This window comes from Chamaea fasciata, unplaced genomic scaffold (genome assembly GCF_029207755.1).
Source record: "Chamaea fasciata isolate MVZ Bird 193981 ecotype frontalis unplaced genomic scaffold, bChaFas1.0.hap1 SCAF_4, whole genome shotgun sequence".
NCBI lineage: Eukaryota > Metazoa > Chordata > Aves > Passeriformes > Sylviidae > Chamaea > Chamaea fasciata.
This window is the reverse complement of record NW_027094089.1, coordinates 6,076,137-6,304,229: the sequence shown is the minus strand read 5'-3', so window position 1 is coordinate 6,304,229 and position 228,093 is coordinate 6,076,137. Positions and strand designations below refer to the sequence as shown.

The window sequence follows — 228,093 nt, the reverse complement described above, 5'->3', positions numbered from 1 at the left end:
TTTTAACAGGATTGCAGAGGAGGGAATATGACCTAGTTTTTGTAGAAACTCATACAGCACTGCAACGTGATTCTCCACATGAACACATTTTGGAGTGACGCACTCCTTATAAGTCTGTCTCCAGAACTGTGGTCTGCTTCTCTGCTGGCGGTGCACCAAGCAAGCATTGCAGTGTTCTAGGCAGACAGATAATTCAATGTTTCAGTATTGTGCTGTCACAGCTGCACATAATATCACCGCAGAGAACTGAGATGGTCTGCCTAACTGACCAGAGTATCTGGACCACCTTTGTAAATTGCTACACTTCTCCTTTTTAGCAAAAAAGGAGAGAAGTTGATCAATATAGCAAAAAGCATTTATAAAGTCTGTTGTCATGAAATGATGACAGAATAGGACTAGAAATCTTCTCAGAGAGTAATGTAAATCAACAACAGCTCAAAAGCAGGCTCAGTCCTTCAAAAATGCCTCAGGAAGATTTTTGCCTAGCCTGTTGTTCAAAAATTCCAGTGTTGCAGTAGCCTCATTTTCCCTTTGTTCCAGTCACACAAGCAGAAGGGACCAGTGGACAAACAGACTGCAAAACTTACTGCCAGCACATTTGTGCAGTATGAGGAAAAAGGATATCGTAGGGGAAGGCTTCCTGCTGGTCTGAAACTCACATGTCTGGCTGAGTCAGGGCTTTGATGGTGCAGAAGTCCCCTGGGTAACGTGCTAGCTAGTTTGACATCTTTGTGATGGAACCACAGTGAAAAGTATGCATCAGACAAAGGGTGAGAAGATACTAACTTAGGCTTGCCTTCTGAATTTAGCTGTGAAAGAAACCCCCAAACCAACCGACCAAAAAATGCAAACCACAAAGCAAAACAACAACCCCATGGCAGAAGTCACTCAATATATGAGTGATGCCTGTTTTATCTTCCTGTTGAAATAGAGAGGTGTAATCACAACATGACTTTTACTAATCCACTTCTGTAATCTGAATAAGTCCTGATCCTGAAAAATGGAGTACGTAATTTGGACTATCTTTGTAGTAGTATTATGGTATTTGAAATAAATAAAGTGGTGATGTGAAGAAAAGTGTAATTTGAAAATTGGACTGAAGCAATGTGGGTCTACAGCCTGCATGAGTTTTATAAATAGGATGGTTTATCTTGATTACTATAAATTCTTGGCAGTTATTAGGGCCACTGGAAGAATGGAAAGTTAAACCTGTGAACAGGATCATAACCTGTCCTGCACTGCTCTTTGCTCCTCATTATATGGACTGGATTTAGCACTTTTGACTTTTCCCAGAAACCTTTAGCTTTGTTCCTTGTGATGATATTATACCATGTCTCAAATTCTCTATCTCTAGATGCCTTAACTTTTGGTTTTACTGGTAGTCATGAAGCTGCAGTGTTATAAAGATCTGCTGAATTGATTTTTGTGCCTGTGATAAGGTGCTGTCCTACCTTTCAAAGTCAATGTAAATCCTTCCTCTGGCAGTGCGTAATCAGTTTCCAGTGCTTTTAAAAACATATCACAATAGGACTGCTCTGGCATATTCATCTATGTACTTGTGTGTATCCCATTAAATGCTACTGCAACCATATCCCATACCTTCAAAGACTGGTATGCTGCCATCCAGCTCTGCTCACAGGTGATGAGGGAAATTCCTGTTAAAGTCAGTGACACACTCCTGTATCTTAGACATCTGAGGACCAGGTATGAAGTCAATCAGGCTCTATATAGATTATTGTGAGTCTTTCCCCAAGATCATGAAGTTTGTATCAAAAACTACACTATTTTATGTCACAGATGGTGCTCTGGGAGTTTCCTCCCATCTTGCCTCGGCCAGCCCTGGCACCAGCAACAAGCAAGGTACAGCTCGGTGTGCAGACACACTTCGCTGACCCCGTGAGTCCTTGGCTCTGCACTAGCGTGATTATGGCAAGAAAGAAAGGAGGACTCTATTGAGGGGTCTGCCACAGAAGTTTATTGGCACCCCAAGAGGAGCAACTTCAACCTCACGCAGTCTGCCTCAGCAGAGCACAGACTGCCCTGTGACGCTGACTTTTAACAGGGGGAGGAGTAAGGAGAAGGGTCAGGGAAGGAACCAGTCAGGGACACATCTGGGAGTGGCTCTGGGTTGAGGGACTTCCCAAGGGACCAGTCCTTGGGAAGAAGGAGGAAACTTCTTGGATCCTGACCAATCACACAACACTCTCCCTGGAACTTTCCAGACTCTGGGAGAGGCCCAATGTGACTGACAGGACCTGGGGGTAGGGTAACCAAAGATTGACAAATGACTGTAACAAGGGGTAAGCTATATAGAGATAAACTTAGGGGGTACATAGAACAAACCATTAACAACATACATTTAACAAATGAAACAAAAAACACACCACTACAATTTTAAACTTAGACAAGAAAGACTTTTTTTCTGATATTAGCTTACATACTCATGCAATGTTTCCATTCCTTGTTTTAAATAAGAGCTACACCTTTGAGCCTAAAGTCAACAGCTCATGTTGCTTCTTTGGAACAAGATGTCACAATCCATATGCAGAACTGAGGCCTCCCATCAAGAAGTCAGGGTGACTTGTCTTTCACCCATTCAGGAGAATGAATGAAGAAGCCAGAGCTTCTCTTGCTTGGGTCTCCTGGTCTCTGAACTGTAGCATGATGTCAATTCATGGATACTGCATATTTCTTTTCATATGGCAGTGGTGTACCCTTGTCAAACTAAGGTGTCTTTATAAAGGGTCTTCTCTTGAAGAGGAGACCCTTTATAAGGACAAAAATCCTTGCACTGGGTGCCTGTCACAGGAAGTCTGTTCGGTTGAGATAATGATGAGCAAACTGGGTAAATGGTCACGTCTTCTCCACAGGCACAAGGGAGGGGATGAGGGTTAATGGCATTGCAACACCTCATAGAGCATGACATGAGGCGTCCACCAAAGGCAAGGCTGCATCTTCTATCTAACAAACACTTACTTCATGCTCTGTGTTAATTTTGTGTGACTCCCTGAACTGTGATGGACGGCACTACATATTACCACTGAGGGAAAGCTTGACTGCAGAAAGGGAGAAACACTACAAGGTATAAAATGCATAGGAAGGAAAAATGACTCACAGTATCTATATATAAGTAATGTTGGTGAGCACTTTCATGGTGCTTTCCAATCTCAGACCATGTGGCACAGAGCCTTGTCCTTTCACCTTACTGCTTGGTACTTTTTCTTCAAATCTTCCCTTGCTAGTTTCCTATTTTGCTAGTTAACCTGATGTGTGCTCTCACAATTCAGTGTCTTTGTAGTTCTTCTCTTTTTCTCTCTGTCCTATTCACTGCAGAAAATAAAACTGCTGTTTCCTGGCTTTCAAACTCATACCTCTGCTAGACTGAGTTACCAAATCTTTAGTTCTCTGTCTGTGCAGCCACTGCCAGTGATTGCAGCACTGAAAACTAATAAATTCAGGAGAGCTGTTAGATTCCTTCTAACATGCTGATACTGGTGGCAGTTTGTGGCTACAGTGTTCAAGCAGCATAGAAATGTCTAAATACATAATATACATTGGATCCCAGTATACAAAATAAATTTTAGTGTAAGCCATAATACAAAGTCCTTTCCACAAGTGGTCCTCTGCCTAAAGTGAAAGGTGCTACATCACTTGCACAGGGGGAGATCAGCTGCTCTCAAAAGACTATGTTATATATATATATATAATACTGCACATTGCTGTAAATTATATGAAAGACCAGTCCTCCACTGAACTGTGATGAATGCCTGACTTCAAATATACCTTTTAACTATGCATATCAGAATTTAATTGTAAAGTGTGAGAGTTTGTTCCTTTCTACAAGTGCTAAATGGTTTTTTTTTTATTCAATATTTTGATACTTGGAAAACTGAGGAATAAAGATCTGTCAGTCCCCAGACTGTAGTATGCTGTTTTATAGCTGATAATTATCTGCAATATGAATAATAATAAAGATAAGTTAAAAATACATGTTTTATCCTGGTCAGCAATTGAATGCAAGCATTAGTTTTTGCTATAAGGATCTATGACTGTTTCTAATAAAGCTGAGCATTTAGATAAGCAAATAATTCTTACTATTTTAATTAAACCACATCTTATTTATATATTTACAGTATAGAAGAGTATAATCTGTTGTTATTCCTATTTTCTTTTGGGAAGATTATATGTGGCATTAGTAATACAAGTCACTTTGTGATCTCCCTGATACTGCAGCAATCAAAGCTATAGCATAGGCACAACATTGGCAAATGTAACATAGAGTGAAAGATAGACCAGGGAAAATCACAGAAGTCTTTTCCCCTGGTGGCATTTGTGGCAGATAAAAGTATTACATCATAGAAAAGGCCCTGTATGTAGTATTAGTGATGTTATTTTTTGTAACCTAAACAGCATTTAGGAAGTAATTGCAACAGTCCATTTAGTATCTCAGCTGGTATCAGAAATAGAAAGGGCAGAACTCCAGTATGAGCTTTTATTTTTTGATATCATTTAACTGGAATATGTGGGTGATAGCATCTCAATAGAGTGAAGAAAATGCATAGAAAAAAAATGCCTTGACTTTGGTTACAGTTTTGAAATCACTGACAGGTTTGCAGCTGAATGACAGCTTAGGTGCTCCAGAAGACCTCATGTCAGGCTCTCTGTGAGAAACCAGCTCTTTACTCCTCCATTCATATTGAAATGTATGGTTAATCCTTAAACTGTTCCTAGCAATAACAAGGAAAAAGTGAACATTTTAACAGAAAAAAACCCTGCAGTAATCTCATTTAATTTTCTCTGTTCCCATTGCCCCTCACTTCTCTGACCCCAGATTTTCATTTTAGGAAAAGGATGACTTATACAATGGAAAACTGTAAATGTAAAGCGTATACTGTACATGTAAAGCATAGTAAATATAAGCATATATGGCATTATTTGTGTCTGTATAAATGTGCAACTAAAAAATTATACAGTCCTGGACCTTGCTTTTATAAGCTTTAAGAAAAAAGCTTTAAGAAAAAGGGGCGAGACAGTCTGGACACACCATAGTAACTAAGTACTAAATTCATGCCAGCTGATAGAGAAATCTTCCTGATAGCATGCAGGATAGGTTCTCTGTGATGCAGAGAACTTTTCAAGTGATAGAACTTGAGAACAAATGAGCCTGCAGACAACAATTTTCCCCTGAGTCAGAGAAAAAATGGAAACACATGAGGAGAACAACATGGCAACACTAAGGTCAGTGAAGGGAAGGAGGGAAAGGAAGAGCTTCCAACATTGGAAGTGAGATTCTTCTGCAAACTGTGGTGAGGACTATAATACAGCAAACTTTTCCCCTGTAATTCATGAGAATCATGAGGGGATGAAGAAATCCACTTGCAGCCTGTGAGAAAGGGTGCTCATGCAGGAGCGATAGATGCTGAAAAGCTGTAATTTAGTGGGAAACTCGAACAGAGAGAGAAGATGAAGAAAGAGGACCCTTGCTTCCAAACTAGAACAGCTCATCCTTAAAAGACTACACTCCATGAACTAATGACCCACCCAAAACAGTTGTGGGAAGACTATTTGCCCGTGGAGGGGACTCATGTTGCAATAGGTCAGGTAGGGCCACTACTCAGTGAAAATTAAAACCGTGCTGGTGGAGCTCCAAGAGGACTGTCTCCATGGAACCCCACAGGACAGCAGAGAAAAAACATCTATTCCCTAAGCAAACTGAAGAAAGATTTGTAGAAATAACAAACTGACTAAAAACCCCATTTTTTTTTCTCTACACTGTTGGTAAAAAAAGAGGGAGGGACTGGGAAAAAAGGGTGTTCTAAAGGTTTATTTTAGTTGTTTTACATTGTCCTCTTTTAATTCTATTGATAAATTTTCTCTGTACCGTTTAAATTTGAGCCTATTTTGCCCTTAGAGTGTTTCTTCCCAATTCTTATCTTCATGGGACGTTTGGTTTTTCTTTCGCCCTCCTCTGATCAAATATAGCAGAGGAGAATGAGTGAATAATTTTTTCGTAGGTGCCCAGCTTTTAGCCAGTATCAAACCACCACACCTTGTTCAAGAAGGAAGGCTTTAAAAGCAATTAAAACCTCAATGGGTGAGGATTATGATGCAAATTCATGAGGCCATTGCTAATTGGATACTAGGAGGAAGACAGGTTGCAAGGATTCTCCACTTTTAGTCAGCACTGGGGAAAGGCCTCTGGAAATGTAATTCTCTTGAGAATTACACTGAAAAGATATTTCCAGAGGTCCATGACAAAACCAGGTGAAGTGGCAGATTACCACACATTTCTGTTGAAGTTTATCACTAGAGAAGGAAAATTTGTATCTTTTGTCCCTCAAAGGATGCTTAGTTGAACTTTAATCAGAAGGCTAGGAATTAATCCAATAGGCAACCATTGGAGACAGAAGACTTTACAAAAATGTCACCCTCCATCAGTATTAGGTCTGCAATTCAAATATAAAGATCAGCTGTCTTTCTGTATGTTTTTTTCCAGATATCCTCAACAGGAGAAAACATATGTAAATTTTCCTTCTTGATATAATCCTTATAGCCTTTTTAATAAAGACTGTGGAAAAACTTTCTAAAATGTAAGACATTTCTCAGTCTTTTGAATGTCTGAAGTTGCGTAGTACCTGGATGAAAAATCTTACCATGTTAAGGAAATTAACTTGTAAGCATGACAAATGTAAGCCTTCGATGGTGTTTAAAATCCCCCTCAACATATTCAGCCAAGATACACCTCAGAGATATATGTGGTGTAATACACATAGAAATGGATCGAATGTTAGAATCATCATAGAGTCATAGAATGGTTTGTATTGGAAACGACCTTAAAGATCCTCTAGTTAGAACCCTGCAGCTTCCACAAGATCAGGTTGCTCAGAGTCCCATCCAGCTTGGTCTTGAACAATTTTAGGGGTCAGCCATCCACAACTTTTCTGGATAACCCCATTCCAGTGCCTCACAACCGTCGCAGTAAAGAATTTCTGCCTAATATTGAATCTGAACCTACACTTCTTCAGTTGAAGCTCTTTCCCCTTGTCCTATCACATATCACTACATGTCCTTGTGAAAAGTCTCTCTTCAGCCTTCTTGTATGCCCCTTTAGGTACTAGGAGGCCACAATTAGGTCACCCTGCAGCCTTCTCTTTTCCAGGCTGACCAGCCCCAGCTCTCACAGCCTGTTCTTGTAGGAGAGGTGCTCCAGCTTCATGATTATCTTCATGCCTCCTCTGGGCTTGCTACTGTAGGCCCATGCCCTTTCTATGTAAGTGTCCAGCACTCCAGGTCAGGTGTCACAGAGCAGCGCAGAGTGGCAGAATCCCCTCCTTCCTCCTGCTGGCCATGCTGCTTTGGATGCAGCCCAGGGTGCAGATGTGTCTGGGCTGCAAGTACATATCGCCAGGTCATACTGAGCTTCCCATCCACCACCAACTGCAAGTCCTTCCCCACCCCACCCGTGTTTGTACTTGGTATTGCACTGACCCGGGTGCGGAACCTTGCACTTGCACTTTGCTTTGTTGAACTTCATGAAGTTCACACAGGCCCACTTCTCAGGCCTGTCAAGGTCCCTCTGGATGGCATCCCTTCCCTCCAGCATGCTGACTGCACCACACAGCTTGAGTCTTGCAGGAAGTGCACTCAATCCCACTGTCCATGACGCTGATAAAGATGCTAAACTGAGCTGCTACAAATACTGACACCAGTGAGGAACACCACTCATCCCTGGTCTCCACTTGCATGTCAAAACATTGACTGCAACTCCAGAAAATTTCTTATCTACTGAGTGGTCCATGTGTCAAATCCATGTCTTCCAGTTGAGAGATAAGGATGTCATGTATGACTATTTACCCTTTTAAAAAGAAGGTGTTGTTTCCCCTTTTCCATTCAGTTGGAACTTTACCAGACTGCCATGACTTCTCAAATATGATGGATAGTGGTTTAACCACTTCCTCAGCCAGTTCCATCAGGACCTGTAAATGTATCTCATAAAGTCCCATGGACTTGTGAACCTTCATTTTCCTTAAATGGTGTCAAACCCAGTCTTCTAGAGCAGGCAGTTCTTCATTCTCCAAGTTTCTGATTTCACTTTAGGTAACTGAAACATTTGCTGGTGAAGATTGAGGCAAAAAAGCTGTTGATTTGGCTCTCTCCATGTCCTGGGTAACCAAGTCTCCCACATCCTTTGTGACAGAACTCATGTTTTCCTTAGTCCTTCTTTTATTTCTGGTTTTGTTCCTCTTGGTGTCCTTGGCTGTATTTACATCCATCAGTTTTTCTAACAAGATCCCTGTCTGTTTGGACAATTACCTATATTCCTCCCAGGCCACCCTTCCTTGCTTCCACCCTCTGTAAGCTGTTTGTATTTAGATTCATCCAGGTGGTCCGTGTTTGTTCATGCAGGCTTATTGGCATTGTTCCCTGATTTCCTGTTAGCAGGGATGCATTTCTCTTTAGCCTGGAGGAGATAATCTTTGAATATCATCCAGATCTATTTGGCCCCTCTTCCTTGCAGAGCTTTTTTCCATGTCTCTCTACCAAGGAGATCCCTGAAGAGACCAAAGCTTGCTCTCCAGATGTCCAGGGTAGTGAGCTTGCTGTGTGCCCTCCTCCCTGCCCCAAGGATCTCAAACTCCATCTCTTCACGGTCACTGTAGCCCAGGCTGCCCTAGAGCTTCACCTTCCCCTCCAGCCCCTTCTCACTGGTGAGAATGAGGTTCAGCATGCATTTCTCCTTGTCTCCTCTATCACTTGGAGGAGGAAATTGTCACCAAGGCATTCCAGAAATCTTCTAACTTACCTGTGCTCCTCTGTCCTGTCCCTCCAATGGATGTCAGGGTGCTGCAGTTCCCCATGAGGACCAATTTGTGAATGTGAGGCTGCTCCCCTCCTTCTTGGAGGGCCTCATTGACTCAGTTTTCCTGGTCAGGTAGCCTGTAGCAGGCTTCCACTATAAAGTCACCTGTCCCTGCCCTAATTTTATTCCTGACCTATGAATTCTAAGCTCCTTATCCGGCTCCTGGTGGGGAGCTCCATGCACTCCACACAGTGACTATGGTCACTGACATGGAGGGCAAGACTGCCTCCTTGCCTCCCCTGCTCATCCTTCCTAAAGAGCCTGTTCCTTCTCTAGCCTGTTCCAACACTCCAGTTATAGGAGTCATCTCACCATATTTGTGTGATGCCAGTAAAGCCATAGCCTTGCAGGTGGGTACACATCTCTGGTTCCTATTTATTCCCCATGTTGTCTGCATTAGCACAGAGACATTTAAATTGGGCCCCCGATGAAGCTTTCTGTCTGGAGTGGATGGAATTTCATAAAGCTGCCCTTCGGCTGCTCTCCTATTGAACTCTGCATCCTCTCAAGGCTCTGGGCATGTCTTGCTGGCTCTGACATCTACTTATACTGTTGTAATGGATCATGATAAGCAGGTTGGGTTTTTCTTGTTGTTCAATAATTCATATAGTTCTTCCACTCAGGAGACTGACTGTATACGCAGCACTGCTAAACTGTTAGCCCTGCTGGGAAACAATCACGGAATAACAATCAGTCCTTGCTGCCTGCCTATAACTGGCACTACCACTGGGCTGCCTACCTCAGCTCCAGCCTGGGCACTCTGGGTAGGGGCTTGTAGTAGGCAGTCTGTGTCTTCAGAACCATACCCTCCAACACTTCGTGGTGTTGCTAACCACTTTTTTTTTGCAACATTTGCATGACTGCTGCTACAGAAAAGGCTTTAATTACTGTAAAAATCAGCCAGCCAGCCAGCCAGGAAAAGTGAACATGGGGAGCTCCAAAGCTGAAGGAGCTGAACTTAGAACAGTTCTCTGCCTTACAAATTGAATGCTTTTCATAATGTCTCTGGCTCTCCCTCCCACGAGTTCTCTATGCTTGAAAGTGCAGAATGTCATTCACCTCTTTTCAAACAGAGGCACTTGATAGCAACTATTTGATCTCTACTAAGGTAGCTGCTTCCATGTAGCTCATGGAAACTCGATTGCCTTTGGAATCTTCACTTTTCTGTCAAATCTGAGTGAAACTAGCCACTGAGTAAAATACAAGAATATGTTGTCACTGTAAGAGGCAGGCATCCTGTCATATTTTCTGTGGAAATCATATCAGACTTTTAAAGGAAAGAGGGACAACTGAGATACTGGGAAATCTGTTTCTGTTGATCCCCTGTTTTGACAGCAACAGATTTCACACTTTCTGGATATTTCTTCATTACACTTTGGAAGACTGAAGTAATTGTCTAAAATCAGCAATTATCATTCCCCAGGATGCATTTTGTCTTTTTTTTCCCTACAGCAATACAATGAATTTGAACTTCTGTACTGTCTCCCTAGCCCTTTTGTTCATGAAGAAATACTGCACAAATTATGCCCATCTGAGTGTAGTTTTAATCTTTTGTTGGCACTAATGGATTTATCTTGCTTTTAGTTCTCTTTATGCAATCTCTGAAAGCAACAGTCCAGCAAGCAAGACACAAAGTCACTCTTTTAGGCTGACCATTCATGCATCTACTTCACTGTGAAGCCCATGGAAATTTTGCTGTCACTGAGGGCAAGGGCAGTCTTGTAGACACTGTTCAGTCTGTGGAATAAGCTAGCTTGGTTAACTCAGGCTGCACAACAAGATTAAGGGAATGCAGACTCCAGTAGGAGTAGTGTAGACCAGTTATAAGGAACAGAGTACACCTGACAGAAACAAGACAAGGGACCATGTCATGAAGAAAACTCCCGTTTTTGAATTTTGAAGAATTCTCTCCCTGACCTATTTGCAACTACAAGACGATCATCACTCAGGCAGCACAGCTGTACGGCCTGTGGCTTTGATTTGAGGGCTTTAGAGTGCTCTGTCATTGAAATCTCTTGCCTGAACTTTCCCCACTTGTCCTCCTAACAAAGGCATTGAACGTAAAGTGAATAGATTGTTCTTTGCGGCCGCTCAAGGAGCATTTCCTCTTCCTTTCTATGAATCCTATGATTCCCAGTATTGCCCTTGACCCAAATAACATCCCACAGTTAGAAGAACTCACAGTAGTTCTTCAGCTTCAATGACTGAACACTATTTATACACTGCAGAAATACCTTCCTTCAGACAGTCATTGTCATTGTCAATTACAAAAATGTAATTGCTTCAGGTAGGTATCTTAGGAAGGAGAGATCATCATTCCTCATGGGTTCTCAGTCATGCTGATGTGGACAGAAAGCTGAAATACATCTTAGAGCTTGTGGTATTAGATTAAAGAAAAGTCAGTAGCAGAAATGTTATCAATCAAGATGTCACCAAAACCGTGGGAAAAACAGTAAGTCTCCAACAACATCTTTTCAGTATTAGAGAATCAAGGCATTCACAGGGAGAGGCCTGATGAGCTTAAGATCTACAGACTGGGAGTAGCCAGAAGATACACAACACAGAAATGAACATTACCCCAAACATCACCTATGGAGAGTTCAGAGACACCTGGTCTGGGAAAAGATTGATAAGAAAACCAAGGAATGAGGTCCAAAGTAGCACTGGGAGTGAAGGGAACAATAACCAATAGGCGATTGAATACTAAGGATTGTGTCATTTAAGACCAATGTATGAGAATTTCTTTGGGTTTTGTCTGCACAGGTATGTGAAAAGTCTGGTAAAGAGCTATGGAATGATTTCAATTGCACATCCTGTCCAGAATAAAGTAATGCCTTGATTCTCTAACACAGAAAAGATGTTGTTGGAGAGTTTCTGCTTTTCCCACAGTTTCAGTGAAAATATCTCCACATTAGCATGTAAAGCCAAATTTCCAAGCAACAAATTCATGCCCAGATATTGTCTCCCAATTCCACAGAAAGGCCAGTTTAAATACACTCACTTGATTTCACCTAGTTTTGGTTAGACTGCTTTTTCTGGTGCCAAAGAAATGTATTATCTTCTCAGACTAACTCTGCCCCCAATGAATGAGAAATTGAGGAAGAAGTACAGATTAGAGTAGAAAAATTACTTTTCCTATATGAATTTGACTTTCCTGGGTTTTATTTCTTTCAAATTAGGTGCATATTAACTGAGATTTAAACCAGAAGCCTCAAAGGAGAAAGAGAGAGGTATATTGAGCTTCCTTCCTTTGCAGTTTCTAGCTCTGTGTAGCTTGACAAACTTCTCAAAGACATCAAATTTTCACACTGCTGACTCATTGGTGGTTCACAGATCAAAATTGGCAAGGTCTTCAGATGCAACCAGTCTGGACAAGTTGTTCCCTGCAGCCTGCTGGCAGGCTGCGTGTTGCACAGTGGGTTTGTGTAGCTTGGAACATTGAGCAGATGTGCTTTCTCCCAGAGCCCTCCTGGAGGTGCAGAGACCTTCACTGTCCCTTCCCCAGGAACTGATGGGGTTTACCCCATTACTTGGCATGGCAACCAGAACACATAATGAAACAGAGGGAAATCTGCTGAATCTCAGTTTAGAAGGAAAATACAATCCACAGCTCTTCAGAGATGTGTGGTGGGGCTGAGGACATTCACCCCATGTGAGTGTTAAGTAGGAAGACATTTCCTACATGGGCCACAACGAAAGGCAAAGTTCCATCCAAGCCCAGCTGTTCTTTATTGTACCTTGGGCTGGTGCAGGAGCCTAGAGAAACCTAGAGATTTTTTTAGGCACTTTCCCTGTATTGGCAAATGTAATAACTATTTACTGCACTCTTTATGATCTCTATCACTGCCCTTATTTTGTAACATTCAGAATTGAAATCAGCCCAGAGGAGGATGCTTTTTTTGCAATGAAGGCCAGCAGGGGTTTTGACTGGAGAACAGCTGCTGTAATGCTAAGTATATATTTGGAACAAGGACACGACGAGATATACTGCCCTGCTTAATGTCCTTGCCTGGGTGTGCCTTGCTCTCTTCCTGCATTAAGGCTTTTATTATATCTCCTTTTCAACAGAGATAATTGCTTACAAATGTCTGCAAGCACACCTGCTACCAGACACTTTGCTATTAAGGTAATTCCAAGAAAATGAAAGCTTCAGCAACCATGCCAGCACCAGTTATTAAACCAGATGAGCCACCTTCCGTGCACTGAGGACATGACCTGTTTGTGTTTCAGTCCACCTACCTCCCCTGACATTCTGCAAGATTAGTGTTAGTGTTTCTCTGGGAGATCACAGTGCCCACCACTTCCTGATTTTGTGGCAGACCTGGTGACAAAGAGATTTTAATTTTTTTGCCTTTTCCCGTAAGTGTCCACTCAAAAGGTATGCATGATGGGGCCTGTTACTTTAGCAGTTCTAGACAAGTTGGTACGAGTGCCAAAGTACCTTCATGCCAGTAAACTTCTTTCTGTAGAGCAGCAATGGTAGAGCTCACCAGGGCAGGTGAGGCAGTGGGTGCATGTACAGAGCGTTGTCACCTTTCTGTTGGTACCCAGACTTTGCAGAGACCCACTTTGAAACAACTGAGGATGCTCTGATTCTGCCAGTTGCTCTCTGCTACTTCCCCAGTGCCTGGTGGTGCCTGCAGAGCTGACCTTGCACTCTGTTTAGCTGCCAAGTGATAGCACAGACAGCTAGAAGTGGTGTCAGCTGTGGTGCCAGCTGGGACAAACTGGCCTTGCCTGGAGGACAGACAGTGCTGGCAGTGTACCTGAAGGAGCATTGTGTGGGCTTTAGCCCCTTATATTGGTTTCTTCTGTAAGCAAAACCCACATTTCTCTCATGGCTGCAATGGATTATAAAAACACGATGACTTACTGAGATACTAATTAAGATGAGAAAAGGTGAAAATCCCAGGAATACATAAAACAAAGCCTCAAAGAAAGAACCTGAGTTACATCATGGCTGTTCCATTCCAGGACTGTGGATTTACTTGTAGGTGAGGATCCTTTCCTCTGCGTGAGCTTTATGAGGTGTCAAAAGGCCTGAGATCTTCTCACTGTGAGCATCACCTGCCTCCACTTGCTGGGGCACCATTTGTGACAGGAATTCTTTTGGGTTCTGGGCAGTGTGAGGAACAGACAGGATAGGAGTGTAGATGGAACCAGGGCTGTAAAAATAGGCCTGAGGACAGGGAAGGTTTGGCTCCATCCTGCTTGCCCAGCTCTTCTCAGGACAACACCCTGGCATGTTTTAAATAGGTTTTTATCAGGACAGGTGATAGTGGTGGGGAAAAGCTGTCCAGGAAATTTCTTTTTGGAAAAATTGCATATTAACAATCATGGACATTTAGCAATTAATGTTTTCAATCAGTTTCTGCTAAAAGCTTTGCTGAAAGTTGTCTACCTTCCACTCCACTCTGAGTGGAAAGTAAAATGAATTTTAGGGAATAATTTTTCAAAAATTCATTATATAACAGAAAATGGGTTTACTGATACTTTTGACTGAGGCACAAATGCTGAATCTTACAGCACATTAGCCAGGAAAAAGCTAATGTTTCCAACACTCAAACTGGATTTTCTTCAATAGTCTTGCATCTTGTGAACTTTAATGAAACCTTTTAGAGCTATTTTTGGCTACCAGTATGTCCTAGTTCCAGAGGATCAGACTACAATCTCTTAGTCTTGAAAATCCAGCTACCAAATTAGCAAGAGTTGGTCGCTGCTGTGAGAAGCAACTTCTGACCAGCAATGTGGCATTGTACCAAGGCAGGCAAGCAGGCAGGCAGGCAGTACACAAGAGCAGGTCCAGATCTTCACAGGGAATTTGACAGTTCTAGGAGTAGTTTCCCTTTTCTGTCATACTAGTTAGTAACAAAGAGCAGGAAGTAAGTGGGGGTGAGGAGTGGGCAGTGGGAGCATTTTTTTCACTGTCATCATACAGTGCACTACACCATTCACAGAATCAATGAATTTGTAAGGTTGGAAGCCATCACTGGTGGGCTCATCGACTCCCACCTCCTTGCTTACACAGTGTCCCCTAGAAGGTATTATTCAGGGTTGTATTCTATTCCTTCATCTTACAGCAAAATGAAACTGGGCTGCAGAAAGGCAGGAGGGAAAACCATCCGTTACATGTCCTTTTAGACATAAATTGTATGTGGAAAAATGATTTTTATGTCAGTTTTTCTCACAGTCTTCCCTCCTGCCCTGCTCTTTGGATCACAGCATCAAATGCAAAGTCCAACAAAATGGCATGTTTACCCATGCCAGACAGTGCCCACAAACACACCCTCCCACCCACCTCCTCCTCTGCCTCCTCTGCCTCAGACAGCAAGCCAGATCTGCTCTTTGGCTCTGACACAACCACACTTGGAGACAATCCTCCAAACACAGCAGAACCAGCACATGCAGTTTGACATTTTTAGCAGCAGTTAGTGGAAAGTGGTAGCTGAGGGCTGGTATTTGCTCATTATTGCTGGTGGACAGGCAAAAAGTGTTTGCAAGCAACTTAAAGGTTTGTGGGACACTTCTTGTTCACAACTTGTTTAAAGTTTCATTCATTGTAAAATTCTTGTTCAAACATCCTATTTGGAGTGCTTTAAACTTACAGGATGCTGGTAACTTCTCTGACTATTCTCATATTTAGCTAACAAGAAATGGTTTCATTTGGGTTTGATGCCTCAGAAGCAATACTGTAGATTTACAATTATTTGCTCATATGTCATCATCCTGCCACAAAATGCCCCGTTGTCCACAAAATATGTATTTTGTTCAAACTGTGATGTGAAAATCTGCATAAATAAGAGATGAAGGGACAGAAAAACAACTCTTCGGGGTTAAAATCTGTAGTCTAGCTCTCTGTACTCTTTGCAAGTTTCTGGCACAAATATTTATTTCTCTGAGATATGTGTTGACAGGAAAGGAACTCCTTGTTTTAAAGGGAAATTCTGAAGTCTTTCCAGGGAAGCAAAATTTGAACTCAGTTTTAACATGCATATTGCTTTTCTCCTTGTCAATAAAGACTCCAAATGCAACTACTTGTAAAGGAAAAAAAGTAATAGTGAATGTTTTTTCAGCACTGCTGGTAAGGCAGTGAACTAGTTGCTTGTAGACATAGAGTAAGGCAACTTGTCTTCATTCCCCCAGGCAGGATTGTGGTGGATATACATGTTTTTCTTTTCTCCCTGCTCAACCCAGTCATATACAATCAAGGCCTGCTGTGATACTGAAGGATTTAAAACCCTTCACTTTACAGAAGTGTAGTGGTTTTTCACGTTCACCAATTTCCTGTTTGCCAAATTTTTGTGTAGTGGCCTAAGTGTCTACCATAATCATTTACTCTTTTTCTACTGTGAGATATGATTAGAAGAAAACAAAGCAGGCTCAAACTTAAAGGGTATAGATTTATTAACACACACTAAAAGAAGAATGAGAATCCAAATGAAACCTTCAAAACACTTCTCCCCTCCCACAGTTGTTCACTTTCTCACTAACAACATAAAGAGACAAAACCTGTGACTTTCAGTCAGTTTACTACCCATAAAATAGTCTTTCATCAGTTCATTTGGAGAGAGGTCTCTTTAGTCTGCCATGAAATTTTCCCACTGACAACACAGAACAGTTCTCTTGTGCGTTTCAATTCTCACAAAAGACAGCCGCCTGGGAACCTGCCTTCGGGAAGTCCCTCCCTTGGGCAGCTTCCCACCAGATGCATATGGGTCAGGGACACTTTAGGGTGTCATTTTAAAGATAAAACAACTCCAAAGGCAAAGGATTTTATTCATCTAATGGAACAGAGATCTCTTTTCTCTTTCTCTAGGGGCAGAATCTTCATCTTCATCCAATCTCTCTTTCTTCAAGCTTCTCATGGGATCACAGCACTTAGTCCATGATGAAATACCTTTGCTCAAATCTACAATCTGAACAATCATCTCCCCAATCCATATTGTCCACGGTTTAAAGGGATATTCTAATATCTTGCAGTTCATTACCATGGCTCATAAAAGACTTTCAGCCTAAACTAGGCAACTCCTCTATCTTCCTCCAACTCAGGACTTTTTACTCTCTCTTCACTGACTTCAATTTCATGCTGTGTCTCCTTATGGTTCAATCACTCTCTCTGTTTTCACTCAGAGAAGGGTCACTGCTTTTGCAAGTCTCATGTGTGAAGGAAAGAGCATCTCCCAGGTCTGCAGAGGGCATGATGTTTCTCTGGCGGGTGGCGGCCACTAAGATTTCAAAGCCATGGGGATGGAATGGCAGCTAGGATCTCTGGTGTGGCTGGGCTCTCCCCCACCCCACCCCTTGGTCTCATGGGGTGGGGCCAGCCCAGCCAGAGCTCCGAGCTCCTCCCAGGGGCCCGGGGAACATCTCCCTCGGCCCAGCCAGTGGTGGGATAGGTTCTAGGGTTGGCTGGATGTTAATAGCTGTGGCTTCCCCTTCCCCGCCTGCAGCCGCTGGGCCCGGGGGCCTGGGTCAGCCCCACCAGGGCTGCAGCAGCAGCAGAGCCCGGCCAGGCCATGCCAGGCTTGAGGGGGGCCCCATGGCGGAGCGGGACTGGCCCTGTTACCTGTTCCAAGGCAGGGAAGAAAAGGAAGTTTCCTGCGATTCCTCTGATTTTTAACCCTATGTATCCCAGTGACATATCCCTATATTTAATTGGTTCATCAGGTTGTCAATTTCAAAGCCAGTCACTAATTGTTTTTTGCTATCTGTGCTAAACCAGCACAAAAAGTCACTGCAGTTGAGGAAGGGATCAAATGTTAGCAAGCAGTAGGGTAAGAAAACACACATCCACAGAGCAAACATACGAACACCTCTGTGTGTTTATGTATGCATGCTTACTTCTCAGATAAAGCCTAAATGTCTTTTTACAAACTCTCTACCTCCAACCTAAATTTCGAAACATCCCACATGTGCCTCCGTGACTTGGAGCCTACACCAACTTTGGTTTTTGTAGGATGTGTTTGACCTTGTTGTTTTTTGTTGTTTGGCAGGCATGAATGTCTCAGGACAATCACCATTCTCAACTCCTAGGTTATCTGCAGATTTCTTTTGTTTGCAATCTAAAATTTTAAGGCTCTAGTAAGGTTAAAGATGAATGAAAAACCTTTCTCCTGAGCTCACACCTTCAATGTTGGCATGATGCCTCATAAAAAGCACCTTAATTCATTGGGGAGGATGACTTCCTGGGGCTACTATGGGAGAAATACTACGTAATAATGTCCATGTGCAATGTTTTTTAACTTGTGAAGATTGAAAGTTTGGTTAATTATGGGAAAATTCTAGTAGTATTGGCTTTCTTTTGCTGTAATTTATTGAAGATCATTCTTTTATTTAATGCATCATTCACCCAAGGACAGATTAAAAAAAAGAAAAAGGAAAAAGCCTAGTTGGCAAGGACAACAGACTCTGCAGCCTGGAGATTTAACAAGTAAAGAAAAGTCAAAGTAAAGAATGGTATTCAAAACATCTTTTGATCAAATGTATCAGTAAAGAAAAGTAAGGGAACTTGATCCTGAATGGAACACAGGGCTCCAGACATACACAGCTCTAGGTGGTTTGGATTCACATTAGGCTGCAGATGAAAAATCCTTGTCTAACAAAATTCTAAGCTCACTGAAAGACAGGCAATTTCCTAACTCTGTGTATACACAGAAGATAGCACTAGGACATGGCAAGAAGCAAGCAGTGCAGCTTGAACACCAGCGATGACAAGCAGCACTGCAGATCATCACTCAACCTGGAGAAGGTAGTTAAAATACTATTTTCCGAGTAACAGCAAACCCAAGACCATTAAGACAAAAGATACTGAGCAAGTTGACAGACTCTTCAGTCTTTTTATTAGTATTTATTGTTGTTATTGTTATTCACACTTAGACAACTCAGTTACATTAAGTGATTTATATGAAGAACTCTGTATTAATATGATAAAGTGAGAAAGTGTACACGCCACATTCTGTATAGTGAAGTAGGACCTTGATAGAAGGGATTATTTCCAAGAGCCTATGTACAAATAAAGGTAACTTTCATACTATATACAAACTTATATTCACAGAGAATATACTGATTCAGAGATACAAGAGTTTCATCTAGTGAATAATGATCCATACACTTAACACATGAGAAAAACTGGAATTTTCAGGGGGTTGCCTGGACTTGCAAAATAAAAAATATGTGGCAATGTATTTTTACTTTTGAAGTTTGAAATGAGTAAAGATGGGGGACTCCAGATTTTTCTTAAAATAGGCTGAAAATGGGGGATGATAAGAGTATGAAAACTACGAAGTGAAACAAACATGCTAAAAATGCTTTATTATAAAAATAGCATCTGATTGTCAGTTATAACACACTACTATTTTCATATCACAATACCATGTTCTGATCTTGCCATCTTAAGTGACAGAAATAATTTTAATTCATGTAAGTCAACTCCCCAGAGTCGGGATTGCAAAATTAAAACTGCAACAGAGATCTTGATAATGAAAATGAACACAAAACCAAGTGAAATCTTTTGGCATTACTTAATTTTGATAAGGGATTAAAATAAATTTTTGATTTCTATTGGATAACCTGAAAACTTTTTGAAAAACTGACAGAAGCAACTCATCTCTTACAAACTTACTAAAACATAAGAAGCTTCCTTTACTGTGATGTCAGTGGGAGAAAATATCAGAGCAGCTGATGATTTAATTCCTTCATTGGGCCTGACTCTGCAAGGATTTTATTCCTTCTCCTGGGGTGAACAAGGGTAGCCGGCTTGAGTCCCTACTGCAAAGGTAGTGTGCAGCATTTTGTACAGCCCCACAGGAAAACTCAAGAGTATGAGGAGGAAACTCCCCTGACATACAGCATCACTAAGGCAAAACCGGATCCTGCTTTACTGTACATTTATTTGTCAGTATTTGACATTTACCTTGAACAGAGACATGGAATTGATTCTTTACTTTAAAAATTAATTATCTCCTTACTTAGAAACCCTATACTACTCTTCTGAGTTTTTTATGGCTTCTTTTTGGATTAAGACAACTATGTGACATAAAATAAAAATGAAATAGTAAAGTGCACCATCTTTAAAAATGTGTACAAATTTCATTGTAGGGATTGGTTTTGTGTTTGATGAGTGGTAATTTACAATAAATCTACATGAATGTACAGTTCATTTACCAATCTTGAATTACACCATCTTGTCCTGGGCTGTTTCACTTATGGCTCATGTAGGAATGACATGGCCAATTATGTGTCTGGTCTACCCACACTCCATGGGATTACATGGCTTGTAGTCTGGGGCTGACCTGTGCCTGGCTGGCTGGAGCATGGGCTCACTGCCATGCTAATGTGACAACATGATGTCTGTAAAGACACGGCTTGCAGCCAGTCAGGCAGGAGCATGGGCAGGGGAAGGCTCAAACTATCTGCACCCATCCAGGGAGACAAGTCCTGGGATGCTGCACACTGATACCTAGCAACACACTGCAAACCTACTGGATGGCCTGTCTGAACTACAGGGGTGTGAGCCATATGTGACTGTTGTATTTGATGGGTGCACTGAACTGCAGAACTTCAATTTGGAAGTGACTCTCCCCAGTTCATGGAAATGATGGATATCTCAATACTGATATTCCTGTAACTGATAGCAACAGACCCAAGAAGGATAATTTTAACATCAACCAGGAATGAAACCCCTGGCTGTTGGAGGGCTGGCGCAGGATTCTTCTCCACACTGTTAAGTGCAACGTATTCCATTTGATAATCTCAGAATCACTCTCTGCAACTATTTTCCCAGGTGCAAATTCTTCAATTTAACTTACCAGGAATAGCAGAAGAAAAAAAAGAATCACATGCTCAAATCATGCCTCTTTCTCAGTTAGTTGTGTCATTGTTATTTACAAGAGGTAAATTTTTTTCCAAGAATACAAGTGAATGTAATTCATCTCTTTGTACACAGCACCCAGGACAATTAGGTTTGTTATGTAACTGCATTTATGAAATATGAGAACCTAAGATAAAAGTCTCTATCTTTGTCCAGGTTAATGGCAGAATTCTTCTGTATTTCCTTGGGCCAGTTCTTAGAGAAAGGATTATTTCCTTGTTATAAGTAAAGAAAACCATCTAATCCAGACTCATACTTGACTCAGAACATAAGTTATATGGACCACAAGATGCTATTTTAAGCAACTACTGCTGAAACAATAATAATTAAAAAACACTGAATATCCCCTTTTTTTGCAAAGTATGTAATGAAGTAAAAGACAAGCAGAGAAATAATCCCTTAAAAACCACCCAAACATTAATAATAGTTCTAAGTTTCTATTTTTTCACAGTACTTGGATTAACTACGTTTAACTTACCACTTTGTGGACCTTCATATCCACACAAAACAGTACCATGAGTGACAGTGACCTATAACTACTTCAGAGTAGTTATGTGGAAATTATATGGTAGGTTCATTGCCATTACAAACAAATGACACCTAGATAAGGTTGATTGTCACCCACTGTGCTATATGCTTCATGAAATTTATGCAGTCAGCCACATCAACTGGATACATAAGCAGAAGCATACAGACACAAGAGCCTGTCTGCACTATAAGAAAGCACTATCTTTCAATAAAATAGTTAATTTAAAATACATAGAGCTTTGCTGAAAGATTTTTCCATGTCTACATGTAGTTCTTAAGGAGAAAATCTTCACACCACATTCTTAATCACACTTCTATAGCTTTTACCAAGTTGTGACCAGGGTGGCTTCTGCAGAGGGAAAACGGAATGGTTGTAGAACTCCAATGGTATTTTGTACCAGTGGGGCCCATTCTCATATTTAATAGCAATGAAGTTAGTGCAGAAAACCTTTTAAACCGGCTACAATCTGAACCACGATCCTATTCCAATGCTACCAGAAATCCCTTCCAAAAATTTTGTTCAAGATTTATTCCATTCAGAGGTGATGGTGGCACAGAGGGTTGGTTATTTAATCTGAAGTTGCATTCTTATCTTACTTGCTATGTTGCCAAGCTGGTGTCCTGAAAGTGCTAAGATAGAACAGGATCTCTGTCATAATGCAAATTTTTATATTAATTATTCATTCATACTTCATAAGGATTATGCAGACAGCAGTATGAATTGAGTAAATGAGCACAGGCATACAGGCAGGTGGAACAGGCTTCAACACCAACTAGCTTGCTGTAGAATCTGGGCAGTGCGGAGGACGAGATCCCTAGTGAAGTCATTCAGAACTTTGGCTGAAGAAAACAGAAGCTGAACTTTGGCTTCTAGATGTGCAATGTTGAGAAGAGGTCATGATCCCACACTGAAGTAATTATGAACAATGAGAAACTCTTTATGCTGGGAAATTTGCTGAGATTGTAAAATAGGAATATTGCAACAAGTGTGGGCATTTCTGGCAGCATTGAGCTGGGACAACTCACAGACATCCAGTCACTGGGTTAAAGCAGCTTTGGACTGTTCTCTCAGCATTCCTGTTTAAGATTGTGAATTCCTTCTGTACAGGATAAGGGACTAAGCTTGTCCCTCCATCCCATTTCTCTTATTCTCTACCAGCCAGCAGAGTTGTCTTGTAATCAAAGAGCACATCAGCATCCAAGTATCCATGAACAGTTTACCCCAGCAGCAGAAAGGTGCCTTGACAAGTATAAACATCATTCACAGAGCCTTCACAGAAAGCATGACACAACTGAAATCTGTCCTATCACCTTTGGATCTGAGGCACCACTGGCACAGTTATTCAGCCATTTGAAAAACAAACTGCCCAACAAATACAAGGCAGGGGGAGTTATAAGGTGTCTTATTCTGGAGAAGAAGAAGTTATTTTTAATACCTTCCAAGACAAATATGTGATAGGGAAAAAGAGACATGGGAAAGAAATGAGACACATTTTAAGACAGTATAGAAACGCTGGCTTAAATGTGATTACAGGATAGCAGTCCTTAATGGTAGATTAAGGACTTCCTTAATCTATTAAAGATTTTCCTATAAGCTGTTGATGCCAGTTACTGTCTACTCCCTGTCCTCAGTGGGGCAGCAGTCTCTGATGCTGATGCCCTGAGTGCACCAGAGTGCTCTTAGAGCTCTGGAGGTCATGTAGGAGTTTTCTTTTTCCATTGTGGGAGTTGTTACACCATGATAGCATGAAATTTAAAAAAAAAAAAAAAAAAAAAAGAGTAGTGTACTAAACAGAGATCAGACTCGGGTCTGGATTCTCGATTTGAAATTCAGATCAGTGAATCTGGGCGCCGCAGTATTTTGTAAGTGCCCGCATACACAGCCCTTCCGTTAGATCACTCCTATGTCTGATTCTGCATACTTGGGAAATGATTGCCTATTTTGAGCACTGTCGTCAGAAACAAAAGAATTTGGTGAGTCTTCTGGGATAGACAGTACTGTGGAGTCAGCTCTGTATTTGGGACACAGGTTTCTGTTGAGGTCGGAATTTGGGTTATAAATTTGCTTTAGGTTGATGTTCTGTCAGTAGAGGGCACCACAGTTATGTAAATACACCCACCTTTCCATCGCGTACACCCATGGGAACAAATGTTAAAGAGACGGGCAGCACTATCGTTAAGACAGGTAAGGATTCTGCACCAGTGAAGGATCTTGAATACAGAGACAAGTTTTTGCTCTCCATGTGAGAAGCTCACTCTAAAAGCACTAAGAAGTAAGAGATGTTGCTTGTTGTATGGTTAAGATCAAATACTGATTCTGCTTGTAGCTAGGACTTAAGACAATATATGAGCAGCAGACATTGCAACTCATAGTATCCTTCCTTTATTTCATTAACATCTCTTTTTTTTCTTCATGATATCACATAATATTAATATTCCTAATATGAATTTTGTGCTGTTTTCTCTACCATTGTTTTCTGTCAAGTCCTTACTTTCTAATCATATACCATTACATACAAACACATATAACAGGAAAAAAGTAAAGGACAAAGGGGATGAATGAGAAACAAACAGTGTGGAGCAGAGAAAAACAGACAAGACAAAATGTGCTGAGCCTTCTGTTACACAGATGTGAGCATGGCATTGCCATTGTGAGCTCAATACACATATAAAACAAGCTGAAACAGGTCACAGAAATGCACCGAAACTTCATGAACTCTTAATTGCACAAAAGACTTGAACAAACAAATTACGATTATCTGAAATAATTTCTTAACATTCATTCCAGTCCTCTCATTTTTAAAAAAATCAGCCAAACTACAGGAAGATTAACGTTAGTTGCTTTCTCCCTTCTTGGTTTTTTTTTTCTTTTTCTCTAGGTTTGGACCTTCTCATTCTCTCAGTATCTCAGAAAAAGGATGCTGCATTTTCACTCCTTCCTGAGTTTCTTTAGACATGCACAATTCCAGCAATACTGAAAAATTTTCATGTAAGTTTCCTGCAGCTCCACTGTATTTAAATTGTGTTTCTCCTACCTAGTTTCAAGATTTATAACAGCAAATGTGAACTGTCCCAGCTTTATACAACAGCTGAAGATCTTTTCCAGCAATAAGTATATGTAGCTGTGAAGGTCCTTACACTCCTAGTAACAGTGAAAGCCTATAAAGTATATATTCACTTAGCAATTAGGCTGCCACTTTATAAGTACTTCTATTTTCTGTAGGAAATACCATGCATAAGCAAATTAGCCTTTTTATTCTGGCATGAAAAGGCAAACTCATAACAGCATCTGAAAGCTATTGGTACTGGTAATATTGCTGCATTAGAAAAAATGGTGTGTTCACATAGCTGTATAATGTCACTGCATGCTGCATTGCTATTAGAGAAGAAAGATTATCCCCATTCTGGTCTTTGCATGAGAATGCAATGAAAATCTGCACCAGTTACAAAATGGCTCCTTCAGTGCCAGAGACAAGAGTTTCTGGAACCTCAAGAGTTTTGCAAGATGTAAAAAAACCACCATTAACATCCTGCTGATTGCCTTTACAGACCTGTGATGCAGATGATCAAAACACTGATGAATGTCCTGGCTTTGCTGAAATCACATCATATAAATTCACTTACATGAAGAGACATACAAGCCCTTCCTTGTTTGTGACTCATCGCTTGGTGTATGGCTTCCACTCAGGAGTTTCAGCAGGTTACTGGAAAAATCCTGTACCAGGGTGTGTGGGGGGTGGTGCCTCCACAAAGTTAATATTAGCATTCCCCTTAGAAAAGGAGAGCTTTAAGAACTGAACACACTGTGTGTCTGTGTATACTCGTACAGAGAACAAGAAGTCTGGGGGTATGTACCGTAGGCAGAGGGAAGTAGTAACTTTCACTGTTGCCATGTGTGCGAAGCGTGTCCAGTACTGAGCAGCGGGGATGTTCTGCAGCAGAAAACCCTCAGTGCACCTGGACTCAGCCCTTCAGGTGTAACTGCACTGTCCAGCAGCAGCCATTCTTCAGCTCTAAGATCGACCCTTTGTATCCTTTTCTTTCTTTCTTTCACTCTTTTAAATTGAGGAAGAGGAAATGTACAGATCCATGGGTTATTCCCACTGAAGTTTTCCACTGTGGGGTTTTTTTTTTTGCTGTTTTGTTTTGACATATGTATCAAATTTTCTTTAATAAATATCTAGGCTTTGTTTTTCTTTTCTTTTTTTTTTTTTCTTTGTCAAGAAACACCACTTTCCACTAGATGGAGACAGGACACTGGATCACTTTGTCCTCCAGAAGGACACTTACAATCAGGAACACAAAATAAAGCCCAAACATGAGGAAACCCAGGATTTTATTCATCCTCCACTTGCAGGAAGCAATGGAGAGGATGACAAAGAGCAGCATGATGAAGAGAAGGACAATCGCACAGAACAAACCATTGCTGCTGACTGTCACCGGGGCAAAGCTATTAATCACAGCATACAGGAGCCATGGAAGAGGAAGGCTGTTAAGAAACAGAAAAGTTAATTTAAAACATTGCAGAAGTCCAGAAAGGAGCACTAGGAAGTTTCTGGTGACAATTCAAAACACAACCAAAGGCTTCCTGCACAAAGTGAGGCAGGAAGAGTTTCAACTCATTTTCAACTCAACAATATAAATTGTAAGCTTTTTGGTTCTTGGGGAGAACACATGGGATTTTTTCCCCCCACACCTCCACCAATTATACTGCAGAATTATATTTTCCTTGGCTGGCAAATCACCTGGCATTCTGCCTGTGAAGTGGAAAACCCCTTTCATTTGTTTCTAGATTTCACACCATATGCAGAAGAAGCTATTTGCACACTTTCCAAGAGCCTGCTTGACAGGAGGGTGGGTTGCACAGAAACATCCTTGCCATGAAGAACTAGCACTCTGCAAGGCACTGCTCACAAAATTTTGCTCTTAAATATCTTTGTCCACATCGACTGTATAAACCTCTGTTAAACTGTGAACTTCAATTGAACTTCAGCTTAACTTCTATTTCTGTGTTTGCTGTCATTGCGTTTCTCATCTCTCATGCCACAGAAGGAGACAATATCCCTCTGCATGATGTCAAGCAGGAGACAATATCCCTCTGCATGATGTCAAGCTGAAATAAATATTTAAGACACTGATTGGAGCTTAGCAGGCTTAGAAAGCATGAATTGAGTTGTCAGAAGCTCACAACATTAAAACTTTGAATAAGCAGCTCAGGAGAGAATAATTTATTACAGCTGCAGTACTACCTACACCAGCCTACAGCTCAACTGTGCCATTTCTGTTGTAAATGTAGCAGACTGGTACAGGACAAAACCATTTCCATCGGCAGAAAGATAAACCAATTTTTTAAAAGTAAGAAAGCGCTGCAAAAGAGAAATAATTTTGTAATGCATCCTCTGTACTTCAAGTTGGAGGACATGGTTTTCATGTATTTTACAGGTTTGCTGCATCAAGGTATTTCAAAGACTTAATGCTTCTGGATTAATAGAAAAGTGGCCAAGTTTTTCTACTATGTCTAAAATACTGCCATCAGCTAACAGATAAAGTAAAGAAGATATTTACTATGCATTCTAACTTCAGGATCCTTTTTCGTACCTTTGTGCAGTTTTTGGTATATTTTCAGCTGTGAAAACCAGGATCTCTTCTACAACCAGGCTGTCTGGCACTTTAACTATGAGTAGACCTGTTCTTCTGTTTGTGTGTGATAGCAAGAAATAACCAAAGATGCAGGAATTGAAAGTAAGGACATGATTCTCAGTACCTCCATCCTAGGTTGAAGATGGGAATGTGGGAACAAAGACAGCATTTATTTATGTATTTCCTGCACATTTTTTAAACACTGAGGCATAGATTACACTATTTCTGAACGTGATCTACCTTGGTCTCAGAAGATCAAAAAAGAATTTGAATTATAACATTATGCCACAAATCATTACCCTAGAGCTGCCATGAAGCAGTGAAGTGTAAATAGAAAACTTCTGCACAATCTCATGTAGCTTCACATTGTCAGAGCTATAAAAAGGGTCCTTTTTGTTAACAGAGAATTGGTTTGTAATTTGGGACTTGTGAGGTATAGAAAAAAAAATTAATCACATGTCAACAGCAGCCTAAATGAGTTACACAAGACAATGACTTTCTGTTGTTATTACAGCAAACATGTTGAATACTGCAGAGGCAATGAATTGTTCCTGATCATCATTTATAAAGAAAGCTCTAATGTAAGCACAATGAGTGGTAGCAGCAGCAACCTCACAAAAGTATAAAAAGGTTTGAAATTCCTTTTTGGAACAATGCCCTTGCACAACTTTAATGTGCAATTCACTTGCCTAAACTTTTCTGTAATATATCAAAGAAAGGATTAGGCAACAAATTTAAAACATTTCTTCTAAATATCAGAGCACTTGCCACAGTAACACTGCATATTTGCATCACTCTCCTTTTTAAAGATTGCTGCTTGTGGCCAATACCACAGCAAGGTGCTAAGAACAAAAGACTTGTTTAAAATAGACACAATTTTCTTGGTGTAGAACTTACCCCACTGTGATGTCAAATATGTTGCTTCCAACAGAACTGGATACAGCCATGTCCCCCAGACCTTTGCGTGCTACAATAACACTGGTAATAAGGTCAGGAATGGATGTGCCAGCAGCAAGAATAGTCAATCCCATGATTTCTTCAGTAATACCAATGGTCTCTCCAACCTATAAGGATTTAAATGAAACCAGAAAAAAGTGTCCTGTAGTGAAGAAATGTTTACAGCTGTCCTGGAGTTTCTCACTAGCTTGGAGAATACCAGGCAAGATATAGTTTTCAGGGATTTCCTCATGTATCAGGAGAAAGATAAGACTTCCAAATAGAAGGATAAGGTGTTGACAGGCAGTTGCTGATGGTTCTTATGTTACAAGAATGATCAGGTCCTGTGGTCAGGCCAACCACAGCTCTCTGAACTACTTTCCATTTAGGGAGTACTGATTTACTTCATCCATGGTTACAGCTCCCAAAATAAAGCAGCACCCAGCATGAGATAGATGGACTCTAATTAGAAATGATCTTTTACAGTGCAACACATAATGCAGGGCTTTTATTTTGTACCAGCATCACCTCCTTACCTGGTGTGCCCACCAGACCATCAAGTAAGAAAAGAAAGCAATCCAGCTGATAGAGCCAAAAAATGTGATAGGAAAAAATTTTCGTGATGTCTGAAACAGAAACAAGGAGAAACAGTGAAAACCTATATTGAAGGGTGACATGCCATACTCATAATCACTTCTCAATATGAGAGTAGCTCCTCATTTTTTCTGATGGCCTGATCTAAGCAGCTGTTCTGATTATCATCAGATGATCAGAATACTTGTCAAGAAAGGTAAGAAACAGATGCCCTGACACTGGTATATACTCACCTATGCCTCATTCTTCCAGTTGCCCCAGTCATAAAATAAAATCTCCTAAGAGCTTGTATGATGAATCTCAAGTTCAGGGTTGTCATTTTTATCATATTTTGTTACAACACAGTTTGAATATGTGCTTAGCTCAATAGTGGTTTGACTTCTAAGTTTATTAATAATTTCATGTTTATCAGAATTAATGTTTTCAAATTGCTTCAACAGGTGCCCATATCTTTCCTTCCCACATTAGTAACTTTTTGCAACAAATTTCACAGTTAGTATAACAAAGGCTGCCATATGGCAGAGCTAAAAACATGCCCATCTAAAATTTATTATTGCATTTACTCTGCTTTTGAAAACTACTCACTTTCTCATAGAAGATATGTTAAGTACATATTTTCCATGCTTCACTTTGTAGAGAAATTTAATGTTATAATGTTTTAAAATATGCAAAATATACTGTCAGGCCCTTCAATGAATTAAAAACTCCGTGTAACACTGAAGTAACTTAATTTTCATTTTCACTGTCTCCCTTACTAGTGCCAGATTTTGAACAGACAGTGTTTTTGCAGCCAATGAATGGGTTATATTCAGATTAATGACTTATTTTGGTTTCTGTTCTTTCCAATCTTTTGCATTTTCTGTATTTCCTATTGACTAACTGAATCCATGTAACAAAAAGAAGTCAAGTTAACTACTAAAGGAAGGAAACAAAACTGCAGTACTGCATCAAGCAAACACTATCTAAATCAAATCAATACTTAAAATTAAATTTGTCCTGTGAATGAATTCTACCAGTATTTCTTTATGGTCATTGAGCTTCTGAATGCAGATCTTACCCCAGATGATTTCTGACATGTGACTAGCAGAGTGCTACAAATTTGCATGAATAACTAGTTGGACTGTCTGTTGAAGTAAGTTATACCACTCTGAATGCCTCTTTCAGCTGCTGCTCAGTCCTGCAGTACTTCTTCCCATTAGGTTCTCACTTTATCCACTTCCACTCCCAAATTTTTGTGCCCCCTTTCATTGGTCATGCCCCAGCTGCACCTCATAAGAGTGTGGATCATTCCTAGATGTTGCAGTAGTAGATGAGATTGCAGGGCTTTCCCTCAATGTGACTTCTGGAGAGAAAATACCATGTGTTCTGATTCAGATTCTTCAAGCCATAATAAACATTTCTTTTTTAGGGAGTTTACAGAGCTGCACAGCCAGCTTTTCTTATATAACAAACTCAACAAGCACTGAAACAGCTTCACATTTAGGAACTTATCAGCACAGAACCACAGGGTGGCTGTAGACCAAGAGATGATCAGTGTATTGGCCTGGCCATTAGAGCTGGTCATACAGAAATGTCACGGTGTTTTGCCAGCTGAACCTGAAAACAATCAGTGACTGCAAACTTTCTGCTGATGTAACTAGAATGAGCTCAGGACATTAATTGATGTAAAAAGGGTGAAATAAGCAATGGCAATTGTGCACACTCATCTACAGCATGGGACAAATGGAAGGTCCGTATCTGCTCCAGCAGCAGGTGCAGCTGCCGGCTGTGCTACAGAGCACTTACTCCCTGTGTGTACTTTCCATAATGCTAAATGTCCTCCTGAAAACTGAGCATGTTGACTAACATGACCTATACAATTTCACAACTGGATATACACAGGAACACATATTAAAAATGGTACAGATTTAACAACACTACTAGAGGGATGGAACACCTTTTCTGTGAGGAAAGGCCAAGAGAATTTGGATTGTACAGCCTGGAGAAGAGAAGGCTTTGGGGTGACCCCATTGCAGCCTTCCAGTACCTGAAGGGAGCCTCTAAGAAAGATGGAGAGAGACTTTTCACAAAGCAGGTAGTGACAGGACAGGAGGACTGAAAGGAAATAGGTTTAGATTGGACATTAGGAGGAAGTCTTTAGTATGAGGATGGTGAGACACTGGAACAGGCTGCCCAGAGAAGTTGCAAATGCCCCATCCCTGGCAGCGACCAAGGCCAAGTTGGACCAGGATCTGGGCAACCTGACCTAGTGAAAGGTGTCCCTGCCTATGTCATGGGGGGTGGAATTGGATGATCTCTAAGGTTCCCATCCAACCCAAACCATTTCATGAATCTGTGATCCTAAACTCCCTTGTAATATAAATAACTGAACTCCTGTTGGGTGAAAGAAGTGGTCCAATAGGTGTTTTAAACAGATTACCCTTAAATAACCACCATGGAACCTGGAAACATCATTTTCATATAAATTCCACTACTGTCACAAACATTGTTTTTAGAACTACTCAGGGTACATTGGTTGATCTATTTCTTAATTGCTTCTCAACTCATCACAGAGTTACTTTTTCAAAAGAGAGTTCTAAATGTCTATCAAACCAGAAAATATGATAATGACGTTATGATATTTAAAACCTATTCAGATGGACTTTTATGTTTAAAATCAAAATTTTATATGCATTGGGAGATAGAAGACCTTAATTTGAAAGAAATACATTGATGGTGATATAATGATCTGAAAGCAGTGGGAGCAAAATAAAGACTGGCAGAAATAAATTAATCTAAATAGCAATTTCCTCTTTTAAAACTAAGCATCTAGGACTTTTTTTCCACCATTCTTAGTTGTCAGCTTTTCCAACTTTCAACATTTTTCATCTTCCTTGTAGAAGCTGTGATCTTTTGGCAAGACACATGGTTAAAGAGACAATAAAGCAATTAACTTGTTGGAACAAGTTTAAAATCTGCACAGAGCACCCTGCAGAAATGCAATTTGAATGATCACTGCACAATACTCAAGATTTAAGCATACACTGGCTTAAGCAAAACCAATACATCCAGAGCCATACTGGTCAGTAATAGCTCTCTGATGGTGTGATTATATACACCAAATGCTTCTTGCAAAACAAGGAGACACTGCCTATCTGAGTCAGACACCGACGGAATTTGGATGTATAAGAATTACGAGTCAGTAACTTTGCAGCATGTGTACTCCTTGCCTGTCTTGGCTAATCCTGTCCCACTGAAATTAACTGATAAGCACCAGTCCAAGGTACTTTAATAGGCTTAACAGTTAAATTACTTATTTTAAAATGGGGAACATTTAAATTCAGAAAGGGCAAAATTTAAAGCTTGCACATTTTACAGGTGATGAAATCAAAAAATGGACTCCATAGATGCTTCCATATAATTTGCATATAGATGAAAATTTTAAAAAGCCATAACAACAATGCTGATTCTTTTCTGTATGCTGGATTTTATTCCAGAGTGTAACAATAATAATCATGCTTGTTTTGTAACTAGTTTCAGCATTCTTTTAAGATTTATGTAATTTCTACTCCCTAGCTCTTTGAAATACAGAGAGCTACCAATTCTAAGCATTTTCCTAGAAGAATTAGTCAGAGACAGCAGACAGCAGTACTCCTTTCCAGCTTTTTCAGTAGTTATTGTGGTAGTTGCCTTGTAAAGACAGAGTGCAGAGTTTATTAGCAATTGGCTCTTTTGTGGTCCTAGTAACAGATCTGTGAAAGAAGCAATGGCTTATTCAGTTCAAATACCATTTTCCTTTAACAAAAGCAAAAGGGTTTTGTAGTTCCACTGTAGATTAGATTGGTACTGTTCCTGTCAGAAACTTTTTCTGATACATTTTTCTTGATACATTTCTATATATTTATTTAATGCCAATGTCTGAAAAACAGGGTTATAAAAATCAAAAATAATCCAGGTATGAAGGCTTTTCTTCTAAGCGCTTGATCCTGGAAGGTAGTGTGTGCTGCATAACTTGGAAGGTAACTCTTTTAATTTTAGCCAGCATTATTACCAGCATCTTTACCCTGAATAATTCATGTTTGTCTCATTCATAAATATATCTGCTTAACAAAGTTTGATATTTTTTCACACTTAACAGTGCTTAACTCTGATTACTCAGAACCTTCTCCTCTAACTGGATCTGTACAGGAACATGTTGTAACAGTGCATCTCTGTATGGCAACAAGAGTTCATGGAAGCTGTAGCTCTTCGCTTGTACTGGGAATTTGCAGAGATAAAAGGAACTCCCCCATATGGGTCCAGTGATGGCAGGACTAAAGCCCCAAGAGCCATTTTTCTGGCATATAATGCAAAGGGATAGGCAGTGGTGTAAGGTTATGATAAAAGAGGAGGCGTCCAATATCTGCTTCTGACCTACAGGGGCACCTTGGTCACATAATTTTTTTTTCAATCTTTCAATATCTGTTACTCCAGAAGGTGGGCAATTAGATATGTGACCTTTACAGAGCCACTGGGGAAACAAGCCAGTACAGGAAAAAATACCCATTATTGTTCAAAACACCTGAGCAAAAACTCAGGAAAAAAATTCCCCAAGGGCACACCTACCTCTGGGATATGCCAACAACATTATTGATGTTATAGTAAGGATTTTAATATATACTGGCTTAATGTGAGCAGGTGTTATTAAGGCACTAAACACATTAAAACATCTCAGCTATTCATTCAGCTGAGATGTAGCTGAACTAATACATAATCTACTCTAAGTATATAAAAATCTGCATATGTGTGCACCAGAGCATAATAAGGCAGCAGGATTTTGCTAACTTTATAACTGGAGACCTTGTCTACTAAATAATTTTTCTAGAGCTTCTGGGTTTCATGGAGCTAAATGTATCTCAGAATAGTACAAATAAATGCAGCAAAACCATCTTTGTGTGGACATATACATTAGAAAAAAGCTCTAGATGGAAAGAAGAACTTCCTGAAAAGCGGATGCCCACAGAGGATGCCAAAGGCTCCATATAGTCTTTAAAATCAGTATATAGCACACAAGCATTCACTTTATATATGCATATGCTAATCTGAGCATCCTAATGCAGAATTTGGGTTTCTGACTAAAATTACCACACTTGCAAATCGAGCCCCTGACGGCAGACCCATCTAAAAGTCTAGCTGAGTATTATTTTAGGTTTGCTTTAACTTTTATCTCACAGATTTAACTGAAAATTGTTTTCTGAGGCAGATGCTGAGCTGTGATAGCAGGCATCGTTTTTATTAGGAATGGATTAGTGGGGATGGCATACAGAAATAAGTGAGAATATTTTGAAAATACATTAATGAAACACACTTAAAATGTTAGATAGTTTATGCAACTATCTGGTTAATTCTTTGACAGCAATGTTCAAAGTAAGCAGCTTGTCATACTGATACAGCCCATTAACTCTTCTGTTAATCTACATGTAATTACAAATGACTTTTTTTTTTTTTTTCTGTGTAAAAACCTACTTCTTTCAGTGAATGGAGCTTTAAAACTCTGCTGTCCACTTGCCAATCTGGCACATACAACCATGTTTATCTTTCATGGTATGGCAGAGTATTTTAGCTGCTGGATGTCAGCATGGAGTTCTGTTGAGAATGGTACTCATGTTAATAATCACACGCATCACATGCTTGCAAGCAACTTGTCAAGATATTCACTTTCCAAAATTATTATTTACAAAACTGTTCTCATTTGTACAGTATGGAACATTGGATAAAGCTAAAGGTCTACTTGTATTATGTTCAGATTTTCAAAATTCAAAATAATGCCCATAAATATTTCTTGCTCATTTTAGATCAAATTATGAAAAAAATTACAAGGATTGTTTGGAATGACAAAAGGAGGGCATAAATTCAGAAATAAACAGTCTTGAAATTCATGTAGTATGTTCCCTGTGTTATGAAACAAAAGTGATTTCCAGAGTTTTCTGGAATCTTTAAGAAAAAGAAAGCATAAAGATTGGGAAGGAAAAAGTGTCAGAAGGGAAAGAAGGAAAAATGTCACTTTATAGCCTTTGGAACCTTTTATCTAAAAACAAGTCAGGGATCTTATTTTAGCTTCCTTCTTGGACTGAATTGCAGTTTTTCAGTGTGTGGGATGGGAAGGTTTTTTCACTGTGTGTGAGGAGGAAAGAAGAATTCAGGGTGTTGATTTATAAACTTACATGCTGTGCATGCCTCCCTTGCAGCAGTTTTAAACCCATTTTGATCCAGAAAGGAAAAGAGATTAAAACACCACTACATTTTTTCTTTCAGCTCTCTTTTACTTTTGATGAGCCTTCCCAGTCTGGCCTATTTGTACAAAAGTGGTAAGCCTTGGCAACTAGTCAGTCTTTTATTACTTCAAGCTGTGTTTAGGACAAAACTAGCAGGTATTTTATACATGAAAGGACTTGGGTATCTCATCCTAGTATGAAAAAGACAAGATTATGGGTAGGAGAGAAAGTTCTAATAAAACATAAATTTAAGAGATGCATATCATTATGTTTGAACTACAGAAAAAAATTTGAAATCCTTCACATGAAATCCTTCCAGTCATACCCTTTAGGGCAGTGCAAATAGATACGCAGCACTCATGTGTTCAGCAGAGATTCAGAGATACAAATGTGAAGGCCCCAAAGAATTTTCCAGACCATTCACTTTATGTCATAAAGTATAAGTGAATACAAATTATAATCTTTATAGAGCTATTACCAACCAGTTGGTCATAAACACCCATTTGCCATTTGAAGATGTGAATGCTAATGTTGTGGTCTCTTCCAAGAAGAAACCTAATAGCTCTAGTTCTTTCTTTGCAGTTAACTAGAGAGCCACACTTCTGTGCAGAACACACTGACTTACAACAGTTACTTACAGGTTTTCTGACATCTGGCAGAGTAGCCCACAGTGGAAAAACAATGGGTAACACAAGAAGATAGGTGACCTGCTTGCGTGGGGTTTCAGGCCAAGCCAGGCTGAGAGGCTGTTCCTCCTCATCCTCTTCATTCTGTAAGAAAATCTCCAGTGAGCAGATTATCAGTGTGGATGAATGAAGTCAGAGATTCTTTCAAAGAGAGTTCAAGGAGAGCATTGTGTTTCAGGGAGAACTACGGCATCTGAAAATATTGCATTAATACCACACCCACCTAACAACATTAGCTAGGACACACCAAAAAAGACTTAGTCTGGACTGTGAGGTATCCCTGCAGCACAGACTGCCTCAGAATGTCTGTTTGTTGACAATGTGTCTGGTCCCTTGGGATGCACAGGGTGTGGTGTCTCTGACAAGTGTTCTCTTGGCTCTCCCTTGGGATGTGGGCTAGTCTAGTCAGGGGTTTAAGACTTGTCTGGGCTGCAACAAGCCTGGCCACACAGACAAGAGAGAGAAAGTATGTGCACATGTGCCAGTGTGTGCACACACACAGAGACGTGCATCTTTATGCATGCATATAAATGTATACATATATGCAACTTCTTAAGCTTTTGCAAGTAAGTGAAACCTTACTATTAAATATATATGCATCTATATTTTAATGTATTGTCTTCTCCATAGGGAGACAGGGTAATTCAGGCACCTGTGGAGCTCTAATGCTAAGCTTCTGGGGTCAGACTGGGCTGCTGAGGGCTCTGCCCATTCAAACTGTGAAACCAGCAAGGATGGAGATAGCCCAGCTTCTCTGGGCCTCAACACTGTCACCAGGTTGTCCACATGAGGAAAGGGCTTCTCCTTGTCTCCACCCAAAGACTCTTGTGTTCAGACCAGTCACAACACAGAAGTGCTCCTAACAACTTGGTGCTAAAACTGAAGACACTCTCCTCTTTGTGTCACTGATTTTCACATCGATACCTAGTCTCCATTTATGTGTAAGCTGCCCACCTGTCATCCCTGCTATAGAGTAGGTGTATAGGAACCCTCTTCTATGACAGAAAACATTTGGCTGCCACACACTTCTCTTTCCTTAGACTGCTTCTGCTAACAAAATGGAGCAAGTATAGTAGACATGATTCAGCCTTTTGTGCGCATGTATTAAAATAACTTTTAAATTGTTAACATAGGTAGGTGATGTCTGCAGAACTGCACATAAATTGCAGAATCAGGAAACTGAAAAAATCGCCTGAACAATACTTTCAGACAGATGTATGTAGTGGCAATGCTGTTAGAACTGTGGAAAGATTTCTAGAGAGCTCAGTGAAAGCTAAAAAAGTCTGAAACAGAGCACCCAGTGAAAACTGTTTGACGTGAGTGATATATGATGACTTTTTCAGGTAGTGTTCTTGGGTTTTATTTTTGAAAAAAAGATAACTGAGACATGTCCCCAATATGCACGTTACTCCTCCTATAGATTTATAGTGATTTCTTTTCAGTTATTGCCCTGTATTAAGATTGCTTACAAAAACTTTATGACAATGCTATATGAAGCAATCATTTAAATGATCACACCAGTTCTTTTCTAAGCAAAAGCGCTATTGATGAAATGTCACCATATTTTGATACTGTTAATAACATTTTCTACTTACTTCTAATTTTGAAGAACTGGTCTTGATTATTCCACTATTGTGAACTTCTGAATTGTTCAGCTACCTGAATTGATCAGTACCTACAGAGGCAAGCTCAGCTGTCAGATTGGAATCTTTCACTCTGAAGGTATCACCTGACATCAGTGGACAGGAAGCAAATTCCTATTTACGTCTTGACACACTGACAAGTTGTAGCTACTTTTGAGTTGCGTGTTGATGTCAACAGAGGACAATATTTTGCTAACCTCTATACTTTGTGAAACTTCCAAGGTGCACAACTGTTCAACAACAGTGAAGTGAACAGGTCATAATGGTTATAACAATTTTAAAAAAATTAAAAATGTATAAGCACGATTTCTAGCACTCAACACAGTACTTCAGAGGCTCCTGAGCAATTTAAGACACTAGCTTTTGCCTTTAGCTTTCACCTCTTCACTGAAGTGGACATACTTCATTGCTGGAAATCTACTGAAGTCTGACTGTAGAGGAGCTGTGCTGGAGGAGAAGTTTGTGAGGCTACTTCCCAAAACCAAAGCCATTCATTTTCCATTCTGGTAGAAGCTTTTGGGGTGGGAAAATCAACCTGAGACACAGGCTCAGCTTTGAAGTATGATGACTGACATAAAATTGGAGCACAAAAGGACCAGTGAAAGGTTGCCTAGGTAACTCTTTCTGAATGGCCTCTGTGTAATTCAATCAGCCAGCTCAGCTGGAATAGAGCTTTCTAAATGACTGCTGCATAAACAGCACTGAGTGGCAATGTACTTCCTGAATTGCCATCTTTAGAGATTAGCCATGATTAACAATTATATTTAATCACAACAAAACTTTACATAGTCTGAGTTTGCCCATGAGTCTTAAAATATCTAGACAGTAATGCCCATGTTGGTTCATGCAATACTGTACCAAACACCTCTGGGCATGCATGAGCACAGAGGCAACATGAGTGGCTGTAGCAAAGAACCACAAAGTATTGCTTTTGGAGATTGCCAGATGTCTCCTGAGAAACTTTGATCTGTCCAAGATCTTTTCACCTTCCAGTTGTCCTACATTATCCCTTTCTCCAAGACAACTATCCCCAAACTATAAGGCCAAACAGAAGCTCGCACTGCAGGCAAAACTTTTTCTTGCTAGCTTAACTCCAGGATATATTACAGATCTTGCAGAATGGATATTCATTTCCTATTTTGTAAACTGGATTTGGCATCTGATTTTCAATGCTGACCTTCCAAAAATCAGTGGAAGTAATGAAGCTCAAAGTACTTGTAGATTTAGCTTCCATGAATTTCAAAGCAATTATCCACTGATGCTGAAGAAAAGAATGGGAAATAATTTTGGCAGCTCTAAAACCACACAAATGTGAGTGTCATGCTGTGGACCCAGCAGCAGTGACAGAAAATGACTCAGCACGGATTTATGGCAGAGATCACATGCACTGTCTATGGCTCCAGCTATGTATATACTGAATATGCACTATCACAGTTAATAAAAACTAAGCCTGAAAATATAGTTTAATTTCAGTCTGTATGATGAAAACTCTGTACTTGCCATATTCTGTATGATTATATTCTGCAATCGTAAAAAGAAAATGTGAACGTGATATATACCCAGGAATTCAATCGCCTAAACACATATGATGGTACCATTTTAGATACCTTCTGGTATCTGCCTTGACTCCTGCATGCTCTAACAGAAGTAAAGAATACTCTGCTCACTTTATTACACACCTGCCACCACTGTGCAAATATCTCCATTTCTTTAGGGCAGCTGAAGTGCTACTACCTACCCATCTCCACTCAAAAACTCATTTCCTGCTATGTCTCTGTAACTAATTAACTTCAATGATACTGGACTGGACATATGAGAAATCTGCATCACCTGACATGATGAAATCTGATGACAATCCATTAGAAAGAAACTGCTGTATTAAATCAGAACAAAAGCCAATTTACACCAGTACCTTGCACTGGTCAGACGTGGGCATTCAGAGACTTAGTATTGGAATATGGCATGTTTTTTCATCTTCCACAAATTCATAGAATCATAGCAATATTTAGGCTAGAAAAGACACTTGAGATCATCAAGTCCAACCATAAACCTAACACTGCCAGCTCCATCACTAAACCATGCCCCCAAGCACCACACCTACACATATTCTCACCTACACATATTCTAAATACTTTCCTGGATGGTGACACAACACTTTTATGCTTGATAACTGATCTGACGCTTGATAACACTTTCCATGAAGCAATTTTTCTAATATCTGATCTAACCTTCTCTCACACATGTTGAGACCATTTCTTCTTGTCCTGTCACTTGCTACTTGGGTCAAGAGGCTGACCCCTACCTGGCTACGCCCTCCTTTCAGGCAGTTGTAGAGAGCAATAAGGTCTCCTGTAGCTTCCTTTTCTCCAGGCTGAAAACCCCACCTCCCTCAGCTGCTTCCCACAGGACTTGTGCTCCTGACCTCTCACCAGTTCTATTGTCCTTCTTGGACACACTCCAGCAATTCAATTTCCTCTTGTAGTGAGGGGCCCAAAAGTGAACACAGGATTTGAGGAGTGGCCTCACCAGTGCCAGGGGTACAGGGAGAAAATCACTACCCTGCTCCTGCTGGCCACACAATTGCTAATACAAGCCAGGATGCCACTGGACCTCTTGGCCACCTGGGCACACAGCTGGCTCGTGTTTATTTGCTGTCAGCCAGCACAGAATCACAGCTTCATAGAATAGTCAGGGTTGGAAGGGACCTCTGGAGGTCTAGACTAAATGACCTCCAGGTCCTTTCCCACCATGAGGTTTTTCATACACTCTTCCCCAGCCTGTAGCATTGTTTCTTGGGGTTGCTGTGACCCAAGGGCAGGCCCCAGCATTTGGCCTTACTGAACCTCATACCACTGGCCTCAGCCTATCGATACAGCCTGTCCAAGCCTTCCTGCCTTCCAGAAGATCAACACTCCAACCCAACTTGCACCATCTGCAAAATGACAGGGTGTACTTGAATCCTCTACTGGGAAAATGCCCTTTTTGCATCTCAAGAAATTAGAGTAGATGTGTTATTCTGCTTGGTCTTCTCTTTCATTCATATGTAAACAAATAGTCTTTTAAACCAATCTACATAGATTCAAAATCATCCTTGCTACTTCAACTCTTCTTTTATTAAAATCATTACAAACAATTGAAAAGGTACAAAAACTATGGATGTTCCATATTTCACAGTTCTGTATGTAAGAACAGCTATCAAATACTCACCTGTAATCCCAGGGAAGAAAGCACTTACTGGTTTGCTCAGGACTGTTTTAGAAACATGGGATGGTTTGGATTAGTAGGGACCTTAAAGATCACCTAGTTCCAAGCCCTATGCAATGGACAGAGACGTCTTCCACTAGACCAGCTTGCTCAAAGCCCCACCCAGCCTGGCCTTGAGCACTTCCACAGTTCCAGTTGGGGCAGTCACAACTTCTCTGGGGCACCTGTTCCAGTACCTCACCACCCTCACAGTAAACAATTTCTTCTTAGTATCTAATGTAAACCTATACAATTTTCCCAGTAAAATTTTTCCAAACAGGAAATCATGGTGTGTTTCACATTAGGTACACAATACAAACATACATTGATATTTCATCCACAATTATTTTGTCTGTAATCAACAGCTAATAGCAAACTCCATCTGCCAAAGTCAAAAGGTAGTCACTCCTAGTAAACATAATAAAATCACTGTCTCCATAGAGGCTCACACTCACATTAGGAAAAACAGTGACTTTTCTGGCACGTTAAAGAGAATTTTACACTTTTTTTTCCCACACATTAGGAGGAAATGGAAAACAAGTACAAAGAACCACCTCAAACTTACCAGAAATACTGAATCTCCCACTGTTCACCAACTACTCACATTGTATAACAGCTAGAACACATGAACTATAAATACCATAGTCTGAGGATTAGTCTTAGTTCACCCAAGCTGAAGAGCTAAGCTATAAATTCTCATGCTTGTACAGTTCTTATGCATTCTCACTGCCGATACAATTAATAAATAAAGAATTACCATGAGGGCTCCAGAAGAAAGGAAAGTTAAGACAGGAATTATGTGCAGTTCCATTTGCTTATGATACAGTATGGATATTACACCACCTATAAAGAGGTAATTTCTTTGCTGCAAAAGACTACTTAGATCTTTTTTGCTTGTGTTGAGGTGGATCTTTGTTTGTTTGTTCGCTTGTTTGTGAAGGGATTTTTTGGAAATGAGCTCTGTACAACCCAACTTTTCACAATGAGTAAGTAAAAAAACCTGATGTGATTGTGATCTCAAATGTTTTTTGTCCCAGAGATATGTAGTGATTTTAAAACTTGAGGTTTATTATTTTTTTTAGAAGGGCACATCTCACATTAATCTATTTCACTAGAAAGGCAGAAAGTATAGGCAATTAGAGCCAAACTATGAAAAACCTCAATCTCTGCCTTCTGTTTCTGGTCTGTAAGCCACATCAATCATTAATCTTCTCCTACATGTCATTTAAAAAAAAAATCTGTGATACAAGGTGAGATAGTAAGCTAGTACAAGAGTATGCAATTTCTATGGGGTGACTAAGATAGAAAGCAACATCTTTCCTCTCAAATTCTTGAGTAAAATTCAAGCAAGCAGTAATATTAAATCTATTAGCTTTCAGAATGCATTCTGGATATGCGCATACTCTCTTTAGGACAGCTAATTTGTGCTAATCCTTGCTGCATCATAAACTCACTGAAAAGAGCTACCTTTTGAGCAGACCCTATGGGAAGGAGTAAGGTCAGGTAGGAGTTTGGTCCAGATTCTCCTCTTGCTGCTTGTGTCCTCTTGGGCGGTTGCAGAAATAAGTAAAATCACAGCTCCCAAAACCTATATGCTAGTTTTTATGCTATGTTGTTGCCAGCACTCCTTGGAGAATTTGAGAAGAAATTCTCAAAACGTAACATACAAAACTGCAGTCATGCAGTATCATGGAGATACTTCTAAAGAATAAGCATTTGTCGTCATGCCATTTTTCAAAGTCCTAATTTTCAAGTAAGTCAAACTGGTATACAGCAGCAAAAAAAATGTGGAGTAGGCAACTGAACAGCATTGTGAAAACAAAGATCAACCCCTTTTGATAGCAGCACCTTCTCTTTAAGTTACAATGAGCAAACAAGATGCAGACATTTACTTTAGACCAAGTGTGGCAACTGGAAAAGTATTTGGGCTTTGGAAAATGAATTTTTTATGGTGAATCAAAAAAATACCAGGGATGCTGAAATACATCACAGCCTTACAACAAAGGCTGCTCTAATCTTCTCTCTCCTCTCTCTGTATGAAATAGTAATGTTTAACATAACTCAGATTAATATCCTGACACAAAGCATGCAATGCTACTTACATTCACACCAAACTAATTTGATGTGAATGGAATGAGTACTCCAGAGCAGGGGAGATATGTCCCCATCAGTGCTCTGTCCTGAAATGGTGCTGCTGCTCTTCAGTGGGGAAGGCAAAACGTGCTTTGCCAGACTGTTGCTCAGCTAAGTAGATTAAATCCAATGCAGGCAATGAAGCCTTTGCACCGTTCTGCTATGACATAAAAATTGCCTTATATTTTCATGGAAAAGTTATCTCAGTCGTTGGCATGTAAATACTTTCCAGTGGGGTTTCCACGGAAACAGGAAAAACTCTGTGCATGTGTACGTGTGCATGTGTGTAAGTGCGTGCATGTGTGCACGTGTGTGTAGGTGGGGGAAAAAGGTGTTATCTTCAGATTGGAAACTATTATTAGGTAAGCCACAGGTTAAAACGACTACTAAATGCTAGTTAAGAAGGTGGCAGGGGGTGGAACTGGACTTCTCAGAAGGATCACATTCTGAAGGGCACTTTATAAAACATTTAATGAGCTAGTAAGTGTCCTTTTAGTCTTCTTTCATTTTCTCATGAATGCCTGATACCCCTCTATGATATGTTATATAACAAAATCTTCTCCTCTGTGGCAACCTGCTAAAGGTTAAAGATGGAATGCTGTAAGTAGAACAAAATTCCCAAGGAGGATGCAATATCCAGGAGAAAGGAAGGCAATTTCTGACTTCAAATAAAACAGTAATGTCTTACAGATGGTATGGTGGGAGGAGGTATTGTTCCCTCCTGTGCTGGCTAAAGAATGGGAAGGAGACCACAGCCGTCTGTCCTTCTTAGCTGACGATCCCAGTTTTATCAAAGAGTAGGATATCGGCTGCTGCTTACAGTTAGGTGGGGTGGTAAGAGTCTCACTATCTGGCACAAATGATCGGGTTGCTGGGTACATTTTCTGGACACCCTTTTTAAATTTCTGCAAGCAGCATTAGGAAAGAGTTTCACTTGCTGCTCAAGGGCTTGAGCTAGAAAGACAACAGCCCAATTTCCCTGGAGGACAGTGGAGTAAGAAAAATGGAGTTAAGGTCCTAGGAAAAAGGGAAAAGCAAGACAGAGAATATTGAAAATTTTTATTTTCAATAAAAATCTTATAGAAATTAAAAACAAAACAAAACAAAAAAAACAACCCCAAACAAGTTAGGTGAAATCCACCTAGTCATGACACCTTGCAAAAGTCATTAACTTGACAGTGTACTCGCATCTGTCCTGTGTGGTGTTTCAGCTCTGTGTAAGCCTTTCTGTCTTGAAAAAGAAGGAAAGAAAAAGAATTTGTAAAAAATATAAAGAGGTTCTGAAAAACCCATAAAGAAACCAGGAGAGGTATATGGAAAACTAAATCATGGCAATAAGGAGTATTATGTTTTTTAAAAAAATATTTTACAAATATATGAAAATTTAAATACAATAGGAAAGCTATTTTTTTTCTCCTTTGCTTCCACTCTTAGCCTGAGACCATCTTTTCACAAGGATCTTTTCCTCAACATTGTGATTTTAAAATAATAGGGGATTTATAAGTAAAATTATTTTATATGTGGATCTTTATGGTTTGTGATTTATGTTATATATGTTATTCTGTTTTTACTAGAGAACATAGAATATTTAATGTACTTATTTTCAGACAATTCTAACTCCAATATAGAGATTGATATTCTAAAATACTTGTGTCCAGGGACACTGTAATCTGCATCAGTGAAAAGTAAGAAAAACCCCCCAAATATGCTAGTTTTGCAAGAGGGAAAAGCATGAAGACCACAGTGGACTTGACAATGGAGGAGAAAGAATTAGATGCCTATGCAGGTCTTCTGTATGATCAAGTACATATGCTACAGGATGACCTACTATGTGACTATATCAATTTCTGGATAAATCCTGCCGATTTCAGGACTTTTTTTTCTCCCGAAGGCATATTTGAAGCTTTGTCAGTCCAGATTTACAGTGTCTCTTGTTTTCTCAGTTCTAAATTATCATTACCACAACATGGAGGCACTAACAGGTTTTTTTTAGGGATTTTTCTAAACAGCACTTACGGATCACAAAACCACATCTTTAGACTATACAAGTCAAAAACCAGAGAAAAGCAATTTTATACTATCTTTTCAAATTCTGATACTACAGCACTTCCTTTTGCATTAGAGTAAGGAAAAATCATCAAAATTTCAAGCTACTTGATTAAATTCTACTTAGAAACAGAAGTAAATGGTATCATACAATGGAGAGCACATGGTTACAGAAAGAACAAAATTTAAGACCATTTGAAGGTCAAGTTTGGAAAAGCTAAAAAGAACACTTAGGGGGCACTGACCAATTTCCCTTCTTCAAATTTTAATATTCATCAGTGGAAAAGGTCACAGAAATGCTGTGAGTGGACTTCTGTTGTTGCCTGAAAATTTTGTCATCTTCCATAAATTGAGAGTAATTTCATTAGCGTCCATGAAGTCAAGATACAGAGCAGAAGGAAACTGAACCACCCAGTGTTAGCTTCAGAGTGACGCTAGAGTTTGGAAAGGTGTTTAAGGAAGCTATGCACAAAAAGCCAGGCAATACATTGAGGAGAGGCTCTGGTACACTACAGAGTTGGCAAAGACCCTGATGGTGAAGTAGGGTCCTAAGTATTATGGAAGCCTATTTACTTGTTCCATGGATGAGCAGACTATTTTTACTACAACTTTTCAAAAATCCCAGTATGTACATTTAAATTAAAAAATACGTTTCAGCATAAAATGCTGTTAGGAGACCGCCAATTTTTATTTTGACAGCAGATACCTGAAATCCTTTCATTCAGATTGATGGAGCTAAATCTGCAAACTCATTCCTGTACCAGCTAGAAACCTCCCTGCTTTGCTCTGTTGTGCCACTTAGATAAGGATAGATAATGTATCCCACATCTAATACATAAGAATCATTGTTCACAATTCCTAATACTTGCTGTAATTAACATAAAAGTACCAAAGCTTGCATCACTGCAAATTTAAACTGTCCAAAGGGAGATGAAAGGAATTGCACATTGTTGAGTAATGTACTCTTGAAATAATTTTCCCTTCTTCCCCTGCAGTAGCTTGAAATTGAAACCATTATCTCAAACGATAAAGCTTCTTGACCTTGTAGATTTCTGACCAAGCCTAGGAAATGTTTTATTAAAATGTAAATTGATAGAATGTGGACATTGCTGTGATATGTGATTGCTTAAGATTGCTTTTTCTTAATTGTTTTCATTGAACAATCTTAGTGGGAAAAATCTCTCATGAAGCAAGATAACAGAAGGTAGGATGCAGAAGTTTGTGTACAGGTCCTCTGTCACAATGAATTTTGACTATTCCATGATGTACATCACGACAGGTTCTCTGAAGAGAACAGGTTTTGTGCAATGTGACAAGCAATTTCTATTAGCTATATTTAGGGCTGCAAACATCTTATCTGTACAGCAAAAATACATTTCCCAAAAGAATAGATTCCAGACTCTCACCTTACCTTACACCGAAGGGCAGAAACAAAAAGCAAGATCTTTTATAAATGGCAAACTGTGCACTGGATTCAGTTGTAAATGAAAACTAAATACTATGTAGACAGATCGTACTGTCAGCTTCTTTCCATTAAGATCTTTACTTCCAGTGAAAAGCACAATCAAGCATGCAATATATTTACTAACACAAGAGCAAAAAGAAGAATAAAAAAGTCATTAACCTCTTCAACATTATGAGCGATTCCATTCTGCACTGGTCCCGAATCACTTGGTGGTGTCACTGCAACTTCCACTTTTGCACCTTTCTCTGTGGCATCATCCATAGATAAGAGCGGGAAAACAACAGGTCAGAATATTAAATTAAAAATACACTAGTGAAATAGCTGTCATATATTCAGTCTGAGCAAATGATCAAATACTAAAGTTGAACCAACATCTGTGTTAACAGAGAGAGGAAAAAATTTGCCTAGTACACATTTTCAATAAAAATCTTATAAGGAGTGAGCTTGCATTTTGAGAAATATTTAAGTTCATTGCAATATTCAGTGCTTTTTGTTTATGCTAAACACACTGAGCCTACTACTTCAGGTAAAAAGTGACACACAGCAATCACCCCTGACACTATGGAATGCACCATGCTGCATTTACAGGTGAGGGGATACATTCAGCAATACAAGTTTTATAACACACAAATCCCTGCAATTAATAAAGTTTTTTCCAAGCTGTAAACCTGCTGTTTCCCATGCAAAGATGTGGGAAGGAGTAACCAGATGGTGTAATAACATCTAATAATAGAGGATGATCTTTAAACCAGACTCCTGCAGTCCTTGTGCTAAACTTCCACAGGAGTTAAAGGGATAAAGTTAGGCCTCTGGTTTCTGATGCCAAATTAATTAAAATTTATTCTTACTTCAACTATCTTGGGATTCTCTAAACAGTAATTACCTCTATAAGTATGCAGTACATAAATGTGTCAATGGCCCAAAATCCCTTGGACAATACAAAGTAATGGGAAATAGCAATATCAAATGCCTTACTCAGGTTCAACATGCCTTATGGTATGCTCTTGTGCATAGAAATAAATACAGCTGTCTAGTTACATTACTGCTATCCTGAGATTCTTCTAAATTAAAAATCTGAGATCACAGCCACAGTGGAGTGCCAGACTATCTGTAACTATTTCAGTATATGTGTGTTGTCTCTTAACCCCACAGTCAGCATTACGGTTTATTAACAGACCATCCCAACCAACTGCCTGATTTTGGAAGCAAATAATATGTAAACATAACACAAGGTCAGAAAAAATGTCAAGTAATAAAATGATTCAGATTTTATTGGGCAGATTTGTATCTGGTTTTCCAATGCAGATAATATGATGAGGTAAAGTAGAGAAAACAGGCCACGGTACAGATTTTCCTTTAGCATAGGAACTTTGGAACTAAAATTAAAATTCTTGCCTTAATGGAAACCCTAGTAAGTTAATTTTGCACAATTAGCATAGATGGGCCTCAATGACTTCTAGCAAGTAGTATTCAGACAAATAAAATCTTAAATATGAAGGTGATGCTTTTTGTGAAGAGGGTGGTATCATTTAAAACACATATTCTACCAGAGCATTTCAATAAATTAATTTAATTTTCCATATATACTGCAAGGAGGTTTTTCCTCTCTGTCACTTAACCAACACACAACCAAAATCAGCTTTGCTTTTTCCTTTCAATATGCTAGAAGGCTTTCTATAGGTCTTGACTGGCTTTCTATTCTTGCACTTAACTTCTGTCCCATCCATAAATTTCCTTCTCTTTGGTACAGAGAATCAGAGTATTTTTACTAAAATAGCTTACACAATGTAGGAGAAAGTAATGATTAACAATTTTCAAGCAAAATAAAACAGTGAAAGAGACTCTGAGGTACAGGTGATAAATCTGTAATGCTGCACTCACCATGATTAGCAGCTCCATTCTGCCTTTCACTGTCTTCCACCTGGCACTTCTTTTTGGCAATCTTATGCAGAATTGAGGCCCTTTCCTTGAACTTTCCTAAAATAAAACATTGTCATTATTACAATGCAGCCATTTTGAGATGCACAGGTTATTTACCACAGCTTATGTTCCATAGATCACTGCTGATAATCCATTTCAATTCCTCCTCAAACAGCAAATACCCTATTTAACACTATCTCATATTCCCATATACAGGGTTGGAGTTGTTTTTATTGTTGTAGAAATAAAACTATAAATTTTTTTGAGAACTCAGCAATGAATAGAACAAGAAATTGAAACCAAGAGCCATGATTTTTCTTTGGAAGAAGTCAGTAAATTTCCACCTATAAATGCGCTGGTATAAGATTTCAGCCAAAGCAGAAGATGAATACAGATGAATCAAGATATCATAAACAAACACAAACAGTTTCAGTTCTCAATAGTAGTACTGTAGAACAGAATTTCATATTAACACACATATTGTATTATAGTAAGTGTGGTCAGCTTTGTCACTTTGGACTCATCTATGTGTCTATGTCTTCTGCTCCAGTGCTTGGTAAAATTATGAAGAAGATCATTCTGGGAGTTACTGAAAAACACCTGAAAGACAACACAGTCACTTATCACAGCCAGCATGGTGTCATGAGGGGAAAGTCCTGCTTATCAAACCCGGTTTCTGTTTATGACAAGGTAACACACCCAACTGATCAACGGAAACTAACTGATGTGATCTTTTTGGATTTCAGTAAATCTGTCTCTCACAGGATCCTTCTGGACAAAATGTGCAGCCCACAGCTGGATAAACACATCATGGATGGCTGGGCAACTGGCCCATGGGTCAGGCACGGAGGGTTACAGTGAATGCGGTGACATCAGACTGGGGACTGGTGGAGTTCCACAGGGCTCCTGTGTTCTTCAGCATCTTCATAAATTACTTGGATGCAGAACTGGAAGGGATACTGAGAAAGTTCACAGATGATACAAAACTGGGAGGAGTTGTGACTCCCCTGAGAACAGGGAGACCCTGCAGAGAGGCAGGGGTCTGGGCAATCACCAGCCACATGAATTTCCACAAGGGCAAGTGCCAGATTCTCAGATTCTGCATCAGGGATGGGGCAACCCTGGATGTTTGGTCAGACTGGGAAATGTGATGCTGGAGAGCAGTGCCATGGAAAGGGACCTGGGGGTCCTGGTCAGTGGCAAGTTGAACATGATGCAGCAGTGCCCTGGCAGCCAGAAGGGCCAAACGTGTCCTGGGGTGCATCAGGCACAGCTTCACCAGCTGGGCAAGGGAGGGGATTGTCCTGCTCTGCTCTGAGCTGGGACAGCCTCACCTTGAGTTCTGGGGGCTGTTTTGGGTGTCACAATATGAGAAAGACATGAAACTTTAGAGAGTGTCCAAAGGAGGGCCATGAGGATGGTGAGTGTTCTTGAGGAGATGCTGTCTGAGGAGCAGCTGAGGTCACTTGGCCTGTTCTGCCTGGAGAGGAGGAGACTTGAGGGGAGACCTCATTGCAACTCTTCCTTGTGAGGGGGAGAGGAGAGGCAGACACTGATCTCTGTGCTGACCAGTGACAGGACCTGAGGGAATGGCCTGAAGCTGTGTCACGGAAGGTTCATGTTGGATGTTAGAGAAAGGTTCTTCACTCTGAGGGTGACTGGGCACTGGAACAGCTCCCCGGGGCACTGGTCACAGCACCAGCCTGACACAGTTCAAGAAACATTCAGACAATGCTCTCACACACAAGGTGTGACTCTTGGGGATGGTGCTGTGCAGGGCCAGGAGTTGGACCCATCGATCCCTGTGGGTACCTTCCAATTCAGTATATTGTGTGATTCTGTGATTCAGAACAGGAAGAAGAAATCTCCAGAATACATGATTTTCATATCAGATTCTTAAAGGTAAATTTTCTCCGAAACCTGCCATATTGGGGTTTTTTTGTGTCCCATGAAGTTAACCATGCAGCTCAACCTCTACACTCTCTCTTGGGGCAACACACTCTCCAGAGGTCCCAGGTTTTGTCACTCTTTATTGACCACTGTGTCCAAATGATACATTAAAACAAGGCAATGTCAAAGATGTAAAATAATAAGTGAAACAAAATCTTTTTCTGCCTTGATAGATCTTCTTATGTAAGGACTCTTTGGACATCTTATCTGTGCCTGTGATGTGTAGAAAGTTGATGTATCTGCCTTTACTGATTTATCCTGATCGCTATTGCACTTTCAGTCTTTTAAAATATTTTTTAGACGTTTAACTGGTGGCTATTTTACAGCACATTTTTCTAATTGAATACAATTACAATACAGGGACTGTAGCTCTTTTAATTCTTCATCTCCAGTTAAAAAATTCGATTGAAAACTGTTGGTGTCCCTGCAGCAAAACCAGCACAAACTTAAAACCAGAAGATATTTCAATGGAATTATATAAAAGACTAACAGTGGAAAGTAAAAGTAAGAAGTTGTGAAATAATTCAGTTATTTGTGTAATAGTCACTTGTTGCCAAGCTAAAAACTTTGAGAAATTCCAAGCACACAAGGATAAATCATTAGTCAGGTAAGAAATCTTTTCTTCCCTTCTTAAAATGGAAGCTTCAAACCCCCGTATCCACACTTTTGTATGTGAAGAACCATATGAGCAGTTCATAGGGACTAGCAGCTATCATTTCCTGGGAAGTGGAACTAATTTTTCAACAGTAAACCACTTGGATACTAATAAAAATACCACAAATATTCATTACGCAGTACTGTCTTTTTTTGCGGTTTCTATCTTTTCAAAAACACATCATGCTCCAAAAAAAAAAATCAAAATTAGCAATTCACAATATTTTGCAAATATTATCTTTTTTTTGGCACCCAGAGTAAAACACCTGCAGTATAATATTTAAGCATAGAACACAATCAAAAATAACAAGGCATCTCATTATTTCACTGCACAGGGTAAGAGACAGAGATTCTAGCTAGAAGGGAAGTAGTAACAAAGAGTTAATGAAAGACAGAGTGAGAGAAAGAACAGGAATTTTTTGGGATATCAGAAAAAAGAGAAAAAACCCAGAAAAAATACAAATCATATCCCCAAGTATTTTAAGCCAAAATTCTGAGTCATGGCAGCTCCTAATTTCCTTTGAAAGAGTAGGGGCATTTTAAAATGCTTATCCAGAAGGAGTATATATTAAAAGGTGCCTGATATAATTTCAGTTTGCTAAAGGATTGTGCTAGCTATAAGACTCCAATTCAGCTTTATATATTTGAGAATTCAGCATGTGATGCCATGTATATACAAATTCATTTTTATGCAAGCAATGAAAATGATGCAGCTGAGACATTTTCTGAAAAATATCTGTGGACTCATCCATGTCTCCACCTATTCCAATATGGTGTAGAACCTTTCAATTAAAGACTCAGTTTTAGAGGTTAATTAAAATGATGAAGAACCTAAGGATATTCTAGCATTTTATTTGAGACTGTGTGAAACTCTGTAGGTTTTCTTACCAGAGAAACATGGCCATTATTGAACTGAAAAGAAAATCAGCTCAATAAGTTCAAAAGAATCTTCACAGAGATTCACAATGGTTTAGATTAGTTTAATTGAATGTGTCCTCCATTTTTTTTTCACATTTACAAAAATCTTCCAGCATATTTCAAAAGAATTTCTCACACTGACTTTTAACAATTTTAAGTTACACCATTTCATTCAGGAGACTGTTACCCAGTTGTTAAATCACTGTCATGGAAGTTAAAGTCAACATTTAAAACGAAAAATGTGTTTTGTTTTATTTTTATTTCTCAGTAGATGCATGGTTCAGCTTACATTGTTTTACATCATTGCCTTCCCTTAGATTCACTCAATGTAGGTAACCAAAGTGCAAGGAAATGATTAAAAGACATTATTAACTATCAAAACATGAAACTGACAAAAGTAGTAGTACCCACCTGCATGAAGACAGTGAAATACAAAAAGACAGTAGAGCAATACCTCCTCCATCCGTCCATCCGTCTGTCTGTCCATCCGTCTGTCCCTCCCTCCCTCCCTTCTTCCCTCCCTCCCTCCTTTTCTCTACCATTTTCCTCCTTTAAACCAAATCAAAACTTGTTCACTGAAGGGGAAGTACAGAACGACGAAGAAAAAGGTCCAGCTGAGGATGTATCTAAGTAATTCCAATTTTCAGAAAGCCACTAAGGTCAATCTTAGGTACTGATCTTCTCTCATGTCTTTTTTCTTATCTTTACGTGGTGTCATTAAATAAAGCATTGGAATCTTATGTTACTGTTCTTATTTCTAGAAGGTAGGTGCCTATGTTTCCTCTGGAACAGTCCTATGTATTACGGTTTAACTATGTAAGAGATTTTCACAACAGCTGGTATAAGGAGAGTTTAGGTGAATGACAATGCTTGCTTCCATAGACCTAAAATAACACAGATCGCCATAGAAAATTCTTAGTTAATCTGGGTTTACTAAACTCCAGCAGATTTGGTAGCTCATTTTAGTTTGCAAAGAATGAAGTAGAAGGAAGAGGTGATCAAGGCCAGATGATTACCAAAGAAGGTAACTTAAAACTACATTGGTTTTATTTGAATAGATACAAACAAATCAGTATTGTATAATGTAGATATGTGTTGATCTACATGAGTAACTCCAGCTGGCATCAGTTGGCAGGGATTCTTGTCCTGATAAAGGATACATTAAAAAGCCAGTCCTTTATCTACAAACTAAATAGCAGTCTACAGGCTCCTTGGGTCAGAAAAATATCTGATTTGATGTGAAAACAGTACTTCAGAAATTCACTCATTTAAAAACTCAAGACTCTACCAGTTGCCTTGTTCTCAGTCTGTGATCAAAGGAAAATTACTACATCTATGTAGCTATAGCCAAGCTTTCATGAAACTGAACATGTCAAATCTGCACTCTGAACTGTACTTACTAATTTTGTTCATGACCTACTATGGAACACAACTAGTGAGTCACTACTGATCAATTCCAGAAATCCATCTTACATGCTTTCTCCTTTAAGATCAAGCAGAAGTATCGAATGAAAACACATGCAGTTTTGTCATGTTGTAGGCTATTGGTGGAGCACGAGATTACAGTGAGAGTCTCTTCTCATCTTGTAGGTCACATTTACTCTCTCAATTTGACCTGATTAATCTAAAACTAATTTAAAGTCACTTTCAGACAAAAGCGAAACAATCAAAACAATAGAAATTAGTTTCTAATATATGGAACACAACAGCTCTCTGGCCATTAGGCTGAATCTGATTGTGTATTATAGCTTTACCATTAATTCTTGTCCCTGATTGTTCTCATGCAGCAGGAAGAATAAATGCACCTGAGTTTCTTCACTGGAAGACTGAAAGAATATCCCCTATCTCACTCCAGGCTTGAGGACATAAGGTACTTTATCAGAAAAAAAATCAATTGATTTGTAACTAGATTTATATGTTCCTGTCAAGAAGTTGCTGTACAAAAGGCACAAAAACCTCAGTGAAAAAAAGGAAGAGAAAGAAGAAAATGGGTAATGCAAGTAAGTGTGATGCAGAGTGATATCAAACTTGAAATTCTGAAAATCCAAACAGAAAGCTGAAAATATAGTACACTTTGATCAAAATATAACTTCTGAGATACACTAATCATTACTTGTTTTGTGAAAGACAAGTGAAAATGATGATGATTGCATTTGAGAAGGTAAACTGCATCATAGACTCTTGTCAGTGTCAGTGTTTCTAAAGACGAAGAGCTTCCTTTTTAACTCTGCTACTGGATTTTCCCTTTTGCTACAGTATGGTCCTGAATTATTTATTAATGAGAAATGGATTCTGAGATGATATTGAATATTAAAAGCATTACTTCTGCATAGGCACACTAATAATATACATATATTTATGTATTATACTGCAACAGGTGTTTCTCTACAAATAAATACATTTAGATGACAATAGAGTATTGATGAATTTCAGAAGGCTACTTTTGAAATAGTAGATTTAATACTTCAACATAAAAAAATAAAAACCTTAACATACCCAGGTTTAAGGCTACAATGAGAAATCATCTTTTATATTGATTGTAATGAAGACTGAGATAAGACATACTGCAAAAGCTTTACCTCTGGTAGCCACATCTGAGTGGCCCAGGTTAATGGCTCCTTACAGGTGCTTGAGAGGTGTGTTTAAACAACACAGACACAACTGTTTGCCTGTTAAAATCTATTTTCAGACATCTTTTCTTATATTGGTGCCACCCCTGTGAAGCAGATGCTTAATTTGGGCAATGGAGCACAGTGAGACAAGACCATTCTATGAGCTCAGGCCTGCCACAGATAAAAACAGTATCTTCCAACACCTGGTGCAAAAGTGCATGGAACCATCTCTCGCAGCCAGCCCCAGAACAGGATGGATATACTGGTGTATCAACAGCAGATACAGAATGAGGGAAATAGACATTATCACTTTCCATACTCCCTGAGGAATGATCATGAGTAAGTCATGTAATGAAGTTTCTCTTAAAATCTTCAAGATTATTCAACACTAGAAAGCAACTGTGTTCTTAGAAAGGGCAAATTACGGTATTTGTCTTAAATTCCCAAGATTAAAAACAAGGAGGAATAGGTGGCTAACTAATCTACAGGTCTCAGCCACATGTTTGGGGATGGGGAAAATTCTAATTTCTAAACTTAACATAATGAAAACATCTGTCTGGCATTATGATCATAGAGCTGGACAATTGGCCTTGATCCTACAGACAATCAGGTCTCAGTTCAGGAATAATTCCAAAGTGTAGGAATGCTGACTGCACTAGGACAAAAAGCATGTGTTGGAAATTTAGTACAGAGTTAACTGCTTTCCTGAATTAGTATGATAGAACCATAATGCTTTTGGATCAGCAGAAAAATTTCCTGAGATTTCACTGAGCCCTGATTCAGGCCCTAACTACTTCCTTCTTGTATTGCTAGACTGAGGATTTCAAACTGCAAATTTTTTGCACTGCAATCAAGCATGCAATTAATACTCCAGGAATAAACATGCCTAGTTTTTAAAGGTTATTCGTTACTTTTCAATAATACAGTAAGCTGAAGTCACTTAGCAATTGTTCTGACTGATTTGAAAATCCATAAATTAATCCCTCTTCTTGTATGCACTGTAAAATATGGCATCAAATAAGCAGCTACAATCTTTGTTACACTGCGCCACATAATTTGCAAGTACGGTTTTGCTTGCATATGTTCTTTGCTAAAAGCATCCCATTGTATTTCCTTCCCTGAAATAGCAGAACTGAAAAAGTTGAAAACAAAACCTTGAAAAACTGATTGAGCCATCAATAAAGACATGCAAAAAGGAGTTATTCAAAAATGGAGAAAATGAAAATAAGACCGAGAAAAACAAAAGAAAAATGCAAACACACAAAAGGCGCTCAGAGGGCTTCAAAAAAACTCATACAAACAATTCTAAAAAATTTCTTACCTTCTTCAGTCATTGTGTCATAATATTTTAGGTTTCCATATGATCCAAGCTCTATAACATCACAGTAAAAGACACAGAGATAAGGAACCAGCAGACATTCAAGAAATGTACATGTTTTTGCATGTGTTTCATAAACTGGAACAGTGATTATGCAAAACATTTTCCAGGACAACAAAACACAGATTAAAGAACTGGCACTGCTTTCTCTCTCCAAAATTTCACAAGTCATTGACTTTAGCTAAAGTGTTAAACTTGCTAAAGTGAGAGGTAGGAGAAGCACTGAAATCTAAAATTTAGCCTTTTCAAGTTTCTTGCCAATTTGGTGCCTTTACATTTGGAAAAGATAATAAACCTTGAGAGTACCTAAAGAGTTGGAATTTTGCAAACTAAGCTTTTTTATCATACCCCAGGTCAGACATTCAAGTATTTCTGTATCCAAATTAAACAAAAAAGTCTCAAAACACATAATTTTAGGAACTGTTCATAATGCTGTTTTCCCAAACACTGTTTTGATACCAGTGCTGATGTTGATTGGCTTTATAGGGGCTACTTAATTTAACCACTCTCTTGTCACTTGTGAAATCAGAAAAAAGTTACTTGCTTCATCAGGTGATATGAGACCTAAATTAATTAAATCATTAAATCTATCTGAATATCTGGCATTACTATATCAGGGCAGAAAAAGAATGGAATGCAGAGGTCTCTAGGTCTGTAGGGCTACTACTATTTGTTTCTGTGTGATACAGTCTTGCACGAAATCACCTTTTTACTCCAGATGTAGCTTTACACTCCTTTTCTTGAAGTTTTTTTTTTCTTAATATTTGGCATATATGCTATTATATGAATAAACACAATAATTAATATAAACCTACAAAACAGAACAATAAAAAAATTAGCTCAATGAGGAATTTGTAAATGATCTGGCTGAGGAATTAGTGGATGACCACTCATCATTTTTATGGAAAGTTTTGCAACTAAGTTTCTGAGCATCAAACCTTTCACAGAATGTAACCATTTAAAAATAGATATTTAACAGTTTGATGATGCTTTTTTCTTTGCAAATATTTTCTTTTTATATTTATGAAATCGCTTAAGCAATTAAATACAAAAGTGATATTCAATTGTTTCATTTTTCAATGAGGTGTAATGATTTTTCAACAATTTTTCACAAAGGCAAATTTCAGTAGAGGCCTGGCTATTCATTTTTAACTGTAAAATACTGTGATGATACCAAATCTCACACTTTGAGAGATACAGTTAAAAAAATAAAAAAAGGAATCTTACATCATTTGCAGAGACAGAGAATGCTTATGCCATGTAACTAAAACATATAGGGTATTATCATAGTTATTTTTTTTACTAAGTATGATTGGATTGTAATGATTTTTCATAGGGATATTATAAAGAAACTTACAAGTACACATATAGTCTTGCTAGTACAATGCAGTGTCTTACTTGCTCATAAGTAAGCCAAATAGAACAGGACTAAGTCTCTCTTAAAGCAAAGAAAAATGTTATCTAAAGACAGAATATATTGTTTTACACCAATAAAGAATGCATATACTGTTTTGTAAAAATGTTCTTAGTCTTGCAACAAAATTTTTGTAGCTGTCAGTAGATATAAGAAGCTATTGTCCTACCATCTTAATTTTAGTCCCAAAGATTTAATTTCCTTACCTGGAAAGAGCTCACAATAACTTCAATATAGACTTCCCTATATACAGCATTTGGAACTACTTGTCCTATTTAATTAGGGTTCGGTATTTACTGGTTCTACAAGCAGCACCTTTGCTTATACTTATTTTCACTGATCGTTGCCTTCTGTGTCTGGGGTGTGCTTTGCTAGAACCTGGGCTGAGGCATTCACTAGAGATTGAGGACAGGACTGGAACACATATGCCAGGAAGAGTCTGCCAAAAGGAGTGTAAGAGTAAATAAAGAAATGGAGGCACATGGAGAACAAAACATTGGCAGAGAGAGACTGCATGAATTAAGAAGAACATTGAACCACAGCAACAAACTTCAGAATTAACAGAATAGCATGAGGCTTCTGACTCAGCAGATGAAACAGAAGAAATTTCAGAGGAAATGAACTGTGAATTCTAAATCTCAAAAAAAAAACAAAAAAAAGGGATGGCAGGAAGGCAAGACATTTCACACACTGGCAATCCCATTTAAATCTATTTGCTTCCCATCTGAAGTGAGAGATAAAAGACAAACAGGAAAAAAAAAAAAAAGGTTGATCTGACCTTACAGAGACCAAAAAAGAAGAGAAACAAGGTGGTGCAAGACAGTGCATGATACTGATGATAATCATGTTCTGGGCACTTCAGCAATTCAACACACCGAGGATTAAACTAGGTTGATTCTTGCAGTTAGCAAAATTATTTCCAGGAAAACTCTAATCTTGCTGGTGAGATTATGTTCTCCAAAGCTTATAGTCTTATACCCAGAGTGGAACACTCCATACAATCATCAGCCCACTGACTGCAATGCACCACAATAATCCCAGAAAACATCAGCTGCATGTATTCACATGAATTATATTTGAGAGTTTTAAGATTACTTAGGTCAGTGCTGCTTGGCAGTTCTGCCTCTATACAGTCTGCCTCCAATATATGGTAGTTCTGCTGTAAAATTTGGACTAAATCTGCTGTTTGGTTTTGAGTTCTCATGTTATACCAAGACATACTTTGTTTAATACAATTTTAAGTAAACAGAAAATGAAGTACTTTTCAGAAAACAAAAAGTTGTATTGGAAAAATTTCACAGCTTTAGAAGTAAACTTGTTTGAAATGAAATTGAAAAGGGTACTTGCAAAATTATCCCCAAATCTAATACAATTAAAATTTGACAATTCCATTTTTGTGAACATGCTATGCAATTCCTATGGTGAGGTCATAATAAACAGACTGGATGACAGCCAGTACCTGCATCCCTGCTGGTCACATGAAACAAAGAGGATGCTGAGAGGCAGCTTAACAGCTGATCCCTAACAGTTACAGAGTCACTGAATTAATTTGTTCCCTTCTGCATATTTTCACACCAGAAAGGAATAGAAGGTTCCTGGTAATCCTTTCTGACATTCCTGAAGGATTACAGCAACTTTGTCTTTCTACCTATTGTTCTCTACAGCGTTAGTAGGTGTCACACCACATCAAACCAAACAAAAAATACTGTTGGTTATTGGGGCTATGTTATTCATGATTTCTATTAAATAAGATAGCTAATAACTCAGTTTATTTTACACCCACTAAGTATAGTACATAGTCTGTGATGAAATACTCATTTCTGTCTTTTAAATATATAGCCCCAGGCAGCCATAAAAGAAAAGCAGAACCAATATTTCTCTTCACTCTCCTGTGACTAAAATCTCAGATACAGACTGCAGCTGACCCTAGTAAGGTCAGAAATAAGCCTGTCTCAGAGTTTCTCCAAGCACTCATAAGCCACACAGCTATTTTAGAGACAGCAACCTGAATTCCTAAAGGTATGTATCCCTTCATGGAAAATGTCAAGTCAGACTCTCAAATGAAAGAAACTCATTCTGGATTTCTTCAACAAGCATGAGACTTTAACTTTGCATTAAAAATGTATTTGTATGAGAATCCATGTCACACTCCTCCAAGTTAATTAAAAGCTTCAAAGTGTATATATCTATTATTTAAAACAAAACTGGTAAAGAGAAATTACTGATGGCAATCCCATCATTTTTAGTACAATTCCACTGTTGGATTTACTTGATGCTCCTTTTGTTTGACTTCTACAGTCAGGAAGGCGTCAAGGCTTAATTCTCCAATGCATCAGTGGGAGCTTAGCTTAAAAGAAATGTTGAGGCATCCTGTAACAGGTAGATGGAGAACACATATTTTTCCTGAGTTTTCATACCCATAAATGCAAACTACCAAAGAAGGTTGGATGCCTAAGACATAGAAGAGAAGTGAAATTGGAAAATAAGGGCTCAAAACTGGTTAAATTAAACTAAGAACATGCATGCAGCAAAGAACTTCAACTTAGAAAAAAGTAAATAATTACGAAAAATTCTAAACTTATAAATTTATAAATAAACTGAGTACTAGAAACAGAAGAGAATTTCTGTGTGAGAGGTTGTACACAGAATTCTGAAAGTCAGCAAAGTCCTGGTTACCAAGACATTATTTTAGAAACCCACTCTTCCCCTTTACATCTTTTTGATATGACCTCTGATTTGCACCTACTACTGCCATCATGCTTAACAAGATGTCCTTTTTTTATTTGCATTTTTTTAGAAGAAGGCCAGAAAATTGGCCCAAGGAATTAGAGGAATTCATATGATAACAACAAGGAGCACAAGGATGTCTTTACTGTTTTTTTCATCTAGACATAGTGATTTTGAGAAAATTTAATTAGATTGATCAGTATCATCCATAAACAGAAAAAGGAGGCCACTTTAAAAACTTTTCTAGGTAAGTTGTAATGACTATCCAAACTATATTGGAATCAAATTTTGATTTGGTTTCAGCACCGATGTTTGATTAGGAACAAAGATCTCTTGATGCTAAGAACCTGTGAAAGATCTAGTGAAGATTAACATTACAGGTTTAAAATTAGAGTCCTAACCTCTCAGAGATCTTTAACAAAAGAAAATGCCTTTGTACTTACTATTAGAGGGAAAACACACAAAAAACCCCACCAACTGAAGACTAACAGGAATTGTGAATTTCAAATAGAAAGAATTATTTGAAATATTTTTTTTCAGTGAATCTCATGTGATTGTACCCCATCCTACCATTTACAAACTTCATAAATCTCTTAGCTTTCTGTCCTGTAAGGGCAAATGTGGGAGGAAATCTCTGCATGGGAGTCCCACTAGCAAGCAAAATCAAGCAGCCCCCCCCCCCCCCCCCCCCCCCCCCCAGCTGGTTCAGGAAGAGATTTCCTTGGAGAAAAGTAGGAAAAACTATTTAACAAGCCAAGTATTCACAACCATAAAGACTGAATAATATTAAACAATAAAACCTCTTGCTGTTCTGAAGAGATGGTAAATTCAGAAAGTCCTTTTCATGGGGTGTAGCTCAGCTCGCTCAGTCCCTCCTGCACCAGAATGCAGAGTCCCGTGCCCCAGTGGGTCACAGGTGAGCTCTGGTGTTTTTCTGGGTTTTCAGTCCAGAGCAGGCTGATCAGTTCCAAGAAAAGTCACAGTCTGGGGAACTTCTCTGCCTCAGCTAGCTAAAACGTAACAAAAAGCTAAGGAGAGCTCTCTTCTGCATGTCCATGCTGCAGACAACACAGTCTGGGAGCAGAATGTGGGGGAGCAAGTGCAGTTTCTGAAAACAAACTGCATGCTTCTTCTCCCCACCTTCGCTCTCAGAACCAGTCATAAAGGGGCAGAACTTAATATCCAGCATAAACAGAACAGACAACTGGAGACATCATGAAGTCACCCCAGGACATTTTCTTGCTGAGTAATTATATCCCATCTGGGATAGACTTGGACTGCTGTGGCAGTTTATATATAGTATCATTCTAGAATGCGAAGGAGAGAAAACAAATATTCTTTTAAAAAACAAAATACTTATTTTCCGACTACATCTGGATAATCAGATGCTGTAACCCTACATTTTGACTTGTGGACCTTCCAGCTGCCAGTCCTTCAAAAGAGGAGGCTTTGCCACTGAGCTGTTTCTGTAGAAAATACAAAAAGATCCCTTTTGGATATACGTAATGCAGTTAAAAATTACATTGAATTTCAGAATTACATCTTACTTGCTTTTACTACTACCAGTACTGCTTTATTAACACTCTTAAACAAATACAGAAAATAATATTAACAAAGTCTTTCGGATGCTTGGCTATTGGGCAGTACATTGGGAGTAACTAAATCATTTATTATTTTGTCCATCTGAACTCTAATAACACATTATTATGTGTTGTCACCTTTCATCTTGTCTTTAAATTGCAAGCCTTCTACTTCTCTCTGTTCTCTCTCCTCATGTGTCCTTCTCCCCCTTTTTTTTTTTTACTTTATGTGGTTTTGCTCTGAAAATAATTTTATTAGAGTTGTCTGCTTTTATATAATTCGTTTACTGCAATTTTATCAAGTTGGAGTGTGAGTAGAAATATAATTAAAATTTTTACAATCCTATCAGTAGAGTTCTGGGCAGCTTAAGATAGTGACAGCATCAAAAAGCTAGATCTACCTATTACTTTGCTCTTAGTGCAACATTTAAAATGAAGAGTGAAAATCCACTGTTTTCAGTCTATACCATCTAAAAAATCTTCTTGTGGTAACAAAAGGAAATTTGTCAGGGTTTTAACTGATATGGGCTGAAGAGCAAATATTTTCAAAGGGATGGTCAATGACATATGCAAGTCATGGCAGAAAATAAATTAAATTACTATTACATGTCAGGCCCAGATTTTGATATTTTTAGGTGATTTTATTTTTCTGAAATTAAAGAAAAGCATGAAATTTCTTATTCCTGAGAGCTTTGTTTCTTCTTTTCTCATAACATACCCTTTTTCCATCTGCCATCAATGCTTGAAGACAAGGGCCAAACATTCTCTATAATGTAGTAACACCAAAAGACAAACCAAGACAACAGAATTTACTTGGCCTGGATCAAACAAAATTCCTGCTGACTTTAAAGATGTTATTTATCTTCAAACAATTTTCAAATATTCATTAAAATAGGAATTCCAAGGTGTAGAAGTGAAAGCCTCACTATGCTGATGATACTGGGATTTCAACAATTGATTTTAGGGGGATCAGGATTTCCTTGGGTGTCTGTTGGGCAAGGCACTGTAGGGTCTGGAAATCTACAACTCCTACTGAATAAATTTCAGCTGTTTTGCTTTTCAGCATATCTAAGGAGAATAACAGAAGGGCAGCATGCCTTCCTTTCACTAGCCAGTCATAAAATCCAAACAACCTGTGGACGATGAAGTCATCTGTCATGTGCAAACTTCACTAAAGGAAATCTCCCACTTTCAGCTTCAATGGAAAGCCCCTCACAGACATTACTACTCCCTGACCTGTAGAGGTTTATACATTATTTATGTTCTTTGTTGTTCATATTTTTTAACAAAGAAATACTGAGTTAGGAAAAAACTTATAATGAAGCTAAATCCATTAAGCATGTAAATACATAGTTAGAACAGCTGGGATCATGGTTGTATATAAATATTTATGTCTTCCACGCATTCTCTGTAGGGAATCATAAGAAGAATATGCTGACTGAAGAACAGAGCATCACTGCAAAATATCATGGAGAAGAGAAACAAGAATCCTGCCTCCAGTGTACAACTTGAGTAGATTTTAGTTAGAACAACAAAAGAGGGCATGCAGAAATAAACTGTTGTGAAAACTGACAAAAACAAAAACAAACACAAGGAATATATTTCAAATTTGAAACTAAATTTAAAAGGCATTAGAAAACTTTCATTATTTAAGGTTTTTCCACCTACAAAGATCAATACTGATTTTAAAGGGAGACCTGTGCTTCAATATTATGTAACTAGAAATTCTCTGAATGAAACTAGTACAACGAGTTGTGCCTTCTCTCTGAATTTTGTCAAACTCTGAAGATAACCATCTCTGACACTTATTGCTACAGTGTTGGAGTGCAACATAACAAAGAATTTTCCCACTGAACTATCCTTTCTGAGAGAAATCTGCAATCTTCATTGCCCACAAAGGTATGTATAACAAAAACACAGTCAATTTTTAACATCTGTGGATAGGATAAAAGTTGAAAGCCCACTCACCCTACAGCCATGGAAGTGCAACCTGTGTTATCTAGAAAAAATAAGACCTATATCCCCAAAGTATGATAAGAATGAAATGGTCCCTGTATGTAAACTAAATAGATCCACTCAGTAAAATAATTCAGATTTTGAAGGTCTACTTCTTTGATTGTCAGTGTATATTTATGATTGACATATTAAAAAATCAGCTGAACTGTGGCAGTGTGCTGTTCGATACTGGAGATACTTTTAAAATACTCATCTCATCTACATTATCATGGAGCCTCAGGTATCTAAATTAGGAACAATTTTAGTGGTCTCTACTGTAATTGAAACATAGAGAAAGGTGAAAGAAGACCTTGCTGAAGAATGATGTGCCTCATTGCTTCACCTATCTCATATAGCTGTCTGAAAACTTTCCCAGAATAAGTTTTCTTCTTCCAACTGACTGTGTGGAGAGCCATGCAATGGAAAGCTGGAAAAGTGCTACTGCAGCAAAGGTGATGAACAGCACCCATAGGGTGCTCCCCTAGGGAGAGCACCGCCACCAGGTAAAGGAGGTGATACTTTCCTTCCACCAGTGCTCATGAGACATATGTGGGTGCTGGGACTAGCCCTGGGCCCACCAGTACATGGCAGTAATACACATACCAGAACAAGTCCAGCACTGGACCACAAAGATAATGAGGGGACTGGAGCACCTCTCATAAGAGGAGAGGCTGAGAGAGCTAGGACTGTTCAACCTGAAGGAAAGAAGGTTCAGGGAGATCTTAACCCCATGCATAAGCACGTGATGGGACAGAAAGAACAAAAGGGAACAATGCTGAGAAGTGCCCACTGACAGGAAGAGTCAATGGACACAAACTAAAAACCAGACATGTATTGGGATGAGGGGCAAACACTGAAATGGGTCTCCCAAAAGGACTGTGGAGTCTCCCTTCGTGAACATTTTCAAATCATGACTGGAAGCTGTCATAGTCAACCTGTAGGAGTTGATCCTGCTTGAGCAGGGGATTGGACTAGCTGGATTCTGTAATGCAAGAAGTCCCTTTCAAGCTACATGAGAAAAACCATGTCAATTTTGTGAAAGCTAGATGCATAGAAAGAGTATGAGTATCTGCCTGACATGACACTACACCTTGAAGGTTAGCCTAATTGTCTTTTTCACTGGCTTCCCACCATCATATCAGACTGAAATACCACGGGAAAGAGCTAAAGAGAAGACACTGTATTATAATTAAGAGCTACTAAAACGTATGCGAGCCTGGCAGGGAGCCCCCATCTTCTCTGGAAGAAATCCCTTGCAAACATTTCACTCTGCAGCTGAGAGGAGAACAAAAATGGTCTGAGTACTGTGCTCAGAGGACTGTTTTTCCTTGATGGGACAGAAGAGGAACTAAGGACAAGCTGAGTTAAGAACAAGGGTGCAAGAAGAAGGATGCTCAGCTTCTTTGCAGGCCTATGGGTATGCCTAAAGGATGCTCAAGAATGATGAAGAATTTAAAGCAGAAATAGTTAATAACATACAAAATTATTGTTATTGATTTTGTCTAGATTTGCATATTTCTTCATGTTAAATAAAATACTTTTGTGCTTATACAGTTCTGAAAATGTATTTCTTTCTTCTCTGGCATGGTGCTAGGAAGTGGTGAGGCCACACCTCGAGTGCTGTGTCCAGTTCTGGGCCCCTTAGTTTAGGAAGGACGTTGAGACACTTGAGTGCATCCAGAGGAGGCAACAAGGCAGTGAGGGGCTTGGAGCACAAACCCTGTAAAGAACAGTTGAGGGAGCTGGGGTTGTTTAGTCTGAACAAAAGGAGGTGACCTCACCACTCTCTATAATCTCCTGAAAGGTGGTTGTAGACAGGTGGGGGGTGGTCTCTTCTCCCAGGCACCACTGACAGAGTGAGAGGGCACAGTCTTAAGCTGCACCAGGAGAAGTTTAGGTTAGATGTCACGAAAAACTTCTTCACTGAAAGAATGACTGGGCACTGGAATTATCTGCCCAGTGAGGTGGTGGAGTTACTGTGTGTGGAGGTATTTAAAAAAAGACTGGATGTGGCACTCAGTGCCACGGTTTAGTTGATGAAGAGGTGTTAGGTCATAGGTTGGACTCTATGATCTCAAAGGTCTTTTCCAACCTAGTTCATTCTGTGATTCTCTGATTATGGGATTCTGTGAAGTGCACGCAAGTCCTGCAGCATCACAGAATCAAAGAATGGTTAAAGTTGAAAAATACTCTTGAGATCCACGTTCTGGAGATGAGGACAGTGGAAGCACTCAGGTTATTTCAGGAGCTGAGCTGAGTAGGACCTGAGCATTGCCCATGAGTTGGTGTAAGCTGAGCTGCCTGGCCTTACTTCTCTGAGGATATTGCAAATAAACAGCTTCAGGTAAACAAAGTTTCCAATGGCACCACACACAGACATGATGGTACAGCTCACCTAGGCCATGGCAAGAATGTAAGTTTTTTGAAAAATGAGACAAAAGCTGGGAGGCTGCCGAGTAACCATGCAGGCAAAGGTTACCAACCTCTGCCAGATGTCTTTGGGGTGAACTGACAGTTTCCATGATATTTAAGAAAAGTACTCAAGTAGCAGCAGCAAATGAAGCAGAACAGTTTGCAGTGAATGAAAACGGCAAATTCTTAAGACCAGTACGTAGGAATACAACAGCATCTACCAAGCCATTATAAATAATTCACTACGATGTCAAAAACTTTGAGGATTCTTCTTTATTTTCCTGAGAAGTATGAATGCAGGTTTCGGGGCTTTTTGTTTGTTTGTTTGTTTTGGTGTTTTGTTGTTGTTTGGGGGGGTTGTTTGTTTGCTTGCTTGTTTGTTTGTTTGTTTTTTGTCAGAACAGTGACAGTACTGTATTTTTCCACATTCAGTGAAGGAAGTGACAGAATTGTAATCTCACCTTTATGTAACAGAAGGTTGCTTCTCTCATCAATAACATGCACCATATTTATATCTTCAAAAAAAAAAAGTACAGCATATAAGATAAACAATTCATTTTTTGCAGAAGTACATCCTGTAGCTTTCCATTTTGGAAATAGGACTCAAGATGGGAATAGGAGAAAATTGCCAAAGATACCTACTTCTCACTGGGGACTAAGTCATGACAAAGATTTATATCACACTCATTTTCATGCAGAGATGGCATTTGCATATGAGTTTCAGCCTTGTCACTCTAGAGCAAGAAAGTCAGCAATCCTCACTTGTGGGAGATGTTTTGCTGGCCTGTGGCACCTTATCATCAGGCAAAAATGGGGTGCTATGATAATGAAAAGATCTCATTCCTCCTGTATCTTGATAAAGCTGTGCAAGAAAAACAATGTAGCCTCAGATTGCACTGGTACTCTAAATCCTCACTTCAGTTCTGGTATCAACTTCAACAGAGTACCTCCAGAGACAAAATGCTCCCCCACACTCCCGAAGGAATCATCTTTAAAGCAACCTACAGCTTATAGGGAGAAGGTAGGATTACTATTCACGGCACACTTTCATAAAAAAATACTTACCATCTTATTCTCGCCCTGCTCCCACAGCACAATAACATCCGTCGTCTATTAAAAAATGTAGATATCTTTGTAAAACCTACATTTTCATAAGCCAGGAACATCCCTTTCAAAACTAGGACAAAGGTATCTGAGGTATAGGACTCAGAAGAAAACAGCTACAAAAGATCATGATTTATGTTCAGGTTGCTTGGATTTTGGATTGGGGCCTGACCAACACAGCAGGTCAAATGATGCCATCCTTATTCATACAGGTAATGTTATGAATAGACCAGCTGGATTGCCAGATTTAAGCAGAAGCAAATATGGCATAGGATTTCCTGGGGATTAATGACTGGCTGAGAGTTGATGATAGCCTGAAACACAGGCAGTCTTTAATCTTAATCCTCAGGAAATGATCTATATCAAGGTCATTATTTCTGTAATAAGATAAAAGCAAACAAAAACCTAATGTCATATAGATATATTTTTAATGAATGATGATGTCTCAGCTGAAATGTAAAGTTCATGTCCCATTAACAAACATCCTACACATTCACCTGTTAGAGTGGCTGAACTCTTATCTTCTTAGAAGCTTTATGCTGAGACCACGTCTTTAAAGGGGGAGGAAGCCCTCCTTGTCTAGACTGTTAATTCCACAGCATGACTGCACATCTGCCTGAATACAAAGAGCCAAATATCAAGCAGCTCCCACTGATGTCAGATATTACTCATCTGTCAGAGGTTGGCTGAACACCTTGCAAGCCTTCTGATTCTGGAGAGTTTGCAAGTTGGCTTTCACAAGACAACCACAAGCCATCCAAAACCATATTTATGTGAAAAGGGAAAAGGAAGGACAGCTTCACAAGTGTGTAGTAGTAAATTGGGACTGCTCCATTTATCCACATTTTGTGGAAAGTAAATCTTACTCAGTCATTTCATGTTACCCTACTTGCAATCAAGTGCTTTTTAAAGATGCCTTCAATGCAGTGGAGGTTGATTCTGACTTCACAAATGAATTATTCAGAAGTAAATTTGATGAGCTGGTATTCTATAAATACACCGAATGTTAATGCAGTAATAACGGCGTGTAGTTCAAGCTGATCTTTAATAGTCACATGGCCTTTTTATACATTCTATACTGCTTTTGCTACCAGGAGGATGCAGACAAGACTTCTTCTCTGTCACCTTTGCAAAACCCCCACAACTCCAAGTGACAGTGGAGTGTGCCTTCTGATGCCCCCATTTCCCCTGCAATTATTCAAGGGAATGCAACAGTGAACTTCATTACTGACTTAAAGAGAAATAAAAGCTGTGTCTCTCAGCAGCAGTGCAAAAATTAGAAATACAATGTCAAAAGGCAATGTTCGACCTAGAAGCCCTCAAGAATCAAGAACAGAGCTCCCAGACTTCACCCATGCTTTTCCAAAACACAGCTCACTTGGCTGTGACAGCTGCAGTGTTGCTGTTGCCTGATCAGGAAGAGATGTGACTAATGGACCCAGCAGTCCAGAAAGACAGCAGGTGCTGAAGAAGCCATCGCACAGGAGAAGACTGAAAGAAGGTCGGTGCAGGTGAGTGAGATCCAGTATGAGAAAGACAAAGAAGCAAATGCGAGAGAAATGCGGAAAAAGGAAATGCGAGGAGGAGGAGGAGGATGTCAGGAGTATGCCCAAGTGCAGGGGGTGCCAGAGTCCCCATGTGCGCGTTAGCATTGATAGACACCTTTCAAACATTTTTCTTTGAGAGCAGCACTTTTTAATGCTTTCAAAAACTGTTCTTTTTCTGCAAATCCAATGAATTCAGCAAACTATGCAATGTTTTAGACCTATTGATCTAAGTCATCATTTGGCAGAAATACTGAGGAAATTTAAGCTGACTAAAAGTAAGACTTACTTGAGCTTACTAAAGTAAGATTGAAAAATTTTTATAACATCTTTCTGCTATTCCTTTGAGCATGATCCATACTTGGCATCAAATGATTTGGAAGAAGCCCTTCAGCCTCACAGGTCATGCAGCAGGTCCATCATCATTCATTACATGAGTGCAGCAAAGCTAATTTTCTTTGCTTACACAATACTCAAAACTGTTGAGTTTTTTGGTAGAAGAAAGGACATGTAAATTGGAGAGAGCCATGTGGGCCAGAGAAGGCACCAGGTGATCCTTTACATTTCTACATCTCCCCAAATAATGGGTTTATAGAGCAAAGGAGTGCGTTTCTCAGACACTTTTAATAAATACTATTTCTTTCAATTTGTAATTAAATGCTATCAGCTTAAAAAAATTAGCTGGTAAAAGACTCTTAAAATAAAGATGATGCACCAATTTGGTTCTTCAAGGTCATTACACACAGATTAAAACAAAAAAAAAATGGGGAGAATTTGGTAGATAAGATTAATACAGATTCAAGTAGATAATTAATATTGTATACAGTAGGTACCCACATCCATTTTCACACATACTTTTAAAGAGAATGTAAGATTAAAATAAAACAACATCCAAATTTATTAACTAGAATTACGTGCCTCGACCAGACACAGTGCTTTCACAGTTTGCAGAATAAGCTGAATACAGAGTAATTAATATGGAGACTTAAAAGAAAACAGACATGAGTGTGCTCAGTGAAGACATCTAATATTCCTCATGTTTGCCCTCCAAACTGCCTGCGGTGCAAAAGACCTTGAAAGCCAAGTCTTTGTGCAAATGAGGTGGTGCTCCAGAAAAGGTTAATAATGTGTGATGGAAACATAGATGCATTTTTCCCAGATTTTTCCTAGAGTCGTAAGTCTGTTTATAAAAAGCTAAAACCAGAGTTCCATGTGCAAAAACAAATTATTGAATGAACTGCACTTCCAAGCTCTCATGAACAAAAATTTGAATTCTGTAAAGTCAGCAAAAGCTTGAAATATTGGCTTCTTTATATATACCAACTTAAAATCTGCACATACTTAGGCTATTTTCCAGCAGTTTTTTTGCCATTTCTTCATGAAATTTTGCATTAAAATACTTTGTACACTGTAAATGGAGGTAGATTATTTTTCCCCTTTGTAAATTTAACTCAGTGGGTTAATTTTAATGAAACATCCAGATAATGAAATGGCTTCTGCCTTGCACTTACTTGAAAGCCACAACATATTTCTATTCCCATTTTTTAAAAGAGTATTACTTCCAGGACAAATTTAAGACTTTGGAAGGGAAAAAACCTGTAAACAGTGAAGTACTATGTGTGAAGAAACCCTGAAGAAAATGGTGCAGTATTAATTTAAGTAAGATTATGCACTGCAAACATCTCTATCAATCCATAATTATCTCAATCATTTTACTGACATAATGAAAACCAGGATTGAGTTACCTGACAAATTTAATTTTAAGTATACCTAATTTTCAGAAGTGTAAGGCTTTTGTCCCTCCCAAGATGAATTTCAGATGTCAACTCCCTTTTGTTCTTCACTGTCGTGAAGGGGAAAGCCTCTGTACATGGTGCAAGCTTACTACAGCAGGAAAGTAGACAGGTCTGAATACTGAACAAGCTATGCATGGGAAAGAAGTGAAATAAGCTTGAGCAATGGAAAAATACCTGAGAGATACTTATTCTCAATTTACATTAGGTTCAAATTGTGCTCCAGTCAACAATTCTTGCTTTCTTGTAGTCTAGTCTTCAATCTGTCATATATGCTCATTTGAAGTGCGATAAATAGTTTTTGTTCACTGAAGTTTGAAACGTTTGTCCATAATATTTTGGGTATCTTTAGTACTTCCCTATTCCTTCCCAAGTGCTATTTCTCAAGACATCCATTACTGCAGCAAAGAAAAGTCCTACAGACACACAGACATCAAGTTACACATGGCCTTGAATTTTTTTGGTTCTTCTACTGGAATCTAGAAGTCAGAATCCCCCCACAGTTACAAAACCAATATGGTTTTCCTGCCAGTTTCTCAGATCAAACCAGTGGTCTTCTTGCTAACTTGTCAAAGAAATAATATATCACACTACACCTGGATAAAGCAACTAAACCCTTCACATACATGTAACACAGGGGAATGTTGGCTACATTTTTATTAATGTCAACCTTAAACAACCTGAAGTCAAACCAACAGAATCTCATTCTTTTCTATAGTGCACATGACAAATTATCCACCATTTTGAATTTTTTTTTAGAAATAAAATCAAAACCAGGGAGGAAAACAAAAAAAATCTTTATGAAACTACAGGACGATACCATTTGTGCAACTTCTACATTGCTGCTGAAGCCAGAAGAGAAAAGAATCAGTAGTTATGCATCAACCAAATGACCAGTTTTAGTTTCACTGCAATGAACACATTTCCTAAGTTGAACATCTTGGTGGGAGTATGCATATCACATCATAAAAGTACAGAACTCAGAAAAAACAGACACGTCCAGAAAAGACTGATGAAAGCAAGAGAAATGCAAAAAATAGTCTGATGGAGAGAAAGGAAAAATAAAGCATTTGTTTGTTTTTGCATCAGGAAAGAAAAAAAAAAAAATTAATAGGCATACCTTCAGCAAGTGGGTCAAGTGTGTGAATCATGAGCTGGAAGATGCTGTTCCTCATTAGACTGTTGTGGAGAGATGCGGAGCTTCCTCCCCGCTGGAGACGTGGCTTGGTCTAGGGTAAACAAAATGGTGAAGAATTTAGGGTGTTTTCGTTGCTTGTGAGGAAGGATGTCTGAAACAATATGAATTAATCTCACACCTCACTGGACAATGAAACATTTTGAACTATCACCTAGAGCAGATTATGTTAAGGTACAGACTTTATCATGAATTGCCATAAGCACAGACAACTTCTCTGGAGAGAATGGATTGTCAGAACAGCCATTAGCCTCCCAGGACTCAGGAAAAAAAACAGGACAAAAAGAATCCTTCTTTGTGAAAACTCATGAAGTGTTAAGAAAATGGAAACCTCACACTTGCATCAGGAAGAACTAATAATTTGTTTCTTTGTAGAACCTTTTGTTTTAATCCCTGAAGTACGTTATAATTTTTATTACTTTGGTGCATTGCAAATATGCATATGATCAAAACTATGGAAAAAAAGGGAAGATAGTACTTCTTTTTAATAGCATTCAATCAGAAACATGCTCCTTGCTTTGGCTCAATCCACTGAAGTCTCATGGCAAAAAGGGATTGAGAGTGTGGCAAAGCAATACAGAAATCTACAGCAATCAATCTAATGTACAGGCATCTTTTGCATGCTTGTAACAAAATATAAAACATACTCTGAGATTCCGTTCCCCATGCAATTGTCTAGTACAACAATCAATGCACTGTATATATCTCATAGAGTAAGACTGTTTTGTGGCTGTTTGTTTGTTTCAATAAAAAGGACAGTGAGAGCCATCAGACTGCTGACTAGAAAGACTCTGAAATTTAATTAGAGGGAAAAAACCAACATAGAAGAAAATAACATCCAGTAATAATACATGGATTAATCTTTGGTGTCATACACACCCACAATAATAAATAATAGAAACCAATAAAGAAGATTAATTCACTGCTTTATGTTTGGAAATAAATTATTTAAACTTTATAGCAGTATAGGAGGAGAAAGGAATCCCAGCAATTTAGAAAAATGTTGATGGATGCCAAACTAATATAAGGCTTGCCTCACCACCCTCCTGAGAAACAAATGCTCAGATGCATAATTGCTGCCTACCGTTAACGTTTGGTCATCCTTGTCTCCAGCATTAGGTGACTGCATGAACAGGAAAAAGAACAAAAAGAAGTGTTAGATGGAGCACACAGGGAATGGAAAGGCAATAGAACATCACACATGTCTGATCCTATGAATCCTATTGTGACAGATTTTTGAACCACTCAGGGCATCCTACTAATGAAGTAAATCAGAGTAAATTCACGCTGCTGTGTGCAAGCGTCTTTTACTCTTGTCAGTTTCTTGGACAGGGACTGCTGTCATTTCAGGGCCTGGCACAGCAGCTGGGCTGCAGATCACAATGTTCAATTCATACAAATTACCTAGGAAAGCAAACTCCCTGTACATCAACCAGTTTGAGAGAGTGAAGATGGAAGACTAAGGGCAACAAGAAACTTAGGATTGACCAGCTGTTCCACAAAAAGCCTAAAAAGGAGTAACCTTGGTATTTTGCAGGAAGAGACTAGGCAAGGAAATGAAAAAATATGTTTCAGTTTAACTGCTCCTTACAAATTACCATCTAGCTCAAACTGGCCACTCTGATTAAGGGCAAGCAATATGGCACACACTGCCCTGCCATGAAGGAAAATGAGACACTGAATGGGTCTTAAATTATTTTCTCCATCTCAAGGACTCTTCTCTAGTGCTATATAATCCACAGAAAACAAATTACATCACAGCTGTTCTATGGAACAAGCTCTTCCATTCAGTGAAACCCAGTTTTTGGACACACATCAACAGTAATTTTTTGGACATGCCTTTTGGGTTAATTAATCTTGAAGGTTAAGTGGAAGGCAAGCAGCTATGAACAAACACTGATGACAGAGCAAATATCTTTTATGTTCCATAATAAATACAAGCAGAGTGAGAACCAAACTCCTTGTCAAAAATGTATTGTTACAGCTCTGAACTATTAACTCAAAGAAAAGATAATTAGACAACAAAAACATCTTTGTTCTAATAAAGGAACTACCTGTCACTAAAATAAATCTATCCTTGTGTGAGAAAATAATAGGAAAAAAAGTTTTATGCTCTGTTAAAGAAAACTATCACAAAAAGAACTTTGAAAGGAATAAAAAGAAAAGGAAACAGAAAGAAAATACAAAATCTGTGTTCTAAAATGTAATTTTAAAAGCAGATGTATCTTAGAAAATGTTGGCCTAACGTGTAGGTATGTATGGTTATATGTTATACATATGCATGTGTCTTTAAGATACAAACCCATACAAATGAGTGAATCCACAATTAATATGTGAGTACTTTGAGGGACCTTCATGGAAAAAAACCCCCATCTCGCAGCAAAATTTGCAAGAAAGCAAAAAGGACAAGCTGAGAAAAGCTTTTATTGTCTCCAAAACAGAGCAGTTTAGCTACAGTTATAGAAATGAAGGCTGTAATAAATGAATGAATGTGCAGAACTGAAATTTGATTAGAAGTTTAAAAAAATTATTATTTGGAACTTTAATTTTCTCAAGATAAGAAATCTATTTTTTATTTTTAATATTGAAATATATGAGAATATATAATTGATGAAACCGAGTAAATTGTACTTTCCACCTGACAAAGGTCTGAAGACTATCACTTTTCAAAATTTCATGTTGAAGGAGACACTTCTCATTTATTTGAGAAAGAATGGGATGAAGCTAAATGGATGCATAAAAACATCTAGTCAATCATCTGCACCACATAATTTAATTAGTAAAAGATAATGATATCAAAAAGAGAAGGAATAATGAAACATATTTTCCATATGCATTAAGGAAACATAAGTGTTAAATAATTTAATTACTTGCCAATACACCATGGGACATACAGCATGAAATGGATTTTTAAAATTATTTTTTCCACACATGATTAGCCGTGCAATCGCTTCTGCGTTGAACTTTCCAGTCAAGTGATATTCTAGCAGAAATATTCAGGACAATTTCAAAACTGGGAATGTAAACAACTGTTTGACATTCTGGTGATACTAAATACTTCTATTTCCTGGATTATATCCTGGAGTAACAATTAAAAAAAACCCCCACCTTTAAACAGTGTCTTAAACTATGGCAGTGAAAAATTCAGTTGTGTTGCTGTTTACAGTATTGGATGGCATTTTGACCACGCCAGGATGGAAAATTAAACTATTTTACTATTGTTCACAGCAAGTGTTGAACATGGTCTTTGCTACTTAGTTTTGGTATCACACACTTCAGGGAAAGTATCTCTAAAGCATCATTTTTTCTTAGTAGACACATTGAGTATTCAGGCATTTTATGCCATCTTCACTTGAGACAACACTTAAAAACTGGTCCATTTGGTGGTGTTCTTTTGCACAGGGAGCAAATACTGCATTTGTGGACACACTCAACAATGCTATTTAAAAGAAAATACACATTTTGTGTAAAGATAGGATTGTTCTTAAATCATGGCAACCGTTGCATGTTAGTTCTCTTTGGATCAGAAAGAGATGAAAGTTTCATGTCTTATACAGTACAGATATTTCTGAAGGTTTTACTAGTAAAAATGATCTTTTGCAATTACATGCTTTAATTTCTTTAAAACCACGAATTCATTGTGATTCTGCAAAGTGAAAAAAATACATTCTAGCACACTTTTTATTAAAAAGTATTTGGGGCACAATCCATTATCAGAATTTTATCAGAATTATAAAATCATTAGACAGATCACCATTTTTTTTTCAGAGAACTCAATGGAGTATTTGTTAGTTCTCCATGTTAGTTCCCCATGGCAGGACATAAGAATTTGTCCATCCTCCTGCTGCCATCAATGATCATGTACTCAAGCTTGCTTCAGATGAGCAAAAAGTCTTAAAACATTTTGTTACAGGAAGAATACATTTAAAAAGTCTACTTGCTATGGAGAAATGGTTTCTGGTATTCTTTTCACACATCTCTCTTCCTCAGTGACCTAAGTCCATCAATGATTGAGCCTGACAACCTCCTTGCCTTGTTTGGGAACATATGTTGTTGAAGACCAGGCTTCTGAGTAATTCATGCAAGTGGTGATGGTTCAGTAAGTGCCTGATGAGTCTCTCAGTGCTTTCCTTTGACATAAAGGGCATCATGACAGTCAAAGGAGCAGAATCTATAAAAAGCTCTAGGTATTTGACACAAAGCATCCCTGTTAACAAAAGATGGCTAGTGACTTGAATCATCCGTTAGTGTGTAGTCCACACCAAAATTAGAGAGCTGAGTGTCTGCAGCTTGAGCAGTTGTTGCTCGAATTGAAGTTTCCATATTAAAGGTTCACTAAAATGTAAATGTTCAGAAACAATCAGTGAACTGGACTGCCCATTCTCTTCTCCTAACATGAGAAAAACAAATTGTCAAACAAAAGCAAGTAAAGATGTAATGGGATTTCAACACCGTTTCTGCAGTGTGGGTTCATATTTTCTGCTTAATAAATATTTTCCAAATGTAATAACAAAAAGCTGTTAAAAATCAATCAATCAATCAATCAATCAATCAATCAACTTTTCTGGGAATAATGGCATTTAGTGAAGTTTGTTACTTGGCAGTATAGTGTCTCCAATTAGTGTATTATATGAGCCCAGACAGGAATTTACATAATTGCCTCAAGACGCTTCCTAGTGCAGGAGTTCTGCTGCTCTCTCGTACACCTGCTTTAAAAAGTGGCATCTGGACACAGCAAGTTTACAGCTGGCAGTGAGTCACCACTTGTCAGTCTTCAAGTAAATTACAGAAGATAAGTTTTCTTGGAGCATTTTTCTAGGATTCTCCTATCTTATGCTTAAGGGCTGTAGGGGTTTTTGTTAGACTGAACTGCAGAAGAATGAGAAAGATTTCAAAGGCAGCCAGTGAAGTCAGTCTAGTTAACCTAAGACAGTTCAGTTAAATTGTAAAAACCAGTAGCCTAAGGAGCGCTAGTAATGTACTCGAAATAGAACTGTTCTGCATTTCTTCGAAATTATATGGTAAGTCAGGTTAAAACATAACTAAAATCCTAGCAACAAATTCAGCTAAGAAGATTTCAGAAATAAGCCTAATAAGCTTAGGGAGGGAACCAAAAATTGAAGGTAATACTTTATCTAGTCTTCTTAATACATGCATGCATTTTTGAATTTTTTACCAAATCAGAATCTTAGAGCTCCTTTATGTGAGTACTCCAAAACAATCCAAAATTATAACCTTTACCTACTTGATGGTTGGCTGGAAAGAACAAATCCTAGTGGTCTCAATACACTTAAACTAAAATTCTAGGTACCCATGGAAATAAAAGTTGACCATTACCTCCTTCAGAACTGTCTGTCAGGTGCTGCAGTGGGGCCAGTATAACTTTATAACTGAAGGTGATGCACCTCATTGTCCTACTCTCTACATAATTTTTGTAGAAATACTGTAAGTAGCTGCAAAGGAATACCTTTGTGTTTAAGCTATAGCAAACTGATGGTAAGGATTTTAACTTAAATATTACTGCTTAGACATTAGTACCTGAATCCAGACTGTGAATTAACATTGCATACAGGACCTTGGATCTTATTTAAAACAGAAGAAGAAAAAGCTTTAGTAACCACACTGTAGAAAAATATGCTAAAGCTCTCTTTCACTTTGCCTTCTTTCTTTTTTTCACCTTTCCCTTTCCTAAAAGTAAAATAAAATAGGGGGTTTTACCTGAAGAAGCAGATCACTTTATTGTTGAAGAAAGTATGTTTCACAAAACCACTCCACAAACTAGTCCAAAATTAAACTGAGGCTATAAAGTTGCTTTACGCATCAAAATGAAGAATGTCTTAAATTAGAGGTTGAACTTCCAAAGACATTAACCTGGACCACCAAAATAGAATATCTGGTTCCATTTACAGCTACTTGTTTAGAGGAATCAAGTGTGAAAGTTGTAGCTCTGGAAAACGAAAAATGGCTTTGTTAATTCAGATCTGTTGTCTCTTTTATGCCAGTCTGTTCATGCAATTACCCAATGTACATAAACATAGTGAATCCTCATAAATGTTCAGAAGAGATGCATCTTAGTTGATTTGAGCAGTGACAAATAGATGGTGTAAGCCATTAGTTGCTAAATCACATGCTAAAGTTAGGTCAACTGATTTAATTCCAGATATCTGTGCATCCCACTGTGTGAAATAAGGCTCTTCTAGTCAGACTGTATAACCAATTATATGGTATTTAGTTACTCATCATGTGTAAGGAAAAGTCTGCCCCATGTCTCTTACCTTCTCTGAACTTGCTTAAAGTCAGGTATCTTTGGCTTAGGGTGGCAATGTAAAAGCTCAAGCTTAAAGACTTCATGAGTTTTAACCACCTTAGTGTCAAAAGCAATTACGCAGTTTTAAGTTATCCCTCTTATCCTCGTTTCAAGACTTACTAATGAAGTCACCTTTTGCTATTTTTTGAGTCAAATAATTTAGCAACACATCTCTATGTCTATGTAACTTTCAGGAGGGCGAAAGAATCCATAAATAAACAAACAAACAAACAAACAAATATCTAGATCTAGGTACTTAACAGTAATTAAATACACATGCACAAAACATGTGTTCACAAGTGACAGTTTAAGTACTTCAGTATGGATTTATGTGGCTAACTTTAAAATACATGGATTTAAAGTCTTTAATATGCAGCTATTTCATCAACACCATTACATGAGAAAGCACTAGTGAGTGCTCCAAGTATCAGTTCTCGAAACTTAAGAAATTTTGGAAGTAAAAACACCTATGAAAGAAGAAGCAAATAGTAAGGAGGGGACTGGGAAGGTTTTAATCTGAACTGCAACTACACCACAGAGACTCCTGACAGGAAATGCCTGCTCTTAATTTCTTACAACTCAATCAAACATGACTGGCTTAGTAAGAAGCCAGCAAAATAGTATTTCCTGGTACTTCACCTTGCCTAAACACACTAAGGATCTGCTACCAATAATGGCAGTTTCAGAATTTGCCTTAGAAATGGTCACAATAATTCCCAGAGGGGAAAATGTTTGACAAATCTCAACTGTGGCTGTTGCTATGCTGATTTGCAGCTCCTGAATAAATTTCACTGCAGTCAGTTGGCTGTATACTGCAGAGGATTCATCGCACAGGCAAAAAGGCTGCAGTTTCACTGCCATTCCACCTCCAGAACCCTGGAGATCCTGAAGGACAGCTCCAGTTGCACAGAAGAAACCAGCCTGTGCAGCCCATAGGGAGGAAATGCTGAATCAGCACATCCTCAGCTGCCCTTGTCACGTCCCGTTCCACCAAGATCTGCTCACTTCTCTCATCGTATTTCAAGGCTGCCTTTCCCCTCCAGGTGACTGTTTTGTTACCAGGATCTCTGCCGACTTTACTGTAAGGTGTCAGAAATGCCTGATCAAGCTCTCTGGAGAGTGGCTGCAGGAAGAACATAAGCAAATGTGCGAGGGGCATATACAATAATGAATGATATTGGGAAAGTGGCTGAGCATTGCTCCACAGTGGATGTTTCCCACAGTGTTAGAAAGGAGCAGAGAATAGAACACAGAATACTGGCCAAAGTGAAAGCCTTGGCTATCCTGTGGGACCACCCTTCCCATGAAAAAGTAATAACATTTAAAGTAGTCTAACTCACACATTAAAAAAAAAAAGAGAGCGCGGGTCTAAAGGAAAGCATCACCAATACAGTTGCTATTGAGGTACAAACTTTTCAAATAACTGTGCTTCAAAACATAAAATCATCATCCCCGGGAGCATACTGGCAGCTATGGGCTGCAGTAACATGGGAATCAGTTTTACACCAGTGTAATAGGCAGAATCTAGCAGTCAGCTTCTGTTCCTCCATTTTCCCATTTGTTAACCAGGAACAGAGACACTGCTTGTAAAGAACTTTGTTCTTATGGAGAGGGCTGATTGCTTTATGGGCAGGTTACTGGGTATGACTGCCCTCTCTACAACAATTAACTGAGCTCTTTTGGGTTTTGCATCGCCAGTTGAGCTCAACATAGAGGTTCATCTCAATAAGCTACAAAGCAAATCTTCTTTGAGAGCAGCACCTCCAATAGCTATAGGGAAAGAATCAAAATGCACCTCCTACAATTGTTTTGTTAGCTAACAAACATGTAAGATTTTTAGGTTTTTTTCACTATTTATGTCTCTAACAAGTCTGAACCTATGGATTTACAAGATCAATCATGTAATTCATGTATTCATGTATGGGTTTACAAGAGAATTCATGTAATCAGGGCACACAGAACACTTGTGCTTTTTACATCCCATAGGATGTTGTACTAATTCCTCAACATTGTAAGAGGGAAACAAATGAAAATGTGATTGTTTATCTTTTTTATTCACCCACTAACTGGATTATGTTACATGTTCTCAGTTTTACAATGTAAAACTAGACATCATGTCCAAGACAAAGTATTCCTAAAAGAAAGTATATTATTTTTACCTATTTGACTCAACAGTATTTCAGGCTCCCTGTCCTCCTAACTGACATTGAATACCATCTGCCTCTATATTAATCCTTCAGATAACAATTTTCAGCTTTTCCATCACTGCCTCTTAGGTCCTTCATATCAAATGAAATATGGAAATGCCGTTTAAGAGTTTGTTTTATACCTGGTGCAGGGTTAAGAAATGGTAGGGAGAAAATCTTTTTTGAAGAAATAGAGAACAAATTTTACAGAGGAACCTGCAGATAAGAAGCCAGCACTGTACTGCAAGTGTGCCTGATGGAGCTGTAGACAGAAAAGCAAGTCTGATTTCCAAATTTCATCTACAACCATAAAATAAAACAAAAGAGCTTTCTGCAAATTAGGAGAAGAAAAAAGATGACTACATTAGCTTCTGTCTTACTCTGATTACACCAGCTTTTAACTATTTTTCTACAATGTTCTGCTTGGCATTAAGATGAAAGAGATCTTCTCGGGTTTGGTTTTCTTTTCCCAAGATTCAGGTGGCAGTTCAAGTGAGCCTTTTTTGCCCTCTGAAGGCCCCGAGCCAGGCGCGAGAAAAAAGCGGAGTCTTCAAGGTCTTTTTCTCTTTGGTTTCTCGCGTTGTTTATTATTTTCTTATCTTACAATTTTCTCTGTGCCCAGCTGAGATGTTCACAGCTGCTTGGACACAAGATGACTCCCCCAGCGATGGGAGGTTGCTGCCTTTTATACAGATAACTACGTGTATACTATTTACAATTATGTGCCAATGCCTAATACCTGTACTAAAGGGGTCAACTCTACTCTGACCCAATCTCCTTTAACTACTTTTTGCCACCGTCACCAGAAGATGGAGGCCAGGGTAGAAGAAGGAAGAACTCAGGGCAACACCCTAAATCCTCCATCTTGTTCCCCATGCACCTACGTACTAAGAATCCTAAAACTACAAAATTTTCCACCCTGTGACACACTACACTACTGTCTGTCACATCTTTGTGACTTGTAATTCTTCTCTCAGTGTTAGAAGCTTTTTTCGATGGACTGAAGTCAAAGACGGTGTCTCTCTGGGCCCTGTGCCAGGGTCTACAACCCCCCTGTACAGATTCCAGAGCCCCCTGTACAGATCTCAAACCCTCTTGCTCGGGTCCCAGACCTCTCTGCCGAGGTCTGTAGCCTCCCACGATGCCCAAAGGAATGCCCTGGACTCCAACAAGATCTAAGATCTGTGGCTCTGAAATCAAGAGCATCCCTGTGTGCTGAGATTCTAGAGACCACCATATGTGCTCTGGACAGTCTGCAGTATGCACGTGCCAGGTTACTTTTAACTCCTTTAGAGCTAAGAGATGAAACTGATGCAGAAAGATGTAAATGACACTGTTCTTCCTAAATGAAGGGTTACAACTTTCAGACCTTAAATCAGACCTCCCCCATTTTGGCTCTCAAGTGTCTGGATCATTACAGAAATTGTGTTCTTCGTCGCATAGCTGAGGATAGACAGAAAATCTTTGTTCTCACCTTCCTTCATCAGTCTGCTGTTTCACACTGCCTTTCACATTACTGATTTTTCCCTACAACTATGACCCAGATGTCTGCAGGGAAACCATTGCCAGTGGCTCTGCTGCTCTTCACTACAAAGTCTGGTCCTCCCAAAACAGCTTCCTAATTAATATTTAAGCTAAACATACAGCTCCAAGGATAATTGTGATCAAAGAGAGTAAGACATTGGAGAAAGGAGATGTGCTGGAATTAGGAAGGGCTTACATGGATGTAATAGGAGAGGAAAGCTCCAGAAAAGCAAGAGAGAGTTCGTTGTGAAGTCGTGAGTGTGGCAGCCTAAGCAGCTACTGGGGCTACTGAGGTAGAGCTCTTAGCTGTATTTCACCTCTACAAAACCCATGACACCTCTTTATCCCATTAACATCCTATGGCAAAAGTATTTCTTCACCTGTAAACTGCCAGATGAGCTTCACAGCAAAACAAGAAATTTCTCTGAGTTTTTTGCTGAGAAATGTTATTTTGGACACCAGCCAAAATCACAATCTGCAAGGTCTTTCAATTAGCAAGAGAAAATAAACTCACAGTAACCCCATCCATCTTTTATGTAATTCCATTCCACTACAATAAAAATTAAATTCTGGTATCTCTAAGTCTGCAGTCTATAACTGCAGAAGTCACAAGCACAAAACCATGCCATTACCCCTACCTGTAAGCATCCTTTTAGCCATCAGTTACTCCTTAAATGCACAGTCTGCCTCTGTCATAAAATCACAGAATCACAGAATATGCTGAGTTGGAAGGTACCCACAAGGATCATCAAGTCCAACTCCTGGCCCTGCATAGGACCACCCCAAGAGTCACACCATGTGCCTGAGAGCACTGTCCAAATACTTCTTGAACTGTGTCAGGCTGGTGTTGTGACTACTTCCCTGGGGAGCTGTTCCAGTGCACAACCACCCTCCAGTTGAAGAACCTTTTCCTAATATGCAAACTAAACCTCCCCTGACACAGCTTCAGGCCATTCCCTCAGGTCCTGTCACTAGTCACCAGAGAGATGAGATCAGTGCCTGGCTTCCTCTTGAGAGAAGCTGAAGACAGTGAGTGATAAGGTCTTTTCCTCTCATGATTTTCCCCCTAGAACCTGTGCTTCTTTCATTGTATCTTAGACATTCCTGCTGCCTTCTTTTTTTTGCTCCTATCTCATTGGCAGCCCCATCACACAATGCCCATGGAAACCCAGCCCATCAGGAACACTTCTGTTTCAGGGACTCATACATCTCTGTATCTGAGAGGGATGTTTCCACTGTTTCAGCTATCTGTTTATAATAAGAAGCATAGTCATAACTATCTGCACTTAGTAACAAGAGGGCTATTACATCCCACTGCTTGCAGTACTGCCCAGCCCAAACAGTCCTTCTTCAATGTAAAAGTACACCAAATGGAAGGATGGGGGAGAGTTTTTAACAAAAACTACACCCTTGCATTGAGTGAAGTCACCCAAGACAGGGGATTTGAAACTAAGAGCTGAACTTGCACAGTGAAGCTGGGCCCTCATAATGAAATACACTGGGTATGAATTCTATAAAGACAAATAAAAATACTTTCTGAGCCTTAGTATATGCATTTGGGATTATTTAATAGCTAAACTCCAGTTCCTGTGGCTACATTCTAGGTTAGCATTTTGGGCTTTAACACCCCCAAAATGGATCTGTTTCGTCTGTTTCCAGGTAGTGCACATACTGCTGGATTTACACAAATCTGGTTGCTCTAGGAGGAAACAACCTAGCTCCCTAGGATAGCTCCCTAGGATACAATTTTATTACAATTAAATTAGTCATAAAAAGAAAACTTTTAGTTAAGGTAAAACAGAAATCACTATATGCTTATCTGTCTGTGTTAATCTGTCTGAAAATAATCCATAAACTGGAAAACTCACATTGCTATGAATCCACATGTTTCTAGTTCAACATGATTTTGCAATCACGCTGCAAGCATGTAAAAACTTCAGTGAACAATGCACACATAATTCTTTTCAAAATATTCACCTGAAATTTGGGTAATTGCAGTTGGTTTCAAGCTAAATTGTCAGTAAACATTCTTCTTTCACATGGGAGTTTGTGAGTATCCAATCAGGATCTTATGAATTTAAGTTACTTTTTCATTACATAGGGTTCCATACATAGTCTTTTACATTAACCTTTTGTGCTTGTAATGCTGACCAAGAGAGTCAAGGAGTAAATGTATTTGAATCTTGTAGAGTTATCTTTCCATTTGTAAAACAATGTGGGGACAGAATGAGGAGAAACACAGATTAGAATTCCTGAAGCCTGTCTGCCTCCTGTTTGCTTTACTGGCAGTTTTACAGTAGACATCTATGTACATACAGTAGACGATATGTACATTTTTAATATGCTTCATAAATAGTATTCCTGCAGTTGTGCTGTGGATGTCAATGGCAATACCTGAAGTATGCTTGTTTTATTAAAATATTTTTTTTCCTTTTGGTTCAAAACCATGCTTGTTGAAAGGGACAGAATTATAAGATCTGTCCCTGTTCAATTCCTGCTAATAGTGTTTTGTTTGCAAACTGAACTTTCCTATTTACAATCACAGATATCTCCTCTCAAACCAATCATGTTTTTCAATATTCTAGTTAAATCTGAATTATCAAAACCTCTGCATTCTGGTCCACAAAGATTTAGAAATTACATGACACAAATTAAGAAGTTTAGGTAAAACATAATCTTAATAAAAAAATAACAAGTACAGGGGACACTGCCATATGCCCAACAGATCAAACCAACAAAAATACTGGCTCAAAGTCTGATTTCACACCACTTGGAATTAATTTCATGGCATTAGCATAAAACTAAATTAATTGAGAGCAGGATCGAATTGTGTATGCAGGAGAAGAGATGATATTTATTCCACAGCATGCTGAAAGGTGTCCATACTATAGTTTGTTAGATATAAAGAAAAACACAGTGAAAAAGACACATTTTGCTATGCAAATTATGATTTTATTATGATTATAATAAAGTTTATTTGTAGGATGTGCTCCTATTTCACGCCTTTTCCCAGACCTTTCCTGACAAGGGCTTTTGAAGTCATACAGTCAGGCTCTACTTTCACCCTGCAGATTGTCGGGATTTTGTCAGCTCAGCCTGGAGCCTCTCCCAGAAAACAGCTGGATGCAAAAATTTGAAGACTTTGGTGTAGTTTAAAGTCACAGGTGTCTGACACAGAACACTGAGAGCTAGGAAAACTGAGAGCTCAAGATTGGGTTACTTACCCTGACAAACCAGATCAAACTGCACTGATGATCTGGAGAGTTCAACTGCTCCAACAAGACCAATTGCCTGAATATTTCTGCAAAAAGCATTTAAATTACTTCATATCCTACCTATGCTATTATAGCCTACCTATGCTAGTCAGGTCTCACAGCAAAGGCTGTTTAAAAAAACAACACACAATTAAAATTGCTTTCCTAAGGCTATAGCAAATTATGGTGAGTTTTGCTAGTGTTTCCCCCAGACAAAGGGATGCCTGCCTACTCCCAAATGCAGGATCCAGAGCAGCTTCACACACCACCAAGCAGTCACACTGTGGCTCAGCCACGTGCCACAACACTCACTGCTTTCACTCCTGGCCTCCACCACAGTCAGAGTCACAGGCAAGGAAGGACAATATTATAAACTGCGCTCTGAGCTCACGAAAGGATGGTAACTCAGCAACTGTAACAGGATTCCAACACTTTTGTGTCTCATTTCTAGCCAAAGGCTTGTTCAGGTTGGGGATAAACAAGAGCTGCTCCTGTCTGCTGGATTAGTAATGCCATCTGTGAAAAAAGGACTGGAGAATGGATCCAGGTGATTGCAGATTTTGTTGCAATCTTTTGGGCACAGCTAGAGAATAGCAGAATACAGATTTGCATTGGTATGGACTGGTCATTACACCAAAGACTTCGGACCTGAAAGCCAACGTGGAATTGACGTTTTGGAACACCCTTTGGAAAAACTGCTCTCCAGATTCTTATTAGTTCTGTGGAGAAGCTACATATATTAATTCTGCCGATGGAAATAAATTGGCTAACACAACTATACCAGCTTAATTTGCAATTGTGTATAATACAGAAGAACTCATTCTTTGGTTTAGGCCACATAAAATGACATGGTATCTTGGATGAACACAAAGCAAGAGATGGAAAACTAAAACAGAAGTGCTGCGAAGACACAGAAAGTACAAATTTTTGTGTGCCTGAAGAAAATGTGTGACCCACAGAATCAGTGATGCTTTTATATTACCTGTCTTATTCAATAAAAGATCAAATGACTGCCTATATTTTCTGTCTATAAATTATTTCTTTTCTGCCTGAGAAGAAATCACAGACCCAGGGGCAGGCTGAATTCTAACTGCTGATTTTTGGGGGAAAGGCACTGATTTATGTTATTTATCTCTCAGAAACGGAGGACAGAAATCTTCCAGAGAAATGTAGACCTCTTGGCTAAACCTTTCCAACCATGACTTCCAAAGGAAGAACTAATCCTGAGATCTATGATTGCATCTTTTTCTACGAAAACCATAATGATCATAAAACATTTGTGGCATAAGTGAATTATAATTATGCCTTCCTGGACCATGAAAGAATATCCAACAAAGGGGCCTTCGTATGTCTCTGATGAAGGCACTGTGAAAACCTAGCAAGAAAGACACTGCATAACTCGTAGCTAAAGACAATTAAGTGTATCAGAACACCAGGAGAACCAGAAGTAGAATTGCTCCAAACAAACAAAACCTAATCACTTTCATCACAAGTTCTGTAAAAAAGAAGTCATATTACACATAGAGTTGTAAAAATTTGATGCGGCAGTGTGGATTCTACTGGTATTTAGAAAGAGGTTTTTCCACTGGCATCACCGCATTGTGAATTTCCTGTAATCATACCCTGCTTGATATTTAATTGAAATAGAGTGATTTAAAGCCTTTGCAGCAAGTCTTTTATTATCAATTTTCATGTAATTCTTCCAAAGGATAAGTGGAGCACTTATTTCTTTAATTACTTAAGGCATTTTTTCTCTCAGAATGTGTAGCCCTCTACAGAAAGGGTAATTAAAATAATTTCTGCACTTTGTTTTTGTCATCTAGGACCTCACAGCTTATTGTGATGTCTGCATGCTTGACTTTTGTAGAAAAAAATACATTACGTTTTCTTAATTCATTTGTTCCCTTCTTTCATTAGCTGAAGAGAAATCTTGCTCTGTGATCTAAACCTTACGAACTGCTTTCACCTTGTGAAAAAAAAAAATTCATCTTCTAGGTAATTTCTTTCCTCTAAATTTGCCTTATTTATCACTTTTTACTTAAAGTCATGCCTAATGTCTAATACCTACAAATTCTTCTGATTTCAGGAACTATGATGGTGAATCTCAGTTTCATTTATAAAATGCTGTTTTTGCTGCTTTACCCTTGTGAGGATAACCTTGTAAACGTAGATGGGCATAAACCACTTATTAGGATTAAACAAGTTAAAGCAAGCAAGCTTCATTTCTGCATTAAAAGCCTGAGCATGGTGGTGAGGCAATATGCGAGAGCTAGTCTAGTATAGTCTGGGAAGCAAACCTTCTTCTTATATATTATATCCCATAATTTTGTATTTATCTCCCCCAAGGTATCAGCAAAACTTTTCAGCAATGACTGCACCAAGACCAATGGTACCCTAAAAGGCTAGGGGTAAAAGGTATTGGCTTCTCCACAGCTGCTTTTTCTTAGTATCTTAGATTCTTCCAAGAGAAACTTCAGCTTTCAGTAGTATGTGACTCACTCTCACACATGAACATAAAATTAACCTTTCCTGTGCCTTTTTAAGTTTTTTAAGGAGAATTACAATTTTAGGGTCTTAAACAGAAATAATCCCATTCCACAAGCTTAATGAAAAAGGTTTCAGAATCTCCTACAGAAAAGGCTTGATTCAGGATTCTTAGTCTGGTTCTGTTTTGGTCTTCAGTCTGACATTCTCAGAAGAAGGACGAAATAATTGCATCAATTTTTTTCCTCAACACTTTCTGAATCAATCTTACTTCTTCCTTATTTTTCATTTTTAAGCTTTATAGCACTAACAGGTAATTGTCGTCTTGCATTTTGCTGTAAAACTGCCAGAATTTCTGCAAGGTCTGTCACTGATCTTAGGACTAAAAGTTACATATGACCTTTGCTGTGGTCAGAAATATGTAATAGAACTTTAAATACCTGGGTGGAAAATGCCATGCAGTGCAAATCTCACTTCTTCACAAGCGATTGACAGAACTACTCTGCTGGCTGTGAATTTGTCTGCTGAATTTGTTTTAAGTGTCATAGAGACCCCAATTATGACCTCTGTTGGTTCACCCTAAAATGTACACGTTTATGCTACTTGAGCCAGAACAACCTGCAGCAATGGTTGGTCATTCTCTCCTCCCTGAACTACACCACTGAATGAAAGAAACATATAGGGGAAAAAAGTCTATAAAAATATCCAAGGAAAAAACAGTTGTCAGTGTTAAACAAAAAAAAAAAAGGAGCCTGTCAACTAGTGAGCCCTGAACAATGAAGAATCATCAAGTTTCATAGCTAGTTTTCATAACTATCTCTTCATTACACCTTTGTAAGTAACTCCAAGATGTTTTAAGGCTATTGCTGTAGTAGCTCCAGCCAGAAGTGTAGTCATATGGCAAAACTCCCATGAGCATCAATTTTGAACTAAGGATAACAGTCTAGAGGGATTTGATATCAACTTCAAGGTCAAGGGGACTTGGTTTAGTATAAAAAGATCAACATCATAAAGCAAAACAAAAAGCAAGGCTAGAATACACAAATGGAAGGTCATCCAGCAGTTTAGAGGTTAACAGCAATGTAACTTTATCCCTGGGAAAACCAAGGCAAACTAGGGCAGACCTATGGTAGACTCATGTCTGCATGTGAAGAGCTGAATATAAGAATTCGAATGCAGTTGAAGAGACTTTGTAGCCTGATATTCCTACTCTAGGTGATGACTCCTCTTCCTTATCAGTGTCACCGAAACCCATAGTTTTAAAATAAATACAGTTTTAATTAACAACTATCACATAAACCTATTTGTTTTTTGGTTAGCATGAAAGCAAATGGAGCAAAAATCCTTACAAAGGATGGAGTGGAGCAGAATAAGATCATTTGATAGGCTCCCTTCAGGTATTTCTTGCACTTCTTGTCTTCTGCAATATTTTTGTAAACACAGAATGCCCATCTTGCAGACCCTTCAAGATCAGGCAACTCACCAAGGGGCTCATACAAGTAAGAGTTTTTGGGACTGAGCTTGTAATTTCTGATAGCAAATACATTAGGATTTTATAAGCTCAAAAAGGCTTGTGAGACTAATAATCCATAAAGCCTATTAAGCTATTAAGGTAACCAAATAAAGCATCTGCATTTTGATCTGCCTCCAATCTAAATGCTCAGCATGAAGGCTCCTTAGTGATAAAAAGAAGGCTGAAGAAATCATTCTCTGCAAGACAATTTTCTGTATTTCAGCTTCTGTTAGAAAAGAATATAAATCCCAGAAACTTCTTCCATTCTTGCAACATTATGTCAGTGTCATGCTTTAAATATTTGAAAATGCCTTCTCTGTTAAAATGATTTTTCCTTCAGTAAGACAAAGGATAATATACACTGCTTCCTTTAGCTTATTTATATTTTTACTTGTTTGTACAATTTCACCTGCTGCAAAATGCATCAGAAACACTACCACCATTGCAATCTCTGCTCCACTTACTACTTGTGACTACTGGTCCACACTCTTTTCTGGATGTCCTCCACAAGCATTTGTTTCCTTTTTATTCTTCCCACTTTCATTCAGAATCCACTTAAAGACAACTTCTGTGCTTATCATAACAGGCAAGTTCAACAAAACTAAATTAAAAGGAACTTTTTAGCTAATATTCTTTGGAGGCTGCTGTTTTGCATCCTAGACATTTTGTTCTAATTCAGTGAAGTGTTAATGTCCTCAGCCTTTGTCTTCTTTTCGTACATCAAGTAGGGCCAATCACAGAGGTATAGCTAGCTTAGAATACATTTCTTATAATTTTTTATTATGTCATGTGCTAACATCACACTAGCAGTAATAATCAATACAATCAATAATCAACATCACACAATCAATAATCCTAGCCTTTCTGCCATAAGCAAATAGGTGCACATTTGCTACCCTCCATGGCAGACTATTAATTTATGTTGAAAACCTAACTTTCATGCCTCTGAATGAAAATGGTTTACAGAACTGGTTTTATAAATGTGAAATTGTATTCTCAGACATGGCATTTTATACACATATCTCAAAATAATCAAATGACAGGAAAAATGGTAATGCATTCATCACTGCAATGCCACTCATCAATTTCTGCAGCATTCATGGCTGAAATACATTTGGTATTTCTCACCTCCAGAACTTTACTATTCCAGAGACATGGAAATGCCATTCTTTTGTCCTTTTAGTAAATGTGGTTAAAATGAAGCCATTCAGTAAAATTACGTTCTGTTTCTCACTTAACTGCAAAGTCCCCATTTTGGCAAACTATTTCTTTACATTTTCTTTTATTTTAACTGCTGATCCTTTCCCAGCTCTGAGAAAGTTTAACTTCCAAGATCAAGTGCAATTATAATCCAAAAATAACAATTAGAAAAACTTTAGAGATAAGCCAACCAAACAGTACTACACTGATTATGATTGGAAATAAAAAGTCTGTTTCCATGGTAAACTGTAACTATTATATTAGACATGGGTACTGCAGCAATAAACAGAACCTGCAATGGAGTCATCTTTTGCCTGACTCCAACAGCAGGCCTGATCTTCTCAAGTAATGCTGATTTTAATATTTTTCCTCTTTCCTTTTTTCTTGCCAGCTGATATTGTAACAACACACCATGTCAAATGACAGTATGTGTCAGAAAGCCTAAGAAGACAAAGACTAGTGGTTCAGACGGTTTGTCTGGAGGATGAACTGAGCAGACACAAAAATAATCCCTTCACCATATTTACCATTTTTATTGTCACTAAATAGTGCTCACCATCTGCATGTTTGAGCAGTATTCAGAAAAAGTAAGCATGGTGAGTTTGGATTTCTAGAGAATATTTAACAAACACTTGTTAAGTGTACCATTAGATGCTTTTCATATTTTTCAGAAATAGATACTCCAGGTTTGGTCTCAATGACACAAAATTAATAAAAAATATTTTTACTGTGCAAGGTCAAATAAAGTACCTATATCCCAACACCAAGTTTGATTCGTTCAGTCAGAGAGCTTGCAGGAGGAGAAACTGTAACACTGAAATTTCAGTTATTTTATTTTAGGCCTTATGTAAGTAATGTAATGTAAATGTTTATTTTACAAAGTGTTTTTGAAAGAGTGGACTGAAAACCACTAAGCCTGCTCCTGAAGTTGTACTTCTACTGACTTTAAAGCCTTTAGTTCTCTCTGTCTATCAAAGAAAATCCTTTAATTTCTCTCCGAAAGACAGATACAGTTCATTGTAAAACAACAAAATAACTTGAGACAGGGAAAGGCAAAGAAACTTCTTGGGAAAACAAGGGCTATTTGGTCTATATTAAATATTTATTGAAGAGTGTGACAGTTTGCTTTATTTTCATTTACATTGTCACACACTGTTGTAGTATGTTGCCACATGGCTGCTGTGTTTCACCTGAATTTCACCCATTTGTCAAGTGGCTTGTGAGGTACTCTACATCTATTTTACAGTGTTCCTCATAGTGAATCTTTTTCTGGATAACATGAATTGCTCCTCACAATATTTTATTATTAAAAGATTTATATAAAAGACCCAGAAAGACTAAGCCAAACTCAGTGGAAGCCCACATCCACACTGTGATTAATGAGGCTTCTTTCCCTACTGTGTACTGATTCTCATAGCATCCCTGATACAGCTACACCCAACCAAAGGTGGGAGTCATGTAATTCTCCTTGTTGTGCCCCCTCCCACATCTAAATACAATGAGTGCCTGTGCAGATCACCAGATTAGACCAGCATATCAGAAATTTTACTAAGGCTCTTTTACTGCAGTTGACTATAAACCACTGAAGTGAGAACAAGGGTAGTCCTCTGTGGATTTGGGGCAAATACTGATCTGCTACTTCTCCCACAAAGATATCAGCACTGAAGGGGAATAGCACGGTTAGTGAAGAAAACTGCGAACTGTTTCTACAGTCCTTTGAAGGAACCACAGGAACAATGATGAAATCTCACTTGCATCTGTATGTGGATTTTGCGGTGCTGGAAAAGTAAGATAAGTTGTAAGTAATTTTGCACAAATATCTTTCCTTCAAATGGAATAAAATTAGTAGTGGACTTAAGTCGGATTTAAATATAAGATCCTTAGGCTATCCAAATCACTATTACTAGAGGTGCTTTACAGTCAGCTTAGATCAGTTGTGCTGTCCCTTATGCAAATGGAAAGGATAATCAGGATCTGGCATTTGACCAGACAAATTTGTGACATCTCTTTCCTCCCTGAGATTTACTGGGACAGAGCTGGGGCATAACTTTGCCTGGCAGATGGGAGGGAACAAGACCTTGCTTTCATTTCTCCCATTAGAACAAGAATGTATTTATCCCTGGACATCTCCTGAGTGTACTAACACAGGTCTGTGGGTAGTAGAGCACTTTTCTCCTAAAAGCCACAAAACTCCTTCACACAATTTTTAAAGATAAAAATTACTCCCACACTGTGTGACAATATCCATTTATCACAGCCTTATGTATCTACATTTCTGGTCTGCTGGGAGATAAGGGAGACTAATGCTAGCTCCATAATAAGAAAGGTCTCTTCCCCTCAATATACCCACATTTTTATTTAAACAATGTTAATTCACAAGTTTACTTAGATGTCAGACAACTGCACCAGAGGAACTCCATCCACCCCAGTAATGGAACCTCAGATTTCCCATGATAGTTACAGAATTCCACTCAGTACACTGTATCTTACTAACATTTTCTTTAAAAAGGGGGTACTCTCCTGCCAGTCTATACACCTTGGTCAGAGCTGTTTACAAGTGAAGGCAGAGTACAGATTTGTCAGTTGGGGGAGTAGCCAGACAAACCCCTACACCGGCTGCAAGGAGTGTAGCAACAGCACTTCTTAGGTTTGCATTTTAGCATTTCCTTCATTTTGGGGAGGTAAATGCTCTCCATTATGCACAATCAGGAAGAGCTAGAAAGAAATGTGAAACCTAACAAAAGAAGGTGTCAGCTGCTTGACCTGGATTTAGATCTTGTTTTCCTGTTTCTAGGCAGAAAATGGAATTACATTCTTTACACTGTGGCTATATTCTTGGTTCAAATGCTGCAACAGATCCCCACAGTACTCGTTATTGCTGCTGAATCTTGTATGTCCTATCACTTCTCAACCTTTACAAGCAAAAGCAGGGACATAATTTCTATAATTCTGAGGGCAGAAAATGGTCAAGCAAGCTACTGAAAGCTTTCATTTTACAGTTTGAAAGTATCTAAGCAGGCACTTATGTAGAATTTGTATATGGATATATTTAATTCATTAAAATACAAAATGCAAAACAATACTGATTCAGTGATGAGCATTATTGTGTGAGGCAATATGGCTATATTCCTCTAAGGCAGAAGCTGATACAAGCTCTTCTTCGTTTGCCAAGTGGAAGGTTTAAGAATATTCTCTAGCCACTTTTTCTAGTCTTGCAAGGACAATGGTGACCTAAAGTAGGAGAATGCTGGCTTTATTGAGAGCTTTATTGTTTATTAAGTGCTTTTCAGTCCGAGCAGAGGTGGAGAAGAGAACAGAGATATTTACAAGTGTTTCTTGTGATATATCTAACAGAATACAGTAAAACATTGAGGTCATACAATGCTAGTTGAACCCTAAAACCAAATCTGCCTTCTCCCCATAAGTGAAAAATTCTGTTTCTCATGTGCAGGCTCTGCAGCCCTGCAGAATGCTTGCTCTAAATGCTGGAAACTGAGAGGCTTCTTTGAAACTGAAAATCTTATTAAGTGTGTCTTTGATACCACTAAAATGTGTGCTTAAGAACCTTTGTGAAGCAGGTCCTCAGTGAATATACAGCTTTTTTATTAGCCACAGAAAATATTACAAGAACAAGAGCAATGTGCCAAGAGCTAAAAATGTCTTCTCTGTGATGATTTTCCTTCTGGAGGGTTGCACCACTGCTGCACATTTAGAACAAAATAGAGAGTTTTAAATTTCTACAAACCTGTACTACTTACTGACAGCAAAGGGCTACCCCCTTTGATGTACTGTATAGCTGTTTTTTCCCCATCTGCAAATTTAAGATAATAATATGGACTTTTTGTGAAGAGCTTTGCCAATCACACACAAAAAAAATCAAAGAATGAGATAAATATTTTGTTTAATCAGCCAGCATCTTCACTAGTCCCTTGTTAATTGATATTTCTAATTCCATCTGCTCCTAGTTAAATCCCATGCATCTTGGGCAATGTTTTTTTTTTGGTCAGTGATGAAAACAAACATTTGAAGAGCTACTATTTCTGTGTGATGCTCAAAATGCTTTTTATTGTTGCAATGCATATATAAATGTGAAAAGGAGATTCAAAGCATCTTTGAAATATTTTCAGACCTATTTATTTTTCATGTTATGAAATTTGCAGAACAAACATTCCTTTCAATACTGTAACTAAGTCAGACCAGTAGTAAGCTTGTACCAACATGTTAACCTATTATGAGCAATGACCAAATCCATGTGAGCAGAATCAGCAAAGTGGTGAAATAAATGTGTATAACATTCTTTTCACATTTTCTAGAAGTTTACATGTATACTTTTCAATTACTAAGATGTATGTGCATTGTCACAGCTGTTTCTTGGTCTGCACAAATTACCATATTCACAGGTGCATGAATAGTGCATCTTCCAACAGTTCGAGTGTTTCTTTGACTTCACTTACTGATGTCAAGCTGAGAAAACTAAAAACTGGAAGGTTCTTTATTTTTGTTTTGTTTGAGTATATATTTTATTCAGTCTCCCAAAAAATGTTACAGCTTTTTTTGATAAAAACTGTCTTTTATCATTTTCTGGTTTGTTGGACATCATGAAGAATGCAGAAGCTTAAGCAGTGCATTTGGTAGTATCAGTTATTTGATGAGTTCTTTGTACTAATGATGGACTGGAAACCAGTCTATGTCCTTCCCTGCATGTGTTATTATATGGTTCTTGCTGTGAGATAAGGCTGACAACAGTGACTAAAGTCTGTCCTTGTTTGATGAAAACAGCGCAGATGTTCCCCAACAGACAGGAAAAGGTTAAAAAAAAAAAAAAAAAGACTGAATGTTGCCCTGAAATACTCAGTTATACTCAGATATTACTGCTTTTCACTTGAACTGTTTTGTGACACTGAGAAAGGGAGTGTATCAGCTAAGAGATGAGTCCAACTTTTGTATTATTTCTAAAACTTTTCATAATTTCACAGGACCTAATTTACAATCTTATAAAAGGTACACATTGGTTACAAACTACACAGCAGCAACAACACTTATAAGAAGACAATGGAAAAAAAAAAGCCTGTCCATGCTGTCTGTCCTTAGACACTTACTGGGGCAGAAAGCTGTAAATCAAGATATATTGTCCCATCTGACTGCCCAAGCATTTTCATGCCCTTCAGTATTGATGAGGCCAAACCTGATTCAAATCAAACCTGTGAACTCAGTAGTCTTGTATTTTTTAAGCATCGTTAAAATTCAGCAAAATTGTAATGGAATTCTTTAGCATGATTTCTAATGTTTTGGTGCCCAGAAGTACTTCACTGGCTTCAGCACCTTGCTGTTAAAGCAAGTATTGCCATCTAATTTCAGAATTCACCTATAGTAAGTAAATAGTGAACATCACTGAAATTACACTGGTAAGTAAATAACAGATTGCATATTTTGGATAGGTCTCTACACTTATGTCCATATAGAGAAAGGGTTTTATAAAGACATTCCATTACTTCAGTTAGGCAGAACTGATCAAAACTTAGGGAATCACAGTTCATAAAGTAGCAACATAACCACTGCATGGAACTATCAGTAGGAAATTACAGAAAAGGAGAAAGGTCATATTCTGTCACATGATGATAATGAACCATGTAGGTTTTCACTGTGGAAAAGCTAAATGCTAGGATGTGCCAATAAAAGTGTTTCCCGTAGAGACTGGCAGCCCTTCAAAAAGGCACTGACAAAGGCTCAACTGAAAGATGGTGAACAGCTCTAGTCATAAGCCAAGAGGAAATATGGGTTCTGACTAGGACACATGCTGGGAAGGGCGCCACTGAATAGGAGAAAAGAGGAGACCTCAAAGCTTTATTTCTCTGTACAGTAAAAATGGGAGAATGAGAACACAAAGGCATTTTCAAAATGTACCAGTGAAACAAGGACAGAACAAAAAGTTATAAGCTGGTCATAGAAACAATTAATCTTGAAATAAGAAGGGGTTTGGCATATGAGAACGGTCCAATTCTGAGCACCCACACTTGAATCTGCCTTTTTCCTGTAGTTTTAAGAAGTGTATACAAAGGACAGCATAAAATAATTGCCTCTGATTACAAGCACCAGGGCAAGTAAGTCCACGCTAGTGCTGTGTTATCAGGCTCTGCAATGAATACTTGCAGCACATCCCGATGAAAAACCAGGAGGAGATTTGAATTTTACCAGAATTTATCAAAAGAGCATTTAATCTACTTGGTGACATGCAATTAACAGAATTCTGCTTAATTTTAACAGCTGATATTCATAGCAGCAAATTCAAAACCTGTGAACACACAAACACCCTCCAACCTCCAATACACTACATTTTGAATGAAGCAGAATTTGTCGGTTTGATTTGGTGGTGGTTGTTGTTGTTTTTCTTGTTATTATTATTTTCACATTTTATTTTAAAAAGCAAAATGTACTTTTTCTGAATTGTCTTCTAGTCAACACAATTCACTGGTGATTCATCACTTCAACAGTTGTTCGGCTTCTGCAGACTCCTAGTAGGATGGGATCTTGCCACTGCTCCCCACTTAAAGTATGGTAATGGGGAAAAGAAGATTGAAAAACTGGGGTAAATTATTTCCCAGGAAGGAACTCTGGACAGAAAGGATATTTTAGAAAGCACTGTAGTCATCTACAAAAATAAATCTCAGTGACAGAAAGTGAGTGCATTTTTGAATCTCAGTGATGCTCATGTGTCACTTTGAGAAATCAGCTTATTTTTGTGATGGAAGAGCAAGAAGGTTCTTATAATTCCTTTCTCTGGGTACACTAAATGACAATTTTGAAACAAAAACTTCTGCAGGTTTTTACTATAGTCAGCATTACTATGAGCAAACTAGAATTAGATGTAAAGTGACAACCCGCATTAATTCAAGATTAGATGGAATTTCATGTCTACCAAGATTGGACATTTTGTGCTTAAGCCATGAAAGCCAGCAACTATTTCAAGGACTCAGCAGGGGACTGTGGTCATATTGCCTTTTAAATCCTTCCATCCTAGCAATTGTAAAAGGCCATCTTTACTGTGTTATACTAGCACTTAAAATTAAGAGCAATACATATGTATATTGCTGTTGCAACAGCAATCATTTCCTTGGAAATCATTTGGTTAACAAAATCGAGTGTATAAATGCAGTATTATATTTAATTTATCACAACATATGTCCACTAAAACACTTAGCCATATGGATAAAATATTAAAAAGTCACAACAAAAATTAAAAGACAAATAGAATTTACCAAAAAATTTAAATTTTGACAGTGTACTTTGAATAGTTGTGTTCAAATGAGAAATCCACATAGTACATTTTGTGAAATGAACCCACATGGCCAAACTAAAAATTGTGACAGGAAGTCCAAATAAATATTATTCAAATGCTTCAATATAAAACTAGATTAATTTGGGTTTTATAAAGAAATTTAGTTGGTATGATATTAAGCAGAATGCAATTATTAATTTGAATGCAAAGTGGTGATACTGATATGATATGCTTTCATATGAAATAATGACCTACAATTACAAATAAGAAATGAAACATTGTACAACAGGAGTATTTAACTGCCTTGAATGCTCTTACTTGAACATGAGAATATTTAGGTAACCCTTCAACTGAAAGTCTAATGCAGCAACCCCTTATTCCTGGCATAATACACAGGCAGTGGCGCATTGTTGTCTATAGTTTTAAAAAGAGTTAGCAAAGCCAAAAAACCTCAACTCACAAACCCCCATTTAGTTCTAATGAGTTAGATTTTTCTAATTTTATGAAACATCAAAACCGTTAATGCTAAAGCATGCAAGCACCTAATGCTTGGGTGCTTAGATTTAAGTCCAAGTGATGCTGAGAAAATGTACCTTAAAACAGTGCTAAAAGATGAAGATATCGCTATTTCCTCTTCTTCTTCTTTCCTTTTTTTTTCTTTTTTTTTTTTTCTTTCTCTTGTTTAAAAACCCCACCACCACCCCCAACCTCGATTTCCTATTTTAAAGCAAGCATTCAGTGCACGGTTCTGAGTCATACCACTGGAGTCTGGCATGCATCAAACCATGGAAACCAGATGACATTTAAAACTACAAAAGCTCGAGCTCGTTAAGGAGCCTGGGTGGCTGAAGACACCTTCAAACCATAGTGCCATTTTGCCTTGCACAGCAGGTACCTTAAACTCCTTCATTAACACTTTTGCAGTCTAATCCATGGATGCTAATGATTTAAGTAGACAGGCAAGGAAACTGACTCAGAAACATCTCTGCCACCTCCCCCAAAAAATCTCATTCACTTTCCCCTAAAACTTCTGATAAGCCAGAATTTTAAACCTTTAGAAATGGGATCAACGAAAGTTCAAGCAGATGCATCTTTGGGAAAAAACTGCACATATGATATGACATTACAGAAGAGAATATTCTTTTTTCCAGTGGCCAAATGTTCTTCTGTCCTAGTCCACTTCTTCAGAGACTGTTTTCTTAGGTTTTATCTCTCAGGCAAAAAAAGTTAGTTTTATCACAAAAAACATTAACTGTGACTAAAACCCTAACCCTAACCCCTAACCCTAACCCTTTTCCTTCCCCCATTCCCCCCTTTTCTATTTCTCCCCTCTTCACAAGGGAGCAAAAGTTCAAACCCTGCAGCCCAGACATTACTTGCTGCAAGGCTTCACTGTGTACCAGTACCTATCCCCTTATTTTTCCAATTTTTTGTCTCTTTTTTAAAGAGGGAGTTACTACAAAAAAGCTTTTTGATGATGGCATCTACTCACTTCTTCACAGCATTCCTACAGAGTTATTTCAATGTATAATTAATTTCTTTTCAATCTTTGACTGAAAATCATTTTAAGCAAAACTAGCAGCTAAATCTGTTTTAAAAAAATTACATATATAGTCCTGGGAAAAACACATAACCCATCTACTTCTTCCACTACTTCTGCCTTTATATTCTTTTGCCAGCAATAATACTGCAATGTGATCATGTGGCATGGTAGTAAGTTAGTTTTTGGCTAAGACAAAGACATGAACTTCAAGAAAACTGTGACCTTTGCTTTAATCTTTCAAAATTTCAAAAAGCATAAGCCATATGTAATAAAGCCATTACAGAGATGGGAGAGAAAAAAAAAAAAAAAAAAAAAAAAAAAAAAAAAAAAGGTAGACTGGATTGTAGCAGTGAATAGTTAAGTCTCTGGAGCAAAGAAAAGGAAGGAATTAAATCACCACATCAGAAATTATGTCCCACAAATGTTTCTTTAGAAAAGTAATGGTTTAGAATGCCTATTTTTCTTTTTCAAGGGCTGGTGAGAAAGCCTGATTTATATTTCATGACTTTTACAATGAGCTTCAGATTCAACTTAAATTAGCCATTGTGCTACAGCTTTCTTATGATGCCTGCTCTGTGCCCTTCCCCTAGGACCTCCCATGAGATCAAAAGCAGAGACATTTTGCTGACACAGTATCACGTGCAGCAACCTCCTAATATAATTAAAACCCTAGAACTTTGCATCAATGGAACAAATAATTCATTAGTGTTGTTTTTAAAAAGAGGATATAAAAAGTGCTAATAAAAACTGCTGTACATTATTGCATCTGAATGTAAGAATGCATGAAGTGAGATAAAATACAACCACTTCCAAGCACTATCTGATACTGCACAGACACAACTTAGTCACATTGGAAATAATTTCCCCTCCTGTGGTTTAAACATCAATAGCATCAGTATTTTATAAACTTACAGATTCCATTAAAAAGAGGGAGAGGGACTTTTCACAGAGGCAAAAAGAGATAGGACTTGGGGCAATGGATTTAAACTAAAAAAGGAGACAATTTGATAACAGAAATTGTTTCCTAACAGGGCAGTGAGACACTGGAAAAGGCTGCCCAAAGAAACTGTGGATGCCTCACCCTGGTGGTGTTCAAGGCCAGGTTGGATGGGGCCCTAAGCAGCCTGAGTGACTGAACAAGAGGCATCCTTGTCCAAGTCAGAGGGGTTGGAATGAAATGATCTTTAAGTTCCCTTCCAAACCAAACCATTCTGTGATTCTACAGGTTTTCTGCAATGCCTGGGGGCTAAAAAACTGAGCAGAAAGGGGAGAGATCCTTTCATGTGGATACTCAAAAATTATTTCTGCTGCTGGTAAAAATGGGATTTCACATTTCTAGAAGTCATAAACCAGTGCAACCTGTGCAATCAGAGCTGGTAATGGGGAGCTCTGTAGGGAACTGTAGTTCAGTACCTCCACAGGTGCCCTGTGGTGCCACAAAGAGTACTAGCACAAGGAATTACATGCTGTTCAGCCATTATTTATGGTAACACATCCGAATGCACTAGCTGTATGAAACAGACATTGTAAAAAGCAAGGGCTTAGTAATCCTGGCTACAGAAACCTGATGTGAAGTCTTGCCTGAGAAAGTCTTTCTCCTCTTTTCCTGAGAACAGGGGAGACCCTTACAATTTTTGTGTGAATTAGAAATATGTGGATTATTGTGGGTCTGCTGTATTGCCATTTTAAATTCATCTTTTCAATTTTAATTCTTTTTAAACTATTCCCATTGTTAACAGATCCCAAGGAACATTAAATTTAAAAAAGTAAAAATTAATCTTTAAAAATTAAATACTTCCACAACAGCTAACTTACAATCAGTTTTATATAATGATATTAAAATATTTAATAGAGCATGTAATTTATAAAAGCAGTAAAACTCTAATCAACTGTATTATTGCAGCCTATTGTCTAATAAAATAGATTGTAATCTTACTAAGAGAAGAATATTTTATGGCCAATGTTTCAACCAGAGCACCCAGTTTATTATCTGCATAAATCTACTACAGACAATGAATATAAATTGGAAAATCACATGAAGCACTGTGTCATATTGTGGCAAAATTATTTTACCATGAAACAATTTTACTTAACATCTACAATATTCTCTATATAGGAAGTGAGCATTCAAACAGTAACATTAGATAACTGAAAACTTTTCATTTGTAAACTGAGTACAGGAATTACATGTGAAAACTTAGAAGACCCAGGAAATAAAATAAACATCATTAAATCAGATAAATTGTAACAATAAACACAATATAAGCATAGCATTTTATTTTTCATATCTTACAAAGAGTTCTGCTTACACTTTGGACATACAGGATCATACATACGTACATCTTTACTCATAAAGATGCATACCAATAATTCTTTGCAGAATTTGGAAAATCCTCAGTTAAAAATATCACCTACAAGTGAACCAAGAGCTTCAGGTTCTTGGTTAAAAATGCCATCTTCTTTTCTTGGAACAGGAGTATTCATTTAAACCACCTTGCCAGTCACATTGTAGAAAAACCTGTGAGCTATTTGAGGCCTAATTTAACTATCCTGTTTTAAATGAATAAGGAATTAAAGAAAAAAAAATCTGTTCAACTCTTCCTCTGCAGGCTTACCTGTTCCTGAAAGTAATGTCACCTTCAACAGCCTCTCTTTCCACATCTTCCCTTACCATCATGTCAATACTTCTTGGCTAGTAGAGCACAGCAAACAAGCTGTTTTGCAATCAACACTGAGCAAAAGCATACTTGAGACTATACAGACTTGCAGACAGCTCCAGAAGTCTTCAGGCTTGTGAACACATTTTAGAATTATCTAAGAGTCTGGGCTGTAAGGGTCTTTTAGAAGGTCATCGAGTTGAATGCTCCTGCAACAAGCAGGGACATCTTCTACTATACCACATCGCTCAGAGCCCCATCCAGTCTGGCCTTGAATGTTTCCAGGTACAGGGCATCCACAATTTCTCTGGGCATCCCGTTCAAGGGTTTCATCACCCTCATTGTAAAAATAACCTTATAATATCCAATCCAAATCTACCCTCTTTTAGTTTAAAACCATTACCCCTTGTTCTATTACAACAGGCCCTGCTAAAAAGTCTCTCTCCATTTTTCTTATAGGCTCTCTTCAGGTGCTGGCAGGCTACAGCTACGTCTTCTTGTAGCCTTCTCTTCTCCAGGATGAACAATCCCAACTCTCTCAGTCTTTCCTCAGGGAAGAGGTGCTCCAGCCCTCTAAGCATCCTGGTGGCTTTCTCTGGACTCTCTCTAATAGGTCCATGTCCTCCCTCTGCTGAGGACTCCAGAGCTGGACACAATACTCCAGGTGAGGTCCTAAAAGAGTACAGGATCTTAGGGACAGAAACCTGGAACCAAATTCCTAACTGAGGCCCACAGGCTTCACTTTCAGTGCATGGAACAAGTGCACCCAAAGGAAGTCCTGTTCAGCCCATGTTCATGAGCAGGGAACCTACTGTGACAGACAGTAGGACATGATGAGTGTGGTGACACAGACAGAATAAAGTCTTGGTACCGCACTCCAGGTAGCAGGAAGAAGCACCTTTCTGCTTCTGTGCCCCAGCTTTTGGCTGGATCCTGAATGTCAGCCCTGGGTCTGAGAAAGCTTCTGCCTGCTGAAGAGCCACTTCTGTTACTGCTGCCCACATTTCAAAAGCACTATGGTGCAGTAATCCACTTCAGAGTTTACAGGCACCATGCCACCACCACTGCCAGTGCTGCTGATTTTCCCCAGGAAAAACAGCAGTATAGACCCCCAACCTTGTGTTCACTTCACTGGTTCTCCGCAACCTCTGCCTCTCCCTTGTCCACAAACAGAGCAATCCAGGTCCGTGAAAATGAAGAATTAAAAATTATGGGGTACAGATACTTCTACCTAAATAATGCTCTTAATAGTATTCACTGTAATTCAGAAATTTGCTCTTGGCTAACATCATTCACCTATGAGCAACCAAATAATGTTGAAGTTTCCAGAAAAATCAGCTTATGAATACAAGGAATCATAGTGCTGTTGTTGGCTTATCTGATGGTTAGAGACAGCACAATACCTACACCAGGTAACAGACATTGTAATGCAAAAATTTAGCAATTAAAAATTTCATTGTTTCTACTGAGAGATTCTGTCTTTTCTATTGCTTCTACTGAGACACTCAAACAGCTTGACTTTGTGAAAGAATCACCCTTCCAAACTGACTGCACTGCCGAATACAGACTTTAATTAAAAAAAAAAGTAACTGCTCCTCATAGTAACAACAACTCCATTCCAAGCTACACCTACATAATGTGGTGCTTGTTCAGGTAGCAGGAACCGTGGCTGCAAGCTGCTTTGCTGAGCTCCACTCAACAAAGTGGCGTATAATTCAGTTTACATAACACTGCTGATGAATGCTAAGTCTGTGTAAGGTGCAGAGCAGTGGCTAAAGTAGGAAGAGATTAAAATGATACTAAATCAAGTATTTCTGCTTCCTGCTAGACAGCTGGAATAAATGATGTTTCTACAGAAAGACAAAAGTATATTAAAAGACAGCTTTGCTTTGACTCACCAGGATCCACTGACCTATTCAGAACTTTACATTCTGTGAAATGTGATTTTCCCTCCCTTCCCTGTTTTGTTAACCAGCATAGGTTAACCTGATAGGTACGTGGATACCTGCTGGTTAATAAAGCAATTCAGCTTTGAATTTCTAGCTGACATGTAGATACTTACTTGAACTAATTGCTAGGCTTTCTATGCTTTTAATATGACAGAGGGATCATCATCTTTGCTGGCTAGCTTCCTTAAAATTAATTATCTATTATTTACCAAAGTTCCACAGATTTTGGCAAAGAGTAAGATGACGTAGGGTCTGAGGACTCCTTTCCTGTACCAAGAGGTGACTCCTTATGGACTTTTACAATAAAGTTGTCTTCACCTCTATATTCTCCTCATTCTATGCCGCAGCTATCATATACAAGTCTTAATAACCTCCTATAAGAACCTAAAAAGATTAAGTTTTTAATCTTAAAAAACTTAATCTTTTTGAGGGGAGGGGTCACAAACAAAAGGTAGTATTGCTTTGAATGTCTCTGTTTTCATATCATGTTCTGTACAAAGGATGAAACACCCCTCTCTGTCTGTGAGGAAAGAAAGATTATCTTCTACCCAGAGAACCACCAAATACCTATTTGTATTTCTAAGGACCTACTTCACAGATATTTTGCACATTTTCATGGAAGAAGAAATAAACATAGGATCCAGCAGTACTTAGGTCTTATCCAAGAATTAAATTTCCCCAAACATTTTCAGTCAGATATCATAAAGTCTTAGCTCACCATTACCCTCATCTATTGCTTTTATCTAATAGTAAGACAAAGATAAAATGCCAAAGAATCCTCAGATCCACAGCTGCTTTTGGGCAGGCTTTTACAACAATACTGCCATTTGCATCAAGTTTGAGTGATTGCACACTGGCATCAGCATGAGGCACCCTGCCACTGGCTGTACAAGCTACCAGAGAAGGACTTGGACTTACAAACAGCAAGTATGTCTTGTCAACAAAGTGTTCTTGCTTCACAGAATTATGACAGCGCGTGGTGGAACAGGTAAGTTTCTGCCACCTTTGCGAGTAACAGCCCCACAGAGCCCATTACTAAATTACTTAGTCCCACTGTGATTTATGCAGCATGCCTAGTTAGCTCTAATGCAGTGAGGACTACTACACAGAGAGATCTTCCTGTCAGAATAATTTAAATTTTACCACATTTGAATGAAGCAACTACTTTAAAATTGCCCCTTGATTACGGAATGCAAAGAACACTGCTAGGCCACAGCAAGCTGCTGCAGACAGCTGAAATCACTACATTGCACAGAATATTGGTGAGATAGACAAAAGCAAACCACAGCTTTCACTACTCTCAGCATCATGTCCTAATGCTTATAGTGTGCTGTCATATCTACGGAAGTTTAGGCACTGGTATATCTACAGAGGATTTCTTGTAAATACTTACGTGTTTAGGATATGGGCATAAAGCTGTGAGTAGAAAAACCTGAAATAAGTAAACAACTGTGTGTGTCTGTTTCAGCCAAGGTCACAACAGCCACTACCTGTTCCTGCCTATTCTTAAATGACTCATTAAAACTGAAATTAACCCTGTTGCTTGACAGCTGCCATTCATCTTGTTTAACTATTCAGTAAACTAGTTCTATTTTCACAAAGATGGAGGGTATTTTTCTATCATCAGCATACAGAAGATAGAAAACAGCAATGCTACAACAATCTGCCAGCTGATTTTTCTACTCCCTCTTCCACCTCTTCATAATTTACAATTTGCATTTGGCAGTCACTCATTACTATTCGATTGTTTTAATCCTTTCTGCTCCTCCTGATGTTGTGATGTGCTTTCTGCTGGTGAACAAAGGGGGTGGTAAATCTTTGTGAATCCCTGAAATCTTTGTGACTCTGTGATTTAGATACTGAAGGTACTCACTACTTTGTTGCAATAACTGAAATTCGGTCTGATTTAAGGGTTCATGGAAATGTGATCCTAATACCTGCCACACACTAACCAGAAAACTGTCCTACCTGCCTATCATGGTTGCTAGCTAAAAGGACTCCAGACACAGGTCAATCCTGTATTAGCAACCTTGATCACTCTTCTGAGGACTGTTTCTGAAGCCACGTCTGTAGAGCCTTCCTGAGGAATAAGGTAAACCTTAAAGAGGTCGGGCACAGCACCCCATTGCACCTTATCTCATGTCTCATATACCCACTTGATTATTTGTTTCTTTCAAAGGATGTTCACATTTAGAAACTGTCAGACATGGTCCAGTAACTGTAAGGAAATCAGCTGATACTAGGGCAATTCAATGAGTTGAAGTTAGCCCTGACTGGTATTTCATTCCTTGCAGAGAGTAAATAATTAAAGACAAGCTTTGTTCAGGTGACTGAGATAGGGTGCATTAGTTTAAATGTAGTAATATAACTCTGAAGGACTTTCATAGTTTCCTTGCACATCTGTCCTGGGTTGAAGTATATTCTATCACCATCCTCATGAACTGTTGAAACCAGGTGAGGCAGTGCTCCCTGCCTCCTCCACTCTGGCTTATCTTCTGCTAATGGGCCCATCAGCACCCTTGCTACACAGCTCACAGATAACCCCCTCCTGGACTACCTCCTGTTAATGGGCCCATCAGGCCTTATCACATGACTCACCATCCCACTGTGAGATGCTCCGCCCAGAGGGAGAAACCAAGCATTCCAGCCTGGATATAAGCTGAGACTCTGAACACCAGAGGGGCGCTTACCCACTGGATTCCCAGAGGACCCGAGCTACCAGACCTTTCTACAGGATCACTGCTTCGGGAAGACCACCTCATCTGGACTGCTTCCATCACTCCGCTCAGGTTGTATTCTGACTCTGCCAGTGGTCTTTTGTATTATTGCATCTATTTTATTTTACTTTCTTTTCTTTTTTTTTTTTTTTTTCTATTAAATTGTATCTCTGACTTGGAGCCTCTCATTTGTTTTGCTTTCAAACCACTACAACATCACAAAATAAAAAAACAAAAAACATTTCCTGAGTGCAACACAGGAATTGTTGTCTTAGATACGCACTGCAGATATATTTTCTTCAATTTGTGGACTATAAAGAGAGTCAGATCATAATACCCATACTAGAAGAGTTATATGCCAGATAAATCTCATCCTGGTGCACAAGAAAGCAAGCACATGTGGCTTTCTATGTATTTTGATTGCCTTCCAAAATTAAATGCTGCTGCAATTGTAAGTAAATATCATGGTGGGGTTTTAAATCTGTGAAGCACAAAGGATAAATGTGCTGAGGAAGAAACAGCTGATAAAATTAATAATAAATTTATTTTCATATCATGAGAAAAATATCAGTTTCTCAGGAACAAGCTCTATTACTAATAGTTTCAAAAAAAAAAAAAAAAAAAGAGCGTTGTTGGTTGGGCAGATCACTGACTTTACTGCTGTTTACAGCTGCTTGGAAGTCCAAATTATCAATGAGATGTATGAGATGTCACTTCTATAGAAAACAGACCCATTCAATTAGTCCTAGTTAACACTTCAGAGATTAGTCACAGAGAAGGCATTTGGTTTCCACTGTGATTGCCTATCATGACAGTATAAAGTAATCAAACAACACATTTAGTTCCTTATGTTGTGCCTGAAGAAAAGTTCATCAGAGATTGGTAGGTCTTTCTATAAGATTTGAGAGTGGGTAAAGAAATTGCTTACAGTATTCTCTAGAACACAGTCACATCATTGTTTCATCTGTTTTCTTCTATGGCTGGCCAGGTACCATTTGCTTTCTGAAGCAAAATGTTAACTCCTGCCATTTCATGTAAGTGTTTTTCAAATACTTCATAGTTTATTATCATTAAAACAACATTTCTGTATGTTTTGTTGGAATAACTCATTTACATAAACACAAATTTTAAGTGCTTTTCACAAGAGATTTAGTATGAACCAAACAACAACAAAACCAGTATGCCAAAACTACATTTGTCCACTGCAAAAAGCAAGTACTTACCAGAAAACAGGTAACAGAATAGCTTCCTGTTTCTCTTCTCAGATCAAAAAGCTCCTACTGTCATGCACAATGTACCTGCCCTGATAAGACAAGGCTACCAAAACTTCTCAAAAATTTTCCTCCTATGACAAGAGTCTGGAAAAATGAGTCTACAATTAAGAAAGGAAAAATTTCAGAATGTTGCCATTAGGTCGACTGGTTTAAAATATAATTACACAAGAATAAAAGTGGGTTTTGTCTCAGTTAAAGTTGTTTCATCATAATTGCAAGGATATCTCATACCAGGCTCATGGACCAACAAAAATCAGATATAGAAGGATTTCTATAACGTACACCAGCTGCTCTAGAATTTGGCATTAGTGGTGCTTTAGGGCACCTTGTTTTTGCTCAAAAAAATCAATCTCTCAATCTCAACTCAATCTCTTCCAGCAGCTCTGCACTACTCAGGGTTTCTCCAGCATGAGAAAGCCATGAGGCTGCCCCAAGCAAGACAGCTGAAGTGACCTGCAGGAATAGGTTTGTGCTATTAAAAAGTAGAATATCTCAAGATTTTCAACAAACATCCTTTTGTAGTGGTTTGAAAGCAAAACAAATGAGCAGCTCCAAGTCAGAGATACAATTTAACAGGAAGAAAGGAAGGAAAGTAAAATAAAATAGATGCAATAATACAAAAGACCACTGACAGAGTCAGAATACAACATGAGCAGGGTGATGGAAGCAGTCCAGACGAGGTGGTCTTCCTGAAGCTGTGATCCCATAGAAAGGTCTGGTAGCTCTGGTCCTCTGGGAATCCAGTGGGTAAGGGCTACTTGTACTGTCCCAAACCCCAGATTATATCCAGGTGGGAATGCTTGGTTCCTCCCTCTGGGCAGAGCACCTCACAATGGGATCATGAGTCATGCAGTGGGTCCTTGATGGCCCATTAAACAGAGATAGCTCCCAGAGGGGGTTATCTATGAGTCATGCAGCAAGGCATTTGATGGGCCATTAGCAGAAGATAGCCCTGAGGGAGGGGGCCCGGGAAGAGCACTGCTCCAACAACTGGATTCAACAGTTCATGAAGATGGTGATAGAATACTTTGTGCACATCCTACACTATAACCCAGGACACTTTTCTTGTTGGCCCTGTAAGAAAAGTGCTGCATTCCCTGCTCATTCATATTCCATCTGCACCAGAAGGACAACCTGTTCAGCCCTGGCTTATGTCATGCTCTTCATGGACGTCAATTAATGAGTTATTTTATCTCTCTTCATATACTCATTTTTTGATGCCCAAAATAGGCAGCAAGAATTCCAGATCAACAATAAAGTAACTCTTCATATCATTCCCCCAAATCTCATGCTGTGCAGAGCAAGTTAGCCCTTTCTAAACAGTTTTTAAGCTGAAATACACTGGAATGAATTTATTCTGCAAAGTCTAAAACACAGATCTGGGACAAAAGCATCTACAACATTTAATACACAATATGCAAACACATGTTGCCCTGGCTAAAAATTTACAGGCTTTCAACTTGGAGGTTACCAACAAGAATTCTGCTTGATATATAATTAGTTACTTCGGTGCAGTGTATGTAACTCAGCCTAATCTCATTTCTTGCTTCCTTTTAATTTCAATTACAAAACAAATGTGAGGGCATTCTGTATAAAATTAATAGTGGTCTCAAAAAAAACCACAGGAAAATTAATACCCAGACATGAAAATAACTCCTTAAAATACTGTCAGCTTTCAGTCTCAGGAAAGAGGCTGAACTCTTGAATTTGTCCATAGGAAAGAAAAAATAACTGCCTTTTTCCGTTCCAGATGTTCAGGGTAGTAGGCAGAACAGATCATGTCATAGGAAGAGAGGCTGAGAGAGCTGGGGCTGGTCAGTCTGGAGCAGAGCAGGTTGAGGGACAGCTTTCACATGTGCGTAAGTACCTGACAGGACAGTAAAGGGGCAAGACCCTCCTCAGTAGTGCCCAGTGAATGGACAGGAAACCATGGCACAGACTGAAATACAAGATTTTTTTTCTTAAGCTTTGGAAGAAATTTATTTTGAACTATGAGGGTGGTCAAATAGGGGTACAGATTTCCTAGGGCCAGTGTGGACCCTCTCCTTTGAAGCTTCTAAGTCCAACCAAGTATGGCCCTGACATGACCCACAGTAGCTGAGCTGTCTGAGGTGGGCTGAGTCTGGACAATCTCCAGAGGTAGGTAAGCCTCAACCCAGGTGTGATTCTAAATGGAGAAGCTCATTAGAGATACTTAAATGAAAGCTCTTTATTTCAATAAGCTTGCTTACACTCTCTGTGCTCGGAAGGGCAATATATTCAATCAAACTCCTTCAATAACAAAAAAAAGCAAAAAACTGAACTTACATTAATCTTGTCTTTCAAGATTAAAAAAATTAACAAAGGCACCTGACTTCCAGAGTTTAAGGACTGAAAGGACAAAATGCTTTTCCTGGTGTGTGTCTTGCAGTACTTTTTTTTACTGCTGCCATTAAATAAAATCATAGTATTAGTGAGTATAGTCTTGCCTGTTAAAAGCTCTTACTTATTTGCACATTTCTGTTCACACTTCTAACATTAGTAACCTACTGAAAATCATCCCATATACATCTGGGACTTCATGTGAACTTATTTGCTGTACACAATACAACTGATGACTGATCTGTGATGGGACTTAGTGCTTTCTGGCCTAAAGTGTAAATAACTAATTATCTGTATAGACAGGTGAAGGGCATTTCCTATTACAAGTGACTATAATTATAGAGCAGGAAATGTGATACCACATTTTATAATAATAACAATGTACACACAATAGTTTTCTTTTACTGAAGGTCTCAATCGTGTCTCCTTTACCTCTGGCCTGCTTCAGACACAAGAAGGTGGAGAAAATGGAAACATATTTAGGAGAAAGTTTAAGATGATATTTCATTTTCTAACTGCTGCTGAGGAAGACGCATTATCAGATTTCTTGTCTTGTCTCTGAGTAGGCCCAGCAGGGGCACAGAGATGTCCTGGCGATCCATCTGCAAAGCTAAAAGGCTGTATTTTTACTTTATTGCAGCCCTTTGCAGCTGAGAAGTTGAACAGGATCTTCAGCCCTACTATCTCAAGATCAAATAAGAGACTGAGACCCACAGCTTTCAGCAGTGTGGAGAATCTGCTGCTCCCACAGAAGACTGAGCTCTTTGACAAATGCCGAGACAGATCAGCTCTAATGAGCAACAGCAAGGCTGGCCTGAACAGGAGGTGTCATTTGACTTGCTGAAGAAACAGTGCATCAAGAATAATCTGAATTCCTCATCAAACTGAATGGGTAGCACAGTTCTCAGCTGAAGCAAGAAGACACACACTACTATCAAGATATGTAAAAATTGTAATTTTCAAATTTCAGTATCACTCAAGAAACAAACACTCCAATTTTTTACACACATGTTTAAACAGCATACCCTCATATATCTCTAATGGGCTGATAAAATAGCCTCTCTTGATAGCTCTAGATTTCAAAGGAATTTTAATCTAATAAATTAAATGTAAAGGCTAGTTGTGTTTCTAAATTGAATGTCTTATGTTGAATCACATATTTTCACTGCACAATCCAAAAGAAGGTCACCAGATGGCACTATTACACATTGTCATCCTGATTTCAGTCTCTGTGCACAAAAAGTTTTTAATTGTGGAAGACCTACTGTTATTATTACTGTAGCATTACATTTATTTGGGGTAAGTGTGATGAGTAGCATCTCTGTTTTAATCTCTGCAGCCTTAATAAGTTCTTCCAGAGGAACAGTCCTCTGAGAACCAGATGTTCTTTTGCAGGTTTAAATACAGACATAAAAAGAGGAAAGGTACAGACTGTTCTGTTATTTATGTATTTGTCTGCTCAAGGACTAGCATGTAATGGGAACACATCATAGCAGGAACGCACACACATTTGCCTATGCTGATTTTTCCTCCTTGGTAAACAGAAACCCTCTGCTGTCATTACAGAGAGATTAAAAGCCCTTGGCATACTTGTAATACATACTTTTGTCTATTATACTAACAGACAGCCAGCATATCCAAGGTGCATATTGGACCCAACTAAAATGCATCTGCGCACGTATCAGAAAAACACTGTACACAATGAAAGCTGACATTTGAACCTCTCTTGATTGTCCCCAGCTCTTCTTTTAACAACGTGAGCAGAAGTATTAACCTTAACACTCCTAATTGCCACAACACAAACAAATGGTCTGAACAACTCTTGATACGTGTATTTTACAACAGAAAACCACTGCTTATTTCTGTGGCTACTAATTTGTGATCCCCTGATTTATGTGTCATGATTAGTTCTACGGCTTGTTAGAAGAGTAATTTAGAATAGTAATTTAGACTTAGTAATGCTTCAAAGTTGTTTTTAGCTTTGTTCAGATACAGCTTTGTTGAAAGCCTGTACAAGCTGCCTAACTGTTCTTTCCTGACTCGCAAGACAAAGAAATAGACACAGTAAATTATTATTTTGCTTTCACATATCCCATTCATAACACATTTTTTTTGTCAACTGTATCTTATACTTCAAGAAACTCATAAGTGGTGAAACAGGAAAAAAAACAGGCCATGAACTTTGGATGGAAATGGCCAACTGTTACAAGAAGTCCTGACCCACGCAAGGTTGACTGAATTTTTTCTGACAAAATGCAGTCACCTTTTCATAATCTTGAATGGGATTAATGCAATAGCAAACTTAATGAAAGAAGTTTACTTCACGACAAGTGTATTATTGGCATACATGATGCACTGGAGAAGCCAGCAACTTTGCTGAAGAAAAACACTGGCTAGCACCAGAAGTATGATTAACTGTGCTGATAAGAAGCCCAGCTTTTCAATATTGTATCTAATCTTACTGGTCATCCGAACAAAAGGTTTTCTCCTAAATTCCACTCTGGAGAGTTCATGCTTCCCTGGACATTCAGTACCCAAGTGGAACAAACCAAAAGCAACAGAATAGCCAACACCGGCCTGGGAGAGCCCTGCTAGAAGTCCCCATACACAGTTCAATCACACAGAAAACATTTCTCCTGCATTTCGTTTATAAGATTTCATGTATTATGCAAGGAATAAATACACCCAGCAGACAATACAGCAGCACCATATTTTGGAATTAAACTGAAAAAGGCAGCAGCATTTTTCACAGGAAATGATGCTGCATTTTATCAAAAGTAAAATTCATAAACACAAATACATTCCATAGTTATTTCTGATCACAGAAATTAGCAGTTTTTCTCAACACTGAGCTTTATATTCATCCCACATATTTTCATGAACTTAACTAAGCTTCTTCTGTCAGGAGCACTGCAGACTGTAGTAACAGTTCAAGCCTAGAAAAACTGTATTTCTATCAAAGTTCTCCTTGCTGGAGGGGTTAATATTGGGCAGTATAGCTCCCACCCAATATAAAAACTCAGAAAGGTACAGAACATCATTATGAGTTGGAAAATCCTGCTTCTGTTTTCTGCAATGTTTGATGCCAAACAACATCATAATGGTCAGCACTTTCTGGACAGAATATGCAGCAATTACACAAAATCCTTCTAGCACTTTGAATCTATCCAAAACCCATTAAAACCAACAATGTTGATATCCATCTACTGTGAGCAGAAAGCCAGTCCCATGCAGCTGTTTAGCTCTCTGCAGTGCACAATTCCTGGCTGACATTTGGAGTTGAAAGAACAGATCCTTCTGCTCTCAATGTCAAGATGCACTTTGCTATGTGGTCTTGCACAGGCTGGCAGAAAGTGTTTCTTGGCCCCCTCTTTGGGAAACAGGGATGCAACAATCTCAGTCCCTGATACCACCTGACAAAGCTGACACACTGGAACAGAAATGTCAAGGAATTAGGAAATCAGGTAAGTAATGGCTGCTTGATCAGAAGCTGATGGCTTTCTTTATTCTGCACTTGCTCTAAGAGGCCTGGTGAACAAACTAGAACCAGTATTGGCTCTAGAAGAGGTCAGGGAGAAAGGACTGAGGCTTACCATAAGCCAAACCCCCCCACCCCATCCTCCACATTTAGAAAGAAGGTACTCATGTCTCAAAGGGATGGTTGCCAAAGGGAATACAGTAAATTTTGGGCTTTCCATGGCGAATAGACACTGATACGCATGGTACAAAATCAGTGGATGAAGTAACATAGGCATAAAAATGAAGTGTGGCATGAAATCCTTATTGTACTGGAAGGAATTCTGCCTTTTAAAAAATACCCAGTTCTCAATACTGATTTCCCACACTTATGCCTTAATCTTTTACCCTTACACTGATATAACAGGGTAATCATTACTTTGACGACCCATTCACGATGACAAAATAGGGTGATGGTCAGAACCACTGCAACAGGAAGAAACAGATGATGCTTTACATTTCGTCAGTGAAATGCCACTGTCTTCTTGCTTCACACAGATGCTGTAACACTGATAATTTTAATAGGATGACATTCAAGAATATTTAGGGTTTGGGTTCTTTTTCACAAATGAGCAAGACAGGCATAGGATTTTACAACTGTGAGGAGATCTGAGACATTGTGAAATAAATTACTGGCCAAAATTCAATAAACAAGCCTGAAAGAGCCACAACTGCAAACTGATTTCCTTTTGTTAAGGACTGTATGTACACACCTCCTTACAGCAGGCTCTGTTCCCTCACTAAATTGTGAAATATTTGAAAACAACAATTACCATTCAATTGTGAAGAAAAACGCCCAGAAACAATTATAAGCGATGGAGCAAGAATAATGTAATCTGAATTTTCATAATGAACCATTCCTTTTTCCATTGGAAGCTGGAGTTGCTGAATCCTAACAAGGATTTCCTAGCTATTTTAGGAGATCTATGCAATTTAATTCATTCATTGTAAATGTCGTCATCCGCATGGAAGGTTAGAAATTTGATCAATTAAAGAATGGATTAAGTAGTTAACCAATACTGTAATTCTCTGAAAGTTAAAATGATGCCTCATTTTATAAAAAAGATAATCAAAAAAAATCTGCCATGAATCATGTACATTAACAGTGCCTGTGGTGCAGTGCCAATAGCTTTTCTATAAATAACAGTAAGATTCACTTAATAGCTTATTTGCCTCAAGTACCTGCTGGAACCATATGTAATATCTACATACTGACCTGAATAGAAGGAGAGCAAATTCAATGTTCACAGACTAGATTAACACTTAAATAAATATAAGCATTTTATTTTGCTTGGTGGCATAGAAAACCAGAAACTTTGAATTACCTCTATCTCAAAGGTGACCCTGTACTAAATGACATCAGGCTATCACCATCACACAACCTGATGTAATTCCCAGTTTTAGAAAAGGCAGCATTGTGGTAATTACACATGGTATTGCAATAAAAGCACAGGAGACAGCTTTTCAGATTTTACCAATCTACTGCTGCAGGTGATAGCCCAGATTTTTGCCCAGTTCCAGGTCACGAGAAGATTAAACATTAGAATAAAGATCTTATTGATGGAGTATTGGTCCACAGCCAGTCGAACATGAGCCAGGGTGTGCCCAGATGGTCAAGAAGGCCACTGGCATCCTGGCCTGTATCAGCAATAGAGTGGCCAGCAGGAGCAGGGCAGGGATTGTCCCGCTGCATTCAGCACTGCTGAGGCCACATCTCAAATCCTGTGCCCAGTTCTGGGTCCCTCACTGCAGGACAGACATTGAGGTGCTGGAGCATGTCCAGAAACGGAGAACAGAGGTGAGGAGCTGGAACACAAGTCCTGTGAGGAGTGGCTGAGGAAGCTGGGGTTGCTCAGCCTGGAGAAAAGAAGGCTTGGTGATAACCTTACCACTCACTACACTACCACTACTAGCCTGAAATGAGGGTGTAGCCACGTGGGGGCCATTCTATTCTCCCAAATAACAATTGATAGGCCAATAGGAAATGACCTCAAGTTGCACCTGGGTACTAAGAAAAATTTCTTCACTGAAAGGGTAGTCAGATATTGGAACAGGATGCCCAGGAAAGTCTCCATCATCCCTGGAGATATTTGAAAACTGTGCAGATGTGGTGCTTAGGGACAAGGTTTAGTGTTAGAGCTGACAACGATAGGTTAACAGCAGGACTCAGTAATCTTAAGTGCTTTTTCCAACCTCAGTGAATCTATGACACTATAAAAATGCACACTTATCTGTAGTGATTACATGTAACCTATAGGAGACTATACTCATAGGTCAGGCAGCACAGCTAAGCCAGGTGAATCTGGGGCCAAGAGCTGGGTTCTGCAATTGTCTAAATCTTGAGCTTCTTATTGATAATTCTGAGTGTAGATCAACTAAATCTGAAAATTAGTCTGTATTTTTGCCAAGTAGTTTTTTATGCAAAGAGCATGTAAGTCACAGAGAAAAATTTTCTTCCACATGATCACTCAAAAAATGTGCCTGTATGTGTACCTAATTAATAAAATAGCTAACAACTTTTCCCACCTTTCAGAAAGGAATTAACTGACTTTTCCCATGTCCAGTCTTCCTCATAAGAGACAGACCCCTTAAAAAGGATGAAAGCAGCAGTGGTTTCTAGCAGTGGTCTGAGTAAAGACAATTATGATCCCACCACATAATAATTGCTTTGCTACTTGTCAATAATCCACATGACAGGACAGATCATGCTGTGAAACACTGACTGCCCTTTTCCAGTTTGAGTGCAAGGGCACAGAAAGCTGATAAAACCTGTTTTGCTTGCTACAAGTGCAAAAGAAATTGCTTTCTTTGTTTGCTAGGGGTGATTTAACATGGAAGGAGAGCAGCTCAGAGACTTGGAATAATACAGTGGCACATAGAGATCAGAGAAGCAGCCAGATCGTAATTCTCAATGTTGTAACTTTTAAGCTTAATTTCACTTTCATCAAAATCAACAGGAAAATTTGTCATCAACTTCAAAGCTACCTTTCATTGAGTTTAGCCCTTTCCCTCCTAAAAAAAAGAAAACAAAATAATTTTTGAAATTATAAAAATCTGCACATATAGGGTTTATTCAAGTTCCATTTGACTTTTTTCTCAACTATCCCTCCTAACATTTTAAGGAAGGACAATAATCTTAATGATCGGGACAATTCTTAAGAATTCTTAAGCAGAAACTTTCCTAACACTTTAATTTTTGCCATCACTACACTGTCCTTTTTTTTTCTTGCATACAGTAATCCAATCTATCAAGAAATAAAACTTTCCGACAGCACACTGTACAATGTTCTATGAGACTTGAAAACCACAGATTTCTAAGACAAACGAAAGAGAACCACATCTTGACCCTTAAAGCCAAACCTAAGGCATGAGTGTGCAATTCAGTCTAGCCTGTTACTAAACCAATTGCTGTTATTTTAAGATGAGAGTCTGTATTTCTTCACATATGTCTATGTATGAGATTATAAATCAACATTAATTTCCCATGGCCCTAAAAATGAGAGACTGCATGGTTTGGGTTTTTTAAAGCTAATATATAAACACTATATTACATTCTAAATGGCCTTATGGTGTTTCTTGCAAGTACAAAATGGACACAAGAAGTTATCCAAATAATTCAATAATCTATTTGAAAATATTGACATTTAAGATTGATATTTGCAAAGAATTACTAATATATTTTCAAATTTATTTTAAGAGATAATTAAGGAATAGGTGCAGAAACATTTCTATTCCTTTTCTTGAAAGGACTTACAATTTATAGGCAACTTAAAATGAAGAAAGTAATAAATTCTCACAACAACTTACCACACAGTTTCCTACTTAGGTAACAAATTTTAGTTACTGTAATTACAGTTGTTGGCCTTTCACCTGAATAGGAAATGCCTTTTCTCCCCATGAAATATCATGTAGTAAGGAATAGCACCTCGTGCCATTCCCATGACAGAATCAGATCTTGATTACCTCACTGTAAAGCAAGAAATCATCCCACTACAGTGATGGAGACCTCCTGTTTCTATCTCTGTAGAGGTACAGAATAGGGAATCATTAATGTGATACATTAGGCACAGTAAAATATAGTCAATAGTTCAGTACATCATGTCCTCAGCCTCAGGCGGGAGTGATTTCTTTGTTGTTTGGAAGGAGTCCATATTGAAGAAGAAAACACAGACATTTCTCTCTGAATAACTAGTCTGGACAAATCCTTTGAGGAATGTGCTGCTCAGAAACTTCAAATATTTGAGGGAGTCTTATGGAAAAGGGTTACTAGGCAGAAGGCAGGTGAAATGGTGTAGGAAGCATGCAAACTACCATTCTAGAGAAGTGCACAGTTTTTGATGTACCACCTCCACTAGGGCATACACAGCACCTTTCAGACTGACAGTGTGTGCACCCATGCACATGTACAGGTAGGTGTGCCCACACACAAACAGGAAACGACTCCATGACAGACTGACAATGAGACAATCAAAAGGTTACAAAATCACTTCATTATAATGTGCAGAGTAGGGTTCGGAGGAGTAGCAAGTAGTGATTTTATTTCATAAATGGAACACAAAAAACAATGGCAATATTCCTCTGCAATGTAATCCCAGGACCATTCTCTGTTTAAATTTCAGAGGAATTTTGCCACAGGTCTTGAGGGGAGATTCAGGTACTCAACCTGCAACCTCTAGAGAGAAACTAGCATTGGTGTGTCTGCTTCCAAAACACTCATTCAGAACTGGAAAACTTAACAGCTTTTCAACATTTGCAATATAGAGAGCTAACCACTTCCTAACTCAAACTTTGCAGAGTATTTAATAATATTTATATCACTGCAGCATTTAAAAATCCAGCCAAGATGAAGACTTCAAACAGAACATGCTTCTACCCAGAAACATTCTAAATGAAAAGAAAGTGTAGTAAATAAATACAATCAATATTAGGAATAAAACAGAAAACCAGGAATATTTAAATAAAAATATATGGAAACATAATTAGCTGTAAGACACTATGATGCTTTCAAAGTACTTCAGTTGACTTTAAAAATCCGTAAGTAACTAATAATATGAATTACTTCAAACTACTCCTGGACAAAGAAATTGTTGGGAGTTCTAAAATCTGGGGGTTTTCCACTCAAACATTTGATTGCCATAAATTTTAGTTAAATGATAACTTTGTGATTGTGCCTGGTAGCAATAGCAGGACTTTAATTAGTAATTTGATAAAAGCTTGCAGCACTAATTAAAAAAAAAAAAAAATTGACATCTGATTAATCTCAAAAGAGGTGCTCACCTTCTAATGTTACAAACCCTGCAAACTTCAGCCTTTTCCCTTGGGGAAAAGTCTACATAACTAGAAAAGCCTCAAATTATGCCCTGAAAGTCACCAAACACAGGTTGTAACAGCAGACTTGCTTTTTCCTCAGTGATCTATATCAGCTAGAGCTGCTTTACAGCAATGTGAGAGGGAGAAGAGTTTACACTAGCTGGTTATGCAATAAGTGTCACTGGCATTACTGCTGACTTCAGACTAGACTCACAGCATTAAGCAGTTAAGAGGTGATAAAGCAAGATTAATTCCTGAGAAAAATTTTTGATTAATTTGTCAGCATAGTCTGTAGTACAAAATCCTTGCTATCTTTATTCTTCCTCATACAGGAAAATATTTTGCACCAATCTATTATTCCCTTAAGAGTAGGCCTTCATACAGTTTTAACCTCACTGCACAGACACACCTTTAAGCCTGCTTTAGCACACTCACTTTAAAGGAAGTCATCCAAGATCACAGCTATTTATGGCTGTTCATGTAAATCACAATAGAGATGACAATGGAATGTCAACTGTCAATGGTGAAGGAATACTGCAAAACACAGTAACTTAGCAGTAATTGTTCTTTGAGTTGCACTGATGAAATTGTACCTGACAGAGACAGTAAAATCACCCAAAGCAAGTGAGTGGTTAAAACAGGACAGTAGTTATACTGCTAGATAAAACTGCTTCAGAGGCAATGTGAGCTCTGAACCCTACACCTGCTGTAGAATTCACACTGAATTCTCATTGCTCTCCCATGCCCTGAGGCCCACTTCTGTTACCAGCAAGGCAGCAGCTGTTTTTCTAACACTGCATTTTTTTTTCTATTTCCTTTTTTCAGACCAGAACACAGGTAAATGAACAAACCACCAATGACAGCAAATAACTAATTCCCTCAAAGATATAGGTATTGCCTGCAAAAGAACAAAACATGGTAATGTACTACAATGTATATTCTGTCAGATGTAATTTGTTTGCCAAAAGTATGCCCTAAGGCAGCTCTAACTTCAGATTTTCAGTTTGCCTGTGACACTAACCTGCACTTAACAATACAATTGCAAGAATTTCAAAAACACAAATTTAAACCAAAACCAAACTAAATCTGAACCATCTGATCTGACTATTTTCCCCAAAAGCAAAATAGAGCATCAACAGCACTGTTTTGACTTAGGTCCTGTAATACAAAAAGGTGCTGCCTTCTACCAGATATATCATTGATGACACTTGTGAAGATTTATTGCAAGATCATACAGAGAAATAAATTATGTCTTTAAATCACCTCTTGGACATCTGTGTTTAATAAATAGTCAGCAACTCCGTGACAACTTGGGTGAAGAGGAAAAGGCTGATGGTATGCTAACTGCACATAAAACTGTATACATGACAAATCCTATTCTTCTTATCAGGTACCATGAATCACATTTATCTTTTCCCCCAGAATTTCATACTGTGATTTCATACAGTTACCTAAGCACCTAGTCTAGGGCAGACCAGGTTATCATCTCATTACTTTGGTAGGAAAATTAAAAATAGTTAAAAAACAAGCGCATGTCTCAGAACAACACCGTGACAGGAGCATTCTATAAGGCATTCTACTTGAGAGACAAAATTTCCAGCATTTTGAAATAAACAGCTAAGTATTATTAAGGTATTTGGTTTGCACTGATAAAGGACGATAGTGATTTTCAGGAGTACTTAATGAGCAGTTTTGAATTAAAAAGAAAAAAATCACAAAACCAGTCAACTTTCTTTTTCTAAGCCACCTAGATCTCATGATACTTATCTGTGCATGCTGAATTTATTACAATTACCCAGTATTTCATTTATCTTGTCACTGTAGGTTCCAAAAAACTTGTCAGTGCCAAGAAAGCATTTAAATCTCTGGTTTGTGCCAATAGCACACTTACTGCTGTAAAGAATAATGGAAGCAGCCATTAAGTTAAAAAATAAAAAATGACATTTAAATAAAAGCTGGCTGAAAAACAACAGAACATGGCTGCTCTAGGTTATGGTGAAGGAAACACCATTTATTCTACAGAGTTATTAACTTCCCACTAGTTATCGTTTGCAGGTTAGACAAAACACGGTACGTGTCTGGGGAGAAATAAGGAGGTCTTACTCTTTATATTGAAGTTTATTTTATAAATGGTAAAAAAGAGGTTGATAGGTAGAAAGTCTTAAGAGTTATAGGTTTTACAGCTGTTCATTTACACTCATCTCCAATACATCTGTTCTACATGCCATGTATAAAACAGTTTTAATATTCATTCATTCCACACAGATCTTTTCCAAGACAAGTATGGGCACATACTTTATTTTTAAGAACCTTCCTGATCTCCACTTCTACGTAGTTTTTGTTGCAGGGCTTGCTTTGTTGTGAACACACTATCCACTACACACTAAAAAATTCAAATTCATTAAAATCTTTTTCCATATTTACAAAAGCAAAATCCATGAATTCTTGGGGAAAAAATCAGAGGAGAAAGGACACAAGAGAGCCTGTTTTCTCTCCTCTACAGCTGGCAGTGGAGAACTGACTCCTGCTAATAAAACAAACTAAACCCCAGATCATTAGCAGGAAAGAAGCACTTCATCAAACCTAATTTTTTGGCCTGTGGCCTTGGCAGTGTAGTGCTGGCTGCCTGGGGAATGTCATCACTCAGAAAGGCCAAGGTCACGGAAGTCAGCAGTGCTCAGAGCATCACACACTCCAAATGTAGCACCCTCAACACTGCAACAAGCACTGCCCTTCCACTACCCACATCCCACATACACAGTCTAAAATGCATATGTGGAGCGGTCACTACTGCCTTTTTAAACAGTATCAGGAGAGCAGGGGAGTCAGCTGTGCCTTGCCACTCCAAACTTCTACATGATGAGTGTGCCATCAACTTAAAATTGGCAGTGAATGTGGGAGATTTGTATGCAATTTCATAAAAGTTGAGCACTCTTAACCCCCAAATCTGAAGACCTTGTAAAAGCCTTTGGATTTTTAAAAATATTTATCTGAGAGGTAAATCTGGACAACTATCTTGGGGGGAAAAGTAAAGGAATATGGGTAAGATGGAAAAGCAGTACTATAGTGCTGCACATACATCTGGAATTTCTGAACAAGCCTCTAAGCAAAAAAAAAAAAAAAAAAAAAAAAAAAAAAAAAAAAAAAAAAAAAAAAAAAAAAATCTGAACTTCTTTTCGATTTTAAAGTAAAGCTCCTCCAGAGATTAAGCACCCCAAAGCTGGAAGATGTTTTAGATATTTTGAGGTCTGGTATACTAATTTGGGGTAAAATTCCACCTACAGTCTCTCATAGCTGTCACATTCTGTGGAGGATCTGGACCAAAGTATCCAAAACCGAGATGATAGAGGGAAAAACTATATCTATAAAGTCCCCCAATGTTCCTCTTTTTGTACAGCTCCTGGTACAACAAATTTAACCATACTTCGAGCTCTTCTGAAACAGAGTATTTGCCAACACAGTTGGTTTTGCACAGCCTCTAAGATGTATCATTTGGCTTCTTTTTAATTGCATATGCTTTTCATTTTTAAATATATTGATGGATATTTTGTCCCCTTGCTATTAATTAATGGTGGCATAGTTCCAGACTTTCTTTTCCCATCATAATTAACAAGGGCAGCATCTTGGTGGATGGCCATGTGTAAAGCACATTTAATCTACACTACATTTGCATGCTGACACTTTTTGCTCGTTTCCAAAGTACACACATAATAAAACCAAGAGACTCCAGTGGTGAAAATTGTAATCATTGCTTCATAGTCAATAAATTACTGAGAAGTGCTAAAAGCAACTGAGAATAGTATCCATTTCACTGTACTAATGGCTCCATATATAAAGTATCAGCCTATGGTTATGTCAGTTAATAGTCCTAAATTGAAACAACAATGCTAAAAACCCAACGCAAATTAACTCATAGTTACTGGTACTGGAGTAATATTAAATTAACACAGAAGTAGATTGAAAGCTTTTTAAGAGAATAAAAGCAGATAAAACAGGACACAAAAATAGACATTCATCTAAACAAAAGATTGTTCAATGTCAGTGCTGACGCTTACTTTTCAAACATGCACTTAAAACAATGCAGCTCTCTTGCAAGACCCAGATACTCATAGTTCTGTATTTACACACATGCTTGCACAAGTAGACCAACTGAGAAATGTCTCTGGAATAAAAGTCAAATCTTCCTAGGAACTGTGAAACACTATGAACTATGAAAACTACAAAAAAAATCTTTTCTTGGTAACAAGAAAAGGAAGGTTACTCTGTAGATTGAGTTACAGTTACTGGGTCTGTGGATTTAAAATTTAGAAGCCCTGTTAGGGGAAGTTTCAGTTTTTCCCATATGCATGCAATAATTTGTATTTTACCTTGAACACCTATTAGATCTGATATTAGAACACTGAATGTGCATGTGCAGTGCTAATACAACCACCAAACAGAGAAGTACCTAAAACACTGTTACTTTCCTTTAGAATGCAAATACTGCTATTAAGTACACGGTGGCAACACTTGAGATCAATGTGGATCTTAAAATATCACACACAAGTTATTCAAGTTTCTTAAGACAACAAAATTGGCAATAAAATAATAGCTATGCCATGTTGGTAAAAATAGCTCATTTTCCAAACACAGTTCTCTGTAAATGTAGAAAAACTGCAACTGTCTTGTATATACCATGTTATTTATCTAAATGGAACTGTCAGTAAAACAGATGTTGTTGCACAATATCCCTGCACTACCCACATTCTGTTCTCCTAGCTGCCAAACAGAACAGTTCTGAATTATTTACTGAACAATGAGATTCAGTAAATTTCTGCAATGATCTCCACGCTACATTAAAGGAAAAAAAATACTTAAAACTGAAATGTAGTTCCACATGATATTTTAACATCACTTAATACATTCAACATATCTTCATCAACACGGACAATGAAGAATAGACCAAAATCTTAGCAGAAAGTTTAAAAAAGTTGTTCATCAGCTTTTTCTGTTTTCCTCTTCCTTTCCATTATAATCAATTTCAGGCTTATGTTTTTAAATGTCTTCATTCAGCTGAGGAAGATACCGAATTAATACCAAAGTCTCCACCTAAGTCCTTTCTCTTTGCAGGATAGCTACATAAAACCTAAAAATCATGCCACAGAATAAGGTAGGCTGGAATCGACTTTTGGTGATATCCACTGGTGGGATGGCACTTACTACTGTAGGGCCCATTCAGTGCGACTTGTTAGGGACCCATCTGGATCCATATACATCATACGCCAACCTACACTGTAGAACTCAGCCATCTGGTTTTTATCTTGTCTTTTCATGCTGCCTTCCTTTTTCATCTATCCTCCTTTTTTTCATCTTTTTCACAGTGATCTCTGGAGTTCATCAGTATCAGACTGCCATCAGGCTTCCTAGGGGGTGGCATGAGGCACAAAACTATTCACACTTCAAACAGAACCCTGCCAATGAACCCTATGAACTCTAAATGCAAAAAGTGTGGAGTCTGTTCTCACCAGTGCCACAAAATTGTTCTGAAAATTAAAGTTACCGGATTTTCTCAACCTGGACTCTTTAATAATCCAGACTGTATACGTTTGAAAGCATGTGAAGGAAAACAGTGAGCGCAATGAAATTCATATAGAGTACTCTGTCTGCATCTACATCAGAAGTTCAGTCACAGTTTTCTAGTACAAAAAAATGCGCTTCAATTTTTAAGAATGGGGATAGGAATCTAAAAGGCATCTACAGAGATACGCATGGATTTCAGCAACCTGATGAATACACCTAGAGAAAATAAAAGCTAAACAAAAAAAAATCAGTTCATATCTAAAGCTTTTCTTCATGGGAAACACTGTCCTTGAAAACATAAAACTTTCTTCAACATTTCAAGACAGATGAGAATAAAATACACCAAAATTAACATTAGAACACATTTTAGTATCTCAAGAGGTTTCTCATCTGCTCAGTTTTTTACTCTTTGGTACTTGTTTGCTAATAAGCCACCTAACCCTTCATTATCCAGCTTTATGATGCCTAATTTAGACTTCTCAAATTTGTTGAGCTGCTTTCAGATTACAACAGTCTTAAAGATAAATACGACACACATGGGTTTTTTTAGCAGAATACTTGCCAGTTGGCAGCAGCAGAATCAACAGATAGGCAGAGAGAGTTTTGGTTAGAGGAAATAGAATTTTCTCTACGCTCCTGAAATTATAATATTCCAAGAAACTTTAACACACTCAGTTCCAGATAGCTGTCTAGCAAATCTCTGTCTCAATGGGGGAAAAGAGAGTGAAAAAGTTTCCATCAGAAACAACTGAGATTGCAAATTCTGTGTTCAGCATACTAATTTGATACCTACAATTGTACATACACACTTTTGATGAGTGGAAGCAATCTAGGCTAACAGCTAATACTATAGAAATTAAATATTTTTTTTCACCAAAAGCCAAGACTATCATTTCTTTGATACTTATAACCTTTAGTGTTTAGGAAATAAATATCCATGTGCATTGCATTCACTACAAGGCACCAGACCTCAGACTATAAAAGCATTTAATCCTTTGCTTTAGACAATAACTTCAAGCTGAAAGTCCTAGGCATCTCTATCAGGCTTGGGATTACATGTAAAAATTTTTCTTTTCACTTTTTTTTTTCATTTAAAAAGTAAGACAATCAATTATTTAATAGTAGCAAATAAATTAAGAGAGAACTTCACTGAGATTTTATCCAACAAACATAATCTCTGACATCCTTGCTATAAGAAAATAATTTCATTCATCCTGCTTAATGCTGTTCAACTGAAGAATAAAATAATTCATAATGACTTATAATTTCAAAGTGTCAGAGGAATAGTCAAAAATATGTCTTTACAGCATGGCTCACAGAGGAAAAACATGGTCTGACACCTTGAAAAGCTATTTTCCTCAGGAAGCAGAAAATATGTATTAGCTAAATTGCAACAAAATTAGAGAGAGTATCTTTCATCTTTCTTCACTGCTCAATGATTTATGAATACATTATTTTGCCATTTTAATTAAATTCAAGGTAATTCAGGAAAAATATTTTCATGAAACATATGATGCAAAGCCTGTAGTTTTAGGAAAAGTAACCAATTCTTGGTTTTTTTCACTCCTATCTAGAATTTGTGTAGCTGTATTATAAACAAACTCTAAGTAATTAAAATGTAAACAACAAATGAGTGGTTCTAAAGGTATCCTTTTAAAATCAAGTCCATCTAGAGTACTTCAAATATAAATAATGTTCAATATGGCTTACAAATGATTTATTCTTCTGTTCAGCCAAAAATAATTAAACACTTTGATATACAGCTACTCTCCCTTACTTTGTAGCCAAGACAACATATTTGCTTTTCATATTGATAATTGCTTCAGACCAGTTATAGATTTATATTTTCTGTCCAGTTTTGGACAGATGAAGTTTGCATCATATACCATAGTCTTTCTATCATCACATGTTTTTATCACTAACTGTCAAAGGACTTACAGTGCACTATGAGCTCTTAGATTATTTAGAAACCAACTAATGTAGTTAAAGAAGCCATTTGCTAATTAGGGCAGGTATTTTGTTGGTGTTGACCTTTCTTTTCATTTACTTATAAAATCACAATTATGCATTTTGAGAAAGACAAAGATGAGCATGCTGATTTTGGGAAAAAGAAAAAAAAGGAAAGGAAATCATAAAGTTACAAGTAAGTGTACAGATGTTAAACCTAGTTAGAGAATAAAAGAAGAAAAAAAAAAGATACTTTTTTGGGTTTTAATTTTGGTGGTTTGTGGCTGGCCCTAAAACTGAATGTGTCGGTCACAACTTCTAAAATATCAAGCTCTGGTGTGTCTCTCTCCAGTTTATCTGCCTGTGTACTTATATTGGTGGATTGTGTCTCTTCGGAACCATTTCATTTAGGACTGCTAAACAAAAGAAATGGAACAGTGAGCAGCTAAGTCCCTGATAATTTGAATAATCACTGCATAATAAAGCCTTTTCTGATGAACATACCCAAAGTTACATAAAACCAAACATTCCAACCAACATATTGCTACATGCGTAAGTATTAACCAGCTGAGCTTCACAGGTCCCTTAAATATTGCTTGCTTTAAGAAGAAAGATGTTTCAAAGACTACTATAATTGCTGAAGACCCAGCAAGCCCTCTGTGGATAAATTTCATTACCTACTTGTGGACAAAAATTAGTTTGCATAGTTGCAAATAACATATGGGAAACCATCCTCCTTAAACAGAGAACCTATAACTTTTGCCATTGTGGTCACTCTTTTCAAGAGCTTTTTTCATGTAACTGCCACTAATTACAACAGGAACTTAATGCTGAATTATCAGCATCAGTAGAAGAAAAACATGTATAAAATAACTCTTTATACTGTTCTGAATTATTTGTGGTTTCTCTGAAGAAGAAAGTGCATTAAAAGTCTTTAGAAAGTCAGATTTTGTCACAAGATCCTCCCCAGATATTGTCACTGCTTAATCCAAAGCTTAGGGAAAAAATAGCTCAGAGTGCATCAATGTGCCAAAATGCTGAGTAAAGGTTTATGTCTTTTTGCTGGCATTTTCTTTCTTGCTTTCTGTGTGATCAGGATCATTCTGGAGTTAAAAGCTATTGATTTACTAGAAGGCTATTTGTTCTTTTATTTTCAATAATATCAGTTTGAATAAACAAAAAAACATTCGAGCAAAACATGGAACTTTTCTATATTGGTTATTGTACTATATTAGAACCCTTACGCTATAGAAGGACTCAGCACTTAGAAGGACATTATTACATATAATTCAACTAAAAATTGACCAACCTTTCCTTCAGCATCTGTTGTTACCTTCTCAACCTTGTTCCTGTTTAAAAATTTCTTCACCAATTCTTCCACTTGGACATTGAACTTCATAAATGTCACGTAGAAAAAATATGCTGTCAGGAGTGTTACGCTTTCCCACCACATTATGAAGTTATCCAGAAAAAAGATAATTAGCAAGATCAAGTCAATGATGTAAAAGGACATATCTCGAAAGAGTGGCCACCAAGTAAGGTTCAAGATCTCTCTAGAAAATAAAGCACACATTCCAATAACAAATAGGATATTGAACACTGCAGATCCCACTATTGTACCAATGCCAACATTGCTGTGGGATATAAACACTCCTATCAAAGAAGTGAAGAGTTCTGGGGCTGACCCACCAGCAGCCATGAAGGTTGCCCCTGCCACATCATCAGAAATGGCCAGTTTTTCAGTGATGACAGTCAAAGAAGGAACAAAGAACTCATCGCAGACTATGGCTAAGGCTATAAACATGTAAATCATTCCAATTATATGGAGGATCACTGCTCCCCGTCTTCTCTCCTCAAGAGAGAAAAGGTCCTCGGGGTACTCTCCTTTTGCATGTTCATGTGTTTCATTGTCATGCTCAGCTTCATATTTCATAGAAGCATGTGGATCTGGAGTGCCATTTTCATTCTGTTCTGTGAAATCCAAGAGAGTTCTTTGGTGCCCATGCACTGGCTTTTGGCTATCTAGGCTGCTGACCAGTGCCATGCTATGTGGTTCCATCTTGAAAAAGGCACTCATTGAAAGCGAGAAAGTACTAATGGCCACTACACTGACAAGGAGCCCTACAATCCGTATCAGTCTCAGTTTTTTCCTAACATTCTGGTGCCACCTGCAATCAAACAATGGTTCCACCAAACACCATTCCTCCAGGACACCAATAACAGTTTTTTTCTGAAGAGCCATTTTGTGTTCTGTCAGAGATGCTGTGAGAGTCAGACGGACTGTTCCTTCATACTTCTCTCCAGCTTTGAAGTTAGAAGTGCCGCAAGAGTCTTCCCAGAATCAAGTACTTTTACTCTTCACAGGATGTATTTTCTTCATTCACCTTAAAAGGACAAACATATTACTGATATTAGTGAAACAGGAAGTTATTAGATACTCATGAAAGCATTTTACAGACTGGGTTACATTTAAAATTTGAAGCAGAATATGTAACATAAAGTTCTGTCACATTCCACCAGATACAGAAATTATATGTAAAAAAAAAGAAAAAAAAACCTAGTGGAAGGTAAAAACTGTCCTCAGATGTTGTACAAAAATGAAACTATTCTTTTAGTGGATAACACCAAAGATTATTACCTGCTGTAATTACTTTCCATTATGAACATGTAACATCCAAACACCAAATGCAGGGGCAACAGTGTCAGAAGCAATCGAAGTGCTAACAAGCATCTCATCAGCTGAGGCAGCATTAATTGAAATGTTATGTGTGCACAGAGCAACAGTCACTGATGTGTAAGTAGAACACTCTGATGCCGGAATGGTATTGAAATAGGAGCTTCTCTAGCTCCTCTGTAAAATTGACTCCAGTTTACGGAGAGAACTTGGCTCACTTCTGATCAGACCTAGGACAAGATCTTGGATGAGTCAAGACAAAATTTTCAGTCACGCCTCATTTTGTTTTGATTCATGTCATGCATTCAGCAGCAAATTTAGGATGTTACTAGAATACCTATGCGGTACCTTTTAAAAGTGCTCTTCTTACCAATACTTAAGAAAATAGTTTAAATTTACACAAGAGTTGCTCCTGAAACAAATGAAATGGTAAGGAATTATGCAAGAATGACTATTCACATATGTTCGAGATATGCATTCTTGACTAAATGCACTTCTAACACAGGGAAAAAAAATCTCTAGATAATAACAGGTGTTTTGGTGAAGGAATTTGAACAATATTTGTAAAGTAGAAGTTAGTTACATATACGTCTTTCACAGTAAGCTGCATTTTATAGGAAACAAAATACATTTTCTCTGTAAAACTGAATGTTAGTATTTAAAACTACCGTCCAATATATCTTGTTACATCTCTTACTGAAGTCATTAGTAGCAGTAGTGGAATTCTGAACATTCTGTCAATCAGCAAAATAACTGATTTTGTATTCTTAAATTCAGCATTACAGCTATTACGTGCAGTTATTTCCCTATAAGTTATTAAGGCATTCGCAGTTTCTCCTGATTTTTTCCAACAGTTTCCACACTAAGATGTCACAGAGACATGCTTCATCCGCAAGATGCAGTAGCACAGCACAGATACTTATTTTCCACCTCAGAGTTAACACTCGACCGACTGCCACAATAACATTTAGCAGAAAAGATACCGGAACGGCACCACCACCGCCGCCGTGCAGAGCCGGCGGCGACGGGCCGGTGTTCGCGCTCCCTTGACCATTACGCGAACGGGATACAGGAGAAGCGCTCCTGCTGTCCCCTGCCCCGACTCTCGCATGGTAGAGCTCAGCCAGACCGCCCCCGACACGGCGGACCCCAGACCCTGCGGGAGAGCAGCGCAGCCTCCCGCCGCCCCGCTCTCCGCCCCGTCCTCCCGCGGAGATGCCGCAGAGCCTCGCCTAACTCAGCCCAAGTTCGCACCGCTCCGCCGCGCTCCGCTCCGCACAAACTTCTTCCGCCTCCGAAAGGGGAGCGGGTCCAGCCCCAAGCGCGGAGAGCCGCGGAGGAACCGGCCGGGAGCTCGGGGCACCGGTCCCCCCTCGGCAGCCGGTACCGCCCACGGAGGCGGGAATTTGCGGATTGTAGTCCCCGCACCGACGCAACCCAACCCCCGCCCGCGCACTCCCCCGGCGCTCACCCGGAGCTGCGTTGCGCTGCGCGCCGACCCGCGGGCGCTCGGCAGGGGCACGGGAACCGGCGGGATGGGAACAGGGACGGGCTGCCCCGCCACAGCACCGACTGCGGCGGGCGGTGGCAGCGGGATCCGCCCCGCGCAGGCGGTGCAAGCGGCGCCCCGCCCCCGCCCGCCGCTCCCCCACGGGACTTGGGTCACCCTGGCCGAGAAAGGGGGGTGAGAAATTTGTTTTTTTCATTTTCCCCCTTCATCCTGGGTTAGCTGGGGCGGTTTAAGAGACGTAAAAATCAGCGCTTCTAGCAAAGGTGATAAGTACCGAAGAGCGGGATTACTTTAAAGAGGTGAGGCCTTCTGATCAAAATATCCTTTTATGCCTAATGAAGGGAAATCAGGAAATGAAAGAAAAGGACGTTTCTTTTTGGTTTTGATTTAACGAAGATGGCATATCCACGATTAAATTATTCGTCATGATTAATTACTGCTAAACTGAAATTTCTTCAAACTGCATTTCAAAGTTGCTAAAAAGAACAATAAAGATGCACTGAACACACGAGAAAGCAGAAGAATATCTTAGCCACGGCTGTCCCCTTCTACTTTGATCTTCTGCTTTCAACATTAGTATTTCCCCAATAAACTGTGCTTCATTAAGTAATTGCTTCAAAATTCACAAACATTGAAACAGTTACAATGCAGCTCTGCCATACCTAATTTCCTGCTGGAGATCTATTAGAGAACACGGGTGGTGCTCTTTTGAAATACCAGTTGCACTCCTACTCTACGCCATTGTTAAAAAAACCTACGTGGTAATCCATGCAGAAACCAAAGTAATCCAGTGTAGGCGGTGCAACACCCCAGGACGGCCCTGGTTGGTTCAGGGCAGTTAAAGAAGAAGAACTTCATGTGGAAGTCCTTGAAAGATGTAGAGCCCGGACAAGAGCAAGGATGTTCAGATGGGTTGGGTAGGACAGCTGTTGAGATCTGGTAAGACTTTCGTTAACAGCTCACTAACACTTCCCTGCTTTCAGTGACATCCTTTGCACATTCTCAAAAGCCCTACTGTAAGAGGTGAACTCTGTCTCATTGGGGTAAATAATAACCTTTTACAATTTCTACCTTCTTCATTTTGGATTCTGATTTCATCCCTTGGCAAACAGAAAATAACTGTTAATTGGTGCTTCACAAAGAGTACAAAAATGTAAGAATTTTTGTTAAGTGATAATACATGGATATTATAAGTATTAATTATTAGGACATCACGTGAAAAATAAGAACTGTTGGGGTAAGCCTGGTGTGCACAGTCTGTTTATTTTTCCACACAGGCATTTTGTAGGACCTGGGCTATTTGGTTTGCCCTCGGCATTAATGGGAAATCCATAAGTTCTAAAGACTTAGGAGATATCAAAACCAGAGACACCAAAGTACAGCAAGCGTCTTAGAAACTATGTGGCCATGAAAGAGATGTAAAAAGTTACAAAGATATTTCCAAAATTTCAATGGTTTCTAGTGAGAGTCATAGCTGAGTCACACACACAAAATGCCCTTCAAGGCCAGAGGCTGTTCGTGCAGTGTGTATTTATTTTATGTTAAGTGTTGGGAGGTGGTCATTAGTGGCTGATGGGTGATGGAGGGGGCCTGTTGACTATCACAGCTTGCCTTTGTCCAGTCTCAGGATGATGAAAGGACACATGTGGAGACTGCTTTTACCTGTGCTTCTAGAGACCCCACATAGATAAGAATTAGTTAAAATGCGGATTTACTTTTGTATCCATATACACAAGACCTAAATGAAATAGCTGCATCTCAAACATTCAACCTGTGCCTGCTATGTGGCGAGACAAGGATTAAGGGCAGGTATGCTTATAAAATTTCTTGTGGCTGCTGGGTTGTTGGCTTGCAGTCTACTTGAAAAAATACCAAAAACAGTTCTACAGCTTAACAGATGGCCCAGAGGCAGGCTGAGATATGTGTGTAGTCCCCCAATTTTATCAATTTCTGAATTAAAAATTGGAGGTAGGTGACTTTACAAATAACCACAGGGATAATATGTAGAAAATCCCCTGTAATTGTGCTATTATATTCTCTATAATGATATTATCTACTATCCGAAAGTCCATATATCTAAATTTTAATATCTATCTGTTTCTCTGTACTTACAATGATTTTTTTCTCCCAACAATAAAAATGTGTTGCAAGCCAGGGACCATAATATTTGCAACAAAAATTATGTGGCTCATAGATGGGTATCTCTACCAATGACTTAAGCATTTTGAATCAGCTGACCCATTCTTATATAAATAATGCCTTATAATCAGGAGAGAAATAAATAAACAGTTACATTAGTATAAGAAGGATAATAACAATAAATGGAATCCCATTTTTTTTTCCTCACAAAATTAAATGCCAGAGTGTATCCTGGTTAAACAGAGAATAACAAAGTTATTTGAATGAAACAATATTTGCCTCAAAGCAGGTTCAATATTTCTCCTTTAAAGAGAGAAGGCACCTTTGCCAGGTATTTGGGTTCTACTCCTACACATTGGTAAACGTGACTAGGTTTTCATTTTTATTTATAGTTATTTATATTTATGCTGAATATATAGTTTTTAATACCTTATCTATAGTTTATTGCATCATGTGTGAGGAGTCATCTGAGTTCTTAAGCCATCCTTCTTCACCAGTTCCTATTTCCAGGAAGCTCCAGGAAGTAAAACCTACTTTTTCTTTATCTATGGAAGAGTATTTTCTTTCTGTCTATTTTCGTGCTGTGGTAAAACTTCAACTTGGTAAAAGCAAGCACAGAGGTGTTTTTTGTGCTGGAGAGGGGAGGAGGAGGAGGGAGTCAAATGAAAAATCCTAAATAGCAACATCACTAAGTACCCCAGCAGTACCTTCTAAAGCTGGAAGATAAAGCTGATGAGGAGGTTACCATGACTACAGAGGCGGTATATTTGAATGAAAATGGATGTTAAGCTTTTAAATGCTAATCACAGTTGGGAACAGGTGACATTTGAGATATTAAAATTATTTCACACTTTGCCATTTGTAACAAGTGAAACAGGTTGGAAAAGATTACAACATTGAGTTAAATTAAACCACTGGCTCTGGTTTCAGTTGAGAGAGAGTTAATTTTCTTTTTAACAGCCACTATGGGGTTATATTTTAGATTTGTGGTGGAAACAGTGTTGATAAGTCAAGGATGCTTTATTACTGGTATTATTACAGTGTCAAGGCCTTTACTGTTCCTCACCCCGCCTGCAAGAAGGCTGGGGGTGCAAAGGAGCTGGAAGGGAAAACAGCCAGACAGGTGAACCTAATTGACCCAATCATATCCCAGATCATATGGTGTCATGCTTAGCATACAGAGCTGGGGAGAAGGAACAAGAAATGCTCTTAGTGATTGTCTTTGTTTTCCGAAGTCACCATTACAAATGATGGAGGCCTGCTTTCATAGGGATGGATGAGCTCTTTTCTTCCTATAGGAGGGGGCGATTGAATTCCTTGTTTTGCTTTGCTTGCATATGCAGCTTCTGCTTTATTTTTTAAAATCATCATTATTGCAAACCCATGAGTTTTCTCACTTTTATCATTCTGATTCTGCCCCCTCTCCTGGTGTGGGGTAGTGAGCCAATAGCTGTGTGGGGCCTAGTTGATGGCTGGGGTTAAACCACAACAGTCCTTTTTGTCACCCAGCATGAGTATTAAGGGGTGCAAGATAATGTTTGATTGCAATGTGCTAGATTGAATTTATAACAGTTATGCTGCTTAGCTATTAATCAACAGGCTCCTATGCTTGCCATGGGGCCCACTTGCTTGGCTGTATATTAGAGTCTAGTGCTTGTTAGTGGCTGTTTTTTGCTTTCGCTGCTTGCCATCAGGGTGTACTGCTGATCATGTTATTCTGCTGGGTCTGGAAATATTCTGATAACAGCTGTGGTGATGTGCGTGGGCTGGCAGATGGCCAGGGCATCACTGCTCATTCTGTGCTACTGTACTGGGCAGGCTGGAGCTCCACTGTGAAATCAACTAAAGGCACTGTGACCTGTGAATAAGTACACACAGGAAGGAGCAGGGCACCTCAAAGTGTCTGTGGCCATGGATATGCCTGTGGCACAGTATGTACATCTTGAAGTATTTGTGGCTATGGTTATGCCTACACCACTGCAGGTACACCTCTGAGAGAACTATGACCTAGGGATTAATCCATGCTGCAGCAAGAACACCTTGAAATGAGCATGAGGTCATGTTGGAGCACCTCAAAGTGTGTGGGCAGAGAGAAGCCCAAGACAGAGCAGGTATGCTCCATGAGGGTGTACCTTACCCAGCCATGGGTAAGGCTATGTTGGAGCAGGTTTGCTCCTGAAAGGATGGTAGCTGTGGGTGAGGAACCTGTCCTTCTCCTTCCCCCAGCTCTGTATGCTGAGCATGATGCCATATGGTCTGAAATATCCTTTTGGTCAGTTGGGATTAGCTGTCCCAGCTATATCCTCTCCCAGCTCCTTGTGCATCCCCAGCCCACTCACTGGCGTGGTACTGGGAGGAGCAGAAAAGGCCTGCCACTGCTTAAACCCTGCTCATCAGTAATGAAGCTTCCCTGTGTCATCAACACTATTTCCAACACAAATTTGACAGATAGCCCTTAGCCCTTTTAGATAACTCTATCCCAGATAAAACTGGAATGGCATGAATGTAGTCTTTATAATTAAAGTATGTTGAATAACTTAGTTGTTAGTAATAATAAGCAAGCATATTCCATATAAACCATAGTGTTTAAGGAGGAGAAACTGTTGTTATTACCTAATACATTCTTGAGGAATATATTGAGCAAAATTAATCCATCTTCTTTAAATTAACTCCAGTAACAAGTTTCCTGTAGCCAGTATTAAAGAGGACATCTAAACTTAATATTCAGAAACTAAAATTCTTAGTGATGAGTAAATTCTGCAAGTGCTTAAGTTAGGAATGTTACTTATTGGGAAACAAAATATGAGCATATACACAATGGTACACATTCTTCACTTGAGTCAAAACCACAGGGTAAAATGACACGTAGACCAGTATTGTTGTGTAACTGTTGTAGTTTGCTGTCATACCGTCAGCTAGCCTGGCTTTGGGATTTAGCTGTAAAAGATGCAAAATATGTGCTTTACCTTCAACTGTTAGTATTTTCTTACTATTCAGCCTCAAAGATCATCTGACATTTCTGTTTAACTTGCAGTGGGTTAAATATTACTTCCTACCACATGCCTTTTGTTGCAGCCTTGGTACTTGGTGTATGTCATGATCAGTTGTAATGAAAACATACATTTCATAATAAAAATTAATTTTAAAGACTTAGAGAGTTTTTGAGGGGGCTTTTTTGTCTGGTTGTTTTTTTTGTTTGGGGTGTTTTGTTTTTTGGTTGGGTTCTTTTTTGGTTTATTTTATTTGTTTGTTTTTAGAAATAAATAAAATGAGAAATCTGGGGACTATACCTGTGTACTCCATAGTTACAATGAGCACCATGAACAACTTTATTAAGGAGGCTAAAACTAACTGGTTTTTTTTTTAAATTACAGTTTCTGCTAGTGAATAAAGTAATAGGAAAACATAAACTGAGTATAACTTTAAACACAAAAGCTTTTTTTGCCCATGTTTCCAGAACACTAAAAAACATGTTTTTTAATATAATGTTTAAAATCCTATTTAGACATAAGACAATTGTAAAGGTTGTCATTATAACCTGCCGGTCTCCTTAAAGGACAGTCTAAATGAATATATAAATCTTCCTTCTCTTTATCTAGGCTTGAGAGGACCATCTCAGAGCAGAGCCACAACAGCCTAACATCTAGTGCTATGACAGAAGAAAATAATCTGTGGGATATCGTTACTGAATTCCACTTTAAAAATCTGGGTATATTATACACAGATGTTTATTTTTACTTACAGGGTAATTCCAAAAAAACCCAGCAGTATGGAGCAACATGTCTTTAGCTTTCACACAACCATTCTCTTTCGGATGGGATAAGTTACTCCTCTGAAGCTCCTTGTATCTATTGTAACCCCAGTGATCTGCCCTGAAATCAACAAGACTGTTTATTTCACTATTATCTGTGGTCTACCAACCCCATTTATAAGAACACCTGCAAGGTGGCAAGTCAGCAGAATTAGGAACGGTTGTTTTGGTGGATGAACTCCAACATCCTTGCCAATTGCCCAGCAGTTCCACATGTCACATTGCTTAAAGCCTCGGCTTGAAACCCTCTGCTCCCAGTGACTTCTAATACTGAGGAGTGCCTCAGGGGCAGAGGTCAAACTTGATACTAGCTACAACTCCTGGTTTTTCACACAATTTATTTGTGACTAGGCCATTGTCCAGAAAGAGCTGGAAGGGAATCTCTCCCACTGACCATACTCCTCTCACAAACTAAATTGTCTTTGTTGCTATACCATCACACAGCAATTCCCTTTTTCTACCATTTCTCTGTCCTTATATTCTCATAATTACAAGTTGTCTTCATCTCTGCAGTAATCTAGTTTTCCGGTAAATTCTTACACTTCTTTGGATTTATTTCAGGGAAATAAACATGAAGTAAAAATTGTCCTCAAATAATGAGGGTTGAAATGGTGAGAATTTATGAGCTGTGCTTAACTATGCACAGAGTTGGAGTACAGAGGGAGCAAAATGAAAGAGGTAAGAAAATCTTTTTATGACTGAAGTCAATGCTAACCCCTTGACATTGCCAATGAAAAGAAAGGAAATTCATGAGTCATTTCCCTCTTACATTGCTATGTTCTTGAATGCATAGTACCAATTAGTATTGCTCAGTTAAGCAGTCCTGCACACGTGCACTGAAGGTGCTTATATCATGGACTAAAGCATGCTCAGGTCAGTAGACAAGAGACCACATCTATCAGCAGAAATTCAAAATTCACAGTGGTTGCAAAAGGAACAAAAGTCTTTCCAAGAACGGCTGACATAGTGGGGCTTTGTATTTGGTAGTGGTCAAAGCAGTGAGTTGTGCTATATTGAATTTTAAAGTAAGATGAAAGAATGATCTAAAGCAGCACTAAAGAATTAGTCCCATGAAAAGAAAAAACCAGACCTGTCAAACTAACAATGTGATCTGGAACCAGAATATAAAATAGAAATTGGAACCAAAATAAATGGATGATTTAAGAAGTTTTCAGAAGACAAGACCCTTTTTTTTTTTTTAATAGAAGACTCTTTGTCATGAGTTTAATAATTCAAGTGTGTGTAATCTTCCTGCATTCATTAAGGGCTTTTTATAGAAATATATCCCAAAATCTATTCACGTTTCTGAAGCTTACAAACCTGTATTGTGTAGAATGATTCTGATCAGAAATGAAGAGCAGTGATCTTTTTTATGTACTGTAGTAGCTTTTTTAAGAATTAGAAGAACACACCAGACCAACGTCGTTGCTCAGGAGAAACAGCAGAGAATTATTTCTATAGTTGAGATTTAAGAAAAAGTACAAAAAATGAGATCTGGAACTATCTGTATGTAGTGGTTGTGTTATTTTTTAAATCCATCTTAACTATGATGCAGTTTAGTGCACAGACTAAGGCAGAAATAAACAAGTGAAACATAATTTGAAGGTGGCCTAAATATTCAAAAAGTTTAAATGTATCACCCATTAGACATTCTAATATGTTCATTATATTAAGAACAATTTAAGAAGACAGATGCAATTACTTGATCTGGGTTTGTTGGGATTTTTTTTCCCTGATATGTGATCTTTAGTGCTAAGAACTTCTGTTCTACATCACGTCTAAGAGATGTTGACTTTTGCAACTCTCTGCAGCTGGACCACCAGCATCAGTTCTGCAGAACCTAAAATCTCCCTCCAAATACCGAATGGCCAGTGCTACCTTGAATGCAGTCTCCAGTGATAAGTAGTTTTTGCCAAAAAATCTGAGAGGTACTGTCCAAACTTGTTTTACTACTGCTTTCGTGCAGTTTTGGACTGTCTCATTGACATTCACTGGTGTGTGGCATCTTGGTTTATCTCCTTAGCTGTGTTTAAACACATGAAATTTACATATAAGTGAAAAATATATTCAATTTAGCTCCATTTTAACACCAAGAGTAAGTAAACCTCTTTACTGATTTCTGTAATCATTGGGAAAGAGTAGCCTTTTTAGGATCTCTTGTCATTTAATAATAAATGGTATATACCGTTCCCCAGGTCAAAAGAGACTTAACATTTACACATACTGTTAAAATTAAACCAAACATTATAAGTGTAATATAAAATGCATGTTGATTCTCTTTTAATCTTGGTACTCCAGATTTGTATTTCTCAGCTCTAGCTAGAGAAGGTAACCTAAAAATATTCATGTGGTTTATGAAGTCTTTGTCACATACATCCATGATCATTTCTGCAAGTGAAAGGCCATACCTGTAAGAAACAGGTATGCCATTGACTGTGCAATGTTTGGACTGGTAAATGTACAGTTTTATACTTGACATTTGATGTTAACAACATTAGATCCATCAGTTTAGCTAAACTTTTAAGTGTTCTGAGAAAATGAAAGTGGGTCTAACCACTGCTGTTGCTGAACTGAGGTTGATTACTCCCAAGTGGGATAAAGGAGAGTGGCTTTACAGACTTTTTGTCAGTGATGATGTTACAGCTGATGCTACAAGGGCAAGCTTTTCAACAAAGTAAGAGAAACATGATACTAGTCACAAAACCAGCTCACAGCTTTTTGAACACTTTTAGGCTCTGGCTTAGGGTTTGAAGCAGCAGCTTTACTTAGTATGGGCTGTGTAGAGTGTTTGAGACAAAAATGCTTACTGCTAAAGGCATTTTCTTTGCTCATAAAAGGAGAAAGAAGTCTACTCCTGCATACTGTGCTGTAGGGCAACAGGGAGGCAAGAAAGGGAAGTGGTGCCTTGTGGTTCTCTGCATGCACCTCGGAACTGCTCCAGCAAAGCCCAGGTAATGAAAGTCCGTTAAACTTGTCCTCTCTCCCTTAACATGTAGAGCAAATGATTGGCAACTCTTGCTGAACTAATGATTTTTTGAGTCATCTTGCTGGCATAGAGCAAGAGAAGAACAACCTAAAACCTGGAAGAACATGTTCAGATCTACTGCAGGATGTCTTGAGATGAAAGCTGTAGCTCTTTCTTGAAGTTTTCTCACCCTTTGTAATGCACACTTCTGTCATTTCTTTAGAAGGAATAGGCCCTGGAAATCAGTGTGGTGATACACAGCTATTTCAGAACAGTGTGGCTGATTTCCATGCATTTACGGAACACAGCAGGCCAGCCTATGACAGTATGGGGTTGTTTTTTTTCCCAGCAATAAGTTTATTGTCAGAGCTTCTTGGAAAAACAGCAAATGGACAGAATACCATGTTATCAGCAATTTTGCATGATTTGAGGAAAAGGGTGGCTGTGCTGAGATTTTGTGTGCTTAAGCTCAAGTGAAAGACTAGAAATTCCTCCTGGCAAAAGAAGGCCAAATTGCTAATCCGTTCTTTTGGGACTAATTTTTTTTTTTTTTGGCTTTTTTTTTTTTTTTTTTTTTTTGGCTTTTAAGGGGGCATTCTCATTCCTCAAATGCCACAAGAACTTGTAGGGTCAAGCAGAACCAACAGTGGCGCTCAGGCAGAAAGGGCTAGGTCTCTCATTAGTCGTAGATGCCCTGCATGTATATCAGAGATCTGTGTGGCCTTTGCTAGCATAAGCATTGATGCTTCGTGTTTTCCTTTGAAATTTACCCTTTCAAATCTTACCCTTTGCAGGCAGACTGTTTGCTTTATTGTACTGAAGTACAGATGTGCCCATGCAAAAAGGTTTGGGACAGGCAAAACACGTAGGCTGGCAGAGGCTGCATCTTGCTGGAGGGACATTTTGGGGTGCAATGCTAGATGTGGGAAGTAAGCTTGAAATGGACACATGTAGGGTTGAAAGTCACTTGGGTCAGTGTAGGAGTTTATGTAGTAAGTAAATGTTTTTGTGGTTAAGGTGCCTTTAGAATGGAACTAGCTCCATTCTGTGGCTTGTGCGGGACTCCCTGCACACCGTAAGAGCCAAATCCATTTCTGCAAAATTGTTCCATCTGTGAGTAATTTCTGTCCCTTCAAAAGGGCCCAGGGCTCTATGGCCTAACTAGTCAAAGATTTCAAAATGGATGAATCAATTGTGGGATTTAGCTGTATTGCCAGGGGTTTGTGTGGTGCTTAACTCCTGCCAATCTAGTTGGTACTCAGTTTTATCCCAGCTTGATGTTTTATTTGAGGGGAGTGACAGAGAAAAATCTGGCTGCTTCGAAACAAAGGACTTTGCTGGCAACAGAGACTGGAAGTGTAATTGTTTACTGGATTTGCTTTCTTGTCAGTCACATTCTGTCTGTAATTTTGTTGGACTGGTGACTAATACATTTCAAAAACCAAAATGAAATATGCAGACATGGTACACTTTTCTTATGTTGGCACACTAAATTCAGATTCTATAGAGTTAATTTGCTGAAACTTTACTTGGAACAGGCATTAATGGTTTCTCTTAGTAAATCAACATGCTTGAGAGCCAAACAGTATCTATCTGCTCTTCAGAAAACTTAGATTTCTCACAAATAAGCGGAGCACTTGTGCCATGAGTTTCAGAGGGAACTAAAAGACACAAATGTGAGAAAGGGACTGCAGGGAGAGAGGTGATGACTGGAGTGCTTCTGCTGTCATGCAGTACCACGTGCTCTATGAAAGTGCATATGAATATATGTATTCTTCTATGTATGAAGAATGAAACAGAGATGTAAGGAGGAAATGTCCAATAGAAAATTAGCCTGAGCTGCCAAGCGGTGCTGCACACTGGTATTGGTAGGGTCCTGTCAGACATTGCTTCCGGGGCAGTCCTGAGGATCCGTTGGCAGATGAGCTGCCTTATCCACAGGAAGAATTTTAACTTTTTTATTGAAAACAGAGTTATGAATGAGACCTTTCACTTTAGTTGTAATTGTGCAACGTCATCTGCATGGCAATTCTTGCTTTTACAAGATAAAATTGTCCTTCTATGAGTATGAAAAAAAAAAAAAAGATCATATGTACTGAGTGAGAAGAGCAGGAAGTTTATGTTTTCTAAATATAGCAAACAAAACTGCATTGCTTTTCCTAGCATACAGGAAGCAATCAAGAAAGGTTGCTGAAAAATAATTTCGGAGTCAATGTACAAAACAGAATGCGTTTTCAGCTCCTGATTATAAAGGTGATTACTTCTTTGTCTCTCAAAAATATTATTTCTCCCACACACACATGCAGCTTCAATGCTCATGTGCTTCATTATGGAGAAATCAAACTTATGCCTACATGAGAAACACAGACAGCAGGAAGATGCATTGTAGAGTATCTGGCAAGAAAGACTTTGTTAAGCAATCATGTAGCAGTCTAAGTTCTATTTTCCACATATGCAAGAATGTTGCTTTTTGTTATCTTCATGTTTTCACACAGTTGCATACTCTTACATTATAAACTATGAATTTGCTGATCAGATTAAAAATCTGAACCTTTATGGAATGGTATTAATACCATCATACATTCTCATTTAGTGAGATACATGATGCTTTCAATTGCTGCTCTGTCTCTTGAAGTAAAAAGCATATGGGAGCTCATTTCATACTGTTAAGAAAATGTAATTAACACAGATCATTAAAGGTATCTTCTCTTGCTCCCACTGACAATTTTTTGAGAACTGAAACAACTCTTTATTTTTCACTTCTGTCTTTTAAGAGGGTTTTCCTTCACTCGGATACCCAAGCAGGACCAAAACTTAACTGCTAGAGAAGGTATGGATCAAACCTTGGTGGCAGAATGACTCTCAGACTGCTATTAAGAAATAACATCACCCAAAGGATAACACCCTGTGCCGGTGAAGTAAAATGGCCAAGGATCATCCCAAAGACAAAAAATCCTGAAATCTACTAGTGTCATTGCTAGTATGGATAGTAGTACTGCAACCAGGAAAAAAATACTATGTTTTTTTCTCAGTTGTTCATGTTCTACTCTTCAGTAGAATTATTCCAGGTTTATATTGAGCTGGTCAGATCGACCTTGCTAATTACTTTAGCCACAGCATGACCTCTACCTAGAGCAGGCTGAAATCTAGGACAGCAGCCAAGCAGCCTGTCTATGCAAAAATAACATTTTCAGAACTCTCTCCCTGAGGATCTTTTCACTGCATGCTACCTGTGATATTTTATATAATCCTAATAATTGACAGTTATATTATTTTGAATTTCTTAGAATCTGAATAATGATAACACATTGACTAAATAATTTTGCTCTTTTTACTTTTGCTTTACTTTTATGCTCACATCAAAATCTTATTCTTCAATATAAAATTTTCTGTGTCAAGATTCAAAATACTGCAGAAGAATGACTTTACTGAACATGCTGGGGGGAACCTACAGAAAAGTATTATTAGTTTAAATTTTTTGGCAATCTTTATGCTTATCTTCATCACAAATGAAGTTTGCGGCATATCTTTTGATTACATAGACCTGCTTTTTTCTGTGATTATATATATATTGTAGATGTTGAACCAACATGAAGTGGAAACATTCTTAGTTCTGTGCAGTTAGTACTTGCATGTGCTTAAAGAAGAAAAAACATTTTAAATGCAAACTTGGTAATAAAACAGATGAAAATTTAACTTTATTAAATGTACCTCTTGATAGTTTCCATTAATTCATTTAAATTTGTTTTGATTTTATTGCTGTAGTGAACTGAAAATGCATTGAGATAAATGAGAAAATGACCCATTCTGAAATCCATAATCATGAATTTCGTGTGTATAGTAACAACTAGATCTGACTCCAGGAAATAATGAGTCTAATTCAAAAGCCCTCACAAAGACAAACAAAGAAACAACCAAATATCTTATGTCTATTGATAAATAGAAACTATGGCCTTTGCAAGACACTGTTGTGACTTTTTCAAAAGAACAGTAGAAGAGTTCATCTGCAGAGGTTATTCTCCTGGTCAGATGAGCTCTAATCCTATTTTATTCTCAGTGGGCTATATTAAACAAAAGCAGAAGGTCTGGATGTTAGAACAGATTAGCCATGACCTCACTGAGATCAGACTTAATAAGGAATCAGGTGTACATAAATTGCCATTAACCAGGGCTTCTAATGATTCATTGTGGGTAGTGATAGAGGGACAAAGTAAAACTTCCTTGAACAACAGAGCAAGTGAGAAAATCCAGCAACCACTGCACTGTGAAACTGTGCTGAAAGGCATACAGTTTACAGTAGGATCCCCTCTCTCTGTCAAATATTTTACTGTTCCTTAGGGATGAAAATTTACTTCCTGTGGGTATTAAGAAGGGATAAGGACAAAAAGTTCAGGTGGAAGCTGCAAAGGATTAAATGTTTAGAGTTTGTAAAAACTTTACCATGCCATCAGTAAAGAACATAAACTGTATAAGGGATGATACTTTTATAAAATGTAGTAGACTTACCATGATTTTCAGCAGAAACTCTCTCAAGCAGCCAATCATCATCAGAGTATCATTTATGTTTTTATTGCTGCAGAACCTGTTACCTGTGACTATGGATAATCTTCAGTCCAATACCCTGCTGTATCATCTAATGTTGCATGTGGCAGTATAGGGCAGTGTTTAAAAAGCTTATTAAAAGTCCCCTCAGAGAGTTCTAGGAAATTTCATTCACCTGAGAAACCTGAAAATTCAGGTACACTGTTAAATAAAGATACTAAGTTTTCATTTCATTTGCATATTGTACAACTGTCCTCTGTTTTGTCCCATTTGCAACCACATTTTTAAATATTCTCTTGTTCAAAATTGTGATATTAACAGGTTTTTTTAGGCAGAGGTCATGTTGCAGTAAATCCAGTCCAAGACCTTATCCACATAAAGCAAAGCACTGAATTGGTGTTTCCACCAGAGCTGTCTTCAGTTGTCTCCTATAGACAGTGCCACATATGCTGGCTAATTCAACAGAAATGGGAATCATGCATTCCCTGTGGTCCAACTCAGCTTTTCTCTGCCAGATGATCTGCTATTGTGCAAATGTGACCTTAGTCATCATATAACTTCAGCCCAGTGTCTGGTTATGAATTTTCCTTTATTTTCAATACAGATACTATTTATACTGTTTTCTAGGTGCATAGTATAAACCTCAAAAAGCATGCTTTGTAAATAAATAAAAGATACCTTCAAGATTACATTTATTAAATACTCTGTAATTTGGCCTAATCTTAATACTTGGGCTATAGCTTCCCTTTTCATATTTTTAATTGCATTCTCTGTTTCCATGTTCAGCATCATTGCCTTTTAAAAAAATATTAATTTTATTTTGGAACATATGTAGAATCACATTAATCTTCAATTCAGCCTTGCAGAGAGACATACCCTGTCTCCGTTGCTGTTGTTGTTTTCTTTCTAAATATAGCACTGGTGACTAAAAAATTTAATTTCCTTTGGAAGTTCAAACTTACTTCAAATTTGGCAATTTTATTACTAATTGCATGGGTATAAATTCCATGCTTGGCAAATTCTTTGTCCTTCTTTTCCTTGTTTTCCTTTCCCTTTCCCCTCCCCCTTTGCTTTTTCTTTTTCCTCTGTTACATGTTCTGTTACACTTACAGAATCTGCCATACCTTTATCTCTTCAGCAAGGTCTTGTCACTTTCCTAGAAGATTCGGCATAAGAAAATCCCAGGCCTGCTATGTGTTCAAGTCCTTCAGTGCTACTGAGGACATCCTGGCACATGCAAATTGTTAGCCAGTTTACAGCACCAGCAGCTTTGAGAAACATATTACTGTTGAGAAAGCAACACAGAGACAGATAGTATGACTAAATTGACTGGGAAAAAAAATAGCTTTGATATCTGTGAACAAGAATATGGTTTCCCATTTGTCTCATCAACCTAGTATATCGAAAGAATTTTCTTACCCTCCTGTCTCTGAAGACAGTCACCCAAGACATTATTTTTTCATTTCTTCTACCTGTCTTATATGCTTATCTGATCTCTTTTTCAACAAGCTGCAGCCACACTGCCTTTCAATTTTATACCGGAGAGCTCCTGTTTAACTGCTAGCAGCTGTCCCAGCCTCAGCATATCTGCTTTGGAGTGGTGGGGTGTAAGCTACAGTTTACAATTACTATCAGAAGATCTAGTTCTTCTCTGACCCTTTCAGAAGCTTAGAGCTCATAACCGTTGCTTGTTATTCCAGATGCCCTCTTCAGAATGGTATTTCAACACTGACAGCTGTGTTTTCCACACTGAGCTGTGCCTTAGATATTCAGCCCTGTGCCTACCCTGAGGGGTGCTGCCTCTTCAAGGGTGAGCAGCAGCAGCCCACCGCTGTACAAGGGACAACTGTGGTGAGAATGCTCTGCTTTCTGTGAGTCTGTCAGCACCGCAGTGGGCTGACGGCTTTGCAGGTTAGAGCCCCCTGGGTCAATGACTGCAGAGTAAAAATGAGGAGGAAAAGAAGCATAACAGAAATAATACTCTGCTCCTTCCTGAGTATTAGAAATTTGTAAAACAATCAATAAAATGCCTAGTAGTGGCTGGGTTCTTATTGCCCCTGTGAAGGTAGGTTCTTACTGTATTATGATATTGTCTTTTGATAATGATTGTCCAGTTAGTAAGGCAAATATAAATCAGCCCCAATGAATTCAAGACAGAAAGAGAAGTGTGAGGCAGAGGTAGAGAGATGACTTAATACTTATTTTAAATTTGCCTCTGGTTCATACTAGGTTATTTTTATTGTTGTCATCGCTGTTGTTGGCTCTTCCTTTCTAAGCTACAAACACACAGGAAGAAGGCTGCATCCTCCCATTTATGAAATATGAACAGATTTCTTTACAATCCACATGTGCTGCTCCACTGTCTTCTGGTCAGTGGCTGGAGTCCCTCTGCAACGAGATACATGCAGCAGAGATATCTCTAGTGAATCTCTTATTTTTAAATAGCACTGGAAATAAATATTGAAATCTGGTTTCTTGCCAGCTTGATTCAAAAAATAGTAGAAGAGTTACAGCAGGTTAAACCAGGCATTCAGCTACAGAATGGGATCAGAACGAATGTTTTAAGTCAGCAAAAGCAGTGGCAACCACAGAGGTTTTGTGTAGGAAAGTTCTCACTAGTACCCAGAACACTTGTCACACAGTTGTCACAAAAAGTGTATAAATACACAGACACACACACACACAGGTAAAGAGAGTGCTTTTTAACTGCAGATTAGCTTTGGGAAACACAAAGTTACTTCCTAAATCAAGACATCAAAAATAGCTGAGTTTTGGTAATTTTATGTGTTCACACTCATAATCCAGAGCAGAGATGGGGGGAAAAATGCCTTCCACTGTAAAAACTCCCCCTGCCTGCCTCTGGGGGCTTGAGGTTACTCAGTTATTAGGAGGCTTTGGAGGGAATTTTTACCAAGGACGAGATAAAGATATCAGAGGAGGCCCTTTCCCCAGGACCTTTGTCCCAGGCCTTTATTCTTTGAAATTCCAGGGGGGAAAGAGAACAAACAAGGAAAGGTGAGGCATTATATAGCCCCCTGCTCAGGGGAAAGATAGTTGGACCATAGCCAATAGGGTCAGAGAAAGAAGGAAGGGTTATTCTGTGGTAAGGAAACTCCAGGGGGTCAGAAGGGAGAAATCATTCCCCTAGAGAATTACAGCATTCCACTGGGCTAGCATGCTTTACAGGGCATTTTCTTCTAATAAACACTGTGCAGTTATTGCAGTTTGGTGTGTGCGCACAGCTACTCTTCTTCACTTGGAGATAACTGTTACCACTGACATCTCTGAGAGAGGTGTCTTCCCCTCCTTCTCTAAATACCAAGCAGAAGTCTCAAGACATCTCCCAGTTCTCTGTCCATCGGTTGATGGTTTCTGAAAGTATTTGGGAAAAAAAGTCTGTCTCTGCTACTAGCCACATGAAATAACTAACTACTCCATACACTGCACACTGTGAAGTAGTCACTGAAACACTCCTTGCATTGTAGGTGCTCTTGTAAGCTTACCCTCATGTGTCTGCAAGCCACCAGGCAAGTTTTGCTTTGTTTGTGAATGCAGGAAACTCTGTGGGGAGGTCTATCAAAATAGTTGTCCTGAGGATTTCTTGACATGGGAGCTGTGTCTTACCACTCCTGCATCCCAGAAAGGGTTGTACGTTGCCCGCTAAGGTGGAAATTATGTCAGTTATGGGATTTGGGCTTTGTAAGTGTAAGTGTCTATTTTTTAGGCTTCCTTCTTTGCAAAAGGATCTAGGACTGCACAACCTGCAGGAGACCCGCAGCTGCAATGCTTTCAAAGGTTTGTCTGTGTCTGTTGAGATCCTTGGCCTAAAAGCTCTTTTGCTCAAGCGTTCCACAGGATCTAGGATTTGGCTATTCTAAAAATTTTTTGAGAATTTTAGAGAAAACTGTCATCTTATTTTCTGTGTCTTTTATGAGAGAGTTTGTCAGTGCTCACGTATACTGAACCTGTCCCTGGATGAACTGTGCTGAAGAAAGGCACTTTCCCCTTCACCAGGAAGAGGAGCTTTATGTAACTCCTCCTCACTGATTGCACAGATGCATTCAAAAAACCCTGTATAATTTATTCATCCTCTCATAAGCATAGCTCCAACAGCACTGACATGATGTGGCATTTTTGCAAGTGATGTGGAAGTTACAATGAATTAATTGTCTGGGTGGTCAAGCTGGATTTTGAGCTGCTAGCAAACTTCACGTGGCTGCAGATCAGAACAGCAAGCAGTGGTGAGAAATAGCTGTGCTTTTTAAGGTCCTACTTTCCTGCTTCATTGCTCTTTTTGCTTCTGTTAGCTGAACAGTAGCCATTTAGAAAGATGTCCACTGCAGGTGCATGAATTGCTTTTAAAAAGGTGTTTCTGTCTTTACCTTCACATGGAGGTACCTCTCTTTCAGTCCTCCACCACTTCCTGCCATTCTCCTTGAGGAGTTGCTCCTGAGAGTCCCAAAAGAGTCATGGAGCAGGCAACAGGAGGGGCAGAGCAGATGCCATACTGTAAGTTAGTGTGGCACTATACTGAGGGTATACCTGTACCAGTTGTGGGGTATGCCCATGGGCATTTCAGTCTGTTTTCCCTTCTCTTAGTTCAGTATGATCTAAGATCAGTAACTCACTAACACCACTAGTGTACACAGAAAAGTTTTTACAGTTTATCTAGATGTAGATTTACTGAATGTTTTGAAGACTAGCAGCAGAGTTATGATAGCACATAGCTCCTGGGTACTCACTGAAGGTATCTCATCTTGCTCTGTGGTAGCTTTACTGCTTTATCTGTGAGGTAGATGCTTCTGTGAATAGCAGTCATGCCTTGGATTTGCACTGTAGACATACCTCTACTGGGAAACGTATTAGAGTTGTCAGCAACACCATACCCTGCACGAATTAACATTACATTTTGGAAGATCCACTTGGGATAAAGAGACCTTAACAACAACAACAAAAAAGTTATTTCACAGCGTTTGCCATCCCCATAATGATTCTACCTATAATGAGAACTGGATCCTCATAGGATGAAAAATCTTGTAGTTTTAAAATGATGATTTACCTGCTTTATACAAAGACAAACAAACAAGACAAAAACACATCATTTTTTTCTAATAAATATCCTGTCCTTCTATACATGCAAGTCTTTTTCTTAAGCACTTTTTCCCTTGGTTAATAGCCTGGTATATAGTACATTCAATAATTCAAGACTGAGCTAAAAATGGGTTTGGTCTACTTTCTTGGAATATCCTCTGGGACTATAGAGAAGAGAACTGGAGAAGCAATTATTTCATGCTGCAGCTGTATATTTAACTGTTTTCTTTCTCACTCAAGTGGCATCTGCATTCTCACAGCTGAGGTAATGGAGGAAGTTAGGACACTTAAGTGCATCTGTGAGTCGTGGGAGGTGATTATCACAGCAACCAGAAATTTACCTCCTTTGCACCAGGAAGTTCTTTGTATGGACTACTTCTGATTAAAGTGTCCACTCTTCAACTCATCATCAGCTGTTTGCTAAGGTCTTGATTCAAAAGTTAATTAATTAATCAGCTGATGAAGGCCTTCATGCATCTGAGGGAATGGAGGCTGCTATATGATTTGCCTTATTTCTGCAGCATATCTATACAGGCTGAAGATAGCACAAGCATTGTCACAAGAGGCTGCTTCCAACTGATCAGCTCTCCAGTGGTAACCTTATACTTGTGGAACCAATGAATGACTGATTTCTTTCAGAAAAGTCTCCTTGGAATCAGCCTTTCCCTTCAATTTATTATGGGCTGGATTAGTGGCAATCACAGAGTAAAATAACCCTAGCAGCACGAGGAAAGTGTAAGATGCAGGATGTAAAAGAAAATGAAGATCAAGAAGACTCTGATCTAAACTGATGTGTACCTCGAGTGTGAAAGACAATCCTACTTCCTCGACAGGGCATTTCAGCCAGTTACCTCCAAACACCAGGACAAGAGAAAATGGAGCCCTGCTCTCTAATGTAGCCATGTAAACTTGCAGAACTCTTCATCAGTAGATAAATCAGTTACTGAAAGGAAAGTTGCAGGTGTCTGTGACCTATTACACTGAGGTTCTGACTCCTAGGACTTACATATTCAGTGCAGAAAAGACTTGTGTCAGTGGCAGCTAAAGAATCACATCAAACCATCTCAACTCTCTTCAAGCCTCTAGAGCTAACAGCACATGTGTATATAACATTTTTATAAGGCATGGAGCTTTTCACTATAGAGGAAATATGAAGAACAGGTACAGTGCAAATGTATGACCTTGGCAATGTGACTGCTGAGCACAGTTTGAAGGTAAAAATCCAAAATACACAAACATCTTCCAAAGTCCTAAGGTTAAAGAAATGCAGAAAAATGCAGGTATTTTAGTGTACTTTTTTCCCCCCCAACTGACCCAAAATCCTTGTAGAAATGCAAGTAGGTTAAATATTTGCAGGTGGAATTTTGATAGTTACAGCCTGTGCCTCTTCAAAGTTTGCCAGCAGAGCACTGGCAGAAAAAGCATTTTGCAGTGCTAAGAAGCTGAACTCAGAAGGCCTAGTTCTTTTCCACCACTAGGAAACATGATGCTTTAAATTTTGCCAGTTACTTTTTTATGATCATTGTTAATAAGTAATACTACAAAGACATGATTGAGGGTGACATACACTGCATCTAAGCTTTCAAACTATTATGAATGCTACAGAGACTCCATCTTCTATATCTTATTCAGGTCCTTAGGTTAGCCTGATGAAGCCTCATTCCATTTTGTCTCAGTCTTTTCTGACTTCTTCAAGCGTCAGAAACCTTACCAGATATGTCTGCCTTTTACCAATGGCAATAAACGCAAGAAAGTTGTTAACAGAATATAATAACATGAATAATCATGGAAATTTGCCAGAGATGCAACTGAGAAATCTGTAAAAACAGTCCAAAGTAAATTCCTTCATGACACAGAAAGAAAACAACCACCTCAGAGTGAAAGATTAAAGGTTCATTGAAACCAGCAGCTGAAGAGTGCTGCCTGAGGAAGAGCCAGCCCACAGCAGCACTTCCCCAGTATGCTCTCCCAAACATTAGTGTTTTCATGCTCAAGGACATAATCAGAAGTTCTTTTTTTTCTTTCTTTCTTTCCCATTTAAGGGTCTTGCTGACTTTTTTTTCATAAATTTCTGAACTCTTTCCCTAAGCTCATTAAAACTACCTCACAGCTGTGAGCTCCACAGTTTTATTCATGAGAGACGTAAAAAAAATTGTTAAGTGAGGTTTTAGTTTTATGCCTTCTGTTTCACATCTTCTTTTGACAGAAGAGATGTAGATACCTGCCTTTCATACCACTCACCAGGATGCAGACCCTGTCGTAGTGTCCCCACTTACCTCTTTTTCAGGTTGAAGTGCACAATATGTCCTAGTTCTTCAACAGCCTCAAAGAAGGAAAGTTTCTCCATACACAATGACAGGATAAAATTGAAAATTCTAGACAAGGTTGTCTTCAGTATTTTCTCAGTCATTTTTTCAAAAGGACAAACTCCAAAAGGCAGTTTCTTTCCTGTAAAGCTTTAGCTAAACTGTGCCAGATGGGATTGCGCTTCCTGAGGTGTTAACAAGGACGTGGCCTGTCCTCTCCAGCAGCACTGGCCCTTACTGCTTCCAGACAGCAACAGTTCAGTCTGTGCTATTGATCTGGAAGTGTCAGTTACCACATAGGCACAAGCCGTTTTATCCCAGGGATATAAATAACAATCTGAGCATATGGAGAAGGGAGTGCTTTTGGTCTAGAACCAGCTTCATATTTACAAGTTTAGTTTTTAACATCTGGTCTACCTCACAGTGACTGGGAGCATGTCCTCACACTGAGATTGTTCCTTCTTATGTTCTACCTCAGTCTTCTGGTACTTAGCTCTTGTGGGTTTCAGCATTGACGTTGTATTCTAACTCAAGTTGAAGGCCACTTTTGCGCAGATATTGATGTTGCAAAATATGCTTCTTTGTTACTTCACAATACTATGTTACCTTGACTAAAGGCAGAAAAAATCTGGTCTTCAAGCCCAATTGAAACCATAGAGATGATAATTTAAAAGTCCTTGTTTGGCAAATAACAGCTACAAGCCAGGAAAAAATCAGGCTGCTAACAAATTTTGTCATCTGCATTCAGCTACACTGCAGCTTGTGAGTGGGTAATAAACTGTGACCTGAAAGTCTACAGCTAAACCAGTAAAATTTCAGGCACAAAAACTTCAGTAAAAGTATGTTGTGATTCATAAGAAAATCAATGTGTAACATAAATGTTGACCACACACTCACTGTTCTCTTCTGTGTTGCATGCTTTTAACGTTTTTTCTTAGGAAAAATAACTTTGAGAGAGGCAGTGCTGCAGTACCCTCCATCTATCTCTCTCAAACTTCAGGAAACTTTTATTTGTGTTTCTATTTTTAAGCCTGAGACTTAAGGAGTTAGATTAAACCTGTGTATTTAAATGATTTGTTATTATGTGTCCCACAAACTACTTCATCCCAATAGAGACAGGAGATCATGTACTCCTCTGCAAGGCAGTGTTTCAACTGTTGCACCATTTCTGCATGCGCACGCTGTCCAGGTCTGTCTGTCTTCTTCAGTGGCAGGATAACAGTGCCTTTGGCATGACAAAAGGGCTGTTTCCTGCCACAGGAAGAGCCACCATACCCTGCCATGGCTGGAAATCGCTTCAGCACTGGTGATTCTCTATCTTCACCAGGGACTTGGGAGTGCTGTTGGAGGCAATGTGCACTTGCAGCCCAGAAAGGGCATTGTATCCTTGGGTTGAACTCAAAGCAGTGTGGCCAGCAGGACCCCTTTTCTCTGGTCTGGTGAGACCCCACCTGCAGTGCTGTATTCAGGGAACGGCTTCAGGCTGAAAGACAGTGAGTTTAGACTAGATAGTAGGAAGAAATTCATGGCAGTGAGGATGATGAGGCTCTGGAACCAGGTGCCCAGAGCTGTGAACATGCCACTACTGGCAGTACTTAAGGTCAGGTTCGATGAGACTCTAAGCAACCTGGTCAAGTGCAAGGTGACCTTTCCATGGCAGGGGATTTGGGACTAGGCGACCTTTAAGTTCTCTTCAAACCCAGGCCATTCTGTGATTCTCTGGAGCAGCGTGCATGCGCCCAGAAAGTGTCCATCACCTGGCTTTCTCTGGGTACAGCATGTACTACTATTATAGACATCAGGGTCCTTCAGTCACCGGGGAGATAAGAAGATTAAGACTGTTACTGCAGACAGTAAAGATGTACCGATTCTCAGAATTTGAATAAGCCTGAAAGGTTTTTGCTCGTGAACTGTTTTTTGTGCAGACCGCCGCGCCTCGTTGGCCGCAGCGCGATCATCTGCAGCGTTTTACCACCACCCAGTGGGGGCCGCGGGGACAGCCCGGGTGCATACCTGCAGAAGCACCTCCCGCTGGCCCGGGTGATTTCCCGCAGAGCCCTTTTTCTACGGCCTCAGGGCCTACACACCCGCATTTAGAGAACACTGGGCTCTGCTTTAGTAAGTGTGGTTCCCATCTTTTTCATGTGCGATTGCCTGTAATGCAAGTTTTGACTGATGATTGTTGTAATAATACTAATAATAAGATTGATGCCAACAACATTAAAACCAGCAACAGTAATAATAATAACAATAACAACAGCAACAGCAACAACAACAACAGAACAAACAACATTGTTGGGGGTTTGCAGTGGGTATTTTTTGCTTTCATTTTGTTATTTGTGAAGTTTTGGGGTTGAGTTGGGTTGGACTGAGTTCTGGAATTTTTTTTGGATAGAGATGGGTTGGTTGGTTGGGTGGTTGGTTGGTTGGTTGGTTGGTTGGTCTGTCAGGGGATTTTATATATTTCTTCATAGAAGAAATAACTGACCTTTGGAATTTCATGTGGTGAGTTGGCCTACAGATACATTTTTGAAATTTTCCATTATTACCTGCTTTCCATTCTCTAATCACTCTTAGTCTAACCTCTAAAAATGGCTACTTTGACAGTCCCACCTAGAATGCAAACACAGGACCATATTTTCTTGCTGGTTGCTATAATTCTCTGGTGGTTAAGCCACTCAGAATGGTTGCTAGATGGTTGCTTCTGTGCCCCAGAAAACTGTGAAAATCAAGTGCTAAGCTTGGGGCATTCTGCAGACAGCTCCCACAATACTCTGTGTGCACAACACAATGCCCTTTCACTGAAACACTTCTACTCTCTGAAACCAGGAGATGTATTGCCTTGCAGTAGGCCACACCAAAGGCATTGTGCTGGTCTGCATGTAAAGCTTGGTAGCCACAGAAATAGAAGGATTTATTAGATTTCTTCGGGCTTATTAAGACAAAGCTAACAGAACAGGCAGATGTTGTAGCGGCATATGGGGACCATAAGAATGATCATGTCACATAAGATCAAAGGTCTATCCTGTTTAGTGGATCTGTTTCCGAATGTAACCAATAGCAGATGCCTCAGGAAGACTGTAACAACACAGGCATGTACTGCTACTTTTACAGATTGCACGCTTGTACTCTACAGATCTCACTGATTGCTGAACCTGAGCGCACTGGCATTTTGTAGCCCTCTGTACTTCAGCTTCTCTTTCCTGCCACAGGCAAAATTGTGATGCCCATTGCTGGCAGAGATAGAGAGTTCCAGTTTGATTGTATTGATTTTGCTTTGAAGCCCTTAGTTCTTGTTTACATTTGATGCTTTTTTAGAAGAGACAGTGAACAAACTCTATTTCTGGCCACAGACGATGCAACTGATTTCTTTTATCCTCCTTTTTTCATTCCTTTATGAAGTAAAGAATCTAACCAAAGAGTTTTCCACAAGTGAAAACCATCATGTCTAGGATCATTCTGGCTACATTTTACTTTTCCTAGTATTCCTGTACTTTTTTTTTTTTTTTTTTTTTTTTTTTTTTTTTTGAGCAGGGGAACTCTGGATCAGACCAGAAATATAATTAGAATTGTGTATGAACAAATGAACTGCATTCAACAAATGGAATCCGTTCCTTTGTGGGAAGATGTGCTGGGTGAAGAACAATGAAAAGGAGAGGCATGTGGGACCCAATCCAGCATTGCAGATACTAAAACACAGCCTAAGCTTAGAAGGTAGCAAAAGTGGCTTATAACCTCCAGTTCATAGGTAAGTGTAGGAAAAACATGGAATACAGGTGGGGTTTTTATTGTAGTTTCTCTGCTGAAATAAGGAAAAAAATACACAGGGAAACTCTTTTCTGGGATGCTCTCTTTATGTCTCAAGTTTGCATTGTGGGACCTCTTCAGGTTTAGCAGATTTACACATCTACAATTTTACAGGTCCACTACATCTGATAAAACATAATTGCACACAATGAAGCAGACAGGAATTACTTATTTGTTATGCAGACAAGTAAAAAACTTCTTTCTTGTCATGGCATATTTTTTGCTTTAGATGGAACACATGGGTCTTAAAATAAGTATTTCTATGCACAGATTAAAAACATTTCCCCTTAAGTGCTGTCTGTTTCCAAAGATGGTTCTTTTTCTTCTTGACAGGCACTGAGGTTCTTAGGAATATCACACTTTGAAAATTGGAACTACTGGAGTAGTCACACTGATTTGCTTTCTTTTATTTATTAAAGAAACATCAGCTAAAACAGAAATACTCTGTTCTGAAAAAGTAGACCTCTACCATATAAGGAAAAAAAATTCCCTTGGACTGTCACTCAAGGGAGGCACCTTCTACCTGTTACTTTTGGCTTCAGGAACCTTCTTAATTCTGTCAACATGTAAGTGCCATACTACATGATGGAGCCTTTTGGAAGGAATGTGTAATCTCTGTTCTGTGAACAGCTGCAAAGGAAAGGCCTAATTCTTGCAGTTGTATGTACAAAGTCAGGACTTTAAGGAAAGCTGTTATAAAAATATCCAAATAACATGATCACCTTCTTATCTACCCTCGAGAAACATTGATACTAGAAAATACTATCTTTGTCTCTGAATTCCTATTGAACTGTTTCCTGCAGTATTAGGCAAAACATTCCACCACAAACTGCCACTCAAAAAGAAAATATCTGAGCTCAAAGAGTTAATAAAATATTTGAAGCAGGGCATTAGAAGCTTGAGGGAGCAGACATGATTAGGTTAACCATGGGATTTGAGGCAGGAAGAAAACAGACATCTAACATCACTGGGGAAAAAAAGCAACTAGACAACAGATCAAAACTGCCCCAGACAAGAAACATGACTCCTTCCAGAAAAAACTGTTTCATAGAAGTAGATTGGTGCGACACGTTGGACAATAAAATGACCTTAATATCGTATGGAAGGTCAAGGATATCGCACATCTAATATCCAGGGTCATAATTTCAACTACCACCATGTTGCAGGGAGGATGATAAATTCTCAGTGGTCTCATCCTGAAAAAGAAAAAAAAAAAAAGTCAGTGTAATCTACAATAAGAAAGTAATTTAAAAAAAGGTAGAGAGGTGGAAGAAAAGTGGCTTTCTTTGCCAAACAAACACAATATAAAAAACCCAAATGGAAAAGTTATGCTTCTGTGTATCTCTGGCTCAGTCTTTTCACTAGTTTCCCTGAGATCATATTAGTATATTTGAAGGAAGTCCATGCTGCCAAAGAGCTGTTGTCTCTAGCATGGCCATGAGAAGCACAAGCAGAGAACAAAAGGTGCACTCTGTGTGAGGAGAACCAGGAGGGGGTACTTCTTCCAGATTTTGTAACGTTTATTATTGGAGGCTGGCCTGGGAATGGAGAGATCACAAACTCTGTGGTGCAGTGAAAAAATGAGGTGTTGAAATTGATCTCTTTTGAAACTACAAGTCAATATCTTATGTTCATTATCAAACCTACCAACTCCAAAATGCACTTGTCTTGGTTGCCTGGAAAGGTGGGAGACTTAATAGAGTAAAAATTATCTAAGGCTTATACAACAATAAAATATACATAGTGTGTCAAGTCTGCAGGTTGTTAGAATTCTGGCCTCTATTCCAGTACATATCTAAATGTATTCAATCAAATTGATAAAGAAGTTAGACGTGTTATGGCTAATATCACTGGCATATTTAACTCAGTAACTGTCTGTGTTACACAATGATTTTCAAACAGTTAAACATCTTATACCAAAATGGACCACTATGTATAAAAGTACTGTCAGTTCAGGCAAGGCATATCCTTCATGTTTTTTGATTCATAAGGAACAGTGTTAAGGCAGTTATTTCTCAAGTGCTGGATAAAAGGAATGTCAAAACAAGCCTACATTTGCAATCACACTGTGTGACTTTCCTGATCTATTTCTTATCCGGTGTTTAGAGAAGACTCGGTGCATTTGAGGTGGGAGGAGAAAGGAGGGGGAAGAAGCTTTATAATGTCTGGGAGTCTGCAGCCAAACAAATGTACATCCCAACTGATTTAAAAGGTAATTTAGTTTGAAGATTTTCACTCAGCACCTGGCAAAAGATAAACCAGAATCAGACATTAAAGAAAGCACATTATGAACACCCCAAACTCCTGTCTCTTCTGTGTGCTGTATTCTTCTAGGAATTTTTGTGTAATAAATGTCCACATCTTTGTCCTCAGGAGTCTCCTGAAATGTGATTCTGCTTGTCTAAAACACAAACAAAATCTCCAGGGGTCTTACATGGCAGGCTGAAATTTTAGAGTTTCTAGCCAAGGGTTAAGAAATGAACTCCACTGGAAGCCAAGGACTCACCTCTACAGATCTGTTAACTGCTGTTATTTCACCAAGACTCAGGGTGGTGTGTAGCATGCATGCACAGTGATTACTGGAGGGAAGGTGGACCTGGTTGCTCAGTACCACCCACTGCTCAGGGATTATGTAGATTTTTAACAGGTTCATTTCCCAGTGCAAGATGTTTATTCACCTTGATCTTGATATCTCAGAAGCTGCACAGTAGAGGCAAAAGGCATGTTCTGTGTGTTATTCATGTTTCTCAATGCACGCTACCAGGAAGCACTGTGTAGCACAGTGGAGATCCAAGAAGTAACACAGGAATTCTATAGCGATTTTGCAAGTCGGTCAACACCAGAGCAGGCTATTCTGAATGAAAGGAGAAGGCAGGATAAAAAGCTGAGCTGTTAATGCCTGCTAAGAAGCTCGAGGTCTACGTTTGCTGTGTGATAACTGAGCATGGCAGAGGTGCCTGTCACCAGAATAGCTGGGAGCTGAAGCCCACTACCACGGCTGTCCTGACTTCTCCCAGCCTGGGCTATGTAGACACACTGATTACAACGTAATGCTTTTGGAAAGCCTCATGGAGCAGGTCTGCACTGTCCAGGGGCTTGCAGACCAGACCGGAATAAAGCACAAAGGTTAACGGCTTTGCTGATTAGAGCAGCTGTAATCGAGTTAAGGACCACACTTGTTATTAACTTAAGGTTGCGCTTGACTTAAATCACAAGGAAGTCAGTGTGTAGCTCTCCCCTTATCTCTGCCAGAGGAAGGGTAAAAAGCTCCTGTTATCTTAAGAGCACAAGAGCACTTGGGAGTATCCCCGTGTTGTGAGCCAGTCGAGTGTAATAAGGCCACCAAACCCTGTCTGTCAGAGAACTTTGAGATAACTCTCTTCAGCTGTCTGCAGGGAAAGTGTCAAGGCTAAGACAAAACACATAAAATGGACTTTCACAGGCGATGAGTGATCCTGCCATGGGGAGAGGTCAGGGTGGCTGGAGAAACGGCTGTAAAAATCTTTAATGAGCAATGGCTTCTGTAGGGAAGAAGACAGGGACAGAAGAAAAGCCACAGGCAGCTGCACAATCCCTTGATGTGGTTACAGCCATGAACCCAAAATTAAGTTTGTTTCTTTCATGGTGGTCATGAAAGGAGATGCAGCACATTCTGCACACCCATTGTGTGTACCTACCACTGTCAGTTTCTGAATGTTTCACTGTTCATGAAAGTGGTAACAAATCACAAGATTTTATTTATTGCTGATATGGTTTACCAGTAATGCTTTCAATTTTGGAATTTTAAGAAAGACTACAGATCTGCTACATTTTCTTGGAAATTTACCATTTTGCTGTCAGATGGATCTTGGCAGCTGTTGAAAAAAATCATGTTTATAAAATAAAAGTAGGAGTCTTAAAGCCATGATTTCACCACTTGCTTACTTATCAGTTTTCATTTTGTGCATACCTATGCTTTATACATAAAGAGTGGTAATTAAGCTTCTTATATCTATACCAAGACAAAAACATGCCTGAAGATACCAAAAGATGGGATCTGACATTTCACCACCAGTTTAAAGATATTCTAAAACCAGATATATAAGCGATATTTTGGACCTAAAAGAAAATGTAAACAGACATCTATATACCTATGCACAAGTATAGAAATATATGCACATACATCTCTGCCCACAAATACATACTACGTGTTAATAAGATACGAAAATATTTATATTTCACTTTCCAAACTAATGGTGTCTCAGCAACTTCACTGGAAACTTCATCCTTTGCAACCTGGTATGACAGACCTTTGCATGATTTCAGTGATACTGGGTTTTTTCATGCTCATATATAGTCCTTTCACTCTCACACTATTTCACTGTTACACACTCCTTACACTTTTATATGTTCCTTAATAATTATTGCCACCCTTACAAATGCTGCTTTGAAATCAAGGCACTTATGCCAGCTTTCTGTTATGCCAGCAAAAAAATTCTTAAATTTTTCTCATATTAACTTATCAATAGTCTGTTCATAGTTAATTTATCTCCATTCTCTCATGCCAATTGCTTAGAATACCCTGCATTTCACTACACACACCTATGGGTTTTTTTCCTCCACAAATTTTGAAATTGACTGAGAGCTGCTCCTTGAAGACCCCAGATGATGACAGGTCTGAGGGATGTACATGAATCCTCAGAAAAGAAAATCAAGCCATTGGATAACATTTTAACTGGTGGTTCTGAAAGCTTAGCAATAGCACATGTGCAACTCCATCTATTTCAAATGCGATTTAGAAAACCTTCACAGCAGAACTCATCTTGCAAAGGGCTGCTTTGGTGATCTGAACATTAGCACTGCCTACAATGGTTTTATGATATGGCCTATCCTTCGTGGACACTGTTCAATATTTTAATAGGCTATTAGACTACACTGCCAGTAGCAGATCTTCAGGAAGGTAATGACCATCTAATTAGTGAGTTCAAAGTGTTCCTTTGTAAGTATATTGATCCCTTATCTTATCTTCTTGCTGAGTCCAGCAGTGCCTGGGAAACTGGGAAGCTAGCTCTTGGTTTTATCGTGATCCTGCCTGGTCATTCTAAGAGTAATTTCCTTGCCTGTCAGGGAGATAAAGAGGCATATATTGTGTGGGCAGAAGAATCTGTGTTCTTGTCAATGACATAGGTCACAGAGGTCAATGGCATCTGGACAAGCCCACCTGAAGGCCCCTATAAATTTTCAAAGGTGAATGAGGCAGATTTAGAGACTGGATGTATTCTGGCTGTGCAGGAGGAAATAAAAAAATGCCACTTTCAAAGGGGAAACAGAATATTAATCTCATAAAAACCTTTAAGAGGCTATATTGTCTCCCCAATGGAAGAAGAATGTGTTTCTCCCCACCCAGAATTTGTTTTACTGGAAGGACACATAGAAGGGCACTTGATGTTAATGCACAGAAACACAAGTGAGCCACCAAGACAAAAACTAAACCTTTCAGACTCCTCTTCTACCCCCATTCCTGTTTTGTCACCACCTATTTAGATGCAACCCCTTTAGCAGAGGCATTTTGTCAGTCACTGACATGGTGATGAAAACTTCCACCATACCACCTTTCCAGATGGTTCTCACCACTGTTTCAAAATAAAAGTGGACACAGGCCCAAAGAAATATATATAGTCTCACTCTGTTTAGGAATAGCAGCACTGTTTCAAGAACTATGAATCCAGATTAGGTTATTCTCTAGTTTTCTTAAAAACTATTCTTGTCAGAAAACACTTTGGGACTCTTTTCTACAGCAACACACTAAGGAAGGCCTAAAAACATCTTGACTAGCTTATCTGGATATACAAGGCATAAAATGCTCCTCTCTTTTTTTTCTATTAAGTGGAACAAGCCTGGATATTTAAAATAAATTATTATATGAATGTATAATAATGTATGCATTGAAGAAGTGCAGTGAAAACAGAAATGTTTGGTATGCAAGGAGATGGGGACCCTTTTTCACTCTAGCGTCTTTGGAGTGTGCCCAATCCACTTTTTATCCATACATTGTGAAGTGCTTGCCAGCAGAATAGTTTTATTGCCATTTATCACAATGACAGTGAGTCTGAAAGACAGTTGTGAGCTTCTTCAAAAACTGACTCAAAAATACAGAGAATAGGAAATTGAACTCGGATTTTCAGATTCCCAAACAATTTAATCCCATCAGACACTGTCCTGTATTTTGATAATTTTGATTTTCCTGGAGTATCTGTGATCTGCTTAAAAACACATATATGTCAGTACCAGCTCATAAGCCAGTCCTTCAATCTAATGCAAAACCCTCTTAAAAAAAATAATAGTGAAAGAAGGATACCACAAATTTTGGGGAGCTGCTCAGGATCTCCTCTAGGATCTAGTCTCAGCATTCTGAGAAAATGTACTACATTGATCTGTATTTTCTATATTTGTTTTAGTTTTTCAGAAGCTGGGATCTGCAAAATTTCCTTCATCTTCAGTTATAACAGGAGCATATTCCTACAAGAGAGCATTCCAGTCATTTCATATTTGCAATATCTGTTGGCTTGTAATTTTGGTTTGCTTCTTCTGTGCATTTCTCAATTCATATGAAGACCAGTGCTTCTTCCTGATCAGCCACATACTTTTAATAATGTTTGGGATGGCTCTCTGGCAAGGTCAAGTGTGATCTGCAGAGATGCAGCTAGAGTGAAGAAATTATGAGAGAAAAAGGGTGAACCACAGCATAATAGATGGAAAATTTGGGGTATATTTTAAAAAATTGTTAGTTTCCAGGAAACTCAGTTGGAGACCAAACTGAAAAATTTCCAAGCAAAGAGACAGTACGTATGCACATGATACTTATCTGCTGTATTTTAAGAGAGTTGTCACAGATTTTCTGAGGGTAGATGAGGGCTATTTTGAAGTGAACAATTTGTTCAGCCCCTGTAGCCACAGAGGCTATTAGGAGACTGGATACCACAGGCACAGAGTACAACTTTGTGCGTTCTTTACAGCACTGATGGAAGATTTGTCAAAACTGAGTGTGTTTTCTATCTTACCAAACTTTCTCATCTTAAAATGGACAGAAAAGTAGGGATGCATACCTTGAGAAGACCTATTTTTCCCACCATGGTGAATGTGGTTGATATGCATGCCACATATACACCTAACTAGAGTAAAGAACCAGTGGGTTCTGTTAGGTGACCATTACATGTCTGGGATGTAAACAGAGGGTTTGAACCAAGGAAAACAAGAAGTGAATCAGGATTGAAGGGAACAGTAATGTAAGCAACAGATCTTCTAAGATCTATGAGATCTTAGGAATAAGCTATTTTAGAATTATTTATGTCCTATGATATATTTTCTCTGTGGTATATGTAAATATATCACAGAGAAAATACAGACAGAATGGCACAGCATATCTTAGTATGGTTTCCTCTGAGCTTTTGCAATATCATTTACAGATGTGAATTTGAGACCAATATTTAAGATGTAAAAAAGAATCACATTTTGAAGAAAAGGAGACATATAGCTGAATGACCCTTCCCTCAGCTGCTTTTCTTTGACTTCAAGAGTAAGAACACCACAGAAAAAACAATTTGTTCTGTAGAGTTACCATTTGTCAGAAACAAGCAGGAGGGACAATAAATTGTAAAGCAAGGTCATAGCAATTTTGCTTCCAGTTTCTCTGATTCAGTGACGATATGTTTTCTTTTGTCCAACAAAAGAAGGAAGGAAACTTTCTTCAAAAATAAAAATACAAAAAGCAAAAACCAGCAGTATTTCTGTGAGGGCAAATTGTCAGATATTAAGCAGAATGATCCATTCATACAGCTTTTTGAAGAGATGACATATCTGCATCCCTGTCTATTAAATGGATTGTGTTGCAGGAAGATTCTTAGTTCTCTGATTTCTAGAGGCTCACATTTTTCTTCTGTTCCCTTCAACTTGTAGACAGTATAATCTTATTTCATGAAGTGGAATCAACTACTTAGCATGTATAGCATGCATCTCTACTTAAAATAGTTCATGTTGCCTGATTTGAAAAGGTAGGAAGATGAAAAAAAGCACTCTTGTAGACAATGCATTCTTTTTTCATTTATTATTTTTGCTATAACTATTCTGATAGGTGATAAATGATGCCTTAACTGTATTTTTTTCTCTGAAGTCCATGGAGTGAGTATGGGGTGACATACTAGAAAGTAGATATCCAAGCCTGGACAACATAGGTCTGAGCTCCGTGGAAAGAAATTTGTTCTCACTGGTGCTAGGCCCTTGTGTGGTGTCACAGTGGTCTTAAGCAACTTTAGAACAGCTTTGCTACATAGCATGGCTGGATAATTTGTAATGTCAAAGCTTCATGAATGTTAAGTTCTTCCAGAATCCTGCAATCGGTTTATAAATTTTTTCATCTAAACAATTATATGTCTGTAAAGGAGCTTATGTTAGTTGAATCTGCAGTGTTGGTGAGTCATTTTAGTTCTGCTGTTCATTACATTGAATCTATTTCCTAATCTTACATAGCTATAAGGTCTAAAATTAACCAAAATTTTGTAATGGATCTAAATTTACCCCAATGACAACTTCTGGTGATCCATGCAGCTTACCTCTATGTTTTATGACACTTCCTCAACTCAAAAAAATTATTTTTAAACCTGCTACAAGCAATCTGGACATTGAATAATTGAATGTTAAAAGGGTTTTTTTCTTCAACATGCATTTTTCCATTGTTACTACATAACAAACTGAAAAATATCATTTTCCAGAACATCATAATTTTATCAAGATTTGAGGCTTGGCAGTAGTGTCATCTTTTCAGAAAATAACTTTGAGCACTGGAAAAAAATCATCCAGAAGTGAACAGTTCACTCACTCTCTGGAAAATATGACAGTAAGGTGTATAATTGGACAGAATGTAATTTAATGATCTATTGTTGCATACATGTATTTAATGTGTTCTATATTACTTTTTTTGTTTGTTTCTCTTTCTCTAACGTTCAGCATAAAATTAATTTCAAACCAGTGTTTCGAGTTCAGGGTTAGAAACAGCTAAGCCTGATTTCCACGGCAAGCCTGGACGCAAGGTGAAATTCACTCAACAGTGTCAAAGTCTTTATGGGTCTATCTGTGACAGTGGCCCAAGAGCATCAAAATGCAGGATCATTTTTCCACAGCTAGGGAAGCTAAGTATAAGACGGCAACAGGGAAGGATTTTTTTTTCAGCCTGAGCAACACCAATATCACAAGTGGTGGATACAGTCGTAAGGAATGAAATTACAATTCTAAAGCTCTGTGCAATCCCAAATGGATGTGTGCAATGCTTGCTCAGGCTTTTGTTCTGCATCACATCATTTGAATGGTGCATCATCTGTCCTTGATAAAGGGCCTCCTGAATTTGGGGCCTGAAATTGTTTTCATGTGATAGGACTGGTTTTGAATGAGAACTTTAAGCATGATCATAAGAAATCATATTAAACAATGCCACAGCTTTATTTTTTGCCAAATTGTTTTGTATTCTTTGCTAGAAAAAGCCCATGAGGGTGCCTTCCCATTACTTCACTATGATGACTGTATGCACACCATACTGTATTCACTTGCATGTGACAAGTACTTTGCCAATAAACACATAAACTCTAACACAGACACAATATTTTCTGCCAAAATAAGCACAAGAGACACTTGTCTCTTGCTGAATTTCAACAGGGGAGAAATTCAAGCCAGGGTGACTTAACAGTTGAACAAATGTAAACAACACTTGGAGGCCTGAGAGCCTGATTCATGAGTTTGGACAAAAAACGGCAAAGAGCAGTACCCCACCCATCTATGCACCATTATACAGTGGCAGGACTAAATTCCAGATCCCCACTTGCCCAGCAGATTTTAGCAATGCTTTGGCTTGGTGTGGCATGCCAACAAAGCAAGGCCTACTACAAGCCCTTCTTTACCAAGGAGCTAGGTGTTAGATGTCTCAAACCCCCTTTGTACCACGCTGTCTCTAAACAGTGCAAGCACGCAATCAAAACAAACTAGTGATGGCATGATGCACAGAGATAACTATGCATCAGTCCCATTCCCACAGGAAAAAAAAATGTTAACTACAAAAAAAAAAAAAAAAAAAAAAAAAAAAAAAAAAAAAGAGAGAGAGAGAGAGAGAGAAAACAGGAAAAACAAACAAGCAAAACAAACAACATAAAACCCCAGTAAAATTATCACTAATTGGTGATGTTGTTACTAGTTTCTGGAGACTGAACAAACTCCTAACAGACTTAGGTGTTCTCCCCAGATGAGCATTGAAGTGAAATAAAACTCTGGAAACCATTTTCTCCTGTGTCCTTGCCTTTGAACTTCTCTTTTGTCCTCCAGCCCATTGAGACTTGCATTTTCTTTCAAATTAGGTATGGGAAGGGTCTCTCCCTGCCGACCTCACCGTGAGATTATCTATATGCAGAAACAGAATCAGGGAGACAAGGTTCCTTCTGTTTCCAGGCTCTTCATCGCGCTGTGCTGCACAAAAAGCTGAGCCAATATTTCCTTCCTTTGCCAGCAGAGGACGGTGCATCATCTGCTCAAGCGAGACTTGCTGCCTTAGTGGCAATCACTGAGGTTTCCCTTGCAAACCAGCGGTACTCGTTCTGCTTTTTCGAATTTCAGAAGAAAGAAATGCAGGGACATTATTTTGTATTACTTTGACCTATAAGCTTGCTTACTTTATTTGCTTGTAGAGGTTTTTTTTACTCCAGGGAAAGTTTTCGTCTGTGAATTTAATGCACAGAATGATAGTAGACTGATGGAGACTGATCTCTCTCTGCAGAACAGTGATGGCACAGTCATAAAAGCTGTAGTTTAGGGTGCAATTCTGACGAAGCACTTGCATGAGCTGCCATGGGAGCTGGGATCTCAACAGCAGTAGGATCAATTATGTTCCATGAATAGTTTTTAGGCAGTATTTTGTACTGTGCATAAATGCATCACTTTGTCCAGGTGTTTCGCAATCAGATGATCATTCTCAGCCTGCCATAGCCATGACTGATTTTTATCTGTTTGATATTCTTCTTAGCACACATCTGTGACAAATGTATTCTTATTCTCATATGGCATGTGACTCAAGCAGAATTTAGAGTAGTATTCACTTCAAAACAGCTGTTCAAAAATCAACGTCCTGTTTCAATGAAAATAACACTGGCATTTTCAGGTTTCAGTTCAGCCTCATGATGAAAGCATTTCTACTCTACAAGTCATTTCTCTTTGAAACTGTTTCTCACTTTCTTCTCATTGAAATCTGACCAAGAGAGCTCACTCAGACCATGCATTTTACTTTCAAACAGATAAAATAGGCAATATTGGTCCTACCACAACTGGCCAGTTCAGCAGCACACAGGAGGTCTGTGATACTGCAGGCAGTCACCCTCAGGTTTCCTGAGGCCCACACCAGAGGCTTAACCATTGAGCTACCCAAATGTTTCCTTAGTAATTGTCTGATACTTACTCATTGCCTTAGACAATCAAGGCAAATGCTGTCTTGTACGAGGCAAGCTATTGAGATAGACCCATGTTGAATAATTGTACAAGCTCCACGGAATTCATTCTTTCCTCTTTAGTCCTATCAATAAGTACTAAGGAAGATTTCTGAATGAAGAATACAGATTGGGCCTCAACAAGAGTGTAAAACTACAATCACATTTTCTTCCCATTTATATGTATTTTTAGTGTACAAAAAAGCTACTTAAAAGCTACTGGATTTATAGGTCCAGGGTTTCAATTTACCTATATATCAAATACCCACAGAAATAATGGCTTTGTTCTTGAAGTTTTAACTTGCTTCAGAACTGGTCTGGGGAGAATATCTAAATCTATTCAGGGTCTGTTAAGCCTTGTGAAACTAGGAACAAAGGCAACAGTTAGTGAGCCTTGTGGTGCTTTTTTGTGACATACATATTTTTCCGCCAGGAATGGGACGGAGATCAAACAGTTTTTGTGTAAGGAATTCTATAGGCATTAAAACATGACAACTCTTTTGGAGTGGATTCAGACCTACAAATAAAAAGATGCATGGCACTATTTCCAATCTCTTTAGCTTGCAATTTCTTTCTAAAACACAGTTCAAAACAATTCCCATCATATTTTTTGTGGGATTTTTTTATTTTCATAATATAATTGCAAAAAACCTGATCTCTAAAATGTGTGAGATTTGACAAGTAGCATTGCCATTATTAAATATGGAAATTATTTTAATGAGAACTTTTTAAATAATATTAAACTAGGCAGTAACCAGTTTCTTCCAAAACCTCTATGTCATCATAGATGATTTAGTAAGCAAGTATTGGCAGAATCCTTCCTTTGAGGGATCTAATACTCTCACAATAAATCTCTAAAAGTACATCTCAGAATTAGTCCCTTTTCTTTAATAAAATCAAATTTAAACAGTCTTGAATAGATTATAAGGGTCAAAATTTGTAAAAAACAAAAGAAAAATTAAGTACTTTAGTGAGGATGGGTAAAAGTCCAGATCGTCAAACACTCCACAGATCTAAGTGCCTCACAAACAGTTATAATGAGAGATTATATCACTCTTTGTGAGGCACTTAGTTCTGCCACTATTGTTAAAAACCGAGATAGAGAAATTTCAGTATTTCTCACATTGGGTGTTATCAAATAAATTTTAGGTTAAAAATTAGTAGCATTCCAGCTGTGACTGAGCTGTCAGTGATAGCTGAATTGTATTTGTTAAACTCAATGTTTTTGAAGTTTGAATACTTAACATTGCTGAAAGGGGTACTGTGTGAGCTGTGTTCAGCTTGACAAATAGAGGCCAAATAGAAGGTGAGGGGTCATTTATAAGGTTGAATAAAATTATAAAGAAACCAATTCCTCTTTAAAAATGTCAGAAATGCTACCTTTGGGAAATAGAAAATCAGGTCGCTTAAGAAATCAGACTACTCCAGGCTCCTTAGAAATGTAGGAAACTTAATTGAACTACTTAATAAATTTGCCTGTGAACAATAAACTGTCGAATCCCTCAGAGGCAGAGGACCTGCAGAGGCACCTCAACAAATTGAAGAACTGGGCAATCACCAACCAAATGAAGTTTAACAAGGGATAGTGCTGGATTCTGCACCTGGGATGGGGCAACCCTGGTTTTGTGTATGGGGAAGGAGAAGCTGGAAAGCAGTTCTGTGGAAAGGGACCTGAGGGTTCTGGTCAGTGGCAAGTTGAACATGAGCCAGCAGTGCCCTGGCAGCCAGGAGGGCCAGCCCTGTCCTGGGGTGCATCAGGCACAGCATGGCCAGCTGGGCAAGGGAGGGGATTGTTCTGCTCTGCTCTGAGCTGGGATGGCCTCACCTCAAGTCCTGGGGGCAGGTTTGGGTGCCACAGTATGAAGAAAGACATGAAACTATTAGAGAGCATCCAAAGAAGGGCTCCAAAGATTGTGAATGGCCTTGAGGAGAAGCCATATGGGAAGTGGCTGAGGTCACTAGGTCTGTTCAGCCTGGAGAAGAAGAGACTGAGAGCAGACCTCATTGTGGTCTTCCAGATTCTGACAAGTGGAAGCAGAAGGACAGGCGCTGATGTCTTCACTCTCATGACCAGAGACAGGTCCTGAGGAAAGGGCATGAAAGTGAGTCAGGGGAGGTATCAGGAAAATGTTCTTCCCCCAGAGGGTGGTTGGGTGCTGGAACAGCTCCTCAAGGAAGTGGCCACAGCATCAGCCTGAGAGAGTTCAAGAAGCGTTTGAACAATGTGGTTCTTGGGCTGTCTTGTGCAGAGTCAGGAGTCTAATTCTGATGGGTCCTTCCAGTTCAGCATTTCTGTGATTCTGGGGTCAATCATAGAAATGATTGACCCCAGAACGAAAGGTGGGTGCATTGCTGACATGGGAAAGAAAGGTACAGATAGGAGAAATAAGCAGGAGAGAGATAAGAGCTGTTGGAGGCTGGGGTGACTATACCGGTACTTGGACGGAACCTAATCCTGTAAGACAGAGACAGTTTTGTATCAGGCAGTTTCTTGTTGCGGACAGCCTCCCTTTTTAACCGTCCTCTCCCAAGGGAAGAACAATACCTAAGAGAAATATAGAAATATCTGTATTATTTATAATCAATTTAAAGTCATGTTACTTTGGTTATAGCTCTGTTTCAACGAGCCTTGACAATCTGGTGTTAATTGAGATGTTTGAACACCTCATGAAAAACGACTCATGGATCTCTGTGTTTTATACATCTGTAGTACTTCCAAGTGCAGTAGGTAGCGGTGGGGTTTGCTGCTAAAATTGCAAAGAAGAAAAAAACCTTTGGTGATTTTGGGGTGGGGTTTTTTTGTTTTTTTCTTTGTTTGGTTAGGGTGTTTGTTTGTTTGTTTGTTTGTTTGTTGGGGGTTGTTTGGTTTTGTTTGTTTGTTTGTTTGTTTTTGTTTGGGGTTTTTTGTGTGTGGGGGTTCTTTTTTTTTTTCTTTTTTTTGTTTATTTGGTTTGGGTTTGGGTTTTGTTTATCTTTTATTCTTAAAAAACCAACACCTTATGTTAACTTCACCTTTTCTGCTCCAGGGCTTTCTCATGTCAGCTTTCTCCATCTGCAGTTTCATGACACAAGTCCAGTGTTCAGGTAGATGCTCAGAAGCCAAGAGAAACAGGTAAAACTAATTTATTTCTATAAATTAGTACAGCACTTCTCCAACCTGACTCAGCATGATATTTATATTCGTGTCCTATTCAGGAAAGTTGGATGCTCATAAGGAGAACCCTATCCTTGTACTATACTCTTTGAGTACTTTTAGTTACTTTAACAAAGTTAACAAAGAGCAAAACACAGGCCAAAGCTGTATTTGGCTTTGAAGTATATTGTATTATTTCTGCTTTGTCAGCAAATATTCTTCTTCAAAAGGAATGTTGCCATCACAAACACTTGACATTTAGAATTGAAAAAAAAGAAATAACGTTCAAATTATTTCCAACATGTTCAAGGTGTGAGGATGAAGTTTCTTGCCTTTTACTGGAATAAGTCAGTAGGGGCAACATGCTAAATTGATGAAAAGCTATTTGTGAACCAAAATTGGTACAACCTGAACTCACACTTTAAAACAGCAAGGACAGATATATCTGTCATTTGTCTCTAAGGAAAGTATTTAACTCAATGGTACATTCAAATCTGAATTTTCTCAGATAATGAGACATTACTAATATTAGATACAGGAGCCAAAATGTTAAAGTTCTTTGCGCCTTTACCAAGAATACCTTTCTGTTGAAATCTTGCAAGGAACATTTGTCAGCCTGGTGACTGTAATGTTATGAAGAGGAATACTGAAAATGAGGCAAGAGCCTCAAAATTGTATTGTCTGTTCCTTAATGCACAAACTCGTAATTCTATTTTTCTATAGGGAAGTGCTTTCCTGTTATCCAGGTGTGCATTTTTCCATGCGGAAGCCTGCCAGCCAGCTGGCATACCTGACGTGATCTGTCCTGCCCTCGACACCTGGGACATGCTAGTGGGATACACGTTGACATATCTGGGGAGGAAGCAAGTTGTCTCTTCTCTGACTGAGCTTTCTAAATAGTTCCTGTTCAGAGGTGGCCCTCTTTCCCCCCAGGCCGTTTCTTCTCCACCCCACACTCTGCGACATGACTGTAGTCTCAGCCTGATACAAAATCCTGCAAGCTTGCTTTGCTGTGAACCTAATAATTTGCATGGAGAATGCTTTTCTTTCAAACTCTGCAGGCACATTGCTGATGCCAACAGTTTATTAAAATTGATCTGACTATTCTGGCTGATATTTGAGGATAGATGAATTTACTTTGTTTAATTTTGAAAACCATCTTATGAATCAGAGATTTGAATAGGTTTAAGTGTTTCTGAGTTCCTCTTCTTGTGCTCAGTTGTAGTAAAACGTGATAGAAAAGGTGAAAAAAAGTTAGAATGAAACACATCAGACATCTTGAAAAATACAGAAGGATGCTGTGAAAACTGAAACAGAGATGAAGAGAGGTTCAGATTTTAATGCTGAGCATAAGTGGTATAGCTGGGGAAGAATTCTCCATCAAGAAAGAGTAGATGAAACCCAGACTGTACTTCATTGGAAGAGTGACAGGGTAGAGAAGGAGGCAAAGAAGAGTAATGCAAAGTCTTTTACTACAGAGCATGGCTTACAAACTTAAAAAAAAATCCATTTAAAAACATAATTCAATTTAAAAACGTACATCCAAGATGGCCACTGTTGTCCTAAGCAAAGACAAATATCTACAAGGAAGTAACAATTACCCGCCCTTGAGCCCATGCCTATTTTGGTCAAAGTGAGTCTACCCTTGAAATATCCCAGCGAGGAGCTACATCAACTGGTGCATCTCCTTCTCTCCCCAGACTAGCCTCTTCTCCTCCTCCTCCTGCATCTGGAGGCTGTGTCTGAGCCCTGAGCCTTTGCAATGCTTTGCTTTATCACATGCCAACAACCCCTTCATCCTCCTGCATTCACTCCTGACTTCCATACCAAAATACCTTGCTCCTTGGTGCTTTTGCTGTGTTGCAGCATGACATGCAGCTCATGACAGATAATTTTCAGTGGTAGCCACCAAAAAAATCTCATCTAGAATTTTTTAGGTAGGGTCTGCTGAAGGAAATACACACTGGAAAAGTTTCAGAGAGAAGAGCTCTAGTAGAGCTAGGCAAGAACATCAGAGCAAGGCTGAAAGGGATGCATAATCTGTGGGAGAAGTGTTATTTCTAAAGAGGTTCAGCTCAGGGGAAAAAAAATGTTATGAGACATCTTTTCCCTCATATCATCTGGGAATTACAGTAGTCCTCATAATCAGAGTAACAAGGCTATGGGAACAGCCTACCCATAGAACTGTGAAGACCAAAACACTAACTAATCTACATCTGTACCTTGATAAATCTATGAAGAAGAATAAGAAACAACAGTTGCACGGAATTGCTTGATTACAGTGATCTCTATGTTGGTGAGATCATACAAATTAAAAAGTGACCTTTTTTGCATTTTCTTCCATAGGAAGAATGACAAATAACTAAACATCTGCAATTAATTTTTGAAATTTATCAATTGATTTCTTTTTAATATAGCTAATGTTCTACATTCATTTGGCAGATTTCTTTGTTTTGATAAATGTTATATAACACGACATTATCTTGTTGTATGCATTAGTGCTTATTTTTGCAACTTTTTTGCACTCTCATCCAAAATTTCAAGTTTGCCAGACAATACCTACTTTCCATAGAATTATTTTATTGCCTTCAGTAATTGCACAAAATAGAAACTACTTGCTGACAGAGTCCCACCTGAGGTTTGTCATCATTTCATGAAAGACTCTAAAACCTGTTGTATATACTGGTACAGCATTGTCTGTTTTCCCCCACACTCTCTGAATCTTCTCTAATGGCTGAAGATGTATTACATTGCCCCTTCAATAGATTAGACAGGTCCTCAGCAGCACTCCTGTGAAATTCATGGGAGTAAACAAGTTAGTTCCTGCAGAAATAAGGTGTTTAACTTCAGAAGTTACTGTAAAATATCCTCTTGGATTAGTTCTGAAAATGGAAGGATTTTATTGTCACTTGAAGAATCAAATACATCCCCCAGCTGGTTTCCAAATGCAGAACCCAGAATTCCATATGGGTTGAAAGCCAAGTGTCTCAGCTAACCCATCCTGTGAATCTGCCATTGTTCTCTGATAAATACCAGACCAGAAAAAACTGATGTTCTCAAATGATGACCCAAGACATCCCCAGTGTTGGAGTTTGCCAGGGGCTCAGTAGGACATACCAAACCTGTTGTGTTTTCACTACCTTCTGTTTGTAGGTATATCTCTTCTTGACATCATCACTTCTTGGAAGTGCTTTAAAACAGAGAAGCAATTTGAAAGGTAAGAAGGAGCATATTCACAGTTAAACGGGTATCTGTTTAGTGATGGAAGTGCAGTTCTGTTAGTGTCACTGTTTTTCACTATCCTGAAATGTATATGCACCACTTTTACTCCTTAATGAAGTCCATTGGACAGCATTTTCTGGGAAATTTTTCCTTTTTCTAATTTAATTACTTTTTCCTGTTTCCCTTTTTGTCTTTGTAGTTGATTTAGTGCCATGCAGTGTCCCAGATGGTCAGTCTGGGAAACAGACACAGACATTTTCAAAGAGACAATGTTGATTCCCTTTGGACTCAGAATGAGTCTCACCATCCTCCTCTCACCACCCCCATCACCACTCATTCACAGATCTTAATCCTCAATAAATACAGGATTTAAATATGGGAAGAAAGTTGGGGCCACAACTTGAAACCAACTAACGACACAGGGAACCATGGCTGGCATTGGCAGAACATCATTTAGTGGAGTCTGATACCATTGTTTGTGGCACAGATAAAACCAGCTGGCCATGTTATGCTTGATGAGAACTAGACAAGGGAGGGAGGATCATATGTGAATAGGAAGTGGTATGAAAGGAGATGAAGAAAGAAAACTCATATGCTCAAGACAAGGTCTGAGAAAGAGAAAAGTGATGAAATGCTTCCTGGCTATGCCAAGAGCAGCAGAAATCATCACTGCTTTCTGGCCTTGGGCAAAACACAGAAATAAAAGAAGCTTTGGCATAAACTTGCCACAGAGGAAATACAGGTACTATATACTGCAAGGTACTGACTTGCTTGACTGTGAACAACTGTCTTACAGATATTTCTTTAAAACTAGATATACAACAGTAGAAAGTCCAACCTTGTTATTTTATCACTCATTCTGAAATTGTAATTTTAGAACTATGTAAGAGAATAAGGATCTGCCTTTAATTTTTGCTCTTGAAGTTGAGAAAAGCGAAAGAGTGATTTGACCTCAAAACCACATAGTTTTACAGCAAAATCAGAGCTGAAGAGTTGTTCACTCTGAAAGTGTAATTAGTTTTCTGTACCTTCTAGTCATTCTTCCCACCACTGAATAAAATGGAAAAAAAATTGCATACGTTTGAAATTATTTGATCACTTATGGAAATTAATCACTAAATAACTGTACCTGAGGGCTGCAATCACAGGTACATGCATGGTATATAGGTAGAGGTTGGAATTTTTTTCTAGGATATTGAAAAGTTTTATGCTGTGCTTTTAATTAAAAGTAGAAGATTTTCACTATATGTGTTGTGTCAAACCATAATTTCTTCTAAGTATATATTTTCTCTACCATGGGATGAGAGGGTAATCACTAAATAAATGGTGAAAACATTTAAAAGTATCAGCACCTATTCCTTTGTTTCAAGAATGAAGCATTTTTATGGCAATGTAATGTTACAATTAAAATAGGTGACATAACAGGGCGTGTGTAGAAAAAACAGCATTCAGCAGAAGTACTTGATAAGAAATTAGGGTATAGCACCAAGAAATCTTCTCTACTGCAATTCAACATTTTGTTTATGTAGAACATGGTTTTTCAACCACATTTCTTTAGAAAAAAGATAGCACAGATAAGCTTTTTCTTTCTTACAAGTCCATTGACCAGCATGAAAGGGGTATACTAGGCTCAGGAAAATAATTGCTTACAAACACCATGAAGATCAGTGGCTGGTAAAATTAGAAAGAATCTATTAAATTCCTCCACTAAGGAAGGATAGGCTACAGTGCTATTGCACTGGCCATGTCTGTTAGAGCCCTTACTCAGCTTTCAATGCAGAGGATGTGGGTCGAGGAACTGGCTATAGCGGCAGAAGCAGGATCCATGAGGTTGAAAGAAATTTGAAGACGAATTAATTTTATTGTGGCATCGTGTAGGAGCATAGAATATCAATCCACTGAAAAACAGGGTTCATTAATTCCAATGTTTACTGAACAACTTGCTTTGATTAGCAGTTTTGATCAGACAATCCCCAGTGAGAATTTAATTATACTAGAAAAATTATGATTTACAGTCAACAGTTGTCTGCTTTCCTTCTTCAGATACACATCAGTCTAGGCTCTTTCTCTTGCTCACGCAATGTTAGTACACAGAGGGTGACAGTCAAATAGTGTTGCTGCTCCATGTCCAGAAAAGCCTTAAGGAATTTCCTGCAGTCAGTGAGATATCTATTGTTCTAATATATACCACAAAATGGCATTATGTCTTAATGTGATTTAGTGTGGTCCTTAAAGGTATTTGGCAGTTTTTCTGGGCTGACAAACTTGAAATGCAAGCACCTCTGATTTTTCTTTAGTGTGCCATGCTGCTTAAATAGGACCAGAACTGCTCCTCCAACTCCTATGCACAACAGATGTTAGGTACATATCATGAGTACAAGTCAGCTGTACATACATGTAAGTCATGCCTATTTCAGCGTCTTACTCCTCAGATGTCAAAAGTACCTCTTCCAAATGTAGTGATCTCATCTGACAGGTCCTAAAAATTGTACAGATATTAAAGCTGTGTAGTGGAAACAAAAGTGATCCCTGCCTTCTACAAACACCCCATAAGCAGGACTGGAGGAAAGGCCTCTTTTGGGTTGCAGCAGAAGAGGCAACACCTAGAAAAGTGCTTCTCTTTTATGATGGAGAGGCCAGCTGTCACAAATCTGATTTTTTTTCTGTGGTGATTGCAGAAAAGAAACAGTTAGCCATGAAAAAGACAATACTCCTCCTCAGCAGGGTCCATGGCGGAGCTGGAACTCCTCTATTTCTCCCCATAACTCTTGAACATGTTGTGCTCTTGCTGCTTTCTCTGAGATTCAGTGACAATTTGTTTTCATTTCAATAGTCCCCTTCAGTTCTTGTTCGGTCCCCCACAGAAATCAGTAATAGGCTTTTGTTTGCTCATTTATTGAATGAGAAGGGTTAGGTAGACTGCAGAAGGCTTTGATGATGCTTAAAAGGTCTTGAGTTTTCTCTAAATATGAGCCCAAGCTGATTCCCCAGAGTGACTCTTCACCCACTGAATTCTGGTAAGGTTCCAAAACTTTTAGCATCTTTCCTAATCTGATTCTGTGGAAGCTCTGATTTTCATTGCAAGCAAAAATTGAAATCCCACCTTTCCTGCAAATATATTTCAAACTGCAGATTATACTGGCCACAGAGCTGATGTGGGTAACATTTTACTCAAGACTGGTCTCTGGAATGAGGAAGAAAGTAACTTAATGAAGAATTTAATAGTAGTAGTTACCACAAATCTTCTTGACAATAACTTTTTGCAAGACACAGGATAACCTCTTAAATACCAGTGAGGTTCTGTTGGAAAATATCACAGAGTCACAGAATCACTAGGTTGGAAGAGATCTCCAAGATATCAAGTCCAACCCAACCCTAACCTAAACTAAACCATGGCACCAAGTGCCACATATAGTCTTTTCTTAAACACATCCAGAGATGGTGAATACACCACCTCCCCAGAAAGACCATTCCAACCAATACTTTATCACACTTCCTGTAAAAACTTTATCCTAATATCCAACCTCTATTTCCCTTGCCGCCGTCTGAGACTGTGTCCTCTCATTCTGTCAGTTGCTGCCTGGAGAAAGAGACCAACCCCTCCTGACTACAGCCAACTTTCAGAAGGTTGTAGAGAGTGATAAGGTCACCTCTGAGTCTCCTTTCCTCCAGGCTAAACAACCCCAGCTCCCTCAGCCGTTCCTCACAGGGTTTGTGTTCCAAGCCCCTCACCAACCTTGTTGCCTCCTCTGGATGCACTTAAGCGTATGAGGGAAATGGGAATGAAATAACACATTTTGTTGCCTGATCCTCTAGCCAAATGTATTCACATTTTGCTGAGCTATACAAAGATGGTTAGACAGATTTGATTGAGCAAATCAGGGCATTTGGTTACCCATATGATTTTTCAAAGATGAAATTTGGGCATTTTAGTAAACTGAAATTTTCTATGTTTGGAACAAAAAGGAGATAAGACACTGCTTGTGTGAAATTATGTAATATTGCATTTTCAGCAGAAACATTTTCTCCTATTAGTACTCTGCAGCTGTGCCTGTACTGAAACAAAAATGTCAGTGGTATATTTAAAATTAGGGGACCATATTCTATACTACTAGGATGTAAGAAATTTTTCCATAGTTCTCTGAATTCAGCCATTGGTATCTCACTTTAATGTCCAGAAATCTGTCTTGATGTTAAGAGCTTAAAGAGAGCCAGAGCAAAATTCCCCACTGACATGACAGAATGGGAGAGACAAGAGCAGAGTTCTGAGGAACTGAGCCTGTAAGTCCCACTGAAATCCAGAGCTGGGCTCTGGAGACATTTTCTGAAGGCAAGGTTTTGACCAAGGACAAAGTAGGTATAGAGCCCTCAACCATGCCCTGGTCACTTGACAATCCTTCTCTGCTCCTTGGGAACTCGGTAAGCTGGGACATCACCTCAGTTTGACACCTTCAGGTCACAGCTACCAACAGCCTTGCAGTGAGGAAAGCCATGTGGAAACCAGAGCACATTTATAAAGCCATTGGGACCAGAAATAGCTTTTCAATCAGTCAAGTTGCCTTGGTTTTCTGGATTAAGTTTAATTATCAGCATCTCAAACTTCCCACTGAAAAAATGTTTAGTGCAGGCCTACATTTCCATGCAGCTGTGAAATACTCACCTGGTGTCCAAGACAGCAGATAATCATTAGGGGAAAGTGATAGGAATGCAAAATGAAATGATGTTAACAAACTACTCTCAGGGCTCACCTTAGCTCTCAAAGGCACTGAAGAAATAGATGCCAAGCTTATGATGAGCAGCAGTTCCTGGTTTTATAAAGCCTAGGCAAAAATCCCATCAGCCTCAACAGATGCAGGTTAACACATGGCATTTTTACACCACGTCTCCGTTCAGCTTTTGGGTCAGTGTTCCCTGTACATGTATGTGGCCTTCTGTGAACGATGTTCCACTGATCTGCTTAGCTGGTAGACCAAAAGTGACAAAAATTCAGTTATATTTAGACTACCTAATCATGAACCTTCTATCCTTGTGTCCTGAAAATTGAAGAGCAAGATACCTCATGTAGGATAAATTATAATAAATCAGATTATACAGCCTATACACAGTGCCTATGTCAAAAACATCTGTGCCTAATTTAAAAGACAATTTACACTTATTTCCTCATTTTCACTCTTATCTTTCAGTCTCCAAGCCCTTCAAATCTTTTCCAGTTACTTTCAAAATTCATGTTTCATGTTCTTTAACTTCATTCGTGACAAGATGAAAATATTTTCTTTCAAATGATGGCTCTCATTTTTGTTTAACAGTAATGACACTGCTCTTCCATGACCTCAGAAATTACATTTGTAGCATATAGCCAGCTATGTAACCTGCCACCAGCAACGGAGGGACTCAGTTAACTTCAACAGGGAGTCCAACATGCTAAGAGCTTGTCCTTCAGGAAAACTGAAGATAAAAAGAGAAACAAAATAACCCCTCAAAAAATAATAACCAAAATCTCTACCCCCTTTTCCTAAATCAAGGCATTTTCACTATCTTTAGATGTTCCTCTACCCTGAGGTATGTACCACTGATCACCACAGACCCAGAGGTTTTAGGGAACATGGGTGTAACAGTAAACTGATAATCAGCCCATATCAGTTTGCTTTTTGCATGTGAAATGTTATGGTCAGTCTTTGGTCTGTTGGCTGGTTGTCTCTGGTCTTCTTAGGGTTGTTTTTTTTTAATCCATTAAATACACAAGCAAGAGAATTCAGTAGCAATTATATTCTTAGGTAATTGGTATGTCTTTTAGGGGTGGCTCAGAGAATTATACTAACTCTTTGAACTGTGTAGTAACAACTTTATATATAGGGGGTAAACCACAGTGTCTAATGCTTGACAATAAATATTTCATGGAAGAAAAGTCAGGGTACACTACATATATCACTTTATTGGCAGCAATCTGCAAAAGGCTAAATCAAGTAGATATGAGAAGGAGGTAGTCTGAATTTATTTGTTTATCTGGGGAATTTCTTTTAACAGGAAAGTATTTAGCTTTCTTAGCATTCTATATGCAATGCTAAACCAGTGTTAATATTGACTGACCCATGGCTGCTCCATACAAGCTTCCAAACTAAGAAACGATGAGCATGAATTCCTGCAAAAATTTTATTTGGACTTTTGAAGACCACTTATGAGATGCTTTGCTGAGCCTTTTTAAGATAGGAGCAAAGCTTTGTCCCACCTTGATGAGCAGCGAATCTATCATCATGCAAGTGTCCCTAACAGGCATCTTTGTCAGTCCAGTTACATAGGGACACACTTCCATGGTACTGGCCTGATGTTCCAAGACTGGTGCCAGGATATTTTTTGTTTCTGATGTTTGACAAGAGGAAATAAAATTTTCTAAGCTTGCTTTTAGTATGCTCATCTGGTTTATGGCATTTGAGGTGAAGAGGTTTCTCCTTCAAAGGTTTAATCCTGCAGACTTTTGTTACGTACAGCTCAAGAGATTGAGTAAAGTTCACGTGAGTCAGAGATAAGCCACTCCCAGCTGATGCCTCTGAACTTCACAATAATAAATGGAAATCAGCAAAACTAAGCCAAAGCAGATTATGTGCAGAAATGTACATGTACATGTACAATATAGCTATTTCTACTTTTTTTTTTTCCCCAGAACTATCCCTCTCACTAAAGGACATGATTTAAAAGGAAGAAAAAGGCAGGGAAAAATCTGAGCTGCCAACTGCTGTTTCAGTAGAAATGAAAGTGAGGTTTGTATAAGTACAGCCTTCTGTTAAGCACTTGCATAGTACAACGGCAGAGGTGACTCAAAAAAAACAATTGCAGGGAATGTGAAGGGAAGGAAATGGGCCTGGAAGAGAATCTCCATAACTTTGACTGGAGGTGCAATGTTTAAACTTCAGGAGAAACCCAGATCTCAACTTCTCTCTTCCTTGGAGCAGCCTGCATCCTTTCATCCTCCAGCTCCATGCACACATTCATTTTATGCAATTTTTGTCATGGTGAAACCTGCACCATCTTCACCTCCCTTCCATTTTACTGTCCTCTTCTTCATTCTTACTGCCTCAATTTCTTCTTTAATTATATCTTGTATGTAACTTGCCCACATTCTGGATGAAAAGCAGTCTCTTGAAATTATGTAGTCTCTCCAGAGACTTGGGTTGATTGGGCTGTGATTCTACCTCAGTTGCTGTGTCTTCTTTGTGATTTTCTATAAGAAGGTTATTTAAGTCAACGACAAGCTAAGTCTGTTTAATTTAGACCACTGTTATCACATTTATAGTGCTAAACAGTAAAGTATTCATAGCACATTTTGTCTGGGCACATTTTATTAGGATTTTTTTTTCTCATTTCTCATGTTTAACATGAAAAAGAGAACTACACCATACATTCCATCTCCTATATATTATTTTTGATTGCAGGTGGCAGTGGCTATTCTGGAGGCAGACAGAAATAATTTTAGAGCATAACATACTCATGGTAACTCTCTGCTAAAAATCAAAGAATGTTGGAGCAGTTCTCTCTCTCATAACACAAATGTAAATGCATTCATTTCCTGTCTTCTGAAACTAGAATCTTTCTCATTGTCCATTTCATCCTACTAAAGTGTCTGCTCTTTTTGGTATCTAGCTGCAGTGAGTATCACAAGCCATCACCCCACCCTATCACCCATGGTGGAAAGAGAGCCCTCCTTTTTCAGAGGTTAAGTTGTGCTATTGGGACAGACATTGCATGGATACCTGATTTTTTCACAAGCATGGGGGAAGCAGTTGAAGACATTTTATGCTCTATTTTTACTCTGCTATAGCCTTGCACACATATAGGTGTAGGAGGAATACTGTTCCGATAATTGCCAGGAACACTCTCACACATGGACAGATGCAGTTGGTCTGATGGCTACAGTGAAATAGCATTTCATTTTAATTAAACTCAGTGGCAATGGGTCACCATTGCACGAGAGCACTGAACACATTTTCTCAAGAATACCCCACAAAGATGAGTTATTTCTTGTCTGTAAGACTTGGAGAAATACTTTAAGACAAAACTTAAATCTAAAAAACTGTTTGTTTTATGTAGGCCCAATAGGATGGTGTAATAAAATGTGCTCACCTCTGTCCTCTATGCAGTGTAAAAGCAATGGAAAACTGTGGGATCTGAATCAGCCATCAAGCAGTTCCCACTTCCTTCTCTAAATGTAGTGATAGGATTTATATTGCCATAGTAAAATAAACATTGCTGCAGTGTTGATGCTATCTGTCAGAGACAAACTCCACTCTCCAATACATTCCTACCCTTCCTGATAAAACAAGTGAGTGCTGCATGTATAGTAGCTTAATATTCCCCTCCTTGCCTGCTACAATTTGTTCAAAAGCCCTGGAAATCACTGGGAGGTTTTCCCATCAGTTTCTAGCTGGCTTGTGATAAGACCCACAGCATTCAGTCTGTGAACCAAATATGCATACAAATACCAAAGTGCACACTGGAGTGCACACTGCATTCTCTCTGACCAAGAGAATACTGCTACAGCAGGAAGCTATGTATTTGGTCTACTTATGGTGCAGGAAACACGGTCACCTTCAGTGGCAGTGAGATGTGTCACATGATCTCTCTTTGCCTCGGTTTTCCTTGTTGGATAGTCATTACCATCTTTTGTGGTCATGTACTATGTCTCACGTAGGTGGAAAACTCTGTTTAGGTATGAACTATAATCAATACTAGCCTGGTAAATTCAAACAGAAAGAGGATCTGCTAGAGATAAAGATTTGCTCATAAGCCATCACAATCAGTTCCTGTGCTGGGTGAGGTGGGAATGGATCTGTTCTCAGAGTCAGAGAAGACATTTGCTGGGGTATCATTTACAAATATAGGCCTGGGGGATCTTCATCATTGAAATGGTTCTATGTGAACCAGCTGCAGCCCTGAAGGAGTCGCTGCATGGGAATATCAGTGTTGGTCTTTGACTTCACCAGTGTGGATTTGGGAACAGAGCAGCCTTGAAATATTGCGTACTCCCAACCCTGTTTACTTCACCTGCTTTTGGGTAATCCATTTAATGAAAGACTGGGTAAGGACATATCTTCATGAGGGGCCCTGGAAAAATGGGCTGTGAAAGGCCAGCCCTGCATTATCACAGCAGCAAAGCCATATTGCAGTACAGTTTATTTGATCCTCTTTGCACTGAGGGTAATGAGGAAAAGCAGGGCCATGAAGGGGATGAAGGGCCTTGAGGGAAAACTCTAAGAGAACCACCTGATGGTTCCAGCCTGGAGGAGACTGAAGGGAGACCTCATCACAGCCAACAACTTCCTCATAAGGCGAGCAGGGGAGCAAACACTGATCACTTCTCTGACAGGCCCCGAGGGAATGGCCTGAAATTGTGTAAGGGGAGGTTTAAGTTCCGTTTCAAGCATGGGTTCTTCACCAAAAGGTGGTTGGACACTGGAACAGGCTCCCCAGGGATGTGGCCGTGGTGTTAAGCCTGAAAAAGTTTAAGAAGCATTTGGACAATACTCTCAGGCACATAGTGTGATTCTTGGGCTGCCCTGTGCAGCTGCCCTGTGCAGTACAGGGGAATTGTACTTGATCCCTGTCAGCCCCTTCTAACTCAGGATATCCTATGGTTCTATGAAATGTTTGTAAAATTTTTATAGTCATTGTAATTGTCTTTGCATGTTTTTAAGAAACATGAATAAGACTATGAAGAAGAAAAACTCTGAGCCAAAGACAACTTGTAATTAGAACCAAGGTTCAGAGCTATTCAAGGAATCACAGGAGAGAGAGAATATCAGGAGATTAGAGGGTACAAAGTTGTAACCAAGATAAATATTTTGATATACTCCTCACCTCCCTCCTAATCTGGATTTTTGCTTCTTATATCCTAGAGCATCTTCACACCTACAGCCACTTTTGGATCGCCTTTAACAGCAGCTGCCCTTGAGGCAGAGTCATGGTCAGAGTGATGGCAAAGGGCTCATAATCTGCCAGAAGATGACTTCTTCAGTCCTGGAAGAATCCTTTAGCAGGAGGATCGAATATCATCAGTTTTCTGATGCTGGGTTGATACCACCGCATATGATGCCACTGTCTAAGAAAAAGCAACTTTTCCATCAAATACTGACAATGGTGATCGGAAGCTCCATTGCTAAGCCTTGATTTGCAGTGCTCGAACAAAACTCCAGGTCTAGTAGACTCCAAAGAGGTCAATACAAACAATTTCTTCTGGGACTGACACCTTGAATTTGTCAATTTATTTTTAAAAGCACTTGGTTTAATCTTCTTCTTAAAAACTTGGTTTCCACACACCTCTACATTCTGCTAAGAACAACTTAACAGAAATTCTATGCTTTCTGAGAAACAGCTGCAAAAATGTGATGGAGATCCTTGGCAAGGTCTTCCTCTGAGTAAAGTCAGGGGTAAACAATTTCAGCACAATCACTGCTTTGGCATTGTCAATAGATACTCTGTATTTTCTCTTGATTGCATCAAAACCAGGATTGAGTTCAATGCTTGTCTGAGCTATTGTAATTTTCGAGTAGGGAGTTTTTTTAGATAAGCATTGAGAGAAAACACTACAGAAGATACTAGAACAGTGATCACAAAAAATATTGGGCAAAAGCAGATTCTTATTTCCTTACAACAGTTGTCTTACATTGTTCCCTTCCCCGAGAAGGGAAATATCCATCAGAAAGGCAAAGTCAAATGACTGGCATTTTCATTTGCTGCAAGTCAAAATGGTATGGTGTACCTGATTCTCCAAACTCTGAAAAGGAAAGCATGTCAACATAAGGAAGAGATTAAGGGTTTAGAAATCAATCAATTTGATAACATTGGTGGTCCTACAGGGGAAAAAAGTCAAACACAGCATAATTTGATAGCATAGTAAAGACATGAAGCATAATTTTATGGTTTTTTATGGTTTTATTTTCCCTGCCTTTTCCTTTTCTTGGAATTCCTTTTCCTGTCTAGAGAATAGCTTTATGGGAACAGAAAGTGTACAGTAAATGTGAGGTGCGCTGATGAGCTGATTTTAGGTAGTAACAGTTAGGATAAAAATAAGTGGGTTTTTTCTTTCAAATTATGTTTACCTGAAAGGACGCAATGAGGCTCTTTTGGGTCATTTTATTTAAAATCATTACCAGGACTGCACATAGTACAGACTACCAAAAGTAGAAACACCAGGAGCAAACCAGTTAATTTAATCTGTATGCAAAGTAAGGTATTAATTACTGGGAATATTATAATGATGCACTATGCTGAACAGCATGGTTCTACATGAAGCACCAGAGATGATACACAGATAAAACAGAGAAAAACACACATCACAGATTCAAATGGGGCATAGAGAAGACATCAATAGACAGCTAGTATGACAAATAAATAGCAACTGAAGGTAATATAATTCAAGTGTCAAGATTACCATGTGTTGTAATCTAGGCCTAGGAATATACTGCAGGTCTAGGAATGGTACTGCTCCATCCAGTGCCCCCACTAAGACTGCTCAGAACCACATACCACTCTTGCTCACCCCTCCCCTCCCTCTTCCTATGGTGGTGGGACAGAGTTGAGAAATGGAGGCAAAAAAGGAAAAGGATTCAGATAAGAACAATTTACTGGAAACAACTATAACAGTAACAGCAAAAATATTAATATCAGTGGGTATAAGAAAAATAAGATTCACATTTAAAAAACCCAAATCATTTGGACAAGACAGTACACGACAGCTCCTTCCTCCACTTTTTATTGACAGGGAGAAACCCCTTCTACCCAAAAAAATCCCTTTTCCCCCTTGCTGGCAATGACATGAAGTAATACAGAATAAACTCCATGTCCTGGCCACCCCCTGTCCCAGGTACTGCAAAAAGTTATTCTCATTCTGACCAGAACCAGAGCACCATGGATTTTTTTTCTATCTACTTGGTTATCTGTCTCTCTCTCTTTTTGGTTTTTGGTTTTCTTTTTTTCACTTATTAAAATCTTCGGTTTATTTTTCTGCTTCTATTTGCTTAGATTTGTCATAGGGATTTAGCCAAACACTGGAAGAATGATACATTACTGAATTCTACTCTCGTTCATTCGTAGTGACCAAAGAATTCTCACTGCTGCCCACATTGTGTTGAGGTAGATTTACAGAGAAAAAAACTGTGGCTAAATGAATCAGGTAACTTGCTCATATGTCACTGGACAAAGAATTCAGGATTTTTCTCCTGTGTTAGGCTTCAATCCCTTGCAATGGTGATAAAGCTGAATTCAAGCCTTTTGAGAAAGCCGTCAGGGATAGAGATTGTTTCAAGTTTTTTCATCTACCTCCCTAAACTCCTTTCATGTTCTGTTCTTTTAATCAGAAAAGTTGTTCCATGTCATACTTGCACTTCATGTAGAGCGAATGCAGTACATGTATTTCTAGGCTACATGTATTTTACTAAACTGCTGGCACCACAGAAGGGGAGCAGAAAGCACATATGCAGAAGCTGAAACAGTGAAAAAGTGGCAAGGATTGCACACGAGCATACTAGTGGTGAACATTCTCTCTATTTTTATGGTGGAAGTTTGGCTCCCATGATCAGCATAGATATTCTACACTAGAGTGAGGAATAGCAAATGGACAGGCCATTTCAGTTCCAGCAAATGGCATTAGTAATATAACAAAATAATACCCTATTTGTGCTTGTGATCCAGTCACTGGTTCATTGTTTTGACAGTATTTGCTGTAACATGCATTGGGAATTTTCTTGCGGTCTTGGCAAACCTCACTGTGCAATTAGCATTACTTGCTTTTATGGACAGTTTTTAAACATTGCCATCTAAGTACACCTCAGACTGCTCCAGCACCTGAGGTAGTCACCTTTCTTTCAGCAGTTAAGGGCTCATGCCAGTAGGATTCACTTAAAACAACTTGAGAACACAGAACTTGTTAACAGTAAAAGCTGAAAGGCTGCACCTCCTCATATTTCATTCTTCACTAATGAATTCAGGCATCTGTGAAGAAAAACTTTTATTTTTAGCTTTTGATTTTAAATACCTGCATGAGGAGAAAAACCACCAGGTCTGAACTCTTATATATACCTAAAAAGTGTGAAAATAGTGTGAAAAAGTGTGAAATAGAGATTTTCTAGACACTCCCATCCTGCAATATAATGGTCACCCAGGTGCTAGACACTTGCTTTTCTTAGAGGAAGTCAATAAAAATGTGTTTGTTAAAAAAATTTACCACATTCAAATTTCATACTTGTCCTAGATATCCTAGGAACAGATTTTAAAGCAACTTGTGTAACACGTAGAGTACTGATCAATGGTAACTTTGCAACCAGGTAAAACAGTAATTTTCATGCTGAAGTAATGTAATTCTGTAAAGTAATTCTGAATCAGCTGCCACTATCAGTTACATAGAGCAAGCTGTGGTCTAGTCTGCCTTCTGCAAAGGATTAGTATTTGCAAATAATTTGTTTCTCTGTTACTTATTTTATGTCCAAAAGGCATTTCAATTCAGAGATTCAAAGACTACAATCCTTTCCTGTTCAACATTTCCACTAAAACATTGGTCTCAGGTCATGGTGAGCTGTTTGCAGAAATATATTAAATGTTTTCAATTTAAAATTTGTAAGAACTGTGTTGGAAACCAGAAAAACACTGATGTCTGGCAGCAGCCCAGTGGTTTAAAACACTTTGAAACAGCTGTTCCAGAGACACAGGAAAGTCTATGGTCTCAAGTCTGAACAAAGCTTTTAGAAGAGTATTGCTTGTCACCCATTAGGAAAAGATAGCACTGCCATTACCAAAGGTACGTGGAAAAAGAAAATAGTCTGTATGAAAATACTTTAGCTATTTCTTTTGTAGTTATTTCCATTGTAGCTATTTGTTCATTGTCTGATGCTAGAAATCAAGTTGTCAGTTTTCTTTTACCAGCACCTTTTTCCATGCTCTTAGGCCTTTTGCAGCCCACCTGATACGCTATGTCTAAGAAGAGGTCTTGGCAGGATTTCAGGTATTACAGAATCCAAGCACACTGCAAGAAAGAAAGCTGGGACTGCAGACTCTAGCTCTGTGATTACCTCTGTAGATTGCTGGGGACCCTGGGAAATTTGGAGCACTAAATCTACTAGGGATCCCAATATAGGTCTTCTGAAGGGAAAAGGCTTGTCTTTAATTACATTCATCCTCTATGCAGGAAAGATTCATGTATCTGAATTTTCACCCAGTCAACTCAGAATACCAATTAAAAAGAGAACAAGAGTAGGAAAATGAAAAATTTCTTCATTCTTTGAGAGACCAATCTTAAGAGTCATTTCCAATGTAAAATATTCTGTGATTCCATGTTAAAATCCATTTCCCTCCCTGCAAAGAACGTGCTTTGTTAAAAACAGTTTTACTGCTATTTTCTTCAGCTGGGAAATGCTTGTCCCTGTCTGCCATTTACCACTACCTGGCACGCTGCATGGCAGCACACAAGTGGCAATTAATTGCCTCTGTGTGGTAAGTGGAGTTTGCTCATTCTGGCTGTGCTACAACAACTTGCTCCTTCTCTGGGGCCACATACAGGTAGTGGGATTAGGATAAAAGCTTCCCATGTGATGCCTATTTATTTTCCAGGCACATTGCACCACTTGGCTGGCAAGAACACAACAGAAAACCTGGCTTTACATAAAGAAAGGTAAATAGAAATAGAAAAACTATGTGAGAACAATGCAGGTCTATTAAAATTCTACAAATTGCAGCTTTTGGATTATGTTAACTGCTGGACATTGGACAGAAGTTTAAGGGCATTGATTGTTTTTTCATTTCTTGTGGTGGGAGGTTTCCCATTATTTTCTTGACTCTTAAGCGGCAAGAGTAGAAAGAGACACACATTGCATTTGCTGAATGCAAGGAACTTGTGTATCTGAAGTGAAACTTGATTTGTGTATTGAAAGAAGAAAATGAACATGTAAGTAATCCTTCCTTCTTTCCTTCAAGATCAGTAGGAAATAAACCCAGTTTCAGTTTCAGGAAAAAAAAAATCTGTCTTAAGTAAACAGTTAAAAGCACTGAAATCTATAAGAACTGTGTGAGAGGAGATAAAGCAAACCAGATTTTTTTTCCCTTCTATTTAAGCACCTACAGAAATGGTATTCATTTACTGAATATTGGCACAAGTGTTTGTGCAATGAAAATCTGAGACTAAGACAGCTGTTTTGCTTTACAGGACTTTCTTCATAATTTCTCCTCCCACGTTGTTACAAATTTTCAGCCCAAGCTTTAGTTAAAAGAAAAACTTCAACAACTTGAAATTAAAATGAAGACTGGAATTTATTAGTTTGCTCTTCAGAAGAATGAGGAATGATTAAAGGAAAACCAAAAAGAAATAGTTTGCTGATTAGACAAAACTAAAGAAGGAAGAAGATAAGGTTTTCCAGGGCAATTCCAAAAAGTAGGAACTGTCCTTCCTGCACCTATCCGTGGATCTGCAGCTTGCCAAAAGCTAAGCCAAGGCTGACCTCAACAATAAGTATGTCTTTCCAAAGAAATGATAGAAAAACCTTTTTCATTGCTCTAAAAACCACAGGAAGCCCACCTGATCTGTGTAGTTCTGCTTCTAAGCCAAAGCCATAACTAACTGTAAGATCTTTGAGACATTGCACTGCATCTCAAAGGTAGCAGGACAGCCATGACCAAAAATAAGAGTATCTAAACTTCTAAACAGATTTGAGAATGATCCATCTCACCAAACCATAGCTCTATGCAAAATTCTGTCTCAGTGAAATACTCTGCTCTCGCCTGACTTGGATGATATTTACAACACATTTGAGCACCTCCTGAATGTCTGGGAGAGATGGAGACAGGGAAAGTGGGCGTAGTGGTCACAGACCAGCCTGAACACTGTGGCTTCTAGGTGTCCCTTCCCTCACATAAGTTAAACCCAACATGTGTGACAGCTCATCTTGGCTCCCTACTATAAGCTCGTTGATAGACACAGGGCAAAAATTCTTCTTGCAATTAACATGTTACCCCCAGAAAACCAGGAGGAGAAAGAAAAATAACATCTTACCACAGGTAGTCTTGTCAACAAGGACTGCTCTGCCCTTTGACAATCTGGTTGATGGATTTAGCAAGTGAAAAGGTGAGGATACTGCAGAGTCTCTCAGGCTGCTTTTCACATCTGGTGAACATTAGGGAGGAAGAAACATGGGGGATGTATTCTCGAAGAAAAGGGAAATAAATAAACCTGTGTACAGTGAGAAATAAATCATGAATCACAGTTGGAAATACTGTGCTCTCATGGAGAAAAAGACGGATGTTTTTGACTTTGTCCAAGCAAGTTTTAAAGAAACAAAATAACTTTAGATTAAATTGTTTCTAGGTTTCCAGCAGTTTCCATTGCTGTTTCCTTTGAATTTCTCAACTCCTATTTCAGAGCTGCAGTTGCTGACAGCTCTAAGAATAACTACCTGCTTTCCAGTGAGTCTTTGTAAGGAGGGCTTTTTCTAAGAAATGAATAAGGATTTTTGAAGAGAAGAAGGAAAGAATACATAAAAGCAGGAGAAAAGTTTGTTTAAGATGTATACTTATTTCTTCTGAAGTATTCAATTGCTAAAGGACTGAGAGACTTGCTGTGACATTTGATCTTCCAATTATCCTTTACTCTACAATCCTGTATTTTAGAAAAGTGCAGTTTGAGGGAATTCTGTCAACCTATGTATATTCTCCTTTCTTCTCAGAGAAAGAGGTATAATTTATATCAGCGGTAATTCAAAACCAGTTAGCTTTTGGCTTTTGGAAAAATAATTTTGAGAGTGTCAAAGATTCTAATCCCACAGACTGAGCTGAGCTGAGCTGAGCTGAGCTGAGCTGAGCTGAGCTGAGCTGAAATGAAATGAAATGAAATGAAGTGAAATGAAATTCATTGAATATTTGCGCTCTGTCAAAAACACACACACAGATACAGACATACATGTGCTCTGCCTTGCAGAAATACATACCATGGGACAAAAAGAAGCAAAAAATGAAAGGTGAGTTGATTCAATTAATATCGTTGTCCATATTTAACACTAACTATGGAACAAGAAAGCTTGTTAGATTTATTCCAGCAAAATTGAGTCTAGTATAATACAACCTAAGTTTCCTGAAAGTTCAGCCTTTCAGGAAAGGCTGATATAGGATGTCAGAATGCAGGATGTGAGATTATACATGAGTACGTCTAGATTTTCAGAATTACATGAAAAAAATCCTTAAGGAACATCTGACCTGAACAAAACCAGGATAAATAGTGACAAGTATGTAACTGCAAAGGCGATTAAAGTACCTGGCAAGTACAAGAAAAAAACCCTGGAAAGAGGATAGGATTGTTATCTGAATGGGGCTATTGCTGATTACATTCCTCAAAAGACAGACTTTCAGGTCACAAAAAATTAACATTTCATTCTGATTTGTGTGGATAATGCTAAACTGAAGGATTTCTACACTGACCTACTTCCATGGTGCTGCTCTATGGCTAGTTTGGACAGTTTTGCCTTCTAAAGCACTTCAGAATTTTAAGAACCATAGATACCTTCTATGCCTACGTCTGTGGAGGAGCATTTGACATTTTTCTTTAATAAGAAAGTTTATTGGAGAAATAGAGCAGAGAGTTTTTGGATCCAAACACAGCATATGAGAACAAAAGGACAAACAAGATGTAAATTTTGTACTTTCTCTCTAAGTATGTAAGATTACTTAGATGACATTTTGAGCTCCCTTATCTTGCTTTATCTCAGTACACTGCAAATAAAGAAATTATATTTACATGTCGGAAGTTGTAGAAAGATTTTATTTCTTTAATTTTGGCAACCAGCCCCTAAGTAAATGATCTCACAAAATGAGTTTTGAGCATTTTTGAAAATTACCTAATTGAATTAACTTTGGTTCAGCATTCCACATAACAGTGTTGAAAGTTACCAATATAAGTACAAAAAAAAGCTCCAGATGGGTAGGAGAGTGAAAAAGGAGCTACAAGTTTTATTGGGGAAGGAGAAAATACCTCTGTGGAGCCAAACTAATACAAACTTTCTGTTTGTTCACTCCATAAAGAATTATGATTTCATAGTCACATGGGTAACAAAGTGGAAATATTCAGCACAATTATGTCCGAGTAAGAGATTTGACTACAACATCATTCAAATACAATTATTTATTTTTGAGAGGAGTCAACAGCAACATTTAAGTATATATATAATGTAGCTCACAAGTGCAGTTGTGTACTAAGATCTAACATTCTTCTTGAAAATGCTGTGGAAAAACACTCATGATTTGCTTTTAAAAGGGTTCTTGCTCTGCTCCACAGCTGCTAGAAGAAATGATCACTTCAGAAGGCTTTAAACCAAGAGGTTTTTACCATCCTCAGAGTTTTAGTTTATATAAATGAAAGAGCATACCTTGTTATGTCAAACAGCATGAATTTTTATTGGTCTGCATCCATAGACAGAGTGACAGTGTCCAACTCCTACAACTGTCTTGCTTTCTTCCATTAGAACTGGTGTCAGCTGCTTAAAAAGAGCAATTTAAAATTAAAAGGTAAGTGGGAATGATAACTTAGACAATCTATTAAGGGGAGAGGGAAATAAATAACAGAAATGCCATAAGACATCAGAGAAACACACATGGGCTTATAGTTTCATTATTGAATAATCTTTCCTGTTATGCTTTATCTTACTCTTTCAATGGAAAAAGAAATTGTAAAACTTGTTACCTCTTCCATAAAAAATCCCTTTTGGTGTCAAATAATGATAGCTCTTGAGGTCATCATGCCTGAGATGACCCTTGTGGATCCTTTCTAACACAGAACAATCTATGGTTCTTTGATTCTGTAAACTGAAATTGGTTTACAACCTCCTGTGTTTTGTTTTGTGATTTTTGACTTGCCAGCTTCTCTTTTGTTTAAGCTGGCCTCTGCAATGGGAGGTACTTTCCACCCTGAAAGGGCAGGCTTGTATCAAAAGAGTGTGCTGCTATTTAGATTCTGCCCGACTTACTTTGTCCTGAAAGAATCCATCCCACTGAAGGACTGCAGCTCCCTCAGCAGTCTGCTGCACTGTGTTTCAAGTGACTCACGTTCTAAGTGGTACATCCAGAAGTTCAGGTCAGAGCAAGTGGGATATTCCAGTTTTTAAGTAGTTTCCTAAAGGAAGATCTACAATGCTATTGGGTGCAGAGTGTTATAGCATTATTAACAAGGGTCCTTCTTACAGCAGGTGGTTGCCTGCAATTGTTCACTAACAGTACATAAAACAACTATGGTAATTATCATTGTCTTGTAATTAACTCAGTCACTGTGGTTTAATTAGTAATGAGAATAACCCTCAGTTATAATTGTTCTGTTGGCTTAATGATCCAAAGAAAATGTAAAAATAGGATTTTATGTAAGTATTTTCATAGACTATCTACTATCACTGAAAAAAGGTCCTTTTCCAGCTTGTGACCCTTTAGGCAGATTTAAGTTGCCTTTTGTGTATGTGTGTGTGTGTAGGTGTAATAACCATGGACACTACTAATTTTAATAAAACACATCCCCAGCACCCACAGTTTGTCTTGGGAAAGAATTTTGTGCAATATTCTTGCTCCTGAGCACCGTTGTCCTTGATTCTTTCAAGTACTCTGACACTGGAGTCCCTTTTGGTTTTTGCTAAAATAGTGTGTTGTGTCCTTGCAAGGAATAGTCTACAGACAAAAAGTAGCACATTTATAGTGGATGGACAAATATAGTGGAGGAAGAATAGGAACTATAGAGAAATTCTTTGGCACATAGACATTGCTCAAGTTGCCTATCTTGATAAATCAGATACAACATGATCCTTCTACTTAGAAATAGGATTCTGAATGCACAATCATAACAGGGGTCCATTTATTCAGCTTTATCAACTTCCCTCAATAGTGCTTGGACTGATTCTGACTGTGTCATTTTTGCTTGGTGCTTATTCTTATAGGAAATTTTGTTTAGAACTCTCATTTCCATACTGCTGTACTGGTACATAATTTGTGTTTTATTTGTATGCACACTCAAACCTTTTTCTGAGCATCTTATCAGCACTTACCTTACAGCATTCTGGAGATTCAGGAAAGTAATTGCTGTATTCTCCAAATCACATAATTAAAGACTGAGAAAGAGGACATGTCCCAAGTCACCACATAAAACCATGGCAAAGCCAAAACCAAAACATCTGTTCTCCTGGCTGGCCATGCGGTCCTTAGAGATATGTTATTAAAGCTGCTTTGCAATCAAGGGTATGACTACAGCTGGGGTAGAAACATTAGATAGACTCATTTAATGCAGTGAAGATATCTAGGAACACTAGCATGAACGTCAGCAAAGGCAGAGCGAGTCAGCTATACACTGTGAGTGTTTATTTATGCTGCTAGCTTGCACTGATGTCACTGGTGCTGTACAATCAATGTTGCCTATAGAAAAACAAACAAATCTAGGCCTTTAGGGGCTGAAATTGTCTTTCTGACTGCAGTTATAGATAGCTGCAGTCTACTGCCACATACTGATGTGAACCTTACAAACTGAGTATGAGTCCAGCTGCCCCTCAAGACCAATATCTTTTCCATCCACCCCTCACAGGAAGAGGAATGAATCCATCAAGTAACTTCTTCAAACACTGTTGGTTTTTCAAGCACTGCTGTTCCTGTCACCTCCTCATGTGTGTTATAATATCCAACTATTTCATTATGTATCAGCTGTGAAGGGATGTTATTCAGTATCAGTGTGGTTCAATGGCAAATCCGCTTAGGGAGCATGTCATACAGGGTGAGAATGCACCAACTGTTTGCAGTTTCTCTTGCTAGCATTGCATGTAAAAGTAGTTGTAAAGAACTGCTTGGAAGGACCAACTCAGAAATTTTCTTTTAAAATTTATGGAGGGAGCCCTGGACAGGACAGAAAGTCACACTCTGTAGTTGCAAGCAGGAAAGAGTCAAACTGACCAGGATAGAATGCATTGGGCTTGCTCTTCTCTTTGACAGTGTTCCTTCAGATTTTCACCCCACGTCTTCTCATCAAGGTTTCTCTGGAGTTGCAGCTGAGTTGTGGAGCTAGGAACACATTCTAGGCAAGAGGCTACAGGCTTCCTTCTGTCAGTATTGAAAGCACCTCTGACAACATAATTTAGCTTTCAGCACACATCCCTCTGTTCCTTGCACTTCATTTTTCATCAGGAAGCATAAACCAAGAAAGGGGATGGGTGTTAGATATCTTTTCCTTTCACATTACCCTCATCTACAATATCAAACTCTTTAATGGATAGCCACTCAGAGCTGGATGGTTTTGTCTTTGAAACAACTGCTGGCATGCCAGAGGATTTGTGAGATGTTCAGGTGATTTAGAGCCTTTCTGGAGACTGCTCATGCAGCTCCTAACTGGAATAGAAACATTTGACCTCTGTGGCTCCTCAGGTGTTCCTGGTATGTAGAGACAGAGAAGGAAAAAGAAAAGGAAGAAAGGAAGAAATACTGTGCTAGTGTCAGAATGAGGCTGAGATCAGCAGTCAAGTAAATTTTCATTTTACTCACCTGGTTATCTTACACATTTTTATCTGTTCTGATAATGTAAAGGGCAGGAGTCACTATTAGTTTGTAGAATCTAAAGGAAATCCTTAAGTCAAATCAAGTTTGCTAATGTTAGTGAAACTGTGGCTAAGTGACTTGAAGACAGAGGAAAATGTTCTAAAAAGCAGCTTCTTCCTGATTTCAGGGCTTTGAACCAAAGGCATCTGCCGCTGTACCTCCCAACTCCTTCCAACGTAGCACTCTCAGCAACAACTTAGACAGGCCCAGAAAACACAGGAGGAGCATTCAGAACTGCAGCTAATAACTCATAGGAAAAGAGGTTTTTATAGCAGGAGTAAGCCAGAGGCAGCCACCCCAGTTAGTGCCAATTTACTTACAGATAATTTCATCCAAGAGACACAGAGCATAAATCATAAATCACAGAACAACAGAAACAGGAATAGAATGGTTTGTGTTGGAAGTCACCTTAAAGGTCACTTAGTTCCAACCTCCTTAGCACAGGCAGGGAAACCTTCCACTAGACCACATAGCTCAGAGCTCCATCCAACCTCATCTTGAACACTTCCCTTATGGGAAATGGCAGCAGAAAGAGCAGGGTAGGAACTTACTCTTTCTTACCAGAATACTTTGCTCTAGGCTTCTTTTGTTATTATTCCTTCTCTAGTGTAGAATTACAGATGTATTAACGGCAAATATGCAGTTGATTCAAGCCTTCCATTTACTAGGGAGAATTTTAAGTATAATTTGGGAATATGTTGATGACTTTATGATACTATGTACCATAATATTCAAAATATCATTAAACTCATAGTCACAGGGATTTGTGAAGAAAGAACAGTAATCTTCTGCAAAATATGATAATTTTGACTGTTTCTTTAGTAATTATTCATTTAGGAGCAAATTGCTATGCACTAAGGCATCAAATAAATTGATGGACCCTAATTTGAATTTGATTGAGAACATTGAGTAGTTCAGACTATCATTATGCTTTCTTTGATTGGAAAGGTTTTTGTTCACACATGGCAAGGTTATATTCCTTAGGGAGAGTGACATCATTCAAATATTTGACGTAATTTAGAAGTAATTTTCTTTTTTTCTCAGTTACCTTTTAATTATCTTGGAATGAATCTCCATCTCTTGCTCTTGATATTGAGCAAAGGCATCCAATGACCTTTCTGGCAGAAATGCTGCTACAATGGGAAGCAAGACCTCAGCTTTATCAAAATGCCAGGATCATAAGAAAGCAACTTTCATGGTGTATTGGTTCCCAAACCCGCATAAGTGGCACTGCTGAGTCCCACACTGGATGATCCCAGGTTCAACTATGGTAATTCTTCATTTCATCACAGAGAAGACAGTGTGGTTTTGTTCAGCATTTTGTGGAGAGCTTTTAAGACCAGGTTTGAGTGATTGTTGGCAATTCCAGACACTGCCAGAAGATATGCTGGAGTGTAGACCAAGTGCTCGCAAGTCTGGCACTTACGCTCAGATGCCTGAGGTCTTTAAGTGAGAACTTCATTCAGATGTCTACTTTGGGCTAAGGAGATGTGCTTATGTCTGCTACTCCTTCAGCAGACTTTTTCTTGTAAAGGGGAAGAAGAAGGAGAAACAATTTCTGCCCAGAAGCAATGCTCTAGCCATCAGCCTTCCATCTCATTCCTACATGCCCAAGAGAGGAGAAGGGCAAGAACAGGAAAGGCAATGGCGTAAGCTTCAATGTCACATTCAGCCAAGACACGCTTGTGCCAATCCCTAATGTGGGGCATGCCTTCTTCTCCACTGCCTTCTCACACTTTCCTGTCTACCTCAGCCCAACCTCTAAGACTTTTGCAGACTTCCTGAGACAAAGAAGGTGGTCTTTTCCTTCTCATTTCTAAGACTTGCCAACAAAGTTATCTGCCTGCACAACCAGGAAGTCAGCTGAGCCACTTGCCCTACTAGTGTTTGTCTTCTCCACCTCTTCTTCACATTCCTCCTTGGAGTGCAAGCTCCTTGCGTTGATTGGAGCCTGCCCACAATTTTTGAAAGATGTTTCTCACTACACAGCATTAAGAACAGCCAAAGCAATTAGACTGAGGGAAAGATGGACTTACTATCCTCTTTACCTCTACTTATTCTTACTTTGTTTCTATTTATTTATTATTCATTTCCACCAGAATTTTATAGCTGCCAGCTGGCTCCTAGACTGAGAATCAGCAAATACCCTGGGGAGTTTCCAGTTGGACTTCTCTGAGTGTGTATCCCACACTGTACTTCCAGAAATTTTTGAACAAGATTTGTTTCACTGCATAGACCACAGATAGACTTGGGGAGGCACATGGCTACCAAATCTCTCTCTCCCAATACCCTTAGTAACAGATTTGAGTTTTTTCTAAACAGTAATTTAACTTTGCGTTAATACTTTTAAGGCCCCTCCCTTCATATGGAACTGTGATTATGGTGGTAGCACTCCTTCATGGAGGCTACCTCACTGGCAAGTGAGTATCATCTTGCTATTTCTGTGCAAATGGATATAATTATATTATTATAATCCATTATTAGTAAAAGACCTAGCAGAAAAGACTGACCCCTCCCTAAGCTTCACTCCAACAGCAAAGCTGCTCTTCTAAGCTTACGCTAGAAACTATAGGAATTTCCTGTATCTAAGTTGTGCAAGAATTTTACAAGTTGAGAGTCACACAATTCAGCACCCATCAACAGTGCAATAAGATAGTTTGAAGTGTGGTTGTGACTAAGTAATATTAGACAGTTATTTTTTTGTCCAAAAATTGAGACAGGATATCTAATCAGTTTCCCACTGGAGCTGCTCACAGAAAACACACTTAGAAGTTATTAGGACAATTTTGTCAAGAATGCATCATATGAATTGTCACACATATTCTGCATTCGACAGTGAGACCGTAAGGGTAGGAGCTATGCCGTATAAAAGAGTTTTATAAAGAGCTGCATAAGATAACACCATCTTCATTGGTAGAAGTATATAAGAATGATCTGAGTTCAATTCATGATTTTAAACTTGGCAGAATTTGTGAAAATCCAGGTGCCTTTACTATTCCAGGTTATATTTAGGCATTAAGGAAAAAAAAGTGAACTGACTTTTAAACATGCTGCACAAATAATCTCCAACTGCAGTCAATTAGTGCCACATATAATTTAAAAGCACATCCTGACCACACACGAATATAAAAATTGCAGTTGGCCAGATTGCAAGCTATCACATAAACTTTATACCAGTTGAGAGCTCACCCTGATATTTCAAGAGATTTTGCAGCAATGATTGTCTTCAGGTGTCTCAAGTCTATCATCCAAAGATCCTATTTGTCCATTTTTCAGTCATGGCTTTGTTTTTAGGCAGTTTAAATGTTTCTGATAGTCTACACTGCTGAATATAAACTGAAAGAAATGTTTTCATGCACACAGTGTGGGTGCTCTCATTCAATGAGTTGAAAAGAATACCATTAAGAAGAAAAAGAAAGGATTTTTGTCTGATCTAAAAGCACTGTGGCATGCTCATAATCTTCACTGGACATTTCAGAAACACAGGCAGTTATGATGCTTTCGAGAAATTACTACACCTTTCATCAGAGAAACAGGAACACCACAAATCTCTTCCTAAAACAAATATGTGCGTGTGTGTGTGTGTGTGTGCGTGTGTATGTGTGCATGCCATTTTGTTGTTTATCTGGAAAACAGAAACATGGGTAAAATTCAGAGACCATATTTCAGTAGCCACCTTGGGAAAATAGTTCCTAAAAACAAAGTGAGGTGTAACATTCTGAAAACACATTCCAGTATGGATGGTCCAGGTAGACAAATTCTGGTCTTTTTTCCCCCCTTCAGTAAAACTTCTAGAGATAGAAAGGTCTCTACTACCCAAATCAGGTTTTGAGAATCATAGCTTCTCCTACATTTCAAAGTCCTTTTCAGCTAAATGGACAGGATATAAGAGAAAGAAACTATCATTGTCACTGCTTCTCCATCTTCACGTAGACATTCACCTGTACCACATCAACCAAAGAAGGCATAGAGAATGTCTGTCTACCCTGCAAAGACTCTTAGAGGAAAACCCCTAGCAGGTTTTCTCTCATAATACTCTAACAAAAAATCAGAAGTAAGGGCACTATGTATCACACAATACCATCTTTTCTTCCAATTCCAAACATAAACCATATGTGGCTTGTGTTCCTCTTCCTCTTCCTTTGCATTCTTTACAGATGTTGCATTTCTAGAAATACTCCTCTCAAAATAGTCACTCTGTTTTGATTTTTTTTCAGAAATGTGTTTCTAATTTTTATCTCATATTTTCTAGAGTTTAAAGGGAAACATTAAAGATGACCTAGCATAATGACTCTGTGTTTTGTATACATATAAGGAGAAATTTGGAAGTATTGGCAAATAACAGTGAAGGCTAAAACACAAATGAAAGTAATTTTAAAACCAGTATTAAAATACAGTTACCAACTTAACAGAAAATCAATCAGGTTTAAATCCAAATTTTCTTCAAAGATTTTAATTGTTTTTAGTTTTATTATCATATTATCCTCCTACTGATATCCCCCACATGTACAGCAGAAGTATATTTCCAAACATTTTCAGTCATATTAAATGATCTGACTCCTGAAGTAAGGCGAAAGTTGAAAGAAATGAGATTATTGGAAGAGATGTGGAAATGGTCATGTCAATGAATTATTCGAATCTGGACTATGGTGAAAGACAGGGACTGTTTGAGGGAGCAGAGCTCCTATTCAAGAATATCAAGACAGGCTGAGTTAGAAAAACACTGTATTAAGAATGGATTAGAGGATGAGAATTATGATCTGTGTAGGTCACAATGTTTCAAAAACTAGTATTGTTAATTGACCCAAAATTAAAGCTTTCAAAAGCCTTTGTGAAATGGAGTGTTCAAGGAAGCTGAATTTTCAAATAGAAAATATCAAGTGTTTAATTTAGATCCTTTGCCTCTTTTTCTCTTATTACAAAGTACTGATAAGATTGGCACTTCAAAATTCTTTCTGATGAACATTTAGTCATAAATGAGGGATATAAATAATGATACTTTTAAAAAACAGCTTTTTTAAAGAAGAGTAATATCCTGTTGGGAATACAGTCTGTAATCCATTCATGGAATGGAAGCAAGGAACAGAAAAGGTAAATGGCTGCTCAAGGTCACAGAGAATGTTTTCTGAATCCAAAACTCTGAACAATACAGTACCACAGTTACAAGAACAAACATCCTCCCACTGTACCCAAAATTAATGAAGGAACTGGAAGAAGAAAGCACACGTATCTTTTCTCAAAAGCTGCCAACTAATATAAGAATTATCACTTGCTGTTAAAATGTTTCAGATCTCTCTTTAAGATATGTATTGCTTGTGCTCCACAAGAGAATTTATTGCTAACAAGGTCAGCACCAAAACCGCACACCATCAAAATGCCTTTGTGAGTGTGAGGAGAAATTCCACCATACGTGTTTCTTGAGGATACAATGACACAAAGGTAGAACTTGACCTCAGCAGCGATAATAGATAAGAAACTTGAAACACGAGTGTTTTCTTACCAGGCTTTCTAATGCCTTGCTGAGACAGTCTGATCTTGAAGTATGCTGACTTCTTAGGATGAGAAGTACAAAGTGTCCCAGATACTGATATCTTTAACTCATCACCCATCTGTCTCTTCAGGCAAAGTCTAGTAAGATTTTTTCCTGAGAAGAGTAAGAAGGAACTTTTCAGCCAGTTAAGCCGGAGTAAGAAACAAGTTTCTCTGTCTCACATGAACATGGTGGATTTCACCCAGTACAGGGTGCAGAAGGCAAATGCCCAGCTAAGGGCTGCACCTTGCTTCTGTGTGGGCTGCACTATGATTTCCCTCTCTGGGATGAGCACAAGGGGCTTGCCAGACAGCCACCCTTACAGGTGAGCCTACACTGTAGAGGGTGTAAAGTCAAAGCAGCCACCTGTGGGCAGAACGTGGAAAACCCAGGACCCTAGGTCATACCTGTAGCACCACACTAATTGTTTTGAGGCAACTGATCACAGTCTGGAACAGTGATTCAAGCGAACTCAGACCAGGGATTTGTTAATTGACTTCCCAGACTCCCAGTGTTAGTCCTCTCCTCTCTGCTCTCTGGCCATGGAGTCCTCTCATCCTTATCCATTTCAAAACATGCATATTTGGTTATTGCTAGTTTTCAAAGGCAAAGGAGAAACATTGCTAACAAAGCTCCACTCCTAGAAGTTTGTTTGCTAAGTGGCAAAACCTCCTTCCTCAACCCTAAGAGACCATCTTTGTTTCAAAGGGTGTACACTGCTCATCCACAGGATATATGTGGCGTCCTATCAGCATGAATTTGGGCAATAGTATCAACATACTGATATGGTTCAGTATGTTGAGGTTTCCACTGAAACCTCTGTTTTACATGTTATCCATGTATTTGGTCAACAGGTAAGTAGGACTTTGTCAGTTTTAGGTGTACTATATTGCAATAATTTTAATTGCCTATGAGATGCATGAGATCTAACTATATCTAATCTTTGTACATCTTTCAACTTCCTTTATATAATGCTGTATTCACAAAACCCACTGAGGGCTTGTGAAAAAACAAACCATTTACTGTACCAGTCCCATCTACTAGGTTTTTTCCCTCAGCTAGATCATGATAAGAGTAGTCAACAATTATTTTCTCAACTTATGGAAGTCCACTTTCATTCCAAACCTTGCAGTTCAAACTCAATCAAACCTCCCACAGAAATCCAAATTCAGCCAATTCTCCCACTGAAGTCATGGTCTGAGATGTTAGAGAGTTTCGTCAAAATTTACAAAATCATTAACAGTTTATATCTGAATTATTAAGGGGGGGGGGAGGTATTTTGAATTGCCCCTTATGTTACATCTCCTCCAAAGTTTGAAACACATGTGGCTTTTATGTTTCTGTGTGCTAAAAGATCAGTTCAACAGCTGGGATTGTGAAACTGGGTTAATGCAATCAGCTACAAAAAAAGATGCTGAACTCATTGTGGAAATTTATTTTAGATTATAAGGAAAGGAATGGCCTTTAAAAGGCGATTCAGAAGGGCAGGGGAGAGGGAAGCAGAAGACTCTTTCTGTATGCAGGAAAATCTGATTCTATTTTCTTTGATTTCCATGAACAATATATCATTTAAGCTTTTTTTATCTCTTGTCAGCTGTGTGGAAGACCAGAGCAGGGAAAGAAATCCAGGCCAGCAGGCAGAACATAATTTTGATTGCACAAATCTGATTAAAACCAGAAAAATTAAAATGTTGTAAAACCAGAGAGAAACATGAAGATTAAAACAAAAGAGGAAAACATTTTGCCAAGTCTTGGCAGTGAATAAAGTTGAGATTCTTAGTTCAGGATCAGCAGGCAGTCAATGTTTTAAAAGTGGAAAAAACTATAGAATTTGATATTTGTTGGAGATAAGGACCAGATATACAGAAAGACAAGAAACCATGTTAAAACTAGACTGACATGCATTTCTGTCATGAGAAAGTGGCACAAAACAACAGAAGTGTTGTGAGATTGCGTTAGGTTTTGGATTGAAGTAAATGAACAGCTGCCCTTTTATACTGATTTTTACTGCTTTGACAATCTGAAAATACGAGCAAGCAGGGCTCAGACAGGGATATGGGAGCTGGGATTCTCTCTGTCTCAGCTCAAAGCTTCAATGGCATCAGAGGCTGTGGCTGCCAGACAGCTGCAGCCCTAGCAGATCAGGGGCAGTTGGTGACTTAGTTTTTAAGCCTTTCTTGCCTTCCTTGCTCCAGTGTCACCTGCTGGTTATCACCAATTCATACAATCTCGTGTTATGGCTGTAAACAGTACATCACAAGCTTTCCTAGATGAGAAAGAAATGACTGAGTTGAAGCAGTAGAGAGGACAACTTGGGGGTGTCTTTCTGCAATGACTTGCTCTCACAGCAATTCCAGAGAGCCACTGTCAGCCCTCCAAGTGATTGCAAAACAAAGCATTGCTTTAGCAAAATATCATGTTGCTAGAGGCATTATTGCTATTTTCAGCCATGAAGATAAAGTCACTGTAAGGCACAGGTTCTCACCATTCTACCAGCATTCCAGAGTAACACTGATCAAAAAAGCAAAGCCATATCTGCTTCCACCCATAAAGGCAGAGTGACTTGAGTTGTTCTCTGAAATTTGTAATGGAAATCACCCTGATTTTGCAAGCCAAAATTTGTCAAATTTGCAGAGGAAGCACTGCACTCTAGTTGCCAGAGAAGGGGGGTGGGGGGGGGTGGGGGGTGTTTTAGTTTGGTTCTTTCTTTGTGGGGTTTTTTGGGCGGTTGGGGGGCGGGGGTTGTTTGTTTGTTTTTCTTTGATTTGTTAGTTGGTTGGCTGATTTTGTGTGTGTGTACCTGACACTCACACATGCGTGGAGTGGCGGATGTCTGGCTTGGTGCCACCATTTTCTGTTTTCCTGTACAGGGCCTCACACTAGACAATGGCAGGAGAAAAGGAAACAATGTTTTTCTAAAGAACTAAATACATTGGTGAAGCTGAGTCAATGCACATAGCAGATTTCACTAATTTTGATAATCAAGTTCAAAATGCTGAGTTATCAGCTCTGCTACTGAATTTACTCTCCCTTGGCCTTTATCCAAAAGACCAGCTATTTCTTGACCCGCGCTCATTAAAACAGTTGCTTCCAATTTCAAGGAAGCCCATATGACTAAGTTGTTGTTGCAATAGCATTGCTCTCAGCTTAGGTCCCCAGTGCTATGACACTGAACCTCTAAACACAAGGTAGACATTGACATTAATGCAAGTCTGGAGCTTGCTGGTTTGCTTCTGAGCAGTGACCAGCTGTGCTGATGCAAAACACCAGTACTGAAGTTTGAAGAGACTGGGATAAGGCAAGAGACAACCTTACAGCTCTGACACACGCATGCCTCCTAACAAGTAAAGGATTCAGCTTCTTTGATGTCAACAAAGGTTTGATAGAGCCCAGCTTAGCTGGTCGGACAAAGAGTGACCATGAGCATACAAGAAAAAATGTACATTTGGTAGGAGATGGAGGTCAGTTCACTTGTAGAATTCTTAGTAAGCTTGCCTTAAAAAAAAAATTACCCTTAAATAAATATTACAGTGTGTATGTGCTTAGCAATACAATATTAATATTGAATTACACTTTTCTTCATGTATCAGATGAAATGAATCCTGGCATAAGTCTTTTGCAGGGAAGTTTCCTTTTTCACAGTTACTGAAATGCATTTTACAAGTTTTAGACTTCCCCCACCCCAAAATGTCTCTCAAAAATAGTGAAGTGCATTGTGCTTTTTTCACACTAATTGCATGTAATAAAAGAGAGGCAAATGTGATCTCAGAGGACACTGTAAATACACATCTAATATAAGCACCTACTCCCTTGAAATGCCTGCTACTCAGTAGAAAGGCTCTGCTATTTTTGTTGAGTACTGTGCCAATACAGATAATCTGGAGTGTTTCCAGGAAGGGGTCTAGAAGATAACGTCTAAAGCACAGGCACACTAGGATAATTTCCCACCTTTGACACAATCAAGAGACCCCCAGCAACCTATAGTGGGTGGTGACTGGCATTCTGTGACTAGGGAAACAGTTTCAGGTTTTGATGCCGACTGTTGTTCACTCAGACACTGCATCTCCAGCCCTGAGGGGCTGATTTCAAGGTTGGAGGGATCATTGTCGCCTCCAGTAAAACCCATTGCAAATCTCATGCATCTCAGGTATACTCTGTATCAAGATACCCATCTTTAGACAGGATCCTAATCCACTGGGCTTTTATGGTGGATAGGCAGCCCTGTCTGATGCTGTTACAACTGGGCAAAAGACAGTTTGCCATGCATGACATGCAGTTAGAGTGGTATTTTGTTCGTGTAACAAATGTTTTAGGTCTGATTTTGCCAGTCACACAAAGAAGTGACAAATGCTCATTCAGCATCCTGAAATAAATTAAAAGATTGCTATTGCTTGCCAATATGTGAAAAGGAGCTGACTATACTAGTGTGGAAAAGGAAGAAACCAAGATGTGAAATTTTTAAAAACTGACTGTTAACCAATTAAACCAAGATTGTGAAATTTAATGATGTTATTAAAACTGACTGGCCTCAAGGGTGACCTAAAGTATTCATACCACTTTTTTTGATATCCAGAAAATGGTGAAGTGAAATCGATCTATGTTTATAATTTTAATTTTATTTCAGATTTGATACTATTTACATTTTAACACTGTGGCAAGTAGATATGTACCATGCTGTTTGTACTCTTCCTTTCCAATGAAATAACATCAAGTAAAGCTGTAATTTTCTGCACCAAAATGCATCAGAATTATAACCACCCCTCTTTAAATTATTTTCATTAAAGATTACTTTCCATTTCACAGCTGAGCTTAAAGATTTACCTAATAATATGTAATAGCATTTTCATTCTGAGGATTTGTTGGATACTTCAGTTTAAATGTTTCATGAAGTTGAAAGCATAACACAATTTTCCCTTTCATTTAAAGGATAAAATTGACCCACTTTCATTCAGTAGGTAGGAATAGACTTTGACTGATTTAGGCTAATACCTAAGTCAGCCTTTATTTGCAAATCATACTGATTTTATTCAGGAAAGATCATCCATAAAAATATGGACAATCATGATTAGAATCAGGACACTGATGTCATTTATTCATGTTACAACACCAGCAGAATGAACTCCAATATTTTGGAGCTGTTCTGTGTCCCATGTTTTCCTCCCATTCACAAATAGCTTTTCAAGGCAGCTACAAAACAGACACTTTTTTTCTCCCCTAACCTGTCCTTCTTCTAATTAAACTGGGCCTTAAGAGAAGAGGAAAAAGAAGGGGGAGAAAAATAATCTTTCTTGGTGTTCCTGTCTGCAAGGTACTACAAGTTTTCAGAATTTAACATATAGGAAAATCATGATGGATTGACCCCAGTTACTTGACTTATAGAAGAAATATTCATCCCCAAAATAGCTTTCATGGTTGTTACTTGCCAATTGACACAAATTAAGAGCAGGTAATTTTTCATTCAATTTCTTTTTTTCTCAGGTCTTTAATATCATATTTCTGTTACAGCTTCCACATATTAATCTTCACCTCCCACACTTCCTTGCATGCTGCTATAAAAGGATGCATTCTTCCTTCTTTAGAGCTGAGAAGCTCTATTCAGAACTTGAACATGACTAACAGAAAGCAATGTTTTCTAATATAACTGAATGAAGAAAGGTTTGGAAAGTTTTTTTCAGCATGCGTCCTTACATTTGTTTTTATGTATCTTCATGTGATTCGTAGGCAATGTTTAGTTAATTCTGCAGAAAAATAAAAATTTGCTTTCTGTAGCATTCTGTTTACTAAGAATAAAAAAATGGAGTTTACTCCGTTCAAAATATTCACTTACCAAAACTACTGACAGCAAGTATGGAAAAAGAAAGTATTTGGTAGATCTACAAAAAACAGGGGAGTTAAGGCAGACTGAGGTGAAATTAGCCTACGTCAAAGTAAGAAGATTTGTTTTTAAAAACAGGTACCAGGACAGGAAATAAAACTACTTTTGTTTCATCTTTCCTGGCATATAAAATTTAAAAAAATACACCTCATCACTTTGATGATTACTTTATCTCATTTGCCAGAAGACCTTTCTCTTTATTGTTCTTGTCCTGGCAATCAGAGAAGTATGTGAAGTGTAGGAGGGCATAGATTTACAGAGCAAGGGACACACGGGTGGGAATTGAGATCAGCTAATTCAAGAGAGAGAATAAAAGGACCGCTATAATCACTTGCATGTCACTTAGTATTGTTTAGCAGCAAGTGCACATCTCTGTACTCAAGCACCTTTAACTGGAAGTCAACCAGGTTTTCAACATGGAGCTAGAACAAAGAGCAGCACACATAATAGAACTTGCACTATGGGATCTCTAAAATTCACATATGCACTGTCAAACAACAGCTTGTGAAAGAGCAGCCCAACTTATTTTTCTTTATTGCCTGACAATTTAAAGAACCCGATATAAATAAGACTGGGAATCTTCAGTGCCAGTAAACAGCCCAAGTGTGCTCTAGAACAGAGGAATGCTGCAGGCCCATTTCTGTTGATGGGCAATTTCGAAAGTTATTATGAAAATGTATGTATGTATTAAAATAAATTTATCAAGTTACTGAGCAGTTATTTTCGGAAGTGTTGCGAAAAATATAAGATTAGAGGGGGAATGTTGTGGACTTTCACTGAACAATAGTAGAAAGAAATTAAAACTGAATTTTAGCAGATTTAGTAAACCCCTGAGGAAAGGCTTAAAATGTTTTGGGCCTGTTTAGGAATGAATAGTACAGATCTTCACAGACCATTAAGTTAACATAAACCATAAAGTCAAGAAGCCTATGGCGGCTTCATAACAGTGACCAGACATCGCTTGTATTAACCATGCTTGCATTATTGCCTACTAATAGTCAATTAGTTACAGCATAATGGGACAAGTAATACTTTTACTCCAGATTGAGCTGCCAGTTTCTTTTGTTTTATTTTCCTCATTACAATTGATGAAGAAATAAGAGAAGAATTACAATGCCAAAAGACAAGCTAGATACAATTGCCATGTCTGTTCCATGCTGGGCTAAAATTCCTCAGTGGACTGTCTTGCATCATATAAAGTATTTGCATGCCCCTGGAGTGTTGTTTATTCTTTATTCCTTTATGTAAACTGATGCAGTTATTTGGTATGTAAGCAGCACGGTGTTAGTTTTTACAGCTGATTGCGGAGTTAATAGTGTTATGTTTAGAAATACATTATCTCACCAGAAATATTCTGGAGCTATGTCCTCAGCTAAAGTATTTACATGAAGGAGAAGAGGCCTTGAAAAGCCAGCCCTTTTTGACAATGTGTAGGGCAGGGTCAATTTTGTTGTAGAAAAGATCCGAGCTGGGGCTTTTTATATTAGCCTTCAGCTTTTGTTGAACACCTCCCTCATAAAATTGGACTGTCTCTGGATATTAATAAAGCTTTTTGTTTCTCTGTGATCCTCATTATGAGAGAAGCGACTGATTATGCCCATAAGTAGTATTACTGCTATACAGCTCCCGCCTCTCCTATTAAGTATTCCCAGGCCACTAGGTCTATGGTTAAGCAATATTGCCATAAATTTTTCAGGGGAATGACTATGGCACAAGCAGACTCCTGGAGAGAAAAAATAGCTAATGCCTAGGTTTACACACAGTGTCCTGCAGCTCCTTCCATATTCAGGGGACATCACCAGCTGCTGAAAACATGTTTGTCTTGGGGACTGAAAAGAATCTGCAAAGCAAGTGCCATGGCACCTTTTTGGCACAGGTAATTCTGGGAAACAATATAAGACTAACACAGATCGATAGATTTTTCTGTACTGAACAGAACTTGTAAAAACCTTACAACTACTTGCAAATGGAGCTGAATGCTAAAAATGCTTATAGAACAGCTCAGTCTATCATGTCTGCTTCCTACATAATAACAAGATTTTGTTTCAGTGTGGCTTCTTTCTCAGTCACAGAATAAGACATTAACTTTTCCTGTATGTGCTTTCACAATGACTTTCCATGTACCACATGTTTTGATAAGCAGTTTTGAACACACACTGTCCAGTGCCCATGGCAGGCTTATAGAGATCAGGCAAAACCCCTGATTAAAAAACATTAATTCAATTTCCATTCTGTTAAGACCCAGACAAACATCTCTGCCGCACATGACTGCACCAGCTCCCTGTCAGCCCCGCTGAGATCTGCTCCACTAAGGAGCACACAGATGTCCTCTATGGACAATCTTCATGTCACCTGTGTGTCATAAGCTACTGGTGTGGAGAGGGGGCAGAGGGGTGCTTCACCTTTTGTGCCCCTGAGAAATTGAAAACCCTTTAAATCTTTGATGTCTTACAGGATTACAGTTAAATAACAGCAAAAAGGCATAATAAGGAACATATATCAATGAGGCAATGTTTTCTAGTTGTAGAAAGTATTGGGAAAGTAATGTGAAAATGAAAGTGTGCATTTGTACCCAACATTATAAAAATAAAAATATAAAAATAAAAATATAAAAATGATAAATAGAATTTTTTATACTTATAAAAATTATTTTTAAATGTTATAGTTATCCAGTCTACCAAGTAATAGATAAAAATATGCAATTAATGTGACCAATAAAAGATAAAACCTTTCCCCATCCCCTTCATTCGAGGGTAATAATTCTTTAATTTTTTTTTTTTTTTAATGTTGGAGATCACTCATGAGAGGTAAGGAGAGAACAAGGCGAGGAGCAGTTATTTCCTTTCTCTAAAGCACTGCCACGCAAAGAACTGAACTCCAAAATTTCCAGATGGGTTTTCCCTGTGATAGAAAGAGTCTGTGTGTTTGGCATTCCTACTGAGTCAGCTCACCAGTAAGCCAGCTCTTTGCAGAGCAGGCTGTAGGAGCAGCTACTTCTGCTACAGTGTCATCCAGAGCAGTGAATGGACTAATGTAAAATATCTGTTGTGGACAGTCCTTCATTTTCTTGAGACAACACACGGCTTTGCAGCTTAGCTATGCTGCTTGTAGATATATGTCTCTTTGTATAATCCTCTACTAAACACAATTAAAGCTTAAGACTCCCTATATTTCAGCTTATCAATACATCAAATGCATGGTTTTCTTGTGCTTATAAGCTGAAAAGTAGTCTGCCAAGTGTAGAAGAGCTCACATGACCCTCTTCCTGATGTGAACAGCAGAATGGAAGTGACTGTGAAGCTGACCAGTTTTATTGACCATATTGAACAGTGTCAGATTCTGTTTATCTGTGATTGCCCTTGTCACATTACTGATTTCATAATGGAAACCTACTACATTGAAAAAATGTTAAAAGGAAAAGAAAAATGTTAAAGCCATCACACTGGATGAATGCCAATGCACAAAGTTATACACATGCAAAACTGGTTTATTCAGAATTTCTTTCATCTCAGTGTGGAGGCCTCATGGTGCTGATGAGATCTCTGTGCAGTTGCATACGCTGTACTTCACTGACTGAGATTTTCTGTGCCATGTTATTAACAGCAAGTAGTTAGTAAATATTTAAATCATGGCACATGGAGATAATAAAGAACAGTACTCTGTGGTATTATAAATCTCTAAAACTGATTCTTAAACTAGTTAAGATATACTCTAGGGTTGCTTGTTCAGGCTTAATTTGACTTAGCTATGATACCATTTGTATTTGAAGAGAAACAGCTGCATTTTCAGCTACTAAAGCTAGCTTGGGGACTTTATATAAGAGACCAGTTGAATCAACACAGATACAGTCTCTTTCATATTCATTAACTGTCCCAGCTGAAAAATGTTGCAAAGCAAATAAATGAAGCAAAACCCAAGTAATAATAGAAGTATAACAGTATATATAATATAACAGAAATAACATTCTGTTATATAAAATATAACAGAAAATTTTCTGTTTCTGAAACCAGCGAGACTCTTTCCCACCCAAGTGACAGAAAACTTTTTATCCCATCATGCTAATGACTAATGGCTTCCTAAAAATCTTCTAAAGAACAGCACTATTCCTGTGTCTTGAAGTGACATACCACTACCCCTCAGAGAGGGTAGTAAAAATCCAGGTCAAGAAGAGGCATTTTTTCCTTCTGCTGTTTTGATTTTTTGCCCGCTGGAAACTGGGAGACGCCAAACTGGAGTCTCACATATGCCAGAGGTGGACTACTCCACTCCCTCACTACCGGGGACCTTGAGTCCCAGGGGATGATTTGCAGGATCTCATGTAGAACTGCGTCTGAGGGAGACAAAAAGGGACTAGACTTTGTATTTTCCAGATGGCTGGTAGTATGACCACCCTGGAGATTCCAAAGAGCTTTTTCGTCCAAACGAGAGACTCATAACAAGCTTAAATTAAAAAATAATAACTCAATTAATGTTATTGTTGTCTCCAGCCTAATGTGCAATAGCCAAAACTGATCATGATATCAAAAGGAGAAGTAAGTGCAAAATTATGCTGGGCACATTCTTGGAAATCACACCATTGTCCACCATGAGAAATGCAGGCACTTGGAAAGTGATGAGGAAAGAAATCCTATTTATTACTGTACTTCAACATCATTATTACTAGTTTTGTCTGTGCTGAAGGGAGATGAGGGAGATGAGTAGCCTAGGAAAAGCAGAGGTCCCTGGGCAAAGCCCTGCATGTAGCCAGCCAACAGCTTCTCAAAGCTTTAAATGTGGCACTGACATCAGGCACAAGCAACCTGCATCCATTTTTCCATAAAATATGCAGAACAAATGCAAACTTTCCATAGGCCTTTTCTGAAAAAAATATGCAGAAATAAAATATGCGGAACTAATGCAAACTTTCCATAGGCCTTTTCCTAACCTGGACCTTCAGTACTGCCAGCTGCACCAGCCCCCCTCACCATAGGACAGAACACAAAGTGGGTAAGGACCACTTTAGTTTTCCTTCTAAATATGCATCTCATCGAACACTGAGCACAATAGACACGCTGCCAAATCTACTTCCTACAAACAGCTTCAGAGAATAACACATCCAGTTCCCAAAGGAATTAAATTTTTCAGTAATCTTTTTTGCATATTTCATTATGCAGAACAGAAATCCTAAATGGGATGGCAGAATGGTACCCCAAACAGCAGGTGTGTTAGCAGGTTGAAGATCTCAGAGAGTGTAGTTTTCACTTCCACACAGGTCCCAACAGGAATTGTATGAAGCATACTAGCAAAACCAAATGATATCTTTACTGAGCATTTTAAGTCAGTATTTTTATTTTAATGAGGCACAGGGGTCAAACTTGACATGTTATTCAGTTTACAATGCAAGATACAATAGAAGACAGATACTTAGCCTTGAAACTCAGATAAGCAGTAGAGAACACCATGTAAATAGCTGGAAATCCAAGGTTTCTAATAAAGAAAAATAAACAGTCATTCTGCATATTTTGTATCTGCTTCACATAATACACAGCAGAGCATTATAAAGGAAATTGGAATAATCAATTATACCTTTGTTTATACAAGCAATGTGAGACAGAAATCTACTTTCCGTTATGAGAGTCCAATTGTGTGAGCTGGCCTGTGAACTATTGAGAATCTTGTGTGCTGTTAATAAGTCATGTCGAAACTGTTTCCCAGTAACATCTGTGGCAGTTCCTAAACAGAAAATAAACAGAAGTGAAATTAAGCATGCAAGTAATTGGGAGAAAAACAATGGTTACAATAACTGGATTTGAACTGAAAAAGAATGCTTCTCATCTTTTGACCAAAGAATTTTTAAATTTCTGTTACTATGTAATTACAGAGCAAGTGTAATGAAGCCCAGTGAATAGAAATTCCAATGGCTTACTGCACAACTATTTCTCTTCTCTACTAACTTCTGGAACAACAGAAGTGACATCTCACTCCATTGCTGTCAGATTTGGGATGACACAAGTCATCATCTCAGCAGAGAATTCATCGTGGGCAGTTGAGAACTCCAGCTACCTAAAAAACCAGTATCATATGTTGGCCCCTTCAGTAATGAGACAAATCTGCTGTGGGTAAATAGGTGTGGACAGGAAGAAAATACAAGTGTAAAGAAAAAGACCATAAGAAAATTATTTTGTGCTGTGGCACACGTGCATATGTCACCATGACAAGAAATGGATTCTCAGGTTAAACCTTGATGTTCTAGGGACACCAACGTCCATAGGAGTCAGTACACCAGGCAGAATAGCAATGATTAACAAAGTGATGTGGATGTAGAAGTACACACAGGCTTCTTCCTTGTCTGCTGACAGGCAAAGGATGTCCCTTCATCACTGTTTGATCACCTGTCAAAAAGTTATCATCAATGAATTCCAGAGACTTCCTGGATTGTTTATGTCCTGTTGGGCTGACTCTCCAGCAGTTCCCACCAGAGTGGCTGAAGTCCTCCACAAGGACCAGGACCTGTGAGTGTGAGGCTTCTTGCAGGTGTTTCTGAAGGCCTCATCTACTTACACTTCCTGATTAGGTGATTTGCAGCGGACATCCATCACAACACAGCTCATATGGTGATGTGCTCACTGACCTTCAATCACAAGCTCTCAGCTGGTTCACTGCCCATGTTCTGCCCATCTGCCAAGGCAGACCTCCATTCTTTCCCACCAATCTCTCACAGAAGGGGCTTAAACAAACTCCTTACCATCATCTTCCTGTCTTGTCCCTCAAAAAGCCTGTGTTCATCCATGGCAATGATCCTGTCATGTGGACTATCCCGCCACATCTCTGTGATTATTGTAAAACCATATACCTGCAGTGGCAGATAGCCCTCTAATTCCACTGTGTTACCCAGCCTGTGAAGGGACAGACACTCTTGACAAGCAGTCTGTCATGCTGGTTTCCTGCAAATGATGTGGTATCTTTGCCTTGCTATGGTGTTTAGTCTGAATATAGTGCTATTCTGTTTAGACTGAAAGCCCTAACAGGCAAAGACCTTGCTGATACAACAAAGGCTGTACAGTCATTCAAATCAAATTATTCACATTTTTCATTTCAGTAATGGAATATTACCATGAACCTCTCTAGCAAACAGAAGTATATATACACATACCTATAAATACAAAAAATCACACACTGGCAAGAATGCCAATTCATAATAATGACAGGCAGCATGCTAACAAAGAGCTAAGTTAGCTGCCTCTAGTAAGATTCAGTACACCTGCCTGAACAATAAATTATTCCTGCTTTAGTGGGTGTTTGTGAGAAATGCAATGCCATTTACTCACCACATGTAATAACTTTGGGTATTTGCTACGGTTTCATGTTATGAGAATGGTTGCTCTGAAATAACCAACTGATGTATTTTACAAATCCCCAATGAAACTAATGGTGCACAAAAGAAATAAATCTTCTTTTGTATTTGTATGGGCAATCATTTAATTTGGTTGGTTCTTTTGCTTTCTTGGGATGGCTGAACACCTGCATACCTACAGAAACTATGGAAAGAATTCCCTATTTTGCTTTACACATGATGCTTACACATGCACCTTTTGTTTTATCTATTAGATTCTCATTTTCTCAGCCCATGAGATTTCCCACTTCTATCTTCCCAGTTCTCTTCTGCATTAGATGGTAGAGGAAGGAGCAAACTGCTAAATAGGTCCCCGCTCTCCGCTGGAGTTAGTGGAGACAGACACGAGAAGCATGACCGAATCTTTTGCTGTAATGGGTATTCCCCCACCTGGTCCACCAGGCGCTGATATATCTGAACACATTTAAGGTAACACGGTCATTAAATTGCTTGATTCCACCTTCAGTTCAGGTACATCCACATCTAGATCCTGGTGATGCAATTGCTTTGCACCTGCACCCGTTTTCTTTGGCAGCTTGCCAGCACACACTGGAAAAGATAACAATTCAGCTACTAATTTCTTTAGCTTGTTTCTTTCTCTGAAAGAAACACAAAACAATTAGGGAAGGGTCACAAATGTCAGAATGATAAGACAGAAATGGGGTAACATCAGTCTGGTGTTCAGTCACCAGTGGGATTCCGTAGGGCTCCATCCTTGCCCTTGAAGTTCTCTTCAGCATCTTCATAAATGACTTGGATACAGGACTTGAAGGAGTAGTAAGTAAGTTTGCCGGCGTTGGGAGAAGCTGTTGAGTCCCTTGGGGACAGGGACTCCCTTACGAGAGACTTCAACAAGCTAGAGAAAGGGCAATGTATGAAGTTTAACAGGGGAAAGCACCAGATTCTGCACCTTGGATGGGGCAACCCTGGATGTACAGACAGACTGGGGAACGAGATGCTGGGCCTGGGGGGCCCAGACAGTGGCAAGTTGAACATGAGCCAGCAGTGCCCTGGCAGCCAGGAGGGCCAACCGTGTCCTGGGGTGCATCAGGCACAGCATCACCAGCCAGGCAAGGGAGGGGTTTGTCCTTCTCTGCTCTGAGCTGGGACAGCCTCACCTCGAGTGCTGGGGGCAGGTTTGAGTGTCACAGTATTAGAAAGACATGAAACTCTTAGAGAGTGTCCACAGAAGGGTAACAAGGACGGTGAAAGGCCTTGAGTAGAAGCCATATGAGGAGTGGCTGAGGTCACTTGGTCTGTTCTGCCTGGAGGAGACTGAGAACAGACCTCATTGCAGTTACAACTTCCTCATGAGGGGCAGAGGAGGGGCAGGCACTGATCTCAAAACTTTCATTACCAGTGACAGGACCTGAGGGAATGGCGTGAAGCTGTGTGAGGGGAGGTTTAGGTTGGATATCAGGCAACCTCCAGGCAAAGGTTCTTCCTCCAGAGGGTGGCTGGGCACTGGAACACCTCCCCAAGGACGTGGTCACAGCACTAGCCTGAGAGAGTTCGAGAAACATTTAGACAGTGCTCTCAGGCACATGGTATGATTGTTGGGGCTGTCCTGTGCTGAGCCAGGAGCTGGATTTTGATGATCCAGATGGGCTACTTCCTGTTGGATTATCCTTTTTTCTGAGTTAGAGGTGGGATTCTTGAGAGGCATTTTAAAGACTTTTATTCCATTTTCAGTCTCATGTGAAAGGTGAGACATTATAGATGTTACAATTTTTGCCATCAAAATCAGAAGCCAAACTATTTCCTAATTACAATACATAATAAGCATTTTTTGGCCTATCAGCTTTTACTACACAATGCTGCTAAGCTTCTAAACCAATTATCTAAAAATACCCCTCGTGGGTCTTACTACGATAGATTTTTCATAGTTCTATTTCTCTAAAATATCCAGTTTATTTGTAAGGTCATAATTTGAAACTTATTGCTAGTTCAATTTCTCTCTCAACGATGTCTGTCCTTCTCTATGGTCTTTCTAAGTCAGCATATTTTATCTCAGAGTTTGCATATAGATGCATGTAGAGCCTTCTATCAAGCTTTGAGAATTCTCTACAAATCTATTTCCTACAACTTCCAACTCAGCAAATTCTATGATATGGTGATTCTATGATTCTATGACTATTTCTGTTGTACCTCCAGAATGTGAGGAGCAGATTTTCACTAATTTCAGTAGCCATACACACTAACTTCAAAAAGTAGAAACAGAAAAATCTCTTGTAAATTGCAGTTTTGCTCAGGAAGAGTATTTATTACAGGAACTAGAACTCAGGAGGTTTAAATATTCATGGATTAAAACAACATCTGCTGTTCTATATAGTGTAATACATCTTATGAATATAACTCACCCCTTTCAAGGGCTATGTAGGTTTTAGAAACTTCAGCAAATCTGTCAACTGCCTACCAAATTTGATAAATAAAAAATCTAGAGGATAAAAAAATAATCTAAAGAAATAGAAAAACTTTTACTTTCTTTTAAAAAACATAAAAATTAGAAAACCCTTTTACTTTCTGGATTCTACTTTAGAGACAAAGAAAATTTCCCACTTCTGAAGAATGTCAGCAAACATTTTCATATTGAAAATGAAATTATGGTTAGACTGAAGACATGGCTGCCCATTTCAGAAAACACTTCAATAACATATTTGTTGTTACAGCCAGTAAATAACTTGATGAAACTATCACAAAGATGGTAAAAAGAAAGGAGAAATATCAAAAGACTATTAATTCGTAGTTTGCGCAAAAAGGAAATCATAATCTCTGCTTCTAGCTGAGTACAAATGTGCTTGTTAAAAGTGGGTGTGTTTGTTGTATTGTAACACCTTTTGACTTTATGTCAAGAAAAAACAAAGATACTCAGATTGCTGTGGTTGTCAAAAAAAACTAAGAAGAGAAACACAAAGTATGCTATTATGTTCATTCATTATTAGTCTCATTATCTGAATGCTCTTCTACATATCTTTGGTTTTCCAAGACCGCACCAAATGAGACTTCGCTAATCCAAGGACCATTTGGCCCTGAAATAACACAGTAAGAAAAAAGTAGACCAAAAAAAAAAAAAGAAAAAAAAGAAAAAAAAAAAAAAAGAAAAAAAAAAAAAAAGAAAAAAAAAGTTGTATTAGCAAAAAGAAATATAAAAGATAAGAATTCTGGAAAATAAGAGATCTTTAGTATGACAATAATAAGCTAAAGAACTCTGTCCCCAAACTGCTGACACCAGCTATAACGTAACACCAGTCTGCAAGTCAGTAAAAGGCAATACATCTGGCACAGTTCAAACTACAAAATATGTCTAGTTATTCAGAGTCCCTATATAAAGCATATTATTTTGTTATTACTTTCAAGAAAACTTGAAGGTATTAAGTTCTTAGTTTTTTCTCTTATATGAGAGTGTTTCTCATGGTTATACTAAAGTTCTCATGAGTATACAAAAGAAAGGAAGACAAATTATTCAATCAAAAGCATGGAGCATAGGATTAGGATTCCCTAAATCCTATATTCTCTGTATCAGGTTCATTTCTTTTCATGGTAAATGTAACAAAGGTTTCTCCATCATCCTCTCATTGCCTTTATCTCCTTGTCTGCTAATCCAATTATTTGTGGCAGTGGAAGTCTTTGAGGAGACTTTGTGTGAATTGGCTGAACTGTCTCAAAAGTCAAATTTTGGTTCTTACCAAAGTCCCAGACACCTAAAAAGCATCCTGTCGAGAAAACACAAACTGTTCTTTGGAAAATTTAATTATTCCATTTTCATCTGAATAGGACTTGGAAGAAAAACAAAAAATAAGTGTTATGGACAATACTTGATAAAGCTTACTATATAATCACCCTAGTTGTATATACATGTAGATAAAGAGGTCAGAGAGTTGAAAATTTCCTTCTGAAAACATGTTCAGGAACAACTCAAAGCAACCTGCAGAAAATTTAGTTTTAATGTGAGGTCCTGTCCAGTGACCAATGGCATGTAAAATTCTCACATCCTCACAAGGATACCCCCAAGGCATGCTCCCTTTTGGATTTACATGCGGTAGAAGCTGTGTGCTGACACTACAGGAAGTCCATTCACAAAATAAAATTGATATAGCTGGCAGCATGGAAATCTTTGTCTCCTTATAATATTCTATCTCATGGAAAAGCAAGAAGGTTTTTTCCTGAATATTTTTGACAGAGGGAAGAATCCCTCTGCCTTTATCTCCAGCACAGTATCTGGAATAGGACTACTATTCCATAAAACTTCTGGGTAATGTTGCAAAAACATAGTTATTTCAGTACATTTTCAGTATTTCCAATAAAAGTAAGTAATTATTTTGGTTCCTATCATCACCAGGTGTTTTCACAAACTGGGCTTCAGTGCACTTCTCTGATCCCTTAATTGCTTTCTATAGTACCGGAGTACCAAAGCCCTTTCTTTTTTCTCTAGTCTTTCAAATGAATCTGTAGATTTATGCTTATTATTTTCAAAAAGGCATGAGAATGTCTCTCTCCTCTTCTTTCCCACTTTCTAAGTTTTCCTTTCTACTCTAAAACACTCAGAACCTTTTTATACCCAGCTGAAATTTCTGCTTCACTTAAAGCTTGAAAATATGTCAAATACTTTCAAGAAATTCAGATGTGTGCCTGTATAATTGAAAAAAAATTTCCTTATAGCAAATACCCAGACAAAAATTTCAGGACATTATTGATGATGTTTTGGTAACCAGTTGAACACAGAATGGCATGAACACAGTGAGATATGAAAAGTATTTATTGTGGATAAACTTCTCTGTTAAGCCTAGGCAATTATGGTTTGTACAACATAAATTTTCTTTCCACATTTGTCCATTAATTGGGATACAATGATTTGGAGAACCTGGACATGGCCTCACCCTATTTTGGACATGACTGTTGACGTGCTTGGGAGAGACTGCAGATAACCAAATTCTCCTGCCAGTGAGCCCATCAGAATCACTTGAGAATGTTTGACTCCCAGCATTTGGAAAGAGTTTAAAGAAGCAAACATCACAAGTTATAACCTGGATGCACCTTTATCAGATATAGTTGCACAAATTGGACAGCACAAGCTTATGTGTGTGGCTTGCCCTGGGAAGAATAGTCTTTCTGAGGGCTAGTTAAACTGCTCACATCCCTCTGTAGGCCTATGCCAGAGTTCTGAAGATTCATGGCATTGAAGGAAGGCCTCTCACTACTAGCAGAGTGTCCTGGGTTGAAGTATATTCTATCACCATCTTCATGAACTGTTGAAACCAGGTGAGGCAGTGCTCCCTGCCTCCTCCACTCTGGCTTATCTTCTGTTAATGGGCCCATCAGCACCTTTGCTACACAGCTCACAAATAACCCCCTCCTGGACTGCCTACTGTTAATGGGCCCATCAGGCCTTATCACATGACTCACCATCCCATTGTGAGATGCTCCGCCCAGAAGGAGGAACCAAGCATTCCAGCCTAAATATAAGATGAGACTCTGAACACCAGAGGGGTGCTTATCCACTGGATTCCCAGATGACCCGAGCTACCAGACCTTTTTACAGAATCACTGCTTCAGGAAGACCACCTCATCTGGACTGCTTCCATCACTCCGCTCAGGTTGTATTCTGACCCTGTCGGTGGTCTTTTGTATTATTGCATCTATTTTATTTTACTTTCTTTCCTTTTTTTCCTATTAAATTGTATCTCTGACTTGGAGCCTGTCATTTGTTTTGCTTTCAAACCACTACACAGAGCAATAAACAGTCTATTTGTTTCTACATGAAAATTAGTTGATTTGCTGAATGGTACTGGGAGGTAAAAATCAGGTAATGTTTCAAGAACTGACAAATGTCCAGATTCATAACACTGCAAATAGCTATGCTTATCATACCAGGGCAACTCTCTCTCTCTTTGGGAAATTATATGACAAACAACCTGTCACCAAGTCTGGATTTAATCCTTTAGTCTGGACTATTGCAATGAGAAACTGTAGCTTCTTACCAGCAGATATGGAAATTTAGGCATCATTTGCAGTGAACCACATTATGGAAATACTAATAATCCACCACTTCAATAAACATATTGCTATCTTCAAACCTGCTGCAGAGAGCACTAACAGTTGGATTAGGACTGTCTTGTCCTAATGACCATTTTAACAACAAAAAAAAGGACCACATATCGTTACATGTACAGCTACTCAATGATATCCTGGATGACAATCAAAATAAATAATATGATATCAAACTCTAACAATTATTTGATCTGCTCATGAAGAAAAACAAGAAGCTTTCCTGGGTGATAACAGCAATGTAACAATGTTAACACAGCAGAGGTGTGGCCAGAGCAGTGATGTTGTATTCCAGGCTGTTTGTCACATGCGGGCTTGGCACACTGACATTATTGGCACTGCAGATTTCCTACACCGTTACACATTTTACACTCTCTACCTGCATATTGCAGAATATGAAACAAATCTTTGAGTTCTAAGAAAAACTTCTACTGTACAGAGAAGCAAAAATGTCTCAGTGATCTATTATTTCATTAAAAACAGCAAGTAGAAATGTTTGCTCACACATTTTTAACAGAAAATGCAGAGCCATCACCAGAGTCTGAGCAACTTACATTCAGAATTTTGAGCAGCCTATCATGGAAGTAATATTGTGATGTACAGTTTCATATGGACTTGCTGGACAAAAATTCAAAAGCATAATAATTTAAAGAAAGTAAAATTCTTTTCAGTCACATTTTTCAAGTTATCAATAATTACACTGTGGGGGTACTTTTAGAAGACAAGAACCTCCACCTGGCATATCAGGCTAATTTTTTTGCCTTTATCTGGAATTTATGATCCTTAGTTACGTAAAGAAACGAGAAAGAGAACTTGGACAGAGAGTAGAAAAGAAAATTTATGGGTCCAAAAATCACTGATAAATCTTCAAAGATTCAAGAATACTTGAGAGATATGATGAAAGAGGAAAATCTGAATATTTTGTCCTTAAGTTCTTAAACTAGAAAATTTTGTAATGCATAGCCCAATTATTCTAAACTTTAGGGTAAATTATTTTTTTAAACTGTATTGTTATTTGGGACTTGCTTATCCTTTTCAATGTAATCTTTGTACTCTCTGACTGTGTTTATTCTGTGAAGGCCAAGACTTCTATACTAACAATGAAGATGTCATCTATTGTAATGAAGTAAATCAGCAGTTTCAGGCTTCTGAATCTTGGCAACAAGGCTATTCAGTCACAGCAATCCAAGGGCAAAAATGTTTGAAAAAATAGCACTTTCAATGAAAAAAATATAAAAATACAGAAGTCAGTGCCCTCCCGTGAGAACTTCAGAACTTTTCAGTGGTGTTGTTTTATGAGGAAGCCTTAAAAAGCAATGTTAGATCTATCTCTACCATGAAATTCATTTGACATTATGAATCTTACAGATTGTTTGACCTATCCATTTTGAAAGATCTCATCAAAAGAAAAGCTTTTAAAGGATTTACATTTACCATAGATGGTACTTCCTTTGGGTAGTTAACAATGAGCTTGACCAGAATGCTAGAGTTTGAATATTACATATTCTCCTTTGTATCTAAAGCTAAACCCTCTTTTTTATCTTTCCAAGTAAAGCTGCTACACAAATCAGCTTTTCATGCAAGTGACATACTCTTTAAAACTCCTCTTCATTTTTCAATCCAAGTGCCCATACTCACTTTACCCCTAAATTTGTGCCCCAAGAGGAACTGATTGACCAAGAAAAGAAGAAAGTCTTAGCTGTCAAATACTAATGTCCTACTCAGTGGAGTTTCTGTGGGTCTAGAGAGGGTTAAAGTCAGAAGAGCAATGGTTTTGTATTAGTGATGGTTGCAAAAGGAGAACTGTGAAACTCTTTGGGGAGAATTGCAGCTTAATCATAACCCCTTCTGTGCAACAGTGATACAGATGAGTGAGTTCATTTCTCAGCCGCTCTACTTCCTGTGAGATCTGATGTCTCACAGCTGCACTACACCACAGTATATCCAGCACCAGATATCATGCAGGGAATGAAATTAACCTATATATCTGTCACTAGTCAGAACTATATGCACATCATCTCACACTGCTTCAATTCCAGTTTTCTAGTGTGATTACTGCACTTAAAGGATATCAGAATAATTTCTCAGAATCAGTCTCACCCACAAGCAGAAATATTATCAGAGCACCCCTCTTATGAGGAGAGGGATTGTGCAGCTTGGAAAAGAGTTCAGGGTGACTTTATTGCAGCCTTTCAGTACCTAAAGAGAATCTACAAGAAAGATGGAGAGGCACTATTTACAAGAGCATGCACTGGCAGAACAAGGGCAAATGGCTTCAAACTGAAAGAGGAGAGGTTTAGATTACATATTAGGAAGAAATTCTTTACTGTGAGAGTGGTGAGGCACTGGAACAATTTTTCCAGAGAAGCTGTGGATGGCACATCCCTGGCAGTGTTCAAGGTCAGGCTGGATGCAACCTGGCCTAGTGGAAGAAGTCTCTGCCCACAGCATCGGGTTTGGAACAAGATTATCTTTGAGTTCCCTTCCAACTCAAGCCATTATTTGATTCTATGGTAACACGCCGAAGAAGCAAGAGTAGAAAGAACTCCTAGAGCCACCTCTCTTGAATCAGAGACTGGTGGCCACAGTCTGGGATAGCAGGCATTTAAGTCAGAAAAACTTACGGAAAATCAAATCCTTTCACTTTTGGTACATGGTATTGATCAAAATCTGTATCAGCCTAATGATACAATTCAGAGATGACACAGAGAGAAGCACCACGTATTACTCATAAGCAGTTTCCCTCGCGCTTGCTTTCTGAGCTTATGTGTTGAACTTGTTCTACAATTGTTGTAACAAGGTCAAACAGGCAAAGAGAGAAGGGTTGGACTAGACTTTTGGTGCTCTAAAAGAATCATCACACAATCGATCTCCCAGCAGTGTACGTACTTGACAGTGCTGGTGCAGAGAGGCAGTGTAGACTGCAGCATCCAAATACAGTGGGATATCTACATCTGCTCTCTCCCAAGCCTGCTGAGCATCTCCATCAAAGAAAGAAATGCTGGTAACACAAAACAACCAAATATCTTGCAGAAGAATGAAGAAAATTTGTACTGGTGTTTCCTGATAAACAGAAGAATAAATTAAAACAAAACAAAACAAAACAAAAAAACCCCAAACAAACAAACAAACAAACAAACAAAAAAACGTTTAAGAAACATGGCAATGAATAATAGCCAGGTAGCAGCTCAAAGATGTTTTCAGAAATAAAATGCTATTTTTTATCTTGTGATTTAGGGACTTTGTGTGAGACTACACTCTATTACATTGCCTACTAGATGCTGTTTTGGTGTGAAAAAAAATACACTTCAATGGAGACTACAGCACAATCTAGTGGACGAGTCAGACCTAAAATTGTGGACTTGGCTCACAAATTCACATGAAAGAAATCAGTATTTATAAATAGTTTTGTTTCAAGATGTTGTCCATATCAAGACAGCATCATACACCTTGAGGAAAGAATAGTACTTCAAAACCAGAAGAATTTATTTTCACATTTTTTTCTAAAGCATTCTTGGATTCAAAAGCCCAGTTCTTGAAATAGACTGTGTTATGTATACACTTATCTAGCTTCTCTTTGCAGGCCTTTCTTCTAGGCAGGGTTGGTATTGAGACCATATATTTTCCATATAGTTGATTAACATTATATTTTCTCTATAAGGTTGGTATAACATACTGCAAATTTCTGAGAGAGTCCAGTAAAAATTTTGCTGAGAAAATAACACTGACATTCACATTTGAACTTTCTATTTGATTTTAGAAAATAAAATTAATTCTACATCCTTTTTCAGCTAAGGAAAGAACCCCAAGACCTGGGTTTTTAACTTCCACTCTCACCTTAGATCACAAAAAACTTGCTCACAGCTGTCTGAGTTTGTGATGAGGCACACATCTTCAAGTGATCTTTGCATCTCACCTGTTTCTCCCAGAAAGCACACCTCCTATAATATTTGTTTCTCATACAAAACCTAAAATCATAGCTGGAAATCTACAGGCACACTAGACAGTAGTTTCTTTACAACAATGCTGTGAGTAGAGATAGTAGGAACAGAATGAAATTTCAACTGGGGTACTGTAGGCAAGGATGAATATTAGTACAGAAGTAATTCCTATCATTCCTGATAAACCTTAGCATGTCTGACTGATTGCATGTTTTAAACACAAGTCTCTATGTTAAGCGTACAATTCTAGTAGAAATCAGCCATTTTCACCTAAAATAGATTTAAACTGAGCTCTTGGCCCTCTTCCTCTTTGACAAGGCTATGAGAGTTATTTGGTAACGCTGTGAGAACAAATGCTAAGCGTCAGCAGTCTGTAAGTCTACTATGCATGTACCAGTAAAGTCATGGAACTTGCATTTGTAAATAACAAACAGATCACACTCACAGATTATTTCTATTTGTGTATGAATTTCTGACACTGAAAAGATAAACATGTAACTTAATTAGATGTAGCAACTGTAACCTTACCCTTCTAATATGTCTAGAAAATCCTAGACATCTAAGATAAAGTAGAAAAATTTTCTATGGAAATTACTATTAATTTAAACACTTCCAAGGTCAGTTCTGTTCTGCAGAATTCAACTTAAACATTATACCATAGCCATCTCTCATCTTGACCAACATCTCAAAATTTGATATATATCATTTATAAATAGTTGGAAAACAGATAATGATGCTCTTGACCTTTTTTTTTCTTTTTTTTTTTTTTTTTTTTTTTTTTTTTTTTTTTTTTTTAGGTACGAGGCACCAACTATTTTTCCTGATAACTATAATGACTAAAAAATTGGGTAAAATTAAGAATGCATTTATTCCAGGCTTAATTTTTTGGGGTTTTGGGCCTTCAGCTGCATTCATGAATTCCCCTCATTTCCCAGCCTTAATGCCTTGGATCTGTGGGGAGAGCAGTAAATAGTTTCTTAGACAACACAAAGTCAGTGAAACCTGTTGATGTCCTAATTCAGGGCTGTGAGCAAAAATGCAGCCCAGAAAGTCCTTTGCTCACATTTCAGTTGTAAGCAGAGATAGATGTAGAAATTCTGGGTTGAGCCAGTTCTTGTTTCTGTCTTTTTTTTTTTTTTTTAAGTGGTAAAACAGAGTGTCCATGATATAGGACAAATGATAAAGAAGAACATGTTCCATGGGCAAATCTTGATATGATCATTTTTCAGTCGTTCTTCATCCACCATTTGAAACAAATTCCATCCTCCCAACTGAAGGCCCCCTTCTCCACTTAAATTGACAGATTTTGAATATTAAGGAGGCATGAAGTTGTCAGGTGTTCTGCCTTCACTTTATTCTATTGTTTATCTCATTTTTAGTGCTGATTTTTCATTCACCTGAAATGCACGAAATACAGATCTTTGAAAAGACAGGAACAGGGAAGCAGAGTGGTATTCATAGCTAAATACACTAACTATTGTGATAATATTTAAACAGTCATTTGCAAAGAGACTTCCAAAAGCTTAACTTCTCTGGAAGATATCAGCACATGTACCAAAACAAATTGAGAGAAAAATCCAGTAGTGTTTTTCATTCCTAAGCTTCTTCCACAGCTTTTTGTGGCTTTTAATCCACTTCTGTATTTTCAGAAATCAGTTTCTACTCCTCCACTTTATAGTATCTGTCACAGCTGTAAGCTTATCTGCTTCTCCCTCAAGGGATGTTTTCCCAGAACTGCCTAAATCTCCGCAATTCCTCAAATCCTGGCACCAAATCCATTCTCACATACTTTAAAGCTAATCATCTAGCAGGTAGATGTCACAGTAAGCTTTTTTTCAACATATTAGCAAGACTCAAAACACAAGCAGCTTTTAAATTTGCCACATGTCTTCTCACTTTCCCTCTCTTGGTTCTTTCTCTTGTCTCACAGTAAAGTTTGATTCATCAAAGCACTGAAATTTGCTTTAGATTATAAGATGTGGTTGTAATCTTCACCCAAGTAGACCCCTCCCTACCATGAGCACACAAGTGTGTGAGCACACAGCAAAACACATTTTGCTGAACTGGGACCTTGCACTGTAAGTTTTCTGGGAAGGCACCACTCCTTCCATGCATTTGCAAAGTACTTGCACCAAGGCTTAAGACTGAGTGGGCACTTGAAGTTGCTCCTCAGTGGACAACAATCACCGTAATGGCTGCTACCAAGCTTCATAGTTTGGCAGCCACATAGAGCAAATTGAGAATCCAATGATGTCTTTATACATTGAAGAGATTTGCTGGGGAGTAATAAAGAATAATATGACACATTTAAATAAATACTGCTATATGGTAGAGAGAGGATCTCCTTACGTCTACCATGTTTGCAGCACCAGATGCGCTGTAAACCCAGTTCATTCCAAGCATCTGGGACCTCATGTCTAGGGAATAAGAGATATTGCAACCTGGAGTACATCGTTGGATTAGAAAATTTGCCCCCAAAGAAAGGGAAGGGTCACATTTTTAAGGTGAACAACACCTTGTCAGTGCCTTGAAAATATAGATGCACTTCCAAGAGCCCAGAGTCTCCTGTAGAGGAGGATAGGTGAGTCCAGTAGAGGTGGTGGTTTTACCTCGCTAATTGACAGACTCTTTATCATTGTGACTGTCTGCAGAGACTATGCAAGTATGTAAAACTGAGGTGGCCACAGCTAGCTGACAGTAAAATTTGCCTAATGAGGCAAGAGTTCCTGAATTATCTATGTCAATGTAACCTTCTTAGTTCTCACTGAGCTAATGGATTTTTATGTGCTTGCCACTGTGAGCAAAAGCTGAGGCTTGTTTTTTAAGACCATCATTACACATTTTTGAGGCAATATGGTCCATATGTTTCCCATCCTAGGTACAAATACATAGATGGTATCAGATGTTGTCCATTGGACAGAAAGAAGCTAAGCTCCAAGTTGACAGCTGTAGCTGATGAGGTCATCAATACAGTCTAGAGATAGAAAGAGTTCAGTGGAAAAAAAATGTCACTTTTTCTTTTTCCATTGTTTGAAGTCACTGAGCTTCAGCATTCAGGGGAATTGTTGCTTTGACTTTATTCTTCTGTAGTCGGGTGGCTGCCTGCCAGTGGCAGCTGCATATGGGATCATTTGCATTGCATGAGGAGTCTCTTGTTTAAAGGGAAGCTATTCCTTTCCTTAGATCATTTGCTTCTTTAGAGTCAGGGCCACTGTTTCACACAGATTGTATTCTTCCTTTAATCTTTTCTCTCTACTTACTCTGTACTCGTTAACAAGTATCCAAAGCCCGGTTTAGTAGACTCATCTGGGATAGCTAAAAAAGGCGGTCAATGGACAAAGAGGGAATTATTTGATATTCCTGTGGCTACATACTTCTATGAGAGGATTTTTGCAGTGGACATATGCTCTCTATGCTCTCTTACATCACCATGCTACAAGCATGAGTCTAAAAAGCTTCTATTTTTTGACACAGAATGGATATTTAACCTGTCTTGGGAACAGTGTTCTGTGTTTGCACCTCATGTAGACTGTGGGGTACCCCTCCTAGAGCCCCACATCAAACAACTGAGTGCTTTTCATCTCCAGGGGCAATGCAACTAATTTCTTTTGCACCTGACAAGTCAGGGACAATCAACTATTTTAATGGAGTTTGTGGGGGAAGTAAAGAGTGAGGGATGGAGAAAAAAGTTCCCCTAGAATGATATTATAAAAGCTGTGACTAACATATTAACAATTTGGCTTCATACCCTGCACAGAGGAGAGTGCCTAAAAGTAAAATAAGATTAAGTGACTGTGATATAGTTCAGGCACTCAAGCCCAGACTTACTGGATGGTTGCCTTTTCAGATCTAAGGCATACACTGTGAGAGTCCTTTCCATTTATTTAGGATATAAGTTGTCTTTTTATCCCCTTTTACTTCCTCCTCTCACTTCCCTCCCAGAACTTTCTGTATGCAAGTGTAGGTGCATTCCTGTTGTCTGATAGAGGGTTAAGATTTGCTGTGCATGGCTTCTGGTTAAAGACAGACAGCAAGACCCACCCACAAGTAAGGGCTGTCTCTGATTCCAGTCAAGCAAAGTAATTTTGCTTTCAAAAGGTAAGAATCTTGAAAACTAAAATAAAACCCACAAGTGGACAGACCTAATTAAAGTGCCAATAGCATTTTAATGCATGCCATCTCATAAAAGAGAGCAGATGTGATTTTAATAAGGTCTTTCTTAGTGTAATCAGCTGATGAGAAAAAAATCTGATGAGAAAAAGGGGTGGAGAAATAGACTCTTTAAAAGTCTTGTTAACCTCCTCTCTGTTTTGAAACTCTTTTGCACCCTCCCAAAAAGAAAGGAAGAAAAAGGAACAAGGAGAACAAGTATGAGAACATGCTAGACAGTTTGTGAGTTCACTGTGTCTTTGCTAGATATACGCACATCAGTGACTGACTAGAAAGGGGAAAGGGAAAAAAGGAGCACAAAAACCCCCAAAACAGCAAAAGGAAGCATGTCCAGGCCCCTAATCTTTGGGAAGCTAGCCAGATTTCATCTACAACCACCCAAGTCAGCTTTGCCAGCTGAGAGTCTCTCTGTCTCTGCAGACCAGTGCAGACATGGTGAGTCAGGGAGCAACAATGAATTACTTTGGAATACCTGGAAGAACAAAGCACTGTTAGCAATGGTTGCAACCCAAACACTATCAAAGATCTACTTTGTAATTTCTTTTAAAAGCAGTTCAAGCAATTCCTAAGTATCAAAGAAAGGCAGGCAGATCTGATTATTGCTTGTTTTCTGGGTGGTTTTTGTTTTTGTTAACACAGGGTCTGTTAAACCCCTAGTGTATAGTAACTATAGATTCCACTTGGTTCATTCCCTTTGAAGTCAGTTTGCTTTTGATCTTTACCTAACTTGATGCAATTTTCTACAAGCTAATTTGTATGCAGCCCTGGTCAGAACCTGCCACCCAGAATTCTGAAAGTGACTTTACCATCAGGGAGAGTGAATTTACTGTGGAATAGGGATGGATTTTGGGGTGGGAAAGTTGGGGACAGAGAAAATACAGGAAAAAAAGAAAGGAAGGGAAGTTCTGGGAAGGGAAGTTCCGAGAAGGGAAGGGAAGTTCTGGGAAGGGAAGTTCTGGGAAGGAAGTTCTGGGAAGGGAAGTTCTGGGAAGGGAAGTGAAGTTCTGGGAAGGGAAGTTCTGGGAAGGGAAGGGAAGTTCTGGGAAGGGAAGTTCTGGGAAGGGAAGTTCTGGGAAGGGAAGTTCTGGGAAGGGAAGGGAAGTTCTGGGAAGGGAAGTTCTGGGAAGGGAAGTTCTGGGAAGGGAAGTTCTGGGAAGGGAAGGGAAGTTCTGGGAAGGGAAGTTCTGGGAAGGGAAGTTCTGGGAAGGGAAGTTCTGGGAAGGAGGAAGTTCTGAGGAAG

The 228,093-nt window shown here is 38.7% G+C and overlaps 1 protein-coding gene across 2 annotated transcripts; it reads right to left on the bottom strand.

Annotated features, from left to right (window-relative positions):
* Window positions 1-24,948: 24,948 nt before the first annotated feature.
* Window positions 24,949-129,867, bottom strand: SLC24A2 (solute carrier family 24 member 2). Of its 2 annotated transcripts, XM_066180791.1 has the most exons (11): window positions 129,795-129,867; window positions 126,959-128,033; window positions 72,157-72,195; window positions 70,998-71,106; window positions 55,252-55,302; window positions 47,758-47,853; window positions 46,036-46,121; window positions 35,299-35,430; window positions 28,370-28,459; window positions 27,795-27,961; window positions 24,949-25,746 (listed from the first exon to the last, which is right to left on the bottom strand). In XM_066180791.1, the coding sequence occupies exons 2-11, from the start codon at window positions 127,889-127,891 to the stop codon at window positions 25,497-25,499; spliced, it is 1,953 nt and encodes a 650-aa protein (XP_066036888.1). In that variant the 5' UTR covers window positions 127,892-128,033; window positions 129,795-129,867; the 3' UTR covers window positions 24,949-25,496. The 2 variants fall into 2 exon arrangements, with proteins under 2 accessions (XP_066036888.1, XP_066036889.1); XM_066180792.1 differs by lacking the exon at window positions 55,252-55,302.
* Between the last annotated feature and the right edge of the window lie 98,226 nt (window positions 129,868-228,093).

What these genes read in the sequence shown, in the direction of transcription:
- SLC24A2 (XM_066180791.1), bottom strand. Translation starts at nt 127,891, where the DNA reads ATGGCTCTTCAGAAAAAAACTGTTATTGGTGTCCTGGAGGAATGGTGT. An exon ending in AGGATGACCAAACGTTAACG is followed by an intron (nt 71,107 to 72,156) that starts GTAGGCAGCAAT and finishes TGTTTACCCTAG; the next exon opens with ACCAAGCCACGTCTCCAGCG. An exon ending in TCGCTCATAATGTTGAAGAG is followed by an intron (nt 35,431 to 46,035) that starts GTTAATGACTTT and finishes ATTTTCTTACAG; the next exon opens with AATGAAGAGGATGAGGAGGA.